This window comes from Crotalus tigris, unplaced genomic scaffold, assembly GCF_016545835.1.
Source record: "Crotalus tigris isolate CLP2741 ecotype Arizona unplaced genomic scaffold, ASM1654583v1 scf7180000024437.13266115, whole genome shotgun sequence".
In the NCBI taxonomy this organism is placed as follows: Eukaryota; Metazoa; Chordata; class Lepidosauria; order Squamata; family Viperidae; genus Crotalus; species Crotalus tigris.
The window spans coordinates 4,919,359-5,153,905 of record NW_024100606.1 but is presented as its reverse complement, the minus strand read 5'-3'; the positions used below and the strand labels follow the sequence as shown (position 1 = coordinate 5,153,905).

Genomic DNA, 234,547 nt, shown 5'->3' with positions numbered 1-234,547 from the left:
CCTATTTTATGATCCCACCAGTTTTTGCTTACAGGCAAATGATATTTTTTGCAGATCTTCCAATGCACCATTGTTGCTACTTTTTCATACTGCTGCTTGTAGTCAGTCTGTGCAATCTTCTTGCAACAGCTTACCAGGTGGTCCACTATTTCTTCAGCTTTTTTGCATAGGCGGCTCTTACTGTCTGTTGCTGTCTTCTCAATTTTGACTTTATATGCATTTGTCTTTAAGGCTTGGCCTTTTTTTATTATTAAAAATTTTTAAGTTTTACAAAATAATTCCCTTCCCCGAACCCCCCCAACCCTCCCATACCCTCCCCCGACCTTCCCAGAGCTGAATACAGGCTTAGTTCAATTTTTTTCAAAAAATCTTAGAACACATATAAACTATAAGCAAATCTAAATACATTAATTAAACAAGTTATAAAATAGTTAACAATAATATATAAAAAGAAAATACAAGAAGGAAGGAAAAAAGAAACAGAAAAAAGAAGAATCAAATAAAAAAGAAAAACAAAAAAAAGAATTAAAAAAAGAAAAATCTATAAAATATCTTAAGTTTTAAATATAAATTATTGAAAAACTAAATAATATTTTTATATCCAACTTATATTGTATAAAATCTATCCATTTTTTCCATACCAAAAAATACTTCTCTTGTGATTGATCTTTCAAGAAAGCCGAAATCTTTGCCATTTCCGCCAAGTAAGAAACTTTAAGAAACCACTCTTACAAAGTAGGCAAAGATTCCTTCTTCCAACATTGCCCTACTAACAACCTTGCCGCTGTAATTAAATTTAACATCAATGTAGTCTCTTTACTATCACAATCCGAAACAATACCTAACAAAAACAATTGTGGGGTAAATTTTACCCTTCTTCTAAAAATTCTTTGGCTATTCCACCATATCTTAATCCAAAAAGCTTTTATATTTTTACATGACCACCAGATGTGATAATAGGTAGCATCCAAACATCCACATCTCCAACATTTAGGCTGCAGGTCAGGATACATACAAGACATTTTTTGTGGTCAAGGTGCCATCTATAAAACATTTTATAAAAATTTTCCCTTAAATTTTGGGCTTGTGTAAATTTAACATTCCTCACCCAAATAATTTCCCAGGTATCTAATGGAACCGGTTCATCAAAATTTTGTGCTCATTTAACCATACATTCTTTAACTAATTCTGCTTCTGAATCCAATTCTACTAACACCCCATAAATTCTCTTAATATGAGTTCGTCTTTGATCTTTTATTTGTTTTAATAAATTCTCATCTTCTCTGAGCAAACCCACATTACGATCTATCTTCCACCTCTCCACTATTCATGAAACCATGAATAAATAATATTTTCTTGTATTAAATCTTCCAACGATTTTAATTGCCAATTTTTACCATCCCATCTAAGTAATTGTGCATAAGAAACACTATACATCTTGACTCCTCTCCTTATCCCTTCTATTGCATGCCCCGGTATAGCCCATAATGGAATTTTAAAATCACTTCTATAATATTTCTTCCAGACCCGAAGTAAAGAAATCCTTATAATATGAGATTTAAAAACCATATCAACCCTTTTATTAAAAATTAAATAGGCATGCCATCCAAAAAGTAAATCCCAACCCTCCAAGAGGAGTATTTCTACATTTGTTAAATTAACCCAATCACTGATTAATGTTAAAACCACAGCATCATAATACAGTTTCAAGTTCGGTACCTTGAGTCCACCTCTCTCACGAATATCTTGTATAATTTTAAGTTTTATTCTTGGTTTTTTCCCTGCCCAAATAAATTTATTGATACCTTTCTGCCATTCATTTAAATTAATCTCATTCTTTAAAATAGGTATCATTTGAAATAGAAAAAGAAACTTTGGCAGAACATTCATTTTAATCGCCGCAATTCTTCCCAAAAGAGATAATTGCAACTTCTCCCAATTTTCCAAATCTCTTTGTATTTTGACCACAGTTTAAGGCTTGGTCTTGTGCAGCCAGAATTAGTCCCTCAGTCTCTTTCTTCAATTTTCCTGCTACTACTACTACTACTACTACTACTATTATTTACACAATTCGCTTATTTTAAATATAGCTACATTCTGTGATATGTAGAATATGTAGCCAACTGTGTGTGTGTGTTTGTGTGTGTGTATGTGTTTGTGTATTCTGTGTGGAAGCTATTCTGGCTTAAATTAACTTTGTGTTGTGAATATATACTGTTAATTTTGCCACTATGGCTCATTCTCCAAGTTTAAGTTCTGAGTGTGAGTGTGATCCATCATGCAACTTCATTACTAGCTTTCTAAAAACTTTGTATTTATGAATTTACAAGAATTAAAACATTTTATTTTTATGAAAGTTGAAATATTATTGATTTAGAAAATCACAGAACTGGAAGGACCAACCTATACCCTCCTAGTGATTGGTGATTTCAAAATTCCTATTTAATTAAAAACATCAAACAGTATCTTCAATTTGACTGGAAAAAATGCAATGGAAAAATTCTAAGACGTTAGGTAATTTTTGAAGATTAATTTTTATGCTATATCTTCATGCAATTTTTTTTCCTAATTATCTATCAAAATATACAATATACTTATATCTGGAGTTCTGAAGTCCAGACACATGAGTTGTGTACCTGTGCAGTGTCCCATTCAGAATTTTCTAGACTTTACAAAATTGTTTGTTAGGAATCCGCTCAATTTACCACCCTTATTCAGCATAGCTCCTGAAATGAAAATCTTGGAGGAAATCATCATCATCATCATCTATCTTGTGAAGTGAATACATCAAGAGCATATCTGAGAGTAAAATATGATAGTTCTCATGTTTCCATTTAAAAAATACTGAAGTAAAAGCAGTGGTGGGATTCAAACATGTGAACAACCGTTCTCTGTGTGGATGCTGCTTCCAGAAGGTCCATTCTGAGTCTGAGCAACAAAAAATTAGTTACCGGTTCTTCCGAACTGGTGCAAACTGGCTGAATCCCACCACTGAGTAAAAGATAATGCCCCTTAGATGAGCTTTAGAAGGCCAGGGCTACACAATGATCCAAGCAAAATGGGTTGCACTATCCAATGATAAGTAGGAGTATGAAAGTTATCCAAAGGACGGAGTAATGTTTCCAACCATTTAGGAGGAAAAAGCAGAAAATATAAATAAACAATGAAGGCAAATTCCCAGTTTGATAAGATGACAACATCACTACAGAAAAAATTACCTTCAATAATAGGAGCAAAATTTTGGTGTGCCACATTTTAGTTTCAATAGTCCTCTCAAATGCCTAAGAGCTTAATGAGAAAGCAGCCTCAGAAGCAGAACTTATGTGGTAAAGTTTTAGCGATGATTCTGAGCTATCAATCAGCCCCATCATTCCTGACCTGGAGCCAGTAAATGCAGAGGCCTTCTCCACCCAGCCCTCAGGAAATTTGTTAAGTTGTCTCAAGAAAGAGCAGCAATGCATAGATGCATAGGCATGTTCAACCACACCTGATCAAGATCAGCTGTGTTTGGGCAGGGTTGGAAACTGCTGGTATTTAAGGGGGAACTTTGGCCTGGTTGTCAAATCTTTTTCCTAAACGGATTAGTGTCAACTCTGAAAATGAGCATGGCTGCAGTCATTTTCCCTACTCATTTTTGGTTGACACATAGTATGGAGGGAGGGGGGTTTACCAGGTGCTTCGCTAGACTTAACAGATTTTCTCCCGTGGGAACCAAGGTCATCGGCTGCTCCTGGGACTGCAGACTGGGCGTCTCATGAAAAGTCCGCGAAGATGTATTGGGGAATGTAGTAGTTTGCATATCTTTAGGGGTGGGATTTCTTAACTTTGTATTGGGGATTGTTGCGTGTCTATTCAGACTTGGTTTCACTTTTGATGTGCGGATACTTTGTATCAATGTTCTTTTAGGAATTTGCAATCCTCAGAGTTCTGCTTTATTTGTCTCTGTCTGTCAGAACCATGACAATTAGTTTATCTTCTGATACTTTCTCTTGCTGATTTCTTAAAAGCTTTCAGTTTTGATGAAACTGAATTACATGTATGCAAAATCTTTACTGAACTTATCATTTTGATTATGTTTATTGCACCATTAAATCAAATAAGAACCACCATTTGTGAGTCCAAAAGGGCAGCAGTCATGGACTTGAATGGTTTTGCCAAATGCATACTTGTTGCACCTCTCAGAATCAATTAACGAGTACCAAGGTACCACTGTATTATATTAGAATGAAGCCACTTTAAGCAACTGATAACCTTTTCTTATCATGTGTATAGAGGAAGGTTATCTGTTGCTCAAGCAATGAAGAGAGAAGAATACTTTAAATCATCAACAAAGATATAACTCTCTTAATTCACTAAAGTATAAGGGGGGTTGTACAGTACAATCAGATTTGCAGGATTGTGTTATTACAGCCAATCTCAATGAAAATACTTTTAACTTTCCTGTGGAGGTCTTATACACAGTGGGGCTGACAATACTGGGGTGCAGTTCTCTCTTATGCCCACCAGAATTTAAACTGGCCACTTCTTTTTTCTACTTTTCCCATGACTTAATGGACATCTGTTTTATGCTTGTCATGTTTGATGCTACATAGCAGTTGATCCTGACATAATTACATTACTACTCTGGGAAATTGTAGTCAAAACATAATGCCTACAGTCCTATCAAAGGGCTTCCCCTGATGCAAAGAGAATAAATTAATTGGATTATCATAGCAGTCAAGATGTGAAAAAATGTAGTTGGACAGATTCTGGCCACCAGAATTGTGGCCAGTAGGAGAATGGGTTGAAATGTATAAAATAGGAATCCATGCCAAGAGAAACAGAGGTCTTCACCAAAATACTGTTCTATTAAGGATTGGTTGCTGTCCCGTAATAAAAATAAACTAACCTTGGGATTGTCTCTCTGTGATTTATTGCCTTCATCCACACATGCAGTTTCTATTCATGGTGTCTCTTCTGCTATGGCTGGCTGAGCTGGTTGGCAAGAATGTTGTCACCTTCAGGCATGAAGGCAATGGAAACATCAATGCTAAATCTGTAATGTACAGTGCAAGAGGGTTCCATTGGATCCCCTTCTTTGGTTATGTATCAGAACACCAAAGATTTCTCCAATTAGAATTGAATATGTTAGCCACAGATACAGCTCTTTGAAGGGCCAGAGTGCCTTCTAAATTATGAAGAGCTTAAATCTACTGATTCATCACATTTTTTTAAAAAAAGTTATTAGAGATTTCAGACAATTATACAGATTACTGAAAAATTCTACTATCCAACTAAGTTGATTATTGTCAACTTAGTTAACAGGTTATCTAGTAATGTGTAAGAATACTAGGTAAACTACATTAAATTTTTACTATTTTGTCATGAGTTTGTAACAAAGAACAGTTGTTTTTTCAATTTGCTGAATGGTATTTGAATGTAAAATTTAAAGAAGTTTATCCTGCCAAAGGGCTACTTTTCATCGTATATCATGCCAACCCTTTCACCAAAAATATTATACTGATTGTTGGACATGTAAGAGTTTTCTTGGCATATTATTTTTCTTCTGTTCAATCGTGTCCAGTTCTCAGAGACTATGTGGACAAGTCCCTGCAGTTTTCTTGGCAAAGTTTTTTAGAATTAGTTTACCATTGTCTTCTTCCTAGGGCTGAGAGAAAGTGATGGCCCAAGATCACCCAGCTGGCTTTGTGCCTAAGAACTAGAATTCACAGTCTCCCAGTTTCTAGCCTGGTGCCTTCACTACTAACTAAACTGGCCCTCATTATATATATATATATATATATATATATATATATATATATATATATATATATATAAAATCCATTATAATGTGCTGTACTTAATTGCACTGCATTATATTATGCATTCTTTTAAACATGTTCACTTTATTTTGGAGAAGACTGATTTAAACTAAGCCAATTACCAAACAGAAGCTCAAGTCTTTTCCATAAATTTGTTACTGATATTAAGGAAGGAAATAGGAATACCTCTGATGAGATTTAAACTAGCCAATGGCAGAGAAATTCTGTGATAAAAAACAGAAACATGGAGAGCTTGGCCTTTTACCCAAGATTATTATCTTGTAGAAGATAATACGCTCACACCTCTAAATTTACAGGAAATAGTAATAGTAATAGTAGTAAAGTTGGAAGGGACCTTGGAGGTCATCTAGTCCAACCCCCTGCTCGGGCAGGAAACCCTACACCATTTCGGACAAATGGCTGTCCAGTCTCTTCTTAAAAACTTCCAGTGTTGGAGCCTTTACTGCTTCTGGAGGCACGCTGTTCCACTGATTAATTGTTCTCACTGTCAGGAAGTTTCTCCTTAGTTCTAGGTTGCTTCTCTCCTTGATTAGTTTCCACCCGTTGCTTCTTATCCTGCCTTCAGGTGCTTTGGAAAATAGCTTAATTCCCTCTTCTTTATGGCAGCCCGAGATATTGGAATACTGCTATCATGTCCCCCCTTGTCCTTCTCTTCGTTAAACTAGACATACCCAATTCTCGCAACCGTTCCTTATATGTTTTAGCCTCAACATCTTTTTTACATCGTGGTGACCAAAACTGGATGCAGTATTCCAAGTGTGGCCTTACCAAGGCATTGAAGAGTGGTATTAATACTTCACGTGATCTTGATTCTATCCCTCTGGTAATGCAGCCTAGCACTGTGTTGGCCTTTTTGGCAGCTGCAGCACACTGCTGGCTCATATTTAAGTGATGGTCTACTAGGACTCCGAGGTCCCTCTCACAGTTACTACTATTGAGCATGGTGCCACCTATGCTGTACTTGTGCATTTGGTTTTTCTTGCCTAAATGTAGAACCTTGCTTTTTTCACCATTGAATTTCATTCTGTTAGTTAGTGCCCAGTGTTCAAGTCTGTCCAGATCCTTCTGTATCTTAAGCCTGTCTTCTGGAGTGTTGGCTATTCCTGCCAGCTTGGTGTCATCTGCAAATTTGCTGAGTTCCCCATCTATCCCTTCATCCAAATCGTTGATGAAGATGTTGAAGAGTACTGGGCCCAGAACAGAGCCCTGGGGCACCCCACTACACACTTCCCTCCATATAGATGCAGTTCCATTGAGGACCACTTGCTGAGTACGGCCGGTCAGCCAGCTACGGATCCATCTGGTGGTGGTTCTGTCTACCCCACATTTTTCTGTCTTGTCAAGTAGTAGGTTGTGATCTACTTTATCAAATGCCTTACTGAAGTCCAAGTAAATATATTGGTATATAACTGGTTCCCTACAAACATCATATCATAGAAGAATATAGACATTTTTCAATTGCATGTCTTATTATTTCACTTCTCCACAGCCCCAAGAGTTTTTTTTATTGTATTTCTCTGTCTCCAATATATTTCCCGTTATTCACATTTCCATATTTATCATATTTATAGACTATCCATGCTGATCTATCTTTTTGTTTATCAAGTTCTGCTTCTATAATGCTCCAGCCTCTAAATGAATGATGTGAATTCTTCCCTTGTAGATTATTCAGTGTATATGAAAATGGCTACTTTTCTGTCATTGCTAGATTAAATTTATGCTGCAGGAAGTTATATATACAATTTGCTCCTTTACAAAAGTCAAAATTCACATAATTCTCCCGACTGCTGGACCATGGAATAGCAATGATCTTCAGAAGAGCCCTTTATGTGCATAGTATCTTTGTTCTTCTTCTGGATGTAGATACCATACAATTCTTTTTTAAGTATTTTATTGAAGTTTATTATAACATAAAATGAAGTTGGAAAATAAAATTAAGAAAAAAAGGGAGGGAGTGCAAACTGTAAGGAAAAGAAAAATAAGAAAGGGGGGCTGACACTGACTCTTTCCAACACAGTAAAATACTAATACAGGTATGGATAATGTAAGGCTGAAATTATAATTATTGCAAACCAATTCTATCATTTATATAATTATTAAATCTTCAAACTAAAATTATAAATATCATTTTTCCCTATACAGAGCATAAAAAACCAGAAGCAGCATCCCAATAGAAACGACCAAATAAATTTTCTTTGTTTAGAACAAACTCGCAACATCACGTGATGTCTCACAACGTATTGCGACTTTTTCCCCATTACCGGCAATGGGGTGGGCACGGTTTTTGCATGACGCATCCGGCCCGCAGGCTGGCAGTTTGACACCCCTGGTTTAGAACAATTTACATCACAATCTTAACCAATCCATTTTTTCTTTCTTTTTTTTCCTTATTGTGAAAAGTAATATATATTTCTATTTAGGCTTATTCATCTTTGTAGACTATCTTCATTCATATTAACAAAATTCACTATACTCTTTCAATTTCTTTAATCTTAAACTTATTTTATATCCATTTTAAAACTCAAAATGTTTCTTTAAAAATATTTCTAAGGTCAACAAATTCTAATGCATCTTTTCTTTAACTTCCTCTTAACATACCTACCTTCAAATTCTTTCAATAAAATTTAACTAAATTTAGAAATTACTTAAGCGCTACCTATAAGAAAAAGAAAAAAATCAAATCCACTTTGTAAACATGAAACCAAACATTGGAATTTTTTTCAGTTACATATATCAGACCAGTAAAAATCCATCCTAACTCCGGTTAGCTTATTAAGTTGTTCCTTCCAACTTGTTCTCATAAATTAGAATCTTTTTTTCTCTGGAATGTCTATCAAATTAATATAAACTTCTCTTTTGCTCAGCAGATTCTTAACCTTGTTAGTATTCATAACGAAAAAGTCCCAAACTTCTTCTCTTGAGATTGTTGATTTACTTGGAACTTTTATTTTATTTGCATTGGAAAGCTTATATTTAAACCATCTCATAATAGGCATAATTGGTGTCAGATTTGTATTGCAAAATTACAATTAAGTCCTTTTGCATTGTTAAATACTTGTGGAATATCCTCGATAGTTTAATTAACTTTCTGCACATAACTGCATTTCTGAATTATTCAACTTTCTTCCAATTACTTGAGTAATTTATTTCTCTAGCTCCTTTTTAGAACATAACTGATCTATAAACTGATTTTTTTTATTTAACTACTTCTTGAATAGAACTTTGGCAACCTGATGCATTCAATATTTCTTCATCTTCTATTCTTTAGCTCCCTCTTATACTTAAAGAATAGACTTTTACAAATCAACTGGTATTTCCTGGCCAATCAGAATTCATTAAAATTGAAAGATTTTAACCACCCACAACAAATAGTCCAAAGTTACAGATTTAACTCCCAACATCAAATAAGAGTGGCAGATTTATAAAAATGACAAAATAAAACCACAACTATTTAGATCCTTATGTTTCTCAATCAAAGTAAAAATAAAAGTACTCCACACTTCCTCTCAGGTGTAAAAATGAGAAGCTGCACAAATAGGTTTATATTTTATACTGCATACAAATCTGCATAAAAGTATACTTTATACAAATGCATTTATACTTTATACCATTTTATATAGTACTAGTAAGACCACATATGGAATACTGCATCTAGTTTTGGTCATGATACAAAAAAAGACAGAGACTCTAGAAAGAGTGCAGAAAGAGAAGAGCAACAAGGATGATTAGGGGACTGGAGGCTAAAATGTATAAAGAATAGTAGGAATTGGGTATGTCTTGTTTAATGAAAAAAAGGATTAGGGATGACATGTTAGCAGTGTATTTGAAGGGCTGTCACAGAGGAAAGAGAGGGTCAAACTATTCTCCAAAACACCTGAGGGCAGAACAAGAAGTAACAGATGGAAACTTATTAAGGAGAGATCTGACCTAGAACAAAGCAGAAATGGTCCATTGGTGAGAATAATTAATCAGTGGACCAGCTTGCCTTCAGAAATTGTTGGTGTTCCATCACTGGAGGTTTTTAAGAAGAGAATAGACAATCATTTATCTAGAATGGTATAGGATCTCCTGCTTGAGCACGGAATTGGAAGACCTCCAATGTCCCTTCCAACTCTGTTATTCTGTATTCTCATTCTATTTGGTGCAGAGTATCCTGCAGCCCCTCCCCTCCCTATATTTCTTTTAAGCAGCCATAAAATACAGCAAGATTGAGAATATCAACCAAGAAAAGAGCAAAAATTTATACCCCAGAAGAAAGACCAGGGAAGGGGTGTGTGTGTGTGTGTGTGTGTGTGTGTGTGTGTGTGTGTGTGTTTTCTGAGATTTTCGCGGGTGTTTGTATATAGGTCTTTGGTTATTCGGGTTTTCTCCGACATAAAATTGCAAGTGTCTTGGTGACGTTTCGACGAAGTCTCATTCGTCATCTTCAGGCTGGTGCTTTCGGCTTCGTGCTACTAGGAGCAATGTGTGATTGTAGCTGTTTCCTCCTTTTAACTGCCAGTGGGGGTATGAACTGATTGGATGAGAGCTTGGCTGTGTTCTGATTGGATGGAGGTGTGTTCTGATTGGTTAGGAGCTTGGCTGTGCTCTGATTGGCTGGGGGGTTGGCTGTGTTCTGATTGGCTGGGGGAGTGTTCTGTTTGGGTGGGGGCTTTGTTGTGCTCAGGTTAGTCTGAGTTGCAGGGGGGTTTAAAATGGTGAGCTGCATTGCTATTTTTTGGCTTCGCGTTCGTAGTCGTGCCTCATCTTCATGGTGGGTGTCAGTTTGCTTCATGTATGGATTGGAGGGGTTTAAAGTGGCTAATGATGCAGCTGTGGTCTGGCTTCTGGTTTGTGGTCGTGCTTCATCATCCCACCCAAACAGAACACTCCCCCAGCCAATCAGAGCACAGCCAACCCTCCAGCCAATCAGAACACAGCCAACCCCCCAGCCAATCAGAGCACAGCCAAGCTCCTAACCAATCAGAACACACCTCCATCCAATCAGAACACAGCCAAGCTCTCATCCAATCAGTTCATACCCCCACTGGCAGTTAAAAGGAGGAAACAGCTACAATCACACATTGCTCCTAGAAGCACGAAGCCAAAAGCACCAGCCTGAAGATGACGAATGAGACTTCATCGATACGTCGCCAAGACACTTCCAATTTTACGTCGGAGAAAACCCGAATAACCAAAGACACACACACACACACACACACACACACACACACACACACATATATATATAAAAGCCAGTTGAAATGAGATGTAAAGAGAGCTGGAAGTTTTTTTGTTTCAGCCAACACTTGAACAGAGTTACAAGCTGAGCAGCTGAGAGCCAAAAAGAAAACTGCAGCCCAGCTGAGACGGCCTAAAGCTGTTGTAACAAGAATAAGCCCTGTCAAGACCAGAAAGAATCCTACTTGCAGTTCAACAGGGGTCCCATGCCTGGGAAGGATCCACCTGATTAAAAAGGCTCTAGACTGAGTCTTCACCCATAGTGCAGCAATCAAAGTCCAAGAAAGAAGCCCACTGGCAGGTCAATGGGGAAGTGGTGGTCAACTGTGGCAACTGAGACCTGCCAATGTGGCTGTGGCAGAAGCTGCTGAAAGCGGTCACCACAACTGTGAGCCATTGCAGAGGTGTGGCTGCAATGTCTGGGAGAGGTCTAAGCCCTAGTGAGACAAAACCTAGATTAGGGCTGGCCTCAGGCCTAATAGGCCCATTTGGTCTTACTCAGTAAGCTTTTAGCTTATTGAAGTCTAAATCCTAGAGTCCATAGAGGGGCTACAAAGATACTCCCTTCCCCAGTTAACTGGGGCAGAAAGATTAAGCACCTAGACCTTTACAGTGCAATATGGAGAGTAAAGTACATTACTAATGTGCAACCAATTTATAAATAGGCTATGTATCACCTCACCTGAAGGATGCCATCCTAAGTCCAAACTAAAGCATAGACTCAGAGCAGTGAAATTTAATATGGTTATATTCCACTTCTCAGTAAAGATGACAGCAAAGATGACAAATGTAAAAGGAAATAGGTAGTTCAAAAAAGCCACATAAAACATCAAATCTTCAATTAAAATTAAAGCTGTGGAATCCTTCATGCTTTCTGAGCTTGTTTGTTTGTTTGCAGACATTTTGTTATTCAAATATGTAATTTCTTCATTGCTAGAACAGAGCGGGGTTTTGCTCTCTGTTTATATACAGTAGCTTGCCCCCACCAACACTAACAGGGCAAATTACTGAATATACACAGAGAGCAAAGTCCATTCTTTTCTAGAACTGAAAATGTTACCTGAAAGCAAACACCTAGCTCAGAGAGTACCAGGGACTCCACAGTTCAGCTCTGAGTTATTGATAAAGTTATAGCTATTAGTGAAATTACAACTAAACATAACTGACCATTTTAGATCTTCTAGGTCCTCAACTCCCGGTCTGTGGACTAGTACCGGGCCGCAGCATGCCAGCAACTGGTCTGCACAAACAAGCAAACCCCATCTGCGGGATGCAGGCAACACACAAAACCGGTCCACAGAACCAATCCCTGGTGCCCAAAAGATTGGGGACCTCTGCTCTTGAGCAGGGGTCCCCAACCTTGACAACTTTAAGACTTGTGGACTTCAACTCCCAGAACTCCTCAGCCAGCATAACTCCCTTTAATTTATCAACCTGAAAAGGAACTTGGTGCTTTATCAAATAACGAATCAGCGAACACCTAGAGGCAAACAAAGTCATTACTAAAAGCCAACATGAGTTTATCAAAAACAGATCATGCCAGAAAAATCTTATTGCATTCTTTGACCAAGTGACAAAATTAGTGGATCAGAAGAATGCTGTGGATATACAGTAATTTACTTGGACTTCAATAAGGCATTTGATAAAGTAGACCACAACTACTATTCGATAAGATAGAAAAATGTGGGTTAGACAGCATCACCACGAGTTGGATTCGTAGCTGGCTGACCAGCAGTACTCAGCGTGATTCTCAATGGAACCACATCTACATGGAGGGAAGTGTGTAGTGGGATGCCCCAGGGCTCTGTTCTGGGCCCAGTGCTCTTCAACATCTTCATCAATGATTTGGATGAGGGGATAGATGGGGAACTCATCAAATTTGCAGACGACACCAAGCTGGCAGGAATAGCCAATACTCCAGAAGACAGGTTAAGATACAGGAGGATCTGGACAGACTTGAACACTGGGTGCTATCTAACAAAATGAAATTCAATGGTGAAAAAAGTAAGGTCCTACATTTAGGCAAGAAAAACCAAATGTACAGGTATAGTATAGGGCCGTGGTGGCAAACCTATGGTACGCATGCCACAGGTGGCACACAGAGCCCTCTCTGTGGGCACTCGCACTGTCACCCAGTCCTAGGCCTTCAATTGGGTTTTATAAAACCATTAACAGAGGGATAGAATCAAGATCACGTGAAATATTAATACCACTTTACAATGCCTTGGTAAGGCCACACTTGGAATACTGCATCCAGTTTTGGTCACCACGATGTAAAAGAGATGTTAAGACTCTAGAAAGAGTACAGAGAAGAGCAATAAAGATGATTAGGGGACTGGAGGCTAAAACATATAAGGAACGGTTGCTGGAATTGGATATGTCTAGTTTAACAAAGAGAAGGACGAGGGGGGACATGATAGCAGTGTTCCAATATCTCAGGGGCTGCCACAAAGAAGAGGGAGTCAGGCTATTCTCCAAAGTGCCAGAAGGCAGGACAAGAAGCAACGGATAGAAACTAATCAAGGAGAGAAGCAACCTAGAACTAAGGAGAAACTTCCTCACAGTTAGAACAATTAACCAAGGAACAACCTGCCTCCAGAAGCGGTGAATGCTCCAACACTGGAAGTTTTTAAGAAGAGACTGGACAGCCATTTGTCCAAAATGGTATAGGGTTTCCTGCCTGAGCAGAGGGTTGGACTAGATGACCTCCAGGGTCCCTTCCAACTTTTTTATTATTATGGATCATCGCACAGTCAGCCAGATGTTCAGACTGGATTTGACATTTTGTCTACCTATCGAGTCCTTACCCAGGACCTGGGATAGGCAGATGTGGATGTGTGATGGTATTACAGGTATCGTCGCAGGATGGAAGCAGTTCCTAGTAAGGCCGCCTTTTGCAATTGACAAATAGCAAATTTGTCAATGCCAATGGTGTTCAAGTGGATTGCACCCAAACAGCCTATTACTATTGGTACTACCCTTGCTTGCTTTTGCCACAGTCTTTCTATTTCTATTCGTAGGTCTTTGTATTTTGTTGTTGTTGTTGTTGTTGTTATTATTATCTGCTGTCAAAAGAGATCAAATGTCTGGTAGTACTGCCTGTTCTAGAGCAAGGGTCCCCAACCTTGGGAGCTGAAATCCACAAGTCTTAAAGTTGTCAAGGTTGGGGACCCTGCTCTAGAACAGGCAGTACTACCAGACATTTGATCTCTTTTGACAGCAGATAAAGCACCAAGTTCCTTGATAAATTGAAGGGAGTTAAATGTCAAATACCCGCTTCTAAAATCTTTCAGACATATAAGAAAATTCCTGGATTCCCAATATTATTACTATTATTCCCATAATACTAAGAGATTATTATGTCAGATATCACACATGACTGGAAGTTGTATACCCATGTTTATTTATCCTTATTTATTTTCATATCACTAGTCCTCAGGAAAGTCATCAAAAGGAAAAGGGCACAAGTCTTTGGAATCTGCCAGCAGGCACCTTTCTTAACCTAAGAAAGAAAGCAATTGTTAGAATTATTATTGTGTAGTTCAGATACTCAGCAGATATAAATCCCTCTGTTCTTTGTAGTTGCTTATTATGGGTAAGTTATACAGAGAATAAGACTTATTTCTCATCGTACTGGTGCAATATAATGCATGATAAGATGAAAAGGTTTCTGAAAATTATCCCATCAAAAAAAAAATGGAAGCACGATAGTGTAATTTTTCAGCAAATCATTGGGCTCATAAGAACTACTCTTTTTTTCAACCTCTGATGAAGAAAAAAATCACAAACCAGTGGCAAGGTGAATTCAGATGAATTCAGGCTGAACATGATATTATCATCCACATGTGTTTTTTTTTAAGTGTCTGTCATAAGCTCAAAGAGGGAAAAATATTTTAAGAAAGAAAATGAAACCATGTCCTGATTACGTCTCCATCAGTATTGGCTAGTAAAAAAGGAGATTATAGCCACTATGCCAATAAGTTAAGATACCTGTGAAAACAATCAGTTAACTATGAATAACTTGCCTGTCCACATAGAGAAATATTGCTTTCTCATTACATGACCATAAAACATTCATATGGTAAATAACATTCAGTATAGTAATCCATTAAATTAAAACAAACTTGCATTAAAGAAAAGTATTATGAATTCAAATTAAAATAATGTAATTAATTTTGGAAATAAAATAAATTATCCCTACATTTTCACATTTCCAGAACCTTCTTTACCTTCATTCAATATCCATCTCAAGTATATCATCAGTTTTCATTTGTTGCTGATTATCATAAGTCCCGGTTTTCTCCTGCTTCCTCTTTCTACGTTTTTTCCGACAATAACTTTGAAAGGAAGTAAAAAAAATTAAGTCTATAAGTCACAAATTCATAATGCAAATTTGTTACCTATGATCAGAAATTATTTAGTCTAACCAATATATTGTAAACAACTGATTTCTAATAAATCTGAAAAATTGTTTCAAGAGTATGTCTATGATGAAGAAGAACGTTATCTCCAGCTGAAATCAAAGCAGAGCAAAACTTGCATTCAGGTGAACCCAAATGCAGCTGGGTGATCTGTGGCCTGCTTCATTCATCTCCAAAGCCCTGTTCTTGTCTTCAAGTAAGCACAAGCTCCGCTAGTCATCCTGTGGAGGTCAGAGGGCACATGGAAAGGACTGTATGCATGGCCCTATCCACTGTCAAGTCTTCATATATTCAAAACCACAAGAGTAATAATAATAATAAATAGTCTTGTATTTTTACTTGTTCAGTTTCAGTTAACTGTATTAACTGGAGAAGTTTCTTAAATGAAGTGCCATAGGAGTTGTTTCTAGATTTTCTGCTCTTCAATAATTTTATAAATGGCTTGGATGAAAACGTAGAATGAGGCTGGGGAATCTCTTCCCCTTCAGATATTGCTGATTCATAATTTCTAGTAGCCCCAGTCAATATGACCAATACTGAGGAATATTAGAGATGTCATGAAGATTATTAGAGATGTCATTATATACCATCACAGATTGTCTATCACAGGCTCAAAAAAAAGGCTACCAAATTTGCAGCTTATATGAAGCTGGAAGGAATGATTAAAACCAAAAAGCAAGAATATATCAATGTTGTAAAACTAAGTTCAAATCAATATATAAAAACAATCTGCAACATGGTTTAGGTATAAAAATTATATATATCAACTCTACAAATGAGCATGGCTGCAGCCATTTTCCTTCTCATTCTAGGTTGCCACATAGAACGGAGGGAGGGAGGTTGCCCAGGTACTCCGTTAGTCAAAATAATCTTTTGTCCCATGGGAACCCAGGTCATTGGCTGCTCCCTAGACTCCCTAGACTGGGCGTTGCATAAAAAGCCTGCCAAATAATTATATTGGGGAATGTAGTTGCTTGCATATTTTTATGGGTGGGACATTTAACTTTGTATTGGGCAATTGTTACTTGGACTTGGTTTCACTCTTGTTGTGCCGATACTTTGTAACTAATAAACATGTTCTTTGAGGAATTTGCAAGCCTCGGAGTTCTGCTTTATTCATCTCTGTGTCAGAACCATGACAATAAACATACATAGATACATACATGCATGCATGCATACATACATACATACATACATGCATACATACATATGAATGCTAATCCTAAATTGAACCACCCTGATTAGGCAAGATCAAATGTTTCTTTAGTCCAAAATTCTATATAGGCTAATCCAGATATTATCGGTCATCCATAACAAAATGTAAGTCAGCAGTATAATGCAGTTATTTAAAAAGCTGAAGCTTAGATACTTTGGCACCAAATGAGAAGAGAGGATTCATTAAAAAAAACCTTGATGTTGGGAAAGATTGAAGGCAGAAGGAGAAGGAGTGGCAGAGGATATGATCATTATATAATATCATTGAAACTGTGGGCACAAGTTTGGGCAGACTCAAGGAGACAATGGAGGACAGGAGATGCCTGGCATGCTATGTCCCATGGGGGTTCTGAAGTGTCAGATAGGACTGAATAACAGCAATTTAAAAAACTACAATAACAGAAAGTACTTTACCTAGGTTACATAAAATTCTGTTCTGTTTTTCTGTCCATTTATTATATTACATTAAAAAGAATTAAATGGAGTTTACTATTTCTTTGGAGCAATAATGTAACAAAAGTATTGTACTTATACCTAAAGATATCTAACCCACTTAAAAATAGACATGGAAACAAGTAAATTTATAATTTAATTCAGGAAATCTCTTTTTGAATTCTTTTGACAGCTTCATGTAAAGGAAAAATATTGAATAATATATTGGATCAACATAGCTAGAATTAAGGAAGAAATTTTAGCTCAATGAGGAATAGTAAATTCAATTTTATTTTCTTTGTATATATTATGCATGTATACATGTGTGCTTGTGGGAAGGCATGGACATGTGCCTGTTATATAGTATTAGAAACTTCCAAAAGTTGTAATTGCTAAAGACTGATTAACTTAATAACTACATTTGCAGTTTCATGAAAATGCATATAGAAGCCAAACTTTCATTTGGGTGTACTCACTGAGTGCAAGTGCAGATACACGCAATCAGGATGATAAGCATTACCATGACAGCTATCAAAGAAACCACAACAATTTGACCTTGATCTCCTCTTAGATGAAATAAGTCCAATCGCTCACATCTTTCCCCAGTGTAGCCTCTCTCACAGCTGTAAAAAATATTTTTAAAAAATGTTTTTACAAATCAGGTTTTTTCCCCTTCAGGGTTAAAGTCTACTTCTACAAACTAGCACCTATCCCAGGTAGAGTACACACTTGTGACTAAAGCAATCTTTCCCTAGCCTGGTTCCTTCTAGATGAGTTGGATCACAATTCCATTACCATTAGCCATGCCAAGTGGTGTTTATGAGAACCATAACGTGACACAGGTGAAAGGTATAGATTGGGGAAGCCTAGGACAGATCTGTAAACAAACTGCTCATGCAGATGAAACTTAGGGCTTGAAAACTGCCACCCAGTGAAATTCCAGGTCTAGAAGGGCAGCAGATGCATTTAGGGGCATATCACCTGAACGTGATAGTGTTTTTTAACCTAAATAACTTAATGTGTGGCTTCAACTTCCAGAATTGCCTAGCCAGCATGCTCTGTGCCTCCCTTTATGCTTAGGGTTTATTAGAAAAAGTTTTGGAAATAAACACACAGTGGAAGATCAGTGTGTATGCCAGTTTTCCACACTTGTTCAGTTAAGGAAGACTGTGGCTGAGCAACCCCATCAGTTGGACTAAATCAGTATTTCCAGATCAGTATTTCTCAATCTAAGCAGTTTGAAGGTATGTGAACTTCAACTCCTAGAATTACCCAGAAAGCATGCTAGCTAGGGAATTTGGGAATTTGAAGTCCATACATCTTCAAGGTGCCAAGATTGAGAAACACTGCACCAAAACAACACATCACAGAAGAAAGCAGTTCCAGTTTAAATCCTATCCAAATTGAGTAATTTTTGTTATTGTCAGAATCTTAAAAATAAGGATAAATGATAATAAATTAACAACAAGGACACCTAGAACTATCTTTCCTGTAGTATGGTTGACATTATTGAGAATCCCTGTTAATATTTTAAAATTTGACATATCTTTACTTTCTGTCAGTTAACAATCCTTGAAGAACTACCATGGCCACAACTAATAAGTAATGGAGAAGGTATATCATAATTATAAGATTATGATAGATTCAATTACTCACATTATCCTCTAAGAAGGTATATAAAAATTCATTAATAAAGTTAAACTAACTTTAAATCTTTTTTAAAAAATCTTTTGCAGTTGAGGGTACGTATGAAATAAAGATTGTAATATATACATGATTAAATCCAGAATTTTGCAATACCAAATCTAAGAAATTGGCTTTTTTAATCTGAGAAGAAAAGTAATTTTAAAAGTTATACCTCATAACTTTAAAAGGTTAAAAAAAATCAGGATGCTCCACCTCTTCTTCAATCTCACAGATTCATCCTATGCAAGGTGAACATCTAAACTAGGGAGACTCTTCATGGGCATTCTTCATGGAATGTAAAGCACTGCCTAAGAAATTTTATGGATTTCTTAATAAAGAATAAATAAGGTTTTAGCAATCATCCTTGCATAGATAAGATATTGTCTACTCATCAACATTAAAGAGAACCTGGAGAGAAATCCATAACTGGAAGATTGCATTATGATTTTTAAAGAGTTTTTACAGTATTCCCTCCAGAATTGAAAGAACAGCTGAAAAGAACAGATTCAAATAAGTAAGATATTTGACCATTTGTAGATAACACATTCAAATAAGTAAGATAATTGGCCTGAGCATGACAGATACTTTGGAGATGTTTGGCTATTAGAGTCATGCTCAGGTTTAACTCTTGGGAAAAGGCATGTTTGGATTTGGAACTTACATGCAGGATGGAGTTTGTACGGCATCAACATAGCGGCATCTTCCTTTGACACAGAAGTGCTTGTATTCCTCAGGACACTCAGAAAAATGTCCACTCAGTCTCAAATCGGTGGTGCCATCTAGAAATATGAAAGTAAAAAACTATATTAGGTTCTACTTAAAATACTTATTCACCCGGATTACTTATGACTAACTTTTTCCTGTGCTATTTTTAATAGTTTCCTCATTTGAAAAATGTTTTCAGTAATTGTATTCTTAATTCTTTAAATGTCACTCTGAGTGGAAAATTTCACATGAGCATTCTGTCTTCACTCCAATTCTGTGTGCCATTCAAGGATTGCACAAAGGGCTTTCAGGAGCAATGTTCACTTACAGATTTGAGGGGAACTTAGAAAGAGCAATGGTCCTTAGAGATATAGCAATTTCTTGCATTTACTTTAACCTCATCTATTATAGAAAGGGAAAGAATGCATGGATTGAGAAAAAATGTTATGAAAACAGAAAACATGATGAAAAACATTAAACTGTGTTCAAAGAGTAATATTAAGGTGACCAACTTTTTTACAATGAAAAGGAGGACACAAATAAATTGAAGAAAAAATATCGTAAATAAAAGAAACATTTTATTCATTGCAACAATAATACAGACAACTTGCATGTGCAATGTTTGCCAGCCGGGTGTTTTGGTGTGCTCAGCAGCAATTCCTACTGGCTTTCCAAAGTCAATAGTGGGAGTAGCACACCTCATGCAAAAGTTGAAAAAAAAACATCAAAAAAAGGTGCCAGGATACCGTTCTGAGCGTTCTGTGAGAAAAAAAAAGCCCTGCAGATTAGTCTCCAAATGTCGAAAAGGAGGACATGTAGGAGGACACTTTTCAAGGGAGGACAGAACTTACAAAAGGAGGACTGTCCTCCCTAAAGGAGGACAGTTGGTCACCTTAGTAATATTAGAGTAGATCAGACAGAAATAAAGATATCATACTCAGTACAATCTTATACATATGTGCTTAGAAATAAGTCAAAAGAACATGTGTTGAATCAATTCAGAAATGATTGATTCAAAAATGTATTGAATCAAATGAAAGTCCCATCAAATACAACAATCTGTTTCTGCATTTTACAAGTAGGACAGGAATGTAATGCCAACATTGCTATCCATGTTCCCTACAGTTTTGTGAAAAGGCTACTGCATCCATTACTGGACTAATGATGTAGCCATCAGTGTAGCTGATTTATAGCCACAAAGAAACCTAGCGTTCCTTTTTTCATTTGTTTAATTTTGCTTAACAGCAATACAACAGAATAACAGAGTTGGAAGGGACCTTGGAGGTCTTCTAGTCTAACCCCCCGTTCAAGCAGGAGACCCTATACGAGTGATGGCAAACTTTTTAGACACCGAGTCCCAAACTGGAACCCAAAACCCATTTATGTATTGTCAGGTGTTGGGTGGGCGTGGCCCATTGGGTGGGTGTGGCCCTATTGGGTGGGCATGCCCATTGGGTGGGCATGGCTGTAGCGATAATGGCAGACTGGGTGGGACTAAAAAGTTCAATTGATCAATTCCAACTTTGTGAGATCTTTTTTTCCCCACAAGAAGTTGAAATTGATTGATTGACTGAACCTTTTTTTTTTTTTTTTTTGCACACGGCAGCAAAGACCTAAAGTGAAAAGGTTTTATAAAACCCAGCTGAAGACCTAGGACTGGGGTGACGCTGCGCGTGCCCACAGAGAGGGCTCTGCGTGCCACCTCTGGCACGCATGCCATAGGTTCGCCACCACGACCCTATACCTATTTCAGACAAATGGATATCAAGTCTCTTTTTAAAAGCCTCCATTGGTGGAGCACCCACAACTTCTGAAGTAAGACCTTCCACTGGTTTATTATTCTCTTCTTGATTAGTTTCCACCACTACTTCTTGTCTTCCTTCTGGTGCTTTGGAAAATTGGATGATCCTTTCTTCTTTGTGCAGTCCCTCGAATATTGGAAAACTGTTATATCACCCCTAGTCCTTCTTTTCACTAAAGTAGACATACCCAATTCCTGCAACTGTTCTTCATATGTTTTTGTCTCCAACCCCCCTAGTCATCTTCATTGCCTTTTTCTGCACTCTTTCTTATCTCAACATCTTTTTTATATTGTGATAGTAAAAACTGGATGCAGTATTCAATGTAGTCTTACTAAGGCCTTATAAAGCAGTACTAACATTTCACATGATCTTGATTGTCTGTTAATGCAACCTAGGATTGCATTGGCTTTTTTGGTGGCTGCAACACACTGCCAGCTCATATTTAAGTGATTGTCCACTAGAACTCCATAATTTTTCCCCAGTTACTGCTATTGAGCCAAGTTTCACCTGATTTGTACCTGTACATTTGGTTTTCCTTGTCTGAATGTAAAATCTTACTTTTCTCTACACTAAATTTCATTTTGTTAGATAGGGCCCACTGCTCAAGTCTGTTGAGATTCATCTGGATCATGAGTCTATTTTTTAGAGTGTTGGCTATTCTTACCAGATTGATGTTGTCTGCAAATTTGATGAGTTCCCCTTCTATTCCCTCATCTAAATCATTTATGAAGATATTGTAGAGTACTGAGTCTAAGACAGAACCTTGGGATACTCCATGCTTACTTCCCTCAATGTAAATTAAAGACTACATGTTGTGTGTGGTTTGTCAGCCAGTTACAAATCCATCTGATGATGATGCTATCCCACATTTTTCTACCTTACCAAGTAGATTGTGGTCTAATTTGTCAAAAGCTTTACTGAAATCTAAGTACATTATATCCATTGCTGGTCCATAATTTAGTCATTTTGTCAAAGAATGAAATAAAATTTGTTTGGCATGATCTGTTTTTGATAAACCCATGTTGGCTTCTGGTTATAGCTTTACTTGCTTCTAGCTGTTCTCAGATCTGTTCCTTGATTATCTTTCTAGGATCTTCCCAGGTATTGACATCAGGCTGATTGGTTTGTGGTTTTGTGGATCTGTTTTTTTCCCCTTACAAAATGGGAACCACATCAGTTCTTTTCCAGTCCTCTGGTAATTCTCTGGTTCTCCAGGATCTTTGAAAGTTATGGTTCAATGGTTCTGAGATCATGTTTGCCAGCTCTTTCAGAATTCTGGGATATAATTCATCAGATCCTATTGATTTGAACTCATCTAGAGTGGGCAAGTGTTGTCTTATCATTTTTTTGCCTATTTTAATTTGAATTCCTAGACTGTGTTTTATTGTTCTGTTTTTAGTAGGTTGGACTATTTTTTCTTTTTGTGTAAAGACAGATGCAAAGAAGGAATTAAGCAGCTCTGTTTTCTCCCTGCTGCGTGTCACTTCCATGCCATTTTCTCCCATTAATTGACTAATTGTTTATTTGACTTTTTTTCTTATTATTTATATATTGAAATAAACTTTGCTTATTATTTTTGACACTTATTGCAAATCTTAGTTCATTGTAAGCTTAGCTTTCCTGACTTCATCTTTGCAGATTCAGGTTATATGCTGGTATCTACCTTAGTTATGTGTCCCTCTTTCCATTTTTATACTTATCCTTCTTGTCTTACAGTTTATCAGATAGTTCTTTTTGCAATTATGTTGATTTCTTCTTGGGTCTTTTTTCCTTTTCAGTGATATTGTGCTAGATTGGGCTTTTATAATCATATTTTTCAGAGTTTCCCAAGCTTGAGATGTTTTCCCCTTTAAGACTTTCATCCATGGAATCCTTTCCAAGTTCTCTTTATGTTTGCTGAAATCAACTCCTTTAAAGTCTAAGACACTGGTTCGATTATATTCTATTGTATCTGTATTGTGTTGAATTCTAATATGAATTCAGTATGGTCAGTCTCCCCCAAAGTTCTTGCAACTTCAACCCCCCTCCCCTATTATTTCTTCTCTGTTAGTAAAAATTAGGTCCAGGTCTCTCCTCCACCTTTAAGATGACAAAGTTATCAGTTATATTGGTCAGGAATCTGTTCAATCTCCTACCTAATGCAGAGTTTGTCTCCCAGTTGATGTCAGTATAGTTAAAATTCCCCATTACTGCTGTACTACATACACTTGTTAACTGATTAGGAAAACATTCATCTATTTCTTCTGCTTGGTTGGGTGGCCTATAGTATGCATCTACGGCAATGTTATTTTTCTCTTTATATTAATCTATATGCATTCTAGGATGCTTTCATCCTTGTTTTTATGCATTTTATGCAAGTTGATGACCATCACCTATCTGATTTAAGCTTAGAATGGCTAACCAACAATCCTCGCTCCTCCAAACTCCTGTCGTGAAATGTTATGTAACAGGGCATCTGCAGAAGAGAATATTTGTTAATCAGAGTTGAAATGATGTCCTTGGTACTTTCTGAGCCTGCAAACATTTCATTACCCAAATTATGTAACATTGTCAGTGCTAGTAGGGTTTGCTCCAATTTTATATTCTTGGGGTTACCCTGTCAGGTGGGAATGGGAGTGGCCTCGGTGGTTTTTGGTTGGGCTTTTTAGAGTCTGCAATCCAACAACCAAGCTGAAAGAACCTACAATATGGAGAACTGGAGGAAGTTGTTACAGCAAAGACAGCTGATGAGTCCAAGCTGCAGAGAATGAAATATAAATAATTGGAAGAGAGAAAAGCAGAGCAGAAGAAGGGGAGAGAAATGGCTTTATATTCAATTAAGAAGATTGACAAGGTACAACAAGAGCAATTTAAAAACACCTGGTCGATGTAAAATAAATTTATCAAGATGGGAAATAAGCCTAGTGAAACTCTGAACTTAGTGAGAGATTAGGCAAGGCAAAACTTGAGAGAGATTTAGATCTTACATTATGCAGAGTCTGAACTGGTTCTTAGAGGTCTCATCAGCAAGAGAATATACAGAACATGAACATATTTCTTTCTCTGTCAGTCTCTGCATAGCAATAATTATGTCTCTTTCACATTTTGACTTTGTTTTTTTTCCATGGGTTACATCTACCCTGACAAATCTGAAAATTCAAAAACATTTGCATCCTCAGACCCAAGGATAGTTCTTCCAAATCCAGATGTTTTCCAATTCTTGACAACTGTCCCCTGGTTTGGGTTAATAGCTGCACTACTATATTCATGTAACATTTAACGAATATTTATTAAGGAATTATGAATAACTAGACATGAAATGGGAGGCAAACAAATTTCATAATAAATAAATTCAAAGTTACTGATAATAACAGAATGTATGCATCTATATTTCTTTAAAGAGTCATTTAAACAGTATATATTTATAATTAACAGTATATATTTACAATTATAACAGTATAATTTATAATTATTGCAAAATAAAAGCTTACTAATTGTGATTGCCAGTTTCCTAAAATGTTGTACACTGTTACATGTAATTAGAATGGAAATTATTTATTCATTAGATTTCTCTCCTGCCTTTATTTTCTATACAACTCAAGATGGCATAGATAATGCTAGCTCTGCTTATTTTCCCATAACAAATCTGTGAAGTATGATGGGCGCATAGTCACCCAACCACCCATGCTCAAATGACAGATAGAAGTCCCAGTCTCTTAGTTTCTAGTTTGTCACCTTAATTACATCAATTAATCAGTTGAACAGTCTTCCTCACGATTAGTGAAAAACAATGCCATTGTTAGGAATTGCAATCCATCTGTTACCTGTACAAGTTCCATTCATGTAATCACAGGGAAGCTTCTTGGTTTCCAGGCCAACTGTTGCATTTTCACTGCTAGTCACAGAGCTGAAAATGACTATGCCTTTAGTTAGGGAAGAGAAGAAGGCAAATCATTTCAAAAGTATATTTCAAGTAGCTAGATTCAGATTGCAATAATACTTCTACTAAGTGTACCGCTTGTTTCTTCTTTCTAAAGATACAATTCCTGTTTCATTATCTTAATTCTAACAACTAGTGTGAGTTTTGCTATGCCTTAAGAAAATTTTCAGTTTGAAAAATTTCTGAATGGCATAATGTAATACTGTAGACAAGTACTTATGTTACCTATGTTCAATAAATTAATACATTTTAGAAACAGAAAGAATAAGATATATCAATAATTTATTTCACTTAAGTTCTATTAAGTTTCCATTTAGATTGTTTAAATTATTAGTTCCATTTTTCACTCTGATATATCTGGTGGTGCAGTAGCTCAGTGGTTAAGATGCTGGGCTTGTCAGCTAGAAAGCTGACAGCGCAGATTTGAGACCTGAGTTCCATGCAATAGGTGAGCTCCCATCCTTGCCCCAGTTCCTGCAAACCAAGCAGTTTGAAAACATGCAAATGCAAATAAATAGGGATAACAACGCTCCATGATGTCATGCAACTAGTGGAATAAAATCTGCAGGGTCTCCTTTACCTTTTTATGTCCAATTTAAAATTACTAGAACTACCTACCTTTCCTCTAAAAGTAGCTTTTTATGCTTGAGGCTGAATTTCCAAAATCTATGAAATTGTCAGATATACTAGAATTTTGTTTACAGCTGAATAAATTAGTACTTCTCAAACTTACTTTTTTCCATAGAAAATAGACTGTGTTACTAGGTATAAATTACCTAACTTTAACTATTTTCACTGCTGAAAGTTCCAACGTAGAAGAGCAAATTACATTGGATCACTTAAATTTCTAAGCACGCATGCCTAAGATTAATCACAAAGATATCTTTTTTCATGGATATCAACCTACAATCACTATTACTAAATAATATTTTCACTACAGGAGGCCTCAAATAAACATTTGTTAGAGTTTCTTTAGCTGGTGATCTGGAATTAATCCTCAATCCCCTTTATTAGCTCTTTCCAAAAGAGAGTGTTTTTTTTTAAAAAAAAAATCACTGCTAGGCTCAGACATATCAAATCCCTCTTACTAAAGCTTTCTTAGATTGGATAATAATGTTTATAAATTATTTTTTCCTCCTTATTCTTGCCTACAGGATGCAAATACTTCCAGTTTTGCACATCTGCACACTCTTCCACAAATTTGCGTGTGTGAAGAAGCCACTAAAAGTAAAAAGAACGGCTACAGCGGGGGGGGGAGGGGGGAAATCCCTGGCAGCAGTGTTCCCACTCCCATTGGGCAAAATGATTAATTGGTAGTAATTTCAGAAGTATCCCTCTATCTCTTTTTAATGCTTGGTCCTTCTAGATTAGAACACCACACAAACTTCAATAAATAAAAACTGCCAAATATCAAGAATATCTAATATAATATAAATATTAAATGTCAGCAAGAATTATTTAAGCCATGAATTCTGCCTCATATAAGAACACTGTAATAAAAAGAGCACATAACACCAAGGGATAATTAATGTTTGCAATAGTCGGTCAACCTTCTCCACCTTCTTGTTTCAGACACATTGGGATCACAGCTTCCAGGTTCTTAGCCATCATATTTAAGGAAAACTATATTAGATTATGGGAGGTGTTATAATTTGGTAACTTACAATGAGAATACTCTTAAGATAAATGCATATTTACAAAGTGCTGTAAGAAAAAAGTAAAATTTGTCCCAATTTATGTGCAAAAAAATAGTAAACTGTTTCTAATATTTTGATTAAAATATTAGGTGTCACTAAACTGCTTAAATTTGACTTATGTAAATGAAACAGTCTAATAAAATACTTACTTACTGGTAAAGCCAATGAGTTCTGCAGGTATTTAACTAAGCAAGGATTGCAACCTTCAGAAACGAGCATAATTCTGCTCATACACCTTATTAAATATGAATGGTTGATTTGATTTTTAAAATATAGAATGGATATAGTATTCAAAATAATAATTAAAAATATAGATAATTAGTTCAATTTTGAAAGTAAGAAAGTGAGGGAAAAATATTGAACTAAATATGTGTAAAACACAAAACCAGAAATATGATCTATTGTTTAAATAAACTTATCCACATTAAAACTTCAAAACAGGTATCTTTTTGAGGAAGGATATAGCAATTAACAATGTAATGAATAAAGAAAAAAGAAAGAAGCTACCACATGTAACATTCAAAACAAACACAAATATTGCTAACACTGCCATACCAGTATCTCAAACAGCTGCATCTGTACAAAAGCTGTGTAGCTGTGTGTGTGTGTGTGTGTGTGTGTTTGTTTGTTTGTTTGTTTTAATAGAGACAAATAGGAAATCCTAAGGAAAAAGTGTCTGAACTACAACGTATGCATCAATGCATCAATTGTTGTTTTGAGATTAAAGAGAAATCTGAATTTTGGAAGATTAAGGTCAAATTTGGCAGTGAAATTCTAACTGCACGTTGCATTCACAACTTCTCTGTGAATTAAATGTTATTTATAAATTGCAGAAATTATTAATATGTTAAAATTTCTGTTTGTTATAAGCAAAACAGTATAATTATTGTAAGTTATAATTAAGATGGAATTACCCTCTTTCTCACACTTCTTTTTTTTCTCTGGCTTAAGTCACAGCCTTGTTGCCTCCTTTATGTTCCCAAAGTCTGTTAGGCATTTCATCACAGTACCTGAATATGAGATCTGTGGGTTGGTAGACTTAGAGAAGAAATATCCTGGAAAAAAATATTCTAGAATACAGCAAGCCACTTCTATTATCAAAGAAGCAATATGAATGTCTCTATTTTGTCTCCAGGAGTTGAACTTAACTTGAGGGGCACTTTATCTTGGAACGCTTATACAATGGACATTATTCTCACCAGATTTAAGAACAGATCTTGGCCCAGAAAGTACATTTCATTTCCAGACAAAGCAACGACCCAAGAGTGTCCCAATAAAGGAAGTAAGTAGGAAAAGAAAGGCATGGGTGTTTTTTAAACTTGTGTTTCATCACTAAGCTTAGTATTAAAACATTCCAGGAGTTCCAGAAAAACATGTAATCCAGTTAAACCACTTGCAATATCTCAAGGCAAGTGCCACAAAACTGGAAAATATTCCAATATTTAAACTGCTGTCAATATAAATAATGTAATGTTTAGACCAGAACAGTCTTTCTTTACCTTTTAACTTGTTTCAAACTGTCCTGGATTCTAAGGCCCCTTAAAATAAACACAGAGGATAAAAATAGGCACTTGGGTACTCTATTTAATGGGTATCCTGCCAAGCAATGCTGTAGCGAAGGCAGCTAGTCTAATTGATGATAAACTTGGCACAGCAAAAAAATCCTCCTACTTCTGATTTCCCCAGCCTTAAAAAAAAAAAAAGTGGGTACTTGGTTTCAGTAGCAAGACCTGAATTATGCACCATGGCAGAGTCTAGAATTTTTCAACTAAACATGCCCAAGGTGCTTTTGTATTAAGAGAAAAGAAGGAGGAAAGGAGAGAAAGATAGAAAGATAGGACAGACAGAGAAAGAAAGAAAGAAAGAAAGAAAGAAAGAAAGAAAGAAAGAAAGAAAGAAAGAAAGAAAGAAAGAAAGAAAGAAAGAGTCTAACTTTATAATTAAAGATTAAGGCTTTTCAGTTGCTGAAATAGATTTGATCATATTCCAAGAGGGATGAAGTCTTGTTAACAGCAGCCTAAGCTATCTTTCCACAGAGCTTCCTGTCTTAAAAAAAAATTGATCTCTCTTTGTATCACAAAGTCAAAAAGAGTCATAACTGCAAGCTCTTTGCTGTTCAAGTAGATAGAAGACATGAATAAATTGATTTCTTTCTTTCTTTTTTCCTAGCAGAGTTCCTATCCAGGACAAGCAACAACACTGCAAGTTGAAGCTAAGCCTGCTTTGCTTATCAACTTATTAAATTTATATGCTGTTGATTGATTGGTTGATTTAATTTATATGCCACCTCTCTCACCTATAAGACGACTCTTATAAGCTTATAAATTGCTTGGAAATTCCTGCCAGAGAAGAAAATACTGACAGCAGGATTGAGTTGCAAATGTCATTCTCTTTTCCGGCAAGGCTCCCGGGGCATAATAGTTGCATGTATGTCAGAAAAGGACGCACCTGTTGAACGTCTGCCTGCCGTGAAGCTATCGAGGAGTGTTCTATGCAAGGGCAGCAGCAAGTAGCCAGGAACCCACCCGACAACCGTGGTAGGTAGAAAGGAAACGTCAATCCTCACCCAGGAGCAGCAGAAGGCCAGAACCTAGAAGCGCGTCTGGGATCATCAAAGCCGGACTTCACCTCCACTAGCCAGCGGACTACAGCAACTTACACGAAACAGCCACCGCCCCACAAGTTGGAAAAATCAGGAGGCGCCGCTGAGACGGAAAGGTGCAGCCTCTCCGGCAACCTGAGACAGTGGTTCCCCCCGCCTCCTGCTTCTCGTGGCTGGAAGGCACCGGGCTGACTGCTCGCCGTCCGTGCGCTTTAACGCCCTGCGTGAAAAGAAGCCTCAGACACTTTGCCCGCTCCTGAATCGCCTGAACACCTGCCACCCTTTGCTGCTCTTACTCCTCCTGGCACGGACGGGGCGGGGGTTGGCATCACCCTCTTTCCTTCAAGAATATAGGGAACTGTTTCCCAGTCCCAGAAGAAGACTATTACTTCTTGCTCTTCAAGTATTTACGCCATCAGTCAGAGGACTCCTGAAGACTTCCGTAGCTATCATATCAGGCGCCAAGAAAGGGCGGGGGAGGAAAATTAAAAGAACAGACCTAAGGATGCGTTCAACTGGAAGGGGGAGGGTCCAGCCTGACAGCGTTGGCGGGAGACCAAAGCGATGGGATGGAAAGATCTTTGGCACGGAGAGAGAATTTGAAGTATAATTGTGCACTTATGTTAAAAATTGTACATTTTTGTTGAAATTGATACAAATACAGAGAAAGACCAGGTTAAAGAATGTACGATAAAGTGGACTAAAATTTTTGGCTATAATATATCGATAGATCAGTGGGAAAATATGTGGTGAAAGGGGCTGAAATTTTAATTGTGTTATAATCTCAAAGAGAATGTTTATAAAATGATGTGTAATTGGTATATGACACCATAGAAATTATCTAGAATGTATAAAGGCACTTCAAATCTATTTGTAAATATGAGCAGCATGAAGGGACATTTTATCAAGCTTGGTGAATATGTAAAAAGTTTTGGATTCAAATACATATTTTCATATAGAAGTTTTTAAATAGTAATATTGTTGAAGCCACAATTTTTACTTTTAGGACTAATGAATAAACAAAAAAAATCTCAGAAGTTTATTTCAATATATTATTACTGTGGCAAGATTATTTATATCCACAAAGATGGAAAGATTGAACACTATCCGCCATGGAGGAATGGCTGACAAAATTGAAGATTTTGCTGAAATAAGTAAACTAATTTATTTGCTTCCAGAAAAGACAATGTCTACATTTACTGATGACTAGAAATCCCTTATGGACTTTTTTGCATAAAAATGATTAGACAGGACACATTTTAGAAAGAAGAGAATAAATAAAGAGAAAGATTGAGGTACAATTATACTTACAACTGCTGTGAAGAATATTGAAAGCCTCTTTGTATCTTTTTCTTTCCCTTCTATTCTTTTACTTTTTTCCCTTTCTTACATTGCATCTTTGATTCCTTTCTTTTTTCCTTTTCTTTATATTTTATTAGATTGAATTTGTTTTCATTTTCCTTTTAAAAAGATTTAATAATTTTTATAGTATATATTTTATATATTGTATTAATTATATCAATATAAATATTACAATATATATAACACTGTCTATCTAGTCTATTCTGACTAACTGCAGCTCTCAAGAGTTGTAGATCTTATATCTGACAGCTTTTGGGGGGGACAGGAGGGGGAAAAATGGGATAGCATTCTGCACTCAAAATACATGTGATCCCTACAGAGCAGCATGAAAGAGTTAATGCTTCATTTCTGGGTTTCTTTTAGGAGCAAAAGCCTGCCTTAGGCTTAACTCAGAGAGCCAGAGCAAGTAAGAGGAGATCTTGTTTGTTTTAGTAGGAGGTTTTGTTTTTTTTTTTTGTTTTTTTTTTCAGGGTGAACTTGTCTAGGCTCAAAAACTAAGCAGATTTGGGCCTAATCAGTACTTTCATGGAAGATTACTAAATATATCATAGCTGTAAATTGGATTAGGAAAACAAAAATCACAGTGGAAGAGCCAGTGGAAAATCACTTCCTCTATTATTGCAAAATAATTATATGCATGAAGTCATCAGGAGTCAAGAATAATTCCAAGGATAATTCATTTTTGTTCAAATACTTTATTTTTGTTCTGGTGAAGAGAGTACCTTAACTCTTCACACTGGAATTATAGGCAAGCTTTTCTAAATGATCCTCTAGGTGACTATTAGGACCTAAAGGACAGGGACAGCATGGTAACATGGTTCAGGATATAAATAATAAATAGGCTGACTCCATGGCAGAGAAGGCCTAACTCCTGGGACCCACCAAATTTAGATCCCTAGCAAATGGTACTCAGAGCATGCCTGCCAGATCTAATAGAATGGGCAGATGTAATCAGAGAGAGGTGGTTCCTCAAATAACTTTATTTATTTATTTATTTATTTATTTATGTATGTATGTATGTTTGCTTCTTTGTTTATCCCTGCAACTTGTGAATCAGAGATGTAACACAGAGGACACATATTGTAATTGCCTGCACCTCTGCATTCTGCATCATGGATAGAAATTTTTTTTCACTCCCAGTCTTTTACTTCCCCTATTTCTTGATGATTCTCCTTTTAAGTATGAGGATAAATATTACTGCATATGTTTTGCTAAAAATATTCATTTAAAATCTTTTTCTTTTGGTAAAAGACTTATATCTCATCACTTAAAATAATAGAGTACAGTAGTCTACATCTGTTGTTTAATTATTTATACTTGTTAGATTTGAATCCCATCTTTTCTCCAGGAGTTTGAAGTAATTTAGATAGAGATTTCTCTTCATTTTAACTCTACAACAGCTTTGTGAGATAAGATGGGCTGAGGAAGTATGACTAGCTGAAAGTCATTCACTGAAGGTTGACTTGAATCATGATCCCTTAAATCTTTGTCCAATATCTAAAACATTACTATACACTATAAATGCTCTGTCTTTTTAAAACATGAGACCACATACTATAGAGGTCCCCAACCCCCAATCCGTGGACCAGCACCAGGCCGCGGCATGCCAAAAACCGGTCTGTGCAAACAGGCAAAGCCCCAACTGTGGGATGCAGGCAGCACATGAAACCACTCCCCTTCATGTCCACAGAAACCGGTCCCTGGTGCCCAAACCACGCCCCTTCATCTCCAGTGAAACCGGTCCCTGGTGCCCAAAAGGTTGGGGACTTACATTTATTAAAGCACAACAAATTTAATAAATAATAAACAAGACCACATATTTCATTTAATAGAAATGGAATCCTATCATTGTTATATAAAATCCATAGAATAGAATAGAATAGAATAGAATAGAATAGAATAGAATAGAATAGAATAGAATAGAATAGAATAGAAACCTTGGAGGTCTTCTAGTCCAGCCCCTGCTCAAGCAGGAGGACCTATACCATTTCAGACAAGTGACTGTCTAGCCTCTTCTTAAAATCTCCAGTGATTTTTAAGTGCCCATGATTTCTGAAGGCAAGCTGTTCCACTGGTTAATTGTCCTCACTGTTAGGAAGTTTCTCCTTAATTCCAAGTTGCTTCTCTCTTTGATCAGTTTCCAACCATTGTTTCTTGTCCTGCCCTTTGGTGCTTTGAAGATAATTTGACCCCCTCTTCTTTGTGGCAGCCCCGAAAATACTGGAATACTGTCTCCCATATTTCTTCTTTTCTTTAGACTAGCCAAACCCAAGTCCTGCAGCAGTTCTTCGTATGTTTTAGTCTTCAGGCCTTTGGTCATCTTACTTGCTCTTTTCTGAATTTTTTCCAAACTCTCAACATCTTTTTTGTGATATAGTGACCAAAATTGGCTGCAGTATTCCAGGTATGGTCTTACTAGGATTTCATAAAGCGGTATTAATACTTCGTGTGAACTTGATTCTATGCCTCTGTTTATACAACCCAGGATTATATTAGCTTTTTTGGCTGCTGTTGCACACTGCTGGCTCATATTCAAGTGATCATCCACTAAGACTCCAAGGTCCCTCTCACAGTTACTTGACTGATCTCTACTTATACCTTTGATTTTTCCTGCCTAAATGTAAAACTTTGCTTTTCTCCACATTAAAATTCATTTTGTTGGATAGGGCCAAGTTTGTCAAGATCTTTTTGGATCCTGAGCTTGTCTTCTGGGGTATTAGCTATTCCTGCCAGTTTAGTGTTATCTGAAAATTTGATGAGTTCTCCTTCTATTCCCTCATCTAAGTTATTTATGAAGATATTGAAGAGTACTGAGCCTAAGATGGAGTCTTGTGGTACCCCACTGCTCATTTCTCTCCAAATGGATGTAGTAGCATTGAGGACTACTCAAGTATGGTTTGTTAGCCAGCTACAAATCCCTCTGTTGGTGATGTTGTCTATTCTGCCTTTTTCTAGCTTACCAACAAGTAGATTGTGGTCTACTTTGTCAAATGCCTTACTGAAATCTAAGTATACTACGTCAATGACATTTCGCTGGTCTACTAATTTAGTCACTTTATCAAAGACTGAAATAAGATTGGTTTGACATGATCTGTTTTTAACAAACGTATGCTGGCTGCCAGTTATAACTTTGTTTGCTTCTAGTTGTTCGCAGATCTGTTTTTTTTATTATTATTATTATCTTTTCCAGGATCTTCCCAGGTATTGATATTAGACTGATTGGTCTATAGTTTCCTAGGTCTGTTTTTTTTCCCTTTCTTGAAGATGGGAACCACATCAGCCCTTTTCCAATCCTCAGGTACTTCTCTGGTGCTCCAGGATTTGTGAAGGATGTGGCGCAACAGTTCTGAGATAACATCTGCCAGCTCTTTTAGAACTCTGGGATGTAATCTGTCGGGTCTCAGTGATTTATATTCATCAAGGTCAGATAGGTGTTCTCTTACTATTTTCTTGCTTATTTTAATTTTTGTTTCTAGTTTGTCTTTTGCAGTAGTTTTTTTGGCATGTTGGGCTATACTTTCTTTTTCTGTGAAGACTGATGCAAAGAATAAGTTAAGAGCTCTGCTTTCTCCCTATTGTCTGTTATTTCCTTGCCATCTTCTCTCTTTAGTGAGCCTACAGTTTCCTTGACTTTTTTCTTGTTATTAATATGTTGAAAGAAACATTTTTATTGTCCTTGATTTCTGTTGCAAGTCTTTGTTCATTCTGAGTCTTTGCTTTCCTGATTTCATCTTTCCATATTCTAGCTATCTGCTGATACTCAGCCTTAGTTATGTGTCCCTCTTTCCATTTTTTGTACTTATTCTTTTTGTCTTTCAGTTTGTCAGAGAGATTTTAGTGCAGCCATGCTGGTTTCTTCTTGAATTTCTTGTTTTTCTTTTTCAGTGGTATTGTGCTGGACTGGGCTTTTATGATCGCATTTTTCAGAGTTTCCCATGCTTCTTGAGTTGTTTTCCCCTTTAGGATTTTCATCCATGGAATCTTTACTAGGTTCTCTCTGAGTTTGTTAAAATCAGCTCTTTTGAAGTTTAAGACACTGATTGGATTATTTTCTATTGCCTGTGCTTGCATTTTATTGAATTCCAGTATGACATGGTCACTTTCACCCAAGGTTCTGGCAACTTCAACTCCCTCTTATCACTTTTTCTCTATTAATAAGTATAGCTTTACTTCTAGTTCCCTCCTCTATCTTTGTCGGCTAGGTTTGTTAGGAATCTGTTTGATCTCCTTGCTTGCTACAGAGTTTGTCTCCCAGTTGATATCTGGATAGTTGACATCTCCCATTACTACTGTGGTATGCTTCCTACACACATTTGTTAACTGGTTGGCAAAGAGTTCATCTATTTCTTCTGATTGATTGGGTGGCCTATAATACACACCTATGGCAATGTCACTTTTTCCCCTTTTATATTGACCCATATACATTCTGGAGGGATTTTATCTTTGATCATGTGCATTTCTGTAGATATATAGTGTTCTTTTACATATAGTGCAATTCCCCTTCTTCTTTTTGTAGAGCTATATTAGGCATAATTCTGAAAGAATTAGACGTAGGGAAATGATTTCGAATTTGGATCTGATCAATTGTGTTTTATTTAGCATTTTATAAAGTGAGTGAGAATCAATACAAGGTTTTAATACTTGCATGAATAAGTTTATTACTTATTTAAATAAATCATAACCTACTCTAGGAATTGAAGAGCAAGTAATTTTTCTAATAGTGAACTATATACAAAACATGATCTTCTATGAGAGGAAGAGGAAACAAGTGACATTATGTACCTCATGACATCATTGCACATAACCAGATATAATCACATAATGGCATGGCTTGTACTGGATGCCTAAATAAGTTAGTATCTCATTTGTTTTTCACTTAGAACTGAACCCAGTCATCACATCATAATTAATGTGGTTTATGGTTTATTACTATTTGTGGGAAATCAACTACATTTATTTGTATTGAATGTAGCTTATTCAATAACTTACAATTAACCAAATGCATGTGACATAACATATAAACCAGACAGTGAGAATTCTGATTACCTCAGAATCAAAATGGTGGCCATTTCAGATTCAGACAGGAATAAGCCACAAATGAACAGACCTTTTTTTAATGAATTATTGAAAACCACTTCCTGTGTCTATGCATGCAGTTTTAGAAGTGTAAGAAAATGAAATTTCTTTTTCTTAATTGCTGCATATTTTCACCTAAAATCCTGAGGCATAGTAAATGTAAGTATTCCAGATTAACAAGTGCTCAGCTTCATACTATTCAGCAGCTAGGCTGTTTCTGGGAAGTACTCCTTTTCTGTGCTAAATCTTTACAGTATAATTCCTATTGTATCATAACTCCCACCATCAAAATATATACGATAAAGTTAGAAAGAAAGGCTGCCATAGTTTGTTTACTCTATAATTTATTATTTGTCCAGCAACTGAGATGCAGCTGGGAATATATTATGATAAACTTCAAAGTTATGTAATGCCATCTTGATGCAGCCATCTTGGGTTCTAATTATTTATGGGAGCTGCCTCCTCCTCCTCCTCCTCCCTTGTCCTCTCACTTTCTCTCTCCCTCTTTCTGCATCGGAAGTTCCTAGATATGGAAGAAGTGTTTAAACCAGTTGCTCTACTGGTTTAGCTAAGACAGAAGAATTAAAACTGACTCAGGTCAAAAAAATGATCATTGTTAAGTTCTTAATTTCCAAATGTCTATTTAACTTGACATTACTCCAACATGGAGTTTAACCACAGTACACAGTTTTCCTCTATATAGCTGTTTAACTGAAGGTCAGATTTGGATCACAAGCGTTTTTATACTCCTGGTATTATGTGTTGGAATGATCTGATATCCTTTGATATGAAAACTAATCTAGGTAAAAAGGAAAGAAACAGCTCAAATGCTGAAACACACATTGTTTCTAAACAACTGTTCCTAAGAGTAATATATCTAGTAATTTGAAATAACTGAAAAAGGTAGGATAAGGCTTTCTGCATCAAGCTAGGTTTCTGTGCTAAAGCTGGCAATGAAAACAAATTAGTATGTTGGAAGAAGAATGAATAAAAATATGAGTTACTTCAGAGCTGTCTAACTGTTTTTGTTAAAATGTGTTTTATTTTATTGTAACTGTCTTTTTACATATTATATAACGACAAAGAGTTTGTTATGAAAATATGCTCAGTAATTAGTTTTCCCTAGCATGCTTCCCTAACTAATAAATAAGCCTAAAATTAAAAAATGCTTGTTATTACTCTGAAATTCATTGTGTACTGTTTTAAATGCACATTGTGTGGTATCAGAACAGAGTCCTGTGAGAAGAGTATTATATAGGGCTTTTTTTCTCATAGAACGCCCAGAACGGAGTTCCGACACCTTTTTTGGATGGAACCTTGTAGGGTAGGCAAGGTGGGTTGTATGATGTGTGTGAGTTCCGGCACCTTTTTTTTTTTTTTTTTTTTTACAAAAAAATCACTGGTGTTATATATACATACTGAAGCACAGAAGTAGAAGGGGAAAGGGAAAATGGTGAGAAAAGAGATGGAAAATAGATTTAGTTTACACAGAGGTCATAAATCTGTCAGTGGTGTGAAATAAAACTTCCTGCATAGAATAAAAGTTAATAAATTTAGTTTGTCGGAATGCTTTGAACTTCATTTAATCCCTGGGAAATAATGTTGGATCTATGTATCTAAAATAACATATGCAGCTTTTTAAATCTGAAGTAGGAAAGGTGCTTCAGAGAAGATAACTGTAGTAATGTGCTGGCTTGCTGAACATGCTGACATTCATTTAAAGAAATTACATTCTCCCTGATTCTGCTGGCATCTTCTTAACTAAAATATGTATTTTCCTGGGACTGCCATCCAGGAAAAGGTGCAGCTCCTTTAAGAACAATTATAATTGGAATTCAAGCAAATTATACTGCTTTCTTTACTCAATATGAACTGTGTCCCTGAGGATAAATTCCCTAACCTCTAAGTTTATAAAAGATACCGTATATAATTTGCCTAATGACTGAGGGAACTATAATATGGTCAAGTGCCCTTCTTTGTGAGCCGCTCAGACTTGAACAACTACACTGGTTTTATGACACAACTGAAAGCTGGTCAAGCCAGTGACTGCCCATTCTGAAACCTGAAAGTATTTGGTGCAGGAGAATGCTACTAGGTTGAGTTGTTAGATCAGAATGTGGCTTGGCGTGAAAGATGCTTACCTTTTTTTTTTTCATTCCAGGAGATATAAAACTATTTGGTCAAAGTAATCTACATTATTACATGGAACCCAAGCAGGATTGCACTATAATTCTGCCTCTTTAGAGATAGTTCAATAAATATTTTTATGGAAAATATTCCAAGTCTCCTGAAATGACCTGCATGCAACTTTTTGAACGCAAACCAGTCTACTAAAACCCATAAGCCAAGTCTTCTTATTTGGCCTTTACGAAAGGTTTTGCCCAGCTGAACTGATTGGGCAATGAGTCCATTATATACACTGGAGCACAATGATGGAAAAAGCAGTTCATTCGCTCGGCCTGCTTTGGAAAATGGCCTTTATCTGCTAACCTCAACCAGAGCTGTTGAATTGAATAACTGAGTAATAACTGAAACAATAATTCCCTTATATTGGACACAGAATAGCAAACTGATTTTGCCTGCCCACCCCAGTATCTCTCTCTTTAAGCAGCTCTGCTCCTTAAACCACTGAACTGTTTGAGATATTAATTAAGCCTCACAGTGACACTTGCCTAGCTTCCCCAAACCAGGAATAGTCTGAGTATTATTATTAATGATGATACACTTAATATACAAGAGATGGGCAGCACAAGAAAAGGTCTTAGAGGCAGCTTTATATTAAGGCTAAGTAGGCATTGGCCTAAGGAGCCAAAGCTCAGAGGGAATCAACACCTCCCTCCTTCTGAATCTTTCTAAAAATGCAAATCTTCACAACAGCAGGAAATTTAGAAAAAAGGAGAAATTTCCTAACAATAGCTTGCCTTCACAAATTATGGGTGCTCCATCACTGAAGGTTTTAAGAAGAGATTGGACATCCATTTGTCTGACATGATATAGGGTCTCCTGCTTGAGCAGGCACTTGGACTAGATAACCTCCAAGGTCCCTTCCAACTCTGTTATTCTACTAAAATTAAGACTGTGTAGAAATTTGGAGCCATTGCACTTGTTGGATTTATTTAATTTAGCTATTATTGTGATTCAGCTACATTTTAATTCTTCTGCAGTTTTTCTACACAATAACATGCAGAAACTAAATCTTCCCCAGTCCAACAGAAAAAAATTGTCATAATATGCACATAAAAGTATGGCACGCACCTCCATTTTATTTTTTTAATGCAATTTTATTAAATTTCAAGGAAAAATAAACTAAAAAATAACAACATAAAAGGGGGGAAATGCATTAATCTGTTACATCTCCAACAAAATGCTATTTTTCACTACAGTCCTTTTTTATATAAATATAATTATGGAGTCCAATATTTTTTGTATATGTTGTAATTTGAGGTCAACTGACACTATTGTTGTTAGAAATTAAGACATTTCCCCATTGTCTAGAAAATATAGGAATCTCTACTTCTTTATTCCTATCATTTAATATCTGCAATCAAATTAATTTAGTATAAAATATCTATAGAAACTGACAGTAGAGGATTTAATAAGTTATTTTAGTATCTCAGGTGTGTCAGAAGCTGAGAATGCTGCTGTTCTCTACAATGTTAACAAATGTTGTAGTGTAACTATGATTATTGAGTTTATTGATTTATTTATTAAATTTATATGCTTCCCATCTTCCTATCCAGGATTACAATTGATAACTTTCATAAGAATAATCTGTCCATCTCTTCAAGGCCACTTTTTCATTTGAAAGCCATCAAAATGCTTTAAGACAGAAGCTGATTTTATTTACAAAATAAAAAATGAACAAATATACCAGATTAAATAGCAGATAAAGTAGCAGAAAAATTTTAAATAAATTTGAAAAATCATGAGAAAAAACAGGATAAAAGGATTAATTCTTCTGATATGAACACATTAAGAAATGATCCCAGGTCATCTTATCTTAAGATATAATTTCTTAATTAAGGCATTTTTCCTAGATAACTATTTTAATAATCTTTTCAAATAAAATAATTGTATTGAGTTTTGAATATTCCTAATGATGGGACACTAGTGAAGTTCTTTGACCAGTAGGTGGCATCCAAAATTTATCATGAGATCCAGACAAATACAGATTTACTTTGTATGCATATTACATAACCTTATAAAATCAGTATGGTCAAAAATTAACCCCAGTTGTACAACTATTTTAAAATTCAGAAAATTGTGATGTTCACTGGTAATGTATGAATTTGTTTTACAAGTGGTACATTTGAAGAAGCATTTAAAATAAACTAATACTAGCAGACTTTTTTAAAATTGTTAAATCTATTACTGTATGTTAATATCAAAACCATGGCATTACCTATTTTAATACCAACACTGAGCAATACAGCATGTAGTTTGCATGGTAACATCCCAAAGTCACTTACCTATTTTTTTTAATAACTTAAATGAATTCCTTACCTCAAAGTGCTGATTCCAAGAGTGGACAAGTATGTTAACATCACAGAAGAAGCAATGCCTTTCTGCTAGAAGACAAATATAAAAACAGGTCACAATTTAATGCCTCTTTATTTTATCTTATTTTAGCTAGGTATGTCTAACCCATTGAAGAGAAGATTAGGGGCAACATGATAACTGTCTTCCAGTACTTGAGGTTCCACAAAGAGGGGATTGGCTTATTGAGAGCTGAGAGAGTACTTGCAGGTAGTTTGTGTATCAAAGAGACCAGATGGATCAGTGATAAGAATATTCATCTGTTCACAAACTGTAGCAAAGCTTGAAGCCCTCTAGAGCAGTATTTCTCAGATTTGATAATTTTAAGATGTGTGGATTTCAACTTTCAGAATTCTTCAGACAACTCTAGAGCTGTGTTTAGTTTCTTTTTGCTGGGACTTCTCTAACTGCTGCTTCGCCAAGTAAAGCCCTAAAGTGCTAACATGAAGAGAAGAGCCTATTACAGTGTTTGAAGCAGTCACAGTTATTCTGCTTTGATCTTTCATTTACAGTACCTTACTTATTTTCATTATAAAGTGCTTTTATGCCATTTATCTTAAGTGTCTCATCCAAATTACACATATCCCATTATGATTTAATGTCATAGCGATGGGCTTAAATTGCCTTTGCAATAATCATGTTGGCTTCTCATGCACTTCAGGTGCTCTACTCTTGAATATAGGGCTCATCTGTAAATAGAAAATGGGAGCTGCATCTACCATTGATTTTACACTCACTCAACAATCCTCCCACATGTACACCTTCTCTTTTCAAGTGCAGGTGTCTGATTAGGAAATTTTACTTCTCAATAGTACTTACATAGCAAGAGAGTCTCCTTAGCAAACAGTTTTTTGTTGGAGCTCTTGATTCTGGAGTCCACAGACTAAGTGGTCTCGTAGTCTCTCCTCCAAATCCGCGAAATTGCAGAGTCGGAACGCTTGAAGAAGAGCAGCAATGAATTCTGTTGCAGACTCGCTAGGTTATTGCTCCCGCTGCTCAAAAGTGTGCCTCTACGCTATAATGATAACTTGGGCTCGAAGTGGTCTCACAACTCAAGCCATACATCCTTTAATTTTCAGGCACATCTTTTTCTCACAGCTCCTTAAAAAACCCACATGGTATACTGTAATTAGCAGGAAAAATAAATCTAGCATTTCTGAATTCTTTCCCCAAGGGGGAAAGGAAATTTCACACCCTGCAAGTTGCTAGCAAAATCATGAAAGAATGTAGTTATTGCTGCTAAAGGCAAGAATAAATAACAAATCAATTTTGCAGCTCTCTCCTGTTACTATATCCTCTTACCGCCAGAACGCGGCCTGTAATTGCACAAGGGGCTAGGCTAAAATCCGGTTGACTAGTTTAAAGCCAGGTGTTCGGTAAAGACCTTGCCAATGTGATTTTAATAGCCCAGAAAGGGATAGGAAAACCTGAAGAAAATTTTGCAATCAATAAACCATGATGGATTATGCTTGTTTTGCCCTATTTTGATTCTTCTCCCCACCAGCAGCCCATCGATTTTAGAACTGTATGGCCACAAAGGTAGAGACCTTTAGCCTCCCAATCCTTGTTTATAGAGGGATTTGCATTTCAGTCAAGGTCAGGCCATACGCCTCCAGTCAAAGGAAAAATGAATCCAGCAGGCCAGAAGGCAGCCCAGCCACTATGCCCCACTGGTTTCTTCTCGGTTCCTGGGCCAGACGCAGTTGCTGCTCCTTGCCATACCCAGGGCTGGACTTGCAAGTACGTCCGCCCGCTTTGTCCTGCAAAGCAGCACTCACTTGGTGCTCCCGCCTGCTGCCATGCCGGCAGCCCCGACAAAAGGCTGCGTGCTCCAGCCTCGCCCTGCCAAGGAAGGGTGCAACAGCTGAGGTTATGTCATATTTGCAGCTTGTCAGGGGTGCTCAAAGGCTGCCCAACTTTACTCTGGAATTTCAGGGTTGAAAAGTGAAGGGACAGTGCCACGTTTGCAGGCATGGCAGCACCTGCTGGAAAGCCTCCTGCTTCCCCCCCCCCCAGCTACTTCCTTCGGAGCCTGCTGGCATGGCGGCAAGCAGGAGTGCTCGGTGAGTGCCGCTTTGCAGGAGAAAGCGGGCGGACTTATGTTGGCAGGCCCATCAGAATCAGGAAGGTTGCAAAGGAGGTAGCTGTGGGGGGCATGCAGATGTACTTGCAAATTCAGCCCCAGCTATGGAGAGGAGCAGCAACTATTTCTGAGCCCTGGGGCTGAGAAGGAACCAGAGGGGCGCAGGGGCTGGGCTGCCTTTCTGGCTGCTGGATTCAGGTTTTTCCTTTGATTGGGGGCTGGAATGGGCCGGTCTCTCGCTGTCTCCAGGGTGGCCCCAGGCCAAATGTAAACACCCTGTGGGCAACCCAGGCTGTGTGCTTCCAGAAGCACCAGTCATCTGTAGCCTGGGTTCTCAGCAGAGCCCGGGCAATACTGCGGCTCCATCTGACTCTCCCATAGGCCTGTGCAACATTGCCATTGCTTCAGCTCATCCTCATGCTACACTTTTACACTTTTTAACACCTTTTTTTTACAGTGCTTTTCAACTCGTATGCATATCACCTGCCAGGTGCCAACGTACCACTGGTGGTACGCTTACCACCAGTTGAAAAGCCCTGCTCTAAAGCACATAAAAGCAAGACAAAAAGCATGGTAACCAATGAATGGTAACCAATCAAAGAGAAAATCAAATTACAACTAAGGAGAAATTTCCTGACATTTAGAACAATTAATCAGTGGAATGACTTATTTCCAGAAATTGTGGGTGCTCCAACACTGGAGGTTTTTAAGAAGAGATTGGACAACCATTTGTCTGAAATAGTATTGGGCTTCCTGCTTAAGAAGATGATTGGACTAGAAGATTTCCAAGGTCCCTTCCAACTCTGTTATTCTCTTTAAAAAAATTAAGTAGCACTGAAGTATTGCTATTTATCCAAATTATATTGTGTGACAATACTCTGGGATGTTATACGCTTATGCTTTACAAGTCTGGATATTAGTTATAATTTTGTTGGAATTATCTGGATTATCTGGCCTGTTGGCTGAGTCATCAGCTGCAGTAGGCCAAGGTATGAGGAAGTCAGAAGTAAAAAAGATTTTGTTGGTGCCATGTGTAACAGCTGTATAGTAGCGTGTGCAAAACAAAGTTAGCACGTGTAATATGCTAATATGCTGTGTCATAACAAATGTGGTTGGTGTAAGGTGGTCACCAGGTGCATATAAACCCGCCTTCTGATAACACAATAAAAGGGATGCTTCCTCTTTGTTCGAGGCTCCCATCCCGAGAAAACCACGTGTACGTGTCTGTTCTTCAACACCCATGGGAGACCGCTGGGCGCTAGAAAACCCACATAATTTGTAAACTTATGTGGGAAGACAGTAATCTTTTTGTATCAACTTGCAAAATAAATTTGGTATTATAGAAATTTGGAGCAATCAATGCTGTGCATAAAATCAACCCCTCTTTCAGCAAAGTATGAGAAACCATCATTTGCAAGCTGTCGCAAATATCATTTGCAAGTTGAATTTTGCAAATTGGAGACAAAGTCTTCGATTTCACACTACAAATGCTGACGTGTTATTTTGATTTGCATATAGACTTAATAAACTGTAATATACTAAATTTAATTCATTTATTTGCAAGAATGAACAGTTGGGACAACTGAGGATTCGTTTTTCAAACATATTTTCAACGCTAGGCCAGACAATTATATTGCTATGCTGTATTAGGAAGCCGGATGAAGGGGCCGGGAGATGAAACTCTGAAATCCGAAGATGCGAGAACATAATCAGCCGCAGCAGGTACCAGGGCGTTGTGACGACCACCTATTCTGCCGACAAGGGGCGGCCAACGCCCGGTTCGACCTGCGAACACTTGCTAAATATGTTCGCACCGTCCAGCAGGGGCCGCCCTGGAATAGAGCGCGGGCGGCAGCCGCGAAGGGCGGTAAGTGGCTGTGGGCGGTGGACGGAGACCTAGCGAGGGAGGCGTTTCGTTGCCGCAGTCCTAGACGAAGGAAAAAACGCGGTTCTTGAAGTGATCAGAGGAAGTGCTCACAATTCGGGTGATAGGATTTTTGCCCGCCTCTCTCAAAACCGCGCAAGAAAGCGACTGGGAAACCAACAAGACCGTCTTGCCGTTCGGCTCCAGCCAGTGGGCTGGCACGACCATGTCTCCTGAAGGTGGCCGGGCAGCCTCCCTCCTTTGCTTGATTGTCATAGCGGCCGGTAAGGAAACGGGAAGTGCAGTTTGTTAAAAGAAAGTTTATCAGCTTAGCCGCTCGCGCGCAGAGTCTTATATTTAACTAATATTTAAGTGGCCTGTGTTCGCACGACTCGCTTAAGATTAATTTATTCGTGTTTTGCTTCAACTAGTTTTCTGCATTTTCACAACCCAGCGACGAGCCATAAATTACCGGCTGGTTTAGTTAGTGCATATCAGCTATTCTTAAATACAATTTGCTAATTTGTGATTTAAGACCGTCATGTAAAACCAGCTAGCGTGTCAGTGTTAAGTTGCAGCCTATTAGTAAGATCAGAGGCACCAATTCTGGCCAGGTCGGGATATAAATAGAGTTGATCAGAAGCTGAACGTGAGTCAGCAGTTCGATGCAGGCGAAAAAAAGAAAAGCTAATATTTAGTTTGAATTATGACCAACTTATTCTCGAAGTTATTTGAAATAATAGCTCCCCTGAAGACTCCTGCCGCACCGAGTGGGTGCAGTGCCGTGAGAGAAGATTGTACAAACAAATAAATGAGAAGAAAGCATAAAGATGATCAGCTCCTAGGACAAAGCCTATAAGGTGAAACTGAAGTAGCCATGATCAAGTCTGGGGAGAGAAAAAGTAGAAAGATGAGGCTGGATGGCAGATATTCTGCCAATATTCGAAGCCTTTTGCATAGATCTGGGCAAAGAAGGCAAGATAGAGCGTTAGGGGAAAAATCACTTTATAGCGGTAGCAACTGTTCAGCGATGCCGCCAATTACCACAGGAGATGTATCTCTCTGCCTCCCCCCTCGATAAAACAGCCATCTGTTGGAAAAGTTGTATTTCTGGATTTCTTACATAGAGTATTACAGACTTGATGACCTAGAAAATTCTCATCCATTCTTTGGTTGTATAACATAAATGAATTTTTTGAAGCTGCTAGCCAAACATGGGTCATTTGAAGATCTTTTCAGTTGATTTATCTTCTAAAAAACTGAAAATACTTCCACTCTTTTCATTTTTAAGCCTGCAAGTATAGATTTTTCAAGTGCAGTGATTGAGATCTGTGCTTCAAAATGAGTTGTCCTAAGCATCATAAATACTGTAGTGGTATGAGGCATTGAAATAGTTGGTTAGAAATACCAAGCAAATAGAATATGCTTTCCTAATGGAAATGCTAGAACTGAAGAGATAATATAAAATGAATATGTCACTTTAAGTTGTCTTCAAAAAGAGTGTGTGATGGGAGGGAGGGGGCAGAGCATTGAGGGCAAAACTCTTCAAAGAAACAACACAAAGATATCAGAAAGTGGAAAAAATAAAGTTGGAGAAACCAAAACTTAACCATTCCAAACTACTTTCATAATGAGACAGGCAAGTAATGTAGTAGAAAGCAGATCTAGATGATGACTTGAAGAATAAGTACAAGGATTCTCTGTTTGGTCTCCATTTAAGATAAATTATTGCTGAGAACTGACTCTAATATGGCAGGCTTTGTCTAATAGGTATGTTACTGCAGGCATATATTATAACCTATTCTTTATAAATCCAGATTAGTTTGCAGCAATTTAAAAGTTTTATATAATAAAGCAATGCATTTTAGTAGTCATATGTATAGTCTAACATAATTGTAAAAACTATATAAACTTCTGAATATGTATGAATATGTATTGAAGAGTCCATTCCACTATGGCACAGCAGTTGTGTTACTTATATTTCCACTAGCATTTTTTTCAATAAATGCACTCTGTGATGTGTACATATAGCTAGTTCTCAATTGGGGTTGGAACTTACGTTGCTAAGGAAATTATCATTAAGTGAATCAGGTCTAATTTTACAACCTTTTTTTTTTGCTATGGTTGCTAAATAAATCACATGATTATTAAGTGAATCTGGCTTCCTCGTTGACTTGTTCATCAGAAGCCCCTTGGAAAGGTCACAAATAACAATCACATGACCCTGAGGCACTGCAAGTGTCATAAATACCTGCTGATTGCCAAGTGCCCAAATTTTGATTGTGTGGCTATGGGGAACTGCGATGGTCGTAAGACACTGTGATGGTCATAAGTGCAAGGACTGGTTATAAGTCACTTTTTTCATCACAATAGTAACTGCAAACAGTTGTTAAACAAATGGTTATAAGTAGACGACTACCTGTATGTGAAACACACCTTTCTTCTACTTGACAAATTCCCCATATATTCCTACAATTTGAAGAGCAAAATATCTGGAGAAAGCTATATCAATGGATAAAGAGTAGCTAGCTAATCAGGCTGATATGCATAGAATTGTATGTAACAGAGGTAGAAAAGCTCTCCCCATCCTATGCAAGTATGGCTGGAGAGATTGCATCTATGATAGCACAACATTATGTTAGGTGAGCATTAATCACCTATCTAATTGCTTAAGCTTTTCTTAATTGGGTTGTACTAGGGACATAGGCCTGTAGAAATAGGCAACCATCAGTCTTCACCACTTGGTTGTGCTTGAACAATTTGGCCTACCTTTCTTTGCTTTTTAGTGAATTTGCATAATTTGAGTTTTGTTTATCATGAAGAACCAAAGGAGCTGTCCTGGCTTTAAAGAAAGCTTGTTCAGGAACTTTGATTTTAGCAAGTGCTGAAACATTGTTTTGTGTTTTTTTTTTTTAAAAAAGAATGCAAATAACAACTAAGAATCCCAAAGTGTTCAGTTATTTTTGTTGTTAAGCGAAGCAATCACTAGGTAAAACTGCAGCTATGCTTATAATCTTATTTCAGCTTCCCTTTACAAAAATTGTAAATGTGACTTTTGGCTGTAACGTTACTTTTTCATCATCACCATTGTAACTACCAACAATTGTTAAACAAGGCAGTTTTAAAATGAAGTTTATACAACCTGTGTGTGGAAATTATCCAGAATGTAACTCCCATAATTGTGATTTTGATCTGGAAACAGAACTTTCCTCAGATCCTTGAGCAATGCTAGAGGAATTACTCTTGGATGTTAAGTACAATTAACTTAATAGTCAATATAAAAATTGATTGCTTTTAGTGTCACCATAATGAATTAAAGTACTCAATATTTTGAAAGTTTTTCCTTCCCCCTTAAGAAGTCATAGATTGTCAATGTGTTTTACTTAAAATATTCAGTAAATATTGGAAAATTGCTAATATTACAGTAGTGAATCAAAATATTTATCTAAGTACTAAAAGAATTATTACAGTTTTCTTGATGCCAAGAATGGTCATTTTTTAAATTCATGGCAAGTGTCTGTATAGCATGCACTATGAATGGCATGCCTATAATTCTCTAACCTTTTAATCAGTTGACCTGTTCTATCACTTCAGTCACTATCAGATGTTCAGTTTATTTAAAAAAGACATTTAGGGTGTATGCGGGTTTTTATTAGAGCAACAGTTCAAGGAAATTCTCTTTCCATTTTTAATATTTGCTCTCTACTATTTTGTTGGTTTCAAATGTCTTAATTGTGAGCTTACTGATAGCAGATTGTGTTTTTTGCTATATTATGCCAGTTTCTTGCCAACTGTCATCTGAGGCAACAACCATCTTAATGGCAAAATTGTTCCTTTCTCCACCTTTGCCTTACAGGGTGGAATACAAAAAATCCTAGGTAATAAACATGTTGTATTTTTGTATTCCACCCTGTAAGACAAAGGTGGAGAGAGGAACAATTTTGCCATTAAGGTGGTTGTTGCCTCAGATGACAGTTGGCAAGAAACTGTTGTAATAGAAAGCTGGGCACATGTATCTGGCCCTGCTGCCTTCCCATCTGTTTGCTTAGCTGGCTTTTACAGATGAATTGAAAAGGGGATGCTGGCTTTTTCTGTGCCTCAGACTCAGTCCAGGATTAGGAGCAAGGAAAGGTTATCAAGGTTAGGCATCTATTCCCCTTCTCATCCTTGCTGTTTCTAAAACAAACAGAGACCTTTTCAATACCTTAAGGTTGAAACAAGATTAGAAAATATATCTATGAAACCTTTACACCAGGTCTGGCTTTTGCACTAAGCAAAGAAAAACTAGGCAAGAGAGAATTAACTGAAAAATAAAGTTCAAATGATCAGAAGGATCAAAGCTGAGGAATAATGTATTGATTTATCAATTGAACTAATTGAGCTCCATTAATGAAGTTTATTGATATCTTTAGGACAGATATCTAATCTGTTTATACCTCTCCAAATGACAAGTTTAGGAATTTTTCACAACAATTTCTCAGCCATGACAATATCTTTCCAATATTAATGCTAAAATTTATAAAGATGTTGTGGTTGCCTGGGAAAAGAAAAGCTTTTTTGCTTGTTGCCATAATTTGGGGTAATTGGTCCTTTGCTATGTTATGACAATATTGCTGTTTTGTATATAAAGCATTCTTGGTACACAAGACTTTCAGGAAGGCATATTTTATGAAGATAGTGTAACAGTCCTTGCAGGCCCCAAAATTATTCATGCTTGCTTAAGGCTGGTTCCTTTCTCTCCAGTCTGCTATATAAGGTAACAGACTAACACGGATAGCTAGTTATACTTCTCAAATCTGCTTTTGTCACTCAGTTCTTATCTTGCTTACATTTGGATTCAACATAAGAATGGCATGGAGTTTAATCTAGCAATGCCTGCATTTTATTGTCTCTTGCCAAAGATTGTTTATATCTGTACTATGATAAGTATGTGTGTCCATCTGCCAACTGAATATTGTAATAATACTGAGTAATATAATACTGGGTATTATAATACAGAGTGGCTGTGGAGAAAATAAGAAATAAGAAGAAAATAAAAAGTTGCTTATAAAAAGATGGAATATAATTTAAATAATAGGACAGGCTGCACACTAAAGAAATATTATGAATGCAGTTCCCATAATTCTGAACCATTTGAAGCCCTAATGCATCTGCAAAATAATCAGGTAGAAGAAGGTTGCATTTCTGGCAATTCTGAAGCAATTGGAAAATGTGATGGGATGGGGTTTCGAACAAATCAAAAATTAATAGAAGTTTGCTTTTTCAGATATGCAGTTCATGGAAGTTTAAGTATCCTTAAGTTTCTTTGATACTTTATCCTCATTGTTAGAAGAGCCCTCAGAAGCAGGGGAAAGCCCTGCATCTGAGAGTTGTATAGTTTGTCTTCTGTATACATTGCCTTACATAAAAGTTTCTGTATAGTATTTTCTCTTAGGAGGGAAACAAAAACTCATAGAGGAGAAAACATGAACCATTCTGCCTTTAGGAATGGAACTATTGCCTTAAATTCATTTGTTCCAGACTTCAAAAGACTCTTAAAGTGACACTTTGGTTTTTGTTCTGAATCTTGCTTCAACTCAAATACAGCACTTATATAATGCAGTACTTTAATTTTTGCTGGCTAACTTTGTAACCTGCTCTGTTTGGCTTTTTCATCCAATACATTTGCTATATGTTTATGATCAAGATTCATTAGGCAGGAAGTAGGTGCTTCCTTAAGGAAACTTGTGAATCTTGCTTAAATCTCTTCATGTGTCCCATTTAAAAAAGACATAGAAATAGACCTTTGGGTAAGTGGCCATGGCAATGGACAAACAGTTTATTCATTCCTTACAGGTAGCCCTTGACTTACAACCAGTTTTTTAACTACTGGGCAAAGTTTTAAAAAGCGTATGACCCATCCTTGAACTTACAGCTGCCACTCCCCACCCTGTGGTCAAGTTATTGCATTTCAGGTGTTTCGCAGCTGGCTCACATTTACAACTTATTGCACTATCCTTTGGTCATGTTACCATGATTTGCTATTTTTTTTGCCAGTTTTCAGCAAAAATCTTGTCTATGGAGATTCTCAGTCATCCGGGTCATAGTTATCCCAAAGAGGCTTTTTTCTCAAGGCAACTGGACTTTCTTATTTTTCTTTGAAGAAGCTTTTCATCCAAGAAGTTTCTTCAGCTCTGACTGGTGGAGGAATGGAAGGATTTATACTCCTTGCAAATAGCTGTTTATTTGCATTCTTTTAGAGAGTCATTGAGGCCATTTGGAGGTTTACCTGTGTCCACAGGGTCACCTGAGCAGTGCAGATGGCTGTGGATACTTTTCAACAGTTCCAAAAAGCCTTCACAGCCATTTGCAATACTCAGGTGATCCTGACAACACAGATAAACCTCCAGGTGACATCAGTGGTTCTCTAAAAGAATGCAAATGACCAGCTATCTGCAAGGAGTATAAATCCTTCCATTCTACCATCCAGTCAGATCTGAAGAAGCTTTTTATTTATTGATTGATTAGCCCTTGGGCCATATGAAGAAGCTTCTTGAATGAGGTGAAATGTCTTCAAAGAAAAACAAGAAAGTCCAGTTGCCTCATGAAAAAAGCATCTTTGGGACAGCAAAAATGTTCCATTTTGAAGAATGGGTTTGCTTAATGACCTTGTAATTCACTTTACAACTAATTGCAGTGATTGGCTTTACAGAATGCAAAAATGGTCATAAAATTGAGTCCGGTCACATGGTACCTTGACTTGTAATCAAAATTTCTGGGTTCATTATGGTTATAAGTCAAGTATTACTATTTGCTCCTTTCTTGTTGTTACTGTCACTTCTTTGGGGCTTAGATTTGTTTTTTAATAAAAATAGATAAAATACGCTTCCTAGATGATTTAAGGAAACTAACTCTGGTCATATCTAATCAGTCCACTTACATTTCTCATTTAGCTGAAAAGAGAGAAATATTTCACAAATCCCTGATTACTGTTATCTTTTAAATACACCCATTTTCTAGAATGTCAGTTTTCAAGGCTATTTTACAACATCTCAAATAAAATGTAATATTTAAAACAAAACAAAAAATAGAATCAACCTCAATAATTTGATTCTGGCATTAATTATTCTCCAGGACAGGAGATGGATAATCCACCAAAGGGTTAACTCAATCCTCCTGCCCAATCAGATCAAGTCAGCCAAACTTGCCATGCTTGTCCTGGGCCAGTTGTCCCAGTCTCGACTTGATCTTGCTCAGAACAGACGTGCATGTTTGGCTCACAGGCAGGTAGATCTTAATCTATTGGTGGATTATCCATTCTTTAATTTCCAGCCCTCTGAGTAGCGCTGGGACCAGCGCTCCTCCAGAGGACTCTTCCTTCATCTGGCTCCCATTAGGATTCATTAGCAAATGGAGGCTTCCGTTTCCTTTCTTTCCCTTTCTTCTTAGCTCAGCACTGGGCTCAGCGCTGCTGCAATTCACCCCCCTCTCCTTCCCCCAGCTCATCTCGTGGTCGGAGCTTCCCCAATCTACTCCTACGGTGGTTGGAGGTTCTTTTCAAGTGGCAAATCATTCCTATTCTGGGCATATTGACCATTGGGTCCCTCACCTAGGCCAGATTGGGAGCCTGACCGGCTGCAGCCGCCATCTTGGAAGCTCCTCGTGGCTCCAACCCAAGGCTCTTCAGGGGTTTCTTATAGCCAAGGCCCTTCCCAGGTTCCTTACAGCCAAGGATCACCTGGGATCTCTCTCTTGTAGTCCTTGGGGACTTTCTCCTCATAGCATTTTATGCCCTTTTTTCCCTCTTTCCATTCCTTTTGGCATAGGCCCAATTGATTTTATTGGGCCCTCTGGTGTCTCCAGACCTGGTCATCACTTGGCTAGCTGATTAACACAGTAGTTCCCAGCCTCTGACTCTGTATTTAGTTGCCACCTTTTACATTGCTGGCCCGGCAACACAGCAAGCCTCACTAGCAGGCCGCAATCCAACCTTTGGGGGACGTTATAGCGGCTGCAGGTAGGACCGGTCTTTTGGATACCACCAGTCCGATGACCAGGGGGGTAGGGCAGTTATTACCAGCCATTGCCCTACACCCTTATTAGCCAATTGATCCTTTTCCAGGGGTATCCTCTCGTGCACCTGAAGATTTTATACCAGCATGGAGGATAACATGGCCTCCCAATCCAAGGACGCCTTTCTCCGTCCGGAAAGAACTAATCCTTATAACTGTAGACAATTCTTTCAATCTGCCCCTATTCCTTCGACTACACAGCCTTCACGACCCTTCACTCCCAGACAGGACCATCCGGTCGATAGACCCAGGCAACAGTTTCAGTCCAAATGGCCCTTTCGAGGGGACATCCCTTCTGCAGGAATTGACTCCAGAGTAGATCCTCCCATAGGGGGCAGGCTTTCCCTATTTGTCATCCAATGGGAGGTCACCACACAGACGCCTGGGTCCTGGACACCATTCGACACGGTCTATCCCTGGAATTCACTTCCAGTCCACCAAGACGGTTCATTTCTTGCCCTCAATCAAAAAATTCAGTAAGGAAAGGTCTTATGCAGGAGGCCATCCGTCACTTATTAGACATAAGGGCCATAGAACCGGTACCTCCGGTTCAACGGGGTCGTGGATTTTACTCCATCCTCTTCATGGTTCCCAAGACTTCGGGGGGATGGAGGGCAATCTTAGCCCTAAAAGGCCTGAACTTTCATCTGGTATATTGAAAGTTCAAAATGCAAACACTTCAGTCCATCTTAGGCAGCATCTGAAGGGGGGACTTCCTAATGTCCGTAGACCTCACAGAGGCGTATCTGCACATTCCTATCATTCCCGGCTACCGCCAGTTTCTCAGATTCAGTTACATGGGCCATCATTATCAATACAGGGCACTCCGGTTTGGCCTGTCATCGGCTCCAAGAGTGTTTTCCAAGGTTCTGGCGGTCCCAGCCGCATGCCTGAGGTTGATGCTGATTCAGGTGCAATATTACCTGAATGACATCTTAATCCAATCATCGTCCTCCTGGGCTGCTCAGTCAGACCTGCGACTGGCGATCGAGGTCTTACAGAATCACGGCTTTTCGGTAAACTTCAAGAAAAGTCAGACGGTCCCCTCGACCAGACTGCTTCACTTGGGAGCCATAATAGACACAATAGAATGCCGGGTTTATCTGTCCCAGGAACGCAAGGACAGCATACGGGACCTGGTTCTCAAGGTCTGCAGGGACAGGACTCTGTCACCCTTATTGGGAAAGATGATATCGTGCATAGCAATCGTTCCCTGGGCCAGGTTACACTCAAGGACTCTTCAGTGGTTTCTGCTTCCCTACCAGAAGCAGGGTACCGATACTTCCAACCGAGAGGTAAGGATTCCTCCACAAATCCTGCGCTCACTCAGATGGTGGATCTCTCCCACCATGGCTAGAGGGTCTCTCTTCAAGGAGCCTGGTCAGCTCACGATCACAATGGATGCCAGTCTGTTCGGTTGGGGGGGGGTACACTATCAGTCGCAGTGGACCCAGGGACAATGATCTCGGTCGGACCTGAGGCACAATATCAATTGGCTGGAACTCAGGGCCATACATCTAGTTCTTTGTCACTTCCACCACAGGATTGCGAGGCAACACGTGTTAGTCCTCATGGACAACATGGCGGCAAAGGCCCATGTGAACCAGCAGGGGGTACCCGATCCCGTGCCCTCCTGACCAAGGCCCAGCTGCTGGGCTCCTGGGCAGAGACCAACCTTGCCTCAATCAGGGTAGACCACATCTCGGGAGAGCAAACAAATGGGCAGACCTTCTGAGCAGGTCGACCGTGGATCATTCAGAATGGAGTCTGCACCTGGCTCTATTCAGAGAGATCTACAGATTCAGCCTTCCCATCATGGACTTGTTCGCTTCCCCGGCAAACACACAACTGCCGAGATTCTTTTCATGCTTCCCAACTCTGGGGGCGGAGAGGGCAGATGCCCTTCGGGTTCCATGGCCGGAGGGCCTCCTCTATGCCTTTCCCCCTCTTCTTCTGGCAGTCATCCGCAAGCTATTGCAGGAGAGGGCAGAGGTTCTCTTGATAGCCCCTTACTGGCCGCGGAGGCCTTGGTTCGCTGACCTCGTCAGTCTTTCCCAGTCACGTCCTTGGAGACTTCCTCCGGACCGTGTCTCCCTGATCCAGGGGGATCTGATTCACCCGGACCCTCAATGGCTCCAGTTAGCCATCTGGCACTTGAGCGCTGGCTCCTATCCTGGGATTCCTGCTCACCAGGGGTCATTTCCATAATCCAGGCATCTCGTAGACTGGCTACCAACCGCATCTTCGATGCCACGTGGCAGAATTTTTGCAGTGGTGTTCCACTCACCACCTATCTTTATCGGATTTGACCATTCCAAATATTTTGGATTGCTTACTCGAGGGTCTGAATAGGGATTGGCACCTAATACATTGCGCAGACAGGTGGCAGCCCTTTCTACATTAATTACTTGCGACACTGTTAGTTCTCTGAGCCAACACCCCTTGATCTGATCTTTCATCAAGGGTGCAACTAATACTAGGCCTCCTGTCGTCCATAGATATCCCTCGTGGGAATTGCCTCGGGTCCTGCAGGCTCTCACCAAAGCTCCTTTCGAACCCCTCAGTTCGTACGACATGAGATCCTTATCTCTCAAGGTCACCTTCTTGGTAGCCATCACTTCGGCCCGGTGAATTTCTGAGGTGGCAGCACTCTCAGTCAGGGATGATTTATGTATTTTTCACCAGGACCATGTTACTCTTTGCTTAGATCCCACCTTCGTCCCTAAGGTTAACTCCCTATTTCACAGGGCTCAGGATATCGTTCTCCCAGATTTTTGTCCTAATCCTTCCCATGATCTGGAACGGCAATGGCATTCCTTGGATGTTCGCCAGGCTCTCTGTCATTATATCAAGCGGACAGCCGCTTTCCGCAGCTTTGAGGCACTCTTTGTCTCGTTCTACCCTTCCTCCAAGGGTTGAAAGGTTTTGGCCTCCACGATTGGCCAGTGAATAAGAGCTTGCATTGCGGGGGCATATCAGTCTGATTCCTTGCTGGTTCCGCGTCGGGTAGTGGCTCACTCTACACGTAGCGCAGCCACATCTGCAGCTTGGGCTACTCAAGCTTCCATCAAGGAGGTGTGTAGAGCGGCCACGTGGTCTTCACCTTCGCCGTTCATATGGCATTACAAACTGGACAAGTACACATCTGCAGAGGCCTCCTTTAGCAGGAGGGTTCTGCAACAGGTGGTGCCCCGTGACACTGTTCCAAACTTGCCCGCTTCCCTCCCTTAAGGACAGTGGGCTTTGGTATGTCCCATTGGTGGATTATCCATCTCCTGTGCTGGAGAAGGGGCGTTGTCTTACCTGAACGCCTTTTCTCAGCACGGAGATGGATAATCCACTCCCACACATTTAGGTCCTTAGGCCTAGGGTTAGTTTCTGTGAGCCAACACGTCATGCTGTCAGTCAGTAGCTTCGCTCTCGTCGAGACTGGGACAACTGGCCCAGGACAAGTGTGGCAAGTTTGGCTGACTGATTGGGCAGGAGGATTGAATTAACCCATTGGTGGATTATCCATCTCCGTGCTGAGAAAAGGTGTTCAGGTAAGACAATGGCCTATCTCATACTCCTAAACTGATAGATCAATGTAATTTCTTGCAATAGTGGAGTTCTGCAAAAATAATCTGTAGCAAAAGTGAATATAGAAATCAGGGCTTCTATGTATGCTACATGTCACACATAAAAGAGGGTGGGGCTTTAGTTATATAATTACAACCACCCTCTTGAATTTTTTTGACACATTACTCCACAGATGCTCTGAATGTGATAATTATAGGTTTATAAACCTTCTCAATTCTCAGGCAAATAGTATGTGACTATTAAATACATTAGAAAAGTGTGGATTGATTGATTAACTATCAACTATCAACTCATGGTCAGTTACTCCAAATTATATTATTAACAGTATTCCAGATCTTTTATTGCTTTCCTACATGCTGCATTTGTCAATCATCAAGATATCTCTGAGTACCTGTAAATGTGATCCAGGAATATTCTTTCTTGCTATTCTGAATAAAAGACAATTCAGACTTAATTTTATAGGAGGGTTTGGGCTGTAAATTATTATTTCTCTTCTAGGCATGTATAGTTTGATTTCTTATCCAGCAACAGACATTTCCTGTTTTGAGTATGTTTCTGTCCTATGCCCTTCAGTCCTCACTTTAATGAAATCTCTTTCAGCAGATCTACCCCACCCAACCAGGCAATAGAAAGTGATGCAGCAATTACTTCTTTTAGCTTGTATTGGGTTAACACCTTCCTCCCCAAGTCATATGAACAAGATCCAAAGAAAGAAAATGCCTTCTCCTGTGCTAACTGGGAATTCCAGATCTTTAAGCCTAATATTTTGGTAGTCAATTTTGAGAGGTCTAGCATTTTGACCCATGCTACCAAATTACAATTTCCACAAACATAAATAGGTATGGGGGAAAAGTATTTGCAAATCAAAAACATTTTTAGACTTTTGTATCCCAATGTTCCTATTTTTATAAATGACTCAAGGTGATATACATACCTAATGTTCTTCCTTTTCTTTTCCTCACAACAACTCTGTGAGATGAACTGGGCTGAGAATGACATGCCCAACCAGTTTTCATGCCTACGGCAGGACTAAAACTTGTAGTCTCCTGGCTTCTAGCCTGGTGCCTTAACCACTAGACCAAAGTGGCTCTTTTAAAAAACCCAGAATATTTTAACAAAATAAAATGATCAAAAACAAACTTGGTTGTTGTCCACAGTCATAACAGGAACTGAAATGTTTAGAAACATTTGGAATGAAAGAAGAGTCAAGGTCAAATTTAACTTGGTTGGGTGGATTTCAAAATACAGATGCTGTTAGAGCAGTGGTTCTCAACCTTTTTAATGCCGCGATCCCCAACCGGTCGTAAGTCGAGGACTACTCAACTGGTGCAGCACCGTTTGCAGAATGGGACTTTTGGCGGGCTCAGCAGGGCAGAGACAGCCTGGACAATTCCTATTGGCTTTTGAAAGCCAATAGAATTAGACTCTATTCAAGAGAGTCTATTCTATTGGCTTTCAAAAACCAATAGAATAAAAGGGAGTAGCACAGCTAAGGAAAAGGGGGGAAAATGGTGGACTGTGTTGTTTGGCGACCCCCGTGAAATGATCGTTCGACCTCAAATGGGGTCCCGACCCACAGGTTGAGAACCACTGTGTTAGAGAAAAAGCCTAATGCATAATCTATATCTTGTACTGCATGTGGGGTCAAGACTATTTTCTAGGACATCAGACTGAATGGGAAAAATCATACTTGACAGGGTACATCTTGTTGATAAATACATTTAAAATAATATTTAGAGTATATTAAGAATCCACACAGCAAAAGAACAAATATGGGTGGGTTTTAGGTATTTTTTTTAAAAGATTAGGCTTCAGAAAGGCAAGGTGAACCAAAGAATTCCATTCATTTAAGAAGCAGAAAAATACAAGCATTGAAACAAAACATGCCTTAAATGTTATGTATGAAATTGCCAGCACGCTCCCTCTTCTTTACATGCTGACGTTGCAGCCATTTTCAAGGTATATGCATTATCTAAGAAGAATATCCCACGTAAAACCTGAAGTCTGCTATGCTCACTTATTACATGATTCCTTCTAGATCTGTGGTGGTGAACCTATGGCATTCTTAGATAATGCATATACCTTGAAAATGGCTGCAACGTCAGCATGTAAAGAAGGCGGTACACACAGCCATCCATGCACGCCATTGCCACAGACAGAGGAACTCAGGGCCAGGATCCTCCCCTCCCCCTCTCCACGCATGCAGAGTCTGGGAAAAGTTGTGACAGCTGGGCGGGGTGAGGGAATCTATAAAAGGAGCAGTTTTGGCAGAAGAGTGAGTGAGCGGCCTTTGGAAGCAACCAGTGGTAGGTTTTAAATCATTTAACAACCAGTTCTCTGCCTCACCTTCCCTCTGTCTTGGTTGGGCTGGGCTGCTCAGGGGGTCGGCTGGGGTGGGTGCAGGAGGGTGGGGGTAATCAGGTCCTGGCTGGGGGAAGGTGAAGGTCTGGCTAGGGGGGGGGCGGGAGGGCTGGGATGCTTCCACAGAAGAAAGCTGCTCCCCCTGCCGGCCGAGCCTCTCATCCACACTGTGGTCATGTAGGAGTGCATAGAAGGGGCACCGGGCAGAGGGCTGGGGGAGGCCAGCAGAAGGGAATCAAAGCCCCCATCTCCCTTCCGCAATGCAGCCCCGTCAGCGTGGGCGGAGATGGCCCCGGGACGGCCGGAAGGGAGCCCTCACCTAGTGCAGGCCCTGTCTACACGCGGCTCTGACGGGGGTAGCCGCTGCTGTTCCTCCTGCTGCTCCGAGCCCCTTGACCGGCCAACTACACAGGAAAACAGGAGGTGGCGGCGGTGATCCCTGCATCACCAAGCCCGGCCAGCAGCAGATCTGGAAGCGAAGCTGTGCCGCCCATCCTCACACTGATGGAGGCCGTGGTGGAGTAAGGTGAGGTGAGCTGTGGCGCACGCACGTTGCCATCCCACATCATCTCACACACACGTTCCATGGGCGCATGCGGGATGATGTAGGGCAGCAGCGGCAAAGGGTGGGCACATGTCAGATCCCACCTTCCCTTGCCACCGCCACTCCCACCAGCGTGAGCATGGATGGCACAGCTTCGCTTCCAGATCTGCTACCTAACACCAGTGGCCCCCACACACAGAGGCCAGCGAGCGCATGGGGGCCAACGATGTCCATCAGCAACCACAGCATGCTGGCTGTCCTGCGTAATGGCAAACTGGCCATGGAGCCCCATTGGTGCGGGCGGAGATGGCCGGAAGGAAGCCCGGTCCATCCACTTGACAGCTCTGATGGGGGCGGCTTCTGCTGCTGCTCCGACCAGTCAACCATGCAGGGAAGCAGGAGGGACAGCTGGTGTGCGAGATCCACTGCCTCGTCAGGCTGCCAGCAAGTAGCCGAGGTGGCTCCAGACCCCCGACTGCCCTCCCCCTCCTCCTGCTTCTTTGCATGGTTGACCGATTCGAGCAGCAGTAGAAGCCACCCCCATCAAAGCCATCAAGTGGATGGGCCCAGGCCGGGTAAGGGCTTCCTTCCGGCTGTCCCGGGGCCGTCTCTGGCCATGCTGATGGGGCTCTGTGGCCACTTTGCCGTTATGCAGGATAGCCAGGAGGCTGTGGCTGCTGACGGACACCATCGGCCCCCATGCACTCACTGGCGTCTGCTCCAGCCCCTGCCTTGCGTTGCCTTGCCTTGTCCCGCGGCAATTGGCACACCCACCCTGCCTCGCCTTTCTTCACCCCGTAGGACGAGCCTCTGTCCCATCGTCCCACGCGCCAGAGACCTCCTGGATCTCTCCCAACCTTGCCCGGCCCCCACAGGCATCCCTCCCCACAAGCATCATCGAGGTGGTCACACCCACCACATCCACGCCCACCCAGTCGGCCATGCCCATCCGGCACCCGGTGATAAATAAATGGGTTTTGGGTTGCAGTTTGGGCATTCGGTCTCTCATTGTTCTAGCTCTTTAATAAGTGATGTAGTAAAACACTCCTGTTTGCTGGTCACAAGCCATGCAATATAGGGAAGTAATAAATAGTCAGAAAAGAACAATATATTATCACTAGACGTTTTTCCTGCCATTTGTGGACTAGTAAATTCTAGAGAGCTTTTTTTTTTCATTGTTCATTGATAGGCCTATGAAATGGTATCTTTAAAAAAACAAGTGAAATTTATAAAGGATTTTGCCAGTTTTCTCTTTTGAGACAGGGAGCATGTTAACCATGCTGTTGTTTTTCAGGGTTCTATTGGGTATGCCAAACAAAAAGGTATCAGAGTTGAAGGGAAATCAATGAAGAGGGACTGAGACAGAAGGTTTCTCCATGGAAACCAGTCCTGAAACAACCACCAGGGAAAGAAAAGCAATTTGGGCTTGTTTTTCAGATACAAATAGGAGAGGCAGAGAAACTGGGAATTCACCTGTCAAGAGCTATGATAACTTCCTTCCAAACAGAACACATGACCAGAAGAATCAAGCTGGAGAATGGATTGAAATTTTGGAGCCATTTTTCCAGCTCATTTGAGATGGGAGATAATTTAAGTCTGCTATGCAGTAGAGCCCTTAGATGTGTGAAGCAAGTCATATGATCTTTGGCAAGCATTATAAATGGAATTTTACTTTTTTCAGTCACAAAGATCCCTCCCATTTTGGAAATATACAAAGGAAAGGTTTTATCCTTTCTTTTTCATGTACCCTGTTTGAGCGTTGGCTAAGACAGCACTACTGATAAAACTTGGAGTGTATCAAATTCAGTGAAGGACCTGACAATTAAATAGCTGGTTTTAAAAGATTGCAATGTCTTTTTAGCTAAAGCTGGTTTTTTTTCTTATCAGCAGATCCTTTTACATTAGAAGTTATATGTTTATAAGCAATGGTTCATAACCTTTTAAATTTAGGGATTTTGTTATTCTTTTTATTGTCTAGAGATACTGTGAAGAAACCAGAGAGATCAAAACTTTCACAATATATAGCATAAACTTTCAAATAATGTTGAAAGCTACTTCAAACTGTACATCAAATGTTCCTTATAGGGACTTATCAACTGATGTCAGCTTTGAAAAATTGCTGGACTTTGCAGTAGTGTTAGGAAAAATTGCTAAATCCCAAAGGGCTAAAATTTTTTATAGCCATAGGGATAATATACATGCAGTTTTCTGATTAAGAACATCTGATTTAAGAACAACGCCTAAATACAAATGGACTGCCTACAGTATTACTAAAAATGACAGGCAGCGTTCTCCTTCAAGCTGACAAAGCGCTGAAGCTGTCAATGCTTTCAGGAATTCCCGGCCACACATTTTAACGATGTCCACCAGTTTTAGTAATAGGCAGTCTGTTTGCAAGTACAGTTGCCGACTTAAATACAAATTTGAATTCAGGAATAGGGCTCATTCTTAACCCACTAATTACCTACCTATAATTAGGTTGTGATAAATACTTTCTAGAAAGTGGCTATATTTTAGTTTGTTATTGAGATGGCTGTTTTATCCATTAAGGAACTTTTAACTGGTATGATTATGCTTTCTGTATTAAGCATATTTTAATTCTTAGTTTGTGCATGATCTCTAAGCTAAAACACATTGAAGGAATAGTTCAATCTCAAAAGTGAAAGGAATAGAAATAACCTCGCCTAGCAGAACACAGCCTTTTTGGGGAGACAATTCCAAACGTAGGGCATTGCTGTTGAAAATATCTATTCCTACTTTAGATGGCTGGGATCAGAGGATTCCACCAGCTTCAGAAATCAGGTGAATAATAACTCCACAGGCCCAGGTAGATCATCTACTTTAAATGCTTCAAATTTGTTTAAGTCCCAGTCTATCAAATTCTTACCCACAAGCATCAATATGAAAACAGCAGATTGGTGCTCTCACATTCTGGACCTTGAATTGCACTGCTGAGGCATTTCCGCTTCTGCTTCTCCAGTTGTTGCAGTGCCATAACTGTGTTTTTTGGTTGCAGCCCTAGTTCTTGAAAAAGAGTAGATGGATTATTTATACACTTCCTGGATATTGACCATTCTGTTCTCTTAAAGCTGTGGCTGTTCCAGAAATTGGGGCAGCATGAGTAAAGCCAGGACAGGGGGCAGCAGTGGCAGCCACAGAAATTGTGGGTCTGGGTTACTTAAAAAAGCTATGCTGCTAAAGAGGCAGTTGTGATAGCAGCAGATAGGTAGGTAAACTTTATTACCATATTTGATAACATGTGGCAGGACCAACTTTTGAAATGGCAATAGAGGAGAAGAAGATAGTGAGTTTAGATGGCAATATCCTTAGTATTAAATATAAGAAATGGTTGGAATTAAGGTAGTGCAGTAGGCTGACATGTAGCCCGATTTTTAATCTTGATGTTATTTCATTACTTCCTATTAATGTACATTTCCTGAGAAATTGTTCAGGCCAACATAAACACAATACCATTGTATTTCCTTTGTGTAAAATTAGCAGGATAAGGCAAACATTGAGATAATTTACCTCAACTGACACAATTTATCTCAAAATTAATAGAGAAATGAGATCCTGACTTTAAAATTTAAATGTGCTACAGAAAGACCCATCATGGATCTAATATAACTTTTTATTTATTTAAGCATGGAAAGTCATGTGTCTTGGCAGTTTTGGCACATATAGAAAGAAAATGGTTATTTGCAGGGACTATGACTAATTAAATCTATGGGTTATTAGATCTGATAAACTGGATATACAATTGTATATAGTTTCAGAATAAGTCTTATAGTCCAGTTATATGTACTGATCATAGAACAGAATTGTTGTTACTAATTTTATTCAGGCATGTAATAATTTAAGTCTTGTGGGGCTACTGTACTTAATTCTGTTTGAAGCTTTGCAGCAGCCTTAATTCCACAAAGAACAAGAAATTATGGGAATTATATTCCAGCACATTTGGAGAATTAGGAGGCTGGGAAAGTGCATTACAAAATAATCAAGTGAAAAATAGTGCTCAGGCCTGTTCTTTCTCTTTCTCCTTTCCATAGAATATATATAAAATTTAACAAAATTCAGAATAGAGTAGGATTCATTTCCTCTCTTTATTCCCCACATTTCATTTTCAAAAGAAAAATGTATGCTTCACCATGAGAACTTTGGTCCATCAATATAGCAGAAAATTTGGAAGTAAAGGAAGCAAGTTACAATGGAGACATATAGAAAGCCATTTTGTACTCTCAAACAGTTTTCTCTCTTTTCTGAGTACCTCAATCAATCACAGATAGGCATAAATTTCATTTTATTTCTAACTGTGGTTGTGTAGACACAGATTAAATATAGCCCATTCAGTTTTCCCCAATCTATTGACTTCCCCAGATTCTCCAACCAGGAGTTCTAAAACCATGCTAATTGGAGAATTGTAATCCCAGCACTTTTGGAGGGCATCAGGTTCTACAAGACTAATCCTTGTTAATGACAATTTTTTCTAAGAGGGGATAGGCCCAAGTAAAAATGTTCAGCTAAGACTTTGCTTTGGTCAGAAAGCAGCATAATTAAGAATGGTAGGTAGTAAAATCCTTTGAAACATTTACAACTGCACACAAATCATTTGGGCATCAAGGAATGTTGAGTAGGAAGATTTTCATATATTGGTCATATTCAGATTATCATAAATCAGCCGAGTAAGATGTATATGGGGTGGTGGTGCAGAAGTTAGAATGTAATATTGCAGGCTAATTCTGCTGACTGCCAGGGATTCGATTCTGACTGGCTCCATCCTTTTGAGGTTAATAAAATGAGGACCCAGATTGTTGGGGGCAATATGCTGACTCTGTAAACCACTTAGAGAGGGCTGAAGCATTGTGAAGCAGTATATAAGTCTTAAGTGCTATTGCTATTGCCGTGCGTGCGTGTGTGTGTGTGTGTGTGTATTTTCTGCATCAGAAAATTAGAATTAAGGGCTTTGAGCACACTGAAATGGTGGTTGAAATTGCATTGATATCCAGAGGCATTATTCAGAAGAATAAGAGGCTAATCCTCTTCAGATTTTTGCGATATTTATGTGATAAAAGCAGTGGTGGGATTCAAATATGGGAACAACCAGTTCTCTGTATGGATGCCGCTTCTGGAAGTCCATCCAAGGCCTGGGCAACAAAAAATTAGCTACCAGTTCTGCTTAACTGGTGCAAACTGGCTGAATCCCACCACTGGATATAAGTATTTTGCTGCTTTAAAAGGGGGAGTTTGCTCAGAAAAACATTCTTGGGAAGAGCAGACTGGTCAAGATTTCCATATCTTTGATGTGTTATTTGAATGCATTATGTGCACGCTCATACCTCATCATTTTTTTTGTAGAGTTTTTGTAAAATGGTTCTAAACCATACTGATTTGTAATTGTCTTCTATATTCATAATTGTCTCAAACCTTTAGGGAGAAAGAGTAATTTTAATCAATATGTTAAAAATGTAAATCCGTACACCTGTTTCTATTTTAAATAATCCTGTCTCCCTCCTTAGTACTACTACTACTATACTTGGGATACAGCATGCTACCTGAAATATAGCTGTTAGGAATTTGGATTCCATGCTTTCCAGAGGAGTAAAAGAGGAGTAAGGTCCCAGCTAAGCACCAAAGAGTAGTTGTGCATGAGCCTTAGATGAATATAACTTCAGTGCTGCTGGAATATATTGTTCTCCTGTGGAAAAATTAAAAAACTGAATTGCAATTCAGGTCTTTTTGCAAAGATCATAATCTTAATTTTACTGAAGTTGATTCCACATTGTATATTCACAACTGGGAAACACAACTAGTCATGATAACTTTTTATTATTATTACCAGTCTTTTTGTTTGAAATGTTGCCGTTGCACAGGAAAGAAGCTTCAGTACTCTCAAGATTGCATTTAACGTCTATAATACTGCAATTATCAGTCAGAATAACTATAACAAGATATTTACATTTATCCTTATGAAGTAAAGATCTGATTTTTATAGCCCATAGAAGTTAAGCTAGCTATGCAAATCTGTAGAATCACCCTTGCTTGTTTTGTTTAATTATTTATTTTATGGAACAGTTGTTATTTGGAATAATTTCTGCTGTTTTCTTATGTGAAGCAGCAAACTAAATTCCTTCCTACTAGGTGACTTGTTCAGCATTTACTTTTGTTTCTGCTATTCTCTGGAATCCTAGGAAATAAAATTCTTTGTTAGCTTGTTCAAAAAAAAAAAGAAGAAGAAAAAATCAATCCAATAATCCAAATCTTAGACCAATACTATTTTACTATTGCTTTTATGCAGAATAGAGATCTAGGACCATAATGAATTACAAAAGTATAATTAAAATACATTGGTTGTTAAATATGTTTATGCTGAAAACACAATTGGATTTGAAAGCACTTTTGTTACAGCTTATGTTAGCTGTAGATTTTTACAGGACGTATAGTTAAAAAAAAAAAAAGGTCATTCCTCATCACCTCCAAGGACTGCATGTGGAAATGTCAGCTGACTTGTCAGAATGACTTAGTGACACAAAACAGACTGTTCTGCTCAACAGAATAGGCCTGGCAGAGAAGTCTGTTAGGCTGGCAATTCTTTTGGACCTGGTGAAGGGATGTTGTCTCAAGCAGCAGCTGGCCAGAACTTGGAAGGAGGTGGTTTCTGCAAGGCGGAAAGAGATGTATGACTCCTGGTATATGAAATCCAATTACTTTGAGAGAATGCAGGCTGTTTTAAATCATAAACAAATTGACTGTGGAGAATGAAGCTTAGAAATCTCTACTTTTCTCCCATACCTCTTGCAGTATAATGAAACATGCTCAGGCTTTTTATGGCTCTACCGGAATCACTTAACAAAATCCCCAGGCTGCGACTTAAATGCTCCACATGTCTTCATCTAACATTCAAGGCCATCAAACTCTTGAGGCACTGATCAATGTCTCAGTGAAGTGGTAATCTTCTGTCTGGACTATACTTTCTCAGACTTGGAGAAAGTTTTTAAAAATGTGCTTATAGAAAACAAATGGACATCAATATGAAACCTCTACTCCATAAAAACTAGCTTTCTAAATATATGAATTTATGGTGTATTGAAAAGCAGTACAACTACTCCTAGCCTGAGATGCAAGTTTGAATTAAGCATCGTAATAACCTAAATGGTATTGGACTACAGTGCTTCCCAGAATCACTTGTCTGTGAGATTGGTGGCTATATAAATATGACAAAATAAATAACCTGCTACAAACCACAATAGTCACAGTAATGATTTATACCAGTCATCTTTTTCTTCTTTTTTTTTCTTTTTTTATTAAAAGTTTTACAAATTACAATATAAACCCCTCCAACCCAATCCCACCCCTCTCCCACTTCCCAGAGCTGATTACAGGGTAACAAATAAACAAACATAATCTAACTAACATTAACCAACTATACTATCAATCAAAACCATAACACACATTAACTCCTTTTCAAAGCAAATATTAACGAATTAAAAACGTCCAGTCATCCTTTTTTAAAGGGAAAAGAATTCTAAACTTTAGAGAATTTGTTTGAGATAGAATCTTAAAATTCATTTATGTATGAAGTCAAATATGGGACCTTAATTGCATCATAATGGGGGAGGAAGAAGAAAAAGGAAAGAGCCAATACCAGTCTCCCCTCTCTCCCACATGTCTCTCTTTACTAAAACTCTTCTCAAAGTTTACATGTTTTACTGTTATTTTCTCCCTTAATTCAGGTAGTCCTCAACACAACAGTTCTTTTAGTGACCACTTGAAGTTACAACAGCACTGAAAAAAGTGACTTTGATCGCTGTTCACATGACTGTTAGTTACAGCATCCTCATGATCAAAATTCAAATGCTTGGCAATTGGTTCATATTTATGACAGTTGTAGTGTCCTGAGGTCATCTGATCATCTTTTGACAAGCAAAGTCAGTGGGGAAGTCAGATTCACTTAACAACCTTGTTATTAATAACTGCAGTGATTCACTTAGCAACTATGGCAAGAAAGGTCGTAAAATAGGGCAAAGCTCACTTAACAAATGTCTTACTTAACAATAGAAATTTTTGGCTCAATTGTGTGATAAATCAAGGACTACCTGTATAACAGCAAGGAAAGGGCCTAGACCAGGCATGTCAAACTCACGATGTCACGTGACATCACGCAACATATCACACTATTTTGGTGTGACACATCCGACCCGCGGGCTGGCAGTTTGACATGCCTGACTTAGACTAAAAAATAGATTGTCAGCCACCAAAATAAGATCCCTTTGCCAAAAGAAAATTTATTTCTTCATCTAACAATTTCAGGTAATATCTTTAGTAAAAAAACAAAACAAAAAACCATTATTTGCTTCCACAGGAATCAGCAGTGTTAAACTGCAAAATTCTACAGAAGGATGTGATTTCCAAACTAGATTCCTGCATTATGACAGTGACAATGTTAGTTTGGGCCAGGCAGTTATGTCATTGAATTTAAAACGCTAAGTATTGTTTATGGGAGTGATCAACAGAGGTTCAAAGGAAAAGCCATGTATACATGAAAAAAGTATATTCTTAAAATATTCTAAGCTTGTGGGTGTCAAGCCTTGAAGACATAATATATAAATAGGTGAATGCATAAATATATAACAATAAAGGGAAGAAAACTTTTGGTCTCACAAATCAATACCTAACTGTTCTTCTGGGTGGATGAATATGTGACTTGGGGTTATAACCTAGGGTTTTGTACTTGGTTTTAATGTTCTAAAACAAAATGCTTGGTTTGCTTATCTTTTTTAATTAAGAAAAGTTGTTTGAGATTATTAATTTGATTAAGAAGACATGGATGGTGAGAAGAATGAGATTTTTTCTCCCAAGCTACAATATTTTCCTAAATTTACCTCCTTCCTACCCCTTCCTACAAGAGAAGCTGGCAGGAAAATTAAGCAGATAAACTTTTCTCCTTCCCTTCTTGTGGAATAAGTAATAACTTTAGGAAGATAATTTTAGATTAGGATTCAGTGTGGGAGGAAAGGACTAAATATTCCCTCTCTGCATGTCAAGTCTCTGATCAAATTTAGTCTTGCCTCCAACAAACATTTTGTTGAGCAAGTTGCTGGCAAAGACCTTCATAAATACAGAGTTAAAAGACAGATAACTGGGAGTTTTTTGCTTGATATTTCTTCTGTAAACTGGAAGGATAAGAATTGTTTTAGTTTCTACTGCATAAACCAGAAAGTGTGGTATTTTGTGCTAATAGTCACATCAAGCAACAGTTGCATAATCGTTCCATTTCAGATCTACAGCTGCTATGTTTTCTTTTTGCAACCTTGAGTTTTTCATGTGTACTTTCAACTACAGAATGTTGCTACAGGTGTGTTGGCAAGCTAAATCTAATCACATTTTGATTACCTTTTTTGCTTAATTTGGTCCTGATTCCAGAATCCTTGATTCTTTCAGGTTAGAATCTGGTTGTCTGTTCATTCTATCTATTGATAGAATTCCCAACAAGCTTTCATTCGGAGACATCCATATCATCTAATGTTTTTGTCAAGTTAATTAAAGCAGCGTTGCAACATAAGCTCTGATTCTTTTATATGTGCATGCAACATCATGATGCATCTGCAAAAGGGTCAGAATTTGTGTTGTGATTGTGCAATACTGTTTTCATTTATTATACACAACTCTTATCCAGCCCATTGGATTCTCCGCATTTAGAGCATAAATAATCCTCTTGGATTGATGAAAGTTATGATTAAATGCATTATGGACCACTCAAATTGGAGGTTTTTCCTCTGAATCTTGCAATATAATAATAATCTGATGCTTCTATCATAACTGGTGAACCTTAGACATATATACTGGTATATAAAATTTCCAATGGAAGGAAGACATATCTACAAATAATGATATGTGCGCTTCATTTCCTACTTGTGCTATTCCTTACAGGTTGTCCTGCACCAATGGCAGTCCATTGTCATGAACAAGACTTAAGATTCTCAAGTTCTTGTATTCTGAAAGGAATTAATAGGGAAGGGCAATTCAACGCCATTAAAAATTCCTTCTACCTCAAATTAAAGGATTCATATTTCAATTCTCCCCTTTTTCTATCATCAATTTTACTAATTTTCTCTTTTCAAGCAGTCTAAGATTACTTCACACAGTGGTGATGTTCTCACATGTTGAGATAAGCTATCTTTCTGAAATTGCTCTTTTCTACAAGTAAGACCATTGAACGAATGAAAAATAATTTGTTTTCTACATTGCTTCTATTACAAATCAGAATACAGAACAATTTGGTTTTGATTTAAAAGAATTTAACAGAATAACTGAATTGCAAGGGATATTGGAGGTCTTCCAACCTTCAGCTCAAGCTGTAGTCTTTCTCTTCATTAGATTAGTCATACCCAATTCCAGCAACTGTTTTTTATATGTTTTAGTCTCCAGCCTCATGATCATCTTTGTTACTCTTCTCTGCACTCTTTCTAAAGTCTCAAAAAATTTTTATATGGTGGTGGCCACAACTGAATGCAATATTCCAAGTATGATTTTGCCAAGGCAGTATAAAGACATACTAACACTTCAAGTGATCTTGATAGTATCTTGATAGTGCCCCTTTGTTGATGCAACTTAGATTTCATTGGGTTTTTTGGCAACTGCAACACATTGATGACTCATATTTAAATGGTTGTCCACTAAGACTCATAGATTTCCCCTCCCCCTTCTGTACTTGTGCATTTGGTTTTTCTCCAGCATGATGACTGAAGAATCCTCCTGCCCAATCAGACCAATTTGTCAAGTTGTCACGCCTCCTCATTATCTGGGGCTTCCAGTTTCATTTTGGTCTTTCACCCATGAGGACGTGATATCTTGACTCTCGGTACTTTGGAGCAGGTCAGATTAGATTTACAGACTCATTGGTGGATTCTCAAAATTAGGGGAACTAGTAGAAATTATTTTCCCTTCTGGGGATTCTGATTCCAATTTCCTTACCTTCTGGGTTTGAGTAGGACTCCTCTCCAGGACTGGGGGGGGACAGCTCTTTCCCTTCCCTATTTTAGCGTTTTGCTAAGTTATCACAGGGACTCCTGATAGAGCTAGGAAGAGTTTCCCTTCGGGGCGCTTTAAGGGGATTCCTTGCTTATCTCCCTGACTAGCTCACATTCTTGGATTTGTCGGCTGGTGGCCACCATTTTGAAGCCTCGTGGCTTCTTCTATGACTGGGCTCGGTCAGGGATCTTAATAGCGGCCGCTATTTTGGATCCACGGAGCACCCTTTTTGACGACAAAATTAATTCAATACAGTGATTTTGCAGTTTCGCTAGAGCAGCAACGGGGGAAATTCTTTCCTGGTGTTTCCTTGTTGTTTGGCTTGCTCGTGGCTGCCGCTGAAGCGGAGGCTGCCTCATGGTGCCGCGACGAGCATTTCTTCACGCCTAACAACTGTTAGGCACATTTTCAAACTCTGTTCCCTGAATTTGCTGTAAAGCCTCGAATTTGGAAACAGCTTGGATTTTATTAGGAGGCTCAATTAATCTCCTCTACCTTCCGCCTCCAATCCCCCCTCACCACTTAGAGCGTCCGCCATTTTGGAGACATTTTTCCTGAGGGAAGCACCCATTTTTCACCCAGGCCAGGTCGCCATTTGGTGGCAGTCACTTAGTGGAGTTCAACAGAGTTTACTAAATTTCGCACATTGTTATCATTGATACTAACTTGCCTTGAGACTTGGTGTTTCAGAATTTATTTTTTAGTATTGAGGACACAGGAAGGCGGAATCAACAGCAGCAACGGTACTTCAGGTCTGGTCACCCATTGCCTGTTTGCCCCTCTGCATCTAATGGCTGTTCCGAGTTCCTGACCATCGCCACTATTGTGGGACACGTGTAATTTCACCTCACCCATTGCGGAGTGACAAGTGCTTCTGCACCAGGCATGTGCTCAAGTTAGCCAGTAGGCCGACTCACGCCAATTCACGTGAAGTCAGTTCTCCCTTCACGGGGGCCTCTGATGTCCCTTGCAGACCGAGTCAGTTATTTTTGGGTTGCATTTCGATGGAAATGGCAGAAACCACTGAGCCAACTCCTCTGGAAGCAGACATCATTCCCGTCCAAGCTGAGCCAGCACCTGAGGCACCTTCAGGTAAGGCCAAATCCAAATCTAAACATGGCAGGAGGGTTGGCAGGGCAAGCGACAGGCTGGCTGACTGTACACACAGAGCTCTGGAGAAGCAATTCTCCCGAGCCCAACGCTCGGCTGCTGAAAGGGGTATTACACTGTCGACCTCAACACCACCTGAAACGGGAGCGCCTCAACCGTCCACATCGAGAGCTTGGCCATCGGAGAATGTGCATCAACAGGTCTCGACTCAGACCCTTGGTCAGGTAGGGCCACCCTTGTTTGGGGAGGACCTTGATTTGCCAGGTACGTTGACAGCACCCGCTGCTGCTATTGCACCACCTGCTACAGGGTTATGGCCTCCGCTAGAGCAGTCTCTCTCCAACCAGCTCAAAGCATGGATAACGCAGGCCATGTCCCAAGCCATGGCATCAATGGGTCACCCGAAGGCGTCTCCCATTCCGGGACCTTCTTCTTCTTCTGCACCAACAACCGCCACACATCCTTCCCTGGATCAGTCAGGTATAGTCCCCCCATCCCATTCTCCTGTTTCCGATTCTGATGTTTTGGATTATGAGGAAGATAGGGACAGTTGGTCGGATTGTGAGGAACCCACTTACAAATCTCAATCTATGTCAGAGCTGTTCAATTCTTCACTTTTTCCTGAATTACTGCGCAGAGTCTGCGAGGCCAGTAAGCTTTCCTCACACCCGGTCTCAACCCCTCAACCTTCCTCTGATCAGGTATCTATTCCCCTGTTTGCTGAGCCAGTAGACAAACACCTCCAAATTCCCTGTCCCCCGTTATTCCTTAAAAATATTCAGGGACACCGGGAATCATCAGCTGCTCAGCCTACTCAGGGAGTGGCTGAGCGCAAAATAGTAGACATGCCAAAGACCTTAGCGGACTTATTAGAAGTTCCAAAGGTAGATAAATCTCTGGCCCCGTTATTTTCAACCGCCAGCCTCCCAGCAGATGTATCGGACGCCTTTAAGGCAGAGGATAAAAAATCCGAAATGGCCTTGCGCAAGGCCCATTTGGCATCTGCCTGGGCAGCTAAGGCAGCTACGGCCACTTCCTTCTTTGCAAGAATTTCTATTACCTGGCTTCGTCAGTTGCAGGATAGAATTCCGTTGAAAGAAACCAAGATCCATCAGGATCTGACCAAATTACTAGCCACATCCGAGGATATGGCGGATGTCTCCCTGTGTTCGGCCAAACATTCAGCCCGGGCAATGGCCTCCAGCGTTGTCGCTAGGAGGCTGTTGTGGCTAAAAAATTGGAGGGCCGAGAGTAAACATAAGTGGTGCGCAGCCACGGCCCCCTTCACGGGCGGCAAATTATTTGAGGAGGCCTTAACGCCATATCTCATTGAGAATAAATAGAAACAAAAAGTGATTTCACATGTAGCGAGGAGAACTACCAGATGGTTTGTTCCTTACAGTCGCCAGCAGTCCTTTTGGACTGGGGCCGCAACGGAGCCTGCGCAATCATACCGACCACTGGCTCCCAGAGCTGAGCGCTCCTTTGATAGGACAGGTTATAGGGACAGAACCAGGTACCAGCCACAAACTAAACATTCTTTTCGTGGCAGAGGGGGTCGACCCTTCCGTTGCGGAAAATGACTCAGAGAGAGGTCCTCCCATTGGCGGCAGACTATCTCTCTTCATACGCCAATGGGAAAATATGACCACAGACTCCTGAGAAGGCCTGTCCCTGGAGTTCAAGTCCACACCATTAGACCACTTCATGTCTTGCCCAGCCATGAGAAACCATGTAAAAAGGGGACTCATGGAAGACGCCATCCAAGACCTACTCACCATCAAGGCGATAGAGGAAGTTCCCCCAAACCAGGTGGGACTGGGGTACTATTCCATCCTGTTTGTAGTCCCAAAGTCTTCTGGGAGATGGAGGGCGATCCTTGATCTCAAGGGACTGAACCTCCACCTTCAATACAAGAGGTTCAAAATGCAAACATTACATTCCATCTTAACCAGTATCAGGCGGGGAGATCTATTGACCTCAATAGATCTAAAGGAGGCATACCTACACATTCCTATACTCCTGGATCATCGCAGATACCTGCGATTCTGTTACCTCAACTGCCATTATCAATACAGAGCCCTTCTGTTCGGCCTCTCCTCGGCTCCCAGGGTCTTTACCAAAATCCTGGCAGTGTTGGGCCACTCACTTAAAGCTGGTTCCCGTAAGGGTCCAGTGTTATCTGGACGACATTCGGATCCAGTCCCTGTCAGTCTCAGTGGCCCAATTGGATTTGGCTCTCACCATAAGAACCCTGCAGAAGCACAGCTTCCTGATAAATTTCAGCAAGAGCCAGATGACTCCCTCTACCTCCCTCCCTCTCCCTCTACCTCCCTCCCTCTCCCTCACTGCTTCATCTGGGAGCAGTGATAGACACGGACTCGTGCCACGTGTACTTGTCAGAGGAGAGGCGCAGGAGCATCAGAGACCTGGCACGCAAGGTGAGCAGACACAGAGCTGTGTCATTGGCCACGCTTTCCCAACTCCTAGGCAAGCTAATATCCTGCATAGCTATAGTGCTGTGGGCCCGCCTACATGCTCGGGACCTGCAGTGGTTCCTACTCCCATACCAGAGACAGCACACCAGCACATCCAACAGGCTGGTCCGGGTTTCCCTTCAGGTACGTTTATCACTCAGCTGGTGGACTTCATCGGACATTCACAAAGGGACCCTGTTCAAGGAGCCCACTCGAGTTCAGGTGACCACGGACGCAAGTCTCTTTGGTTGGGGGGCTCATCTCAAATCACAGATAGCTCAAGGGCGGTGGTCACAAACAGACCTCAAACACAGCATAAACTGGTTAGAGCTCAGAGCAATACATCTCGCTCTTCTAAAGTTCCACACAGTAGTCAGGGGAAAGCATGTCTGGTCAGAACAGACAACATGGCCGCAAAAGCCCACGTGAACAGGGCAAGGGGGCACCCGGTCCAAGTCCCTCATGACAGAGGCTCGAGCGTTGAGCTCCTGGGCAGAAAAACACTTGCTCTCCATAAGGGCCGAGCACATCTCGGGAGAGGCAAATCGACAGGCGGACTTCCCTCAGCAGGTCGATAGTGGATCATTCGGAGTGGAAGTTACATCTGGAGAATTTCAGGCAGATATCGGACAGGTTTGGCCTCCCCGGAGAACACTCAGCTGCCAAGGTTTTTCTCTCGGTTCCCTTCCCAGGGAGCAGAGGGGACGGACACGCTGCGCTGCAAGTGGCCTCAGGGCCTGTTGTACGCTTTTCCTCCATTGCCTCTAATTCCAGCAGTGATCAGGAAGATCCTGGAGGAACAGGCGGAACTGGTCTTCATCGCTCCTCACTGGCCCAGGAGACCTTGGTTCACGGACCTGGTGAATCTTTCATCCCCAGCCCCGTGGCAGATTCCTGACAGCCAGATTCACCTGACGCAGGGGGATCTTCAACATCCAGACTCCCAATGGCTGCAAGTGACCGCCTGGCACTTGAGCGCCGCACCCTAATTAGGGAATCTTATTTGGTGGAGGTGATCGACATGGTCCAGGCGGCCAGGAGACTGGCAACAAACTGCATTTATGACCATACGTGGAAGAATTTCTGTCGCTGGTGTGACGAGAAGCACAAAAGTCTAGCACAGGTGACTGTTCCCAGGGTCCTAGAATATTTAATGGAGGGCGTGAACAAAGGCGAACACTTTACGCAGACAGCAGCACTTTCCTCAGTACTCTCTTGGGACTCTTCAGAGTCCTTATCACGGCATCCCGCCATCCGGGCATTTCTTAAGGGAGTCACGAATAGTAGACCGCCCGTAATTCACAGGTATCCCTCTTGGCACTGACCTCAGCTCCCTTTGAACCACTCAAAACGTGCTCATTGCGACACTTGTCACTCAAGGTCTCCTTCCTGATCGCTATTACCTCGGCCAGGCGTATTTCAGAATTGGCTGCCTTGTCGGTTAGGAAGGATCTGTGCACGTTTCATGAGGACAGGATAGACCATTCATTCCTAAGGTTAATACGGTTTTCCATAGAACACAGGAGGTCATCCTTCCAAATTTCTGCCCTCACCCGTCACATGAATTGGAACGTCGTTGGCACACCTTGGATGTAAGGAGAGCGTTACATTGTTATATCAAGCACACGGCACCCTTCTGTAAATCGGAAGCTCTGTGTCGTTCCAGCCGTCTACAATGGGTCAAAAGACATCAGCTTCCACCATAGGCAGGTGGATCAGGGCTTGTATCTCATGCGCTTACATTTCTCTTGCCTTACCAGTTCCTCCTCATGTGACGGCACATTCCACCCGCAGTGCCGCTACAACTGTGACGTGGACTACCCAGGCGTCCATCGAGGACATCTGCAGGGCGGCGACTTGGTCTCCGTTCATTAAACATTATCGTTTAGATAAATTTGCGTCAGCTGAGGCCGCTTTTGTTAGGTGTATTTTCAACAAGTGGTCACACCATCTGGGGGTCCGGCCCCAACTGACTCTCACCCTTAGGGACTCCAGAGGCTTTGGTACGTCCCATTGGTGGATTCTTCTGTCATCATGCTGGAGAAGGAGCGTTGGCTTACCTGAATGCCTTTTCTCAGCATGATGATGAAGAATCCATGCTCTCCCCTATTACATGTCAGTCAGGTCCAGATGGGGTACTTGTTTGGGTAACTTTCTTTTAATACCTGCTTGAGAGTCATCACGTCGACCTGTTGTCATTGACTACTCCCTCGATGAATCCGGAAGCCCCAGATAATGAGGAGGCGTGACAACTTCACAAATTGGTCTGATTGGGCAGGAGGACTGAAATAACCCATTGGTGGATTCTTCATCATCATGCTGAGAAAAGGCGTTCAGGTAAGCCAATGCTCCTTCTTGTCTAAGCTTTTATTTTCTACTGAATTGCATTTTGTTGAATAGAGCGCAATGTTCAAGTCTGTCATGATCTTTCTGTATTTGAGCCAGGAATATTGGGTATTCCTGCTAACTTTGTGTAATATTCAAATTTGATGAGTTCCCCTTATATTCCGTCATCTAAATCATTTATGAAGATGTTGAAGAGTACTGGACCCAAGAGAGAATGTTAGGATACCCCACTGCAAGCTTCCCTCCATGTAGTTCTGTTGAGGACTACACACTGAATGCAGTTAGTCAGCCAGTTACAAATCCATCTGGTAGTGATGCTATCTACCCCACAGTTTTCTATGCTACCAAAAAGTAGGCTTTGGTCTACTTTGTCTAATAACTTAACTGAAGTCCAAGTATACTATGTCCATAGTATTTCGCTGTTCCGCTTTTGTCAGAGAATACAATAAAGTTTGTCTGGCATGGTCTGTTTTTGAGAAATTCATGTTAGTTTCTAATAATAGCTTTGCTTGTTTCTAAATGTTCACACATCTGTTGCTTGAATATATTTTACTGGATCTTCACAAGTATTGATGTTAGACTGATTAGTCTATACAATAGTTACCTGAATCCATTTTTTCCTGCTTTGAAGATGGTAACCGCATCAGGTCTTTTCTAGTCCTCTAGTAGTTTCCTAGTGCTCCAGATCTTTGAAAGATATGATTCAGTGGATCCGAGATCATGTTTACCAGCTCCTTCAAAACTCTGGGATGTAATCGATCTGGATTACATTTATAGTTTCTAGAATATTTTGGAATGACCTAGGGCAGGGGTAGGCAACCTTGGTTCTTTTATGATTCGTGGACTTCAACTCCCAGAATTCCTGAGCCACCCATGCTAGCTCAGGAATTCTGGGAGTTGATGTTCACGAGTCATAACCGTTGCTTCTTGTCCTGCCCTCAGGCGCTTTGGAGAATAGCTTGACTCCCTCTTCTTTGTGGCAGCCCCTGAGATATTGGAACACTACTATCATGTCTCCCCTTGTCCTTCTCTTCGTTAAACTAGACATACCCAATTCCAGCAACCGTTCCTCATATGTTTTAGCTTCCAATCCCCTAATCATCTTTGTTGCTCTTCTCTGTATTCTTTCTAGAGTCTCAGCATCTTTCCTTGTTTCCACCCTGCAAACTATCTGAGAGAACCCAGGTTTCCCAGCAGACAGAATAGATTTCATAGGGAAAGGAGTTATAAATTTCAAGAGTACTCTCATCAGTGTCAGTTTTTCAGAAAGTTCAGATACCAGATTCAGATGTAAATGGAATACATGTGCAGCCATCCCTGAATGACAGACAGCTATGTTCCCTGACAAACATATATATTCTTTGATGTGCAGGCTGGAGAAGTCTGCTTGACCTTTGAGTGTCTGTTTAATGGTGAAGTAAATATCAGGAAGTTTAACCTTCATGGGAAAACTACCAATGCACGTCAGAGTAATTCTTATTCAATGTTCCATGTCATTTCACATGGCAGCAAAAATTCTTTCATCAGCTTTTCCCCATAATTCAAAAATGGGATTGGAAAATTGCTACACAATCTCTCTAATCTATTTGTATTATATTAATTACCTACATGTCATGCTATTTTTTTATGCTTTTACATTTGTATGATTGATTCTTCAGTTTGCATTGATACACGCATGAATTCTCTTCCATCTGTTAAACAACAAATGTTTTAAGAAAATATTTAAAGGAAAAAAAATCTCACAATGGAAGGCTGGAGGTTCAGGAATGCAGACACAAACAATGGAGAAATAGCAGGTAAGTCAGTTGCCTTATTAATGACAAATTATCATATCCAGATGAAGAAGAATCTGGAAAGAAACATTTCAAGCATTATAGAGATTAAAATCAACCAATTCATTGTAAATGAATTAATACCCATTATGGTTTCAAGATTGTCCCTTTACTATTGCAATGTGCTTCCTGCACACCTTAGCTAACTAATTAGCAGGAAGTTCATTTATTTTCTCTGCAAATGAGGGCAGATTCAGCATTGTTGCTTGGTGGGATGAAATCCATGAATGGAATGTGCAGCTAGAGCGATATAAATTATTTAAAAGAAACAGGTCTAATAAAAGGGGAGATGGGATTGCACTATATATAAGAAATAAATACATCTCTACAGAAATACAATTCTACAGAAATACAACAGAACAATGATGAAAATTGTCTTGAATGCATCGATCTTGGAGTCCTGGTGGACAGTCACTTAAATATGAGCCTTCAGTGCCACCAAAAAAGGCAATGCAATCCTAGATTGATTAACAGAGGGATAGAATTAACATCACATGAAGTATTGGTACCACTTTATAATGTCTCTGAAAAATACACTTGGAATACTGCATCCAGTTTTTGTCACCACCATATAAAAAAGATGTTGAGACTCTAGAAAGAGTTCAAAGAAGACCAACAAAGATGATCATCATTAATCATGGTTAGAGGACTAAAGGCTAAAACCTATGAAGAATAGTTGCAAAAATTGGGTACACCTAGTCTAATGAAAAGAAGGACTAGGGGTGACATGACAGCAGTATCCAATACTTGAGAGGCTGCCACAAGAAGAGGGGGATCAGCCTATTCTCCAAAATACCAGAAGGCAAAAGAAGAAGTAACAGAAGCTTATCAACAAGAAGTCTAACTTAGAATTAAGGAGAAATTTCCTGACAGTTAGAACAGTTATATCAGTGGAACGGGTTGCCTCCAGAAGTTGTGGGTGCTCCATCACTAGAGGTTTTTAAGAAGAGAATGGACAGCCATTTGTCTGAAATTGTATAGGGTCTTTTGCTTGAGCAGGCGCTTGGACTAGAAGATCTCTAAGGACTCTTCCAACTCTATTATTCTGCTTCTCGGGATGAAAGTAGAAAGTAGACTGCTAAATGAGAAGCAATTAAAGTTGCATTAAGCTATTTTTCTCTGGTAACAGTTTCAAAGTCTCCCTTGTCAAAAATGACCTAGAAGTAATCCGACCTGGAGGTTATAGTTGATTATAAACCCCAGGGCAAAACATTACATTCTTGCAATTAAGACAGATATGTGCTAAAATTGAATTTTAGCCAACTTGAAAGGTATCTAGAAAGCAGGTTAGAAAGACAAGGTTGTTTATAAATACCATTAGCTTTATTTTTTAAAAAAAACTAACAGCAAGCTAGGCTGATTGAATATAGGCACTACTTATTTTCTTCTTAGATGTCAGTTTCAGAATAACTCTAGTCAGAGACATTCCTAATTATGGTTTTGGCATTTAAAAACAACTGAACCACAGCAAAGACATTAAAGCTTAGTAACAAAGAAACCATATTAAGTATTGTTCGTATTGACTATTAGCAGCATCCCTAGGCTTAGAGAAATATGGAAATTGAACATTTTACATTGAAAACATGCACAAGTAAAATAGGAATGAGATTTTTTAGCACTGAAGATTTATTATAAGCCACCTAAAGTCTCAAGAAAGGGTACCATCCAAGTAATATTTATGACTTATTGGAAAGAGTCCTGAAAGCTAAGGACTTTTAATAAAATTTGTTATACTGAAAGGGTGCTATTAGATCTTTTTTTTTTTTTTTTTGGCTGTCATAGATTAGCATGGCTTTCCTCTTACAAGGCCTTTATTTATTGGTACAACTTATATACAATTCCATTCCCAGAGCTGAGCAGCTGAAGGCCACTTGTAATATTTTTGAAGGTCTTGGGAACCACAAAGGGGGAAAGGGCCACTCATTCAAGACAATTCATTCAAGGGATAGAATGTGGATTTTTATTTTTTTTCACTGTGATATATAAGTTTTAGAACTTAAAATGTACAATTTAAAATATTATAGTTAGCATCACATTGTGATTTGGTTTTTATCTCAATTACTGGGAAACAACTTAAGTTTCTCCTTTCTTGTTAGATGGGTGTCTAAGACCTGCAAAAAATAGTTGAGGGCTGCATGTTGGGACTACTGCTTGCCCACACAGGTTTTTGAATCATGTGGTTCTCTAGTTAGCTTGTTTTTCTCCTAATAACTTGAGAACAAATCAATCAGTCAGAATAGAGATGAAAGGAACCTTAGAGGTCTCCTAATCCAACCCACTGCTCAAGCAGGAGACCCTGTACCATTTCAAACAAGACTGTCCAATCTCTTCTTTAAAATCTCCAGTGATGAAGCACCCACTACTTCTGAGGGCAAGCTGTTCCACTGGTTAATTGTCCTCAGTGTTAGGAAGTTTCTTCTTAATTCCAGGTTGTTTCTCTCCTTAATTAGTTTCCATCCATTGTTTCTTGTCCTGCCCTCTGGTGCTTTGGAAAATAAGTTTCCTCTCAAATATGAATACTGCTATCATGTCCCCTGTAGTTCTTTTCTCTAGACTAGCCAAACCCAAATCCTGCAACCGTTCTTCATATGTTTTAGTCTCCAGGCCTTTAATTATCTTAGTTGCTCTTCTTTGTTCTTTTTCCAAAGTCTCAACATCTTTTTGTAATGTGGTGACAATACTGGATGCAGTATTCCAGGTGTGGCCTTACTAAGAATTTATAAAGTGATACTAATACTTCAGGTAAATTTGATTCTATTCCTTCGTTTATACAAGCAAGGATTTTATTAGGGTTTTTTTGGCTACTTCTATACACTACTGGCTCATATTTAAGTGATCATCCACTAGGACTCCAAAGTCCCTCTCACAAACCTGTTTTTGAGCCAGGTTTGCCTTTGGTTTTTCCTGCCTAAGTATAATGTGCTTTTCTCCACATTAAATTTTATATTGTTGGATAGGGCCCATTATTCAAATATGTCAAGATCTTTTTGGATCCTGAGCTTGTCTTCTGGGGTGTTGGCTACTCCTGCCAGCTTAGTGTTGTCTGCAAATTTGATGAGTTTCCTTTCTGTTCCCTCATCTAAGTCATTTATGAAGATATAGAAGAATACTAGGCCTAAGATGGAATCTTGTGGTATCTGCTGCTTACTTCCCTCCATGTAGATGTAATACCATTAAGGACGACTGTTGGGTAGGGTTTATCAGCCAGTTACAAATATCTCAGGGGCTGCCATAAAGAAGAGGGAATTAAGCTATTTTCCAAAGCACCTGAAGGCAGGACAAGAAGCAACGGGTGGAAACTAATCAAGGAGAGAAGCAACCTAGAACTAAGGAGAAACTTCCTGACAGTGAGAACAATTAATCATGGAACAGCTTGCCTCCAGAAGCAGTAAATGCTCCAACACTGGAAGTTTTTAAGAAGAGACTGGACAGCCACTTGTCCGAAATGGTGTAGGGTTTCCTGCCCGAGCAGGGGGTTGGACTAGATGACCTCCAAGGTCCCTTCCAATTTTACTAATATGAACATATGAACATATGATGCTGTCTAGCCCACATTTTTCTAGCTTACCAAGAAATAGGTCATGGTCTACTTTGTTGAATGTCCACAACATTTAACTGGTCTATTAATTTAATCACTTTGTCAAAGAATGAAATAAGATTGATTTGGCATGATCCGTTTTTTAACAAACCCATGCTGGTTTTAGTTATAACTTTATTTGTTTCTAGATGTTTGCAGATCTGCATTTTGATTATCTTTTCCAGTATCTTCCCAGGTATTGATATTAGGCTGATCAGTCTGTAGTTCCCTAGGTCTGTTTTTTTATTTTTCTTTTGGATATGGGAACTACATCAGATCAGATCAAATCCTCATGTAATTGCCTGGTGTTCCAGGATTTTTGAAAAATATGGTACAATAGTTCTGAGATAACATCTGCCAGCTCCTACCTGATATAATCCATCAGGTCCTAGTGATTTGTGTTCTTACCATTTTCTCGCTTATTTTAATTTTTATTTCTAGTCTGTCTTTTACAGTTAGGTTTTAGGTAGGTTGGGCTATAGTTTCTTTTTGGGTGAAGATTGATGCAAAGAATGAGTTAAGCAGCTCTGCTTTCTCTCTACTGCCTGTTAGTTTCTTGTCATCTTCTCTCTTCAGTGGACCGATTGTTCTCCAGCATGATGACAGAAGAATCCACGGGTTATTTCAGTCCTCCTGCCCAATCAGACCAAGTTGTCAAGTTGTCACGCCTCCTCATTATCTGGGGACCTCCCAGTTTTCATCTTGGTCTTCACCCATACAGACGTGATTTCTTGACTCTCTCTACGTTGGAGCAGGTCTGATAGAAAATTTACTCATTGGTGGAGTCTTTAAAAGAGTTTAGCAGCTTAGTGAGAGTTTTGTTTCCCCTCTGTAAGAATTTGCTGCCTTCCCGTCCTCAGGGTTAGGATAAAACCTTCCAAGGAAGGGGGGGTGGTTTTTTCACTTCCCCAGATTCAGCATCCTGCTGAATTACAAACAAACCTCGCCCTAAACAGTGGGGGGAGGTTTAACCTGTGCGAATTTCAAAGGGGTTGTTGGAAGATCTCAGTTTCGTGTACGTGGTTCCTTTCCTTACTGATCACCAATTTCGCAGCCTCGTGGCTTCTCCCTGGCCGGGCTTGGCTAGGGACTCTTAGCGGCCGCCATTTTGGATTTCAAAAGCCTAATCTCACGACAATTTTTTCCCATTTCTGATCACTTCTAAACACCTTATTTATTGCTGCGACAAGGGAAGGCTCAGCGGTGGCCTTACAATCACTTAAAGCCACCGTGGAAGCATTAGGAGCCTCATGGGGCAGCGGCAAAGCCTTTTGCGCCTAACAGCTGTTAGGCACAATTCCCTGCTTCGTGCACTGGGCCAAATAGCAGATACCAATTAGCCTCATTTGTGGCAGTCACTGGTCCCTTGCACTGCAGCATTAATTTTATTCCTCACACACACCCTTCTTTACCCCCCCCCTCCCTCCTGTTATTCCCTCCAGGGGAACGTTCATAGAGCCCGCCATTTTGGAGGCCCTACCCCTGGCAATTGCCATTTTGAATTAAAAAAAATCTAATTTGAATATAATAACGGGGGTGAACTACAAATGTCAATTGTATTAAACTAGATTGATTAACAAAATTGTTGACTCCTTCATCTGAGTCTTAGTTTCAGCCATCACCTGATCCAGACACCAGTGAGCAAGAGTGTGGTACCAGCAGCAGCTCTGGTTCTTCAGCCTGGTCACCATATTGCCTGTCTGCCCCCTTCTGCATCTGGTGGCTGTTCCAGCATCCTGACCATTGCCACTACTGTGGGACACGTGTGATTCATTTCCACCCAATCCACGTAAGGTCAGTCCCCCGCGGAGGCCTCTGACGTCCCTTGCAGAACGAATCAGGCCAAAGGCAACTTTGGGTTGGTTTTGATGGAAACGGCAGATCCTTCTGAGCCACGCTCCTTGGACATGGAGGTCATTCCCGCCTCAACTGAGCCGGCACCCGAGCCTCCTTCAGGTAAGGCGAGATCCAAATCTAAGCACAGCAGGAAAGCTGGCGCGGCAAGCGACAAAATGGCTAAACGCACCCACAGAGCCCTGGAGAAGCAATTCTCCCGGGCCCAACGCTTGTCTGCTGAAAGAGGTCTCACATTGCTGACCTCCGCACCACCGGATGGGAGAGAGCCTCAACCATCCACATCCAGAGTATGGTCGCCGGAGACAGTGTATCAACAGGTCCCAACTCGGACTCTTGGTCAGGTAGGCCCACCCTTGTTTGGGGAGAACTTTGCCTTGCCAGGTTCATCTGCAGTGCCCACTGCTGCCAGCACACCATCTGCTGCGGGGTTAAGCTTCCACTAGAGCAGTCCATCTCCGACCAGCTCCAAATGTGGATATCACAGGCAGTGTGCCAAGCCATGGCATCAGCGAGTCATCAACAAGCCCCCTCCGTTCCAGGACCATCCTCTTCTTCGACACCAACAACTGTCGTGAGGCCTCCACTGGATCAATCAGGTATGGTCTCTCCCTCCCAATCCCCTGATTCGGACCCAGATGTTTCAGATTACGGGGGAGGCAAGGACGGTTGGTCGGATTGCGAGGAACCATCTTACGAATCCCAACCCATGGCGGAGCTTTTTAATGCTTCACTATTTCCGGCCTTGTTACGCAGAGCGTGCGAGGCAAGTAAGCTTTCCCCTCAGTCGGTACCAACCCCTCAGTCTTCCTCCGATCAGGAAACCAATCCTCTGTTTGCTCTGCCTGTAGACACGCACCTCCATATCCCTTGTCCCCAGTTGTTCTTCCAAAATGTTCAGGATCAGTGGGAATCACCAGCAGCCCAGCCATCACAGAGTGCAACTGAGCGCAAAATGGTAGACATGCCTAAGGCATTCGGAGACGTACTAGAGGTTCCAAAAGTGGATGAATCGTTGGCACCGCTATTCTCCACTGCCAGCCTTCCAGCTGATGTATCGGACGCCCTTAAGGCAGAGGATAAAAAATCTGAAATGGCCTTACGCAAAGCGCACTTGGCATCTGCCTGGGCTGTGAAGGCAGCGACAGCCACTTCCTTCTTTGCAAGGATCTCTATCACCTGGCTGCGTCAGTTGCAGGATACAATCCCGTTTGAGGAAACTAGAATACATCAAGACCTAACAAAAATACTTGCCATTTCCAAATACATGGCCGATGCCTCTCTGTATTCAGCCAAACATTCAGCCCGTGCTGTGGCTTCCAACGTGGTGGCTAGGAGACTCCTGTGGCTAAAAAATTGGAGAGCCGAAAGTAAGCATAAGTGGCGCGCGGCCACAGCCCCTTTCAAAGGTGGCAAATTATTTGGGGATGCACTAACGCCATACTTAGTTGAGAATAAACAGAAGCAAAAGGTGATCTCCCACATGGTAAAGAGGTCCACAAGGCGGTTCACCCCTTACAGTCGCCGGCAGCCCTCTCGGGCAGGGACAGCAACAGAGTCTGCACAACCGTACCAACCGATCGCTCCCAAACAGGAGCGCTCACTGGACAGGACAGGTTATAGAGACAGGTCCAGGTACCAGCCACAACCCAAATATTCCTTTCGTGGCCGACGTGGTTGGTCCTTCTGCCAAAGCAAATGACTCGGAGGGAAATCCTCCCATTGGTGGCAGGCTCACTCACTTTACTCGCCAATGGGAAAGCACGACCACAACCACTGACCTGGGTGTTGCATACCATAAGGGAAGGCCTGTCCCTGGAGTTCAAATCCATTCCATTCAATCACTTTGTGTCTTGCCCAGTCATGAGAAACCCAGTAAAGAGGGGGCTCATGGAGGACGCTATACAGCATCTACTAGCCATCAAGGCGATAGAGGAGGTTCTCCCAACTCAGTCCTGTTTGTAGTCCCAAAGTCTTCGGGGGGATGGAGGGCAATCCTCGATCTCAAGGGATATGAATCTTCACCTTCATTACAAACGGTTCAAAATGCAAACACTGCACTCCATCCTAACCAGTATCAGGTGGGGAGATTTATTAACATCCATAGATCTGAAGGAGGCATACCTCCACATCCCTATTCTCCTAGCTCATCGCAGGAACTTAAGATTCTACTATCTCAACCGCCATTTTCAATACAGAGCCCTTCCTTTCGGCCTCCCCTCAGCCCCCAGGGTCTTTACCAAAATCCTGGCAGTGTTGGCAGCTCACTTGAGACTGGCCCCTGTTAGGGTCCAGTGCTACCTGGACGATATCCTGATCCAGTCCCCATCAGTCTCAGCCGCCCATTCGGACTTGACCCTCGCTATGCAGGTCCACGGCTTCCTGATCAACTTCAAAAAGAGCCAGATGAATCCATCTACCCATCTGCTTCACCTGGGAGCAGTAATAGACACGGAATCGTGTCATGTGCAGGAGCATCAGGGACTTGGCTCACAAGGTACGCAGGAACAGAACCGTGGCATTAGCCACGCTTTCTCAGCTCCTGGGAAAACAGATCTCATGTATAGCGATTGTGCCGTGGACTCGGCTACATACCTGGGAGCTTCAGTGGTTTCTTCTCCCATACCAAAGACAGCATACCGTACGTCCAACAGACAGGTTCGGGTTCCCCATCAGGTACGGTTTTCTCTTGGCTGGTGGACTTCATCGGCCATCAGCAAAGGGAGCCTGTTCAAAGAACCCAGCCCCCTTCAGGTGACTACGGACACCAGTCTCTTCAGCTGGGGGGCTCACCTCCAATCCCAGATAGCTCAGGGTCGGGGGTCGCAAGCAGATCTCAAACACAACATAAATTGGTTGGAGCTCAGAGCGATTTATCTAGCTCTTCAAAAATTCCACACAGCAGTCAGGGGCCAGCATGTACTGATTCGAACAGACAATGTGGCCGCAAAGGCCCATGTGAATCGGCAGGGGGGCACACGGTCCAAATCCCTCATGACAGAAGCCCGAGCATTGGGCACCTGGGCAGAGAAACACCTGCTCTCCACCAGAGCCAAGCACATTTCTGGGGAGGCAAATCGACAGGCAGATTTCATCAGCACGTCGACAATAGATCATTCGGAGTGGATGCTTCATCCAGATATCTTCAGGGAGATATCAGCCAAATTTGGCAGTCCGATCATGGACCTGTTTGCCTCCCCAGAGAAGCTCAGCTTCCCAGATTCCTTTCCCGGTTCCCTTCTCGGGGAGCAGAGGGAATGGACGCACTTCGCAGCAGGTGTCCACAAGGCCTATTGTATGCCTTCCCTCCATTGCCTCTACTTCCAGCAGCAATCAGAAAGCTCCTGGAGGAATAAGCGGAGGTGATCTTCATCGCCCCTTACTGGCCCAAGAGACCATGGTTCGCGGATCTGGCGAGTCTTTCATTTTTAGCTCCATGGAGGATTCCCGACAGCCAAATAAGACTGATACAGGGAGATCTACAACATCCAGATCCCCAATGGCTTCAACTGATCGCCTGGCACTTGAACGCCGCACCCTAAACAGGGAATCTTAACTCGGCGGAGGTGATTGCTATGATATAGGCGGCCAGGAGACTGGCAACGAACCGGCTTTATGACCATACGTGGAAGCATTTCTGTCAATGGTGTGACAAGAAACACGTAAGTCTATCACAGGTGACGATTCCCAGGGTTCTGGAATATTTAATGGGGGGCGTCAACAAGGGGTTGGCACCCAACACTTTGCGCAGACAGCAGCCCTGTCCTCAATTTTGTCATGGGACTCCTCGGCCTCCTTATCAAGACATCCAGCCATTCGGGCCTTTCTTAAAGGGGTCACAAATACCAGACTGCCTGTAATTCACTGGTATCCTTCCTGGGATCTAACTCGAGTGCTTCAAGCTCTAACATCTTCTCCTTTTGAACCACTCAAAACGTGCTCATTACAACACTTGTCATTCAAGGTCTCCTTTCTCATTGCCATTACCTCGGCCAGGCGCATTTCAGAGTTAGCGGCCTTGTTGGTTAGAAAAGAGCTGTGCACGTTCCATGAGGATAGGGTAGTTCTCAGGCTTGACCCTTCATTCATTCCAAAGGTTAACATGGTTTTCCATAGGGCACAGGAGATTATCCTCCCAAATTTTTGCTCTCACCCGTCACATGAATTGGAACGACGCTGGCACACTTTGGACGTAAGGAGGGCCTTGCAATGTTATATCAAGCGCACTAAGTCGTTCCGTAAGTCGGAAGCCCTATTTGTGTCCTTTCAGCCTTCGTCTATGGGGCAAAAGGTTTCGGCTTCCACCATAGGGAGGTGGATAAGGGCCTGTATTTCAAGCGCTTATATCTCTCTGGCCTTACCAGTTCCTCCTCATGTGACGACTCACTCTACCCGCAGTGCTGCTACAACTGCGGCGTGGGCAACACAGGTGTCCATTCAGGACATATGCAGGGCGGCAACATGGTCGTCGCCATCTCCATTCATTAGACATTACCGTTTAGACAAGTTTGCTTCGGCTGAGGCCGCCTTTGGTAGACGTATCCTACAACAAGTAGTCACACCATCTGGGGGCCCGGCCCCTACTGACTCCCACCCTTAGGGACTCAAGAAGCTTTGGTACATCCCATTGGTGGATTCTTCTGTCATCATGCTGGAGAAGGAGCGTTGGCTTACCTGAATGCCTTTTCTCGGCATGATGAAGAAGAATCCACGCCCTCCCTTAGTAGAAGTCAGTCAGGTTCGGGTGGGATGGTTGTTCTGTTAGTTATCGTTAATACCTGCTTGAGAGTCATCATGTCAAACTGTTGTCAATGGCTTCGCCCGTCGATGAAAACTGGGAGGTCCCCAGATAATGAGGAGGCTTGACAACTTGGTCTGATTGGGCAGGAGGACTGAAATAACCCATTGGTGGATTCTTCTTCATCATGCTGAGAAAAGGCGTTCAGGTAAGCCAACGCTCTTTTCCTTGACTTTTTTCTTGTTATTTATTTGTTGAAAAAAACTTTTTTTAATTATCTTTGACTTTTGTTGCAAGTCTTTGTTCATTCTGAGTCTTTGCTTTCCTGACTTCATCTTTGCAGATTTGGGCTATTTGCTGATAGTCTGCCTTAATTATGTGTTCCTCTTTCCATTTTTTTGTACTTGTCCTTTTTGTCTTTCAGTTTATCAGAGATCTTTGTGCAACCATGCTAGTTTTTTCTTGAATTTCTTGTTTTTCTTTTTCAATGTTATTGTGTTGGACTGGACTTTCATGATCATATTTTTCAGAATTTCCCACACTTCTTGAATTGTTTTCCCCTTTAGGATTTTTATCCATTGAATTTTTCTTAGGCTCTCTCTGAGTTTGTTAAAATCGGTTCTTTTAAAGTTTAAGACACTAGCTGGCTTATATACTGTTGCTTGTGTTTGCGTTATATTGAACTCGCCCAAAGTTCCGGCAACTTCAATTCCCTCTATCATTTCTTTCATATTAGTAAGAATTAGGTTTAATATAGCTTTTCCTCTAGTTTTCTCCTCTATCTTTTGGATGACAAAGTTGTCAGCCAGATTGGTTAGGAATCTGTTTGATTTCCACTTACTGCAGAGTTTGTCTCCCAGTTGATATCAGGGTAGTTAAAGTCTCCCATTACTACTGTGATATGTTTCCTACATACATTTGTTAGTTGTTTAGCATAAAGTTCATCTATTTTTTCTGCTTGGTTGAGTGGCCTGTAGTATATGCCTATAGCAGTGGCATTCTTTTTTCCTTTTATGTTGACCCATATAGATTCTAGGAGGTTTTCATCCTTGGTTTGTGTATTTCTGTAGAGATGTAGTGATCTTTTTTATATAATGTAGCTCCACCTCCTCTTTTGTTAGGTCTCTTTCTTTTGAATAGTTTGTATCCTTCCATCAGTACATTCCAGTGATGAGTTTCATCCCATTCAATAATGGGATGAACAATATCACATCTACCTTCATATACTAGGATTTCATATCATATCTACCTTCATATACTAGTATTTCATGACATCTTGACATATATCTCTAATTTCTTAAGAGGGGATCAAGTCATGCTGGTTTCTTCAGCCATCTCTTCTGGCAGGAGAATCTAAAACGTTCAGGATTATTCATCATTAAGGCAGCATTTTTAAGTAATGTTCAAACATAACTGTTATATAAAGAATCATAGAATTGGAAAAGGCCATGAAGTCTAAACTCCTGATCTAGCCAGCCCTACTTCAACAGTGAAACCAGTGGAGAGGAACCAACAGCTAAATTCGTTCTATTATCAAACTGTTTCTAGTGTTGCAAATCTGTTGCACATATTACACTGTCATAATTTAAAATTACTGCCTTAGGGGTTTTCTTTTGTGAGATCTAAAAGATGGTTCTGTGTTCTGTGATGCAGAAATAATTTTCTTTGTCAATTCCTATTATAGTGTTTCATTTATTGGCCTAATATATGCATTCATTTGCATAACTGTGCACATTTTTGTGGCACTCCATATCGTAATTCATACTTCCATGTGAATTTTTCTTACATCCAAGGAATGTGGGATGACAGGATTCCATCTTTATGGGCCACCAAAATTTGTGTTTCCAGTTTTTGGTGCATTCCAGGAGTTCGCAATCCATACAGGTAGTCCTCAAGATACGAACCTACTGGAGCCTGGCTATTAGGCTCGTAAGTCAAAGAACTCATATAAATCCGACTCAATTTTGCAAAATTTTAAAATCAAATTCATTAATTAAATCAAATAGATTGTTAAATGAACAAAGATCTGACTTACTATCCTCTGATAGCTGCCATGTTAACTGAAATGGGATGGTTTTCCACCAGCTGCCCATCAGCAGTTTCTGGTGCGGGGCTCAGGAACTAAATTGCCTCCAAGCAGGGCTTGCAGCCATTGCTGTTATTTCTGTAAAAAAAACAACTGCTGCTAGTCAGCTCCAGCATCTTCAGCTGCTGGGGGGGGGGGCTGTTGCTTTTTTTAAAAAAAAAAGACTTGCCACTAATTAGCTTAAGAGTCTCCAGCCAGGCACCAGAGGGTGATGGGGGAGGGATTTGCAGAACTCTCGGCTTGCAGTAGTAACAGAGATGGAAGTGACTAAATTAATGGACCAGCGAAATGTGAACATAGCATAATTGAACTTCAGTAATGCATTTGACAAAGTAGACCACAAGTAAAAACTGCTTCTTGGTAAGATAGAAAAATGGTGGGGGGAGGGAACTTGTCAAATTTACAGATGATATTAAATTAGGAGAAATAGCCAGCACTTTAGAAGATAGGCTCAGGATTCAGAAGGATCTTCACAGACTTGAAGACAGACTGGACCCTATCCAACAAGATGTAATTCAGTGGCGAAAACAGTAAGGTTTTACATGAAAAACCAAATGCACAGATATAAAATAGATGATACCTGGCTTGACAGCAGTAACTGTGAGAGGGATCTAGGCATTCTAGTGGATAACCACTAAAGTACTACCATTGATCTCAAAATTGGTTGCTAAGTGAGATGTTTGTTAAATTAATTTTGTTCTATTTTACAACCATTCTTGCCACAGTTGTTAAGTGAATCTCTGCAGTTGTTAAGTTAGTAACATGATTGTTAAGTGAGCCTGGCTTCCCCATTGACTTTCCTTGTCAGAAGGTCACAAAAGCTGATCACATGATCCTGGGACACTGCAGCCATAAATATGAGTCGGTTGCCAAGTGCCTAAATTTTGATCACATGATTATGGAGATGCTGCATTGGTCTTTAAGTGTGAAAAAGATCTAAGTCATTTTTTTCAGTGGTGGTGTAACTTTGAACAGTCACTAAACAAACATTGTAAGTTGAGGACTATCTGTATGAGCCAGCACGTGTGTTGTAGCTGTCAAAAAATGCAATGCAGTCCTAGGCTGCATCACCAAAGGAATACTATTAAGATTAGCTGAAGTATTAGTGCTGCTATGTACTGCTTTACTAAGACCACAGTTGGAATACTGCATCCTACTTTTGTCACCATGATAACCCTCCCAAAAATGTATTAAGTGCAAAACTAATGAAAAGAAGGAATGGGGTGTATGACAACAATCTTCTGATATTTGAGGTCCCTCACAAAGAAGGAGTACAACCTGTTCTCCAGCACAGGAGATGGAGAATCCACCAATGGGTTTTCTCTGTCTGCCTGCTCTTGAGACCAAGTTAGCCAAGCCTGACACGCCCCCTGTTGCTAGGAGGATCCAGTCTTGACTTGTTCTCAAGCTCTTGAAGATATGTCAGGTTTGGCTCTCAGGTTTGAAGAGACTCTGATTCCTTATTGAGCAGATTAGATATCCCATTGTTGAATTCTCCTTTCCTCATCCTCAGGTTTGTGGATTCCCTTTGATCTTTCCCTCCACCCCAATGGCTCTCCACAAGCGCTGGGATCAGCGCTGCCTCAGATCATGATTATGACCAGCCAGACTTTACTTGGTCAGAGGAGGAGGATCTCCCCCTGGACCCCTCTCTGCCTGAGGCCTTTTCTACCTGGCCCTTTTCCTGCCTTTGCTACGCAAGGCCACCACCACGGCCAATATAGGGTCCGACCAATTCCCTCAACCGCAAACTCTGTCTGACTCAAACCCGAACCCGGTGTTCTTCGAGACAGTGGCGACCCAACACCATGTTCCCTGCCCTTCGATTTTCCTGAACGGTGTTCGGAAACAGTGGGCTTCACCGGTTTCCTTCCCCTCCATGGGAGGGACAGATAAAAAATTGTTTAGTACTTCATCAGATCTATCTGATGCTCTTGAAGTACCAAAGGTGGATGAAGCCTGGACCCCTCTTGTGTCCTCGTCTGCAGTATCGGGGGACATGGCCGAGGCACTTAAGCCAGAGGATAGGAGATGGGATCTGACCTTCCGCAAAACTCATCAGGCGGCAGCATGGGCAATTAAAATGGCCACATGTGCTTCCTTTTTTGTCAGGACCTCCCTCCTATGGCTTCGCCAGCTTCAGGCCAGGCTCCCTCCAGAGGACATATGGACCCATCAGGATTTAAGCAAACTGGTTGCAGTGACAGAATGTGCGTCAGACAGAACCTTGCAGTCGGCCAACTTTGCTTCCAGATCTCTAGTCACCAATGTTACAGCAAGATGGATGCTTTGGCTCAAGCAGTGGCAGGCCAACGCCAAGTCCAAATGGCGTCTAGCAACGGCCCCCTACCAAGGAGGCCATCTATTTGGGGAGGCCCTGAATCCATATCTAGTGGAGAATAAGGACAAGTGGAAGGTCATGGCCCATCTCACCAAGAGATCCGATAGACGCACTACTCCTTATGGCCGTAGGCAGCTCTTTCGGCCAGCATTGGGCTCGGGAGTCGCCCAGCCCTCCTGCCCCTTCACGCCCAGACAGGACCATCCATATGATAGAATAGGCTTTCAGTCCAGACAACAAAATCAGAGCAAACGGCCATTTTGAGGGGGCGGTCGTCCCTTCAGGAAGTCCAAGTGACTCTCGGACCATCCCTCCCATTTCTTCCATCAGTGGGAGCTCACCACCACAAACGCCTGGGTCTTGCAAACTATTCAATTCGGTCTGTCCCTCAAATTTGTGTCCAGTCCCCCAGGTCATTTCATCTCCTATCCCATGTCTCGGGACTTAGTCAGACAGGGTCTTATGCAAGAGGCCATTCGTCATCTTCTGGACATACAGGCCATAGAACCGGTACCACCAGATCAGAAGGGAAGGGGATTCTATTCCATCCTCTTCGTGGTTCCCAAAGCCTCGGGGGGATGGAGGGCAATTCTAGACCTCAAAGGTCTGAATTACCACATTGCATACAAAAAATTCAAGATGCAATCACTCTAGTCCATCCTAGGAAGCGCCAGAAAAGGAGACTTCCTGATGTCTATAGACCTCATGGAAGTGTATCTCCACATCCCCATCCTTCCAGACCACCGGCAGTTCCTCAGGTTCTACTACATGGGCCGTCACTTCCAGTACAGGGCCCTCCCATTCGGTTTGTCCTCGGCTCCCAGGGTGTTCACAAAGATTCTGGCTGTGCTGGCCGCGCATTTATGGAGGGTACCAGTACGTGTTCAGTGTTACCTGGACGACATTCTTATTCAATCGTCCTCCCTCCGGGTGGCTCAGTTGGACCTGAACTTAACGATCCAGGTCCCCCAATAGCACGGGTTCTCGGTGAACCTTCTAAAAAGCCAGACGGTCCCCTCGATCCGACTCCTACACCTAGGGGCCATCATAGACACCGCAGATTGCATGGGCTATCTCTCCCAGAAACGTCTAGCCAGCATCAGGCACCTGGCTCGCTGAGTATACAAAGACCGCACCGTCCCACTGGCCTTGCTTTCTCAACTCCTAGGGAAGATGTCTCCTGCATAGCCATAGTTTCCTGGGCCAGACTCCATTTACAGAGCCTCCAGTGGTTCCTTCTCCCATTTCAGCGGTTTAGCGTCAACTCATCCAGCCGACAGGTAAGGCTTCCGCTCCAAACTCTGAGGTCCCTTCGCTGGTGGTTCTCTCAAGCTATAGCCAGGGGGTCACTATTCAAGGAGCCCAACTGTCTCACAATTACGACAGATGCCAGTCTGTTCGGTTGGGGAGCTCACCTACGATCTTACTTTGCGCAGGGCCGTTGATCCCGCGCAGATTTGAGACACAATATTAACTGGCTGGAACTCAGAGCCATTCATCTAGCTCTTTGCCACTTCCACAACCAGGTGATGGGACGACACATATTGGTCCTTACGGACAATGTGGCGGCAAAGGCCCATGTGAACCGGCAAGGGGGTACCCAGTCCAAGTCCCTCATGTTCGAGGCCCAGTTACTAAGCTCCTGGGCAGAGTCCAACCTGTCCTCTCTCAGAGCTGAACACATCTCGGGGAAGGAAAACTAGCAAGCGGACATCCTGAGCCGTTCCACCATAGATCACTCAGAATGGGGTTTACATATGGATCTCTTCGCCAAGATGTCCCAAAGGTTCGGTCAACTGGTCCTTGATTTCTCGTTGCCGAGGAATGCCCAGCTCCCGCTATTACTCCCTAGGGGCGAAGGGGACGGATGCCCTGTGAACCCCATGGCCGGAGGGTCTACTCTCCGCCTTCCCTCCTCTCCCACTGATTCTTCCCTCCTCTCCCACTGATCCGCAAGCTGCTGCAGGAGCGAGCGGAGGTGATCTTCATGGCCCCATACTGGCCTCGGAGACCCTGGTTTGCCGACCTGGTGAATCTCTCCTGTTCTCCCCCATGGATCGTGTGTCCCTGCAACAGGAGGTCCTCCGGCACCCAGAACCTCAGTGGCTGCAGTTAGCTGCCTAGCACTTGAGCGCTGAATCATGACCCAGGAGTTGTTCTCATCTAGGGCTATTTCCATGATTCAGGCCTCTCACAGACCGACAACCAATCGCATCTATGACTCCACATGGAGAATTTTTTGCCATTGGTGCGGGAGGCAGCAACTGGACATATCAGAATTGACTATCCCTCAGATCATAGACTACCTTCTCGATGGCCTGGATAGAGGCCTAGTCTCTGCGACCATCCGTAGACAGGTGGCGGCTCTATCAACATTACTTACTTGCGCCAATTCGGTCCCTCTGGCTCACCATCCCAGAATACGCGCCTTCCTCAAGGGCGCAAGCAACACTAGGCCACCTGTGGTACACAGGTATCCCTCTTGGCAATTGCCTCGGGTGCTTCTTGCACTTACTAAACCTCCCTTTGAGCCCCTCACTACTATAACATTAAGGTCCTTATCCCACAAGCTCGCCTTCCAGATCGCGATCATGTCAGCCAGGCGCATTTCAGAGCTGGCAGCTCTATCACTCAGGGATGATCTTTGCATTTTTCACCAGGACTGGGTGGTTCTCCAGCTAGACCCCACATTCGTGCCCAAGGTCAATTCGCTCTTCCATAGAGCCCAGGAAATCATTTTGCCAGATTTCTGTCCCAATCCTTCCCAGCGGCAGTGGCACACACTGGATGTCCGCAGGGTGTTGCATCAATACATCAAGCGCACAGCGTCCTTTCACAAGTTGGAGGCCCTCTTCATTTCCTTCCTCCCGGCCTCTCGGGGGCAAAAGATGTCCGCTTCCACAATAGGTAGGTGGATCAGAGCCTGTATCGCAGAAGCATACCAGTCATCTTTGCTGCCAGCTCCAAGTCATATCATGGGCCACTCTACTCACAGCGCTGCGACTTCTACAGCATGGGCCACTCAGGCATCCATCAAAGAGATTTGCAGAGCCGCAACATGGTCTTCGCTCCCTCCGTTTGTGCGCCATTATAAGATTGACCGCTTTTTTCCACGGATGCCTCCTTTGGTCGGAGGGTCCTTCAGCAGGTGGTTTCCGGGGACACTGATCCGGCCTCGTCTGTTTCTCACCCATTGAGACAGTGAGGCTGTGGTATGTCCCATTTGTGGATTCTCCATCTCCTGTGCTGGAGAAGGGGCGTTGTCTTACCTGAACGTCTTTTCTTAGCACAGAAATGGAAAATCCACATCCGCCCCTAGGTTCTGTTAGGCCGGTATTGGGGATCTGAGAGCCAACACCTCATACTAGCATCAGTCGCTTTCCCCCTTATCAAGACTGGGTCCTCCTAGCAACAGGGGGCGTGTCAAGCTTGGCTAACTTGGTCTCAAGAGCAGGCAGACAGAAAACCCATTGATGGATTCTCCATCTCCATGCTGAGAAGAGGCTTTCAGGTAAGACAACGCCCCTTCTCCAAAGCACCTGAAGGCAAGGGAAGAAGTAACAGATGGAAACTTACCAAGGAGTGATCCAATCTAAAACTAAGAAGAAATTTCCAAAGAATGACACAACTAATCAGCGGGATATATTGCCTTCAAGAAGTTGTTCACTGGAAATTTTTAAGAAGAGATTGGACAACCATTTGTCTGAAATGGTATAGGGTCTTCTACTTGAGCAGAGGATTGGACTAGAGGACCTTCAAGGTCCCTTCCAACTCTGTTTTTCTGTTCTTTTCTGATTCATAATCTGAAAAGGCCAGGTCTGTATGATTAAATGGATGCAGAATTTGAATACAGTGATAGAGATATGACAGTAGGAATTTCAAGGTAAGATATTGGCATATTACTGCAGTTTTAATTGTTAAAATGAACAATTCCTTCCCTAAAATGTTTTGAAACGTAATAAATAGATTGGATTGTTTTTGTGTCTTTGGCAAATGTGGTCCCAATACCATAAAGTCAAACAATTCTGGAAAATTATCCATAGTAGAATGGAACAGAATTTAAGAATTGTAATTGAACCGAACATTGTTCAATAGATATCTTTATAGAATTTCATGAAACTATATATTGATTTAAAATATACTGAATTAGATTTGGGTACTCATTAATGGTTGCAAGGATTTTACATTCTTTTACTGGAAGGAATGTTTGATGCCTTCCTGGAAAATGACTAACCTAATTGTGGGAATATATTTTAATGTCCAGAATAATTTTGTATTTAAAAAGCAAATTTGATGTAGATTTTAATTCTAACTTGAAACTATTATTGGACTATAATGTATAGCTGTATCTGTTCTTCATCCATGATTGAAGTGGAGAATAGCTTACATATAGATTTATATTTTTAATTTGGTTAATAATCTTTGAGTATTGTATTGATGTATTGTAGTTCATAGTTTCAAGTGAAATATAATTTATAATATATTATAAATATATTACATAATATATTTAGATGAACTATACTGAGTGAAGCAATTTGAAAATCAAGGAGGGGCTCTTGAGTTTATTCAAAAAATAGATATACTTTACAATATTATAAATTACTAATTATAAATTATAAATTTATAGATTTTTTAACTATCAAAATGTTTTTCATTACCTGTGTTTTATCTCTTTTCCCTTCAGTATCCTTTGTACTTTCCTTTGCTTCTACTTTTTCCCCCCCAAAAAAATTCAATTTATAAAGTTACGATTAAGCACAATAAAAAAAAGGCCATGGAAAATGGGACCACTTGGTTCATGCAGCTTCTGTTCCAATCATGTAGTAGATCAGCTTTTATGTTTTGTTTAGTTTTAGTGAAGTGACTGAAGGTGAGCTTATGACATGCATGCATTTTAAATTTAGTTTTAAAAACAGTTTGCCTGAAGCAGAAAGATAAGAGGGCAAGATCAAAAGAGGAATAGCACACAATTAGGCCAAGTGTAGTAGTGCAATTAGACTGAAGTTGACCTCACTCTCTAGGTAGAAGTGCTGCTGCTGTCAAGAGTTGTGACGTTATATCTCCCTGTATTCTTTGGAAACAGCAACTCATAGGACTGTGGGTTACACAAGGCAGCCTGAAAATGAAAGACACAAGAAGTTCATATGAAATAGGGATTTGACTCAAATGTAAAACAAATCATCACATTCCAAAAATTTTGCCATACCATTTTAGATCAGCCATTTTACAGATGCAAAACCAGATGACTTGGGATATTTCAAATTTGGGTTTAAAACCAAATCCAGAGGGTATGCTTTTGAGCATTTTGTTTTTATAGCAGTTTCTGAGTAACTTCTCCAGCTTCATATCTCTACAAATATTCCTCCCCAGTATTGAAGCCATTCTGGGGTTTCTACTAAAAAAGAGATGTAACTTTTTCACTGAGAAAAATGCAATCCTGAAATCTGCCTGAATGGTGCAAATATGCAGTGCTATTTATTTTTTTACCATAGATTCTGGATCTTGTAATGACCATCTGCTAGAACATCTCTGATTCATTTATTTACTCCTTACATTTCAGAGTCACTTCTCACTGCTCACATTCTCTTGGTTTTGCAACTACAGGAATGAAAGCCTACCAGAATCTCCTAGATTAGAAAGTGAATTCTGTTTTGGGGGGGGGAGAAAATGCTGAATATATTAATTCTTTGATGATAATCTCCAGTATTTCTTCTTTGAGTTTACAGGGATGTTATATAGAGAAGATGACTCTCAGCCTCAATAGGGGAGGTGAGAAGAGCTGGGATTTTATAGCAGTTAGAGGGACCTGAAGGCGTTGCTCCAGCAACAGACAAATCATGTTAGAGTAAAAAAAAACTATCACTAAAGAAGCTTAAGAGAAACAGAAATCGAATTATAGCTATTGGCTGTAAATCTTATTTCCTAGCTGGCTAATCTTGTAAGGAAATAGGAGAAATTCTAATTCTTTTCTAATGCCAATTAGAGAAACATTTGTTCTACACAGTTCGTAAGTTTGCAGCTTTGCTTTTCATCTGAATGTACCTATTTCACCGAGTAATATAGATAAGAGTATTTATCCATTATTCAGTATTTTTGAACGCCTATTTTGATAAGTGTAAATACTAACATGAAAAGATAAAAGTTCTCATCTGAATAATTTATCTAAATATTGTCCTTTCATTTCTCCACAGGACTAAATAGCAACTTTTGTTTAAATATCTTTTTCCTGTCCTATGTTTATCTTCAGGGTTTAATGATGATAATTAACACTGAAAATAAATTAAAACAAATGGCAATTTTAAAAAGTAATAATAGACTAATAGTGATAAAAAAGATAAAGGAGTCCCTGCAGATTTTACTCAGCTAATCATGGCCGACTATAAGGGTTGGTGCTCATCTCCATTTCAAGGCCATTGAGCTGTGGTCATGTGGCTAGCATGACATCATGGAGTGGTGTTACCTCCCCACCGAAGTGGTACCTATTTATCTACTTGCATTTGCATACTTTTCAACTGCTAGGTTGGCAGGAGCTGGGGTAAGGACAGGAACTCACCCTATCACATAGCACTCAGGTTCGAACTGGGCTGCCGGCTTTCCAGATAATAAGCCCAGCTTCTTAACCGCTAAGTCACCATGTTGCCCCACTATTAATGGTACCTGTGTTAATTCAGATATCTAAAAGACAATGATGTAAGTAAATCTGTTGTCTTGAATGCTACTAATATAAATGTTCATATTCATCTATGCAGGACTAAATATCTACACCTCTTCAATGAGTATACCTGCCACCTCAAACATGGCTTCCTTTGTAAAAACAGAATTAACCAATCAGACTCCTATACTCAATAGCAGTTTAGCAGTACATACTCTAAAAGCAGCTACAAGTCCTGTTACTCTTTCCCTTACAACTACACTGAGACCTATTGAAAAGGTTATAATACCATTGTCTACACCTAATGACAGATCAAGTACATCAGAGATGACCATATCAACAACTAATTTGTTATCACAATCAAGCACTGGATTACAAAGCACAGAACACGTGCCAGGCTCGGTGATGTCCGTTTACAGCTCAGCAACAACTAATATTTCCCCTGCAGAAACTGTAGCCACCACCACTTCAGGTATTATGAGAGTATCATCCATCAGAAGCAGTTCATTTGCTCCTGAGGAATACACCAGCTCTTCAGTTATCCAGTTATCAAGTATAGAAGTGTCCACAGTACCTGTGACATCCAAGAAACACCCTGTTGAAGGAATCACTTCTGGAGTCACTACTAAGCCACTTACCTCATCAAACTCTGTGGGAACGTTTACATATTCACAAGGTACTTTAACAAGTAAAGCTGTTGAGATCTCCTCTATTGGCAGAACCACATTCTCCTCAGAGGTAACCATGCAAGAGGTTCAGCGGGCTTTGAGTTCAGGTGAGCCAATACATTTAACTGCCTATAATGATAATGATTCTCTCCCTCTCCCTCCCCCTCTCCCTCTCCCTCCGTCTCTCTCTCTCTCTCTCCATAAATTTATAAAAAATAAAATATGAATAATAGATAGATCTTTAAGTTCTTTCTCATTGATAAGTAATGGGAAGAAAAAAAAGACATAATAATATTGCTATACAGCAGTGGTTCTCAACCTGTGGGTCGGGACCCCATTTGGGGTTGAACGACCATTTCACGGGGGTCACCAAACAACGCAGTCTGCCATTTTACCTCCTTTTCCTTAGTGTGGGTTTTCATGCGCCCAGCGGTCTCCCATGGGTGTAGAAGAACAGACACGTACACGTGGTTTCCTCGGGATGGGAGCCTCGAACAAAGCCGAAGCATCCCTTTTATTGTGTTATCAGAAGGCGGGTTTATATGCACCTGGTGACCACCTTACACCAACCACATTTGTTATAACACAGCATATTAGCATGTTACACGTGCTACAGCTTTGCTTTGCACACGCTCCTATACAGCTGTTACACCCGGCACCAACAAAACACCAAAACACATTCCTTTGCACCGCACGGCACTTCTTTGTTTACTCCAATCTTTTTTACTTTCGACTTCCTCATACCTTGGCCTACTGCAGCTAATGACTCAGCCTAGCAGGCCAGATAATCCAATAACTCCAATATCTACTTTTCTGTTTTATTTAAAATAAGGAGGGACCGCTTTATACGAAGTCATCCTCAGTGTCGCTTGGCAAAGTGAAGGCCGGTTTGGTTAGCAGGGGTAGCTGAACTGCAGTGATAGGTGTAGTTACTAAATTGACCTGTTGATGGGTGACAGTTCCTGAGGAAAAATTTTTAAACATCATAAACAAAGAGGGCAAACATTGAATACAACAACATATCAAAACTAAAATAATCACAATAGTTATAATACCAGAAACCAATGATCGCAGCCAGGTTCCGTCAGGTAGCCAAGACCATAGGGCATCCCAAGTGTTTATTGCGCCAGATCCGTTGGATTGTAACGGATTATGGCGAACCATGTCTTCCATATGCTCAATGGTACCTGTGATATTGGCTTTATAATCAGAGATATAAACACAACAATGAGAATGGATTAAGGCACATACTTCTCCTTTCGAGGCAAGGATAATGTCTAAAGCATAACGATTTTGCAGAACAATCTCTCGTATTTCTGCCACTTCCTTGTTTAACAATTTGGTAGTCTGAATGGTAGTGTTGAACATGTGTCTAGTCCAGTTATTTAATGCATAGATGTCTCTGTAATTCATGGCTACCCCCATAGATGGAAATATAGATCGTGCAACTTGCGTTCCTGTACTGCCAGGTCCTCCCAGGCCATTTTCTAGATCTCTTCGATTGCGCAAACGGCCTGAAGGTGGCTGATCTGACACAAAAACTGAGGGAGCAAGAAAGCCCAATGTACAACGGCCGGACCACCGTGGAGGTATACGTTGATATGCCCGCCGGCCACAAAGCATCCAGACGTTACTTAATATATTTGTAGTCAGGCTGGAGCTTTGCACAGTTTGGCGAACCATGGCTCTTACAATACTGCAAAGGAAGAGTGTGGACATCGTGTCTGTGTTGCCGGGGTGACATCCTGTTGATAGCGAGCATCCAGTTATTTGATAGGTACACATATAATCAGAAAAATCATCAAGGGATTCAAAAAGAGGAATTTTCTTAAAGGGATGTGGTCTAGTCATGTTGTTTGAAAGTTGAAATGTGATGTCACAATATGGGTATCTGCCTACTAAAACAGAGTTTTTAGCAGTGTTCTTATATTCCCAACAAAACGCTGCCTTTTCCTGGATTCTGCTTCCCATTGTGTATACCGTATAATTCACCATAGCATTGGAAAGGGTCCCTCTAGACCAGGGAAATTGTTTCCAGCCAGTTGTATTAAAAGGCACCGCATGCATAAAAAGTCCCCCCTCCTCCAGGGTTGGAATATGCATGCACATCCAACACTCAGTCTTGTTCAAAAGACGAGAAATATTCTGCACATCTTTCATAAAAGAGTTGTGGGCCCAGGGTCCATGGTCGTCTGATGTCTGGTTAGGATGGTGGAGATTGAACCAAATAAGGGCAAACACAGCGAGCTGGAGTCCAAATGATTTTGCCATGATCATCTACTGCAGCGTAGCCTCTCCCCCAGGTAATAAGCTCTGCAGGACCTTTCCACGTGGGGTCTGGAAGCCGTCAATAGTAAACTGGAGGTCTTGAAGTAGGGGGAGGGACTGTTGAAAAATGACGAGAGGCAGCTGTTGATGATGGATCGCCCGTCAGATTTAAAAAGTTCAGTGTATAAAGGCACAAGTTAAGGATGTTTTGCACTGCTGGGAGGCCAGGGGCGATTTTCCCCTTTTCATTTAAATATTGATTGAGAGCTGTTTTTAATGTTTGATTTGCTCGCTCAACCAAGGCTTGACCTTGGCTATTATACGGAATGCCAAATTTATGAATAATGGACCATTTTGTACAGAATTCTGCAAAAGCAGAGCTAATATAAGCAGGTCCGTTGTCTGACTTAAGTTCTTTGGGGCATCCCAACAATGCAAATGACTGAATACAGTGATTTATAACATGTTTAGTGGCCTCACCCCTCTGGGGGGAAGCCATAATGAAGCCAGAATATGTATCAATAGAAACATGAAGATGTTTCCATGGGGCAAAGGGAGGATATTGAGTAACATCCATTTGCCAAATTTGACAGCTCTCCAAGCCACGAGGATTTACTCCAAGTGGTATTGAGTGTGCTTGCTTGCTACAGGTTGGACATTGCTGAACGATGGCAGCAGCTTCAGCAGCTGAAAGATTAAATTGTTTGATTAATGCTTTCTTATTCTGATGGAAATAGGAGTGACTTTCCCAGGGGTTAAAAAGGTGATGACAAACACCGTAGTATTATAAGGACTCAATGAGGGTTCAATGCGTTTTAACTCTAATTGTTGATCTACCAATTGCACCAGAGCGGCTAATTTTTCTTTGGTTAAAGGCCACTGATCCACCCAAACTGGGGTGTCAGTCAAGAGGTTTAACTTTATTAATTGAGACATCTTAATCCAAAATTAATTTTGCATTGAACTGACTATCAAGTCCTGACCCCACAGATTAATATGAAGCGGAAGAATGACAGGTTTAATGTGGGCAGTGACTGATGTTTCTTCCGAGATCACAGAAAGCCAGTGTTTGCTCACACGTGCGTGTTGGACTCCTCCCACTCCCCGAACCGACGGTGCGCTGTCGGTCTGCCACTCAGAGGGCCACTCCTCCTCTCTTATGACCGATACATCAGCTCCGGTATCTAGAATACCAAAAAAGGAGCGTCCATTGACTTGAAAGGCCATAGAAGAGCGGAACTTTTGAATTTCTTGCTCAATTGCCAAAACTTGTGGTTGTTGGGGCACAGGGACGGCAATTGCCACTACTGTTCCCTCAAGCACAGTCATGGGAGTGTTAGGGGTAAATGCCAAAGCGACTGATGTAAAGTCAGCTGGGTCTTTCAAAAATGGCATAGCCGTTACTCCCTGCATAATGAAGTCACGGTGAGGAAACACTAACAGAGGGGTGTCACAATCAGGGGGAAAGGGGACAGACGGCCGGATTGGCAAAAAATATGACAGCCCGGATAAGCCTGTGGTTATTGTCTCAGAGGCCACCAGGACAAAATGATAAGATTCAGCCTTTGAGGCGGGGCTAGCTGAATGCCCCAGCTCTAGTTTCCCGGTTTCTGGGAATCAGCAGGCATAGGGTTGAGCGACACTGGTTTGCCCAGTGAAATCCCTTTTTACAGCGCAGGCAAACAGTTTTTGGTCTGGCTCCCTCTCCCCTGCTTTTATTAGCGCCCCCCCCCCGGGGCCCGGCACTGATTTTTAAAATGACCAGGCTTCCCGCAATTAAAACAGTTACCAGCTTTACCCGCAGGTTGCCCATTATTACTTCCTGCTTTTTGTAGGGCCATAGCCAAAGTTTCCATGTTAAATGCATTGGTCCCCACAATTCTACAGGCTTGAATATAGTCTGCCAATCCTGCATCAGGTTTGCTCATTAAGGGCTGCAAGACCCGTCTACAGTCCTCATTGGCATTTTCAAAGGCAAGTTTTTTCAACAATTCCTCTTGGGCTATTCCATTTGTGATTTCCCTAGATATGGCCTTTTGTAACTGATCCACAAATTCCCCATAAGGCTGATTAGGCCCTTGAAAAATCTTTACAAAAGAGCCTTTTGTTCCCCTCTGCGGATCATCAACCCGAGTTAGGGCAGCTTTTGCTGCGAGGGCTGCATGAGAATAGAACAAAGGGTTCATTACTTGTTGAGCTCCCAGGTAAGTAAAATTTCCATTCCCTGTTAACTGGTCTACTGTTGGTGGATTACGGCCCGGCCAAGCTAAAACGATCTTTTGACATTCCTTTTTCCATTCGGATTCCCAAACCACATATTGTGAGGATGTTAAAATCATATGGAATAGCCCTTTCCAATCTTCAGGCAACAAATAAAAAGTAGAAGCCATGTGACCTATCAGACCCAAGGTATAATGGCTAGAAATCCCATAACTTGAGGCAGCTTGCTTTATTTCCCGAATAGTTTTCATGGGAATTGTTTCATATCTGCGATTGCCTGTGATTGGATTAATAAAAACAGGCGCACAAAATTGATATTCTTCAGGTTGCAGTTCCCCTTTTTCATAAGCTTCGGCCAGTGCCCTGGAGATGGTGCTGGCAGGGGAAGGCGGCACGTTAATGTTCCTTTGTTCTTTTCCTCCCTCCTTTATTGGCACGAACGGTTCAAAAAGCACATCGGCTTGATAAACTGCCAAAGAGGATTTTTCTTCTGCACTCTGTCCCTTTTTTAAATCATCGGGCTTTTCAGAGTCATAAGCAGGCGGAGGGTCTACAGGCTTTTCAGAGTTATAGGCAGGAGGGGGGTCTACCCTCCCCTTCTCTGTTTTCATGGCATCTTCATGGATTTGGAGACATTCAATTACAATTCGCCATGTAGACAAAATTTTTGGAGGGGCTCGAGGGGATTCATGAAAATACTTTCCTAATTTAACCCAAACCGACACTTTTAGGGATCCTCCTTCGGGATATACAAGGCAATTTTGATATACATATTTTAAGAGAAGGATCAAATCCCCTTTAGTGGGAAGCGGCAAATCTTTCCCATTGTTTTTCAAAACAATTATTGATGACTTGGTCAATTCCTTAAGTTCTGAGAGGTGCACAACCTGAGGCTTAGAGAATCCTGTCCCCATACTCACGGTAATGTTTTGGGAGGGTGCTTCGTCTAGCCCTGACGACCGGCCCTGAGTTGCAGTAAGCTCTTCCGCTGAGTGAGTAAGAGGGTACCAAGAGACGCACTCAGAAACATGAATCACGTCGGGGTCACCAGTTGTGGGTTTTCACGCGCCCAGCGGTCTCCCATGGGTACAGAAGAACAGACACGTACACGTGGTTTCCTCGGGATGGGAGCCTCGAACAAAGCCGAAGCATCCCTTTTATTGTGTTATCAGAAGGCGGGTTTATATGCACCTGGTGACCACCTTACACCAACCACATTTGTTATAACACAGCATATTAGCATATTACACGTGCTACAGCTTTGATTTGCACACGCTCCTCTACAGCTGTTACACCCGGCACCAACAAAACACCAAAACACATTCCTTTGCACCGCACGGCACTTCTTTGTTTACTCCAATCTTTTTTACTTTCGACTTCCTCATACCTTGGCCTACTGCAGCTAATGACTCAGCCTAGCAGGCCAGATAATCCAATAACTCCAACACTTAGCTGTGCTACTCCCTTTTATTCTATTGGCTTTTGAAAGCCAATAGAATAGACTCTCTTGAATAGAGTCTAATTCTATTGGCTTTCAAAAGCCAATAGGAATTGTCCAGGCTGTCTCTGCCCTGCTGAGCCTGCCAAAAGTCCCATTCTGCAAACGATGCTGCACAAGTTGAGTAGTCCTCGACTTACAACCGGTTGAGTAGTCCTCGACTTACGACCGGTTGGGGGTCGCGGCATTAAAAAGGTTGAGAACCACTGCTATACAGAGTCATTTGGACCTGCTTGTAGCATATTTTCTTACTAACCATGGGAAGAGTAAGATGGACAATCATTTAGCTTTCCACAATTTGATGCCCTTTAAATAACTTAGACTTTCAAGGGAGCCTGGGCAAGTATTTTGCAATTATTACCTTTTTAAATTTTTTATAAATGTACATAGACTCTTATACAACATAACTATGGGCAGCTCATAAACAAAAGAAAAAAAATAACATAGAAATCACCACTCATTGACGACATTTGGACATATAATGGATAATCAGTCTTTTCAAAATGGAATGGCTTTTTTAATTCATTTGAATTTTTGCATATAGTAGGAACCTCTTAACCCAAAACAAAGCCAGTTTGGGTTTTAAAGAAGAGTTTTTTGGTTGTTTAATATAATCAAAGTTACACATATATGAAAAAGGATTTAAAAGTATGTTCATTTTTAAATATTTTTAACATTCTACTTTATTTTATAAAAGAGAGAATTTAATATGAGCAATAAATACCAGCAAATTTCAGGATGCCTTCATGATGCTCTGTTTTAGAACTCCAACTAGTCAAACCTGTAGAATAGACTCTCTTGAATAGAGTCTAATTCTATTGGCTTTCAAAAGCCAATAGGAATTGTCCAGGCTGTCTCTGCCCTGTTGAGCCCGCCAAAAGTCCCATTCTGCAAACGGTGCTGCTGCACAAGTTGAGTAGTCCTCGACTTACAACCGGTTGAGTAGTCCTCAAGTATCAGCTCAGTTGAGCAAGAAATTGCTGAACATACATTCATAAAAAGATTGCAGGCGATGCTAGAAGAAATACAATAGGTGTTTAACATATTACCATTGTTAATTCCTAAGGTTCTTATAATTTGCCTCGTATGTAATTTGCATAATGGTCTGTATAACCACTATGTTTTTGCCTTCCATTCTTCTTCTCCCTCCTGCACATCATCCCAATTTAAACCCTACATTAGTCTAGTTATTCTATTGCATATGATGAACACAGCACAAAACCTTGTACTTTTAATAACGTGTTGGTTGGAAAAGATGCTAGTAGGCTTCTCCTGAATTAAGAGCAATAAATATTCAGTTCAGTAATCAAACTAAATCATAACTCAAACCAACTGGAAATGTGATTTAGAGGTATTTTTCTTATGCCTATTGTTTAGCACTCAGAAAACTAGTTCACAGTTATTCTTTGACTGATTTAAATGGTTACCAAAAGAAACAGTCCTTTCTAGTTAGATTGCTTAGCAAAACATAAAACAAGAATGTGCTACTTCAGAGCACATTGTGCAAATATATTGTATTGATATGAATCCAAAATAAAAAATATCTTGAAATGATAATCATCCATCCAATTTATGCACTCTTTTTTTCTATGTAGGAAGCATTGCAGCTATTACTATAACTGTGATTGCTGTGGTTCTATTGGTATTTGGCATAGCTGCATTTTTAAAAATCAGGTAAGATTTGGCAAACTCTTATTCAGAAGAGAAACGATCATTTGTTTGGAAGATTGAGATGGGCTTTGTAACTTTTTGTAGCACTGAAAGTGGGTGCCTCCCATGTTATATACTGATTTTATCTCATTCTATATACAGTATAAATAACTATAAAGCCATTTGTACATTGTCACAGTATTGTTTTTCACTTTAAATCCTTCATAGTTCTGCATTTACATTATTCCCTCACTGTACTTCCCATAGCTTTCCTCTTCTGTCTGTCTGTCTGTCTGTCTCTCTCTCTCTCTCTCTCTCTCTCTCTCTCTCTCTCTCTCTCTCTCTCTCTCTCTCTCTCTCTCTCTCTCTCTTTGATTTGCTGCACCATTACTATTCTGAAGCTATACTTCTGCTGTCTGCTCATTTGTAGGTTTAATTGCCTTCTCTTACCTCTTTCTCATGTTGCTTCTGTCTCTGTTCTATTATCTCGTGCTACCCAAGATATTTTTCTGCAACCCAAATTGTGATGATTTTTCTCCGCACAACCACAAAACTTTCTGCCTTCCCCCTCCTTCCTTCCTTCCTTCCTTCCTTTTTTCTTTTTTCTTTTTAAATATGTTTTATTGATTTTTTTAACATAGTCGCCTTAATATTTGGTAAACAGTTTGTTGTCTGGGTTTATATTTACAAAACAATCTCTAACAATTAGTTTCTATAATCTATAATCCACATAGTACCTTTGCTTGATTTTCTCTTCTTCCAATAATATTTTCTTTGTCAACCTTGAATTAATACAATTCTTATTATTTTGATAAATAATAATTGAGTATAAAGATTTTTCCAACGTTTCTACAAATAATAATCACATCCATATAATGCTTCTTTTCTATCTAGACATCTTGGTTGCCTTGTCATAAATCCGGTTTATAATTCTTATTTAAATTTGTTTTCACCACAGTGTTCAAAATATTCTTACTAGTTAAAATTTTCTCAAAGTTAATTACATTTAAATATTTAAGTCTATTTTCTTCATACAAGCAATCCCAACACTTTTACATTTCTCATGTCTTAAATTTAAAAAAAAAAACAAGAAAGGAGAAGAAAAGGAAGAAGAAAGATTAAGAAAATAATATACTACTTAAAATACATATCCCTCTTAAATTAAAATACATTTATTTCCAAAAAAAATTATGTTGTTTTTAACCATAATCAAACAAATGTTTAATTATTAAATATTCCCTCTGATACATCCCATCATCTAATTTCTTAATTCTCACTTTAGCCTTTTTCTTTTGCCAAACATCTTTCCTAATCAATATATTCCATTGAATCAAAGAGTCTTTCCATAGTCTTGTAGATGTTGTTGTAGGTATAAGAGGCAAATCAAGTAAAATGTCTTTGTGGAAAGATTTTGTCCCTTCGTATTCATTCATTCATTTTTTCCTTACTTTCTCTCTTGGTTTCTCTTATCACTTTTTGTCTCTCCAATTCTCATGGTACTCTTGACAGCTCTGCGATCCATTTTGTCAGATCTTTTTTCTTGTCCTCAGATTTATTTTTTAATCTTAGAGTATAAGTTATCTTTTCCATGTCCAATATTTCTTGTGAGTTTTTTCCCACTTGGGCTAAGTCATACTTCCTTGTGTTATTAAGTTCCATCTTTAAATCTCTTTCTTCTAATTTATGTTCAACTGTCTGTTTTATCTCCTCCCTCTCTATTATTGTTTTGTGAGAGTTTATTGTTGTGAAGTTAATTTGGAGATGGATTCATTTATATTTTCAAGGTTATTTTTAATTTCCTCATAGTTTAAGATCATTGCTGTTTGAATTGGTTGCAACATCTCATACCTCTTGGAAAGTATTTGTTTTTTCTTAATATATTCTTTCTGCAGATCTCTGATTTTCCATGATAGCCAAAAATCAGGGTTTTCCTTTCTCTGCAGACAGCTTTAGAGTCACAGTTAGGTAAATGTTTGTAATCCAGAAAGGCCAGATTTTTTTTCTCTAAAGTTTATAGTTCTCGTTTCGTATATAGCCCAGGATGGTTTTTTTGTCACAGCTGTTCTCTATTATTGAAACTTTGAAGGTCACAAAAATAGATTAACTTTTCTTGGGCCTTGCCAATTCCTGTATTAGAGCAACTATTGTTGTAATTTTCATCCACCAATAGATGTCAGCATCAGTTCATTTTTCAGTTTTCAAAATAAACAGTTGTCTTCTATTTTCATAATTTAAATTGAAAATCTTAACAGATTTTATCCGTTTCAAACTTATCCAAATTTAAGTCATGTATTCATTTCATTTCAAAATATTTCTATCCACCATAAAATGTTTAATTCGCCGTTCCCGTCTGTAGGAGGGCGGAGCAAAGGTCCCCCTCCTCAACTTTCAGAGTTTTTTTTTCTTCTTGGGTGGGTTTTTCCCCCCCAGGAAATTAGTTAATAAGTAGAATAGAGAAAATCGATATTCTTACCCAGATCCAAACACGTTGTTTACAGTCAGCTTAAAATAGTGCTTTTGGGCTTCGGTTGCTTGTAGCTTGGGCTAGACTCTGAAGTTAGGCTAGCCTTTCTCTTGTTGGTTTCTGGAAGGCTTTTCCTGGGCCAATCTGACCAGTGTGTCTCCATGGTCCACGAGACTTCCTTCTTTGCCACCTCTTTGGGATGACTTCTGGCCCATTTAGGGTCCCCTAACAGGAAGAAAATCAGCCATAGGGTGCGGAGCCCCGCGATCCCTTGGCTGCTGCACTACTGCGCAAAACTGGAAGCCTCCCTCCCTCCCTTCCTCCCTTCCTTTCCCTATTTCCCTCTTTCTTTCTCTCTTTCTTCCCGCTATTTGAATATTCATCCTCTTCTCTGTACAAGTACAAACTTTCCACCTGAAATAACATGCTGCTGTTGATTGGGAGGTAGATAGGGGAAGCAGTGATTAATGCTTCTCCCCCCCTCAAAAAATATGTCCTGATACAGGTCTTGATCCTTTGGCCTTCATCTTTTCCTCCCAGCTACCATAGTTGCTTATATTTATTATTGGAACTTGGACTGTCATTCTTTTCCAGGAAGCTAAGCTAAAGTGTAACTGTTGTTGTTGCTGCTGGTGGTCTTCCTGAACTTATTCCTAAAATTGACAGGATGATCACTTCATGACTGAAATAAGTACTCAACTAAGATAAAAGAGATTCCAAACTAATCTGAAGAATGAAACTTTTACATGTTATTAACCTGGCAGTTGAATGACTAAAAGAAAGGTGTTAAGTGGACAGAGGGAATTATTTTCCAGAAGTATGTGTAATAATAGGGAAAAAACTGAATAACAGAATTGGAAGGGACCTTGGAGGCCTTCTAGTCCAATCCCCTGCTCAGGCAAGAAATCCTATACCGTTTCAAATAAATGGTTGCCCAATCTCTTCTCAAAACCATCCAGTGTTGGAGCATCCACAATTTCTGGGGACAAGTCATTGTATTAATTGTTAAAAATTAATTAACAATTAATTATTAGAAAATTTCTTCTTAGCTCTAGACTGAGTCTCTCGATTAGTTTACATCCGTTGCTTCTTGTCCTGCCTTCAGGCACTTTAGAGAATAGGTTGATCCCCTATTCTTTGTGGCAGCTCCTGAGATATTAGAATATTGCTATTATGTTAACCCATAGTCTTTCTTTTCATTAAATTCAACATCCCCAATTCCTGCAACAGTTCCTCTAGCCCCCCAATCATTTTTCTTGCTTTTCTCTGCACTCTTTGTAAAGTCGCAATATCATTTTTATATCGTGGCAACCAAAACTAAATTCAGTATTCCAAGCATGGTCTTAAGGCATTATAAGTGGTATTAACATTTCACGTGTTTTTGATTCTGTTTCTCTGTTAATACAGCCTAGGGCTATGTTGGCTTTTTTTGCAGCTGCAGCACACTCTTGGGTCATATTTAACTGATTGTCCAAGATCCCTCTCGTAGTTGTTAATATTGAGCCAAGTACCATCTATTCTATACATGTGCATCTGGTTTTTCCTGCCTAAATGCAGAACCATATTTTTCTCACCACTGAATTTCATTTTGTTAGATAAGGCACAGTGTTCAAGTCTGTCAAGATCCTTCTGTATCTTAAGCCTATCTTCTGGAGTGTTGGCTATTCCTGCCAGCTTGGTGTATTCTGCAAATTCGATGCGTTCCCCATCTATCCCTGCATCTAAATCATTGATGAAGATTTTGAAAAGTACTGGGCCTAAGATAGCATTGGAGATCCCACTGCATACTTCCCTCCATATAGATGCAGTTCCATTAAGAATTACACATTGAGTGCGATTGGTCAGCCACTTATAAATCCATTTGGTGCTGCTACTGGCTGTCCCATATGTTTCTGTCTTATCAAGTAGTAGGTTGTAGTTTATCAGATGCCTTATTGAGGTTCAAGTAAATTATATCCACAGCATTTCATTGGTCCACTAATTTTGTCACTTTGTCAAAGAATGCAGTAAGATTTGTCTTTCATGATCTGTTTTTGACAAACCCATGTTGGCTTCAGGTTAGATTTTTGCAGATTCGTTGCTTGATGATCTTTTCCAGAATTTTCCCAGATATTGGTGTCAGACTGACAGGGGCATTGTTTCCCAGAACCATTTTTTCCCTTTTTTTAAAGATGGGAAATACATCAGCCCTTTTTCAGTCCTCTGGTAGTTCCCCGGTGCTCCAGGATCTTTTAAAGATATAGTTCAGTGGTTCTGAGATCATGTCTGCCAATTCCTTCAAAACCTTATCTGGTCCTGGTAATATTCTCTTAATATTTTCTTGCTTATTTTGACTTGGATTTCTAATCTGCATTTTACAGTATTTTTTGATAGGTTGGACTGTTTTTTTCCTTTAATGAAAGAAAGAAAGAAAGAAAGAAATGATTAAGCAATTCAGCTTTCTGTCTGCTTCTCTTCACTTCAGTGTCTTGCCATTTTCTCTAATTAATGGACCAAACATTTCCTTGACTTTTTTGTTGTTTTTTACATGTTGAATTTTTTTATTATTATTTTTTACTTTTATTGCAAGCCTTAGTTCATTTGAACGTTAGCTTTCCTGACTTCATTTTTGCAGGTTCGGGATATGTGCTGGTATTCTGCTTTAGTTATATGCCCCTCTATTCACTTTTTATACTTGTCCTTTTTGTCTTTCAGTTTAGCAGAGAGTACTTTGTGCAGCCATGCTGGTTTCTTTTGACATTTTTCTTCTTTGTTGGAATTGTGCTAGACCGGGCTTTTATAATCTCACTGTTCAAAGCTTCTCAAGTTTCTTGGATTGTTTTCCCCTTGAGGATTCTCATTTATTTTCAACCTCTCTCTAGGTTTATTGAAATCAGTTCTCTTGAACTCCAAGACTCTATTTTGATTTTATTCGATTGCTTGTGCTTGTATAATATTGAATTCCAATATTGCATGATCACTACCCAGCCACTCCCAAGATTCCTGTAACTTCAACACCTTTTCCCATTTTATCTCTGTTAGAATTAAGTCCAGTATGGTTGACCCTCTAGTTCCCTCCTCTACCTTTTGGGAGACAAGTTTTTTGCTTGGTTCATCAGGAATTTGTTTGATCTTCCACTAAGTACAGAGTTTGTCTCCCAATGGATGTCAAGGCACATAAAGTCCCCCCTTACCATTATGATGTGCTTCTTACATACCTTAGTTAATTGACTATCAAAAAGCTTATCTATTTCCTCTGCTTGGTTGGGTGTCTTGTAGTGTACACCTATGGCAATGTCATTCTTTTTTGCTTTTGTATTGATTCAAATGCATTCAAGGTAATTTTCAATATGGTTCTGCTATATTTCTGTAGAGATGTAGTTATTTCTTATATATAGTGCAACTCTTACCTACCTCCTCTTTTATTAGGTCTGTTTTTTTAAATAATTTAAATCCATTTAGCCGTATATTCCATTCATGTGTTTTATCCTACCAAATTTGTGTATTGGCAACAATAGCATATCTGCTCTCATGTACTTGGATGTTGATTGATTTCTGTCTTACTCTATGTATGATAAAGAGAAACTTCGGTAATGAAGGCATAGTGAAAAGGATGACTAACTTGAGTAATATGCTGTTTCTTTTTCATTCTTAGGCATTCTTCATATGGCAGACTTTTTGATGACCATGATTATGGATCCTGGGGAAACTACAACAATCCTCTGTACGATGATTCCTAATCTAAGAATATTAGCCAAGCCAAAGCTGTTCTTGTATCATGAAGCATCTAGTTCACCAAAAGCACTATGTTCCAGTATCTTTTGACGTGCATTTCCTATATTTTATTCTTTTTTGCTGTTTCAGTGAATTTTTGGAATTTAATAGAAACCAAACTCTACAACGTGAATCAGATTCAAGTAATACTTACAATAAATAAGTCTTATTTAATAAGTTGCTACAGTTTCTGGAAAAAAATGAAGATATATGGAACACTCTGACAAAACTGCAGTTTTAACAACATGATAGCATTAATGGCAGATTTGCTATTAGGAATTTGTATTCCTAGCAACTTATGACAGGTGAACCTTTAGTGGCAGACTTGGTATGAAGAAGCAGTATGGTCTCTTTAGCTGATCCTCAGAAAACCTTTAAGGTAATAATTGTTTAATGGCAATCTCAGAAGATTGATACCAAATCTTGCTCTTGTTTATTTGTCTTCACCACTGCTATTTCTGTAAGAAGAGTGTTCTCATTAACATTCAATTGAATATTATACTATCTTATACTTCAATGAAGTCCTTGTTAACTACTTTGTTAAGTAGTTCTCTTAACAACTGCCTTCCTCCTTATTGAATCATACCAATTCAGCAAACCCTGAGTGCTCTTTAACAGAGGTAACTTCTGTTGGTCCACTGATATCACACAAATATCATTTAAGGAATGAATAATTCTCCCCCACCAAAAAACTAATAGATTTGATATAAAAGGAATGGTATTATTTCCAAAAGTAAAATATTACCTCTTTGATATGTACCAAGTTTTAACTATTCCATATTTTCCTTTCATGTGTTCATAAAAGAGAATGTTCTGTTAGCTAGTTGATCCAATCAAACATTGTTCTGAGTTTTCTGTGATATCAAGAGTAGTCATGTTTGCCAATATCTGATATTTTATGCTGGCAAGTAATTAGGGAAGTTATATTCCAAGGCAGCTCTAAAATGAATCAGAATCATAGAAGCCTGGTCCCTACCTTGGAGGTCTTTTAGTCCAACCTATTGTACAAGGTAGGAGTCCTTAAACCATCCAGACATATAGATGTTCAATTGAATGAATGAATGAACTCTAGCTTTGTGCAGTTGGATTCCAAATGAGATTTATTCCTTTCTAGTCGTTATCACAAAAGCCTCATTTTTTTGGTCCAGATCCTTGGTATAAATTGGATTCCATTGATATATTCATTTTCCATCTAATTATCTAATAAGTTTTAAAACCACCAACTTCGATGGTGATCATTCCCCTCTCTAATAAGTATGAGTCATGTTTTAAGCAGATAGTAAGTACTTCTCGATAGACAGTTTGTCCTCGTCTCATGACCTACTCTGCAGTATATCTGCAGTGACAACTATGAATGTTACCTTTTAAAACTTCATTTAAGAAATGATCAGATGAAACTATTACAAAATTAATCTGTTTGTATTATCCATTACTTCAGATAACACTTACTACTATTTTCCTTTGCCAGTTTATATGCTCCTAGTTTGAGTTAATAAAACATGATTTGAGTTTGAACTTCTATGGTTTTTCTTTCCCTTCAATATATCTCTTTTATGTATAAAATAAGGTTAGAAATACGAACATATTTAGGTAAGATGTTTTTGTGTCTTTCCATGCTCTAATTATTACATAATATAATGCAATACACAATATTTGAGGTATAGTTATTTGAACAGCATAATAATATTTTAAAATTGACATTTTCTCAGCATTCATAATGTTTACTTTCATATTTTATCACTATACTGCTCTGTTTAATGTTCTACAAACCATTTGGTTGCATGACATTCTATGTACATGCTTTGTGCTGTTATCTAAAATGTCAGTTGGCTTCAATTTCATCAATATTCACAGTAAGTTTTTAAAGACTGCTATTTCTTACTATTTTACCATTAAAACTGATTATATAAAATACAGTTGTCATTACAGGTGCAGATTTATGTTGGTACATTGTTGGTATTAGACAGGGTGACTGATTTGTTTGATCTTAGGATAAAAATGGAAGATTGAATGTAGTGACATCATGGTGGAGCCTATTTAATTTAAGTTACGATTGTACAAATCACATGGGTTCATCATGGGTACATACTACTTAGTAGGGAAGAATCCATACTGAGGATAAAAACTATCTGCCTTTTAGTGCTGTATTGATTTCATTGCTACCTGAATGGGATTAGCCTAATAGTCTTGATCCCTGATATCTTTGTCTCCTTTCATGTATTCATAAAGCAGAGTGTTCTGTTAGCTAGACCAGGGCTTTTCAACCGGTAACTGGGGAGGGAACAAGCCAAAGTGACCCAGCGCAGGACTTGCCCTGAGAGAGTCTTCAGGAGCTGCAGGGCTGCTGGGGCGAGGCAAAGGCCCCAGGATCGGCACTTCCAGAAGAGAAAGAAGGAAGAGGGGGCGGAGACAGGAAGGGGTATAAAAGGAGGCAGTTTGGGCAAGAGAAGGAGAGAAACCCCCCTGCAGCCTTGGGAGGTGGAAGAAGAGTCAGCTGGAGCTGCACCAAAGGTAAAAGGAGGAAGAAGGCCAAGAGAGGAGAGGACAAAAAACAGGCTGAGCGCACACACAGGTGGTAGAGACAAACAAGAAACAGCTGGTGGCTGTCCCGCCGGTGACCATGGCTTGAAAGGCCACTGTAAATTGCTGGACAAGAGCCACACAACATTAAGAGCAGAATTGCAGGAAGATACTTGTAATGAGGGAGGGTGAAAGGGAAGCACTCAAAATGAGGTCAGCCTGCGTGGCAAAACAATCAACCAGGACAGCAAGCGCATGTGCTCACCGCTGCCTCTGCATGCGCCCAGACAAATTCGGTATGTGCCTGTTTGCCTTGCTCAGCCCAGCCGCTCCACGCGGTGAGAGCATGCTGCTGCCTGCCAAAACCAGGCTGGAGTCTGGGCAGTGTAGCGCAGGTAACGTGGACTTTCATGCTGTTGACGGTGTCCCTTCCCCCAGAGTCCACAGGTGTGTGAAGTGGGCGAGGACCATTTGCTTCAGGGAATGCCTGTTTTACTCTCTCCCTCATTACAAATATCTTCCCACCACTCTGCTCTTAACACTGCATTTACAGTGGCCTTTCAAGCCATGGCCACCGGCAGCACAGGCACTAGCTGCATTGGCAGCCTGTCCCCCTCCCCTTGTCCCTTCCTGGGCATGGAGGGAGGGAAGGAAGGAAGGAATACTGCCATATCCTAAAAGTGGTACAATGGGTGAAAAGGTTGAAACGCCCTGAGCTAGACGATCCAATCAAACATTGCTCTGAGTTTTCTATGATATCAAGTGCAGTCATGTTTACTAAATATACCTGATGTTTCAACTTCCTGTTAAATCAGCTTTGAGTTATCCATGCAGGCATTTATGACCATAAATGAGCCCAGAATTATGGTGGTATGTCATGGTCATAAATAAAGGCATCATGTGTCGATCCAATTTTTTAAAGATAATTTTTTGAGGTGGTCATTAAGCAAACACCACAGACATTAAGCAATCACTGTTTTTTGCCTGAAACCTGAAATAAACATCAGAAACCAGCAAAAAAAGCACTGTAAAGGTGAGTCAGTCGCCAAGCACCTAAAATGTAGTCATGTGACTGCAGGGAGGGAGTGCAGCCATAACTTTGAAAACAAGTGGTGAGTAGCTCTGGGGAGTAATTGTAATTTTGAATAATGATTAAGGGTCATAACTCGAGGACTACCTATACATCATCAGAGCCCCCTGTGTGCATTGAAAGCCACGGCAATAGATCCCAAAATTCTTGCAGTTTTCACCAAACGAGTTTGAATAGGTGGAAAAGGGAAAATAATGATGGAACAGTAATCATTAACTATATGTAGCTTTTATTGATTTATCTATTAAATTTCTAGATCTACATCCTGCCTTTCCTTCAAGAACTAAAGGTGGTATACACCATGCTCCGTCTACTCACTTTTCCTTACAATGCCCCTATCGGGTAGCCTAGCTTGAGAGAGATTGGTCAAAAATCACTCAGAGATTGAAAGTGGACTTTAAACTGGGTCTCACTAGAGCCATCGGTTCCATCACTACTCTGTGTTGGCTTGACGTTAGATGTGTTAAATGTAGATCAGATCAAGTTAATATTTATCTAGATAGCCACTTTAGAGTATGGCCTCTGGCCAGTAGTCCAAGGCCAGGGAACTGTAGTTCTTGAGGCATTCAAATGTGATTGGCCTGTTCTGGTGATACCAATCTCTCTCCTGACTTGTTTTATGTTCTATAGAAGCCTCCAAGTGATCCTTTTTGTTATATATGTATGTATGTAGAAAGGGCATTTCCTGTGAAAGATTGCCGTTTGCTGTAAAAGGTGAAACAAATGGCATTGTTACTTTATCTTTTTCTATGACTGATATAAAGTATTGGTCTATGCCTGCTTGGAAAAGCATGATAGATTGGTTTATATTAAATAGTTGCAAATCTAATGTGCTTTGACAGCAGGTATGTATGTATGTATGACTTTTGTAACCATCCACCTCACCTGTTAGAGCAGTTCACCCCAGGTGACAATAGAGCTGGTAGAATTCCAGAGAGAGGTTTGCCCCAAGGGACTGGAGAGCTGTTCAGCTGAGGCTGATCATGGCCTGGGATGGGCATGTGGCTGAGCATTAATGAGATTGCCCTTATGTGGTCTCCCTCCCTCCCTGTGTCAATCCCAGAATGTTCCTTGAGTGTTCTAGGAAATGAAGTACGGTATGTTAACAGAGGCCAGAAACATGCATAAGTAGATAGGCAGAAACTTTTGCAAAGTTAAAAAACAAGCATAAAAAATATAGAAGAAAAGGAAAAGATTAAAAATTATTGAAATCAAGAAAAAAAGATATTTAAAGTAAGTTCCAATCTTCATCACAGCAGTTATAAACATACATAATGCCATTTCTTCCATTCATAATTACAAAACATTATTTCCTTCTGCCTCTTTACAGCCCTTTTTAATTGGCAAATCCAGAAATCACCAGTTCATTTTTATTGATTTTCAGCAGAAAGTCCACAAAGTCATTTATAAAACTAGTTATTGTTCTTTCTCTTATCTCTGCATCTGGAAGATATTCAAGGAAGACAAAAAGTAGATCATACAAGCATGTGTAAGAACCCACATTAGGGATTACATCATGTTGATAAGAGTAGCAAAACATTGCCTTTATTGTGCTGGTAGCTGAAGAGCAGGTATATTGGGACAATCTGGTCCTTATTTGGGAAGGGATGGGCCACAAGATCATCTCCAGGCTTTCTTTGAGGAATATTCTTGCTATTTGGCAGATGAAAACATTCAGATCTATTCCAAGATGGTCGCCAGCTGCTAACTTCCAGTTAACCTGCTCAGGATAGTGTCCTGTTTTGTTATTTGGAGTGAGTTTGATTCTATTACTTCCTGGAAAGTGGAGAGGTTTCTCCAATTTGGCCCACCTACTTTCTAGATTCAGATTCTCCTGGATGGTTAATGATGCCCAGAGATTGACTTAAGGTTGAGCCTATTGTGAAGGGTGATTTCATTGGCCATAAGAGAGACTATAATATACCCTGTCTTCAAGAAGCTATCTCTGGACTGAAAGGCCCTGAAGGATTACAGTCCAGTTTCCAACCATCCCTTTTTTGGGAAGATGGTAGAGATGATGGTTGGGCTAAAACTCCTGAAAGCCTTGTAAAAAGAGGATTATCAGGACTTGATTCAATTAACTTCAGACCAAAGATTAATATGGATATAGCATTGTTGATTGTTGGATTGTTGTTGCGTCCATCCTTGTGTTCCTTAATCTCTTGGCAGCTTTAGATATTGGCAAAACAGGGGTGGGAATGGGAGGGACCATTTTACAAGGATTTTCCTCCTTTTTACATTTCTGGTTCAATTAGTGTTGACAGGTGAAGAAAGATCTTGCCCACAGTTTTTTATGTGTGGACTCAACATTTTCTTTTACTTAACATCTACATAAAACCATCTGCCAATGGATGTCATCTGCCAATGGATGTCCTTGGCTGGCCAGGAAAGTTGAAATACCTGTCTAGCACTTGGAGTCTGCATAGATCTGGATGAGGAAGAACAGACTCATATTCAATTGTGATAAGACTGAGTGACTCTAATTGTTTGAATCTTTTGGATCCAACTGTATTTCATTACTGATTCATGTGTTCTTTTCCATTTGAGACTTGCATACAATCTATGGTTCCTCTTGAACTTTCAGCTTCTGCTAAATTGCACCCTTTCCTGGATCAAGAGTTCCTTCAAACTCATAATTTAATTACCTCACAACTGGATTACTATAATGCACTGTACTTGGGGCTCTCCCTTGAAGATTATCCAGAAACTACTGCTGCTCCACATGCTGCACATTATTATCACCTTGCTGTTTTGCAAACTGCATTGATAACTAGTTGGCTTCCAAGTGAAATTTAAGGTACTGGTTATCATCTTTAAAGCCATTCAAGGGAAAGGCCTGGCTATCTAGGGACTACCTATCTCCAGTTGTTTTTACTTATCTGGTACAAACTAGCAGGATGGATGCGCATTGGGTCCCATCAGTTATCATCTCAAGAGACCCATGACATGCTGCACCTACTCTGCTGCAATTCCTGGCCTTTTGGAATGATCCCCACCAGAGATTCATGTGGCTCCCATCTTTAGTCATTGAAAAAACTATTGGATCTAGTTATTTTCCCAGGACCTAAGGAGAAAATGGTTATGGAGCCACATTTTGTACTTTTGCATGTTTTGTTTTCATTTAATTAGGTCTTGTTTTGAATATTTTGCTCTTCTGGTTAAACCAGATAAAATAGAGGAAGGAAGGAAGGAAGGAAGGAAGGAAGGAAGGAAGGAAGGAAGGAAGGAAGGAAGGAAGGAAGGAAGGAAGGAAGGAAGGAAGGAAGGAAGGGGTGAGTGGGAGGAAGGAAGGAATGTTGTTATTGGGGAATTCTGAATTCAGCGTTGAGCTGCACAGCCACATAAAGTTCATGTCACCGCTCAATAAATAAATACCTTTAATTTTGGACTATTTTTGACTGTACTATGTAGACGATTATTACATAAAGCACTAAAGCATTATATTATTTTTACCCTAATTTGTTATATGATATTTTTCACTTTTTTTTCTTGTGTTTACTCTTGTAACTTTATCTTGCTGTGTTTAACCTAACTTTGCTTTTATATTGGGTCCATAAAGTAATTGAATTGATACTGAATTTCCTAACTGTTCACATTTGGAAAACCTAGCCTATTGATCATCACTACAAGATTAAAAAATATATATACTCATAATAACTGCTGCAATTTAAGTTTTAGTTCTAGCCATGTACCAGAATGTTTTACATGAAAAAATGGAAGCAGGACTCTGAAATGCATAAGGAAGCATAATGTATCAAAGTAGCTTTGGAGAATTGTAATAGAGGCCATTGTTTATCTCTTGGTCTTGCATCTATTCTGATCCCACTGCAAGATTGCCAAATAGACAGTAGCTTTTTCCATCAAAGTCCAATGGAACAGCCTTACATAGGACATATATCTCATTCTGATGAGGTAGTACATTCAATTATTTGTAAACCAGTTCAATAGAGTATTCCCCAAAGATAATATACTTCCACTGGACTTCTTAAACTGATTCAATTCATGACTCCATTATATTCATAAAGTTTCATTGTTCTAAATAACAAAAAATGGTTACTTGTATGTTTGCAGAGTAAATACACTATGTCACATAATCTAGTAGACATTTAATCAAGTGCTTTTCGACTACATTAAGAATCTATAAGGAAACAAAACACATTCAATACAACAGATTTCACATAAACCTTCCAGAATAGTAAGGTCAGCACAAAACTGGCTCCTCCAGAATTATTACCTGAAAGAATTCTTAGCAGCCACAAAGTAGCCTGTATAAGTAGTCCTCAACTTACAGCAGTTTGTGACCATTCAAACTTACATCATTTTTCACATTTAACAACCATTGCAGCATCCCCATGGCCATATGGATGCTTGACAATTTGGCTCATATTTTTGATAGTTGCACTGTCTCACATGATCATCTTTTGCGATCTTCTGACAAAGTCTATAGGGAAGCCAGATTCACTTAACAATTGTGTAACTAAATTAATAGCAGTGATTCACTTAACAACTGCAAGAAGTTGTAAAATGAGGCAAAACTCACTTAACAAATGTCTTGTATAGCAACATAAATTTTGGGCTCAATTGTGGTCTTAAGTCGAGGACTACCTACCCGGTCTTTTTTTTTTTCCTCCAAAAGAGACACCAGGTCTTATTTTGGGGAGGTGTCTTTTCCACACATCTCTGGCACTGACAGCCCTGCCCAGCCAGCCCACATTTTCTGTGGCCAAAGGGGCAGCTTCATTCTGCAGTTGGGACTGGAGCTCCAGCCTGCATTTTGCAGTCAGAGGCCTCTCCAGAAGGCCTGTGCAGCCAAGTACCGAGCTATGGATTCAATCCACATGCTGCACCTATCAAGCTATGCTAAGTGCCTCAGGCACAACTGAATTGCAGTCACTCCAAAATAAAAATTGGCTAAGACACCAATATTTTTTACAATTACATCAGTGATCATATTAATATTTAGAAAGTAAGTATTTAAGGGAACTATCTGGAAAATGTTCTATCCCATTAATATTTAGACAGCTAAACTGATACTATTTCAGTATTTCCTTAATTTTTAAAACTGAATTTGACACTTCAATTACATTAGATGAGTCTACACATTACCAAACTATGACCACCATTAACCATTATTTATTTAATCTTGGCAAGGTTCTCAGATGTTCAATGAATAAATGCGAATCTCTTTCAGAAGATTCAAATAGTATTCCATAAAAAAAGCAGTCTGTGAGGGTTTGCTGCTAGTATCCCAAATATCTTCACATTAAATGCCTACCATAAAATGGAATATTCTAATACAATTTCCTAGTGAATTTGTAGTGTATTCAATACATCCCACATATAGGAGTCCCACTGAGTTTATTGGGATCTATGCCTAAATAACTAGAGATACTTCAGTAGTTGGAAAATCTCCACTAACTGTTTTTGAAGGGCACAGCTTCATAAGACAGCCTTTATCTGGTCTCCAGCTGCCATAGTGGCAGCCTAAATTCATCTTTAGCTGTTTTAGTTTTAACAGTGTTTTCCATTTTCTCCTGATAAAAACCTTGTTGTAGAATAATTTGTAGTCATGTCATTCAAAGTCTTGATAATAAAGCATTCGGAGACTGGCTTCTATCAGCTCTTAATCTGTGAGTTAAAAAGGAGGAAGATGGAGCAGGAAAGTAGCTGAGGCCCTCTGATTGGACCTTCATTGCATTTAAACTGCCCAGAGCTTGCTGGGAAGAGCTACAATCTGTGAGTAAAAAAGGAGGAGGGTGGAGAAGGAAAGTGACAGGAAGACTGGTAGATCTGTCCATCAGTCTTCTGGAAGACTCATACATTTCTGTACCCCAGTTAGTCCAACTGATGTGTGGATGGGATGAAGGAGAGATTGTGATAATGCCAGAAAGAGCCCCTCAATATATCCCATAGGTTCCTTCCGTCTTCATCCCACACCGTCTTCTATCCCAACAACCTGTCACATGGGTTATTTTTGGACAGAGGTATACTGGTCTTTCTCCCATTTGCTCATCTTCAGAAATATCCCAAATGACAGATTACCAGTGAGAAGCAGTGATTTGGGCAACTTGAAAAATGACAATAGCCTTCATCTTTTCTCACTCTACAATTAGGGGAGATAGAAAGCCAGGGGATAGATAATCGGCATCTTTAAATTCGCATAATAACGCAGCAAGAGAGAACTACTGTGAACTTTGTTAATGAAATAGATGAATGAAGTTTAGCCAACAGAGTAGCACAAATTACACTACTATATTTTCCTACTGACTGAAGCCCTGGAGGAATGTTACGAGGAACAGCTCTATGTATAGGATTTCAGTCTTAACTATGAGTTTGTACTTTATAATTAAACTATTTCAAACTAGGTCACCAAAAGGTTTGAACTGGAAGTGGAAAATTCTTCTTTTATGAGCCACTAAACTACAGAATTTTTTAAAAAATAAATAGGGGCCTGCACACATTAAATATAGTGCTATGGAACTATTTTTCCATAAAGATAGAATTACAAAGATGGAATCTAGATCAGTTTTTGTTAACCTCAGCAATTTTAAGATGTGTGGACTTCAGCTCCCAGAATTGGCTTCAACCTCAGAATTGGCATCTTAATGTTGAGGTTAAAAAACACTGACCTAATATCCATTAAAAAGTTCCACCTATATTTCAGGATTTTCATAAGGCTGGAGGGGATACAGCTGGTTCTTGAAATATGCAAACTGGCTGTCAGCCAGCTGAAAAGGATACTTTCCAAGCTCTCCTCAGGGGTTGATGGGGACAGCTGACTTTCATTTTTGAAGAATTACTCCCTGTTCCCCCAATTTGGGTTCCAACAGGAGCCCCTCATAATAGGCTGTTATCAAGAATGATTGAAATTAATTCTAAGTTCTCAAAGATTCACAGCCATACCTTTGGAGGATATAAAAGATACAAAAGGCTGGACGGGAGTAAGCCTAATTCTAGAGATTAAAGAAAGAGGTCTGCCATTTTATATGACATTGCTTCTTTGCTTGGACCAGACGAAAATACTATCTTTTTCATATGTTCTGGATAGTCCTCTGAATTCTCCACTTTTCTTATTGCTATTCTATTTGAATAACAAAAACAAAGTTTCAAAAGTGGCTCTATTCCGTTTTCTTCCCAAACAGACTAATCATACATCTTTCTACAGTTCAATAGTACCTCTAAATATAGAAATAAAAATTTAAAAATTGCTAGGTATATTTTATGAATACATACACGTGTCTTCCTAGCGAAATTGATTTCAACAAAAAAGCAACTAAAAATAGTAGAAACATAGGCTGGCATGCACTTTTCCAAAAGCAGCTGAATGGAGACTAATGTGATTGAGCATGGGGATATTGTTACATGAGCAGACCAGAACAAATCAACAATGGCTCTTAGAAAATAGCAGACCACACATAACACCTCAGCTGTTGCTATTACAAGCTACAAGTCTTTCACTGAACAGTACAAAGCAAGTTATTAAAATATAATACTATGAAAAAAATCAGTTATCTTAAAGGCCATTATATGTGGGAGGGGGATAAAAAGGAGACTGTGCTTACTAAAACTGAGAAGATGGAGCATTAGATATTCAATATGGTTAGATTTAATAATATGCTAGAGCTATAATGTAGCTTTATATTAAAGTTTTATGGATATATTTTTAGTTTCTACACATGTTATTCATGTAATCACCATTCTGTAAATCCTTATCTGATTTTATTACAGTTGTTATATTTTTGGCTGTATTTCATCATATCCTTTATTGTTATACTTACTAATAATAAATAAATAAATGGAGAGGATGTGACTGAATGGCCTAGAGGTGATCTCCTCACAATCAGGAGGCTGTGAGTTCAATTCAAGGTAGCAGCAGATATTTCTCTCTCTGGGCACAAAGAGAAAATATCTGCCATGAGCTCTGCATAGATGTCAGGAAGGGCATCCCACCAGTAAATGCTCAGCTTCAGTCAGTCGCCCCAACTCCACTGTTGTGTAGTGGGAACAGTGAGACATTGAAGACACAGAGTTGAATTAACAGCTCTTTATTAGGTTCTCAGAAAAGCAAAGCTCTAGCAGCTGCTTGACTTATATTTATATGGACCACCACTAGGCGGTGGCCAATCAGTTTAAAGCAGTGGTTCTTAACCTGGGCGATATTGCCCCCCAGGGCGCGATTTTGTTTTTCAGGGGAGCGATGGAACAAAAAGGGGTGACGCGGGGGTGAAGGAACAAAAAGGGGGCGATATGGGGGCAATGGAGTGAGAAGTTTTGGGGACACTTTTGAGACTTTTTCGTACAGTGAATTGCTGCATATCTGTCGTACAAAAACATCAGATCGCTCACTATTAGTCGATTGAATTGTGTTTTCAAATGTTCCTCCAGCTAGCTTCAGCACAGAACGCCGTACATATGTGAATACGCATCGCTTATCTTCATGCGCGTTGCGCAACAGCCTCTACCCTTTTTATATTTCTTTTTGCATCTTAAATTTCACTTGTAATTCAATTATTAAATGTTACTGTTTTTCTTTTTGGGCATTTCACTTTCTTGCAATTGAATTTTTTTTTTAATGGTCATTACATTTAAGTGTCTTGAATAAATAAGATAGTAATGAAATACATGTATCATGAAGTTTGGGAATAAAATGATGGGTGGCAACAAAATTTTTCAAACAGTTGAGATATGGAAAAAAGACTGGAAATAAATTATTTGCATCGATATGTCCTGATGACAATTTTAAAGAAAACATAAAAAGTGTTTGCATATATTGAAGAATTATTTCCTATGTTGTGATTGAGAGGTTATGTTGGGGGAGGGGGGCGATGACAACTTCCTCATTGGCTCAAGGGGGTGATTCTTTCAAAAAGGTTAAGAACCACTGGTTTAAAGTACTCATTCCTGTCTAAAACACAAGGTTTAAAGTTATACAGATAGTCTATGATTCAAATAAAGCAATCAGTTAACCGTTCTTTATAACAGACCCTTTGAATTGCTTAATACATAATACCCCTTCCCCCTAAATCAATACATATTCATAAACTGTACATAGTCATTTAGATTAGTAGGCTGCTTTCACAATCGTTTCGATTGCCGCATTTCTGCCTCCAGCTCCCAATCTACCCTCGGCTGACTGGGTAGACCGGACTCCTTTTGACCAGTCTATTTGCCTTGACTGGCCGGGTAGACCAGTCTCTGTTTGTCCTTTCTGGCTGGGTAAACCGGTCTCTGCTTGGCTGGTCCGTCCGGATAGACTGGTACACATGTCTGTGAACAGAGCAGTCTCTGACAGGCTGGGGAATGAGTCTTCCAGCATACTCTGGTCCTTGGGCACTGTTCCTTCTGTTGGTAGCAACTCAATTACAACTGAGTCGTCCAGCATGTCTCCTAGAGTCGCGCAGGATTCCGGTGGCTCAGACGCACCAGAGCTATCAGGCAGCCCTTGGCTCTCCTCTTGGTCAGCGGCAAGGGTTTGTCTCGCCTGCCACCGACACAGCTGATCAATGTGGTGATGCAAGACACGCCCGTCTTCCAGGATCACTTTGTATGAGAGTGGTCTTGACACCTTACAAACCACAGCTATCACTCACAGTGCCCCTTGACTGTAATTCCTTGTCCAAACTCGGTCGCCGACTTGCAAGTTCCTTGGTGGCTTGGGCTGTGCTGTCTCTGTTGCGATTCTGTCTGGATGGAGACGGTCCAGCTTTGTAGTCAGCCGACGTCCCCATCTCAGCTCTGCTGGGCTACAACCCATTGAGGTGCATGGAGTTGTGTGTTGACTGAGCAAAAAGCCTGCCAACCTCTGATGCCAATCGCCCCTGGTTAGTCTTTTAAGGGCTTCTTTGGTTATCCTGACCATCCTTTCCACTTGGCCATTTGAGGTCAGGTGAAAAGGGGCAGAGATGGCATGTCTAATCATATTAGGCCTTAGAAATGACTGAAATTCTGCAGCAGTAAATTGTGCCCCATTATCTGATACGATTACATCAGGTAAGCCATGTGTGGAGAAGATTCTGCACAGTTGCTGGATGGTCCTGGCAGTAGTCATAGAAGGGACAGGTGCTATCTCCAACCACTTTGAGTGACTGTCCACTACAATGAGGAACACCTGTCCTTGGAAGGGTCCTACGTAGTCTATGTGAATCCTAGACCAGGGAGTTTGCGTAATTTCCCAGCGATGTACTGAGGCTTGAGGCATTTCAGATCTGGACTGTTGGCAAACCTGGCATCCTTTAACTTGAACCTCAATATCCTTATCCAACCCTGGCCACCACAGGTAGCTTCTCGCAAGTGCCTTCATCTTGACTATTCCAGGATGACCCTCATGCAGAGATTCTAAGACTCTTTCCCTTAGCGTGTGTGGGATTACAACCCTACTCTCCCGTAGAATACATCCCTTGTGTGCAGACTGCTCGTCCTGTCTTCTAATAAAGCTCTGAAACTCTGTTCCAGGACTGGTTCCTGGCCACCCCCTCAGCATCCAGTTCAAAACTCAGCTGAGAGTTTTGTCAGAGGCTGTCTCAGCAGCCACATCCCCAATGTGAAGGGGAGATTCAGGCAAATCCTGAATTGACAGGATGCATGTAGCAGGTGTGGGATCCGGTTCTGAATTAGGCAGGGGCAGTCTGCTGAGTGCGTCAGCGTGACCCATTTCCTTACCAAGCTTATGGACTAGCCTGTAATTGTAGGCTGTCATAAAGATTGACCACCTCAGCATCCTTGGAGACAGGATCTGAGGGGTTTGCTTGTCTGCAGTAAACAGACTTAGAAGAGGCTTGTGGTCTGTAAAGACTGTGAATGGGCGACCATAAAGGAAATCATGGAATTTCTTTATTCCTGCAACTATAGCTAAAGCCTCTTTATCAATTTGAATGTAATTTCTTTCCGTGGGGGAAAGTGTCCTTGAGTAATAAGCTATGGGTGCTTGCTGCCCATTTGCCATTATATGGCTCAAAACTGCTCCTATCCTGTATGATGATGCATCACATGCAATACTGATAGGCAGCTTTTCGTTAAAATGTGTTAACACAGAGTCTGACGACAGCAGTGATTTGACTGCTTTGAAACTGTTTTCGTGGGGGCTAGTCCATTGCCATGGTACTCTTTTATATAAGAGCCTGTGAGGAGGCTCTGCTAATGCAACCTTGTAGAGGTAGAAAGGCATGATAAAAGTTAAGTAGCCCTAGGAATGCCTGCAGTTCTCCCTTTGACTTTGGTCTGAGAGCCTGTAAAATAGCTTTGAGCTTTTAATCAGCTGGGTGTATTCCAGCAGTGTTGATCTGGAAACCCAGGAATTCTGTGAAGTTGATTCCTATTTGACATTTTTTCCTTTTGAGTTTCAGCCCCGCTTCGCAGAAGCACTGAAGAACAGCCCTTAAACATTCTGCAAGTATCTCTGCTGACTCCCCAGCAATTAAAACATCGTCAAAATAAGGACATATACCTGGAATGTTTTTTAACATGCGTTCCATCACACCCTGAAAGAGCCCTGGGGCTACACTGACCCCAAACTGCAAGCAACGAACTTTGAATGCCCCTTTATGGATAACTATTGTTTGAGCCTTGGCAAAAGCATCATCCACAGGCAGTTGCTGATAAGCCTGTGCCAGGTCCAGCTTTCCAAATAAGCGACCTCCTTGTAAAGATGCCAGAATGTGGCCAACTACAGGTACCAGATATGCATGCTGCTGAAGTGCCTTATTAATAGTGCATTTATAATCAGCACAGATGTGCACCTTTGTTAGGCTTGACCGGTGTAACTATGGGGGTTTCCCACACACAGCTGTCAACAAGTTGCAAGACTCTCTGTTGAACAAGCTTATCTAACTCTACATCAATCTTGGGCTTAAGGGCAAAAGGCACTCTATGAGGCTTTATTCTGATTGGGGCTACGGTTGGATCAAGGTGGAGAGCAATTGGTTCTTCTTTGTATTTCCCTAAATTGGGACTGAATACGTCCACAAATTCCCGGCAGACAGCTGCCAAATACTGTTTGGGTTCTGTTGATGCCAGTCACATGGATGCCCAGGGCATCAAACCAGTCTAAGCCTTCCACCACCACGATGTTGAGGGGACCCTCAAACTCTTTGAATGTCACATTTATCATAGCTTCTCCTTTAACTGCTACGCAGGAGTTTTGAAAATCTGTCAAAACTAAATCTGACAGCTTGAGTCTAACTCATTTTCCGCCATTTCTACAGATGAAGTTAAAAGTCTTATAGGAGATTATAGACACAGCTGATCCAGTGTCCAGTTCCATGGAGCATGGAACTTTTTGCAGCTTGACTTTTAGTCTAAGCTTTTCTTTTAGGGGGCCTTGTCAAGTGGCCACTGCCTTCTTTCTGGGATCTTCTGCACCCAGTCGATCTCACTGTCAACGTCTGGGTCTTCTGTTCTCTCTGACTCTTCATGATGCACAGTTGTCTGGCTGGGGAAATTCTTTGAGGGATGTAAAGCCTTGACAGCTCCACTTGCGGCCTCTTCTGCCATTACTTCTTTCAGTGCGTCCTGGAATGTCAGGGTCTCTTTAGCGAACAGCCTTTGCTGTAAGTCTCTGCTTTTCAGGCCACATACCAGTTGGTCCCAGATGCTGTCCTCTAGGTCGGGAAACTCACAGAGCCAGGATGCTTGGCATAGGGCGGCCACGAATTCAGCAATGGTTTCACCTGGCTGCTGTTCTCTCTGCTAAAATGTGTGTCTGTATGCGATAATGGACAGTTTCAGTTCAAAGTGCTCCTTGAATCTTCGTTTCAAGTCAGCGAAGGTGACTGACTCCAAGGAAGCAGGAGCAACTAAGTTCTCCGCTATATCCAAGGTGGCTTGGCCACACATGCACAACAAGGTTGTAGCTTTTAAATTATCTTCTCTGACCTGGTTAGCTCTGAAGTAGTTTTCTACTCTTGAGACGTACGAACTTCATCGTTCAGGGTGTGTTACATCAAACTCTGAAAGTTTGCCGACTTTGGCCATGGTTTCATTGTTGCTGCGTCTCCAATGTCTTATGCTGCTAGGGCTTCTGCGAGGTTCCTAGGGATGGGTCCCAAAGAATGTGCTACCTCCAGCGTTTGCATACTGGCAGGCAGAAGGGGGGAACGCGGTTCCAACTAGGACGCTGATGCCTGGTCTTACCCCTTTAGTGACTTAGTTCTCTTCTTCCTAGCAACATAATCCCACCTTCGTCGCACTGTTGTGTAGTGGGAACAGTGAGACATTGAAGACACAGAGTTGAATTAACAGCTCTTTATTAGGTTCTCCCCCTTTATGGATTACTGCCTTGTCGTGGCGAAGGGGCTTGCGTAACTCAATGAAGCTATAAGCTATGCCATGCAAGGCCACCCAAGATGGACAGGTTATAGCAGAGAGTTCTGACAAAATGTGATCCACTGGAGAAGGAAATGGCAAACCATTCCAGTATCTTTGCTATGAAAACCCCATGGACAATACTAAAAGGAAAAAAGATATGACGCTGGAAGATGAGCCCCTCAGGTCGGAAGGTGTCCAATATGCTACTGGGGAAGAGCAGAGGGCCAGTACTAGTAGCGCCAGAAAGAATGAAGCGACTGGGCCAAAGCCGAAAGGACGCTCAGCTGTGGATATATCTGGTGGCGAAAGGAAAGTCCAATGCTGTAAAGATTTTTTTTCCATAGGAACCTGGAATGTAAGATCCATGAATCAAGGCAAGCTAGACGTAGTCAAAAAAGAGATGACAAGACTGAACATCGACATCTTAGAAATCAGCGAACTAAAATGGACAGGAATGGGTGAATTTAACTCAGATGACCATCAGGTATACTACTGTGGGCAAGAATCCCTCAGAAGAAATTGAGTAGCCTTCATAGTCAATAAAAGAATAGGAAAAGCAATACTGGGATACAATCCTCAAAATGACAGAATGATCTCTATTCGAATCCAAGGCAAACCATTCAATATCACAGTAGTCCAAATCTATGCCCCAACCACTGGTGCTGAAGAGGATGAAATTGACCGGTTTTATGAAGCCCTACAGCACCTTATAGAATTAACACCAAAAAATGATGTCCTTATCATCATGGGGAATTGGAATGCTAAGGTAGGAAGCCAAAAGATAACCGGAATAACAGGCAAGTTTGGCCTTGGAGTACAAAATGAAGCAGGGCACAGGCTAATAGAATTTTGTCAAGAGAATATGATGGTCATAACAAACACTCTTTTCCAACAACCCAAGAGACGACTCTACACATGGACATCACCAGACGGTCAATATAGAAATCAGATTGACTATGTGCTCTGCAGCCAAAGATGGAGAAGCTCTATACAGTCAGTAAAAACAAGACCAGGAGCTGACTGTGGCTCAGATCATGAGCTTCTCGTTGCAAAATTTAGGCTTAAATTGAAAAAGTAGGGAAAAGCACTGGGCCACTCAGGTATGAACTAAATCATATTCCTGATGAATATACAGTAGAGGTGACAAATAGATTTAAGGAATTAGATCTGATAGACAGAGTGCCTAAAGAACTATGGATGGAAGTTCGCAACATTGTACAAGAGGTAGCAACTAAAACCATCCCAAAGAAAAAGAAATGCAAGAAAGCAAAATGGCTGTCTGAGGAAGCTTTGCAAATAGCTGAGGAAAGAAGGGAAGCGAAAGGCAAAGGAGAAAGATACACACAATTGAATGCAGAATTCCAGAGAGTAGCTAGAAGAGATAAGAATGCCTTCTTAAATGAACAGTGCAAAGAAATAGAAGAAAACAACAGAATAGGGAGGACCAGAGATCTCTTCAAGAAAATTGGAGATATGAAGGGAACGTTTCATGCAAAGATGGGCATGATAAAGGACCAAAATGGCAGAGACCTAACAGAGGCAGAAGAGATTAAGAAGAGATGGCAAAACTACACAGAAGAACTATCCAAGAATGAGCTTAACATCCCAGATAACCACAATGAGATGGTCACTGACCTCGAACCAGACATCCTAGAATGTGAAGTGAAATGGGCCTTAGAAAATCTGAGCAACAACAAAGCTAGTGGAGGTGACAGTATTCCAGCTGAATTATTCAAAATCTTAAAGGACGATGCAGTAAAAGTGCTACACTCAATTTGCTAGCAAATTTGGAAAACTCAACAGTGGCCACAGGATTGGAAAAGGTCAGTTTACATTCCAATTCCAAAGAAAGGCAATGCTAAAGAATGTTCAAACTATCGCACCATTGCACTCATTTCACATGCTAGTAAAGTTATGCTTAAAATCCTACAAGCTAGACTCCAGCAGTATGTGGATCGAGAACTACCAGAAGTACAGGCAGGATTTCGAAGAGGCAGAGGAACTAGAGATCAAATTGTCAACATACGCTGGATCATGGAGAAAGCTAGGGAGTTCCAGAAAAACATCTACTTCTGCTTCATTGACTATGCAAAAGCCTTTGATTGTGTGGATCACAACAAACTGTGGCAAGTTCTTAAAGAGATGGGAGTACCAGACCATCTCATTTGTCTCTTGAGAAACCTATATGCAGGTCAAGAAGCAACAGTGAGAACCGAACACGGAACCACTGATTGGTTCAAAATTGGAAAAGGAGTCTGGCAAGGTTGTATACTGTCGCCCTGCCTATTTAACTTATATGCAGAGCACATCATGAGAAAGGCAGGGCTAGATGAATCAAAAGTTGGAATTAAGATTGCCGGGAGAAATATCAACAACCTAAGATATGCAGACGATACCACTCTAATGGCAGAAAGTGAAGAGGAACTAAAGAGCCTCTTGATGCGGGTGAAGAAGGAGAGTGCAAAAGTTGGCTTGAAACTCAACATTAAGAAAACCAAAATCATGGCATCCGGCCCTCTCAATTCCTGGCAAATAGATGGGGAAGAAATGGAGGTAGTGACAGATTTTATTTTTCTGGGCTCCAAGATCACCTCAGATGGGACTGCAGCCAAGAAATTAAAAGACGCTTGCTCCTGGGGAGGAAAGCTATGGCAAATCTAGACAGCATTCTAAAAAGCAGAGACATCACCCTGCCAACAAAAGTGCGTATAGTCCAGGCCATGGTGTTCCCAGTTGCAATGTATGGCTGTGAAAGTTGGACCATAAGAAAGGCTGAGCGCAAAAGAATTGAGGCCTTTGAACTATGGTGCTGGAGAAGACTCCTGCGAGTCCCTTGGACTGCAAGGCGTTCAAACCGGTCAGTCCTAGAAGAGATCAACCCCGACTGCTCCTTAGAAGGCCAGATCCTGAAGTTGAAACTCAAGTACTTTGGCCACCTAATGAGAAGGAAGGATGCACTGGAGAAGAGCCTAATGCTGGGAAAGATTGAGGGCAATAGAAGAAGGGGACGACAGAGAATGAGATGGCTGGATGGAGTCACTGAAGCAGTAGGTGTGAATTTAAATGGACTCCAGAAGATGGTAGAGGACAGGAAGACCTGGAGGAACGTTGTCCATGGGTCGCGATGGGTCGGATACGACTTCGCAATTAACAACAACAACATTAGGTTCTCACAGAAGCAAAGCTCTAGCACAGTGGTTCTCAACCTGTGGGTCAGGACCCCATTTGGGGTCGAACGACCATTTCACGGGGGGTAGCCAAACAACGCAGTCCGCCATTTTTTTCCCCTTTTCCTTAGCTGTGCTAATCCCTTTTATTCTATTGGCTTTTGAAAGCCAATAGAATAGACTCTCTTGAATAGAGTCTAATTCTATTGGCTTTCAAAAGCCAATAGGAATTGTCCAGGCTGTCTCTGCCCTGCTGAGCCTGCCAAAAGTCCCATTCTGCAAACGGTGCTGTACCAGTTGAGTACTCCTCGACTTACGACTGGTTGAGTAGTCCTCAACTTACGACCAGTTGGGGGTCGCGGCATTAAAAAGGTTGAGAACCACTGCTCTAGCAGCTGCTTGATTTATATTTATACGGTCTGCAACTAGCCAATCAGTTTAAAGTACTCATTCCCGCCTAAAACACAAGGCTTAAAGTTATACAGACAGACAGTCTATGATTCAAATAAAGCAATCAGTTAACCGTTCTTTATAACAGACCCTTTGAATTGCTTAATACATCCACCCTGATTCAAGGGATTACAGGGTCATTAAAAGAAAAAAATGGAGAGGATGTGACTGTGGCTAATTAAAATTCTGGACAATTGCAAAAATGATCAATGGAACCAGCATAATAAAAACAGATTAAAACAATCAGAAAAGCAGGATATGCTAGTTGGATTCGTACATCATGCTAATCCAATATGTGGTTCAATTTTGCTTTAACATTTATGAATTGTACTCACTGTGGTTCATAGCTCATGATTTCTTAGCAGTCGGCAGCCTTTGGCTAATCTTGCCAGGGTTCAGAAGCTAAGATTAGGCCTTGGTATTACTGCATCCCTGACAGCTTCCTTGTGGGAAGCTGGTAGGGAACATTGGAAATCTTCCTTCCTTCTTTCTTCCATCCCACCTCCACTTTCTCAAATGTTTTTGTGTTACTGTCTTTACAGTAAAAGTAGTGAAAGGTCTCATGACTGGTGCTTCTTGTCTGAATTACCCTGAAGGAGTGACATCAATCTTGCAAGTCCCTAAGTACATCTCTGCCCCCTCATCTTTACAGTCCAAGAAACTATAGAGCAGTGGTTCTCAACCTTTTTAATGCTGCGACCCCCCAACTGGTCGTAAGTCGAGGACTACTCAACCGGTCGTAAGTCGAGGACTACTCATTACCCAACCGGTCATAAGTCGGGGACTTTCCCTGCCCGGAAGCACCGCACATGCATGTTGCCGCCCCCTGTGCCGGCCAAGGCGTAGGTGGCAAGGGGCAGCAATGGCGCAGGGTGACCACCGGCTGGGCCACCAGCTGGCCCAGCCCAAGGGAGGTAAGGCACCCACCGGGCCCCACACACACCAGCAACCCTCCCTGTGCCCACCAGCCTCTCACCTCCCACCTCTGGCCCTCTTTTACTTACATTTTTAGTAGTTGCTCAGCAGGGAGGGGTGGAAGCTTCCAGACAGCTCGCCTTCGCTGCAGACAACTTGCAGCATCGTTTGCAGAATGGGACTTTTGGCGGGCTCAGCAGGGCAGAGACAGCCTGGACAATTCCTATTGGCTTTTGAAAGCCAATAGAATTAGACTCTATTCAAGAGAGTCTATTCTATTGATTTTCAAAAGTCAATAGAATAAAAGGGAGTAGCACAGCTAAGGAAAAGGGGGGGAAATGGCGGACTGCGTTGTTTGGCGACCCCCGTGAAATGGTCGTTCGACCCCAAATGGGGTCTCAACCCACAGGTTGAGAACCGCTGTTATAGAGGGTCCCTTCTGATATGTTTGCCATATCCTTCTGCAGGCCTGATTTGAGGTATGACTATTTTTTTCCACATCATTTTTTCTGATCAAGAACTGCTAGTCTTACCAAGCATATCAGCATATCTTTTCAACTTTGATACCCTTTGAATTATAAGAAAAAGACTGAAGAAGCCAAAGGAAAGCATGGGAGGCTTACAAATATAAAAAGGCAATGATGTCTGAATATTTCTTCTACAAAAACATTTCATGATGGTACAAGCAATGCTAATCACAGAGTAAGAACTTTGGGGTATGCTCACAGTATGCCAATTGTGATAATAAAATGCTGAAAACAATAGGGTACGATCCTGAATATGCCCAGAATTCATGGGCAGATTTAAGAAGTATATAGCTAAATGAAAGCAGCTGACTGAAAGAACTGCAACTGCGCAGCCTAATAGATATGTGTTACCAATGCTGAATCTTGAGCAACACCAGCTGATGACTGAAGATATTACAGCTGCAGTGCAAAGCAATCTTCTTTTAACAAAAAAGAAAGAGTAAAGGAGGCTCAAATCATTAAGGCAGATTAAAAAACAATATGTTCTTAAAATATTCTATATATTATACTATTAGATGAAGAGTTTCCCCCTTACATTCAATCATGTTCAATTCTCAGGGACTGCCTTAAGGAGCCCCAGTAGTTTCCTTTGCAAGGTTTTTCAGAAGTGGTTTGACATTGCCTCCTTCCTGAGCAAAAGTGAGTAGCTCCAAATCAATCCAGCTGGCTTTGTGTCTAAGGTGGGAATATCCCAAAACAGGACAACTGGAGTTCTACTGCCAGTCTTTATCATGTAATTTTATCCCCAGGACAATATAGGACTCAAACATTAATAAATTCATTGACAGACACCGAACTTTCCAGTAAATAGATCACAAGGAATGAGTGTTTTATAAGTTGTTCCTACAACTTGCTCTATCTCAGGACAAAAGTAATGGATCTGATCCCAATCCACAAAGATACTTCCATTGCCAAATAGAGGCAGTATTAATAAATCATACATAGAGGGAAGAGGGACTTACTATTATGTTTGTGTGTATGTGTGTGTGTGTCTGTGTGTGTGTGTGCTAGAAAGTTTTTCACAGAGTAAAACAATACAAAATGTTGAGTTGGAGCTAACAGAAACAGAGAAAAGTAAAAGTATAGAAAAAGAAATAAAAAGAAAAGAAGAATAAAGAAGTGATTTCTGGTCTTCTTAACAACAATTCTAAGCTCATTTATATTTTACCCTATTTACAGTATCTAAATTTACATCAAAGTTTCTTTTTCTTCCATAAACTGCCAGAAATTATTAATTCATTTTTTTCAGCAAAAAGTCCATTAGGAGATTCCAGTTGCTAATAAATGTAATAATAATTGAACTTTCTTTAAGCAAAGAGGTTAATTTTACCATCTCTACTAGATCCATTCACCAATCATTCCTCTGTTGTGGGTATTTCAGAATCTTTTCATTTTTGTGCATATAACTGTCGTAGCATTGATCATAATAAAACAATCTGCTTTGGCTTTTTTTTTCCTATTTGTCTGCCCATTAATTCTAACAAAAAATGTTCTGATTTCAGTTGAATCCATGTTTTTAAAAATCCTTGAATGTATTCAAACCCAAAATTTTCTGGCTTTTCTCAAGTCCACCAAGACGCTTCATGGTGTTCACATTTCTGACATAAATTTGTAATATCTTTATATATTCTAATAATTTTTCTGTATATCAGTAATCCTTTTATAAAAACTGTGGATTTCAATCATTTCAGCTACAGGATTTCCCACTTTTTCAATAATAAGTTATATCTAAAATTCTTAGCCTGTTTTATCATAAACTGTTTCACTTGTTCATGCTCCATATTAGAATTCAGAAAGACTATACACATTTTGACCATTAGAAGTTCATCATTGATACATAATTCAGTTTTAAATTCTGTCTTCTGTTCCTAATGCCTTGATTATTAATATTAAAATGATTTAAAGCATCAAAATCTTAGTTTTTCATTAAAATTTCGATTCCTTCCAAAGGACCTTCTGAAATTATGATCAGATCATTAGCAAATGCCCATAATTTATATATTTCACTTTTAATCCTCACTCTAGCAATTTTCTCGTCTTATATCTCTGTTCAATTTTTCTAAAACTAATACAAATAACAGAGGAGGGAGGACATCCTTATGTTATCCTGTTCTCCATTATTTCTTTTATTTTGTTAATTCTGGGCCTTTTGTGAGGTATAAATAGATTGTAACCATTTAATAAAATCATTGCCAAAGTCCATATCTTCCAAAGTTTTAAACAAAAAAAATCTGGTTTAAATTGTCAAAAGTTTTTTTTCTTAATTTAGAAAGTTCAACACAGCTTGTTTTTTTACTACGTTGTTCAAGATATTCCAAAATATCCAATAGGTTTCTAATATTGTCTCTCAGCTGTCTTGTGGCTAAAAATTCACATTGATTTTCATGAATAAAGTCCAGTAAGGCTATTTTCATTCATTTGGCTAAAGCAATAGTAAATAACCAATAGTAATTATTCAATATTATCCATTTTTTCATGGTCAAATCATAACCTTATTTAGTTATTGCTATATTAGCATCTACAATGTCTTTTTCAGTCTGTAAAATATAATTCATCATTTTTTGCAAGTTCTAATAATTTGGAATAAGAAGATGGTAAACTATCTGATTCTTGTACTTCTTCATTTTACCGTTTTATGGCTTCACAAACTTCCCTTATTATTAAAGGTCCATTCATTAATTGTTCCTGTTTTTCTGTGTTCTTTGGTAAAACAAGCTATGCAAAACCAAAGAATGTTGACTTTGCAAATAAGACAGGGAAATGGTTGACATGTAAACTGAGAGAATATAATGTTAAAATTACAGGATAGAAATATTATAATATAGATAATTTAAAGATGCACAAAAATGTTCAACAATATTATTCTAAACTATAAAAATCAGACGGTTTCCTTGCAAGGCTTGAATAAATATTTAAATAAACAAAATTTATCTTTACTAAGATTGTTCCTAAAAAATTCAACTTTTTTTTTTTGCAGTCTTCCATTATTGCTTCTTTCTGCTACCATGTTTTACTTAATTTTAAGGTGACCAATCATCCTCCTTTAGGGAGGACAGTCCTTCTTTTGTACTCATTTAAATAATAATTAATAGGCATGTAAGCATAATTACAATATAAAATGTTATTGTTACAAATGTTTTTATTATGCATTTATCATATTATAGTGCAGTAGTTCTCAACCTTTTTAATGCCGCGACCCCCAACCAGTCGTAAGTCGAGGAGTACTCAACTGGTGCAGCACCGTTTGCAGAATGGGACTTTTGGCGGACTCAGCAGGGCAGAGACAGCCTGGACAATTCCTATTGGCTTTTGAAAGCCAATAGAATTAGACTCTATTCAAGAGAGTCTATTCTATTGGCTTTCAAAAGCCAATAGAATAAAAGGGAGTACCACAGCTAAGGAAAGGGGGGGGAAATGGCGGACTGCGTTGTTTGGCGACACCCGTGAAATGGTCATTCGACCCCAAATGGGGTCCTGACCCACAGGTTGAGAACCACTGTTACAGTGTATTCTGTATTGTTGCAATGAATAAAATGTTTTATTTACGATATTTTTTCTTCAATTTATTTGTGTCCTCCTTCTCATTGTAAAAAAGTTGCTCACCTTATTAATTTCCATCTGAAGGAATTGATTTTTCATTTAAATGCTACTTATTACCGAGTTATGGTCAGAAAAGGCGTTTGGCAGTATGTCCACTTTATGAATATTAGTAGCCAATTCTTAAGATATAGGCAGTCCTTGAATTACAACCATAATTGAGCCCCACAGTTAGACATGTCACAATGATTGTAATTTTGCAATCTTTTTTTTCCTGCGGTTTTTAGTATCAATTCTGATTGTAATTGAAAGTTTATAAACAATTCCTGTGGGAAAGAAACAGGAAAGTCACCTTAGCTACTTCTTATAAGGAAAATCTCTACAAGATATTTTACAGATGGCATTTCCCACCCACAAGGTTAGCCAAAATGGGCCCAAATCTCTCACCCATATGTTGGAAATGCAAATTAGCAATAGGGACCTATTACCATATGTGGTGGGACTGTCCTAAAGCTTGTGATTATTGGAATAGGATTAGAAAATGGTTGAAAGAAATATTAATGCTGGAGATAGAGCTGAAACCTGAACTTTTTTTTACTGGGCATAACTACAGAGAAATATGACAAGGGGATAATCTATTTGATATTGCACATCCTGATTGCTGCTAGACTGGCATTTGGAAGAACAAAGAAACTCCCACAGAGGAAGAGATATTATATAAAATATTATCTTGTGCTGAAATGGACAGGCTTACGATGGAACTGAAGGATAAAAGTGGATCAGAATACTTTGAAATCTGAGATAAATTTTACTATTGGTGGGAATTGAGGAGGACTGTTGGGGTCATAGATTAGCGTTAAGATGAAATGTATATAATCTTAGGTTAGCAAATAGAAAAATGAATTAAGTATTGTATAAAAAACTCACATGTATATAGAGAGATAAAGAACTAAATGGAAGAAGAGAAATAATTTGATAAAAATGTTTATAATGGATTGTTACATCATGTCCAATATTTTCTTTTTTAACTGTATTATAAATAAAAAACTTTTTAAAAAGTTTATAAACAATTCCATTTGTCTTTTTGACTCCCACTGAAATAATTTTTCAAAAGCTCACTAACATATTTGACAGATTCAGGTATCTGTTTTCTCATCTTTTCTTCAATTATTTTTTGTAATAGATAGTTTATGTATTGATTAGTCTTATGACCATATCAAATTAAGAAAAATAAAATACAGAATATAAATCCAGGGTAAAATAGATAAAAAGAAAATAATAGTGATAAAATACATATGGGTTAAATACAAAGAATCAATATTCAAATAAACACATCTTCTTTACAGGACACCCCAGTCTGTTTGATATAACAGGTCCTTTGTTCAACTGCCTTAGCAGTTCTGTTCAAGATATATAGATTAGAATTTAAGAGGAAATAGGAAACTCTGTAATTCAATTCCCTGTGGCCTATTCTTTCAAGTAAGGATATTAAGTGTGTTAGCCTAATAGAGGCAAATAGTTGATAATCAAACAAAATATAGGCAATGTCTGATTGCTGGGCCGTCGCACAGGCATGTTCTCTCGTGATAGGACAGGTGGGGGAAACTGCCCATATTTGACCATGGAATCCAACAATTCAAATCTGGCTCTAGTACCGTATAGGCCCTTCTTGAGAATTGCCATGTATTTTCCAAATTGAAAAATAGTTTTCTTTTTAGTCAATGAACTTGACTGAGACAACCTTAATAAATTAGTATTAAATATATTAAATTAATAACTTGACAACTGGAGACTAATGGATCCAAATGGGTTCCAGAAAGAACTGGGGGAATATCCTAAAGGGTTTGCTGCACAGTCCTGCCAAAGCCTTAGTAATGGCCTGGAACCAAAAGGCTGCTGATGCTCTGGACAGGATTGTATCTATGCGACCTCTCACAACTCTTTGCTCCCATCATACACGGAGGAACTGAGGATTCTGAAATGGCTTAAGAGACATCTAGAATGCTGCTGGAGGAAACTGAAGGATGACTCTGATTGGACACATCAATATAACTACTATTAAGCCTATCTCATGGTGATAAAAGCAGCAAAACAAAACTATTTCTCAGTTCTTATTACATCCACAGTGTATCATCCTTCAACCCTGTTCCTTCCTAGCCCAGGGAAGACAATCATCTTCAGGGCCATGCAAAGAATTTGTTGAACACTGGTTGGATAAAATCACTCGGATTTGTTCCCAATTACAGCCCTTATGTGATGTTAGTCCTTATGAGTTGCTTAGAGAGATGTCTACTGGATCTAAGGAAGTGGACAGATTGCCCTGTCAACTCAACCACCTGTAAATTAGACCTTTGTCCCTCCTGGTTAGTGAAGGCCTCCAGGATGGCCACCAGATGAATTCACACAGTAATAAATTCCTCACTGCATGAGAGGACATTATCAAGACCTTTTAAGGAGGTTTGGTTTGTCCTCCCCTTAAAAATTATAACTTGACCCCACCTTTCTGAACATCTTTCATCCAGTTTCCCACCTTCCCTTTTTTTAACGAAAGCTTGTGACCAAAGATGTCTCTATCCCTTTTTTGGGAAGATGGTGGAAAAAGTGGTTGCTTGGCAGCTCAGGGGATCATAGATAAATGAATGAAACAGATTTCCTTGACTCTTTTCAGTCAGAATTCAGGCCTGCCTATAGGACAGAGACACCTTTGGTTGCACTCATGGATGATCTCTGGCAGGAGCGGGCTGGGGGTAATATAGGCTCCATGGCTGACTCCACCTTTTTCTCTGCTCTCTACCCATCCACTTTTTTGGTTATCATATTGATGTATTTTCATTGTGTTCATTATTTCATGGGTTCTATTATTTTACTTCTGTTCTGTTTATACCGTTTTCATTTTCTTCCTTTTTATAATTGTAAGCTGCCTAGAGCAGCCTCATGGCAAGATAGGGAGCAAATAAATATAACAAATAATAAATAAACTTAAAGCTCAATATATGGCCAATAACTCCATGTCTGTGCACTGGTTTAAAAATTTCCCTTGCCTGGGAGGCAGTTAAAAATAAATATTGGGTGGAAAATGCATGCTGTGAAATAATTTTGGTAAGTTGGACTCAAAGGTGCTTTTTCAAAAGTCAGAACTGAAGAAGTTTCTTGGATGAAAAGCAAAACATCTTCAAGGAAAAACAAAGTTTGGTTGCCTTTTGAAAAAGCACCTTTGGGACAACTACGACCTTGATGACTGAGAATCTCCATAGATATTTGGTAAATCGGGTTATGCAAGAATTGGGATGAGCCATTATGTCTTCTGCCAAATATATTTTGGGTAGCCTATTAGAGTTCGTTGAACGGATCTTTTGTCAGTATGTGAAAACTTTAATTATTGCCTATGTATGGAGAAGAAATCTATTTCTGCTCTGACCACAGGAGCTGATGTGTTCTTATCAGTTCCCAGTCGGCTTTTTGAAAAGTGGGCCTGAACTTGTTTGGATGAGATGGCTTTTGCAATTCCACATCAGCACGTCAGCATAGAACTATTTTTATTCTGAATACTTTCAGTATAGGAGACAAGGTACAGGAATAATTATAATTCCATAATTGATACGTCTTTTAGTACTTGCCTTGGCTCTTCTGAGCTTTTTTTTTTTTAAAATCATTAGTATCTTTAGCCTGGGTTAGTAAAAATCATTCCTAAATAAGTAAAAGAATTCAATTCTTAGTCTATTTATTAGAGTGTATCATTAGAACCATATTATCAACATATAGAAGCATATTGATGAATTTATCATGGATCTTTGGCATATAAGTGTCTGAAGCATACAGGTTAAAAAGTATTAGGGTTAGGATACAACCCTATCTAATACCATTATGAGTAGTTATATTTTTAGTAAGAGAACCATTTACATCCAAATGGACTTTCAAATGACTGTTTAAGTAGAGGGCCTTAACCAAGAAGTTAGTAGCCTGAATTCCATGTTTCTGTTTATACAGTCAAACGTTGCATTGAGATCTATAAAGACAGTAAAGAGTTTCTTGTCATTAGTTAATTGTTTTAAGAGATGGTGTAAAATAAAACAAATGTTTATTGTGAAATCTAAATCCAGTTTCTCCACTGAGACATTTCTTTCCATTACCCAGTCTTCTATTTTATTCAAAAGGTGTTTGGCACATGTTTTAGCCACAATTCCAACGGCTTTTCAGTCTATAATTTTTGAGATAAACCTTTGACTCCTTTTTTATGTAGAGGAATTATAATTGTGTCTTCCCATCTGACTGGGATCCAACCTATATTATTTATGTGAGACAAAAGCCCTGCTAACAATGGGGTCCACCAATCAATATGTACTTTGAAGAATTCTGAAGGTAAAAAAATCTTCTTCAGGTACTTTATTTGATTTCAGAGATTGGATAAAAAAATTGATATCTGATACTAGGGAGGAAGGTTTTCAAAGGCCAGGTTATCAATAAATTGCTTAAGTGAGAGTCCTGGTTAAGATTAATAAATATTTTGCAATAAAACTCTCCCAAACTGAAGCTGGAATAAGAATATTGAATTGGAATTCCTTCAATATATCAGATATATTTCAGAAGAAAATTGGGTCTGTCCCTTTTGCTGAAAATTCCAGATCTGGTCCAGTTGATCTTTCTATTCTGCCTCACTTTGAAATTGCTAATAGTCTGTTATTGTGAGGCATGGATAATCTAGTATCAGAACTCCTTAGAAATTGTCTGAGACTGGTTGGTGATTGCTATCCTTCCTCATGTAGGCTTGGATGTCTGAAAACAGCCGATTTTTGTTTATGAAATCTAAAACACTGCTAGATTTTCCTGAATATTGGACAACCATTTGTCTGAAATGGTATAGAGTTTCCTGCTTGAGCAGAGGGTTGGACTAGAAAACCTCCAAGGTCCCTTCCAACTCTGTTATTCTGAATGGTATGTAAAATGATATATGTTATGTCCCGAGCCTTGCAAACGGCTCGGGCGTTTGCAGGCAGTCCCGGGCAGGTGCAAAGCTGCCCGGGACCAGACAGGCTGTCGCCAGCGCCGTGCGCATGCGCGGGTGCTGGCGCGGAAAAAGTAACCCATTTACCCGGGAGTTGCCTATATAAGAGGCTGCGAGGCGTTTGTTTGGGCGAGGCTGAAGCCATCTTCCTGTAAGCTGAACGCTGAATAAATGAAACTGAGAACTCCAGCTGCTTCTCGTGTCTGTTTTCCCGCCACGGACTCAACACTGGCGACGAGGTGGGATGCCTTGCACTACCTGGAAAGGAAGAAGTGTAAGCTTACCCAAGGAGTCCTGAGCGGCGAAAGAGGAACGGCGTCGACTCGGCAGCTGCCCGCCAATCCGGTGCGCATTCGGGGGTAGGCTGGCTGATAGACCCGTCTCCTGAAGATCCGAAGATGGCGAAAATCGGAAGGCTTTCGGAATTCGACGTCTCACATCCAGAGCGGTGGGAGTCCTACGTATCCAGAATGGAGAACTACTTCAAGGCAAACCAAGTGAGGGAAGATAGCTTGAAGGCGGCCACCCTGCTTTGCGTTTGCGGCCAAGACGCCTTCGAAATCGCAGAAAACATTGCAGCACCTGTCCCAGTAGAGTCTGTAAGCTACGCAGACCTGAAGAAGCTGCTGAAGGAGCACTTCCACCCCAAGGTGTCCGTTATCTCATGGCGCCACACCTTCGAACAAAGGGATCAACGGTCCGGTGAGTCAGCCAAGGAATACATCGCCGCGTTACGGAAGGCCGCCAAGCCCTGCGAGTTCAAGGACCTCGAGGAACGACTGAGGGACCGATTCGTGTGCGGGTTAAGGCATCGCGAGCTACAACAGAGACTTTTCGCAAAGGAAGAATTATCCTTCCAAGACGCCTTAAGGGAAGTCACCGCAGAAGAAGCAGCAGGCGGCGCCGTCAAAAACATGCGGCCGATCAGAAACAGTGCAGAGGGTGCGTCCGTGCACCAGGAAGACGTCCGACGAAACTCCGAGGAGGATCCGGACGAGGAAGTCGACCGTCTACACCCCGCGAAGGAAGAGAACCAGAAGGGAAGCTCTTCGGCTCCGCTCAAGTGCATCGGCTGTGGAGGTCGCCACAGGAGAACCGACTGCAAGTTCCGCTCCGCTACCTGCCGGGCATGCGGTAAACAAGGGCACATTGCAGCTGTGTGCCTGGGCCGACGAAAGGCACAACCCCAAGAAGAACGCCTGAAGGGTACCAGATTCCCCAGCCAGAATAGGGTAGGTTTTTGCGCTTCGCGAAGAAGCATCTGTAGAACAGGCACACACAAGCCCATGAAGAAAAAGCTGTCACTCAACGTGAAGCTACAAGGGGTTCCATTATCTATGGAACTAGACACAGGGTCTGCCCTGTCCATCATTTCATTGCATACATTTAGGAAGATTTGTTCCAGAAGTGGGTCTAAGGCCAAGTTAAGGCCTTCTGATATTGTATTAACAGATTTTCAGAACTCAAGAGTGTGTGTTAAGGGGGAGGCCACCCTTAACGTGCAATACAAGAGTTTTGAAGGTCCACTAGACTTATTAGTAGTAGGGGGTGAACGAACGAGTCTCATAGGACTCGATTGGTTTGAGGCCCTGGGGATACACGTCACAGGACTCAATAGCTTACAAACACTCGACCTACAGGAAGTCTGCAAAGAATTTGCAGATGTTTTCAGCCCCCAGCTGGGCACATTCAAAGGACCACCTGTGTCCTTAAAGCTAGACCCCACTGTCACTCCCATTAGGATTAAAGCAAGAAGGGTCCCTTTTGCTTTAAAAAGTAAGATTGACACTGAACTAGACAAACTAATCCAACAGGGAATCCTAGAACCTGTTGATTCCAGCCCGTGGGAGACCCCCATTGTCACGCCTCTAAAGGCAAATGGGGACATTCGCATTTGTGCTGATTACAAATGCACACTCAATAAGGCATTGCAGCAACATGCCTATCCTGTTCCTGTGGTCAGTCACATCCTGGCCTCTCTCAAGGGGGGGCGTGTTTTTGCAAAGCTTGACCTAGCTCAAGCATATCAACAGCTGCCTGTTGATGATGATGCTGCCATAGCTCAGACCATTGTGACCCACAGGGGAGCCTTTAAAGTAAAAAGGCTACAGTTTGGAGTAAATGTCGCTCCTGGGATTTTCCAAAGCGTAATGGAAAACACACTACGAGGTATACCAGGGGTCTGCCCCTACTTTGACGATGTCTTGATTGCAGGAGACTCCACACACATTCTAGCTGAAAGGCTTAGGGCTGTCCTGTTAAGATTCAGGAAATCAGGCCTCAAGCTCAGAAAAGACAAATGCCAGATTGGGGTGCCTTCTACTGAATTTCTGGGATTCAAAATTGATGCTGCTGGGATTCATCCTGCTGAATCCAAACTAACTGCTATTTTAGATGCACCCAGGCCAAAGTCTAAGGCCGAACTTCAGGCCTTCCTAGGCCTCCTGAATTTCTACAATTCTTTTCTTCCACATAAAGCTAGTGTAGCTGAGCCTCTTCACAGGCTACTAGACAAACATGCTGTGTGGCTGTGGTCACAAGCGCATGAGGCTTGCTTTAAAGAAGTCAAGGCCTTGCTCACTTCTAACAGTGTTCTTGCACATTTCAACGAGTCTCTCCCTGTGTGCATCGCTTGTGATGCGTCCCCCTACGGGGTTGGAGCTGTCCTGAGTCACCTCAGGTCTGATGGAACTCAGGTTCCTATTGCATACTACTCCAGAACACTGTCTTCTGCCGAGCGCAACTACGCTCAGATAGACAGGGAGGCTCTGGCTGTTGTTGCTGGAATTAAAAAATTCCACGATTTTCTATATGGCAGGCATTTCACGGTCTTCACTGACCATAAGCCTCTGCTGGGACTGTTTACCACACGTAAGCAGACTCCCCACATCATTTCCCCTAGAATGCTTAGGTGGTCTATTTTCTTGTCTGCATATGATTTTTCATTACTCCACAAGCCTGGGAAAGAAATGGGCCATGCTGATGGCCTCAGTAGGTTGCCTCTGCCAGTAGTAGAAGCTGACCCTGCGCCAGCTGTCAACATTCTATCAATCCAAGCCTTGCCCGAGCTCCCTCTTAGTGCCAGGGATGTTACCGCTGAAACAGGTACAGATCACACACTTTCACGTGTCCGCTCCTGGGTCCTGTCCGGGTTGGCCTGAGCACTGCCCTAGTCCTGAGTTTCAGAGTTTCTGGTCCAAAAGAAACGACTGTCCCTTTCTCAGGGTTGTCTGCTTTGGGGAAACAGAGTTGTCATTCCCACCTCAATGAGGACTAGGGTCTTAGAATCCCTCCACGAGGGTCATCCTGGCATTGTTCGTATGAAGGCTCTTGCACGCAGCCACTTGTGGTGGCCTGCTTTAGATAAAGATATTGAGGCTAAGGTACACGCATGCCACCTGTGCCAACGATCTCGCCCAGAGATGCCCCAAGCTCCTGTGCATAGATGGGAGGAAACACAGTCCACATGGTCTAGGGTGCACATTGACTACGCTGGGCCCTTTCAGGGCCAGTTCTTCTTGGTCCTTGTTGACAGCCATTCAAAATGGCTTGAGGTTGTGCCTGTCTCATCCACCACCACTGCAAAGACTATTCAGGTACTGAGGGGGATTTTTGCTGCACACGGGCTGCCAGATGTCATTGTGTCCGACAACGGCCCTCAATTCACCTCCTCCAAATTCCAAGCTTTCTTACAGGCAAACCTGATTCGTCATGCCACGTCTGCGCCTTTTCACCCGTCCACCAACGGTATGGCTGAACGCATGGTGCGCATCGCAAAGGACGCCTTGAAGAGACTCACCTACGGGGACTGGCATCACAGGTTGGCTGACTTTCTCCTTTCTTATCGCACCACACCGTCCACTTCTACAGGGAGAAGTCCAGCTGAACTTCGTTGGGGGCGCCAACTTACTACTAGACTTGACCGGTTGCATCCGGACAGACTGCCTTCATCTACCTCACATCCTAGGGCACCTAGACAACTACTTGTGGGTGCCCCGGTTTGGGCTCGCAATTACGGGCCTGGTCATACATGGGTCCCCGATTCTGTGTCCAGGATCACAGGTCCTCTCTCCTACGAGGTTGCCCTGGACAACGGTCGTGTCCTGCGTCGGCACATCGACCAACTTCGCTCTAGGCGAGACTTTTCTGCTGAGACTCCTGGGTCTTTTCCAGGGGGGGAGGGGGACCCTTTGGAGCAAAGGGAAGGGCAAGAGCTACTGCCCATCTCCACTGAGGGAGCCACAAACGGCCCATTCCAGGGTTCTGCAATTGCTCCGAAAAGGAAGTCATGGAGCTTACCCACACAACAGGCACTCACGCCTACTCCAGCCAGGGAGTCACCCCGGGGGCATACTCACTTTCCACACACATCACACAGCACTCCAGCAACGGAGGATACCCGGGGGCATCCCAACAAATCATTCCCCGCAAGAGAGCTGGCACACAATTCCCAAGGTTGGCCTGACCTTACCCCAAATCCTACAGGGGGTCAAACATACACAGAGCTAGTCGAGGAACCAAGTCCCGACTACAACACCCCTAGCACAAATCAGGGAACACCTGAGTTTTGGGAAAGTACAGAAACCCACACGAGCCCGAGCACAGAATGGGGTTCAGGGAATGGACAGCCTCCTGACAGGTCTTGGACTGACCTAGGAGGTTCTACAGAGACGCCCAGCAGTGGCTATCACTTCAAGGGGCCTGAGGGTCTACAGCTAGGTAGGACAACCAGGTCACAAAGCAACAGAAGCCCTGGCCTGACGAGCCCGGTGGGCAAGCAAGCAGGCCAGGCATCGGGGCACAGTCCTTGGAAGACACCAGGGCACAATAGAGAGAACAGGCTCACGCCTCCCTCCAGTCAGGGGACTTATGCCAGTAACCCAGAGCTAAGAAGGTCACAGAGAGCAAAGAAATCTCCTAAGTATCTAGAAGATTACATAACATTGCTGGCAAGGCAAAAGCCAGTAATCAGTGGGAGCACTGGGGAGCAAAATGTCATATAAAATAAATGTTGTATGTTGGTAGTAGTTTTAGCCCGGGGGAAAGGGGTGTTATGTCCCGAGCCTTTGCAAACGGCTCGGGCGTTTGCAGGCAGTCCCGGGCAGGTGCAAAGCTGCCCGGGACCAGACAGGCTGTCGCCAGCGCCGTGCGCATGCGCGGGTGCTGGCGCGGGAAAAGTAACCCATTTACCCGGGAGTTGCCTATATAAGAGGCTGCGAGGCGTTTGGGCGAGGCTGAAGCCATCTTCCTGTAAGCTGAACGCTGAATAAATGAAACTGAGAACTCCAGCTGCTTCTCGTGTCTGTTTTCCCGCCACGGACTCAACAATATATAAAACCAGATTCTTTACCTCATTAGTGAACAAGCTGGCCTATTACATTTTAATACTCCTTTATGTAACTGGATACTTGATTTCCTTATTGATAGGCCCCAGGTTGTGCGAGTTGGAAAGAAAGTTTCCAATCCCATCCCCTTGAGTACGGGTTCCCCACAAGGCTATGTCCTGCATCCCCTACGGGATTTCCCTTGATGACCCATGACTGCTGTGCCAAAACTGCTACGAATCATATTGTGAAGTATGCAGACGACAGGCAGTGTGTCTTTTCCGGGATGACAATGAAGATGCTTGTAGGGAAGAAGTGAAGGCTCTGGTGGACTGGTGCAATAAAAGTAACCCAGTTCTAAATGTTGATGAAACAAAGGAGATCATTGTAGAATTTAGAAAGAGCCAGCATAGTCATACTCCACTCAGTATCAAGGATACAGCTGTAGCTGGTCAACAGTATTAAGTATCTGGGGGTGCAGATAACTAACAATCTGAATTGGTCTCTCCACACATCATCCTTAGTGAAGCATGCAAACCAGCGTCTGTATTTCCTGCATAAAGATAAAGTGATATAAAATAATATATTTTGTAAAAACAATTTCTTTTTCCAAATATTAGATTTCTCTAAACACTAGAACCAAACCAGCATCTGTATTTCCTGCATCGGATGAGGCGAGCACATCTCTCTCCTTCTGTCCTGGCCACTTTTTACAGAGGCATGATTGAAAGCATTTTAACAAACTGCATCACTGTCTGGTTTGGTGGCAGCAGTGCCTCAGATAGAAAATCCATACAGACAATGGTAAGGACAGCCGAGAAGATCGTAGGAAACTGGTATTCAGGATGCTGCTTATAAGCACTCAAAGCATTATGAGAGGAGGTTTCAAAGTATTTCTAGCAGGACTACCCGATTCTGTAATAGTTTTATTCCCTATGCATCCGTCTGGTAAACTCTCAAGATTTGTTTTTCTCGCCATGCACATTTATACATAACCTGAACTAGACTGTGTTGTTTCTCTGTGTCATATATGTGGGTATATGCATAATTCTGTATTTATTTATTTTTGTCTTATTTATGTAGTGTATATTGGAGGTGATGACCCTTTGAGAGCTGGATGCAACAAAATTTCATTTTAATGTATGCCAATTAGTGTACATTCAAAATGACAGTAAAGTTATTATTCTATTCTATTATTCTATTTGTATAATATGGAACTTATATTTAGAAATCAAAGAGACTAGTTGTGAGCCTGTGGTATTTCTTTTGGGATCTCTAGAATCAGGGAGGATTATTTATGAGATAATCCTTGGATAACACTCAGGTGTACAAACTCTTGTAAGAAGGACCCCACCTTGGCATTAAAGTTTCCTGCTAGAATTACAGTAGCTTTAGGGTGATTTGAATTTAGCTTTAGCTTTTGCAGGTTCACCCAACTATTAAGGGAATAGTGGGACAGTGTGTATGGTGGTAAATGTGTATTCAGTAGAACCAGTTTAGAGAATTTATATGCAAATTTTGTATCTAAATAGTGGAGAGAGTCATCTAATTCCTAATTCCAAAACTAATTCCTGTCCTTGCAAGCCCAGCTGTGCCTTGGCAAGTGTAGACAGTCCTCCTGATGCCCACCCTTTAGTCTCATATTTCCTTGTACGAATAGTCCAGGATCCAAGGCCTCGTAAAAGGATCTTCTTATCTGTAGTCAGTCAAGTCTGTTGGAGTGCTATGAAAACAAATTTAGAGAGGAACACCATCAGGTCCCCATCTATTCTTCTAGCCAGCAATATTACAAGTCAATAACTGGATAGAACCCTTGTGCTTATAAGTGGGATATAAGTGAGATATTGGAATTTGGGGTTGAAATACATAGATTTTTTTCAGTCATTTAATGGAAATGAAGTTATCCAAAATTCCTCTATGTCAAAAACAAACCAATGGTTTTGAAATATGTCTACTTTTACCATTCTCTTGCTGTGGTGTAACTTCTGGTAGATTTTGAAATGAGCAGTAATTTGGGTGTGGTATCTTTGCAGGTTGGCAGCTTAAAATAGTACCAAAGTCCAGAAGGGATAGCTTACCTCTAGATAAGGATGATTTTCTTGTCTCAGATTGTCTTCTTAGCACATTTTCAACTGCTTCATGAGCTATAACCCTAGCCTAGCTTGTGATTTTGCGCTCATATCTATTTTTGGAAGCATTGAGCTAAGGATGACCTCCTTATAATTCAATCCTGCTCCAAGACCATCTTTGATTAGAATCTCACCAAGATTTGGGATGCATTTTACTTTCTCTCGTCTGTCAACCTGTTTTATTTCTGTTACTTACATTTTCTGTTTTAGCAGGGAATAGAGAGATAAGATGGAAATTACTATCAAGGATTATTTATTTTTCTCTTCCATGTATATATTCCATGCTGAAATAGGGGATGACCCAGCAAATGGTTTCTCAAAATAGTCATTGTTTTCTTGGGCATTTGTGGATAATCAGCTCTATTAAAGGTTTAGCAGCTTTACATGTTGTTGCCAATAATTTCCACAGATCATCAAGCCTTTTTATAATACCCTTGTTCAGGTATCTGGCAGAGTTAATCAAGCTTATCTTTCAGAGAACTGACTTGCTGTGGGAGTTACAGATTGTTATTCAAGCTCTCTCTTTTCAAGGGCAATGGCATAGAAGATTCTTGGAGTTACCAGCTGTTGCTACAATTAAACTTTAAAGTAGAAGCACTCTTATTGCCAAGATGAGTTATTAGTAGGGCTAAATCTCTTTGCTTATTCCTCATTCTCTTTTAAGGTTCTAAATTAAGATTGCCTTTCCACCAATATTATCTGATTTTGAATCACATTTGTTTCTGCATGAGTTTGTTTTAACTGACACAGCAGCAGTGTTTAATTAGCTTAATAAAAGTCTCTTTTAGGGCATTTACTTTGTTGTTAACTATGGTCAGAAGCTAAAAAATTGACAAGAATGTTTGTGCTGTCAGTAAGCATTGTCAGTAATATTTTGTTCTTTTAAGTCCTCATCCCCTTATTGCATAAAGACAAAAGACTGTGATCTGAGAAGGGAAAGTTTCTTTAGCAATAGAGGCAGAAAAATATAAAAATTGGGAGTTTTAATCTCTGCTTGTAGATCACATTCCAAGAGGTCATATGTGCTTCAGACCCTATCAAGAAAAATAGGAATGGTTTGTTATTTATAGCACATGGCTGTTAACTTTTTAGATATCTGTCAACTTTGAAATGTTTAGTAGGCTTGGGTGAAATCAGAGAGGCAAAATGTGAACTCTCCCTCTTCTTCCTTTTCCCCATGGCAGAGATGATAAAAATATCAGTCTCCGGTAAAAACAGTAAAATAATAAAAATACAGGTATCTAGCAGAAAAATAAAAGCGATCAAAACAAAATAAAATAAAATGAGATGAAGTAAAAGCAAAGGGGTTATTTAAAAGGCATTAGATAGAGGTCTATTACACTATCTTCATTTTTTTTGGTAATATTTTCTGGAGTAATTATTCTTTCTGTCAGTTGCTCTAATGATCCTCTTTTTCCCACACCATACTTTGCAGCTTTTCTGGTGGTCACCAAAGTGAAAGTAAATCAATTACAAAGGTGCAAATAAAAGGCAAACTTCTTCTATATTCCCCCCTGCCCCTTGCTCTTATTCTATACTTACCATTAAGGTTTTTAGTCTAATCCTGACATGTCAAACTTGCAACATCATGTGACATCACGCAACATATTGAAACTTTTTCCCTATTGCCAGCAATGTGGTGGGCACGGTTTCCTTGTGATGTGACTGGCCCGCGGGCCGGCAGTTTGACACCCCTGGTCTATTCTGTCTTTGAATTAATTTGAGAATTTATCTTCCCTGGATCCAAAATTGTTCACAATGGCAGTTCTACCCTGTGAAGGTAAATGCAGGATAATCATAGGTGGTGCTGCAATAGTTAACATGAATAAGATGTGGAAAGGCAGAGATATTGATATAAATACAAAATTCAAGCTAGTTAGAGCTATAGTCTTCCCTATAATGATGTATGTGTGTGAAAGTTCAAGATTAAGAATGGCTGATCGAAGAAGAATTGATGTGTTTGAACTGTGGTGCTGGTGTATTGCGAATACCAGGGAAGCCAGAGAGGTGTTGAATCATATAAAATCAAACACATCAGAACAGAATAGAATAATAGAGTTGGAGGGACCTTGGAAGTTTTCTAGTCCAATCCCTTGCTCAAGCAGGAGACCCTATACCTTTCCAGACAAGTAGCTGTCCAGTCTCTTCTTAAAAGCCTGCAGTGATGGATTATCCACAACTTCTGAAAGCAAACAGTTCCACTAGTTAGTTATTCTCATCGTTAGGGAATTTCTCCTTAGTTCTAGGGGAACCTACTTCTCTCTTTGATTTATTTCCATCTGTTGTTTCTTGTCTTGCCTTCTGGTGCTTTGGAAAATAGGTTGACCCCCCTCTTCTTTCTGGCAGCCCCTTAGATATTGGAACCTTAGTCCTTCTTTTCACTAGACTAGACATTCCCAATTCCTGCAACCGTTCTTCATGTGTTATAACTTCCAGCCTCCTAATCTTCTTTGTTTGTATTTTAATTTTGTGTCACATTTTAATTACTGATTTCTTAAAGTAGATGTATAAGCACTCACAGATCATTTATCAACACATTTCTTGTACTGGTATACAACTGTAATGAAATGACTACCTGGCTAGCTTTTATTACCCCAAATAATAGTTCAAGGGAAAGGGAGTTTCAGGGCTAATTAGTGCTACAGATGTTTTGAAAAATGAAGTAGGTTGGAAAGGAAATGAATTTCAGGGCTTGGAAAATAAACCAACATATTTCTAATTCAGAAATCATGAGGGGAATTAAGATAATTCAAGTACTCAGCATACTTTGAGCATTATGTTTGCTTTTATAAAAAAAATTACTGTTCATATCACTGTTCTTTTCAAGCAATGTAGCCCTGTAGCCTGGCTTTCTACAAACATTCTTTGTAATATACTATTACATTCAGTAGCAGCAAAATTGTGGAAAATAATACTCATACATCATTCATTGGCTTAAGAACTTAAGTATTGGTGGGTTGCTGAGTCACAATCGGCCAGCAGACATATCCAGCATTTTCTCAGTTGAGATAACTGGAGAATTAGGAAATTACATGCTACTAAGCTGTGATTATTGTTTGAGGTACTGTTTAGAAGCAAGAATGAAAACCCTCTTATTATAGCAGCTACATTCATTTTAAGGTCTAAGAGGAAAATCCAAAGAAAAAATAAAGAATACTGTACTCATTCTAACAAAACAAAATGAAAGAAAGAGAACATAGGGATAAATATGTGCAGATTTGTAAGTCAAATCAATTCCTTGCCATCGCCAGTCATACTTTGTCATCAACACTATGATGCAACCAGCTTAAAGAGGAACCTTGATGAGTGAGTAGGTTGAGCCATACATTTTCCACTGAACACCTTTCTCTTCGTGGCATCATAATTCTCAGCACTTAGAACAGTGGTTCTCAACCTTTTTAATGCCGCAACCCCCAACTGGTCGTAAGTCGAGGACTACTCAACCGGTCGTAAGTCGAGGACTACTCAACTGGTGCAGCACCGTTTGCAGAATGGGACTTTTGGCGGGCTCAGCAGGGCAGAGACAGCCTGGACAATTCCTATTGGCTTTTGAAAGCCAATAGAATTAGACTCTATTCAAGAGAGTCTATTCTATTGGCTTTCAAAAGCCAATAGAATAAAAGGGAGTAGCACAGCTAAGGAAAAGGGGGAAAAAAATCGCGGACTGCGTTGTTTGGCGACCCCCATGAAATGGTCGTTCGACCCCAAACGGGGTCCCGACCCACAGGTTGAGAACCACTGACTTAGAAGATAAACCAAGGTGCTGAGCAACTATCAACTGTCATGCCCACTGCCAAGGTATGTTTGGCTTTTGATTGAAAAATTGAGGAAACAATGTGCTACCTTTAGATTTCATAGACTTCCTAGTATATCTACTGGTGACTTTAAATCCTTACAGTGGTATTCTTTATATCCCATTTCTAAGCACCCTGGTTGTTACACTGCAAAATCACATAGAAAAACAAAAAAGAAAAAAAAAGAAAAAAAAGATTCTACCCCTGTGATATCATTGCATTGTTTAAAGCTTTGTTGTGTGTGTGTGTGTTTGACAGAGAAAGTGCTTTGTCACTGTCTCTGCATCTTATGCAAACCTAATGATTATAGTATACTCAACAAATCATATTAAACCCTGGCTTAGTAGAATACATGAATCTGGCCTATGATCAAACAATATTTCTGAACAGGTAAGTTGTTTTATAGCATCACCAACTTCTTTGTGAAATGGATTTTTAGTTGCATTTAGTTTAAATAACTATTGTTGTGAATGTATTTATAATCATAACAATTATTGTTGAGCTACACCAAATCAAGATGTCAAGTATCCCTAAGTTTGAGAGTTTGTGGATAGAAATTGTAGAATGCTGGTTTACTCTCAAATCCCAGTAATTTCAATGAAGCAAGCTTACTTTTACTATAACTATGCATACAATAAAGCCCTAATGATGAACAAATAATAATTAGGAATAGAATTCACTTTACTTTTCCTTTATTAGAATTCACTTTCTAATAAACAAAAACTATAATTCAGACAACCTAAGGAGAAATATTGTTTATTTAAAAATATAACAGTATGGCAAAATTTGCACGCACACACACACACACATCCACACACACACACACACACACACACAGAGAGAGAGAGAGGGGGGGGATGAATTATCTCTCTTTCAACTGTTGAAAACAAATAAGCATCTATTCTCATGCCACATTAGGGCAATGTTTGTCAACTTAGTTCTTTAACACATGTGGACCTTAACTGTCAGAATTAGCTAGCCATGACTTAAAGTTGTTGAGATTGATACATAGTACATTAGTATCATTATTCTCAAAGCATCTGAAGCTAGGACAAGAAGCAATGGATGGATGCTCATTAAAGGAAGATCCAACCTAGAAATAAGGGGAAAAAATCCTGATTTTGAGAACAATTAATCATGAAGCAACTTGCCTTGCAGAGTTGTGGTGCTCCATCATTGGAGAGTTTCAAGAATAGACTGGACTATTTGACCTGGATGGTATAAGGACTCCTGCCTTGACCAGGGAATTGGACTAGAAGACTTCCAGCCCTATTATTCTACGATTCACTCCAACCAAACCATATTCCATATGCCCAGAAACTGACCAAGTGCTGTCTGGCCTAGACTCCTTACAGATAATTTTGACATTTGGAAGAAAAGAAAGAATCAAGCAGTTTGAAAGGAACTGCATTCTCCCCTTCCTCAAAATTTATTTATTAAAATTATATGCAGCCCATCTCTCCAATATAATATAAAATGCTTGTGTGTTTAGATTTCTTCTTACATCCTGAGTTTAAATTTGGACTTTATACATACACTTCACCTCTGCCCCACCCTGTTCCATCTCAGAAAATTGCAGACTTTGTGAAGGGAGGGCATGATTATATGGGTAGCTGGATGAACCTCAGTCTACAATCCTGCATATTTATACAGTTCTGACCCCAAGTGTGGGAGCTAGACAGACTTGCTTGCACATACATTCTGTACACAGGGATAGACTTGCCTGCTAAACAGAGTTCTTTTCCTGCTTACTTGCCACCTTGTTCCCATTGTGCTTGAGGTGCCTCCAATCAAGCCATCTTCAGCACAGTCTTCTTGGAGAGAGCACCAGGTTTCTCTGATCTTAAGATGGAAATCAGAAATATTCATATCTTTCTTTCTGTTCAAACCTTTTGGTTTGGCTGGTGGTTTTTGTTTCCAGACAAGAAATAGGGTTTGCTGTTTAATAAATTGACCAAGGTGGAAATCTACATCAGACATCCCATTTTTTTTAAGTTGTAGTCCACTTTCTAAACACATTTTTTAAAAAATCTCAGAATCATGATAGTTCTAAGCTCTTGGCAAAGGTAGGCTTCTTTTGGTTGCTCAGAGTATAGAAAATGTTTTTTGAGCAAACTGCTGGTTTTTGCTTCAGGTGGCTGGTGCTCTGGCTGGCTCTGTCAACTGTAGAAGGTAAGGCTCTCTGACTTTATTATATTTTTCAGGTTAATACAGAGCTTATATATGTGTTCATATGGAAGAATGCAGGATTGTAAATGTGAGATGTTAAAGTCTCACTTTAGGTCATTATCAATATACTGGTTGTAATTTGGGAAAGGGATAATTTGGTGCAATTCATATTAAAAAGCTCTTCTAGAATGTCTTTGTAGCTAACCTATTTTTTAAACAAGCTTACTCCCTAAGCAATTGTAATATTTTTTTCTACTAGTTCTTATAGTGAAAAATATTCCAACAGTTCATGTTGCAAACATTAAGCAATTTCAATGATGAATTAGTGCTGACTCCTTTTATAGAGTTTAGATCAGTTTCCTTGTGTTTATCTGATTTTATCCTTGCAATAAATGTATGAGATCAATTAGGCTTCAAAACATGTCTCTGGAACAAATTAACTTAGCAGCCAGTGGCATGTTTGAGCAAAGTTCACAGCCAACTCATCTCATCATCACAAACTGGCTCTAATATGCTTAATATTTTAATGATGCCAATAAACAAGTGGTAATATGTTTACCACTTATTTATTTTAAAGTGGTAAAAACAGTAGAGTTATTGAAAGAGGAGGCTGCCCTTCTTAGATGCACAATCTAATGGGTACAACTCAATAGGAAAAGCAGGGAATAGGCATTAGGAATCTGTCTAGCTTGGTCTTAATTTAGATGAGAGAGCTATAGGAAAGGAGGACTTGGAGCAACTTTCTCTGTTGTGGTTTTTAATCTGGCAAGCTCTCTCTCTGACCTGATTTTCTTTTGGGGAGTCTTTGCAAGCATCTGGTATCTTTGATTGATTGACAAAGAAGTTTTGGCAATCAAGTCCAAGGTCAATTGCAGTACTGGGAGAAGGGGGGAGTGTATTGAATATTACTTTGTTGATCCCAAAATTGTTTATTATTACAATATCTAAATTAATACAAACAAATTGTAGTATCCGCTGTATAAATGTTTTTATTGGGGAACATGCCAACCACATATATGTACATATACTCACAATAAATAAAATATCCCCAAGAGACCTTTTGGCCATGAAAGAGGGTGACACTTGGGGACCTTCTCAAAGCATAAGGTACAGGAGAACAACTTCAGAGACACCGTTTTTATCATTACAGTGTCAAAAAGAAAGACATCTCTTCCCCATTCCATAGTCAAAAGATTATTTCCATCTTCCAAACTGCTGTTCAGAAAATGAAAAATGTTCAGACACTGCAATCCTACCATTAATGTCCTGCCATGGTGGCTTTTCAGAATTGTATTTTGGGATTCTACAATTTCCTAGACCTAGAGCATAACTGGCACATAAGAAGAGAGGTATTTTTTTGCACTTGGCCTCATGGGTTCCCAGATCAGCTACAGGTGCCATTCAGGATCATAATGCTACTCTCTTACTTTAATCATAATTAGTATGTTCTCTTGGCACTGATTCTGTATTGCAATTTAGTCTGCAAACAGTTTCAAATCATATTATATTCCAGGCAAATGAACAATATTTACTATATCTGAAATGAATTTGTTTCAAGTAGATACAGTTATTTCATTTATTTATAAAAATTTATTGACTACCCATTTTATCACAAGGTGCACTTTATAATTTGTTTGATGTCTTTATTAACCAAGCATCACTTCCCTGAGATGACAAACAGCAAGTTATACCCTGTTATTTATTACAGTTCTGTGTCTGCATTTAATGGACATGCAGAAAGAGCTGTTTTAATGTCAAGGAGATAGTTCATATGAAAGAAGTAGATGCCAAAATAATTCATATCAGGTTTGGTAATTGGGATCATTTTGGTCTTTCTCAAAAAAATATTTTTCATGTTCCTGAGTTGGGCAAGTATGAATCTTCCTAGTGTACAAATGTTCTTTACCAACAGTTGCATTCAGAGATAAAATGTAGATGTGGTTTTATTAGGCACTGATTTGGGACCTAATGGCTTAAAAAATAGTCTTCAGACTTATTCTCGAATAGCAACTTCTTTCAACTATTATTTGAATTAGATCTGAATTTTCCGAATTAACCTGGAGCCCAATTTTACTCAATCACTGCCAAATACAACTTTTATTGAATGGACAAGTAGCTCCTACAGATGGCTCTGAGATGAAAGAGAAATATATGCATTCTTAATTTAAATGAATTAATTAATTCTTCATCTGATCCAAAGCTAGCAGCATAAAACAGTTCTCAGGAATCAAATGCCCAGACAATAATACAGGTAGTTCTCAAGTTATGACTGTGATGGAGCCTGCCCATCAGGGTCATAACTCATGATAGATAAAAGACAATGTCTCAATTGTAAAACAACTGCTGAGAATTTTATGACTTTTTTAGTAGCAATCATTAATAAAAAGTCATAGTTGTAAAGCAACCACATGGTGATTAAACAACTGCCACAATCATTAAACAAATCAATGGTTTACTAAACAGAGGTAAAACCATCATAAAGTGAGGTCATGTGATTGTCAGATGCTGTACATGGCTATTATAAATGCAGCCTGGTTGCTGAGCATCTAAAGTGTGGTCACATGGCCACAGGAGGGAGGGCGACCACTGGAACTTTGAATGTGGGTTATAAGTCCCCACCCCAAATAGCTCCATCGTAGCTCTGAACAGCCACTAAGCAACTAGTCATAAGTCAACTATCTGTATAATAAAACAGAATAACATAATAGAAACAATAGGAGATGAGATAACTGGAAGGAGTTCCAGATTTCCAGTTTAACCACCATCCCTTCATTATCTATTTCCATAATCTATATCAATGTTTCTCAACCTTGGCAACTTTAAGATGTACTGTATGGACCTGATGGCTGGGGAATTCTGGGAGTTGAAGTTGCCACATTTTATAGTTACCTCTGTAGGGAAACACTGCACTATATGCATTTGCACTAAAATTTGTTACATTAAATCAGGGGTTCTCAACCTTGGCAACTTTAAGACTTGTGGACTTCAACTCCCAGAATTCCTCAATCAGCAAAGCTGGCTGAGGAATTCTGGGAATTGAAGTCCACAAGTCTTAAAGTTGCCAAGGTTGAGAACCCCTGCATTAAATTGATGAGAAAGAATTTGTCTGGCTGACATGAAAAATGTATTAAGAGGACATAACAAGTGTATTTATTGCCTATAAGTGGATTTATTCCTATAAAATTCACATTAGTAAAATACTGGTTTTGATCACCCTTGAGTTACCCTATCAGATACACTTTTTATGGTAATTCTGTCTTCCAGCAGAGAAGATAGAAGGAGCTTAAAAGTGAGCCTGGGACAATATTCTGTAACACTGTAATTGTAAGATAGATTGTTCCAATATGATAAAATATTTAGCTGTTTGTAGACTTTAATTCAGATTCCAGAACCTCACCTTGTTAGGGACATTCTTATCTTTTCAGAGAACTGAGGCAACACCATGCATATGTTGTCTAAAATATATAGTGACATTTTGAGGTTGGAAAAATTATATATATTCTGAATTATTATTTCATTATTATTTGTTAAATTTATTTGCTGCCTATCTCGCCATAGAGCTACTCCACCTGGCTTACAAAAAAAAAGGAAAGGAGTGCAAACAGAACAGAAATAAAGTAATAGAATAAAATAAACAATGACATAAGAGCACAATGAGAATGCATCAGTATGATAAACAAAAAGATGGGTGCATGGAGTGCAGAGAATAAAGGGAAGGGGAGGGGGAGTTTGCCATTAATCCAGCAGCCACTTTCAGTGTGGAACTCCCCCATTTAGTCACCAGGCCAACCAGCAGAGCCAGGACTTCTGGCTCTTGTAGAAGGATGAATATAGTAGTTAGAATCAGGATAGGACAAATATGCACCTTTGCCTTAGTTTTAGTGAAAAACGGCTAAAAGCTATATTGAAAGTTTCCATATTTCAGCAATACAGGCTGGGATTGTTCTCAAGGTTTAAAATGGGGTGGGGGGGGGAACAACTATCTTTGAAGGTTTCCTGCTTGCAGTCAAAGCTATTCATCCAGTTCCTTCTGATACATCTCAGTTCTTATCTTCAGTGATCTATTGCTTGCTTTTATATGTGAGAAGCATGGAGCTTCTGTCTGATGGGAAATGCAAGGCAAGTTCAAAGCAATACATACTGAACATGGGAGGGGGGAGGGGAGGGGAGGGGAGAGAGCAGGTTGCATGAACTGTTAGACTGGTTCTGTCATTAATTTTTGTAGGAAAAGACTTAAACCTTTTCCAAAGAGAAGAAAAGAGAGATGTCAATGTGGAGCTGACAGAGACAGACACTGAACCTGTTGATGACTACACTGAGTTTCCAGCTGGATGCATCACAAGTAAGTGTGAAAGAAATAGCATAAATATTAGAAAGCCCAAATCATGAAGTTATGTTGTTGATTTTTTAAAAAAGTGTACACCTAGAACTAGCTGTGGTACACTGGCTAAGCTTGAAAAGCAGAGTTAACCCTGATTAATACCATCAGGATATTCATGGGTGGTAGATAGGATTAAGAAATCAAAAAGAATCCTAAAGTTCACAATGGAAATCACTGCATTACTAGTGCGGGGGGGGGGAATAATGTCCATGAAGAGGGTGGTGCACTTTTGATTTACAGAATTATTTGGGATTACTGGAAAGAGTACAATATTCTTGGAATTTTAAGGGGTTTTGCATGTACTTGGCTCAACTTGGTTCAACAAGTTATTGTACTAAATAATCGGTACAATTCACCTAAAATGTTTTAGGCATTATGTCAAATAATATGCCAAATGTTCCTAGGCAGTCCAATAGAAAATGTTCTAAATAAAATTAATTGTATTTATTACAGAAATGGCAAAGCGGTCCACTTCCTTTGGTTTATCACAGCTTAGAGGCACAGATAGCCAAGAAACCAACTGTCAGATTGTCCCAGTAACAACTACAATACCTCCAGTCACCAAGGCACAAACTACAACCAAAGATATGAAGAAGAAAACTCACACAATTGAAACAGAATCGTCAGAAGATAGACCTCGAGTTTTATATTTTCTGCCCTATTTTCCACGTCCATCACACACTGTCTTTAATATTATATTTCCTTTCAATAAAGGTGCCACTGGTTATAACACTATCTGGAATAACAAATTATTGAGAGATGACTCTTCTGAAGAAAAGAGAAGGAAAAGAGACACACTAATGGTTAAGAAAAAAGCAAGACCTCTATGAAGTGACAAGATGATTCTTTGCAATGCTCACTTTTCTTTTCTTTTTTTCCTTTTGGCAATCACAAAAAAGACATTAAACAATGATTTTATAACCAAGACTGAAACTAAGAGTGAATCAACAGCCAAGAGTGAATCAACTATTGGACATATCAATTTTTGAATCTTTAAATAAGCAAAACAAATTTTACTTATGAACAATTTAAAATAAGGAGAAAAGTTTTCTCATTGATGATGAATAGAATTCTACAATCCTTTGTCATCATACAAAGGGACCAGTTAATTTTCCTTACTACTAGTTCTACCAGGACGCAACAACCTTAACTGGATCAAAAGTCACTATTTTCAGACAACAATAATCAGAGACTGGAGACAAAAATATCTAGTGTTCAGTAAGAACAGATAACAGGAATATATTTTGCCTTAGCAGTCTCTTCTCTACCAGTTAGGCAGGAAGCAGTGGATATAAAACAGAAAAGGAGATTAATTTGGGGGAGAAAAACCATTCCAAATGCTGGTGTAGGATTTACATTTCCTACTCATTCTCCCATCCCTTTCTGTATCTTCCTTCCAAGCAAATACACTCCCCTCCCCAGACCCACACCTACACATTGCATTTGCTCCCTAAACCCTTCCTGCTACCACTCTTTTTTCAGCATTCCAGAAATGGCCCATAGAAAAACAGTTATACATCTTGCAAGGAATTCAAAGCTGTTAATGAGAAAGAATAGTAACTACATGGAAGACAACCATTGCCAAACTACAATTCCAATAGAGAACACAAGACAACTCAGGAGGGAAGACAGGAAATAAAGGAATACATCCAAGGGATTGGAGACATCCCTGGTAGCCATAACCTACAGTCAGGATTGCAGACAGCTAAAAAGAAATCTCTCCTCTACCAATTATATCAAACAATTGGTATTATGAGACCAGGGTACTTGGGAGTAATTCCTTGTGCTCTTCATCCATCAGAATGGCATCATGCATGGCACCCTTAAAAGGCAAACCAGGGATATTATCCAGTAGTACAACCTCCTACCTCAGGACATCTGCTCCAAAAACATGATGTTAGTAGAAAAGCTTTTTCATTCGTTTTTCTCATATGGTCTAAGCTGCAGCATGGATTTCTGGTTGGGGAATTCTGTGAGTTGAAGTCTACAAGTTTTAAAGTTGCCAAATTTTGAGAGTTGTGACAGACGATTACAATGTCTCAGGTCTTCTTCCATTTCTTATGTGCATGGATTTAGACTGTGAGAAGTAGGTACTCCACTCCATTCTTCATGGTGCTCTAGGTGAAAGCAAGATGCCAGATGGGGTGGGAAGAGTAAGTGGAATTTTTTATTATTGTGCTATGAGATTTGATAGCAAGAAGACTATTTCCTGGCTGTTTCCTTTTAGTTATAACTATTATGGGCAGAGTGATCTTGCCACATAAGAAGGGTTTTATTTTCACTTGGGAATAGTTGGGATCTTGAGTCCCATGATTGTATCCATATTCAAATATTCTTCAGTTAACTTTGGAAGTGTGTGAGTCACTTAAGTTAGGGATGCTACTTTTATTTTTTCTCCTTTATCTGCTTTCATTACTGCATGTGCTTTCAGATATGACTTCTAAGTATCCTGATGGAAAAGATAGGTTGGTTCTTATGCAAGCAAGCAGGACCTATTCAGTGCCTTTTGTGTTCTACTACTGCCTTACAAAATGCTAACCATGGCTTTTTCTATTTTTTCTATCTCTTTGGGTCAATTCATTTTCAAATGGGGCAATGCATAACCGCGCAGGAGTAAGGGGGAGTTAGTCCATCTGGATCAACAGATGTTTTACAACCAGAACGCTCAGAACGGAGTTCCGGCACCTTTTTTGGGTGGAACCTTGTAGGGTAGGCAAGGCAGGTTGTATGATATGTGTGAGTTCCGGCACCTTTTTTTTTTTTTTTTTTAGAAAAAGAGCACTGTTTACAACATATTTATATCTGTCTTCCCCAATCTATTTATGTGTGTCATGAGAATAGGTCTAAAGAGTATTATACCCTGATGTTTTCTTTTTAAGCTTTTAGAGGAAAAACCGAAACCTACTATATTTTCTTTTACACAACAGAATTTAGTAAAACACTAAGACAAGTATTGGAATTCTTTGCCACCTCTAGTAGTCATCAGATTTTTGCAGTTCTGATCTGATAGACTTAGATTACCTTCCAGAAGTGATATAAGGCCTGAGTAACCTGAAAATGTAATGGTTGGTCCTCGCTGATTGTTTTTTTCTGGCTTTCTCTACTTAGGTGGCTTTTGGCAAAGAATGAAATGAGAAAGAAGGCTATAGGTCTCCTCTCCCTTCCTTAGCAAATGTCACAACCATATTCTGTGGTTAGGGATCAAGGAATTAGGGACCAATAACCTTACAGACTGCTCATTAAACTACAATTTCCAGGATTCTTGTGGGGAAAGATTTCACACAACATATAATGTTCTAATTTTTCAGTGATTTGTTGATTTTGGGTAAATTTTGGAATGTTATACAAGAACCAAATCAATTAAGCTTTCTTCAATAAGAAGAAAGAAAATCTAGGAAAAGGAATCACTGTTAACTAACAACTGTAGATTTGGAGTATGTGTCCCCTACAGCAATTTGGGCATACAAGGAAGAGTACAAAGAAAAGGGGGGGGGAATATGAAAGAGGGGCACATAACTAAGGCAGAATACCAACAAATAGTCCGAGCCTGCAAAGATGAAGTGGGGAAAGCTAAGGCTCAAAATGAACTAAGGCTTGCGACAAAAGTCAAAAATAACAAAAAAAAGCTTCTTTCAACATGTAAAAAACAAGGAATAAGGAAATTATTAGACCATTACTGGGAAAAAGTAGCAAGAAGGTGACAAGAAACAGGGAGAAAGCAGAACTATTTAACTCGTTTTTTGCATCTGTCTTTACACAAAGGGAAAAAACAGTCCAACCTATCAAAACCAGTACGTTAAAAAACAGATTAGAAACACAAGTTAAGATAGGCAAGAAAATGGTAAGTGAGCACCTGTCCATCCTAGATGAGTTTAAATCACCAGGACCAGATGGACTACACCTCAAGGTTCTGAAGGAATTGGCAGATGTGATCTCAGAAAACCTAAAGTATATCTTTTATAGATCTTGGAGCACTGGGGAACTACCAGAGGACTGGGAAAAAGTTGATATAGTTCCTATTTTCAAAAAAGGAAAAAAATGGATCCAGGAAACTACAAACCTATCAGCCTGACCTCAATATCTGGGAAGATTCTGGAAAAGATAATCAAGCAATGAATCAGCGAACACCTGCAGACAAACAAAGTCATTACCAAAAGCCAACATGGGTTTGTCAAAAACAAATCATGCCAGACAACTCCTATTGCATTCTTTGACCAGGTGACAAAATTAGTGGATATAATTTACTTGGACTTCAGTAAGGCATTTGATAAAGTAGACCACAACCTACTACTTGATAAGATAGAAAAATATGGGTTAGACAGCATCACCACCAGATGGATTCGTAGCTGGCTGACCAGCCGTCCTCAGGGTGTGATCCTCAATGGAACTGCATTTACATGGAGGGAAGTGCTAGTGGGATGCCCGAGAGCTCTGTTCTGGGCCCAGTGCTCTTCAACATCTTCATCAATGATTCGGATGAGGGGATAAATGGGGAACTCATCAAATTTGCAGATGACACCAAGCTGGCAAGAATAGCCAACACTCCAGAAGATAGGCTTAAGATACAGAGGGATCTTGACAGACTTGAACATAGGGCGCTATCTAACAAAATGAAATTAAATGGTGAAAATAGTAAGGTTCTACTTTTAGGCAAGAAAAACCAAATACACAAGTATAGTATAGGTGGTTTCTTGCTCAATAGTAGTAACTGTGAGAGGGATCCCAGAGTCCTAGTGGACCATCACTTAAATATGAGCCAGCAGTGTGCTGCAACTGCCAAAAAAGCTAACACAGTGCTGAGCTGCATTAACAGAGGGATAGAATCAAGATCATGTGAAGTATTAATACCACTTTACAATGCCTTGGTAAAGCCACACTTGGAATACTGCATTCAGTTTTGGTCACCACAATGTAAAAAAGATGTTGAGACTCTAGAAAGAGTACAGAGAAGAGCAACAAAGATGATTAGGGGACTGGAGGCTAAAACATATAAGTAACGGTTGCTGGAACTGTGTATGCAGTGGTGGGATTCAGCCAGTTCGCACCACTTCGGCAGAACCGGTAGCTAATTTTTTGTTTCCCAGGCCAAGAATGGACTTCTGGAAGCAGCATCCACATAGAGAACCTGTTGTTCACATATTTGAATCCCACCACTGTGGGTATATCTAGATTAATGAAGAGAAAGATGAGGGGTGACATGATAGCATGTTCCAATATGTCAGGGGCTGCCAATAAGAAGAGGGAGTCAAGCTATTCTCCAAAGCACCTGAAGGCAGGACAAGGATGGAAACAAATCAAAGAGAGAAGCAACCTAGAACTAAGGAGAAATTTCCTGACAGTTAGAACAATCAGTGGAACAGCCTGCCTCCGGAAGTTGTGAATGCTCCAACACTGGAAGTTTTTAAGAAGAGATTGGACAGCCATTTGTCTGAAATGGCACAGGGTTTCCTGCCTGAGCAGGGGATTGGACTAGATCAGCGATTCTCAACCTATGGGTCGTGACCCCATTTGGGGTCGATCGACCATTTCACGGGGGTCGCCAAGCAAGGCTGTCCGCCATTTTTTCCCCTTTTCCGGCAGGTGCCTTACCTCCCTTGGGCTGGGCCAGCTGGTGGCCCAGCCAGTGGTCGGTCTGCTCCGTCTCTGCTGCTTGCCAGCTACACTTCGGCCGGCGCAGGGGGCAGCACCACGCATGCGTGGCGCTCCCAGGCAGGGAAAGTCCTCGACTTACGACCGGTTGGGTAGTCCTCAACTTACGACCAGTTTAGTCCTCGACTTACGACCAGTTTAGTCCTCGACTTACGACCGGTTGGAGGTCACGGCATTAAAAAGGTTGAGAACCACTGGACTAGATGATCACCAAGGTCCCTTCCAACTTTATTGTTATTATTATTACAATAATCAAAACTCTGCATAGATTACACTGGCATGAATCATTTTCATGAGTTCTAATTAGCTCCAAACCTCTTCAAAAACAGATGTATTGATAATGTAAATGATACAGTTAATAATATACCTTTTTTCACCACGTCCTTTACCTAAGCATTATATTTGGGGATTCAACAGTATTCAGACCATAATTGCTGAACAAGTTTTTGTAAGTAAGATTAACATTTGATCAAATCAATCGCTTGTCTTTCCTTCCACAATATGCATTCAATTATTATTGGAATGTGTACGTGTAATGTTATTACACTATAGGATTTGGGAATTTTTTTCCAATGCAATCCAAAGAAAACATGAATAACATCCCTGAAAATGGATATGACATTAATTTTGTATCAACACATTAAGGCACCAAGATCACCGAGCTAGCAGATTAAGATGCTGTGGTGCACTACTGCAATAGTTATCCTAAGCAGCTATTATTGAGAATGTCCTCAATAACAGAGGTCCCCAACCTTTCCTGTTTGGCAGCAAAATGCACTACTGATAGTTCAAGCTATACATGGACTATGTTCCTGATATTTGCATAAATTCTACCAGCAACCTTTGTGTTTGAAGCCCCATCCTCTTTACATCTGTTGGCACAGGGCTTTCATTTTGTGGTTACAACCATCATCTTGATTTATTTTTGACACCCAAACAAATCCCACTGTGGAAGTTCCTTGTGGCAATTTATGAATCAGACCTCTGGGAGGAATTAGGGGGGAAATATCAATGATGTAAGGGGCCCATAAATGAAAAACACTAAACATTTGTGAAATCTGATCATGTATGTTTGGGCAAAATAGTGTTACGTAGCAGAATAATAGAGTTGGAAGGGATCTTGGAGGTCTTCTAGTCTAACCCTCTATTCAAGGTGAAGTCCCTATACTATTTCAGACAAATGGCTGTCCAGTCTCTTCTTAAAAGCCTCCAGTGATGGAGCATGTACAACCTCTGAAGGCAAACCGTTCCACTGGTTAATTGTCCTCACTGTTACGAAATTTCTCCTTAGTTCTAGGTTACTTCTCTCCTTGATTGATTTCCAGCCATTGTTTCTTGTCTTGCCATCTGGTGCTTTGGAAAATAGGTTGACCCCCCTCTTATTTGTAGCAGCCCGTCAAATATTCGAACACTACTATCATGTTACCCCTAGTCCTTCTTTTCACTAGAATAGACATATCCAATTCCTTCAACTGTTCTTCATGTGTTTTAGCTTCCAGCCCCCTAATCTTCTTTGTATTTAATTTTATTCACTGATTTCTTAAAGTAGATTCTTGCAACCATTCTTCATGTTTTAGCCTCCAGTTCCTTTTTTGCACTTTCCAAAGACTCAATCTCTTTTCTATAATATGGTGACCAAAAGTGGATGCAGTATTCCAAGTGTGATCTTAATAAGCCTTCATAAAGTGGTGGTAATACTTCATATGATCTTGATTCTATCTGTTAATGCAGCCTAGCACTGTGTTGGTTTTTTTGGCTGCTGCTGCACACTGCTGGTTCATATTTAAGTGATTATCCACTAGGACTCCAAAATCCCACACACAGTTAGTGCTATTAAGTCAGGTTTCACCTAATCTGTACCTTAATATTGATTTTTCTTGTCTAAGTGTAAAATATTATTTTTCTTTACATTGGATTTCATTTTGCTAGATAGGGCCAAGTGTTGACTTCCATCTGGATTTTAAGCTTATCTTTTGCAATGTTGGCTATTCCTGCTAGTTGGCTATTCCTGTTTGATGAGTTCCCTCTTCTATTCCCTCATCTAAATTGTTTATGAAGATGTTGAAGAGCATTGAGCGTAAAACCGAACCTTGAGGTACACTATTGCTTCCTTCCTTCCATGTAGATGTAATTCCATTAAGAATTACATGTTTAGTATGATTTTTCAGCCAATAATACATTCACCTGGTGGTGAGGCTGTCTATTCTATCTATTTTGGCAAGTGCCTTACTGAAATCCAAGTATACTATGTCTACTGCATTTCACTGGTCCACTAATTCAAACACTTTTCAAAGAATGAAATAGGATTTGTCTGACATGTTCTGTTTTTGATAAACCCATGTTGGCTTCTAGTTATAACTTTGCTTGCTTCTAGGTGTTTGCAGATCTGTTGCTTAATTATCTTTTCTAATATCTTCTCAGGTATTTACTGTATGTCATCCTGACTGGTTTTTAGTTTCCTGGATTTGTTTTTGGATCGGTTTTTTTTCTTTTTGAAGATGGGAACTACATCAGCTTTTTTGGAGTCCTCTGGTAGTTCCCCAGTACTCCAGGATCTTTGAAAGATATGGTTCAATGGTTCCAAGATCAGATCTGCCAGCTCCTTCAGAACTCTGGGATGAAATCCATCAAGTTCCGGTGATTTGAACTAGAGTGGACAGTGTTCTATTACCATTTTCTTGATTATTTTTATTTGTATTCCTAGTATGTGTTTTATGTTTATATTTTTTGTACTTATCCTTTTTTCCCCAGTTTATCAGAGATTATTTTGTGTAACCATGCTGTTTTCTTGTTGGATTCATTGTTTTTTTTCTCAGTGATATTGAGCTGGACTGGGCTTTTATAATCATAATCTTCAGAGTTTCCCAAGTTCCTAAATTGATTTCCTCTTTAAGATTTTCATGATTGGAATCCTTCCCACGCTCTCTCTAAGTTTGTTAAAACCAGCTCTTTCAAAGTCTAAGAGAGGGGTCCCGAATCCCTGAGCCATGGCCCATTACTGGGCCATGGCCTGTCCAGAACCAGGTTGCACAAGGGGTGGGCAAGCTCATGCACAAAGCTTCACTTACATGAGCAGCAGGCACTTTCCCTCACGTGTGAAGCTTCATTTGTGTAGGCGGCAGCACCTTGCTCATGAAGCTCCACTCATGTGAGTGGCAGACATGTGCATCTGCCGCTCACACAAATGGCTGTGCGCAGGACCACACATGCAACTGCCATTCACACGGAACCATCCCCTCTCCCCTGCACCAGGCCAGACCACCAAACTGGAAAAGATTGGGGGCGTTGATCTAAGACCTGCTTTATGTTCTATTGTTTCTGTTTGCATTATATTGAATTCCAATATGACATGGTCACTCTCCCCCAAAGTTCTGACAACTTCAATCCTCTCTATCATTTCTTCTCTGTTAGTAAGAATTAGATTCAGTATAGCTGTCTCTCTAGTTCCCTCCTCTATCTTTTGGATGACAAAGTTGTCAGCTAGATTGGCCAGGAACCTGTTCAATCTCCCACTTGATGCAGAGTTTGTCTCCCAGTTGATGTCAGGGTAGTTAAAAATCCCGCATTACTACTGTGGTCTGTTTCCTGGTTAGCAGAATTTCATCTTTTTCTTTTGCTTGGTTGGGTGGCTGTTGGATATACCCATGGCAATGTTTTTTTCCTTTTATATTGATATATATACATTATAGGAAGTTTTCTTTCTTGTTTTTGTGCATTTCTATAGAGATAGTGATTTCTTACATATAAAACAACTCCATCTCCTCTTTTGATCAGTTTATATCCTTCCAAAAGTACATTCCAGGCATGAGTTTCATCCCACCAAGGCTTGGGAATGGCAACTATATCATAAATGTTTGACAAAATATTTGTATTTCTAAATATTTTTAAAAATAGGAATACTTGTTCCAGAGACCCAACAATTTGAAATTTGTTTTTGAAGTGTGCTAGATAAGTAATTCAATACCACTATCAGGTAAAAGTTACAACTTATGATTGGGGAAAAATGTTAACTACTGCCTGAATAACAGAGCTCTATTCCTTCCAAAATCTTATTCAGCAACAAAACCCACATCAAAGAGGTGCTGAGTGAAGCTTCTGCTCCTGAAGTTTATAATTATTCAGACTGCAACAATCTTGAACCTGCTGCTTAATATACCCCCTGCATTTGTATTGGAAACAAACTGTAGAAGAAACAGATTAATTCATGGATTACTCATGCAGTTATCTTTGCAAATGGCTTTGGTTCAAGTAACCCAACATTCATCCATTCCTGGGCAAAGTTGGGTTTGATTGGCTCAATTCTTGCTGTATCTTCGAGATGAACATATCTGTCAGCCAGCATTTAGTTGTAAATCTTCTACCGATCCTTGAATTACAATACTTACTTGGTTCTGCAAGGTGCAAGATATTGAGGACAAATTATATTGGATGGCCAGCCTGTTTCCTGGAGGAGAGTGGAAAGCAATGATAAGAGGAAAGAATGGTCCAAAGTGGATCACTCAAGCATTCCCTTCCATTGCCTCCATTATGGGACTGGAGGAAAGAGATCAAAGTGAAAAATAGGATGCCATATTATGGGATCATAAATATAAAGTACATAAATATTTTCGAAGTCACTATATTAGGCAAGCTCTTATTGATGTATGGACAAAAATTTGGCAACCAAATTATACCCAAGTACCTAGTTGGATCTCACCGTTAGAAATATATGTACACCCAAAATTTACTCAATTAGACAAGATCATAACATATAAAAATATTTTAGATGAAAGAGGGGAATTGAAATCCAGGAAAACCATCCACGATGAAGGGATAGAATTAGAATGGTGGGCATACCTGCAACTGCAGGCAAGATATCGGAAAGACAAAAAAGAGTTAGGTATTAAATTAGAACCAATAGAATTGGATAAAATAATTTTGGGGTCGGAGGATAAAATGATTAAAAAACTATACTATTATTTGCTAGATCAGGCAACGTACGAGGAACAAGTAAAAGTGACTATGTTGAATTGGAGTAAGGATTTTGGTCTTAATTTTGATCTGCATATATGGCAAGAACTATGGGCAAGAAACAAGAAGCTTACTTTGGCCACCTCTTACAAAGAGAACCTTTACAAAATGTTTTATAGATGGCATCTCCCACCCACAAGATTGTCTAAAATGTATACCAATGTCTCCCCTAAATGTTGGAAATGCAATTTGAAAAGTGGAACTTACTATCATATGTGGTGGGAATGCACGCGAGCTCGTGATTTTTGGAACAGGATTAAAATTTGGTTGGAAGAAATATTAGAGCAAGCGGTAGAACCAAAACCAGAACTCTTTCTATTAGGTTTAACTACGCAAAAACATGACAAAGGCGTATTTTATTTAATGCTACACATTTTAACGGCCTCCAGGCTGGTTTTTGCTCAAAATTGGAGGAACAAGGAAACCCCAACGGAAGAAGAGATCCTGCATAAAATTTTAATATGTGCTGAGATGGACAGGCTTACAATGATTATGAAAGACAAAACGGAACACGAATACTTCGAAATCTGGGGCAAATTTTACCGCTGGTATGAATTAAGAACTGCTCGGACTTCAAACTAATGGTAGAACTAAAAGATATACATAACTGTACATATAATTGTATATATAATTGTATTGTATAAAAGATGAGGTTTATATAGAGGTTAAGAACAAAAAATTATAAAATTATAAAATTTTTGTACTATGATAGGAACTGATAGAAAAATTCACTCTGGAATGTCATGTTTGTCCATTGTTGTTTTAATTGTATTAATGAATAAAAATTTAAAAAAAAAAAAAAAAAAAAGTGAAAAATAGGAAACAGTTCTGCTAAGGAACCTTTGACTTTATATGCACTGACTGAATCTACTGATTGAAACCTATGCCTTGGATATAGAACACTCGAAGAATCATGTGAAGCATAGATAACGGGAGTAAGAACTGTGAGCTGAAACAGTAAAGATACAATAACATTTATTTCCAACAATCAGGAGTGCTATCTAATGGTTCCGTTTAATACATCTGCTTTTTGATTTTCATATTCACTTTTATAATAGTCAAAGATTACTGAGGCTGAAATTAATCATTATTAAAATGCTATAGCTTTTCCAAACATATGAGATCAAGCAGTGTTTCTAGTTGCATATTTCATTCTTTAGGAAATAATATATTTTATCAATGAAAACAAGAAAAGATCCGTCTCTTGAAGCTATCTTAATGCGTAATAAGGGTCATGTGTTGATTTTTTTGCCCCCTGTATTGTTGAAGGTGTACAATAATGTCCTTATGAATAATTTTTTCCCCAACTTCTTTCAAGGAGGCTCACATAAATGGAGGTTAAAGGCTGGTTAAAGATTTCCTTATTAAATACTAATGCTAACACATTTAGATATATAGAAATACAGAAAATGTGATTTTTGATTGTCCATACAGATACAATTTTATAAAATGGTAGCAAGTTCTGAATAATTTTAGACTATTTTTTTTATGTTATAAACGATTAGCTATCAATTATGCTGGAATTATAAAATGATGGAGTTATATGCTTATATGCTTCTCCATATGAGTTTGCCTAATAATTTCATTTAATTTCCATGTAAATATTGCTCTAAGAAGAGGAATATAGTTTAAGTTGATGCTTAGGGAGAGTGGAAAACAATATTGAGTGGAAAGATCTTCCAAGGTAAAAGTCAAACATCTCCTTCCACTCCCACTCGATTGCAGTCTCTATTGCTGTTTTAGTTGATTAAAAAATGGTAAAGCATTCACAACTGAAGCCATTTTCAGCCATTTGCTTGCTTATCTGAAGACTAAAAGCAGAAAGATGCATGAGAATGCAGACACATATTTAAATGAGTAACAAAGATTCATAAAAATATTAAGTGACAGATAAGTTGGAACAAGCACATTAATGACAGAAGATATATTCAGGCAGATCTGTTCAGATATTAGTAAAAGGGTGGGAAATTGTGATAAACTACCCCCTTCCCTGGAGAACTGCATATAGAAAAGAAATTGTTCCTTCAGAATACTGATTTACCCAATTTTGAATTCACTTGGTGAGCCTTTACAAATGGCCATTAGGGGAAGGACAGAGCAGGAGAGTGGATGAAGTGGCCCACTCATTTCAGTTCTTTCCCCGATTAAATGCAGGTGCTCCCCATTTTTAGTCATATTTAAGAAAAGTAGGTGCAGCGGAATTGCCGTATAGGAAACCTAAAAAACATGGTACAATGCTGCCTCTCACTTATTTCAAGACATTAATTCACCCTCTTAAGTCACTTGTTTCTGCTTTACAGATTTTTAAATCACTGGTCAAATATGAGACATTTAATTAACATTTTACTTACACAATGAGAAATACATGTTTGAACATTGCAAAGCCACAGAGCTTAGAAATTATAGGTTATTTAAGTGTTGAAATCAGAATGGTATTTTCTGGTAACGTAAGAAAGAGGTCAGTATTTGCATAAAATGATAGCATGTTTTCGTTTACATAAAAGTTCAAACATAAATATTGGCCTACACTCTACCCAATAAGGACAGATTTTTCAAAGGCTAGTTATTTCTTCTACAATCAGAGTCATGTTCATCTGCCATACGAAAACAATGCCTTCAGTGAATTAATAAAAACAAGATTTAATACAAAAATGTCTCTGGACAGCAGATGCATTTAAAAATATATATTATTTTTCTAATCTCTGAATTGTCTTATTCACATTATTTAACAAATAATTAGTTAAAATTATACATCAATGAAAAGTTATTTCTAAACTAAAAGATAATATTCCTATTTAATACAATAAAATAAGTCACATATAAGTCCCAGTTAGAAAAGAAACAATGCAATTAAATCTCCATTAATTAATCACAACAATGTCCTTTTGAATTCAAGAAATATAATCTTAAGAAAATCAAAGTATGCATCTCTTCACATATTAATGCCCTTATCCTTCAGGTTGGGCATTCCTAGCTTAAATACAGGGATATAAGAAGAAAAAAGCCTGGGGAAAAATTACAGACAGGGAATTGCAATCAAGAGATGAAATGAATAATAAGGATGAGCAAAAGAGAGAAACAATAGGCAATTTACACTTTTGGCTCTCAACACCCATTTGTTTTCTGAAAAGAGATAATAGAAGTTTCTTACTTCAGATGGACTATTATCTATACAATATAATACAAATATTTGTGGAGCAAATTTCAGAATTCTTTTCAAGAATCTGTTAATTGAATTGTGCCTGCAGAATTTAACTATGCTTATTCAAAAGTAAATTGTCTTTATCTAAGGTATTTATCTTCATCTCACTGAAATATCAGAGGCTGCCTTCAACATGGTCATAGTTAGCATTAGTTATACTGACACAAGAACTATCCCAGAGTTTCAGGCCAATGTGTTCCCCACCCTACCTCAGATACTTTTCATTTCAAGCATTCTTTACTACTATACTATTTTGAAGCTGGTACAGAAATCATTATATCTGGGATGAGATGGCAAAAAAACAAACAAAAAAACACCCAAAAAACTGGAGAAGGAAGAGGTGATGCAGTAAACTCTGGCCATAAGCACTAGGAAGTTAACAGAATCCATTAATTTATCTTGATTGTCAGCCTATATTCAGATATTTAATAGTTCTCAACAGTAATTTCTACAACAGCTGTTGGTTGCTTTTAGTTAATCAGAACAAACCATTTTTTAGAAATACCAGGTTGAATTATTGTTACACTGGAATTCTATTCTTCCTTCAACAGCCCTAGTCCTCCCCCCCTCTCTCTTACAGTACAAGAGCTATACCAGTGACGGCGAACCTTTTAGAAACCAAGTGCCCAAACTGCAACCCAAAACCACTTATGTATTGTTGGGTACCAGGTGGGCGTGGCCCATTGGCTGGGAGTGACCAATTGAGTGGACATGGCCCATTGGGTGGGCGTGGCTACGGTGGTAACGGCAGACTGGGTAGGACTAAAAAGTTCAATCAATCAATTCCAACTTTGCGAGATCTTTTTTTTTCCCGTGAGAAGTTGAAATTGATTGATTGATTGAACCTTTTTTTTTAACACGGCGGCGGAGGCCTAAAGCGAAAAGGTTTTATAAAACCCAGCTGAAGGCCTAGGACTGGGGTGAGGGTGCGTATGCCTACAGAGAGGGCTCTGCGTGCCATCTGTGGCACGCATGCCATAGGTTTGCCACCACGGAGCTATACAGTATATAATATCCATTATTATAGCCAAATTAATGTTTTGGTTAGATGAGGAGACCTAGTGATAAAGACCCATGACAAGAATACTATGAACAGTGAGACTCAAAATAGGATGGTCAAGTACAATGTTAATCATTTTTTCTCTCAGGGCCCCATTTATTTTTTTTTAATTATGGAGGCTCTCAAAAGAGCTTTTGTTTGTATAGGCTAATATTTACTGATATTTATCATATTAAAAATGACACATTCACTACCACTACTGCTTTTTATAATTGTTTGATGGAATTTTAATATTGTATTATCTTTCAACATAGGCTTGGAAATAAATTTGATTTGGAGGGGGACCTCCTAAGAGGGTCTTGAAGGACTCCCAGGAGTCCTAGGACCCAGTGGTGGGATTCAAATATGTAAACAACCAGTTCTCTGTGTGGATGTCACTTCTGGAAGTCCATTCTGGGCCTGGGCAACAAAAAATTAGCTACCGGTTGTGCCAAAGTGGTGCAAACTGGCTGAATCCCATCACTGCTAGGACCACACTTTTAAGAAACACTGGTCTAGCTTAATATGTAGACAACTATGCTCTACATCACACTTAGGTGAATTTCAGAAAGGTTGCTTGTTATCTTCACAACAAATCTTGGAGGTAGATTAGGCTGAAAAAAGCCATACATAGTGAGTTTCATTGTTGGACAGTAGAGAGGTATTAATCTGGGTATCCTTTCAAAAATACAAGCTAAACACTATACCATATTTATCAATATGCTGGCAACTAATAGCAGGCTACTGTAGTTTAGAAAATATGTAATAGTCTAAGCATAAGATTTGCTTATGTTTTTTTCTGCATACATGTTAATACAAAGATAAGAGAACAATCTTGCTGTGCACAAACAAAGATCCATACTGTTATGTTTTTAGTTCAGTGAGGCATTGACGAGACGAATGGTGCAAACAACAACTCTTTATTCAGTTAACAATAGAAGCAGCCCAAACTGCTGCTTAACCACTATTTATACAGCTCACCCACTAGGCGGCAGCCAATAGAATTAAAGCAGTATTTCCCTCTTAAAGACAAGATAATTAACATGTAGACAGTCAGTCTGGAGCTTAAACAGGTGCAGCCGTTTGACCGTTTCCCACAGTTTCCAAGTAATTAACCTCAATACATAACACCCCTTCCCCCCAGATAGTTCATAATGACAAATATTGAACATAGTCCTGTTGACCATTCCGAGCACCTTGGCACCACTGTAGGCCCCCCGTCTAATAGCTCACCTGCCAGGTTGGATAGACCAGGGCTTTGGGACCCATTTACTACGGGTAGCCCTGAGTCTCTGTGGCTGGTCTGTCCGGGTAGACCCGAGCCAGTGTCCATAGATGGAATGGTTTCCACCAGGCTAGGAATTGGAGCTGACTGCTGGAATTGCTCAGTAGGTGCAGTCTCTGTATTCGGGACCAACTTGCTGTCCACTAGTGCCCCTCTCCTGGGAGTCTCGCCCTAGCTCGAAGACTCCAATGCACAGCTGCTGTTGGGCTCCCCCTGGATTTGGCTTTCGCGAAAGTCATGAGCTAGCGGCTGGTTCGCTAGCCTCCTGCGCAGTTGATCGATGTGCTTGCTTATCACTTGACCATCTTCCAGGACCACTTTGGCCCTGACACCTTACCAATCACAGCTACCACCCACAGTACCCATTGCCCGTAGTTTCGAGAGCAAACCGGGTCGCCAACTTGCAATCTCCTTGGTGGCATTGGCTGTACTGATTCCGATGCAACTCGGTCTGGATGCAGATGATCCAGCTTAGTGATTAAGCGATGATCCCATCTTAATTCTGCTGGGCTTCTGCCCGTGGAAGTGTAGGGAGTCGCGCGTTGGCAGAGTAAGAAGTCTGCCACTCTATGCTGCCAGTTGCTGGTTATGATCCTTTTTAAGGATTCTTTGGTCGTTCAGACCATGCCTTCCATTTGGCCATTAGAGGCTGGGTGAAAAGGTGCTGAAGTGGCATGCCTGATCATATTAGCCCTTAAAAAGGATTGGAATTCTGCAATGGTAAATTAAGCCCCATTGTCTGAGACTATCACATCGGGTAACCCGTGTATTGCAAAGATCCTGCGCAGCTCCTGGATGGTCCCGGCAGTAATCATAGTTGGGACAGGTGCAACCTCTAACCACTCAGAGTGACTGTCCATTACAATAAGGAACAGCTGCCTGCAAAATCGATGTGGATTCTTGACCATGGGGCTTGTGTGGTTTCCCATTGATGGACAGGGGCTTGCGGCATTTCTGGCCAGGATTGCTGGCAAATGTAACAGCTGTGTACTTGGGCCTCTTTATCTAAACCTGGCCACCACAGGTAGCTTCTTGTGAGTGCCTTCATCCGGACTATTCCCGGATGTCCCTCATGCAGAGATTCTAGTACCCTGGGAGTGCGGGACTATGATACAACTCCCCCACAAAATGCAGCCTTTGTGAGCTGAAAGCTCGTCCTTCTTCTTACTGAAGCTCTGAAAGCTAGGTCCTGGACTTATGTTCAGCCATCCTGTGAGCACCCAATTCAATACGTGGCTCAGTGTCTTGATCAAAGCTGTTTTAGCAGCCATATCCCTTGAGTTAAGGGGAAACCCCAGGATAGTCAGAATGTGAGCCGTTGGAGCGGGGTCTGGCTCTAAGTGCAGCAGAGGCAGTCTGCTAAGGCCGTCTGCATGACCCATTTCTCTGCCCGGTTTGTGAATTAGACTGTAATTATAAGCTGAGAGAAAAATGGACCACCTCAGCATTCTTGGAGATAGAATCTGAGGTGTTTGTTTGTCCACTGTGAACAGACCCAGAAGTGGCTTGTGGTCTGTAAGGATCATGAATGGATGACCATACAAATAGTCATGAAATTTCTTGACACCAGCCATGATTGCCAATGCCTCTTTATCTATTTGGGCATAGTTGCGTTCTGCCAAGGACAGAGCCTTTGAATAATAAGCTATGGGAGCTTGGCTCCTGTCAGCCATTAAATGGCTCAACACAGCCCCTACTCCGTATGGAGATGCATCACAGGCAATGCAAATGGGTAGTTGTTCATTGAAATGCACCAGTATTGAGTTTGAAGACAACAGTGATTTGACTGCTTAAAAACTTTTCTTATGGACGCTGGTCCACTGCCACTATGCATGTTTGTCCAAGAACTGGTGTAACGGCTCTGTCACTGCGGTCTTGTTTGGAAGGAATGCATGATGAAATTGAGCAGGCCTAAAAATGCCTGGAGCTCCCCTTTTTTCTTAGGGCGGGGAGCCAGATGAATTGCTTTGAGCTTGGATTCAGCAGAGTGAATGCCTTTGCCATCTACACGAAAACCGAGGAATTTGGTCGAAGCTACCCCAATTTTACATTTCTCCCTTTTCAGTTTCAGGCTCACTTTGCGGAAACACTGAAGGACGGCCCTGAGCCATTCTGCCAATTTCTCAACTGGCTCCCCAGCTATGAGGACATCATTGAAATATGGACACATGCCTTTGAGCGTGCGCTCCATCACACCCTGGAAAAGTCCTGGGGCAACACTGACCTCGAATTGTAGGCACTTCACCCTGAAAGCTCCTCTGTGGGTAACTATAGTTTGAGCTTCTGTCATGGCATCGTCCATGGATAGTTCCTGGTACACTTAAGCCAAATCCAATTTGGCGAATATGCAACTTCCCTGTAGTGATGCCAAAATATGGCCGACTACAGGCACCGGATATGAATGTTGTTGAAGTGCTCTATTAATAGTGCACTTATAATCTGTGCATATGTGCATCTATCCGCTGGCCTTAAGTGGCGTAACTATGAGGGTTTCCCACCTACTGCTGTCTACTGGCTGTAACACACCTTGTTGCACCAGCTTGTCCAGCTCTGCATCGATTTTGGTTTTGAGGGCAAAAGGCACTCTACGAGGCACTTACTGGGGTTATGGTAGGATCGAGGTGGAGGGTAATTGGAGGACCCTTGTACTTCCCTAAGTCATGGCTGAACACATCAGCAAACTCTTGGCAAACTAACGACAGGTCCGCTACTCGTGTTTTGTGTATGCCAGTCACGTGGATGCCCAAGGCATCAAACCAGTCTAGCCCGATGAGGCTTGTCTGGTGGCCCTCAACTACAACGACGTCCAGGGGATCCTCAAACTCTTTGAATTGCACTTTGAGTGTGGTTTCTCTTTTAACCGCTACACGGGAGTTTTGGAAATCAGTTAACAGGAGATTCGATGGCTTGAGTTTGACTCGTTTGCCACTGCGACTGCAAATGTGGTTAAAAGTTCCTTGGGAAATTATAGACAGGGCTGACCCCATGTCTAGTTCCATGTTGCATGGGACTCCATGAAGTTTGACTTTGAGTCTCAGCTTCTCCTTCACGGGGCAATGGGTACTTGTTCTAAACACACTGCTTCTGCTAGCACAAAAACCCACTCTGTGTTGCCCCGAGGCCCCGGTACCTTTCCTGGGAAATTCTTCTTGTGGAATGTCCCTCTGGTGACCTTTACAGACGGCAGCGATGTGGCCTTGCTTGCCACCCACCCGCCATGTTGCTGTGCGGAACCTGCACTCTGAGCGTCTATGTCGGCCTCCACAGCCCATTCATCGAGTGAAAGGAACTTCCTTGTCAAGTGGTCATTGAACTCTTGCTGGTGGCTTCTGCAGATCGATTTCGTGATCCATGTCGGGGATCTCGCCTCTTTCCACGTCCTCATAGTGGACGGTTTCTGGGCTGGGAGTGTTCTTGGAGGGCCGTAATGCTTTTACAGCTCCCCCGGTGGCTTCTTCGGCCATGATTTCTTTTAGGGGGTCTTGGAATGACAAGGTCTCTTTTGCAAACAACTTCTGCTGAAGATCCCTGTTCTTCAACCCGTAAACTAAACGGTCTCTCAGTCTCTCTTCGAGGTCTTGGAAATTGCAGGGCCTGGACGCCTCTCGTAGGGCAGCTATGAACTCGGTGGCAGACTCACCTGGTTGTTGCTCCTTTTGTTCGAAGGCGTATGTCCAGGCAATGACTGAGAGCTTTGGTTCAAAATGTTCCTTGAGCATTTTCTTCAGCTCAGCACAGGTGACCGATTCAAGTGTGGCTGGTGCAACCAGGTTTTTGGCGATATCGAACGTCACCTGGCCGCACATGCACAGCAGCGTTGCAATCTTTAAGCTGTCTTCGCTAACTTGATTAGCTCTCAGGTAGTTCTCAACGCATGAAATGTTGAATGCGAACTCCAACAATTTTCCAAGCTTGGCCATGGTGAGTTGTCTCTGACCTCGCAATGCCTTGTGCTGCTAAGGCTTCTGTTGTTGCCCTAGGGATGGGTCCCTCAGGGCGTTGGCCTCCTGTGTTGCGTGCTGGCAGGCAGAGGGGGGAACGTAGTTCTACCAGGGTGCTGATCTACCCTGATCTACTCCTAGTGACTTCTGGCTCTTTCTTGTTTAGCAGCACATCCCACCTTCATCGCCACTGTTATGTTTCTAGTTCGGTGAGGCATTGACGAGGTGAATGGTGCAAATGACAACTCTTTATTCAGTTAACAACAGAAACAGCCCAAACCCACCCACTAGATGGCAGCCAATAAAATTAAAGCAGTATTTCCCGCTTAAAGACAAGATAATTAACATGTAGACAGTCAGTCTGGAGCTTAAACAGGTGCAGCCATTTGACCATTTCCAACAGTTTCCAAGTAATTAACCTCAATACATAACACATACATTTATTTTTGTTTTTGTGGAAACCATTTGCAGTTTATATGGAATTAAAAAAATAGTGTAACACTTGCATAATGAAATGTATGGCTCCAAAGAGAGAAAGCTCCAAATGTTGCTCTCATGACCTCAAATTAAGCTGCTTTTTCCCTCCTGCAGTTTCTATTATTTATTTCAAAAAACTTCTCCTATTTGTGTCATTTTAGTGGGAAATTAGAAGCAAAAGATGTATTTTTGTTAAACTGGGTCTCTTTTTAGGTGTAGTTACATGTGCTCCCTGATTATTTTAGGCCCTAGTAAGAAATTTTAGCATAAGGTGCATGTTAAACAAGCAAACAAGGCAGCGGTACTTCAGAAATCCCTCTTTAAGTTTTTTTACAGAGTTTAAAATGGGGTGAACTATATGTGATTTCTAAGACTCTTGGAGTATAATTTACATCATCATGATCACATTTGATCATACTGGCTAAGTAGAAGTGAATTAAGAGTTAAATGAATCTACCCTTTTAAGTGAATTTTGTTCAAGTTCATTTAGATGGAATATTTTCCACTCCCTTAATTAAACATATGGACTAAAATCACTCTGGAAACATGGGTAAACTAGTATCAGTCACAGTTCTCCTCATCTGTAACAAAGGAATATGGACTGAAGATCTGTGCACAACCATCCATATAATGTATGTTAGAATATATAAAATATTCTATTTTATAAATTATTCAAGAAAATGCCCTTTTCAACAGAAACAGCCCCAAGTGCTCATACTACCACTAGTACCACTTTGGCTTTTACTTTCCATATCCTCTTCATTCCTCCTTCAGGCCCTAGTACTTTTCCAGCTTCTCATTCTCCTTCCTGATGTTGCTGTCACTTGGCACCACTACTGTATATCACCACTGCTGCCTTTTGGTGCTTGTCAACTTGGGTATTACCCACTTGTCTGTCTGAATATGGAACTCTCACCAGATCTTAGCTTTCTTATTCTTCATGACCCATCTAAGACTTAGGAAGATTCTTAGGAAGGTTCTAGCCCATATTCTGTCCAGATGTTCCTATACACAATGCCAGCTACTTACTTGTGCCATATAAGATATATTGTTCCTGCCTGCACCTTACACTCTACCACTATATATTGGACTGTCCCTAAGCCTCTCTGCATAGTCTGCATCCTGGATCCTGTTTAGTGTGGGAGACCCCTACTTCTATGGATTTCATTAGTGCCTCAAAGTCTGCCACTTCAGCCATTTGTCGATGGTATATCCCACTTGGGGTTTTGTCTTGCCATAGCATTTCCTCTGCTTGATCTTCTTCTCATATCTGCTGCTGCCTCAGACATTCTTTGTGTGCTTGCTATGTGGCTTGTTGACCATTCCACAACATCGGTCTTAGTAATTTTCCCTCTCTTGATCACCATCTTGCCACACTTCTCCAGTCCAAATGATATTCCAGTGTCCTCACTGTAGATCCATGTCAGGTGGATCAGTGAGTTGATGTCTCATTTATTCTTAGCATACAACTTGATTCATTTATGTAGAGGAAGTGGCTGACAGTAGTTTCACTCTTGAACTATCATATCCAGTACATGTGATTATCTGGCTGAAGGAGTTCAAGCCTATGCAGAACAGCAGTGGAAACAGTGCATCATCTTGGTATGTGCTGCACTTGATGGCCACTTATGTGAGCTTTCTTGAGCTGATTTCCAGTGTTGTCTTCCAGTCCAATTGAGGTTTTTTAAGAAAGTTCATAGTGTCCTGTTGACTTTGTATAGCCCTAGGTATTCACACATCCATGTGTGTGATATCGAATCATAGGTTTTCCTATAGTCAATCCAGGCTGTATTTAAGATTGGTCTGTCTAGACTTGAAACTTGGACAACTACTCTATCTATGGACATCTGATATTTGGAGCTTCTGGTGTTGTTCTGAATGCTCCTGAGCTGAACTTATATATTGGCCCATTTGGTACTGTAGCTTGGTGGCTATAATGTTTGATAGGACTTTATATCTTGTGTGAAGGCAGGTTATTGGCCAGTGTTTGGCCAATGCTGTTGCCTTGTGAGGATCTTTCATGATCAACACTGTCCTTCCTTCTGCTACAGGAGCTACATCTGTGCTGCTACTGTGTTTCCGTGAAAATAAGATCCACCCTAAAAATAAGCCCTAGCCTGATTTTTTGGGGTCAGTCTAATATAAGCCCTACCCCAAAAATAAGTGCAGGGGGATGGGAGTGGCCAGCACAAGAGGTGGCGAGTGCACGGGGGCTGACGGTGTCCAGCAGCAGCCAATTAGCGCAGCACAAGTAAGTCTGAATGGGGAGGATGGGGGAGGCAGGCAATTTGCTCAGTTTCCAAGCGCCCCATTTGCAAGCAGATGAATCTTCCAGTCTCCGTCAGTTCTCTATTCAGGTGAAAAGTGTTTGGGCGCCTATGGGGTGCTTGGAAACCGACTGATTCGCTCGGTTTCCAAGCACTCCATAGGCACCCAAATGGAGAACTTGGTTTTCAAGTGCCCCTTAGGCGCCCAAACACTTTTCATCTGGACAGACAAATGACGGAGACTGGAAGTTTCATCTGCTTGCAAAAGGAAAGAGTGTGGCAGGCAGAGAGAGACGGCAGGGGAGGCTTGTGCCGCCCGGTCATGACACAAACCCTGGGGAAGTTAGTGGAGAAGGAGGAAGCGGCTGCTGCCAGACAGGTGATCTGCAGAGTGAAGCGGCGGCAGTCAGGACTGAAGAAAGCCCCTCCAGTGGCAGATGCTGTTGTTGTGCAGCGGCGGCAGAGCTTTTCACTGTTACTCCTCCCTGCCTCCAAAGTAGCAGAGGGAGACCAGGTGAGGCAACCAAGCCTTCCCCACCCATCCTCTCTAACATGGCAATCTGGCTCGGGAGGGGAGTGAAAGGGAAGAGGCAGTCAGGCAGCTGGGTCATTGAATGGGCGGGGGGGACATCGCTGAGTGAAGAGTGGCCTGGCTGTGTGGGCCCTGAAGCGGTGCGAGGGTGTGGGGCAGCTCCACCCCTTCACTCACGTGCCTCACTTCATAGTGATGCCACTGGCGCCATGCCATATGGCCTCCTGTCGCAAGTGGCCACAGAAGAAATGTTTTTTAATTAATAAACAATGGTATCCATGGGGAGGGGCATGATGGCTCAGTGGTTAAAGAATCTGATTCTGTCAGCTAGAACAGGGCTTTTCAACCTGTTCATCCATTGTACCACTTTTAGGATATGGCAACATCCGAGTACCACCAGTTGCCTAGAAAAGTGTCAAAAACTTTTTGATAACCCTCCTCCAAAAGGAAAAAAGTGATAAAGTACAGATAGTCCTTGACTTACAACAGTTCGCTTAGTGACTGTTTGAAGTTACAATGGCACTGAAAAAAGTGCCCCCCAAGCCACAGCCGAGCAAGACACCTGCCTGCCCGCCCGGCTGCGCTCTTCCTCCTGTCTGAGATTTTCACTGTTGTGAGCATTTCTGTTGAGGATTGGCAGCGAGGGTGGGGTGGGGGTGTTTGGTTTTTATTCCCCCCCGTCTGCTGGGTGGTTGCAGCAGATTTTGGTCACTTCACATGACCCTGGGACAGTGTGACCATCATAAATATGAATCAGTTGCCAAGCATCTGAATGTAAATCACAAGATCCTGGAGATGCTGCAACATTCCAGCTGATTGGTGCTTCTTCTGGGCTCAGCAGACGTGCCAGAATCAGCGCCAAGCTCCAGCTGGAGCCTGGCGCTGATCCTTGCGCTTCCACTGAGCCCTGACAGCCCTGAAGAAGCGCTGATCCTGGTGCTTCTGCTGAGCCCTGACAGCCCTGCAGCTCCAGCTATCTCTCGCTCAGGCTTGTGCAGTGCTGCCATCGGTTCAGCTCATTCCCCTCCCCTGCTACCACTTTTCTAGGATGGTTGCGTACCACCTGCCAGGTGCCAATGTACCACAGGTGGTACCCATACCACTGGTTGAAAAGCCCTGAGCTAGAAAACTAACAGCCCAGGGTGAACTCCTTGCCCGAACTCCTGCCCTCTAGAGTTAGAAAATATGCAAATGTGAGTAGATGAATAGATACCACTTGGTGGGAAGGTAACAGTGTTCCATGTGCCCTGATATATAGTCATGCTGGCTACATGACCATGGAAATGTCTTTGGACATAGGCTCCCTCTGCTAAGAAACGGAGAGGAGCACTGTCCCCTAGAATAGGACATGACTGGACAGAGGAAACCTTTATCTTTATATCCATCCATATTTTTAAAAGTACTTTTTTATGAAAGAATTGATTTGTTTTCATTAAAATGCTGAGGCGGCCAAAGAAGGTAACACTTCCTTATATAAATTCCAGCAAGCAGCATCCGAACATCAAGTGCTTTGCCATAATTGCAGAATCTCCCTCCTTCGTTATGTTTTACAAAGCTTCTAGTGTCAAGTAAAAAAAAACTTCACATTGCCATCAGCTTCCAAATCAGCTTATTCAATATCATAGAAAATAAATTTGTATTTCTCATGATGCCATTATAATTACAATAGCAAACCCAAAGGACACATCTACAAATCAAATTTAAGCGCCTTTTTAAAAATTAACTCTAGTTTGTGGAGTCCTAAATATGCAGAAATGTAGTGAATCTGTTTCTGGTATTTCCTGGAGAGAAGGAAGATATCTGTTTACTCAAAACAGTAACAATATCTAAAATTTCCAAATGTGTTGAAGAATTATAAAGGCAAATACGTACAAACACTGATATTCACAACACACTTTTAAAGCATCTTCAATAACATGTCTTATACAAGAATGCTTTACAAATAATCAATTCCATTATTTGGGTGCAGTGATAGTAAAAAAGTACTACTCAAATAACATAAACTTCAATTTTTGTACAAGGGTCATAGTATTAAAGAATTAGGAACATATCATTTAGTGAGATCCATGAATCATGGGTAACTAACGTATAAATGGAGATCAAAGCTAGTTCATAGAGAGCCAGTTTTCAAACATAATGTTTAGGAGTGTGGATTTTCCTTGAATGCATGCTTGTAACTACATGAATTCAGTGAAAATCAGGAAATGAATAGAAAATCATAGAGCTATGGATAGCTGCAAGCATTCTCTCAGTCTTGATAGAAAGCTTATTCAAAGAAAAGTATCCCTTGAGTTGAGTTTAACTCCCGGTGACTTCATCGTTGAGTTTGACTGGTGGTTAATTATTTCCAACTTTCCAGGGTCTACAAATTTGAAATTTCTTGATGATTTTTTATCCAAGTACTAATCAGGTCACATCCTGCTTAGATTTTTTTCTAATTCATCCAATTAATTATAGGAAGAAAGTATTTGACATAGACATTGCAAATATAAGCTGTAACTTTTAAATTTTAACCAAAAGCATAAAAATAATATTAAATAATAGTTTTATCTTTTATCAAAGCATTATCTTCCCTTTTTCCTAAATACCATTACTAGGTCTATTTGTATACTATGTTCAGTCATAGTTAATATAACCATGCTCTCTTGAACAAACCATCACTGGCAGGTCAAGCGACGCTTTCACAGGGGTTGCTTAAGACCATCGGAAAACACTTATTTCCGATGGTCTTTAGAAACAAGACACCGCTCCTTTATCCGGCCCTCCTCCTCCTCCTCCGCCTCCAGGGCGCTCTTCTCCTCTGACAGTGCCTGCTCCTGTCACTGCAGCTGCCATCGCGCATGCCTGACACCACCCTGGGCTGGCTCAGCAGCTGGTCCGAGCCGAGCTGGGTCTGGGCCGCTGCTGGCGCTGCCACTGGGCTGCTCTGCCGCTGCCGGCTGAGCTGAGCTGCAGTGCCGAGCTGGGCTCCATGCCTCCTGGTTGCCTGGCCACGCTCCACCCCTGGCCACTCTCCGCGCCATGTGGGAGCCTCCCCTGCGCCGCCCGGCCAGCCTCCCTCACCGTCAGAGGCCGCCTCGGCCCTCTGGCACCCGGTGCGGCTGTGGGGTTGCCAGGCAGGAGCAGCTCCTTCCCAGCTCGCGGGGCTCTGGGCCTCGGAAGCGGCCAGGGGGCGGGGAAGACGGCGAGGCGGCGGCGATGCCCGCATGTGTGTTGGAGGCCAGCCGGCTGGGAGGAGAGAAGCGGCGCCTTCTGAGCGGGAGCTGGTGCTCCAGCCGCACCCCTCGCGTGCGATGGGCTGTGTGGTGTAGAAAGGGGCTCCCGTGACCCCGCTGCTGCGATGGTGCTCAGGAGGCTGGAGGGGCGGGCAGGTCCCAGGGGGGTGGCTGGGAAAGGGCAAGAGGTGCCAGGATGAGGATGGGGGGCTCCAGGTTGACGGGTGTGAGAAGGCAGCTGGTGGCTCCAAGGCACACGGATCCTCCATGCAGCTTCCGAAGCCCCGGATGTGCCACCGCTTGGCTCTCCACCAGGCTCTCCGCCAGAGCCTCCCCCCTCCCCGGGCAATTGTGCGGAGGTGCTTGTGCATCCTTGGCAGCGCCTCCCCCCTTCAATCTCCTTCTTCTTCATCTCCTTCCTTTCCCCTTCAATCTTCCTTTCTTCCTTCCTTCCATCTCCATCCCTTCGCGGGTGTGAGAGGGCGGCCGGCGGCTCCGAGGCGCACGGATCCTCTGCGCAGCTTCCGAGGCCCCGGATGTGCCGCCACTTGGCTCTCCGCCAGAGCCTCCCCCCTCCCCGGGCAATTGTGCAGAGCTGCTTGTGCGTCCTTGGCAGCGCCTTCCCCCTTCAATCTCTCTCTCCTTCCTTCCTTCCTTCCTTCCTTCCTTCCTTCCTTCCTTCCTTCCTTCCCCCTTCAATCTCCTTCCTTGTCCATCTCCTTCCTTTCCCCTTCAATCTCCTTCCTTTCCCCTTCAATCTTCCTTCCTTTCATCTCCATCACTTCCCCTTCAATCTCTCTCCTTCCTTCCTTCCCCTTTCAATCTCCTTCCTTCTCCATCTCCTTTCTTTCCCCTTCAATCTCCTTCCTTCTCCATCTCCTTCCCTTCCCCTTCAATCTCCTTCCTTTCCCCTTCAATCCTCCTTCCTTCCTTCCTTCCTTCCATCTCCATCCCTTCGCCTTCAATCTCTTTCTCCTTCCTTCTTTCCTTTCCCCTTCAATCTCCTTCTTCTCCATCTCCTTCCTTTCCCCTTCAATCTTCCTTCCTTCCTTCCCCTTCCCTATCTCCCAACATTTTTGAGCAAGGAACAGTAAGCTTCTCCAGCGAGCATTGCTATATTGTTTTTGTGATTATGTTCAATTTGTAACAATGAAAATACACCCTGTATATCAGATATTTACATTACAATTCATAACAGTAGCAAAATTACAGTTATGAAGTAGCAACGAAAATAATTTTATGGTTGGGGGTCACCACAACATGAGGAACTGTATTAAAGGGTCACGGCATTAGGAAGGTTGAGAACCACTGCTGTAGATTGTCAGAATCAATCCATCGTTTCACTGGTATGAATTCACAGTTGGTTTATATACTCATTTTATTTTACTTTAGGAATTTACGAAACATTGTATTTATTTATATTTATTTATATTATGCATTTCTGGACCACCATCTCCTTCTCCCTACTAGATTAGAGCTAAGGGTTTTTAGCCCAAAATTCTGGTTTCCACAGGACTGAATTTGATTCTTAAAAGAAAGTTAAAGAACAAAATATCATGTCAATGGCCCTCCCCTGATTTCTTTATGACTTCAGTTCAATTTGCAAATTGCATAGCAAGGAGTTTGAAATAAAAAGATGAAAAAGTATCTATTAGTGTAAGACAATGCTCTAAAATCTGCCTCCCCATCTATTCTTGACCTCATACTTCATACTAAGTAATATATAATTTCACAAGCATATACAAATAGGCATGATTATGTCAAAATTATGAAATGTGTGTAGAGTTGTCTGTTCTTTCATATTTATATTGCAGTGGTGAATGAAAGTATGTAAGGAATGAAAATTGTGTTGTAATATATGTTTCGTCACTCACCCTGTCTGGCTCCATTTACCATAGTATGTGAACAGCTAGTAAAAAAACTTCTTTAAAACACTGACTTACTGGATAATGGCAGATAGCTTTTCTATAGAAAATGTGAATCAGCATTAAAGAAATGGGAGAATTTAATTTGAACGTTTAAATCTGTTTAATTGTTATCTTCAACTGTTAGAAATCTCTTCCCACAATTTTCTACCAAATTACATCAGTTTTCAAGATCACTGAAATAATTAATTATAGATTACTTTCTTCATCATGTTATAAAAGAAGTAGCAGTCTTATTACCATAATTCTAGTTAACATAAAATCATTTTTTCCTTTTACTGCCATTATCTTAGCTACAGCAAAATGCTAGCACCTGCCTCCTCCTCCCCCAATTTCAAAGTACCTCTATGATAAGGGTGTAAAAGTGCTGCAAGTGTGTGATCAATGGGAATCAAGTAAGAGTTGCCAATTCCACTTGTTACTAATGCTCTACCTTGGGGAAGGTGGCTTCTGACGTATCTTGCAAGGAGCTTCCAGATATCTGCAAATCAAGTAAATTTTGATTGAATTTCAAGCAGGCTAATGTTTAGGCAGCAGTCAGTGTTACCAAAAATATCAGTAAGAAATAACAATAACTAGAATCTATTATTATGTTTGATCATGTTAAGATAATTTTATGAACGTCTATTATGTTCCCCTACTAAAAAGTCCAACTTCATAAATATTTCTCTTATCTTTCTCTAAAGATACTCTCTCAGATTTCTTTTAAGCTGTACCAAATATTACGATCTTCTGTGCTTTATTTTCAATACATTTACTAATAAATACAAAGGTGAAAAGCAGTAAGTTTTTTCTTCCTAAGGAATACCCTGCATTTTTTTTTAAGGAAGATAAGGATGCATATTGGAAAGATACATGTCTCATAGGTAATAATAATAAGAAAAATAAATGCCGTAAGTTAGACATATCAAACACAAGGCCCGGGGGACAGATGCAGCCTGCGAAGTGGTTTCATGTGGCCCGGGAAGCCATCCTGGAAACAGTGAGGAAATGGCCCCTGCTGCTTGGCCCTGGCCCTGGCTGCGTTTCTTGCCTGTTTTTCTCCCTCCCTCATCTCAAATATTTTCCCACCACTCTGTACTTAGGAAGGAACAAAGGAAAGAAGGAAAGAAGGAGAGAGAGGGTCTGAGGTAAGTCCTGCTTTAGTCCGGTCCTGCTGCCCTTTCACCATCCCCTTGCCCCCTCCTCCTGGCCTATCCTGGGGTCTCCCATCCTATTGCTAAGGAAGCTTTGGATACAAAGCCGGGTCTCCTCCCATGGAGACGGAATGGGCCTTCCTCTGACTTTGCCCTGGTACCCATCATGAGCAACCTGGCTAAGGAGAGCAAGCACAGCAGCAGCAGCCTTGAGAAGGAGTTAAGTGCAGCTGGACGCCCCCTTGGGGAAGTGGAGGTGGGCTTGGTGCCGCGGGTGCTCGAGGGCCAGGCTGGGCGTTTGACCTCTGCTGCCCAGGACTCCGGGCAGCCTGCACCATCATCCAGCCCCCCCACATGGCCTGAGAGGAACAGTGGGGCTCCTCCAGTGGACCATCCTTGGTACTTGCCCTAGTCCAATCCCCTTCTGCCAGAGACCCTCAGATCTGTCCCACTCCTGCCCAAGCCACCACAGGCACCCTTGACACGAACAATGTAGAGCTGGCCATGCCCACCCAATAAGCCATTCCACGCCCACCCAGTAGGCTGCACCCACCCTGGCCACACCCACCCGTCCCCGAGGGCAACCGCAATGCTGATGAGGCCCTCAATGAAATTGAGTTTGACACCCCTGCTGTAAGTTGTGTATGCATTTTTTACTCCTCAAATAAAAGGAACTGAATACCTGATGCAGAGCCAGGTTTGGATTCTGAAGATCTATTGTGGCAAGAGAAGGCATGCGAGACTCTGGAACAATTTTATTTTCTTTCTTTAGAAATCTGGAATTCCAAACTATTTATGGAAAAAAAAAACATTTGATTTTTGTTTAACAGAAATTACCCTCTGTAAAATCAGACTTCCTAAAACGTATACTGCTACATAGGACTTTGAGATGCTTTTTCTTTTGATTTGACTGATTCAACTATTAATTTGCCAGTCGTTGATTTATAACAGGGTGGACAACATGAGGCCCTCCACGACTGTTGGATTGCATTTCACATTATCATCACATCATGTGCTGGCTAGGTAGGAAGGTAATTGAAGCTTAACAAAAGCTAGAGAGCTACGCAATATCTTTTAAATGAGGTTTTTTTCAAGTTTGTTAGAGATAATTAGCTCAATTATTTTCCATTCCCTTAATTAAAAAACTAAGATGGACTAAAATAATTTCAGACAAATGGGCAGACTAGCATCAATTACACCTGCAGCAAAGACAGAAGGTCTGCTTATTATGGGCTGAACATGTGTGCACAAGCATATGCATAATGAATTTTAGGATTTATCACATACAGAACTTGCGCTCATAGAAATGAAATCAAAAATCACTCTAAAAATAAAAAACATCTTAACTGTTGACCTTGTCATTTTAATGTTCCTAATTTAGATAGAACAGGGTAAATTTTCATTTCAGAAAAATGTAACTGGCAACGATACATTGAGCTATACTTTTTAGCTTTGAATGTTATGATTATTCAACTAATTCTGAGCTATGAAATGTAAAAGACTGAAATCTTTTATAGAACCTTTGATGAAAATGGATAAAATAAACAAATGATTTGTGGATTTATTGATTTAAAAGTTTTGTTTAAAAGGAGCTATAATGTGCAATATGAGATGGTGGAGATGTAATTGCTATGCTAACTGCTGCAAACTGCTACAAAGAAGTTGCTCTTTAGGTATTTTTCTTATTCTCTTTATATTCTTCACTTTTTTTTTTACATATTAAATATATTTATATGGCCGCCCAACTCACACACAATGATTTTTTTCCTTCTATGTTTCTGTAGTTTTTAAAAAATCTTTGTAAAATCTTCATTTAATAAAAATTATTCATAGACATTCTATAACCAAACACAAACCCTTACCATCCACACCTTTGACTTCAGGAAGATGACTGTAATTAAGTTCTGGCAAATGGACATCTGCTTTAGAAAACTCCCATTTTTTTTTGAGGGACTGAAGAGCATTGTTCTCTTTTAACATCTATTACCAAGCAAATAAAATGTGATGGTAGTTTTGCAAAAAAATAAAGTCTAAAGTGAAACACCATATATAGAGATTTATATAAGCAGTACTAAATATCTACCCCATCCTATATTAATAGTGAGCCCATTCTCTAACACCAAAAGAACTAACCAGCATAATAGAGGGAGTGGAGGTAGAGGGGGAACAACAAAATTTGCAGAAAGCTGCAGAAAGAAGTGATAACTATTGAAAATATAATGTTGGAATATTGGGGAGGAAAGGAGGCTATGATGAAAGTTAAATCAGCTAAATGAGGGATATTCTCTTATTAAAAAAAATAAAGCTTGGACTACATCTAATAGTAGGAGATAGACCTACTATCTATGCAAATTGTGCCCATATCTTGATAAGCTTTCAAAGCAGATCCTAAATGAGTTATGAAAACACATAACAAAAATAATAATATTTTGTATAATTTGGATAGGAACAGTTATGAAGAAATATGTATGTGGGTATAAACATACATATACGTACACATATTTCAGAAAGAAAAAAGCATTAATTACAAATCTGAGAAGGATTGAAAAACTCTTCTCTTTTTTTCCCCTTTAAGAAAAAATGCCTAGTTTTTCTCCCAGTTCTGTGTATGTTTCACTGTAGATTTGCTGGAAGGATTCCTTTATTTTTATTGATTTTATTTAAATTGCCCAGGGAACATTTTTGGCTGATGAGTATAGTAGAACTAAACAAAAGGATACCAAAATAACAAGGAAAGGTAACATGTTAAGAGAAAGGCCCTACTTGCTAGATACACATGGAAGAGTTATGGAGAATTTTGCTTTTCTTTCTTCTCTGCCCACTTTCCAAGGTCTGCATGCTCATCCTATGGTTTCCCAAATTCCCACAAGATGTGGCATAATAATAATAATAATAATAATAATAATAATAATAATAATAATAATAATAATAATAATAATAATAAAGTTGGAAGGGACCTTGGGGGTCATTAGTTCAACCCCCTGCTCAGGCAGGAAACCCTATACTAATACAGACAAATGGCTGTCGAGACTCTTCTTAAAAACTTCTAGTGTTGGAGCATTCACCGCTTCTAGAGGCAGGTTGTTCCACTGGTTAATTGTGCTGTCAGGAAGTTTCTCCTTAATTCTAGGTTGCTTCTCTCCTTGATTAGTTTCCAACCATTGCTTCTTGTCCTGCCTTCAAGTGCTTTGGAGAATAGCTTGACTCCCTCTTCTTTGTGGCAAACCCTGAGATATTGGAATACTGCTATCATGTCCCCCCTCATCCTTCTCTTCATTAAACTAGACATACCCAATTCCAGCAACCGTTCCTTATATGTTTTAGCCCCCAGTCCCCTAATCATCTTTGTTGCTCTTCTCTGTACTCTTTCTAGAGTCTCGACATCTTTTTTACATCGTGGTGACCAAAACTGGATGCAGTATTCCAAGTGTGGCCTTACCAAGGCATTGTAAAGTGGTATTAATACTTCACGTGATCTTGATTCTATCCCTCTATTAATGTAGCCTAGCACTGTGTCGGCTTTTTTGGCAGCTGCAGCACACTGCTGGCTTATATTTAAGTGATTGACCACTAGGACTCCGAGATCCCTCTCACAGTTACTACTATTGAGCAAGGAACCACCTATCCTATACTATACCTGTACGTTTGGTTTTTCTTACTTAAATGTAGAACCTTACTTTTTTCACCACTGAATTTCATTTTGTTAGATAGTGCCCAATGTTCAGGTCTGTCCAGATTCTCCTGTATCTTATCTTCTGGAGTGTTGGCTATTCCTGCCAGCTTGGGGTCGTCTGCAAATTTGATGAGTTCCCCATCTATCCCCTTGTCCAAATAATTGATGTAGATGTTGAAGAGCACTGGCCCTAGAACAGAGCCACGGGGCACCCCACTACACACTTCCCTGCATGTAGATGCGGTTCCATTGAGGACCACATGCTGAGTACGGCCGGTCAGCCAGCTATGAATCCATCTGGTGGTTATGCTGTCTATCCCACATTTTTCTAGCTTACCAAGAAGTAGATTGTGATCTACTTTGTCAAATGCCTTACTGAACTCCAAGTAAATTATATCCACAGCATTTCTCTGGTCCACTAATTTTGTTATTTGGTCAAAGAATGCAATAAGATTTGTCTGGCATGATCTGTTTTTGACAAACCCATGTCGGCTTTTAGTAATGACTTTATTTGCCTCTAGGTTTTCGCTGATTCGTTGTCTGATTATCCAGAATATAAATACCAAATATCAGGAAAGTTCAAATATTTTCAAATAGAGCTTACCGATGCTGATAAGTTCACATTATAGTGACCTGCTGGTGATTGTTTGCCTTGCCTGATACAAGGATTGAAATAGATTTTGCTTTTCTCATCAATTCTAAAAATAAACATATACAGAATGGGCATCCTTAAATTTAAAAGCCAGGTCTAAGACTATATAACTGAAAAATACAATTGTCCCAGACTGATCTATAGGCAGAAGATGTTGAGAGTTTGCAGAAATTAATTAGATCTACATTTGGGTAAGTATCTGTATAGAAGACTGCTAACATGAGTTAATACTGAAGTTGTCATGCTATATAACGATTATAGGAAGTAACATTTGCTAATAGCTAGGTAAGAGTTTTCTCCCTCCTTCTTCAACCTTCCTCCACCCTGTAATATCTACTCAGTTACAGGTCTTTTATTCTACTGCAGCACAATTGGGTGTTGTTGTTTTTTAACTAAATACTGACAATGAGACCTAAACTTAAGAAAAACACTGTTGGAGCAATTCTCACTTTTTGTAGGATGAGGCCTTCATCCTATTTGGAAATAAGTATACTATAGCTATATACTTAGGAAATAATGTATGAATTAGTCCTTAAGTAACATTAGATAATATGCAAAAATATGTACTTTCTAAATAGAAATGGCTAAAATGTAAAGTAATCTGCAATACTGATACCAATTTGATAATTTATTCTATTTTTGTACCTGTAATTATGGCTTGCCAATGTTGTCCCTATTGTGGGAGTCCCATCGATGCTGGATTGTGTGGTGGAATAATTCTGTGCAATGGGAGGAATTACCATGCTTGGATTCTTCACATATTCTATGCTACTGTTTGAATCCTGTATATATGTTGGAATTGTATTAAATTGCCCAGCACTGTTATCATACAGGAAACTCATACGTGATGACCTTTCAGATTTCAGTATGTCAGCCTTAGATACTTTCATTCTGAACAGCTTGGAGTCTCTGAGCTTTGAATTCACACCTAAATCCTGTTACAAGACACAAACCAAGTACTACAAATGAACTGAATACAAGTGAAAATTAATAGGTAACGTTATATGAAGGTCACAGAAACCTGTAATTCTGTTAATGTTTGTACTATTTAGTGATACTAGGAAAACTATATGGAAAAAATATTATTTCTATCTGCAAGAGGCAACCAATCACATTCAAATCCACAGAATTGCTTTATGTATGTACAATTATCCTGATCCAACTATGGAAGAATACAGGTGCTTTATCTCAATGAAACACAAAAAAGTCACATCTATAATAAAAATTCAACAGAGATGGCAATAAATCATCTGAGTCTGTTATCAAGTATACGCTAGACAAAGAGTTAACGTCAATCCTGGTCCCATAAACATGCTGTTAGTGTACCTAACAAGTGAAGTTCTAGTCTAGTGAGTCTCCTCACACACAGAAATGTAGATGTGGGCAGGAAGAGGTATGATAATGAAGAAATTAAAAAACCAATACATATAAAAACAAAAGGAAATTAAAGTATATTTAAATGTTTGTTACAAAGGTATCAATATAATTAAAACACTATATTTATTAATAGTTGTGCATACTAATGGAGGAAGGATTTCAGGTCTTCCTCTCAAGATGGCTGCTGCACGGTAAGGGCTTTTTTCCCCCCCTTACTGATGATGTGCTGATTTTATTGGCAGAGCTGGTTCTTTGGCAGTGCTGTTCCCTGGTTTTAAATGGTAGCACTTAGAAATGACCCAAGACGACTCTTGGACAATCATGGCCCCAGTTGGAAAGGCAGGGTCTTGAAGGTTCCAGTTCCCTCTGGAAGTGATCAAAGTCACTGAAGTATACGTTTTCCTGTCAGCAGTTTCTTAAGTATGCCTGAATATTAACTTTCACTTTTTGAATGTATTGCTTCATTTTGTTTTTTGCTTTAAAAATTGATTAGCGGTTGAATGCTGATTTATTTCAACCCCTTGCTGGACTCTAATTGTTTGTTTTTCTTTTTGGTATATTTCTTCTTTTTGCTGTGTATATTCCTCCTTATGCAAACAGAGATGAGGCTCTGAATGTTCTCTATCATATCATCAGTAAATTATCAACTATTTGCTTGGAGGGTGCTGTTATTGTTGTTGTAGATTTTAATCAGGTTTCCATCAGTGTGTGAACTTCACAATCAGAGGTGGGAATACATTGGATTTTGCTTATTCTAACACCATGAATGCATTTAAAGCTATTCCCCACCCTTACCTTGGCTCTTCTGGCTATCTCTCTGTCCGGCTTATCCCAGCATATAAGTCTGTATTATGAAGTAGGTGAGGGTTTGGGCGGAGGGATCTACAGAAGTATTACAAAATTGCTTTGAGTACACGGATTGGGGCATGTTTAAAGAAGCTGCTGTACTTAACCAACATATTGATGTGTGCCACCACTGTGTCTGCATATATTCAGAAGTACATTGAAGATATCTGTGTCCTTAAAAATATCATGGTGCAGGTTAATGAAAAAACATGGATGACATATGAGGTTCACAAGATATTGAAAGCACAGAATGTGGCTTTAATCCAGTGATATGCTGGTGCTTAGAACTGCCAGAGCCAATTTGAAATATGCCATAAAAACAGCAAAGCAATCCCATTGTCAGAAAGTTCAGAACTTCTTTCAGGACTCTATGAACATCAGGTGTATATGGCAAGGCATCCAGGCCATTACAGACTATAAGCTGGCTCCATCATGCTGTAAAGATAACAGTATTTTTAAATGAGCTGAACATATTTTTTAAAAAAGATTTGAGGCATCAAATATTACCTGAGAGGAAAGCTATACCCCATCCTGATGAGAAAGTGATTAGCTTTGATGTTAGCTCTGTCTGGAGGACATTGTGGAAAGTTAACATTATAAATCAGCATGCCTGGATAATATCCCTGGGCATGTTCTTAGGGAGTGTGCAGATGAGTTCTTACAAATATTTTCAATCTTTCATTGCGGCAGGCAGTTTTAAGACTGTCATTATTTTGCAAGTGCCAAAAAAGTCTTCAGTCAAGGTGTTAATGATTATCATTGGTTGCAATTACTTCCATCATTATGAAATATTTTGAAAGGCTGATAAAGGATTTTATTGTACCCAGCCTCTCTCCAGCATTTGACTCACTTCAGTTTGCTTATTGTCTAAATCCTTCCACTGAGGCTGCTGCTTCCCATATTTTCCATCTGAGCTTGGCAGACTTAAAGGAATATTGTTTGTTTGACTTTAGTTCGGCATTTAATACAATCACTCTTCAGCATTTAGTAGATAAATTGGGCCTTTTAGGTTTCAATACTCCTTCGTGCAACTGGGTTCTTGATTTTCTCACTGATAAGCCACAATATGTGCAAGTTGGGAACTATTATTTTTAGCTCCTATGCTTGAGCACAGGTTTTCCTCAGGGCTGTGTTCTAAGTCTGCTGTTATTCACTCTGCTGACTCATGACTGTTGGGCAAGGTTTGCTACCAACCATATTGTGACGTATGGAGATGATACAACTCTGGTGGGCCTTATTCAGGATAACAAAGATGATTACAGGAGGAGGCAGAGGATTTGATGAACTGGTATAATAAAAACAGCCTGGTTTTAAACATAAGAAAAACAAAAGAGATCATTGCTGATTTCAGAAAAGGCAGCCCTAGCCACACACCTCTGTGTATTAACAATTCCATTGTGGAGGTGGTTAATAGCATCAAGTTTTTGGGTGTGCAGCTGAGGAGCAGGTTAGCTTATGAGACACTGGTGAAGCGGGTACAGCAGTGCCCATCTTTTCTACATTGTATGAGAAAGCACATCTTCTTTCCCCTCTCCTTACCACTTTCTATAGAGGGATGATTGAAAGCATCCTATTGTATTGTATTACTTTGTGGTTTGGAGATATTACTGTTTCAAAAGGAAGGTTGTGAGAGAATGGTAAGGATGGCAGAAAAGATTATTGGAAGTTCACTTCCTTCTATTTAGGACATAGCATATAAGCATTGCTTGACCATGGTCCACAGTATTGTCTGGGGCACTCCACATCCCCTTCATGACTAGTTTTCTTTGTTACTTTCTGGGAGGAGTCTTTGTGGTATCTGAAGCAGAACAACTAGATTCGGTAATAGCTTTATACCATATAGTATCAACCTTGTTGATTCTGAAGATACCTTTTTCCGTTATGTATTCTAAATGGTCTGTGATTAATATAGGTATATATGTATGTATGTGTGTGTGCGCACGCGCACGCGTGTATACAGCATATGTATGTAATGTATGTATGTATGTATATGTATATATACCGTGTTTCCCTGAAAATAAGACCCTGTCTTATATATTTTTTGGCACCAAAAGATGCATTAGGGTTTATTTCTGGGGAAACACAGTATCAAAGTGATCAACCCGGCCGGGCACCCAGCCCTAGTGTGCACACAAGAGGCAGCGAGCGTGCAGGGCCGACACTGTCTGGCAGCAACTGCAGCCCGGCAGCCCCTTGGCGCAGCGCAGGTAAGTCTTAGCACGGAGGCAAAGATGGGGGGAGGCAGGCAATCTGGATGCGCTGTGCGGCTGCCTGGCTTGTGGGAGGCTCACGTGGCAGCACCGGTAACAGGCGAAGGCAGAGATACGGGGAGGGGAGGCAGGCGATCTGGATGTGCTATGTGGCCTCCTGGCTCACGGGAAGCTCACATGACAGCAACGGCAACAGGCAGAGGCACAGGAGGGAGGCAAGCAATCCTGACACGCTATGTGACCCCCCTGCGTGGCCACGGTCAAGCCAAGGGACGGTGGGACGGAGTAGGCAGCATGTTCAGATTGCCTGCCTTCCCCCGTGTCTGTCTGCTGCCAGTGCCGCCTTGTAAGCCTCCCGCGAACCTGGCAGCCGCACAGTAAGTCCGAATGGCCTGTGTAGTGTGGACTGGCCTGCTGCCAGACACCGTCGGCCCCTGTGCACTCCTGTGCTGACCACGCCCACTCCCTTGGGCTTATTTTTGGATAAGGCTTATATTAGGAGCATAGTAAAAAATCAGGCTATGGTTTATTTTCTGGGTGGTTTTTGAATTCTTTTAAAATTTTTTTAATTTGAATTTGTACTTTGTATTTTAATCTTGTCTTGAACAAAATAAAATATACAACTAAAAATAAAGAAGGAAAGGTTTCAAAGGAACATAGCATTCAAAATAGGATGCTATGTAATTCATGGGAGAAAACAGGTTTGTATGCAGATAGCTTAAGTACAACCTGCACAATTTCTAATAGGAAATGTTACAACATTCTGACAATTCCATCACAAACAATGAAGAGTAATTTCTCATAGGCAAGATTAAACTTTGCTTTAAAAGCATTTATTCACATATAATTTTAAAGAAGGAAAAATCCTGTGTTTTACAAACCTGGATTAAAAGCATTTTTCTTTCATCGCCTATATCATCTTTGTCCTTCTTATTTATTTTTGGTTTCTTGGGTACAGCGTGTTCTTTTTCTTTTTGAATCTTGATTTTAAGTTCTTGAACAAATCTTATGTTCCATGTTAAAATGAAAACATAAAAATGAAACTGTTATTAATAAACAAAAGCATTTACCTATCACACATTCACATTTAAACCCCCTTATGTTTTGTTGTTATTAATTATTTAAAAAAAACATAAATTATAGCAATCTTTACCATGTTGGTAAGTAAAGACATGTTGATAAGTAAAGATGTAGCTAGAAATACAATGAGATACAAATAAAACCGCCACTTAAACAAGTCTAAGGAAAAATACAGGACAATATACCATGTTTCCCCAAAAATAAGACCAGGTCTTTTTTTTCTCCCACTCCAAAATAGGCAAGGTTTGTGTCTTTTCCATTCACCTCTGGCACCGATAGCCCCAGCTAGCCAGCCCACTTCTGCGGCTGAAGAAATGGCTTCATTCTGCAGCTGAGAATGGAACTCCGACCTGCATTTCGCAGTCAGACCTTTCTGGAAGATCTCTGCAACCGAGAACCGAGCTATTTTATTCAGTTCAGAGGCCTGCAGAATCAAGTTCTGGATTGACTCCATAGCTCAGTTCTTGGCTGCAGTGGACTTTCGGAAATGCCTCTGATTGCGAAATGCAGGCCTGGGGACGCCACAGAAGAAGTGGGCCGGTGAGGAGAGGCCTGGCTGCAAGGTAAATGGGTGCAGGGCGTGTGGAGCAGCTCCATACCCCCACCCTAGCTTGATTTTTAGGTGCGTGCCTTGCCCCAAAGCTAGGCCTTATTTTAATTTCAGGAAAACACAGGTATGTGACTCATGGATGAACTATGGAGTCCTTGATGCTCTCTGAATGTGTGTGTAATGATGAGTGTTACCTATTCAGGTAATGAACCTGCAAACAACCAAGCTCAGAGGGTATAAAGGACTTCATAAAATTCTATAAAACTACTCAAAACTGGTGTGATAAAAAAGGAAGGAATCTTTAAAGAGCTGTAGGAGGAACTCAAGATTATTTAGATCAACACTGGCTTATCTATATATTCCTAGCTCTTGTTTACATCCCATGATTTTACAGTTTACATGAGAAATACATGCACCATCCAGCCAAAGTCAGGTCCTATGGGTATAGAGTCATCAACAGATTTTGATACCAGGTTTGGCACTGCACTCTGAGCTATAAATTTTGACACAGTCCTTGTGCTGAGTGCTGTATACAATGGCCATCTTGGTGTCTTTCTGCTGTCATTTCCCTGGGGCTCCTGATAGATGAATGGATATTTGTTATCATCTTGCTTGCTATGTTATCTTTTTGTATTTCTGTTTAAATATGTCTTGCTAAAGCTAACAGTAAAGCTTATTTTTGTCATGTATTATTTCAACAGAATGGCTGCTTTGATTTGCTGGTCAATGACTGAAATAAATAAAGTGACTATAATACAAAAAGGGATTAAAAATTATAGGTAGTCCTTAATGAACAATTGGACACTTATCAGCCATTCATTTATGGCAGTCTCTCCCAAAAGCTATTTCATTTCAAAGTTACAGCTGCTGCAGTACGCCAGTGATTATTCATCTTTACAATTGACTGCAGGGATCCACCAGCTCTTCCTCATCATTTGAGCTGGCACCTGAAGGAATCATCATGCTTGGGACAAGCGGGCCTTTGCTCAGCCTCCTAGGGTCTTCCTTAGACGAGACACCCATGTTCCTCTTAACAATCTGCACCTTCATTTAAAGGTTTCATCGGAGACAGCAAGGGGCAGAGGTCATTAAGCAAGGCCATCTCTCTTAATGACCATCATGACATGTGACTGTAAAAGGCAAGTTACATTATGGCTATATCTTAAGGACTATCTACCTATATGGATTTAAATATCATGTCTTTTTCACTCTTCCCCAATATCCATTTATTTTTTAATTAATACTAGTTATAAACTCACGAGCAACAAAGATTTTCACGTATAGATTTCCACTAAAAGTACATTCCAAGAAATCGACAAGAACATTAAAAAAAATCTTCTCTGTACAGAGAAACTACTGTTATCTGAACACTGAGTTTATATTGTTCAATTGTTCATAAACAGTCTATGTGAGCTAAATAGTTGTGAGATGGGGCAGTGTCTAATATGAATTAAGCATCATTTATAAAGTTCACTTCCTGTTAAAAGAAATTCTGGTTATTCTGGTTAGTTATATAGAACTGGCACTAAACATTTGATAGCAAACAAGGAGCAACTACTTTACATTTGATACAGGAAGTGAGAAGAAGTAAAATTCTTCTGCAATGAAGAATTAGCTGAGTCAGATCATGTCCTATGCCAATTTGTTCTCCCAGTTGTACTCTCAGACCAAATCTGTCATCAATTTTCTGACATTAGAACGTAGCAACAGAAAAAGAGTAAACAGGTAAAGAGTGTCATTATTCCCATCCATGATTTTCACTTACTGACACTGCAACTCTTTTGCAGCTCCAGAAGTCACCAATATCTAGTTCCATCTTTGTATATGCTGAAAGGAGAATATCTCACTCTTCTTTCTTTTTAACAGGTATTTTGATAAAATCAGAAGACTCACCTTTCAGCAAACCCATCTTTGTTAAAGAGGTTGCACTGTAGCAGTTCATTACAAGATGGCCTCTTTTCTGGATTAGTTTGCAGACATTGCTGAAGTAAGATTAAAACTTTATCTTGTTAAACACAATAGAATCAAATAAAATGATCCAAGCTCTATTGAACAAATACATGTAGTCTACATACTTAAGAAGAATATAGCCTGGATTTTATGAAATCCCTTTCATATTATATATCAGATAATGGATTCTTTTTTTAAAAAAAAAAGATATACAATACACTGGAAATAGGAGGAGAGCAATGTCAGAAGCTAAAATGTCAAACATTCCATTGAGCATTCCAAACTTTTAAGTCTAAACTAGCTTTTTGTACTTTTGTAGTTAAATGAAGTAAAGCAATCTAACATTTTACAGATTATATTCAAAGGGTAATCACACCAACCTAATCACACTATTGCCAATAAGAATTTCTATATCTGAAATTAGAACATCACATCTAAAAATATAAAATTGATATCGGAAACAGTACAAAAACTGAGAAACTTCTAGTCCCACTTGAGGCAGGAAAGCTGGGTGGATGACTTTGGGTCAGTCATTCTTCCTTCAACCCAACCCACCTCACAGGACTGTTATGGGGGAAATGGGAGGAGAAAGGAACATTAGGTATGTTCGCCACCCAACAAAATAATAAAAATGGGATAAAAATATAATCTAAAAAAATAAGTGAGCAATCAAATACCCAAAGAACAGGAGGCAAAGACATTATAGCTCAATTGTTTCAAGATAATCCAAAATTTTTAAGCTGTCATTTGAACCAAGAAACTGATACTGAATAGGTTGCACAAGTCTTCTATAAAGTCTTTAGAATGCACACTAGCATATTTTTTAAAAAAGAAAATAGACATATGTTTTTCTCTAAATGTGTACAGGGAGTCCTCAACTTACAACTATAACGGAGTCTGCCCATTAAGGTTACATGGCAGTTGTTAAATGAGACTGTTTCTTCAAAAACTCCAAATATTAACCATACCAATAGTAGTCACTAAATGAATGCATAGGTCATTAAGCAAATGTCCCAGCATGAAGTGCTGTGGGGATGCAGGGAAGGGCCAGCACAGAACTTGTGTGAGTTGGACAGGATGCTGAAGTACAGTACAAATGCAAGGAGACTGGGAAAGAAACCCAGTCTGTCCTAGAATGTCTGTCCCAGCCCAGAATGTCTGTCCCAGCCCAGCCTCACTCTGGAAGGGAAAGGCAGAGACAGGAAGGCAGAAAGCAGGCAGATTCCAGGAATGGAGCAGCCATTAAAGTCATTTCAATTCAAGCCTTTCCTCACACACGGCAACAGCAATCAAACTGTCCTATTGGTAGCTTCTGTCCTACTGATGGCTTTTCATAACATAGCAGTGCTAACCCCAGTCTTTGCTCATTCCCCCACTGACAAGATTGGGCTTAGTCCCCCATCTCCACCACTCAGGCCCCAAGCCCTATCTGTCTGCAGTTGCCAGGGATAATGGTTGATGATGAGGGAGTTCCCTCTCTGTTGTGGGGCCTCGCTGTCCAAGGGACTAGCAGTTCAAAAGAAAATGGGGCTGCTCAGCAGAGAGAGAGAGAGAGAGAGAGAGAGAGAGAGAGAGAGAGAGAGAGAGAGAGAGAGAGAGAGAGAGAGAGAGAGAGAGAGAGAGAGAGCTTCCTCTCTGGGAGGGAAACCACTAGGAGGAGCAACTAGGTTGTGTTTCATAATGGCCACTTCTGGAATGGAGCCAAGCAGAGTTACTGAGGTGCAAAGTGGCACAATCGATGGTGGGTGGGCTCTAGGCCTGGTGAGATGAAACAGATCCAAGGCCAGCAGGAACCTGTTTAGAGAGATATGGGGGAAGAGATAGGCCAGGCTGGGGAGGGTGATGCAGCATCCCTGTATTTGGTTATAAGGACAAATGACTGTAAGAACACTGCAGCAGCCCTAACTTTGAAACTGAGTCATAAGTACTTTCGAGGGGTCTGTCATAATTCTGAACGGTCGCTAAGCTGAAGACTACACATCTGGTTTCTTTGGAAAGTGAAGATGATAAAATGGTTAAAAAAATTGCCCTGAGAAAAATAAAATTTCTCAAGGTTACATAATGGCTGATAAGTTGTTTTCATGTACATACATACATACATACATACATATACCAATTCTTCATTTTGCTTTTTTTTCCTGAAAAGCAAAATAGGAGGGCATGTATATACATACCAAGATAGCTAGAAACAGTTTCTAAAGCAGCCAAGTGAATTTAGGAAAAGATCACCAATACTGAAATGTTGATTTTTCAATCAATATTCAATTTCAAAGAAACTTAAAGATTCCCAAAGTCATGATTCTGCTAACAGACAGAAAGATAAGAAACCTCAAAATTACCTTTGCAAATTCTATGACTGCAATGGAGAGTTTTGAGTATCGTTTTTCAAGAGGTTCTAACTCTTTGATTTCAGGCAATCTCACTCCAGCAAAGAGAGGATTTTTGTAAAATAACTCCTGGTGCTTTGGAATTAAGTTACCTAAAATTAATAATTGCTTGTATCAATAATAAGTATAACCTTGCAAAAAAAATGAATAGTTAGCTAACTAGCTAGACAGACAGAGAGACAGAGACAGGCAGACATACAGATAGATAAAAAGCATAGACAAAAAGACAAGATGCATTCTTACCTAGACTTTTCATAATATGGTATAACTGGTCAATATCAGAGTCTCCAGGGAAAAGGGGCTCTCCTGTAAGCATTTCAGTTACCAGGCAGCCAATGGCCCAAACATCAACAGCCCTGCAAATAAAACATACTTATGCTGTTCCCTGGTTTTAAATTGGAGCACTTAAGAGTGACCCAAGATGACTTTTGGACAATAGTGACCCAGTGGGAAAGGGGGTCTTGAACATTCCAATTCCCTCTAGAAATGATTGTAAAGTCCCTAGGCATATCCATCTTCCTGTCAAGCAGTTTCATTTTCTAAGCATGCCAGAATTTTAACTTTCATTTTGACTTTATTATTTTATTTTGTTTTTCATTTAAAAATTGATCAGCAATTGAATGCTGATTTATTTCAACCCCTTGCTGGACTCTAATTGCTTTTTCTCTTTTCTTTCTGATATATGTTGTTCTAGATAACTTCTGTCCCTTCTGTATGGAAAGCACAGCAATGTTTGTGGAGATGGTGAAGAGACATTAAATGCCACAGTATTTTTTGAATTTGCAAAATATCTGAAGTTTATTTTTATTGAATTTTTCTTATAATTTTGGATTGAAATATAGAGAAAAATATTTTTTTTATTCTTTGTTCCCTGATTTAAGTTCCACCAATTAAAATGTCTGAACAGTGTTTGAGATCTAAGAAAGAAGGGTGGGAAAACATGCAGCTTATAGCTACTTTTCTCTTACATAAACTTGATTAAACTTTAATGATTCTTCAAAGAATGTTATAACCTGAAGCTTTATCTTTGGATAAAGATGCACAAAAGGACTTTGATCTAATTCCAGATCAAAGAGAGAGTCTCACAGCTGAAGAACCATAGAAATGGATTTCATTTGTTGTTCAGAAGTCTAAGTCTGTATACTTCTCCAACATTACGACCACAGCTGGAAGAGAGGGAGACAAATTCCTTTCCTCTACAAAGACAGAAGGAGGCTGGATGGATTTATTACAATTAACTAGTAATTACCTTTGCTTACACTCTGACTCGAAGATAGACATATTCTGGAGACTGAATTTTCTACATTTAATTAAACAACAATTGACAAGAAAGGATATTAGGAAACAAACATGGATTTTTGACCGACGATCTATTTATAATTTTTGGGATGATCCTGGATAGTTAAAATGCTGTGGTAAATTTTCTACGAGTGGATTACAATAACAGTTTGTTAACAGAAAGATTTGAAACTTTAATTTTGTTCTGTTTTACTATTATTGTTTTTCCTGCTAACTACTTTGTCACTAATATAATATATAGAAGACAGTTCAACAAGTTGCTAATAAATTTAGTAATTTAAGAATTTTGGGAGGGCCTGTTTTGTAAGGGGCGGGAACTAATTGTAGTAATATATTAATCAGTATTCAACTAAAGAGGATAATATGTTTATAATGTGTTGGGTTTTTTGATACACCCTTTTTAACGTTCTGTTTTGTGTTTTTTTAAAATGTCTTCTTGGATTTTATTGAGTTTTCTATTTTGCATTTTAAGTTTGTTCTGAATAAAATAAAAAAAATATTTTTAAAAAATCTAATAATATTTTAACATTGAATTCTAAATTTCCTTACTTGCCATATTTGATATCACCTATTAATAGCTCAGGTGCTCGATACCACCGTGTTGCCACATAATCTGTGTAAACTTCACCAGGAGCTGCCAGAGTTCGAGCAAATCCAAAATCACAGAGTTTGATAATTCCCGAACAGGAGACCAATATGTTCTCAGGTTTAATATCCCTATGTATGATCTTAAAAAGAATGCATATCTATGTTAGCAAAGTCATTATAAACCCATCATGGAAATTCTTCCATAGAAAACATCTAGGTTCTTTAGACTGACATAAAGAGGACAGCCTGCTTCACATTCTCTTTATTTGTCAAATGGAATATTATGTGAGAAATTGTATCGCAAAAACTCAATCACAATGGTCTGTGATGTTGTATCTCCACACAATTAATTGTATTGTAAAGAAAGAATATTTTTCTAGAAGTAAAAAAAAATTACAACAAAATATCAACCCTATCCCAAATAATAGACCCTTTCAGAGTATCTATCCCAATCCATATATGTACAATGTAACACTTTCCAAAAAATCAGAAATCTTAATAGGATTTTCAAATACACGAAGAGAAATGTCTGTTAAAGAACTGTCTCACTATTCACTCAACTGTGAAATATTGTGCTATCTCAAAGGGAGAACATGTACATTTACTCATTTTATATGAGCATTCAAGTGATAAACATGCAGAATGTTCAGAAAATATTCAGACAAGCATAATAATCTATTCTTGCCTTTGAAAGAATAGGTTTGCATACTAACCCTGAAGCAACTATTACATCACCAACTAATGAGGGAAAACATGAAGCAAACATGTCACTTCCACAAAAAAGAATAGAAATCAAAGAAGGTAGTTTGTTTTTCATTAGACAGCATATAGTTTCCTAGCTGTATGAAAGAAACATGAAAATACAGTATCAGAATATTTTAAATCCTTACAAATGTAGATTTATTCTGAAATATCAGACTGGTATCTCTCAAAAATCCTAACAAGAAAATAGAGTGCAGGAATTTACTTACATTATGACTATGACAAAATCCTACCCCTTTTATAATTTGAAATAAGTATTTTTGAACTCTGTTATAATCCAAGCCATTGGGAAACATCTCAAGATCATCAAGGATTGTGTGATCTACAAATTCAAACACCAGATACCATCGTTTTTTCTTCTTACAGACTTCCAGCAAGTTCACCAAGTTCTCATGCCTTAATTGCTATCAGGAGACAAAAAGTGCGTCATAAAACTACAAGAGATGGCAGTATAGTGCGTGAAAATATTCACAATAATTGCCTCTTGAAGAATATGTATATGTAGGGCTTTTTTTCTCATAGAACGCCAAGAACAGAGTTCCGGCATCTTTTTGGGATGGAATCTTGTAGGGTAGACAAGGCGGGTTGTATGACGTGTGTGAGTTCCGGCACCTTTTATATGATTAAGTAAATCATACAAATACTTCCAAATACTGTTTTATGCATGTTTACTAGGTAATAGTACTAATGATTATTAATATTCACAAAGTATTATATTACAGTCTCAGTATTTACACAATCTCTTTTCCCTATCACTGTATAAATAATTTAACTCAGCAATCCATTACAACTATAGTACGCTATTTTTTTCAGAGATAATTCCCTAAAGGTAGAAATTTACTCCATTTATTTATTCAGCAAAATCTAATTGACAGAACAAAGTTAAATACTGCTTTAATTCTATGCCCTATTTCTATTAGGCCATGACAATAAGATAAAGTGATATAAAATAATATATTTTGTAAAAACGATTTCTTTTTCTAAATATTAGATTTCTCTAAACACTAGAACCAAACCAGCATCTGTATTTCCTGCATCGGATGAGGAGAGCACATCTCTCTCCTTCTGTCCTGGCCACTTTTTACAGAGGCATGATTGAAAGCATTTTAACAAACTGCATCACTGTCTGGTTTGGTGGCAGCAGTGCCTCAGATAGAAAATCCATACAGACAATGGTAAGGACAGCCGAGAAGATCATAGGAAGCTCGCTCCCTGGTATTCAGGATGCTGCTTATAAGCACTCAAAGCATTGTTAGAGACCCCATACACCCACTTTACTGTCTGTTTCTGTTGCTCCCTCTGGGAGGAGGTTTCGAAGTATTTCTAGCAGATCTGTATTTATTTATTTATTTTTGTCATATTTTTGTAGTATATATCAGAAGTGGTAATACTTTAAGAGTTGTATGCAATGAAATTTCATTTTAATGTATGTCGATTAGTGTACATTCAAAGTGACAATAAAGTTATTATTCTATTCTATATTCTATTCTATTCTAATTCTGTATCTTGAAATCTATAGTTTGGTATTATACAATGATATTGTTTAATAAATATAGTAAAAGAGAAATTACAATCTTTTTTCTCACTATCTAATAACTCTACAGCAACAAAAGCATATCTAAAGATCAAACAAAACCCAGCTTTTTAAAATGTATGGCTTTTAGTTGAACAAATGGTGTATTTTCTATTAATAAGTTCTTCCTTACTTGGTCATTCTTACTGTTATGCTTGCAATTCCCTCCAGTAATACTGATGATCTCCTTTTCTCTAAAACAGTTTTCTGTATACCTTTTGTTTAATATTTAACATGCTGGAGCCCAATTCAAACTACATATTAATCATCACATAGTTTGGATTTTGGTTATAACAATTATGGTTAATAAACTTTTATGGCTTTTTTGTTCTGGGAATCTAGCCAATGGAAATCAGACAAATATATGAAATCAGTCTAAAATTAAACAAAAGTAATTGTATTTGCACACATCCTTTTGATGTTATTTTACCTCTGCCTTCTCCTGTATTTTTAATTTTTAATAAACATAAAGAATGACATTATAGCAAAGATAAAAAGATCTACAAGGTTATATACATTGATTTAGATGAAAAGTCACTACAGATTTAGAAATATGAACTTATCAGCCATTATCTTACCTTGAGAAATTTTATTTCTCTCAGGGCAATTTTTTTAACCATTTTATCATCTTCACTTTCCAAAAATTTTTTGATGGCAACAACTCTGCCATTCTCCTTGTTTCTGCATTTCATCACCGTTCCATAACTTCCTTCTCCCACAAGTCCAAGGATCTCATATTTTTCCATCTGAATTTAAACAAATGAGTAGCCTGTAAGCATACAATACTCAGTGTATATTAGTCAATATACGTGTATAAGCAATAGACTGTATATGTTCCAGTACCAATAATTCATTCTTTTGCACATAATATTTCAGCTTTTCATTATGGATCAAGATATATATTACCTTCTAATCAACAATCAAAGCAAATTTCTCATCATGATGGCTTCACAGAGTGCATTATATCCTTACAAGAAAAGGACATGGGGAAAAGCCAAAGGTTAAAATATAAAAATTCTAAAAGATACCAAAGAATGAGGATTGCAAATTTGAAATTGTATTTTGTGACCTGTTGCTTGGTTTGGATGAAGAAGTAGGTGCTGCTGAGAAATAAGACAATTTTAGAATAGACGATCACAACTTCACTGTTACAATGAAATATAAACATACCTGTAATTGCTATTAAAGAAGACCGGAAACAACTTCTTTACAATTTTTTCTTTTCTTTTCTTTCCCTTTTCTCTTTTTTTCCTTACACTTTTTTCCCACTTATTATTTCCCTTATTTTTCTCTTTCAAAATTTGTATTGTGTATTGTGCTTATTTTAAAAAAGTCTTATTTAATAAAATTATATTTAAAAAAGAAAGTAACATTATCAGCTAGAACTCAAACTTTTATGTTTAGTGTGTAATAAGGAAAGTAATTGTTTTAAAAGCCATTAGAAACACAAATATACCTCCTTGCTTAAATAAAGTTGATTTAAAAAACATACAATAACACATATCACTAATCTTCACTTTGCAAGAAAAAAAAATGGGAAATACTCAAGGGATGAGTATTGAGGAAAACATAATGATGTAATTATAGACACTTGCCAATAGGTATTGAACATTTAATGAACTAAATTAGAATTGAAATATGTTTTAAGCTCCCTACTGAAGGGGGAAAAATATTTGTTTCAACCTTGTCCACTTCAATAGGCTGATCTGAACATAATGAAATAAATGGAACAAATTAAAATGTTCCACTGACTTTATTTGGTTCAGCTTCATTAGTTTTACAATGTGTTCACAGTGTGAATATTATGTCATATTTTGATTTATATTCAATATTTATAATTAAAAATGCTGAAGAGAATTTACAATGAAAAAATTAGGAACAGATAGATGATAGTTTGCAAATTCATCATCAAATCATACTATTAGAGGGGAAAAAGCAAAGTATGCTTCATATATACCACAAAGCTAACGAAGATATAAGTAAACACTGGGATGAAAATGTGTGAATCCGTCCAAGATCCTTTTTTGTCACTCAGCAATTCTGCTTTAGCCTGACTGTCCTCTCATAGGGCAGCAGCTGCTTCAGAAATAATTTTGTTTTACATATATTTAAAAGTATGTCATTTCAAAGGCACTTCAAATAAAAAAAATAAAAACTGAGTATCAATTTACAGTCATCTATAATAAAATAAAGAGAGAAAAGTTAGAACTTCAGCAACATGGAGTTCAAAAAAATCTAGTAATGTGTCTTTTTTTTTTAACCAATCTTGAATGGATTGCAAAAGTATAGTTTTAGTAGATTTTTCATGAGAAGGAAGTCTCTCTTATTGTCTCCCTTAATAAAATCTCAGTTGCCATATAAAATAAGCATTATACAGCAACAAAATATGTATCTTTGGTTTAGATTTTTTTATCCCACCTATTTTTTAATAAATAATTCAAGAGGGCCAACATACCTAATACTCCTTCTTCCTCCTATTTTTCCATAACAATACCCTGAGTTGTGAGTGGGGGTAAGAGAGATTGGCCCTATCACCCAGCCAGTTGTCATGCCTATGAAGGGCTAAAGCTCAGTTTCTTTGTTTTTTAGCCAGATTAATCAAATCGACTCAAGCCATGGTTCACTACTATGATCACTATTTGGAAAGGCTATATATAAAAAATGTTCCTTTCAATTAGGGTTCTGGATAGTGGAATTCAGAAAGGGAGGAGAGTCAAAATCAGCAAGATGGAGTGCTGCAATGTGGGATTTGCCTATTTGAAGCATGCATGAAATGGCATACATACCAAGGAGGTGTCAGGCTGAGTGTTATGATGCACGCCCCATTTTGCTGGTTTTAACTTCCCCCCTTCCCCCACACATATCCAACTGCAGCTGATGAGGAAAACTGAAGAAGAACTAATAGTTCAATACATGCATATGTAAAATTAAACTATCTGGAAGCACATTATAGTGCCTGTATAAACCTACTATAATAGGTTTAGAAGATACACAACATACAAGACCAAACTGACAAACTAGCCTCTAGTTTAAAAAATAAAAAAAGTCAGTTCCTATCTTGAGTCATCAATAGGAGGACTAAAACACCGGCCTTAGGACCGGCCTTAGGACTTCCAAAACATCAAAGCTACTGTTGAAATCACATGCCATCTTGGTTACTTGGTTCCCCCTATACTCGCCACCCCACGTAATACTGTACGATACTGATCCCCCCCCCACCTCAGGGGGACATTCCATTTTTGACCTGAGACACTGCAGAGCCGCAATCACCTAACCAAGCTACCAAACTCAAAGGATCTCATCCCATGTTTTCACGTAGGTATTTAAAGTGGGGAGCGGTATAAATTCCTCCATGATCATCACTCCATCTCACTAGTCTCCACCCCGCTCTTCCGGAATCATTATCCGGGTCGCCTTCTCTCTGGCAGTACTATGGTCTCAAGGATAGGAAGGTCAATGAGCAATCCGAGTACGCTGTCGAGAGGCCCCGCATCATAAATCTTACTATAAGCTTGTTAGAGCGCTGTCCCAAAGCCTTCTTCCTCCTGGCAAAACAGTAACACTTACTGAAAATAAAATCCAGATTGCACTACAGTATTTCTGATCCCGAAGTTATTTGCACCTGCAGCAGTAGACGCAACTCACCGGTCCTGTTCCGCTTGCAAAGTTCCCTGGCGAAGCTTGCCCGTGCCTACCACCATCACACACTTCTCAGCTGCAAGGCTTCTTGGGGAGCCACAAACCTAGGGGAAGGTGTGAGGGATCCGCACAACGCGAGCTTAGCCGCGGTTGCGAGAATGGAACGCAAAGGCCCAGGCAGTAACCAATAGCAACAGTCAGCTTGCTCTTTCAAAACACATACTAGGAGCAGTGGCCGATGCACGCCGCCAGGAAGGGAGGGGCAATTCCAGCCTTTGGCGAAAGAGGTATCAGTGAAGATCCTGGTCTTCTTATGCTCTTCACTCGGTTGCAAATATGCAGTCAATACTATGGTTGAAAGATGTTTATCCAATACAGAAGCAAATGCTTGGAGAGTAGATGAGTCAGAAAAAGGCGCCCCTAGGCTTGAGGGGGAAAAAAAATAGCCAGCGATGCGTAACAAAACTCAGGCTTCGCGGTGAATGGCAAGAAATACCTTGCCTGCTTCTCTCTTCCCTATCCTTTTTACTTCTCGGTAGAGAAAATGGTAGGATATGGCTGCGCAAAACTTGGGCTGGGACAAGTGGGGGGGGGGTTGCCAGAGGTTTACAGGATGCTGCACATTTTTTTAGCGATGAAAGCCTCAGAGACTCCAAGGAACGCAGGATCGCAATAGCCCCAAGCATCTTCCGACTGTGGCACTATCGCCTTTTTCCTCTTGGAGCAGAAGTTTTTTTTTAACAGTGCGCCATTTCTCCCAAGGCTGCTGTTCCCCCAAAATGAAGTATTAAAATAGAAGTGGGGCTCTGGGAATTTAAATGGGGAATCTCACTGTTCCTGAGGGTAGAAACCACCCACTATATCTTGAATTAAATATCCAAAAGTTATTCATCCCCAATCATCTTTAATGCAAAATCTTCTGATCTCATTTGAAGTGAGAAAACAATTCCTTCCTTTTGGTGCCAAAGCCAGAGGGTTACAGCTGGCAGTTGGAAAACAACGATTTCCATTTCCCCAATATGCTCCCTTTTAATAGATTAAAGTCCCCAAAACAACTATATAAATTACAAGAGGTTAAAGCAAAATTTGTGCAGTTCAGATGCAATCCACCTTGACATGGCAATTCACTCTGGGGGAATGAGCCCCTGCCTTGAGGCACTCTTATCCTCTCTTGTGTATTCCCACTGAACCATCATGTGGTACTGACATCCCCAGTCTTCCTAAATAGGTCTGAACTCATTCCCAGTTCATGAACCTCCCTAAGTAAGCCAGGAATACCTGTATAAAACTATTTTCCTAGTCAAAACAACCCAGTGTTAGCATAACTTAAGGATGTATAACGTTTGTTACATTTTGAAGGAAAATCAGCATATCATTTTCTTTTTTCTTTTGTTTTTTTAACCCTTCTTGTGGTTCTGTTTATTTGGAATGTAAAAAATTTTCATTAATGTTCTCAGACCACAAATAAAGTTGTACCTGCTGCTATTATTATTATATCTAATGCTTTACCAGCTATTATTTTGGATGCTAGATCAGGAGATCTGTTCTAACTATAAACAAAGAGGTGTTTTGGGAACATTGGGAGCTGCAGGCATCCTCCTTCCCTTATGATCAATAGCATGCCTCTACCATTTTGCTAATCTTCTCATCAGCACTTTATGTGCTGTTTTGTATTTTATCTTTAAACAAACAAACAAACAAACCACTTGGTAAATGCCCCAATGGTAAATGTGAGGGGCAAGGTGGTGGTGGGGAAGCTAATCCATTCCTGCTGAGATGATTGATGTTTATCCCACTGGATCATGGTGTATTGAAATTGAAGGAATCAAAATATAATCATTTATGTATAATCCAGCCATAGTTAATTCTTTCTTATTTGCGCTCTGTACTTGGCTCAGAGATAACTTAAAAGCTGACCAAGGAGAAAGAAAAAGCTTAGTTGTAACTTTAAATGAAGGGGTGGAGTCAAGATGGTGGACAGGCAGCAAAAGCTGCAAAGAGCTCCTCCAAAAGCAAACACTTTTTATTTATTTTTATTCTTATTTTAATTTTTAACTTTTTAACCCCTTTTTAACATTACATTTTTAACCTACCTGTTGTGTCCTGAGCCTGCAAAAGCAGGCTCGGGACATTGCTATGGTCCTGGGCATTTGCAAGCTGCCTGGGACCAGACTGAGCGGCGCCAGCCTTGCGCGCATGCGCGAGGCGTGAAAGCGCGCCATTCCCTGTAACCGTTTTGCCCGGGGATCCAGTCATGAGATAAGAGGCCTGCGAGTCTCTGAGTTCGTTGTTGGAGTGAGCAGAAGAGAAATAAAGAGTGTTGGTTACAGAATGCGTGCTCTTCATTTGCCATTAACTCAAGTACTTAACACTACCTATTTTACAGTTATTGGGACGAGGCAAGGAGGCAGCAGCAGCAGGCAAGTAGGCTCTCTGCTTTTAACCTAGATTAAACCAACTTATTGTTTTAATTTTCTTAATTTTAAACCTCTTATATTTTTGAAACTTTATGCAGTGTGGCTACTAACCCATTTAATCCATTCTCAGCTATATTTCAGCTACGGGGTAGCTATATTTTAGCTGTATTTTTGATATCCCGAGCTGGGCCTCAGCTATGGGAATGCCTTGCTGCTGCTTTTGTTGTTGCTATTTAGGTTTTCTGCTTTGTCAGGAAACCTAGTATTCTCTAGTTTTGAGTGATTTTTATTTGATCTATTTATCTACTTACTATTTTTTACCATTTTTCTTTTTACTACTTTCTTTTTACTATTTTACTATTTTGTGATTTTTATTCACTCCCTACTCCCTGCTTTGGCGGGAAGGTAAGATTCTTGCCTTACTTGTGAGGAGCCTTGTTATTGTTTGCATCGGGACTTGCTTTTTCTTGACTCTTGGCCCTTGGCTTCTTTTTTTAGATCCAGGACTTGTCTTGGAGATTAGTCTCTTGTTATATTACACTGATCCTCCCTCATTGTGTTTTTTAACACAGTGAAGTCAAAGAAAAGGTGCAGATCCCTTACTGACCTGGTTCCTCAACCTTCTTTGAAGCAATCTAAGATGGAAGACTTTGTTTTGGCTTGGCCTCTTTGTTTGAAAACTCCAGCTTCTTTTTTTCTGGCTCCTGCCAGTCATGGCAATCCTTCGATGGCTGAGGGTGTCGCCCCTTGAGTTGAGAACAAAGGCTCCCCTAAAGCTACCATTCCCAATCTATCTTTAAACGAGCCCACCCTTACAGAACTTCTGGCTCAGCAATGTTTCCTGGTCACAAATACAACAGCGAGCATACAGCTCCAGCTTGATAAAATAATAAGTACCCTAAATTATTTAGTTTCTTGGGTTGCCAGTGGTAGTGCTGGGCTGGCCGCTTGGCTTCCCGATGCGGTAGCAGGGCCTCCCTTGTCAAGCCTCAGTAAAAGATCTGCTCAATGTAATACTATCAATAGTTCAAACTCTATTTCCCTAGATGCAAATAGTCACCTGGTTTTACAGCCAAAACAGGTGGCCCTAAATATCAATCCTATTAATGGCTACTTGCCATGCTAAGGCTCAATACGGCTGGCAAAGGATTATATACTACAGTTATTGGGGTTGGAAGCTGATGATTTGAAGAAGGTTGAATTTTTACCCTCCTCTACATACTGCACTCGAGTGTTACTTAGTTTTGCTAATTCTAACACCCCTAAACTATTCTTCAGGAGAAGATCTCTACTAAGGTCTTTCGGCAAGAAGAGTCTTCAAAGATATATTGACTAAGCCTCTTTTAAGCAATTGACCACTTGTGAGTGTTAGGAGATTTACTGCCCCTAAAAGATCTTCAGTAGCACATGTTAATGTGTCAACCTTGAACGTCATCTCTGATGTTAGTCCATCTACCAAATATACATCTATGTTTCTAAAATCTCCTGATGGCGCTCCCTTTGATGGGGTTTTGACTGATTTCTCTACTGTCAATCAAACCAGCCCCCTTCAGCCAGTAACATCTCATTAGGATTCTTGCCTTCAGGAAGTGACATCAGCCCAGGGTACTCAAGGCTTCTTAGCGAATAAGCCCCAGGCCAGTGACTCTGGGATTCCATCTATTCATGTGACTGATTTATCTCAAGATAATTTCTGGAATCAGGAGGAGATACAGCTCTTTGACTCCTTTCCTGCGCTTCCACATTCAGAAAGGGCCCAAATTATTAAGCGTCTGGCTGCAGTTAAAGCCAAGCTTTGGAGTCTCTCACTACCTGACAAAGATTTTCCTGGATTTCAGGGAGCCCATACTGACATCAGTGGAAGTTCCCCCGGCCCTTTCTCCAGGTTGTCTAACTCATCAATATGAAGATCTTGGGCTCCCTCAGACCTTGTCTGCTGATGCCACTGAATGCCTGCCAGCCAAGTATCTAACTAATGCTACAAGTACAAACTGGAGTGCGTTTAGAGTCTTACAGCCCCATGAACAAGGTTCGCCTCCCTTCCCCTCCTTCCCTGCCTTTATCTCCCATGAGGGTAACACTGCCTTTTAATAACGGGTGTATCTTTTTGGACCAGAAGGGCTCCCTTGAAAAAATTAATCAGATAGAATGACTATCAAATCTGGCAACCCCCCTCTGTACTCTTAAATGTCTTTTGTGGAATATAGCAGGTTGGGGGAGAAGGTGTGGTACTATAGAATTTACCAACTATATTCAGGCATTTGATGGGGTTCTGCTTCAGGAGACTTGGGCATGTGATACGATATCCATTACACGGTTTATGGCCTTTTCCTTGACCGCCATCAAACAATCAGCGACGGGAAGACCCAAGGGTGGCTTGGCTTGTTTGGTCTCTACCTCTTTAAAGGTGGAGATAGTGGAGCTGTCCCTCTGTGGCTCTTTAGCGATGGCGCTCCTAATTAAGAGAGGACACAGCGAATTGCTAGTGTTTAACGTCTACCTTCCTCCGACGGTGAGGCAAGCTGACATTAAGGCTCAAGAAATCCTTCAGGCAATAGGTCATCAGATTTCAGCTAGACACTCTAAGGATGAAGTAACAAATTTTGCTGGTATTCAGTTAGCACTTTTAACATCCCAACATGATAAGGTAATTCTTAACGGGAGTACCCCAGGCGGTCTAGTTGGTGAATTTACTTTTAGTTCCTCACGTGGGAGTAGCATTATTGATTTTGTGCTGGTTTCTCAGTTGTTAAGAAAGGCAGTCCATGCTTTCTATGTGGACTGCCGCACGGAGAGCGATCATTACCCCCTGGTTACAATTATTGGGCTTTCCTCAAACATATACTTATCTAAAGGCCCCCAGATATTGGAACCCCATACGGCCTTCTATACAAAGAGGATCAAATGGTCTTCTAATACCGAAAGAAAGTTCCACTCCTTTTTATCATCTCCAGAATGTCTCAGCCTTTATAATCAGGTTCTAACAAGTAGTGGCTCAGAGACAATCTTGGCTTTTGAATATTAATTAATAGTGTTCAAAGGGAGCTAGGAGCTGATTATAGGCCAAGGGGTCCATATCACTTAAGAAGCAATTCCTGGTTTGATAAAGAATGTCTGATGCTTAGGAACCAGATTAACTGGGCTTACTTGCTTTACTTGCTTTACCAGAGAACTATTATCGCCTGAAGCGGGAGTATAAATGGCTAATTGTTAAGAAAAAGAGGGCTAAAGTGAGAGAGAAGTGGGATTTACTTCTCCTCTCTATCCAGCAGAACATCCGACTATTTTGGCAAATTGTTGCCAGCTCTCTCCTTGGTTACCAAGAACTCCCTCTCTGCTGTATTTCTAACAGAGATTGGGAAAATAATTTTTTATCAATTTTTCAGACTTCAATAATTTCGACCGAGTTTGGATCACAACTGCCTCTTGCAATTCCTATATGGCAACCTATGACTCATGCTGAAATTGCTGAGCTTATCTCAGAACTTAAGTCAGGCAAAGCCCCTGGCCCAGATGCTATACCCCCTATTTTGCTAAAATCTTTTCCCGAGTGGGTGGATTCCTCTTTTGGCAACACTTTTCACCCATATTAATTCCTCTGGTAGGATTCCTATCTCTTGGAGTCTAGCAATTATTATTCCAGTTTTTAAACGAGGAAACAGGAACAACCCTGCCGATTATTGCCCTATAAGCCTGCTTTCCATCATTGGGAAATTGTATGCTAAATATCTCCAATATAGACTCCTCATTGGGGTTGAGGAGTCTAACATTATTGGTGCAGAGCAGATTGGGTTTAAAGCGGGCTGTGCTACATTGGACCACTGTTTTGTCTTAGCACACCTGGTTGACAAATATGCTATTACACCAAGGTGCAAACTCTTCACTGCTTTTATTGATTTAAAGGCAGCATTTGACTCAGTCCCTTGGGAACTGTTGTGGTCAAAATTGACAGACATCTTTTGTTCTTAACCAGATCTTTGTATAATCAGACCTCTAGCCAGGTTAGGTGCGGCTTGCAGGGAGAACTTTCAAATCCTATCCTGATTGAGAGCAGAGTTAGGTAGGGCTGTGTCCTGGCCCCTCTTCTGTTTAATTTATTCTTATCCGACCTGGCCTCTTACATTGTACGCATTGAGTCCCACGCCCCAAAGTTGTCAAATACGAAGATTCCACTTCTTTATGCTGACGATGTGGTCCTTCTATCACAATCAAGGCTCGGTCTAAAAAGATTATTTTCTGCATTTGGGTCCTACTGTGCTGAGAACCATTTGTCTATTAATTATGACAAATCCAAAGTATTGGTATTCTCTAGAGCCCGGAAATTATATAACTGGGCTATCAATGGTAATGTTGTTAGGCAGGCTTTCCATTTTAAGTATTTAGGTATTCAATTTCAGAATACTGGTGCTTGGACTAAACATCAAACCCAGGTGCTGAATTCGACCTGTAGCCACCAGCAGATTATAAGATTCTTTTTTACCCAAGGGGGGCAGTTTATTCCTTCTGCTCTGCGTATATATAAAGCCAAAACCCTGGCCCAAACTATTTATGAAATTCCCATATGGATACGAGGCTTCAAGGATTGTATTGAAAGAACCCAGGCTGTTTTTCTTAGGAAACTTCTAGGTCTTCCTCCTTATGTTGGATTTGCTTCGATGTACCTGGAACTGGGCATTTGTTCAGTCGAATGCATGGCGTGGATTAACACCTTTAAATGGTGGTTTCGGGTTCTCTTTTCGGCAGTCCCTGGTAGCTACCTTTCCCTGGTGTTTGCTGACTCTCATACCTCTCATTGGGAGAGGGAGCTGACGAAGAAACTCCACTTGCTAGATTTTACGGGGGATGCTTTGGGAGATTATGGTCTCAAGGACGCCCAGTTTAGGATAGTCCAACAGCTTGTGGACATAGATTTGCAATATTTAAGATCCAGAGCCAACAAAACCTGCTCCCCTTTGATCTTCAGCCATTCTAATAATTATGGATTGAGGATGGCTTCATATTTCTATACTCTAACCATCCCCAAGTATAGAAGAGTCTTTTCCCTAGCCCGTTTCAATGTTTTGCTCTCAGCACTACTCGATGGGCGATTCAGGAGGCTCCTGTTTAGTGAGCGACTATGCCCCTGTGATAGGGCTGAAGTTGAAAATGTGGAGCATGTCTTATCATACTGCCCTATTATAACACAGCCAGAATTAAATTACTGTCTCTCCTTGGAATTGATCCCTCTGGTTCTAATGTTAGTAATTTGGTCTTATATTGTCTAGGGGATGACTCCTCTTATATTACTTCTCAGGTTTCTAAATTTCTTTTAAGAGCTGTAATTATTAGAGGAGAACGTTGTAATTCCCTTTAGCCAAGGCTTCTGGTGTTGACTGTTTGTGATTGTATTTTTCTTGTATTTTCTTTTGTTGCACTTGCATTTTGGTCTGTGACTATAAATAAAAATATTATTATAAATGCATTAGCTATAGCCTGAAATATATCACTGCAAATGTATCCACTCAAGGAGAAAGTTCCTGTCTGCCTGCCAGCAATTGTGTATTCAAAGCATAATCCTTGTAACAAGCTGCAACTGAACTAACCTGATAGATAAAGAAAACACATTTTCAATGAAAAAGAATTTTTTTTAGTCTGAGGAAATACCTTTGCTATAAAAGGGGAAAAAATATTAGTGCATGTGTCTTTTCTCCCAACTCTCTGCGTTAGAGACAAGAGATTAGAAAACACCCGGTTTTGGCTTTGATCAAAGAATAAAGCTATTTCTTTGCAGTAGCCTCATGTTCAGAGATTGGAATTTATTAGGATTCTGAGCTGAAAAACCTTACAAAATCACAACATAAGTGCTATTTTATATAATGTCTAGCACACTCCCAAATCACAATAACATCATTTGGTAATGACTTGGAACAGAAGTAATACAGGCTGTACAAGATTGTCAATTGGCAGGTGGGAGAAGTAAATTTTATGCTTGCATTGTTTTGTCCCAATTCAAAGAAGAGTAGTAAGACTTTAGTTAACAATGAAAAATACTCAAAGGGACTATACTAATACTATTTATTAAGCATGTGCTGCCCATCTTGCTTAAAGGTGATTCTAGTAGCTTACAGTCAAATAAAAAACAAAACATTAAAACAAATATTAAGAGTAAAATTGATTTAAAAATTGACAAAAATGGGAAGGAAGGGAGCAAGGTGAACATGGGCAGCATGTTATCTTAGTCCATTAATCACTTCTAAAATGACACAGCCTCATTAGGACTCTAGGTCAACCAAGAGATCCAGATTTTAAGGCCATTTCAGAAGGTCAAAAGAGTGGGTGTGGATCTCACCTCAGGGGACACAATGTTCCAGAGGGCAGGAAACACAACAGAAAGGCTCTTCTCCTGGACTCCACTAGTTGGAATTTCTTGACCATGAGATTCGCAGCCAGCCTTTTCTGCTGGCATGAGTGCGATAGGCCAATCCTATTAAGGTGAGGTGGTTCCTCAGATAACCTTTATCATTTTATGAAGGGCTTTAAGCATAAAAACTAACACCTTGAATTGGACCCAGAAACAAACTGTCAACCAGTGCACTCACAAAACAGCAGTTAACATGTGCCTCCTTAGAGATCCCAAGAACTGTCCATGTGGCTGCAATGTTCTTCAAGGATAGCCTTATGTAGAGTGCATTGCAATAGTCCAAGTATGAAATGACCAGGACTTAAGTGACTGAGCAAAGTATTCCTGATCCAGGAAAGGGCACCACACAAAGTTGCACATAATTCATGCATCACATAAAGTTGCACGAAAGCTCTCCTAGCCATGATTACCAAGTGCTCCTTGAGCAGAGTTGTCAATCCAGGAAAATCCCCAAGTTGTGCACCAGATTTGTGGGGCAGTGCAGCCGAATCCAGAATGTTTAGCCACATCCAGATGTTAAAAGTCTATTTTCCAAAGCTCCACAACCCCAAAGCAACACGATCTTACCAGGATTCAGCCAAAGCCTACTATCCCTCATCCAGACCTCCACAGCCACCAGGCACCTTAAGAGGCAGCAGTAACATCACTTAGGTCACCTGGAATGCAAACTTGAGTATCATCAGTGTACCGATGATACTTTATTCCATGGTGGCAGATATCCATTGGCTTCATGTAGATGTTGAAAAGGAGTGGAGAGAGTACCAAGCCGTCTGGCACACCACAAAGGAATGTCTGTGGACTGTGCTGCCCAGCTACAACTTTGCAGCTGCCCGCAAAGGATACCATGGTTAATGGTATTGAAGGCCACTAAGAGGTCACAGAGAGCAAAGATGGATGCACTTCTCCTATCCCACTCTCATCAGAGATCATCAACATGTGTGACCAGGGTGGCAGGGAAGGGATGGGCAGCAGAGAGAAAGCAGAGCTGCTTAATTAATTCTTTGCCCAACCTATCAAAAACAGTACTGTAAATACAGATTAGGAATACAAGTTAAAATAAGCACAAAAAAAAGTAAGAGAGCACCTGTCCACCTTAGACGATTTCAAATCACCAGGACCAGATGGATTACACCCCCAAGGTTGTAAAGGAACTGGCAGATGTGATCTCAAAACCACTGAATCATATCTTTCAAAGATCCTGTAGCACTGGGCAACTACCAGGGGACTGGAAAAGAGCTGATGTAGTTCCCATCTTCAAAAAAGGAGAAAAAACCAATCCAGCAAACTACTGAACTATCAACCTGACATCGATACCTGGGAAGATTCTGGAAAAGTTAATCAAGGAACGAATCTGCAAACAACTAAAGACAAAGTCATAACTAGAAGCCAACAAGGATTTGTCAAAAACAGATCATGGCAGACAAATTTTATTGCATTCTTTGACGAAGTGACAAAATTAGCGGACCAGTAAAATGCTGTGGACATAACATCCTTAGGTTTCAGTAAAACATTTGACAAGTAGACCACAACCTAGATGAAGCAATGAATGGAAACTAATCAAGGATAGAACCAACCTAGAACTAAGTAGAAAATTCCTGATAATGAGAACAATGAACCAGTGGTACAGTTCGCCTCCAGAAATTGTAGTTGCTCCATCACTGGACAGCCATTTATCCAGAATGATATAGGGACTCCTGCTTGAGCAAGGGGTTGACTAGAAGACTTCCAAAGTCCATCAGAACTCTGTTATTCTGTGAACACATAAAGCTTTATGTTAACAGGAATACCTGAGTTTGATTTGGTTAGAATAGATGGTATCTTAAAAGGAGGTTTAATATATTCATGTTACTGTATATTCACTTTAGAACAGTGAAAATTGTAGCTTCCATATCCATCTGAAAACTAGCCCTGCACAAAGCATATTGTAATAATTTCTATTTTATTGATAATTAATTTGGCAGGGTACTCTTATTTAGAAATAGCTGGTGCTACGTAGTTCCACTGATAGTAACGGATTTAGGAGCATATCCACATTATCCACATTATCTAACTTCACCAGTTCCGTTGTTCATCTTGCTTTCTTCCTTTCAATCTTGTTAATTTAAATTAATGTACATTAATTTCAGTATTAATATTTATTGTATTAATGTTTTACATGTTGTTTTTATGATTGTTAAGTTGTCTAAAGATTCCTCTAGGCAAGAGGGGCAGCATACAAGTTTAATAAACAAAATAAATAAATCTGCATAGTCAGACTGAGGAGCTTTATAGTCATTGTCAAAGCACAGAAAAGTATGATAATTTTTCTTGAAACATCCCACATTTACACACTGGTCTTAAAGGCTTTTGCATAAAAAAAAGAAAGTTGCATGAAAAAATATCTGAAATTATACATTTCTAAAGGATGATTATTTTCATGTGTTCTGTAACATTTAGATTTTATATTTTTAAAAGGGAAGATATATTTACTTCTTCCTTCTCCCCTGAAAGTTTTGCAAGTACAATTTGACAGTATTTCAGAATTTATAGATGCCAGTGTACATGTTTGCACATTAGACTATTAGGATTGTTAACAGGTTGCAGATGTGATTTAAATACCAACTATATTTCCCTCCTTTTTTCTTGGGTTAGCTACCTTGCCAGATGAAAAAATCCCAGAAACCTTTTACATATGCTATATTTGAATTTTTCATTCAGAATTCCAAATATTTGAATATGAATTGAGAATAATTTTGAGTCTTTTATGATGGGCATAAATGCAGTAATGTAAATAAAATATGAAGTAGCACAAGAATTTAGGCTTGCATACAATGGACTACATTCCAGTTTTGGAACAATGGAACATTCCCAGTTTTATTTTTTCTGGAAAAATAAAATTTTGCAGAAACAATGTACCAGAGAATACTATATTGTTCTTTTTATATTTAAGGTAATAAAATAGTTATAAACCAAATTATGATCAATTGTGCTCAGCTAGAGTCTTGTCAACATCAATCTGATTAGTTTAAATGGCAAACTCATTATTTTTAAAGGTAAGTGTGTTTATAAGATTCTTCTTCTCCTCCCAGAAGGCAAAAGTTATCTGGGTTCTGTTTCATTCTGAGCAGTGGTTTTGAACTGATCTGTGAACAATTTTAGAAATCAGACTGGAAGCCAGCATAACTTTCAAAGAATTCAGTATTTTGCATGCTTTTAATAACTGAGTCCACTTTTTTTGTTATTGTGAATTTCCAAAACTCATCATGGTAAAACTGAAAAAAGTACTGTAATACATATATGAATGAATGTTGATGCCACTTTAATCACTTGTGCCTTTCACTTTTAATATTGTGCCAATAAATTTGCTGAAAGTATATAGATATGGATATCCAACTTTATAGATAATTCAAAACTTATCATCACAGTTCTATTTTGCTTGAAGGAACAGAGGAGACAATAAGGATCCGGTCTTGAGCAAATACTCAAATTGCATTTTAACCTAAAAGGAAAGGCAACTGAAAGTTGGTGTTTTCATAAAAGCTTTACAATAAACAGAAATTACATTAACTTGTTCTGTAGAAGCTTGTGTCCAAATATACGTTATCTTGACAAGGGGACATAAGACTTGTGGGATCCTAAGTAGATGATTGACTGGGGAAAATGTATATATAGAAACAATATATCACCTTATTACCATGAGTATTTCAGCCCTAATGTCAAATTACTCAAGCATGTTGCTTGATTTCAGAGCCTTTATATTGCTTTGAAATAACTGCTGACAACTTGGGGAGTGATCTAGTCTCCATTCAAATATTGTTGCTGCAGTGCTATTTTAAATAAGCTTGAATATACATCGTGGGCACAATTATTAGGCAAGTTGTATTTTGGAGGATTAACTTTCTTACTGAACAACTACAGTGCTCTCAGTCATTCCAAAATTTAATAAACCTCAAACCTGAATATTTAAGAAAATAAAACTGAGGTTTTGGTTTTCTTAGAATATCTATGTGTGCCCAATTATTGGGCAACTATTAGTGTGCAGAATTATCAAGCGAAATGAAATGAAAATGAAAATTTGCCCATCTCACTTGTTTATTTGCATCTGTTAAAGTAAGAATAGGAGCTTCCGGTACGAGGTGACGGCGATGGCGGCTATCTTCTAGCCGTCCAGCTGGGGAAGTGTCAGAGCCGCGGAGCACAGCGTGCATCAGCTGGCCCGCGGCTCGGAATTCCCTTCCCGGGCAAAGGGAAGGGACAGAGAGCGCAGGAATAGAGGTAGAACCCCTAAACCCCCTCTGGATTTATTTCTAGAGGGGGTGAAAGGAGTGTTCCCTCGGAGCTCCTGCTGATCTCCGCCTCCCAGCTGTTTTTGCTTCCTAGGAAGCAAAAGAAACCGCCGCTTCTATCTCCGTGTTTATAGTATTTTGGTGAGTAATTTTTAAACGGACAGAGCAGTTTAAAGGATTTTTGTTATATAATTTAGGTGTTTATTTTTTTTATTATTTGATTTTGATTATTTTTCCTCCTTTTCTTTGTTATATTAGTGAAAGGATTTAAGATGGCGTTTTGAAAGTGTCGGAGTTTTTTTTCCTTTCCCTTTTGTTTTACTTTCCCTTTTTAAGGATTGGATTTTGCTTTTGCTTTTGGTATAGAAATTTTTTTTTTTTTTGTTGAATTGTTTGCTCTTTTATCTTTTATTCTTTGGATTTTCTCTGGATTTTCAAGGACTATAGTTTGTCTCTTTTTAAATTCTTTTTCTTTTTCTTTCCTTCCTCCCTTTTTGTGTGGAGGGGAAAGGGAAGTGAGAACTGTGCTTTTTAAAATGGCTTCAAAGAGGCAGCAGCCTTCTTCAATACCCAAGGTTGTTTCTTCTCCTATAACTTCTACTGCACAATTACAACAACAATCTAAACATGTACCACCGGCTCAGCCACCACCCTCTCCCCCTTTGCCTGGACTTTCAGCACAAGAGGTTAGAGGCATAATGGGAGAGATTGTAGTTCAAATGAGAGAGGAAATGAAGCAATTTGCCTCACAGATTAAATCAGAAATTAAATCTGATCTTAAAGAAGAGATAACGGGGATAAAGACTAAATTGGAAGAAAATAATAATGATTTGCGACAAGACATACTTGCAGCAGTTTCAGGTTTGGCTACTGTGGTGGTTAAGCTCGATGCAAGGCTTGAGGAAGTGGAAAACAAAGTTGATTCTTTTGATGATAAAATTCAAGATGTGGAAAGGAAGGTGGAGTCCTCACAAGAAGATATCTTGATGTTTCAGTACAGACAGATGGAGTATGCCCTGAGGATTAGAGGCCTCAAGGAAGATATGAATCAAGATTTGGTGGAGGTGGTTCTTACTGATCTGGCGGTGGCCTTGGATATGGATAAAGGAGAATTACATAGAGAAGTGGAAAAAAATTATAGACTCAATTCTTGGATTGCTAAGCAGAAGAATTTGCCTAGAGATGTGGTGATTTATTTTACAAAGAAGTCCCTGCGGAATGAGATTATACAAGCCTTTTACAACAAAAGATTTCAGATTGCTGCCCAAGATGTTATCATTCTAAAGGAAATCCCATCCAAAATTTTAAGAAGCAGGAAAGACTTCGCTTTTTTAACCAATGAGCTTAAAGCCAGATTGATGCCATTTAGATGGGAAATTCCGATGGGTATTGTCTTGAGCCATGCGGGGACACGCTACAGATTGAATACAGTTGACAAAGCTAGAGAGTTTTATACTTCGGTCCTGGGTGCAGGCTCAACTCCATCTGGTCAGAAATCTCCGAGTGGCAAGGAAGTCGAGCAGCAATCTGAGGCATTAGGTTTGGTTTCCGCTGGGATGATACAAGCTGAAAGGCAACGCCAGATGGAGGTTAAAGAGCAGAGGATGACTCGTGCAGCTTATAAGCGTAAAGAGAAGGAGCAACGTAAAAAAGAGCCCAAAGAGAATTCTTCTGGAAATGCATCACCGCCGGTGGGAGGAGCAAGACCCAAGAGTTATGCAACACATGCAGCTCTTTCAGATCTTGATGGTGTCTTCTCCAGGCTGCGTGCCAAAGGAGATGGCAAAGTTTTTGACCTGGAATGTTAATGGATTGAATTCTCCTCAGAAACGGAAAAAAATCTTTTATTATTTGAAGCAACATACCAATGACGTTATTTGCTTACAGGAAACTCATATCTTACTTAAAGATCAGAAATATTTAGTCAATGCTCGTTTGGGATCTCATTTTATATCTTCTGCTCCTGGGAAGAAAGGGGGAGTTGTTATATATGTTAAACAAAACCTACCAGCTTGTCTGGTAGAATCAGATCCCCAGGGGAGATATGTGATGATTGAACTTGGTATATATGGTAAGAAAGTACTCATAGTGGGACTTTATGCTCCAAATCAACAACAGGAACAATTTTATAAGCAGTTACATCAAAAAATAACATTGCTTGACTATAGATCAGTGGTATTAATGGGTGATTGGAATGGTGTCTTAGATATACAAAGGGACAAGAAAGGTTCCTCTCCTTTTCTTAAACAAGCAAGGTTACCTAAAGCTTTTTTTGATATGAAGGAAGACTGGGAATTAAGGGATTATTGGCGGGAATGTAATCAAGAGGAGAGAGATTTCACTTTTTTTTCTGATAGACACCAATCTTTTTCAAGAATTGACTTTTTTTTGATTACTACGGATTTGTATAATAAAGTAAAGAATGTAAAGATTTTTCCTAGATCACTGACGGACCATAGCCCAGTTTGGATGGAACTGACTCAAGAGAAAGAGGAAAGGAGATCCTGGAGAGCTAATGAAAATTTGTTTAGACAAGAGAAGAATGTTCAAAAGTTAAAGGAGTGTTTAAAGGACTATTTTGTTTTGAATATGTATAAGGGGACTTCAATGTCAATGGTATGGGATGCAGGTAAAGCATTTATGCGTGGTGTCTTGATAAAAATGAATAATTGTCATAAGCGGAAGCAGATTCAGAAACGTAGAGAACTTGAAGACGAAATTAAATCAAAAGAAAGGGCCTTGATTCTAAATCCTTCTGATGAAAGTATTAAAGAATCTGTAAAGTTATTAAGGTCACAATTTAATATGTTGATAGCAGATCAAGCTGCAACTAATTTATTGTTTATGAAACAAAATACATTTTGTAATGCTAATAAGCCTGGGAGATGGTTGGCTTATCAATTAAGAAAGAAACAGAGACAGAGAATAATAGAGAAAATAAATTACAAGGGTAAATTAGTTTTTCAGAAGGAATTGATCAAAAAATCTTTTTTGGATTATTATCAAAAGTTAAACAAATCTACTAACGTGCAACTGCTAGATATAAATAAATATCTAGCTGAGGCAAGTTTTCCCTTCTGAGGATCAGAAACATGAAATTAATGGCTTAATTACTAAGGAGGAAATTGCCTCAGCAATTCAACAATTGAAACTAGGGAAAGCACCGGGTACGGATGGGTTAACAGCTGTTTATTATAAAGCTTTAATGGAGGAGATGATCCAACCATTAAATGATCTTTTTAATGGTATCTTACAGGGTTTAGAGATTCCTCCTTCATGGCGTAGTGCTTTTATATCATTGATTCCAAAGGAGGATCAAGATCTTACTTTACCAAAAAATTATAGGCCTATATCTCTTTTAAATGTGGATTATAAGATATTTGTAAAAATTTTGGTAAATAGGCTTATGAGGGTGGTGCATCATCTTGTGCATAAAGATCAATCAGGGTTTATAACAGGAAGGTATATGAAAAATAATGTTAGACAAATTATTAATCTATTAGAATATTTAGACAAGAACAACCAAGTTCCTGCAGGGCTCATATTTTTAGATGCTGAAAAAGCATTTGATCAATTGAATTGGCATTTTATGCTAAGAGTAATGGAAGAAATGAATTTTGGCGAAAAGATATTACAAGCCTCTTACGGTAATATATCAAAAACAAATGGCACAACTTATTGTTAATGGAGGTTTGTCGGAGGTTTTTACAATAGAGAAAGGTACTAGACAGGGGTGTCCTTTATCGCCATTGTTGTTTGTTTTAACATTGGAAATATTATTGATTAAAATTAGAGAGTCTCAGGAAATTAAAGGAATAGAAGTTAACAAAAAAGAATATAAGTTGAGAGCTTTTGCGGATGACTTGGTTGTTACTTTGTCGCAACCTGATCGCTCTGTAGTAAACTTATTACAGTTGATTCATTATTATGGTTTGGTTTCGGGTTTCAAGATTAATGTAAATAAGACTAAAATTTTACCTAAAAATTTGTCTAGTCAGGAGAAGCAGATTTTGGCTAATTTGACGGGTTTTGAGATTGTTAATAAGGTAAAATATTTGGGGGTGATGTTGTCTGTTTCTAATGTAAAATTATTTAAAAATAACTATGAAAGGTTGTGGGTCAGGGTACAGAAGGACTTGAAGAATTGGGAGAAGTTGCAATTATCCCTCATGGGAAGAATTGCAGTGATAAAAATGAATATTCTACCCAAGTTTCTTTTTTTGTTTCAAATGTTACCGATTTTGAAAAATGAGATTAACCTAAGTGAGTGGCAGAAGGGTCTTAATAAATTTATTTGGGCAGGGAAAAAGCCAAGGGTTAAGTTTAAAATTATGCAAGACTTCCGTGAGAGGGGTGGACTCAAGGTACCAAATTTGAAATTATATTACGATGCGGTGGTTTTAACACTAATTAGTGATTGGGTAAATTTGACAAATCCTGAGATACTTCATATAGAGGGATGGGATTTACTTTATGGGTGGCATGCCTATTTAATATTTAATAAAAAAATGGATTGGGTCTTTAAATCTCATATTTTAAGAATCTCTTTACTTAGGACTTGGAGAAAATATTATAAAAGTGATTTTAAAGTTCCATTATGGGCCATACCTTGGCATGCGATAGAAGGAATAAAAAGAGGTGTAAAAATGGATATGGTGTCTTATAGTCAGTTACTTAGATGGGATGGGCAAAACTGGCAGTTAAGATTACGGGAAGATTTAGCGCAAGAAAATATTATTTATTCTTGGTTCCAATATAGGCAACTAGTAGATAAATGGAAGGTGGATTGTAAATTGGGTTTTCTTAGAGAAGATGGAAATCTTATTAAGCAAGTCAAGGATCAAAGACAAACCCATATCAAGAGAATCTATGGGGTATTAGTTGAAATGGACTCAGAAACGGAATTAATTAAAGACTGCATGATTAGATGGGCGCAGAATTTTGGTGTCCCAGTCTCATTGGATATCTGGGAAACCATTTGGGTGAGAAATGTCAAATTTACACAAGCACAGAACCTTAGGGAGAATTTTTATAAAATGTTTTATAGATGGCACCTTGATCCACAAAAAATGTCTCTTATGTACCCTGACGTACAACCCAAATGTTGGAGATGTGGTTATACGGATGCTTCTTATTATCATATTTGGTGGTCATGCAGAGAGATAAAAGCATTTTGGATCAAAATATGGTGGAATATCCAGAGAATTTTTAGAAGGAGGGTAAAATTTACTCCGCAATTATTTTTGTTGGGCATTGTTACAGATTGTGATACAAAGGAGGTTGTATTGATGTTAAATTTGATTACAGCCGCCAGGCTGTTAGTAGGACAATACTGGAAGAAGGAATCTTTGCCTACATTGCAGGAATGGTTTCTTAAAGTAGCTTATCTGGCGGAAATGGCAAAGATTTCGGCTTTCTTAAAGCAACAAACGCAAGAGAAGTTTCTTGCCGTTTGGGACAAATGGATAAAATTTATACAATTTAGATTGGGTATTAAAAAATATCACATAGCTTTTTCATAAGTTTTATTTTCATATATAGAGAATGTTATATATAGATACTTTTTTTATATATATAAATATAAATTTTTTAACTTAATTTTTTATTTTTATTTGTTAATTTTTAACTAAGCCTATATTCTGCTCTGGGAAGCTCAGGGGGGGGAAGGGAGGGTGTTTGTGAGGGGTGGGGGATGGGTTTTTTTTTTATATGTGATGTTTAGTTTTTTTTGTATATGTTGTTTTTTGTTTTGTATTATTTTTGTCTTTTTGTAAAATTTATAAAACTTTCAATAAAACGTATTTGCAGTGACAAAAAAAAAGAACAAAAAGAAAGTAAGAATAAACAACTCAAAATGTACTAATAAACATTTCTGACATTTAAAAATAAAATCAGTGACCAATATAGCCATCCTTCTTTTCAATAACACTCATGGAGTGTGTCAGTTTCTTAATCTGCTGACGATCAATGTTTTGTGCAGCACAATTACAGCCTCCTAGACACTGTTCAAAGAGATGTACTGTTTTTCCTACACAGTATATCTCCTGTTTAAGAGGGGCCCACAAGGTCTCAATAGGGTTTAGGTCAGGTGAAGAAGGGGGCCATATCATTATTCTTTCACCTTTAAGGCCATTACTAGCTAGCCACGCAGTGGAGTACTTAGATGCATGTGATGGAGCATTGTCCTGCATAAAAATCATGGTCTTCTTGAAAGATGCAGACTTTTTCCTGTACCACTGCCTGAAGAAAGTGTCTTCTAAAAACTGGCAATAGATTTGGGAGTTGATTTGGAGTCGATCTTCAACCCGAAAAGGTCCATCTAGCTCAGTGATTCTCAACCTGTGGGTCGGGACCCCATTTGGGGTCGAACGACCATTTCACGGATGTCGCCAAACAATGCAGTCCGCCATTTTTTCCCTCTTTTCCTTAGCTGTGCTACTCCCTTTTATTCTATTGGCTTTTGAAAGCCAATAGAATAGACTCTCTTGAATAGAGTCTAATTCTATTGGCTTTCAAAAACCAATAGGAATTGTCCAGGCTGTCTCTGCCCTGCTGAGCCCGCCAAAAGTCCCATTCTGCAAACGGTGCTGCACCGGTTGAGCAGTCCTCAACTTACGACCGGTTGAGTAGTCCTTGACTTACAACTGGTTGGGGGTCGTGGCATTAAAAAGGTTGAGAACCACAGATCTAGCTCATCTTTAATAATACCAGTCCATACCAGTACCCCACCTCCACCTTGCTGGCATCTGAGTCAAAGTGGAGCTCCTACTATCTGCAACAAAATTTTTGATGGTTCTGTCATCCCGCGCCAATATCTTAGCAATTTCAAGAGTGCTGCATCCCTCTGAAAGACTTTTTACAATTTTTGACTTTTCAGAGTCAGTTAAATATCTTTTTTTGGACCATTGCCTGAGGAAAAGAAGCTGCCTAATAATTATGCACAGCTTGATTTATGGTGTTGATCTTGTTAGGTCACACCCTCCCTCATTACACAAATAAACATCACCTGATATGCTTATATCCACTAAACATACAGCTTGAAAGGTAGAAAATATGCATGAAAATGATATGGTCAAAATACTCACTTGCCTAATAATTATGCACACAATGTAGTTTTCTGGAAGAACTACATTTCTTAATCGTGATTTCTTCTATTCAAAAGACCAGAAGTTTAATTTCATACAAGGAGACATTAATGCACATCTATTGTTTCAGAGTTTAACATCAGTTCTCTAGACACTGAAAAAGACTAATATGTATTATAGTTCGATTTACATCTCTTGATGATATATAGGGCACATACTAGTGGAAGATGTACAAGCTTATTTGCCTAAATTCATTATTAAAACTCTGAG

The 234,547-nt window shown here is 39.9% G+C and overlaps 3 protein-coding genes and 1 long non-coding RNA gene across 21 annotated transcripts; 2 read left to right on the top strand and 2 right to left on the bottom strand.

Moving 5' to 3' along the window:
• Positions 1-14,422: 14,422 nt before the first annotated feature.
• Positions 14,423-30,429, bottom strand: BTC (betacellulin). 2 transcript variants are annotated; one of them, XM_039331691.1, is made up of 7 exons: positions 29,818-30,429; positions 29,579-29,741; positions 25,107-25,205; positions 19,458-19,575; positions 17,587-17,733; positions 15,272-15,379; positions 14,423-14,544 (listed from the first exon to the last, which is right to left on the bottom strand). In XM_039331691.1, exons 1-6 carry the CDS (start codon positions 29,848-29,850, stop codon positions 15,274-15,276), a joined length of 666 nt encoding a protein of 221 aa, XP_039187625.1. In that variant the 5' UTR covers positions 29,851-30,429; the 3' UTR covers positions 14,423-14,544; positions 15,272-15,273. The 2 variants fall into 2 exon arrangements, with proteins under 2 accessions (XP_039187625.1, XP_039187626.1); XM_039331692.1 differs by having other exon boundaries at positions 29,486-30,420.
• Positions 30,430-44,441: 14,012 nt separating this feature from the next.
• Positions 44,442-115,054, top strand: PARM1 (prostate androgen-regulated mucin-like protein 1). 2 transcript variants are annotated; one of them, XM_039331780.1, is made up of 4 exons: positions 44,442-44,726; positions 99,116-99,793; positions 107,268-107,346; positions 113,421-115,054. In XM_039331780.1, exons 1-4 carry the CDS (start codon positions 44,669-44,671, stop codon positions 113,503-113,505), a joined length of 900 nt encoding a protein of 299 aa, XP_039187714.1. In that variant the 5' UTR covers positions 44,442-44,668; the 3' UTR covers positions 113,506-115,054. The 2 variants fall into 2 exon arrangements, with proteins under 2 accessions (XP_039187714.1, XP_039187715.1); XM_039331781.1 differs by lacking the exon at positions 44,442-44,726 and adding an exon at positions 77,502-77,734.
• On the bottom strand, positions 106,601-214,491 carry CDKL2 (cyclin dependent kinase like 2). 15 transcript variants are annotated; one of them, XR_005555226.1, is made up of 15 exons: positions 214,117-214,484; positions 211,050-211,217; positions 209,108-209,302; positions 208,098-208,276; positions 206,493-206,605; positions 206,202-206,341; positions 203,806-203,894; positions 201,164-201,287; positions 196,495-196,784; positions 195,802-195,895; positions 193,387-193,504; positions 192,207-192,313; positions 190,822-190,869; positions 151,452-153,274; positions 150,621-151,096 (listed from the first exon to the last, which is right to left on the bottom strand). XR_005555226.1 is itself a non-coding variant. In XM_039331775.1 (14 exons), exons 2-14 carry the CDS (start codon positions 211,215-211,217, stop codon positions 106,634-106,636), a joined length of 1,719 nt encoding a protein of 572 aa, XP_039187709.1. In that variant the 5' UTR covers positions 214,117-214,484; the 3' UTR covers positions 106,601-106,633. The 15 variants fall into 15 exon arrangements, 12 of the variants coding, with proteins under 12 accessions (XP_039187709.1, XP_039187711.1, XP_039187708.1 ...); XR_005555228.1 differs by having other exon boundaries at positions 150,634-151,096; positions 153,045-153,274; XR_005555227.1 differs by lacking the exon at positions 150,621-151,096 and having other exon boundaries at positions 151,105-152,536; positions 153,045-153,274.
• LOC120302814 lies at positions 156,999-171,676 on the top strand. Of its 2 annotated transcripts, XR_005555230.1 has the most exons (4): positions 156,999-157,468; positions 161,691-161,807; positions 162,300-163,742; positions 171,553-171,676. It is a non-coding gene; the product is annotated as an uncharacterized LOC120302814 (long non-coding RNA). The 2 variants fall into 2 exon arrangements; XR_005555229.1 differs by lacking the exon at positions 171,553-171,676 and having other exon boundaries at positions 162,300-165,618.
• Positions 214,492-234,547: the final 20,056 nt, after the last annotated feature.

Coding starts and splice junctions, on each gene's coding strand:
- PARM1 (XM_039331780.1), top strand. CDS start 44,669: ATGTCTCCTGAAGGTGGCCGGGCAGCCTCCCTCCTTTGCTTGATTGTC. Junction 44,727..99,115: donor CTTGATTGTCATAGCGGCCG/GTAAGGAAACGG, acceptor TCATCTATGCAG/GACTAAATATCTACACCTCT. Junction 107,347..113,420: donor GCTGCATTTTTAAAAATCAG/GTAAGATTTGGC, acceptor TTTCATTCTTAG/GCATTCTTCATATGGCAGAC.
- BTC (XM_039331691.1), bottom strand. CDS start 29,850: ATGCCAACCCCCGCCCCGTCCGTGCCAGGAGGA. Junction 19,576..25,106: donor CATGAATGGAACTTGTACAG/GTAACAGATGGA, acceptor TCATATTTCTAG/ATGGCACCACCGATTTGAGA. Junction 15,380..17,586: donor TGTATCTGCACTTGCACTCA/GTGAGTACACCC, acceptor TTCCTTTCAAAG/TTATTGTCGGAAAAAACGTA.
- CDKL2 (XM_039331771.1), bottom strand. CDS start 211,217: ATGGAAAAATATGAGATCCTTGGACTTGTGGGAGAAGGAAGTTATGGA. Junction 203,895..206,201: donor CAGTCATAGAATTTGCAAAG/GTAATTTTGAGG, acceptor ATCTTACTTCAG/CAATGTCTGCAAACTAATCC. Junction 201,288..203,805: donor AAAGATGGGTTTGCTGAAAG/GTGAGTCTTCTG, acceptor ATGGAACATAAG/ATTTGTTCAAGAACTTAAAA.